This window comes from Tyto alba, unplaced genomic scaffold, assembly GCF_018691265.1.
Source record: "Tyto alba isolate M040663 unplaced genomic scaffold, T.alba_DEE_v4.0 Super-Scaffold_5, whole genome shotgun sequence".
NCBI lineage: Eukaryota > Metazoa > Chordata > Aves > Strigiformes > Tytonidae > Tyto > Tyto alba.
The window spans coordinates 21,717,330-21,921,443 of record NW_024881326.1 but is presented as its reverse complement, the minus strand read 5'-3'; the positions used below and the strand labels follow the sequence as shown (position 1 = coordinate 21,921,443).

The following is a 204,114-nucleotide window of genomic DNA, read 5'->3' as shown; positions in this document are numbered from 1 at the left end:
CGCAGACTGGGCAAAGTTTCCGCTCTCCAAACCAGCTGATTGCATGGGTTGGATTTCTCTACATTCTCCCAAACATAAAGCTGCTTTTAAAAAGGTCTGAGGTACACAAATATTTAAAGCGAGCATGTGTGTGTACGCGTGCATACATGCACGCACTGTAGCTCAAGATACTGAGGATATAATCACTCCAGTAAAGGCAGCATCTCAAACGGAACTATGTAACCATTTTGGCCAGAAATCAAACCAAACCAAACACTCCCTGGCTCCAGCTCATCTGTTTATTCAGACTAAGCCAAGCCTTTCCGTGGTGCCCCCGGCCCGGGCACTGTTGGCTTTTCCAGGCTGCCCACTCCAGGAGCAAGGCAGAGCATCGCCTCGCGCACATGGGAGGTTACCTCCAGCACACCATTTATAGAGCAACCAATCTTTATTTCAGAGATAGCTTAAGTAAAGTAACATGCAAAGAAACACGTGAGTAAGAGTCTCATCTGCCTCGGGCTCCTGCAAATCCTTTTCTTTTCCTCCCTCGTAGCACAATGCGTTGGACGCCCGTTATTCATCCCTGTAAAGCATGGCACGTACATCCACGCCGTCTGTCCTTTGGCTGGAGCTGTGTTTGCAGATTTCCCATGGGAAAGGAGGTGCTTCACTTCTGAAGAATAAAACCAGGGCATTGCATCATCCACGGGGGTGCTGGTGGGGACCGGCCACCTGCACGGGAGGGCTTCGCACGACCTGGCTGGGAGGCAAGCGGCAAAATCACCTGCAACTTGCCTCAATACAAGTGTGTTTCGTGCCCACGGGAGCACGTCTTCACAACGATCCCAGTGCCCAGTGTCTTTCCTCCTGCCGTGTGTCTGACCTTCTCCCTCCCCTGTCTTCACATGCCCTCTGTATTATGTGCCTGGCCAGATTCCTAGGGGTGAGCCTCAAATTTGGAGTAAGTACAAAAAACTGCTTGAACTACAGACAAAATCTGTATTAAGTCAACCAGGATCAGGGGTCTGATATTTGCTGAGAGTATTTCATAAATCGTAGGTGTTCTGTACCCCATGCACATTCGAACAACTCAAGAGGAAATATGGTCTTCAACTTAACGGCAAGGGAGACCTCAGTCTTCGAAAACTGCGAGGAACACAATTTAATATGAACCTTCTTACAGTAAACAGGCTTATCTTTAAAAAGCACTGCTATGTATTTAGCAGTGAACAAACGCTTTTTTAGTTGTTTTGGGTTTTTTGTGGTGGAGATCCCATATTCTTTTATAAAACCGCCTCAAGCCATTTGCCCTGCGTTTGGAAATGTGCATATATTTCAGAAGAGGTTCTGCGTGTCTTCCTCATTAAAAAAAGGCGTGGAGAGACACCGAGCGATGCCGCCGGCACCGCTCACGGCCGGTGGCCCAGCAGCAGCGGCAGGACCACGGCGACGGCAGCGGCAGGGCCGGGGCGGGGGGCTGCGCTCCCGGGGTCGCTGCTGGGGACTGCAGCCCCCTCTTTGCTTTGCTGGTTCAGGAGCTGCTTGTTTGCAGAGGCGTCATCCATATCCAGGTCATACGCCAGCTCTGAAAGCAGAAGGAGAGGGACGGTTAGTAACGGGGCGGTGCGTGCCGGCACCCCCACGCACCAGCACTGGGGTCCCCGGGGGGCAGCTGGGGCCGAGTGTCATCAACAGCATCGCGGCAGGGGGTGGGTGGGCCAGAAGATCTTAGCAAACATCTTGTCAGTCCTGCACCCAGTCCGGGTCCCAGGGTACCTCCCGGTGCCCTACACCAAACCTTATGCTTGGAAAGACCAAAAAATCGTAACTATAAGGTGGCCCGACGTGAAAACAAAAGAGATAAGGGCATCTGGCTTACTGGAGAGCTACTCCTGAAGAAAACCAGCTGAGCTTCGGAGTGGGTGTTTAGCAATACAAATCGTGTCTGCTCCCCAGACACCGCAACGATGCCTGCACGAGCGAGGAAATCCAGGCGAGCACAAATAATTCCCCCAAACCCAGAGCCTGGCCTTGCTCACCAAATACCTCCCGGTTGGAGGACCCGAGGAGCTCTGTGTTTCTGCAGTCTTACGTAAGTGTGTGCCAAATATGCTCCTTACAGCACTTACAGCACATCCATCCCATCCCCCCCGTCCACCTCATCAAAGCACTGGAGGGAGAGGAATGTGAACAGATCACGCACCCCAGGCACGCTGGCGTTGCAACATGGGGGCTTTGAGGTGAAGCACATGGGAGCTCCAACCCAAGAAAATGTCCAGTATAAAAGTTTTGACAGTCCCAGCAGAGGAACATGATACCAATAGGGGAAAAGCTTGTGGCAACCCATCACTGGCTGCAAAGGACTCTGCTGAGCAGTAAGTCACAGTCGCCCTTGTCTCCCTGGGACAGGGAAGAATAAAAAAGTCCAAATAGACAGCGTGGAAAGGCAACAAACCAGCAATCCTCAGGGCCAAGAACAAAAAGCAAAAGATGTTTTAAAATGCCACTTGCCAGATCCACCTGGGGTGTTTGTACCTGCTGAGAATCCGGACGGAGTGGGTGCACCCACACCTGACTCAAGGCAATGGGTCCCTCGCTCCCCTCCTCGTGCTGCTGCTGTCTCCTCCCAGGGTCCAGGATTCTCGCCCAGATGGGAATCAGTTCATCTCACCCCCCGAGCCTGGCCTTTGGAAGTGGAGGAAGCTGGTGGCTTCCATCAGAAGAGACCCTGGCTCAAGCTTTTCACCGGCCCTCATGGATCACCAGCATACTGACGGGTTTGGATCATCCCACCCCACCCCTGAGAAAGAATCCAAGAGGCTGAATAAACACTCTAGCTAAAAAAACGCCGCATCGATCCAATGAGCACCACTGCCAAGGCAAACAGACAGTATTTCTTTATCAAAAATACCCAAACACTGCAAAACAAAAGCATAACGATGTTAGCGTGACGAGTCAGCCCAGGCCATCAAAGAGGGTCAGAAATGTCTGAAAGGGAGCAGATATCCGCGCACACAAAGGGCCGGGTGCAAGCAAAAGCCGCCTGGTAAACTGACTTCTCCAGGAGATTCCCACAGATATCGAGATTCCTCTCCTCCACAACTTTCCTGCTTTGATATGCTGCTGTCCTCCAGAGCTGCACGCCCACGGGCAGAGCAGGAAAAGGTGCCACCTTGAGAGGGATGCACCGGGAGGCCACCTCTGCCCATCCCGTGCTGCTTTCCAAGCACAGCAAGAAAAAGTCGTCCTGGCACAAGGGATGCTCAGGCTTCGGGGCGGTTTGGGAGCAGCCTGGCTGCACCATCTTATTTTCCCAAGCTCATTTCTGCAGAGTAAGTGAAGGGATTTTGAGTTAATAAAATCACAGCAGATTATTTCACAGTTGGTTGTCTTACACAAGACTCCTCAGCTGGTACAACACCCAATCAAGGCAATGACGCCCTGCCCTGGTGTGTTTTGGAAGGTGTTTCCACATGCTCCTAAGACTCCTAAAACCTAAAAGATGCCCCATGGGGTCACAGTACCGTCAGGCACCCGCACGCTTCCAGGCAAAGCGATCTGCAGCTGATCAGCAAAGCTTTTGGGGCAGAATATTCTCTTACTGGACATCCTAGCAAAAAAAAAAAAAACAAAAAAAAACAAAAAACCCCACAGGAACTCAGTAACTACTGTTGCCTTCAGTTTAGAAAATAAATTTGGAACAAAAGAATGTTTCAGCAAGGTCCCTAACAGCACAAAGGGTTCTGACGTTCCCATTTAAAGCCTCATTCTGCGACGCTGTAATTTATGAGACAGGAGTTCCTGCCCGGTTCGCGATGCAGCAGCTGAACCGGTCTGGAAGCGTTCAGCCAAAGCGTGCCCCAATGATCATTTCAAACATGTTCTTTTACATGGGAAATCTTCAGATTCGGGGATTTCACGTGAACTTGGGTAATTTTTTAAATCATGGCATTTCACCCAAATGAGAATGGCGATTCTCTCATTCATCCTCTTTGACCAAATTAAAGAGAAGGAAACAGAAACCCTCTTGTCATCAGAAATTTGAAAGATATTTTCCTAGCCTTGTTTAACTGCTTCAGAAATTTAGTGCTTGGGTGTGCCGTTTGTCTTCACTGTTCCTTCCACTGTCTCCTTCTCTGAGCTTATTTGTGCCCAACTGTATTTTTAAGCTTGATGGATTTAGCCCTACAACTTTTAGTTTGTGTTAATAGCGGACCCGGAATGGTGGCAAATTCTTTTCACTTGCCCTCTAATGGTCTTTGGTGCATCAGAGGAAAGGAAAATAAAAAGTATTAGCCTCTAACAGAACTGAGGCAGCTGATAACCAGGTCCAGACAATAACAATGTTTAAATAATTTATTATTATTATTATTATTATTATTATTATTATTATTATTATTATTATTATTATTATTATTATTAACAATAACAGCAATAATAGGGGTACCCCTATTAATATTAATAATAACAATAACAATTAATAACAATAACCATAGCAACAACAGTAACAACAACAGTTATTATTATTAATAATAAAATGATGATAATAATAATAACAACAACAACAACAACAACAATAATAATAATTCAAATTGAGGAATCCAAATTAGCAAAGGTTCCTAACGAGGTACCTCCTGAGAGGGCTCCATCCGCCCTTTGCTGGGGTGCCCGGTTAGCCCGGGTCACCGCCGCAGCCCCGCGCCTCCTGCTCCCACAGCCGCCGGGAGAGGAGGAGCCCCGGCACCAGGGATGGAGCTGCAGGGTGGCTGGTGGGTAACAGAAACTGACCTCCCACATACGCCATTTCGGTCACTTCCACCCAAAACTCTGCCTTTACGCTGCAAAATAACCCAAGAGAAGCTGCTCCTCTGCCTCCCTGCTCGGCAGCCATGCTCTGCATTAAACGTTTCCAGTGCCCCAGCTCTGATCACCCACTTAATTTGCAACAGTTTCTACTACAAAGTGGCCCTTTGGCCCGCAAAGGCTTTTTTTTTTTTTGGGGGGAGGGGGGAGAGTGGAACTAGAAAAATCTGTTTCTGTTTATAATCAGTCAGAGTCCAGAGGGTATTACCAACAATCCACACTAATTGCATATTCAATCTTCACTCATTTTGGCCCCTCTTGTCCTTTGGGCTGCGGATTAGATAATCCCCTTAAAATAATAGTCAATCATTAGCTCTGCTTTTTTTTTCTTTTCCCCGCATGCAAGCCGAGCGTGCCGTGCCGTTTCCCGGAGTCCTTACGCAGCTGGTGAAAGGTCTCCAGCCGAACACAAGCCAGTCCCTCCCGGAAGCATCTTTTGTAACAAAAGCCCCTCTAACACAAAGCTGCTGTGCTTTGCTCCCAGGACGGCAAAAGCTTCAATGGTCTCGCAGCGTGGATGACAAAACCTGCTGCCAGCTCTACAACACGCGCTTTCCGCATCCGCAAAATAAAGCGGCGGCATTTTTTCCGTGGATTAGGACTAGAATTAGGCGTACTGACTCTGCACAAGCTTTTGGGGCAGGCATCATTAAAAAGCAATTCTTGCTGATCTACAATAACTTTGGAGACGGCTACAAAAGACGGCGTGAAGCAGGAGAGGATTGGGTTTGAGTCGGTGTAACAAGCGCCACGGCAGCTGGCGCAGAAGAAGCCGGGAGGAGGAGTACTGCCACGCAGACAGCGTTATGACAGGTCAAACCCACCGCTGCCCACCGAAACACCCCTTCTCACCCCTAAAAGAACAAGATGGTCTTAAGCAAAGAACTCCTAGCCAATGGCAAGCTGTCGAGGTTTAGGCCTGATTGGCAGCCAACCACAATGCAGCAGCTCTCTCTCCCTTCCCCTCCGGCAATGAGAAGGGACAGAGAGCCAGGCTTGGGGTTCGAGATAGGACTGGGATGGGGGAAAATCCCCCTTTTATGATCATGAGCAAAAGGCAGACTCGTTAGGGGAAGAAAAAAAAAAGAACATACATTTATTACAGACACTAACAACACATAACAGAGTAGGACAGTGAGAAGCATTGCCACATCTTGAGAACACCTTCCCCCCACCCCTCCCTTCTTCCCGGGCTCGGTTCTGCTCCCGATATCTCTACCTCCTCCTCCAGTGGCACAGGGGCAGGGAATGGGGGGTGCAGTCAGTGCTGCCACTTCCTTCATCTTTGGTGAGGGGAGTGTCCAAAACTTGTTACCCCCTGCTCCATCGTGGTCCCCCTCTCACAGGAGACAGTCCTCCACAAACTTTCTCTGACTTGAATTCCTCCCACGGGCCGCAGCGTTCCCCACACTGCTCCATCGTGGGTCACTAACTTTCTCCAACTGGATTCCCTCCCACGGCTGCAGCCCTTCCCGAGCTGCTCCGGCGTGGGACACCCCCGCATGCTGCAATCCTCCCAGCACTGAATTACAGCAGCGGGGCTGCCTTTTCCCATGAGACCCCGGCCTTCTTCGGGCACAGAACCTTGATCAACCGAGCAGGAACAACAGGCTGTAAATCAATGCCTGCTCCACCATAGATCTCCATGGGTGGCAGGGGGGGGCCGCCCTGCCGTCTCACCACAGGATACAGGAGGGTCTCTGCTCCAGCACACCTCCCCCCTCCTTTCTTCCTCCGTTCCTCCACTGACCTTGGTGTTCATGCAGCTGCAGCAACTCCTCCTCACAAGTCCGACTGCCCGTCACCACGTCCCTTCTTAAATACGTTATCGCAGAGGCGCAGCTGATGGGCTCAATTTCCCAAACAGAGGTGGAGCTGACATGGAGCTGGGGGAGCTTCGAGAAGCTTCTCACAGGGGGCCGCCCCGATAGCCCCCTCCCCTGCCACCAAAAAACTCCACCACTCACTCAACCCAGGACACAAGCTCTGGCAAATGACCTCCAAGAGGCCACTGCCCGGCTCCCGTGGGCCGGCTCGGCCGCTGCCCAGAGCCCGGCGCAAGGGAACGGCATCTCGCAGAGAGACACCGGGGCTGCCCGCCCGCCGAGCCTGCCCTGCCAGATGGCTCCAGCGATGGATTTCAGGCAGCAACGGAGTCGTAACGGATGGCCGCGCGCGAAAACCGCCCCGCCGTGTCACTTGACAGCTCTGCGGGCGAAGCCGCCGCGCCCGACGCAGCGTGTTCACCAGGCGAGGCCGCCGAGTGGGCCAAGGCGCTTGTGGGCACGTGGTGATGGCCCTTGTTTGCAGATGATGGAAGCTCTGTGGTGTGAAAGGATTAGGAAATGGGTTGTGACCACGTGTTTCCAATACGCGCAAAGCGCAGCGAGTAGAAATGTCAGAGACAAGGAGGGCAGCTTGGCAGCTCCCGCAGATCTCGTGGCCAGTTGTGAGCATCTGCCTGTGTATGTACTTCAGGACTGGTCTAGGAAAGCACATGCTATCGTTGCCAATGAGAATTACAGTCTCCAGGGTGCACTGATTTATTTAATTTTTTTAAGCAGCAAACCTCATAAGTGTAGGGAGCAAGACGCAGTAAACTCTGGCTATCTCCAAAGCAAGGCTGGATTTCTTAAAGGGAGAGATGTTTGAGTCAAGCTCAAGCTGTTGACTCATTATAAGGCGAAGCATAAGAGCCTGTGATTCCACAGACCAGACTGTCTGACCTTGGCTCCCAACTCTCTCCATCTCCACAACATGAACCACTTCACTCTCACAGGTGTTTGCACCTGAAATCTAGAACGGCCCAATTTCACCCCAAACTCTTCCTGTTGGGACACCAGCAGTTCTGCTCACCTCAGTCTCCTGTTACCTGGCTTTCTCATGCAAACATCTCATATTACAAACACACCTCTGCCTCCACAAAGACAACACCTGAACCCATCCATGGAGCTACACGGCACACACAGCCACAACTGTGCAGATACAGCCGGGATCCCCAACCCTCTGCTTCTCCAAAACACCTTAAACCCTTCCAAACACCTAGCCAAGCACGGTTTCATTTCACCAGGGAGGTTTTGCCCTCTGGCTCATTACCACTAAAATCCTGGAGCACCAACAGGTTTGCCAGTTGTCTTCTTGCACAACGAGCTGCAACAGCCCAGCCGTAGGTGCGGCCGCGCCGGCGTGTAATTAAAGCGCTGAGCCGGGGCTGGCCGCGCTGCTTGTGTTGGCATGGTTGCGAGATCACCAAGATGGATGTGCAGCATGTGCATGGTCTTGTGCCTCTGCTTTTCCACCTCCTCCGCAGCAATTTAGGAGGTGCGGCTCTTGGCAACGTGGATTTGGAAAAAAAAAAAAAAAAAAAGGAGAAAAAATCCGGCTCAACACCATCCTGCTGCCATCGGCAACGTGGCTGAGGGAGCCTGGCGTGGCTCAGCAGTGAGCGGTAAAAATGACTTCCTGGGCAGAAACCCAAGGGAATCGGGTTTGGGATTGCTGATTTGCAAACCAAAGACTTTTCCCCCGCTCACCTCTTCGACACATGCCGGCTGCCGGCGTGCCGCTGCTGGCCCGCAGCCTGCAGCGCCTGCTCGCGAGCGACCCGAAGACCGCAGGCACCACCACAAAACCAGCACCGGTTCGGGGGAAGTTCCCCCGGGATCGAAGCAATCTAGAGGGCAGCAACCAGGGAGGACCAAGTCATCCAGCACGGAGAGGTGAGGAAGCTCCAGCTCAGCCCCGAGTCAGCTGCGCAACCAGGTGCTGCTCAGGGTACGCGAGGCAATCGGCCACGAGCTCTGCAAGGCAGGCGGTACACGGCTCCCCAGCCTCCAGCACTAGCACGAAAGACTCATCCACAGATGTCCTCAAGCTTTTGATGGTGCAAAGGGACAAAACATCTCCCAAAACCCAACACATCACATGGCACGGGCAGAGGGGCTGCTCCATGACCCCAATCCAAGTGACTACTCCTCCACTCCGCCTTGGCCAGAGGCTGGTGGTGAGGAAGGGCTATCATTTATGACCTGGGCCTATGTTTACTTTGAAAACGTACTCATTAAATTCCTCTTTGCTCCTTGGTGTGCTCTAGATTTACCCCGAAGAGAATCTGGCGTCTGCAATTGCATTAATCATTTTCCCTTTGGCAGCAAGTGAAAGAGTTTCTGAACTGTACTCGCAGAGCGGAGCCACAAAAATGTGTTTAGCAAAATGTGCTCATGTAATCTATTAAAAATTAACAAATCTCATTAGCATTATTAATTGGAAGTGCCGGAGTCCTTGTACTTTGATGACAAAGCAGCATGCCCCGGTCTGATACCCAGCTGTGCTGTCCAGAAAAAGAGCTTGGGAACTTGGGGGAGAAGAATTGAAAAATAGGGAGTTAAACATGGACAGCCAAAAACATCTACAAAGGCAGGAGTCAAGAAAGAAAAAGAGGAAAAGCTGGAAAGAGAGTATGAATGGAAATGAAATTATTTATGAGGCAGAAATATAGGATTGGGTCAAGCAACGTTCCTGCAGATCCCCCACGTACCTCAGCCCACCAGACGTGGAGTCACCCTCTTCCCCTTTGGAGACCTCCAAGATCAAAACCCACAAAGTGACCTCTTCTGATCACTCTGCTGTCACCTAAGACATCTCAGGACAGTCTCGATTTTGGGAGGTAACGTTCCCACTGATAGCAGAGTAAACCGAAATGCTTTTTCTTTCTTCTAACAACTCAAAACAACATTATCACATCAAACTGAAATTTTCTTCTTCATCTCTGCTCAGCCAAAAGCTCTTTGAATATGACCAGGACAGGCAGCTCTTGCTTGCTACCTGCTGGCCTTCAACTCTCCAAGCTCAGGACATTTAGTGACATCCAGGTACCAGCAAGACCCACGTAGGCGCAGTCCTAAGGGGAACAGCAATGGTCCCTGCATTCCAGATGCCAGCTGCTAAAAGCAGCCCTCGGGGCAGAAGGATATTTCTCAACACTTGATTAGAAAATTCATGGTGGTGTTACGGCACCCAGGAACATCTGACATCTTGTTTGTGACTCATTGCGTGCGGAAACCAGACTTGAACAGGGCCCAGGCCACAGAGACCAGGGTTCGTGGCATTCGTGCTCCAAGCAGGAAACCAGGAACGTGCCTCTTCAATCAGAAGGGACCAGGACTTTGTGCAATCTCTACGCTCAGTCAAAAATCCATGGACATCCTTCATTGTCTTACGCTTGCAAGGAAAACAAAAATCAAAGGCAGCTGGTGTTCCACTCCTTGAGCACACACGTAAAGAAAGCACCTGAGCAGCGCTCCCAGCCCGGGGGGTCAAACTGACAGAGGCTCCACCAGGCTTCAACTCATGACGCCATGGAAAATATCTGGAGAGAGATTTTGGGTCATAACCAAAGACTTTAGATTGGGCACAAACGGGTAGAGCCAGCAGGTAGGCTCAGGCATGGTGGTACACAGGCATCTGCTCAGCCTGCCTCCGCTCCTGGGGAAACTCTCTGAGGTTTTGTGCTCTTCCACTGCCTGGGATCACCGGCATGGATGGAGAGCAAGCTCCCCCTGCCCATGCCAGGGAACGTTTGCACAGAGCAGGGGTTGAGGTGAGAGAGCTGCCAAGGGAAGGGAGCCAAGAGGCCACTGCACCACCCGGCTTTTTTAATTGCATTAAGCTGCTAAAATAAACAAACAAACAGATAAACAAATAAATAAATAAATCCCCGACCCTGCATTAAAACAACATTAAAGTCGCTTCAGTCCATGAAAAGCAGGAGACCCTGGGAAACACCACCATACCTGACTTTCCCACTTTATATAGAAAAAGGGTTGGGTACGTAGGCTGGAACTTTTTCACAACTTCAGGTCATGTTCCCTGTGCTGGAAGGAGCCCCGGGAACAGCCACTGTAGTCTGAAACCAGGACCTGGCTTTGCACTGCCTTCTGCACGGCTGCAGAGAAAGACCCAAATTAAACCCAGCTGCTTACTGGGTGCGTGCAACATCTGACACAAAGCCAGGGCTGACTCCTGCTCCCTGCCCTCCTCCCGGACCGAGAGCAGACCCTGGTCCCAAAGCACCGATGGTGCTGAAAGCTACAGCTGGATGGGGGGGGCAGCTCTGATGGGAAAGCCGGCATCATCCCAGCTGAGAGCCGGGACACAGTGGCTGCAGTGCTTGGGCTGTGCCGGATCCATCTCATGACACTCGTCCTCTCCTGGGGGGGGGGGCAAAGGGGCTCCCTGTCACACCTGGGGAACCGCGGCTGGGACCTTGTCAAACCAGTGGTCATGGCTGGGACCATGGTGGAGCTCAAGGAGACCAACTTGGCTGTCCCTACCCCAGGAGGAGGGAGCAAGGGAGGGAGGGGATCGGCCCTGGGCTCCTCCAGTCACCTCCCCCAGTCAGCTTGTACATGAAGCCATGGAGAGTACCGGGGATGGGGACACACAGCTCACGTGGGAGCTTCCAAATTGCTCTGGGGAAGACGTCCATGGGCACAGCAAGCAGTGAAATGAGGAGGTGACAGCATAAGAGGACTCCACAGACCAAGTCCACGAATGCCTCCCCGTCCTGTCTGTAGCGCTCACAGCTCACTCTCAGGAATGTCACAACCATGGTGGAAAATCAAAATAAAAAGGCTACGTAATCCAGTTTGTAAATCCCTTGAAAAACACAAAATCCTCTCTAAAACGGATTACGAAGATTAGAGATAAGAGTTTCCTGGAAATCAAGAACTGCATTTCAGCCTCCCTCCTCTCTCAACCCTCCCAGAAAAGAGACGGGCTCATGCCCACACCACCACACTCCTCCTCAGCCATCACCCTGCCCTCAGGGAGCAACGGCGGCTCCCTCCAGCCCCCCAAAAACAGCACAGCTGTTTCTACCCAATTTTGCCCTAAGCACTATTTTGGGGCATTATCTACTGAACGTACCCGAGCCTATGGGCAACACGTGTTGGTGGTAGGCAATGTGCCTGCGTCAGGGAGAGCAGGAGATGCCTGCCAGCCTCCTGCAAGCTTTCTGGTCCGTCCCCTTTCCAAACGGGCTCCCCGGGACCGTGCAACGCGCTGCCGCAGTTTTGTGAGCCACAGGAGCTGCGCCCAACCCTGCAGGTGCCCAGCAGAAAAACGTCCTCTTAAATCAGGGTGGTCTTCTAAAAGTCAAGATGTCTCACTTGGCTGTGCCAATGGTGACAACATTATCAACGACAGAAAGGTCAAACGCTCCTGTGCTGATGACATCAAAATATTTAGCAGCCATGCCATTATTATTCTGATAGATTAAAACCAGCATTTTGTTTAGCATTTTGATTCGAGTATCCACAGTCAATGGTGGAAGGACAATTTTCTGTTGGGAATTTTTATTTTGTGAGAGCTTTCATGCTTTCATTCTTATTTGGAAAAAAAAAAAAAAAAAAAAAAGGATTGCAATATTAGCATTCCCAGCAGAGCACACATTCAAGTTCCTCACCTGTTATTGCTCAAGGACTTCTGCAGCTGCAGATGCCTGTTTGGAGCTACAGTTAGGTCACTTTGAATGATGCTCACAGAATAACGATCAAAACACTTACAGCTTGATCAAAAGGACATTTTATGAACATTGCAGCCCGAGTTAAGTGCCGATGTGAATACTTACGTTCACCCTTACACTAGCTCAGCTCAGTTCTAATAAAATTAACACCCTTTTAAATAATACACTCCATTTTTATTTGTTTTGTGTTTTTGCGCTTTATGGCTTTGAACACTTGTCCTCAAAACCTTTCCATCACTCTTGGAATGTCTAGTTGTGTTGGGATCTGGAAATCAACTTCTTCTCCAGAGGAATAAGGGGGGTTGCTGCTTTGTATCATTGCTCCACCTGCTCTAACCTGAATTCATCCACCAACGGTTAGGGGTTTTTTTCCCCCATGAAAGAGGGTAATGCAGTCAGGCTCTTTCTTTTCCCAGTAGGAATTACTACCTGTAAATAAACAGCTAAAAACCGAACTACAAGCACCAGCAACATCAATGCTCCTTTGAAAAGAGACAACAGAAAAAACAAAGCAGGGCAAAATCCAGTCTCTTTTCTGCATTTTACTTGCACATTAGAGGCAAAATGAACTTAGCAGCCCAGGACAGGGGACGTCTTATTGGCGCAATACAGCCAGTTAACTGTTCTTTAGAGATATTCATCTCAAAAGCCAGAACAGAAAGAGCATTTTCCCCCCTTTTATTTATTTATCTTTTTTTGTGCCAACTCACCTTAGCTGAAAAGCACATTGAGATTGTAATTATGGGAAGGCCTCATCTAGTAGATTTGTAAACTCAGCTATCGGCTTGAATTACTGGAATTAGCAAGGCTAATTTAATGTCACTGTTCAAAATAGCTCAGATTTGGAATTTCTTAATGGCCGTAGGAGAAGGAGCCTTTATGCATACTGCAATCTAGGCTTCATTCTTAGACTAAATTCCTTCTCATAGATTTTGTGAATGCCCTGTTTTGTAGCCAACACAAACTCTGTCCAGTAAAATAATGTAAGGACCCAGAATGAAAAGAGATTAGCTGTTCCCTGCTCCTGTTATTTTAAAGCAGAAATAACTTTGGCTTCTACTGATTCATAGACAAAGCTTGAAATGCAAAGCATGCTCAACTCCAGATTCAGCATGAAAAGGACCTTAAAATATTCCCGAGTGCAAGTAATGGACTTATTAGAGGGATGAAAAGAGGCACTTTTCACAGAATCCCAAGCTCTTTAGTCCTGTCATATCAATAATCTTGCTTAAGAATTTCATTCTATTTACATTTCTTTCCCTTCCAAATATCCTGCCTGACTCCTATGAAATACAACATTTACGCTTTTAAAGCGTTAATTCATTTCTGTTAATGCTCGGTGGCAAGTGGTGTAAAATGTCTGCAGATCACCCAGAGCGTGAGCGGGTGGGACGGCGTGTGACAGGGAACGATTCTGCTCCACGTGCAGTTTTACACCTGACAACTGATAAATGAGGAGGCAATTTTAAAGACTTGGTTAAAAGCATCTTCTTTAAATAATGACGGTTGATTGTGATGGAACTCGACGTACCTGCAATCTGTTCTCCTCTCCTTTATGTTTAACACCCACAAAAACAACGTTGACAGTGAGAAAAAAAGCTTTATAGATATCAGGAAGGAAATCTGCTGGGCTGCCCTTAAGCTACCAAAATACACCCATTTTTTTTAACCCAGTTTGCTTAGTCTTTGCAGGATGGTTTAATACAAAACCAGCACTAAGCAACTAGAGGCGATTTTCTCTCTTTGTTTGAAGAGATGGCTGAAAAACAAAGGCATTTCAGGAGCAAATTGCAAAAGCCTGGGTAGAAACACCGGGAAAGCAGATGGAGATGTCCCTTTCTTAAGGAGCGAGGGGAGGTTTTTTCCTCCACTCAGCTCCATGTCCCCAGGACAATTTGCACTGGTCGGGAGGTGTTGTAGCACGGAGGGGACAGAAGATGTGTTGGGCTACGTCTGCTCACGTCTCTCCCTGAGACAGCACCGGCAGAGATCAGAAGACCCCAAAACACTGCGACAGGACGAGCAGCCGTCCCGGGATGACTGTGCACAGCACATGATCCTGGCCAGTGATGATTTTCACAGACCCAACCGTGGGGTTTTGCTCTGGATAGGTAAAACACAGCGATCGCACGCTGCTGTTCACCCAAGGGTCTCAAAGCACATCGCAGGCATTAATTACGCCCTCTGCTTTGCAGAGATTAATTAAGCACTGAAGCCTCAGGGGCCCCGAGGGCCAAGCACAAGCCTCCACTCACTAACAGCTAAAACTGAGCCAAGGTTGCAATGAGGCTTCCCGAGGACTGATGGGCGAGCTGGGAGAGGCACCTCCGAGTGCCCCGAGTCTCTCTGCAGCGGTGGCCTCCTCCTCCTGGGATGCTTTTAATTCCTCTGGACACGTCCTAGCAAGCTGCCTTGTGAAGGTAGCCATTTGGGGTTTTGCTCTGAAAACACTCTTTATGGCAGGGCACGGAAACACCAGTGCATCCGCTCAGCTCCTACTTCTAAGGCCACCTCCTGAGGTCTCTGACATTGGCAGTCGTTTTTCCTAACGATTAATTTGACAGACCTGATGTCATCCCTCATCCATGCGCCAAGAAGCAACAGAAGTTCCTCAAATCATCCTTGTTGCTTCCCCGTGTGTCGCTGGCTGCCGGGCTGCTGTGTCACCCCTCCCCGGGTGGCACAGGCTGCCGAAAAATGACCAGGCTGCCTTTTTCTGCCCATCCTCCCAAGCCTCCAGCCGCGAGAGTCAGCCCCAGCAGCTCTGCCAGCAGAGCCATGGGAAAGCACCCCAACATGCACTAGAGATGCTCCAGAAACTGCCCTCGCTGCAGCAGTTGCAGGGCCAGTGCCCTTCCCCAGGTCAAACCCACATGCAACACGAAGGGCTCATGCAGCCTTGGTTACTCCGGAGGCCTCTCCTGCGATGCTCTAGCAAAGCAGAAAAAGCCTCTCTGCCTCCTGATCCCCCCGTTTTGCTCAGTTTGGGCTTGCTGGATGCCTCCCCATCTTTCCATCTGTCTGGATGACTTCATGTCCTCCCAGGGGTTGGTCGAGCCGTTTGCCCAAGACAGAGGTGCCAAGCAACGATGGATTTTGACGAGCAGCCTGCCAACCTGAAAACATCCACCGTCACTGTTCCTTTAGTAACAAATGCCTGGATGAAATAGGTGGCAAGCGCATTAAAAAAATATGATACCTGTGCAGCGGAGAGCTGGAAGGTAAAGGGGGGATTGCCAGCCCCTGCAGCTAAAAAAAAGGGGAGGCTGTGCTGCAGCTGCAGCCTGGGAAACCCATTAAGACCACATGGGGTGTCAAATTGTATGTAACATGAGTGCCGGGCTTGCAGGCACTGCGTGACGGCAGCCCCGCAATGGAGCCGGGCGGAAAGCGGGGCCGAAGAGACCGGAGACGACAAAAGTTTCTCAGCACACGCCTGCCTTCACCTCTCCAAAACTGTGAGGAGCAGGTGAATGGGCACAGCCCTGCAGAGCCCTGCGAGGAAACGCAGAGACACGGCGGGTGTGCCCGGCCCCAGAAAGCCTGAGCTGCAGGTCACGGCCGAGGCAGAGGAAGCATCCCCCTGCACACCCCGTCCTGGTGTGGGATGCAAGGGGGGAGATGCCCAGGGAGGGATCCCTTGGAGCACAGCTTGCTACAGGGGCAGCAGCCGTTTGCTTTGCTTTAGGGTTAGTGCAATCCTGCAGCCGTCCAGCCCCTCGGTGTAGGTTTCAATGGGATGGAAGGGATGTAGGAACCTCCAGGCAATCCCACACAGTGGTCCCGGTTACCCCATACCCTACATAACAGGAGCTGGTTAAGTATTTTTACAGACAGGTTTCTGCTCCTTAATGTGTGCAACCGGGTTAGGATTAGTCTTACTTGCTATTAGCAACCAAAATCACTCTCAAACCTCTTGCTTTCCAACCCAAGCACAGCAATTTTTTTCGTTCAACGTGCAGAAATACCTCCTTGCTATGTCCTTATTTTTAGATTTTATCTTTTTGTTAGTACACAGAACCGTTTTTCTTTTTTCCACATTTTCTAATGAGTTCTGGCGGTAGGAAGTTGTTTGTAAATCACACAAGTATTTGTTTTACTGGAAACATCTGCTTTAACACATTTGTCTTGAAAAAACATAATTTTTTTTTAAACAAAGGTATTAAGCTGCAACGTAAATTGGGCACATCTGTTTATGAGTCACTGCAATAGCACAGCCTCCAATGCACCAAATCACACGGATCTCCGGGGGCCTGATCCAGCAGAAATTGGAAACTCACAGCTCGCTCTGCTCCCTTTTCCAGCATTACTCTTCCGAGAGTATTGCTGCCTAATTTAATAAATTAAGGCCACTAAATAAGAAAGACCTATTTAGCATCTGCTAATAGCATTAGGTGTCTGGCCTAGCAGACACCTAAGTATCAGCAAGATACTTAAGCTGGAGCCCAAGTCCACAGGCACCCAAGGACTGAGTTCAGTGGAATTATTTGTGCGTGGGGGACACTCGTAGCTGGGGTCTCCAGGCTGCACCAGACCCACCTCTGCTGCCTGCAGCTGCTCGGTGCTGCCATTAAAAACATTTAGAGAAGGAAAGTAGAGGGAAAGACATCAGCTGAACATCCAAGATCAAAACCTGACCGGCCAGCTGGGATATTCGTTTGCTGGAAATACAAGGGTCAGCAGACCTGGAGCACTGGTCTGGGGTGCAGGAGAAACCATTCACCTTTGGTTTCCATAGTGGCTGAAGAGCATCTCCCGATGCTTCTGGGGCAAAGCAAACAGGGGGTGGGAAGGAGGAATCAAAACCAGCAGGGAGATGCCTGGAGAGGGTAGATTCAGGACCTCCATCCCCATAAGAGCTGCAAGACCCAAATTTCCCTGGACACACGCACCCCACCCCACCATGGCAAGGCTTTCTGACCACCACGGAAGCCCACAGACAACGCAGGGACGTCCCACCAGAGCCCAGGAGGGGAACGCTGAGTGTGCAAAGCCTTCAGTCCCTGCACCCAGCCACAGCAGCTCCCCCAGCACAACCCACCCGACCGGGACAAACGGCTCTCCCAAAAGCACTAGGCTACCACCGTGACCCCCACACAGCTGATATCTGCCACTGGCTCCACATTTGGAAGAATCGGTCCATTGGTGAAAGCGCTCCTGGGCTTACCACACAGCAGCCGTGGGGAGGTGGCCGTGCACAGGCACATGTTGGCTGCATGGTGCTGGGCAGACCTTACAGAATCACAGACTGGTTTGGGTTGGAAGGGACCTTAAAGCCCCCCCAGTGCCCCCCCCTGCCCCGGGCAGGGCCCCCTTCCCCCAGCCCAGGGGGCTCCCAGCCCCGTCCAACCTGGCCTTGAACCCTCCCAGGGAGGGGGCAGCCACAGCTGCTCTGGGCACCCTGGGCCAGCGCCTCACCCCCCGCACAGGGAACAATTTCTGCCTTAGATCTCATCTAAATCTGCCCTCTGGCAGTTTAAAACCGTTACCCCTCATCCCATCCCCACCCCCTGACCCAGAGTCCCCCCCCACCTCCCCTGCCCCCCCTTTAAGCCCTGGGAGGCCGCTCGAAGGGCTCCCCGGAGCCTTCTCTTCTCCAGGCTGAACCCCCCCAACTCTCTCAGCCCGGCCCCCCAGGGGAGCTGCTCCAGCCCCCCCAGCATCTTCGTGGCCTCCTCTGGACCTTGACCCTCTTTTAGTCTTTGGAACGGCAGAAATAAAGCTACAAGCGCCAGGAAGGCAAATGGAAGGTGACAGCACATTGGATGCTCCCTGACAACAGACACTGGAGCACAAATGGGGAAGTTTGCCCTTAGAGGGAAGAGGACAGGTGAGTGTTTTGGATATAAATGTTATTTTACATTCTCTGTGCTTGACTTAGCAGATGATTTACGTGAACAAAGGAAGAGGAAGAGATACTGTAGGCTGTGTTCTGTGATGACTTTGGGGAGCACACAACTTTTTTTTAGTTGCTTTTTACTGGAATGATCTATACAGAACCAGAAGAGGATGAACAAACGTACCAAAGCTGCAGAGCAGCCTGCAGAGAGTTATCAGGGAGGCAGAGGATATTAGTCAGACTCTGATAATTACCACCGGCTCCCACCTGCCAACTGCAGTCTGACTAACACAAAAAAGTCCGAAAACAGGCTGCAGCAGATGTCTGCCTCCCCATGCAGGAAGCATCTCCAGTAACCATGGGACACAAGCAACTCCAAAATAGCTTGGAATTCAACAATTTTACAGAGACTCAAGATACTGAATTAAAGCAGGAAGGGGGGAAGCAAGAAAAAGGATGTGTATCACATTGCAGTTGTAATTTACATTTTAGAAATCCTGCTGGGACTCCTGTGTTGGACTGAGATGGTGACAAGTGCCCCGGCAAGTCTGTCCAGCTGCCAAACCCGACGCAGCCAGCGAGGTCCCATGGCAGCCAGCAGTACCTGCCACCACAATACATACATCCCAGCACGTCGTGGCATAAAATCACGGAGGGAGCAGCCGGCCAAAGGGCGCAGCAGCATCCCGGGCACGCAGCAGGGTCCTTCAGCATCCAGCAAAGAGTCAGCCCCAAGGCAGCGCTTCGGGGACCGGCTGCTGGGAGAGGGGATACGCAGAATGTGCCCTCAGAGGAAAGGAGGTGTGGGAAAGGGAAGGCTCTGCTGGGTTTGCATTCAAGATCGGCATCGGGCGCAGACCCAGCCTCCCGTGGGAGGGAGAAGGGCAGAAGCATCATCCCAGGGCCCGCGGGAAGCAGAGAGTGAGGAAAAAAGCAGGAACAGGCAGCAAGATGTTGTCGAGAGCCCTAAATACCACTGGACATTTTCTGAAATAACAGAAGCTGGTCAAAACGCCAGATTTCTATCCCTACAGAAACGGGGGAATGTGCTACTGCTCCAAATCAGAACAAAGGCAAAACGCATCAAATTTTCTGGTGCTAAAAAAAAAAAGAAAAAAAAAAAAAAAAAGGCAAGTTGACATACTACTCCAACAAAATCCAATCAATTCATTTGGATTTAATTTTTTTCTGTGGCATAATTACAAACATAATCGCAAGCAGACTTTTAGACAAGAAGCCGCTCTGGATTGAAAGCTGACAGCATTACCTTGCAGTATGGGCAAGCAGGCCATTGCTGCGTTTCCCTGCTGCAGAAACAGAGAAAAATGTTTCAATTTATTTCCGAAACAAAAAAATCCCATCCAAAACCCCAGCATGTTTCACCACATCTCAGTTCCAGCAGAGAGGCGTTTTCCAGCACAAAGTCTTCCCATCAGAAAGTTTCCAACCTGCCCTAGAAGCGACACAGGAGGAGGTTAAATGTAGGGGTTGGTGAGCCAGGTTCAGCTCACGTCACTCCCGGTGACGGGCATCCACGGGTCAGGGCTAACGCAGAGCCGACGAAGGGAGCTTCTGCCTGAAGGATGAGGAATCCCCCGTTTCTGGAGAGCGCTGAGCAGCGTTCACTCAGTAACTGGTCATGTCCCGGTAACACACCGACTGATGAGTGATTTGCAGGTCAGACCCAACTGCACACTATTTGCACTTGCAAAGCAAGGGGTGGGGAGAAGAGAGAAGGAAACGTGGGCTAAAAACACAGAGTCTTGAGAGATTTCTCTGGAGGAGCATCCTTCTCCCTCTTTCCGATATCCTTTTGGCAAGGACTAAAAAGACAGGCTGCTTCCTGGGGACCTGTCCTGGTTTCGGCTGGGGTAGAGTTAATTTTCTTCCTAGTAGCTGGTACAGTGTTGTGCTTTGGATTTAATGTGAGAATAATGTTGATAACACGCAGACATTTTTAGTTGTTGCTAAACAGTGTTTATACCAAATCAAGGATTTTTCAGCTTGTCACGCGCTGCCAGCAAGAAGGCTGGAGGAGCACAAGCACTTGGGAGGGGACACAGCCGGGAGAGCTGACCCAAACTGGCCAAAGGGATATTCCACACTATATAACATCATTCCCAGTATATAAACTGCTGGGAATCTGGCTCGGGTTCTGGATGGGCATCGGTCAGTGGGGGGTGAGCAACTGCACTGTGCATCACTTGTCTGCCTTGGGTTTTATTCCACTCTCTTTTTGTTATCTTCCCTTTCATTACTATTATTATTATATTTCATTTTTATTTCCCTTATGAAACTGTTCTTGTCTCAACCCACGAGTTTTACGTGTTTTCGATTCCCCTCCCCATCCCACGGTGCGGTGGGGAGGAGTGAGCAGCTGCGTGGTGCTTAGTTTCTGGCTGGGGTTAAACCACGACAGCAGGTCTGCGCTTCCTTCTGCTGGAGACCATCAACCACCAGCACCAGGCTGCAGGATCAGGCCCCTGCAGCAGTCCAGCATGGTCTCTCCGTTGATTTCATTCTGAGAGCCTCATCACAGGTCATGACTTTCCCTCCATTCAGGCTACAACCCATGACTTTCCAGGGAGCATCACTGCCTGGGAAAATTCAAACATGTTCCAGATAATTAACTCACAGTTTCATTTAATCAATCTCAATTAGCTCATAGGTACATACGCTTATATTTATGGAAAGATGTAAAAACTAATTTGCAAGAATGCAATGCTCCTGTCTGCAGCAAGTAGGAACCTGTTGGATCCCGCGTAAGGAGATCGCTGCCGTCTAGGCTCTCACTCAACCACATCCAAGTAATCACCAGCTCCCCAGAGCCTTCGGTTGCTGCCATACTGCGATGCTGCAACTCGCACTGCTAGGTCATTGCCACAATATCCTACATAAAGCCAAACACATTTGTTCAAATTTGAAGAGGGGAACTGAGAGGTCAGGATTTTTTAAGGCTGTCTGAAGAACTTCAGCATTTGCCATCTTCCTCCCTTTAGGGCTCAAGAGTGCTCTGAAAGTTGTACCCAGAAGTTTTTCAGTAAGTGGTGGCTTCCATGGTCTACCTGAAACATCACCTGTTCTCTTGGACATCTCCCTCAGAGCAAGATGACAGACAGCAACGCAGCAGCCACAGCGGAGAGCCTGGGACCCTCTCCTAGACACCTTCATGAGTCAGGGCCACCTGGCCCAATGTTAGTTGTGTCTCCAGTTATTCACATAGCTGTACTTCCCCAAGACGCTTTCTGGACATGCAAATGTCAAGCTCATCCTGAGACAAGCTGTGTTTAATAGTCCTTGATGGACCTTAGTTCCGTGGATTTTGTGTCTCAGACTGCATGTGACCTTTGGTGGTCCCCACTGTGTGACGTTCCTCCTGTTCAAATCTTGCTGTTGCCCATAGCCAAATCCCTAGCACCACAGCAGTGTGTGCCAAAGGATTCCAGTCTTGCTGACCCCAGCCTTGTGTTCAGCTGGTGGCTGTGGTTTCTGAGTAGCACCACCACGCAGTAGCTCAGCTATTGTGCCGTCCTGTGTCTGCTACCCTTCCGTGGTGCCCCGACACTTGAAATATAAGCAGATACAACAAACTGCAGCACGATCCCAACAACTGTGAGCTAATAAGGACACTCAGCACCCATCTGCCTTTGCTCTGCATCAGGGCTAAAGACAACGCAGTGAGTTGCGCAGATCCAGAAGTCCACAAGGAAGGGATCTCAGCTGGACCAGCCTGTCCTGGACTGCAGAGGAGTGGAAATGCTGCCAGGAGAGAAAGAACACGCATCGGGCCGCACGGCTGGGACACGCTGCGGGGCCAGAGCCCTCTCCCACAACACCAAACAGGGCTGTGCCCTACAGCCTCATTTATTGCACTCCCCTAATCGCTCTTATCGGCTTACCTGCAGTAAGGCATTAGTAAAAGCCAAGCCACTCATGAAAGGGGCACCCTCTCCTACGTGAAAAGTCAATCAACACGTTATATTGTTATCAGGCTCGCAGACAAACCCCTCTTTGTATGACAAACTGCACAGATATGATGCCCTGACTATCAGCGTAAGGTTATCTTGTTCGGCCCATGAGCAAGTAGCACCTGGTCTGCTTCTGTCTGAAATACTTCTGACAACAAGCCATCCCTTAAAAAGAAATCCAGTTAAACTATTTTGTCTCCCCACAACGAAAAACAGCACAAAAAGAAAAGCAAGTTTGTATCCGAGTCAGGAATTGTGTTTTCCCACCTTCGGAAGAATTCATGTGTTTTCAGCCACAGAAAAAGAGATTCATCATCCTTTAAAGATAAATATGACTATCACTATTGCAACCGGGCAGATTTTTGCATACTTTAAATTGTTTTGATGCGTTCAGTCATGCAAAATGCTGCACTCGGTAACAATTTAAAGATACATTAGCTCCCAAATTACGCTGTTGAAAAGTATCTCCTTAGACGCTCTGGCATAATACAAACTGTTGAACAAACCCGCAACCCGACGGGAGGGTAAACCTTTTGCCAGCAGACTGGCATTATAAACACCCGGGACTGATGAGCAATCAGATTTTCAAAGACTTTTGTGCTTTTGTACATGTAAGAGCAGAAGCATCATCTCATCTGACCTTCGGTGTGCCTCCAACTCTTCAACCTCACCCAGTCACCTTATACTGAGCCCAACAACCAGCCTCTTCTGTGCTGATCTGGGCTTCCAAAGAAGGATTTAGGCCAAAGTCTGCTCACATTGGGAATGTGGTGCATGTGATTTATGGGTATGAGGATATCAGGGATTTACATGCCCTCCACTGCTCCTGCCTTAAAAAAAATGGTACATCATTCTTTGCTTTGGGTCAGAACGGACCGAGGCAGTGGAATTAAGCTCCTAAAAATACCAGACACAAATTGCTCAGGTGGACTTGGATCTGCAACCTATAAGTACAACACTGAAAAAGTAAAAGAAACAAAATTAAAAATTGAATAAAAATTGAAACCAGAAAAATAGGAGCATGGGATTAGTATGTCCAGGGGATCTACTTGCTGATTTCATAGATGGTCCCTGCATACATGTGTAGCTTTTCTCAAAGTGCAAACTGATTCTGATAGACAAATTTCTGGTTTGTCAGTTGTGGATTTATTTTTTTTTGGAGGAACTCACAGCATAAAAGTTACAAGAATCCTTCAAAATGTATACATTATGTACAATGTGAGTCCTGGAAGAGTCACAGCAGCACAGCCAGCTGAAGGATGCTATAAACAAGCCCATCTCTGAAAGCCACCAATAATTTTCCCAGTCTGTCAATTAAAATAATCATTTTTGCTGGCATCAAAAGTGAATTAATGAACTTGCCACTCAATTAGAGCTTTAGCCAACTGCTACATGTGACTCCTCCATCTTCTAGCTTGTATTTGGACAGTGACAAAGAATTCTTGACTTCCAACCAAATCTTCATTGAAAGGAGAAATTTCAACAAATACAAACACTTGAAATAGAAAAGCAATAATCAAGCTATTGCACTGTTTTAGTTGGTACAATTCCAGCTCTTCCATCAGGATAATCTAGCTGACATTTGGCCTTGACATTTTTTTCACTCTGGGACAGGATGCATGTCTTCTACAGTATGTTTCTTCTACCCTGGCTTTGGTCAAGCATTCAGCAGCACCCTCTTTGGGGGAAAAAAAAAAAAAAAGTTGCTGCTACAAAAATTATAGTTAAAAGTCCTACAGCTTTTAGCAGAATAGAAAAAAACAGTGGAAGGATGCTGCATCAAACCGACACAACCCACTCTGCCACGTGAGCCAAGGACAGGACACCCCTGCTGAAAGCTGAGCAGAGCCACGTACAATAAATATTGATACTATACAGATGATATTTTTCAATAGGACAACCCAAGCCTGCAGGCTGTATGGCAGGGAGGCACAACAGCCACACGGCCCCACGCTGTCAGCAAAATCCACACAGATGGGGACATTTTCCACCTGTGGAAGGAGTATTTTAAAAGCCAGTCAGGTATTTGAAAACATCTTTCTCAGCAGACAGATGAACACCCCAAGAGCCAGCACTAAATGGAGCAGAGCGGTATCAGCAGATACTAGCTGCTCAGAGACGGGTGCCCTGAAGGTGTTTGCAGAGCAGCAACCACCATGATAAAGGATGAGAGGACATGATCTTGTAAATATTTTAACAACTGTTGGTCTGTCTCCCAGCAAATGCACAGAGTAAGCCCTGTCAGACTCGAATCACTCCTCCCAAGTTGGGAGCATCCCTTTTTCCTGCACAAATACACACTTCTAAAGTAACTTTCCCTCAGGAACGGGTTTCAGAAACCAGGTGGGCTGCACCCAAAGTGACCCTGCCCGGCCTCCCACGCTGCCACGCACTGCCACCTCCTCAGCAGGTGTACCCGCCGGTACCCGTTTGCTCCCCAAACAGAGCAGCCTTTAGCACGCCATCAAAAAGCAATTCAAATATCATTGTGGCAGCATCTCCAGTTCCCCTCCAGTTGCCACAATGGGGGGTGGTGGTGGAAGGAGCTCGGATTGACAGCACCCCCAGAAACAAAGAGGGTGACGAGAGGAAGGTCACCGAAGGCTGAGCTGTAGGACGGACATCTCAGCACTGAGACCTCCGAAACATTTGGAGATGTTTAAAAGCAGAATAGGATGAAAGTTGCAACTCACGGGGCTTCAGAGCAGCTTCCAGAAACACGGTGCAAGGCACAAAACACGGGGGGGTCCCGCTGTGCGCCCACGCAGGGCACGGCCACACGGCCACGGCAGCCCCTTCTCTCTAGGAAGGAGGCTGCCGGAGATGTGCCTCTATTCCCATTTGGAAGCAACACCACCTCTGGAAGACATATAAAGGGGTTACCAATAAATGGCTTTTCCACCCAGGAAGAGAAACCACGCTCGGCCAGCCCGGAGGCGATGCTCAAGCCTGCAATTTGATGAGAGCACTCGAAAAATACCCTGCTGAGAGGATAAATCAGTGGCAAAGCAAGCCAGAAGCTATTAAAGAGTTACAGATCTGGGTTAATCAAGGGACACAGTGTGCTGATCTTGACTTTCATCCAAGGGCTGGGTACGGTGTGGATCGCTGGAAACCTGCGCAGGCGTCCAGCCCACCTGGCTGGTCTGGCAGCACGTGGTGGCAGCCAAGGGGCAGGGTGCAGGAAAACGTGGGGCTTCCCCGGGGGCTCGAACCCCAAACTCCCCCTCAGAAATAACCAAGGGAGGGCAGAAAGGCAAAACTGACTGCCGGTTATTCAGCAGGAACAGCCAGGCAGGGGAGCTGTTTTACACACGCAGACTTGCAGAGCCATCTTTATGTATCTTTATTGCACACATCTATCCTTACATATCTCATGGGATGAGGCCAACTTCCCTTCCCAGGACAAACTATTTCTACTTAATTCTGCCAAATCCATCTGTTCCCAAGACAACTTTTGTTACTGCCTAACACAGATATTTTGGAAGGGTAAATCTTCCCCTCATCTTCCCTCATGCCCCCTCCCAGTTGCTCTATCGCTCAGAACATTCCCCGCACGATGCTCCGGTCACTAAAAGGCATTTTTTTCCACCCAGCAATGCCTGTGAGATGCCCAGGGGCACAGCATCGCCGCACAGGTGAGTTGGACCACACCACCTTTGCAACCCCCTCCAAAAAGCCTGCACCTCCTCTCCCCCAGCCCCTGTTAAAGCCGCCCGCCCGGCCCAGGAGCCTGTCCAGCACCCGTGTTTTATTTTCAGGCTTCCCAGCAACGAGCTCGTCGGTTATAAGTGGCACCTCGAGCGAGAAGGCCGGAGGTGAGCTAATTAGTGGGTGGCTGGCTGGAGCGGCAGCGAAGCGCCAGCCACCCCGGGCTCTGTTTGCTTTGGGTGCCCGATGCAGGACGACCGATCCCAGCGGGGTGCAAGCACATGTTTGCATCATAGGGCCTGGAAGACATTTGCACTGACTCATAATTTGGGGGAAAATACTATAATTTATTTGCAGGCGTGACTTGCCATTGGTGTGGCAGAAATGTATGTGTGTGTATGTACACAGCTCTATTTTTAGAGCTGCAGGGCCAGGGTGCCGGCTCCACAGTTGCTCCACTGACAAACAGGATGCGCTCTGCTCTGAGCTGGGAGGTTTTCAGTCCTCCCCCTTATTGTAAACATTATCTGCCTTCAGAATCCTTAATGTGTTGCAGATGTGACAAACAATAAAAGACCTATCATAAAAAAAAAAAAGCCTGCCATCTCCGTGTTTCCCACTGGGGCAACATAATAATGAATTTATTAGCATATAGGGCTCACCAACATATGTTTATAGTCACTCACAAACTTTTGACTTGACAGTTTACAAGTGTGTTTAAATCATTAAAGTTTAAGTTGACTGTCCAGTTATTACAGGCTCATTATAAATAGGAAACAAAGGTTACATTTTATACAACAGGCGATAAATCAAAACTAGTCTGTATTCAAGACTGATTTTTTTTTTTTTTTTTTTTTTCTTTTGCTCTTTTTCCACCTCCACATTTTCGAGACCTTCTGAGGGGACATCTCGGTGAGGCCAGCACTGAGCAGCTGTTTGCAGTGAGCTGGCAGGACCCACGGCACCCACACCGGGGAGCAGGAGAAACTCCCACTGCATCCAAGAGATGCAAAGACCTCAGAGGTGGCAAACCCTGCCAACGTTTTCACTCAACCGACAGCCAAATTCAGTTCCAGCCCGAGGCCCCCACCTCTCCTCCTCCTCAAGGCATCGCCAAGCCCACCTGAAAGGCTTGGGAAACCCTTCGTAAAGGAGGAGATCTCCGCTGCCATCACCGGGCCAAGGAAATTTCCTCCTAAGCTGAACAAAGCCTCTAAGAAAAGGAAAGCAAAGCACCCAAACTTCACTCCCCGACTGCAAACCTCCAAGGGCTGGCTGAGGCACTCAAACACGCTCAACAGGGGGGTTTTGGGGTTTGACCACTGCACTACAACACACACCCCCCCAGCCACCCAGCTGTGTTCCTGCCTTAACACCCCCAGAGCATCCAGCACGGGATAAAACCAGGGAGTCAGTAACAACCCCAGCCACTCCCAATCCTTTCTGCTTCTATTACAGGGTAACCACCTTGGGAAGGAGAGAGATAAAGCCACACTAAATGTAAAAGTTCATTTTGTAAACTATTTCCAGATTTCAAAGCCTGGCATCATTTCAAATCGGCATGCTAACCTAAAATTTAGAATTTGTGGAAAGGGGGGAGGGAATGTGGAATGGTTTCTGGTCCCTTTTATTTTTTGCTATGTACATGTGATATGATATGATGGGAAAAAAAATAATTGAAAAATACCCTTTCAAAGTAAAAAGAAATATTCTCAAAAATGTTGAAAGTGAGTATTTCCACACCATCAGCAACTTTTCCTGGGCTTGTTTCCAACGTAAAACTTGAACAGAGTCACAGTTTATATCCAATACCAACCAAATAGGATTCTGTCACTGCTAGATCAGCTTTGCCTTTCTGCTCTAAAGCAAAACACACACAAAAAAAAGAGCATTATGGCATGGGCAAGTGAGGAAGCACCAGAAAGTCTCCCTGGCCACCCCAATGGCACAGCCTGTGTTCTCCAAGGCCACTCAGTCCCTAAAAGCTGTGTTGGACAAACCTCACGCTCTCAGCAACCTGAAAGACTTAACCTGCCAGGAACACACTGCCCCAAAGCCACTGCTGCTTTAAAGTTAATATTTACCCACGCTGTACCAAAGGCAGCAGCAAGCACCCTCCAGCAGACCAGCACGGGGAGGACAAGTTCTCTTTTCCTACTAAGTGTTCACGTACCGCAGTGACAAGAGAGGTCTAAAGTGCTAGACAGGCAGGTTGTCAGCGAGATCAATACAGTGATTAAACTAGCATAGAGAGACAGAAAAAAGGCAGAAAGGATTATACCCCCAGCTTCAGAGATCACTGATGATATTATGGGGAAGGCTATAGGAGGAAATTAGAAACACATTAAAAATAGCATAAAGGTGTGACACAAAGATCACGGAAAATGAAACACGTTATCTCTGCTCTCGACTCAGGACGATGTGGATCACCTGTATTTCTTTAACGTACACTTTGATATTTAGTTCTCGGATGAAATAAAGTACATTTTATCCTTCTCTGAATTCTGCATTTGTCCTTCAGACTTGGATGGGAGGACTTAAGAAGTCTTTTCCTTACCCAATATTTGAATATATGTATTTTATATATTTTACATAATGTGTCAATAATCTTTGATATGAAACTGGCATTTCATATTTCAGCTCTCACTTCATTAAGGATATTTTAATTATCCCAGACCAATGGAAGGAAATTTATAAACATCTGTGCTTCGTTTAAAAACCCAAATTTGCCTCTTAAACTTCAAAGCTGTAAAGCTGATTTTATCCAGGTTCAGTTGTCTGGTCCCTCGAAGAGCACGCCGTGTAGCGCTGGAACCAGCTTTAACTGGGCCAAGCCCCCAGCCTGCAGACCCCCGTCCAGCAGCCGCCGCTGGCCCACAGTGGGCACAGCCTCTCACACGCCGGCGGAACGCTGAGCCCCGTGGAGCCGGGAGTGGGATGGGGAGAAGGCACACACCAACAGCACGTGTGACTGCCCAAATCGAAGCCGGTCCTTCCCTTTCTCCTCCCGATGGGTGACCAGGGACTACCTTGTTAATAATGTAGCCTCGAAGCACCAGGGGTGCCTCGGGGTGGTTTTCAAAGCAGCCAAAGACATGGCTTGTACTGGCAAACAATGCAATTTTAGGCTCCTGAGTACCTAAATCATTAAAATGAGCCTGGGTTATTCATCAAAAATACCACAGGTTTCTAAACGCTAGAGCAGAAAAAGCATCATCTGCTGCAGTCAAACAATCCTTCACAACTTTCTGATGCCCTCCAGAAAGCTGAAAAGCTCATCTCTAAGCTCATGAGTGTGAGCAGCAGTGGGAAGGGTGACCCTGGGAACAATGGCAGGCTTACAACCCATCCTGAACCCTCTCCCATGGGTTGTCCTCAACACACCCCTGCAAAACCAATCTGGAAAAGGCCAGGGGGCATGGTGCTGGGTATCAGCAGCCTCTGGGCCACGGCTGCGGAGAGCACCGGTGGTGCCTGCAGTGAGAGGACCTGAGCAGACCCCAGAGAGCAGCTCCCTGCACCATCACCAAGACCCACAGCCCACAGAGCGTCAGCCACTGCGGGACCACCGTCCCCATCACCTGCTAAGAACCGGAGCTGGTTCCTCACTCGCAGCTCTCCATCCCCAGAGCCTCCACCACAGTCATCTTCATCATCGCAGTCTCCGCTCTCCTCCTCCTCCTCTGGGGTTTTGCCTGGAGCTCTCCGGTGGGGCAAGGCCATCCCTTTGAGCAGCTGAAAGACAGGAGTTGCCACAGTTATTCAACAGCTTCCCTCCACCCTCCCTAACTCTTCTCGTGTGCTTGCAGGGGGGTTGGGTGTCAAGAGGGGAACAAGGGCTCGGCAGAGGCAGAATGGTGGGACAGGACCCCATTGTGGTCCTCATGCCAAAGCACTGACGAGCTCAGGTTCATTGGTGGACAAATCTGCACACAAAACCTCAATGGAAGGAACAAAAGGAGGATGAAAAACCACTCTAAGTAACTCTGCCCTTCAGCTTCTCCCCAACGAGCATCACATGAGCTGGAGGCTCCAACGCCACCAAAGCTCAGGAGACTGCTACAAAACACGTGTCCAGAGTTAGGCCAGTTGGGGCAAAGACCAGCAGCAAGAGGAAACTCTGTTCAGGGGTTCTCACTGCTTTCAGGGACGATCTCCGATTTGAGAAGTAACGAGTGTGAAAGGAGATGGCAGATCTTTCAGGTCCATATGGCGCTCCACAAAAATAACCCAAAAATCTCATTCCTTACTGTTGAACCACAGAGGATGCTAGTGGAAGTTTGTAAGATAGCCAAAGCAACATAACAAAAAGATCTTCTAAAGAATGTTTTAAAGCTGAGTCCTAACTAACCATGGCAGGTTGCACATCCCTGACACAGGGACTCGAAGGCGTCCACTGAGCATGGGGTCAGGACTTCCCAAACACGGGTGGGAGCTCCCCACACTGCCTCTTCACAGCACATGGAGGGATTAGACAAGTTTTAAGCTATCAGCTTCCTCTTCCCATGGACTTTTCCAATTTTGCTGTTGCTGAAAGCAGCCAGCTATTTCATCATAAACCCAGATCCACTTTGAAAAAGTGTGAGTCAGCCGGTTAATATATGCTGAAAATTTCTATCACTACCAGTCTGCTGTTAAAAGCCTTCTTGAATTTAATCTCAGTACTAAAAAAAAAAAAATAATGGAAAGGATAAGTAACAGAGATGATATTGCAAAATGGGAGCTTTCCGCATACTTCAGGGGTTTGGTTAGTTCCATCTATTGCAGCAATATGCATGCCTTTCAAGGCATTTTTTAATATCTGGAATCTAGGTTATATTTTTAAACTACTAAACTAGCCTTAGAAAACAGTTTCTAAAATACTTAGCTGCCGAAGTTTATACAAGCCTTGGAGGAATGCTTTTGGCATCTGGCTCGCTCTGTCCACAGCAATGTCCACATACCTTAGTGTTTATATTAGAGGAGCATAACATAATGAAAAACAAATGGCTTGATGTGAGACCCCTTTGGGTTCCTCGGCTGCATCAAACAATGCAGCAAACCTCTCCTTGCCACGAGCAAAAGTCCACCTGGTGTGGCAGCCGTGCTGGGTCCCGCAGCCACAGTAGGAAGCAAAACACAGCTCATCTCCCCAAAATTCAGGGGATGTTTCCATGGCCTTCAATAGGCTTTGGCTCAGACTGTTTAAGTTCACTTTTCAGGTATTTTATTTTATTTAGACATTTACAGGCCTTTCTCAGAATATGGCGTAACCACAAAAAAAAAAAAAAAAACAACAACAACCAAACAAAAAGGCAAATGCAACGCTGGGGGTAGCACGGGGCACACCTCGCACAGGAACTCAACACACCGACCGCTCAAGCCTTTACACCATCACTTGTATTTCTCTCCTCCAAACAAAGCCCACAGCTAACAGCAGTCCTCAGCACAGAGTATACCAGCTCGAGGTGGAATGAGGGTCTTCCACGCACAGCAGCTAGTTACAACATGCACCAGGCCAAACCCATTTCCCCAGTGCATCGTTGATAAAAACCCAAGCCCATCACAGTGGAAGGAGACCATGACCACCCAGCAGCAGGATGCTCACTCCTCTGCATCCACTGCACAGCTCAGTGGCACAACTTCCATTACTCACCCAGAACAGCAGAGGAACTTTCTGGTGGAGAGAATTAAGCTTTGGGATATTTTCAGATTTAATAAGCTCGGCAGGGTGCAGGGGAAAATCAGGATTTTTCAATTGTGTGTTTTCAAACATTAAAATTACTGAGCATTGCTTGTATTACTACTTTTTTCTTGGCATGCCATAAATTACAAGCTTAATTTCTCCGCCTTTGTAGCCACAATGAAACAGGAACTTTCTGAGGAACACCGCACGGGCCCTGACTTTGGATCGAGTGAACGTGACATCCCTGCGCCACGCTGCTCCTTCCTTTTCCAGGACAAAACCTCCATTCCCGGCCACACGCTGCCCAGCTGCTGAGAACCACAGGGAGGTTCAATGGGTCAAATTTCGCAGCTGGCTCTGGGAGCAATGAAGCCCACGACACAAAACCTGCTGGTACCATCAGCAGGAGACCTGGTGAGGGGTGGGAATCCCACCCGGCTCCATTGGTGCCTCCAGACCCAGGAATGCTGTCAGATGCCTCGGCTTCGGCCACGGCAGCAGCCACAGTCCCACTCATCCACCGTTACACAACCTCCCCCATGGTCTGCATACTTTATGAAATAACATTTGGTGGACTGAACATAGATTCCCCATCCTTAAATAGCAAGTGGAGCTGACCATACCCTAACATTACAGTTTATTCATGTTCTGTGGTTTAAAGCCTATGGTAAGAGGCAGGAAAATACATAGTCGAGCGATCGCTAAAGTAGTATGTAACGGTGAGATAGCTTTAACTTAAACACAATTCATCCAGCTGTTAAGAGTTTACAGCTGTATCGACTCTTCTTTGCTAAACCATAATGGCAAAAATACACTATAATGTACCCAATGTTAACTAGAGCACTAATTGTGGGAGTCCGTGCGCACACACACATCTTCGAGGTGTCTGCAGGGCATTCATCTCCCATCTGCACAACCACCACAGAATCACAGAATCCTTCAAGGATGGAAAAGACCACCACGGCAGGAAACACGTGGGCCACAGCCTTTGCTCCCGACTACGAGCTCCGTCAGCTCAGACGTGCATGGGTTTTATTGCCAACCCCATCCCTTTTGGGCCACCGCATCAGCCGCCGGGGCATCGGCACGAGGGACGCCCCGGCCTCTCTCCATCTACATCTTTGTTGCTTGGCTTGTCCTGTGGTCTCCCTACAGCTTAAGAAATAAGGCAGATGGGAACGGCACGCCAAGCCTTTCTGCGAGGAAAGCTCCCCAGGGCATCCCAGCATGATTTACACAATTATTCATAACCGTACAGTGACCAGACAAAAACAGATGCAGCAACGTGGGGTAATGACTCAGCTGGATTTGGACGGGCCACTGTATGTTGAAATCTTTATAACTCCTCATTCTTTACAACCACTTTATTCAGAGCTCACCATCCCACCAGCCCGCTGAGCCACCTGGTCTTGTTTTTCCAATGGTAACATAAACAGTGAGAGCTGCAACATACTTTTTATCATTAATCTCCCGTCTCTGAAAAGAAATCAGCATTGTGTTTCTTGGACTGCAGTTTAATAGCTGTTTTCTCCTTTTGGAAACAATGTCCATGGTATTGCAAATACCAGTTTGAGCAATACCCAAAATTCTGCCCACAAATTCAGATAAAATACCAGCAGTGAGCTACAGGCACTGTGCTTCTTTAGGGCAGAAATCATCCCTTTCAACATACTTCAAAAATATGTAAAGTAAAGAGAACAGCCGAACAGATTATTAAGGAGAATAGAAGACTTCTAGAAAAACATTTAATTCCTTCATGAGTTTACAGGAGAAGCCTGACTGATATTTGTAATCTTTTGGTGGACAGAGCTGTCATTTAATTTAGCCTGCATGACTGAAAGAATTTAATAAAAGTGTTTCATAGAGTTTTGCTGAAATTCTTTGCATGTTTTTAGTAAGCCTCTGGAATACGATCAAACCTAAAAAGCTGGAGAGGATGGAGGCTGAACTTGCAGCTAAAATAATATTCGGAATTGTAACACACACCTAATAATCAAGTATTCAAATCCAACAGAAAAAGTCTCTTAGTGCAGAAACTCCTCTGGATCCTCAGCCATGTGTCCATCTGCTGCTTGGCATCACGAAGGGGACCCGGAGAACTCAACCCAGCAGTGAAAACCAGCCCCTGGCTCTGCTGAAAACCTCTCAAAACTCAACCAAACCTACCAACTCATGGCCGTGGGATGCCTTTCTTCAGGAGCCTCGGTAAGAAAGAGCTTTGGAGGAGCGAAAGTGTTATTTCCCCCTGCATTGCACAAGCCGTCCGCTCCAGCCATGCGCTTTCAGGTACCCGACACAGATGCCACTGTACTTCCCACCCAATTCCCAAGATTCCCAACAGGTCAGGTTTTTCTATTTTAAATTCCAGCCTGCTGAAAACATTGGTTTTGGGGGTGAAAAAACTAGATCTTATGGCCAGTTCTGACCTTGAAATCTGCAATGCTGAATAATTTACGGGTGGCTTTTAAATCCGGGCAGCATCATGGGAAATGTGCAGATTTTCACACGATACTGTTCCCTGTTAACAGCTCATTACAATGTACAGAAGTATATTCCCATTATGAAATACAGCTGGGGTTGTTTTGCTTACGAAGGTCATTATCTGATCACAAGCAAGAATCAGGGAAAGGAACCTATTTTAAAAGGCTGAAGTTGTGGACTTTTTGAAAACTCATGTGTTTTGAATTTTGTGGCCTGATCATACACAAGCATGCAACAGGAGAATCGATTCTCTCCACTTCCTCTGCTTATTAGCCCTGGAAGTAGCATGGAAAAAATTATTTTTTATTAGCAAATACTTTCTTTATTATTTAACCAACCCTCATCATGAGATTCGCTGGTGCCCTCTACTCCACTTCCCTATTTCCCAGCTCCGTTCGGTTTATCCTTTCTGTGGACAGGGGCCTTGGTGGCACAGGAGTGTGCACGAGCAGACACTCAGTGCAACATCAACAGCATCATTTTCACTTGCTTCTTTCCATGCTCTAGAGAGCTTTCCCCCTCTTGGGCGGCAACAAAACGCAACGCATATTACAGAAAAATTCCATGTTCCCCGGCACCGAGCACCAAATGTCATTTAAAAATAAGGATATTTAAAACTTTTAAAATATCAGCAAATACCAGGATCTGTACTTCTGTCTTGCAAGAGAAAACATGTGTGCCTGTGCGCACAGGCAGGCGTCGCTGCCCTCCCACAGCATTAGCCCAGGGACAGAAGAGCCCATTTTGGCAGAAGGACACCCAAAATGTGGTTTCCTTATGGCCCTTCCAGTTGGATGCACCTCAGCTGCACAGACATGGCAGAGAAGAAACCTGTTCCTAACTGTACTCCTAGTTCAAGCTCAGCACAAGAAGAGATTGCTAATCGAATGTTATCAAGTGGAAGTGGGCTTTGGAGCTGGAAAAGTCATTTTCACTGCATGGAAAAATGACAAGTTGGGCATGTCAGCTGTTTTATCAGCTGCTCTAAAAGCAAATTCTGCACTAGCCAGTGCTGCCTGCTCTGAGCTGTTGCAGGTCGCAGTGCTGTACGCAGCAGCCCAAGCCCCAGGCAGCACCTCCGGGCAGGGAGGGCACGGCACAGCCCCGGGACACCCACCCCCATGCACTGCTCTGGGGGGTCCACACCAGCCCGGGGCAACGGGTGCCAGAAGGGGTGAACGGCAGCTCCGAGTTTATACTGTGGCTCTTCAGCTGTAAAAATGTTTTGGTCTTTACTTCTAGCACTCAAAATGCCATCTCCTGGAACAGGAAATATCCCTACTGTGCATCACTCAGGGTGCACTGGCGCAGCAGGAGCCCCTTTACTGCCTTCACGGGCTGCAGAGGAGATGCTCTCAGCTGCCAGTAAATCAGTTTTCCTGGTCACTCACCTGCTAGCACAAAGAAGCTGGTGACAGCAGTGAATTATTGGCCAAAGGGTGGCCCTACTTTATGGATCATCAGCTTAATTCCAGATTAGCTATCAAAACTGACAACATCCCTATGGGTAAAGGAAGACAGATAAAGCCCCCTAAGTGCTGGCAGTAATTAAAATGAGTCCGCGCTGGACGGTAAATCTCTTTCGGCAGCAGAAGGGGCTGCCAAGCCATTATGAATTGCTCTGGTTTGGTGATAGCAGGCTGATGCCCAGGACAGGATGCTCCCACGAGCGCAGAGGTTAAGCCCTGGCTGGCACCACGCAGGCAGGGGGACCGGCTCCTGCCTGCTCTCCGCCGGGCAGGGGAGGTGTCACTTCCCCTGGCCCCAACAAACACTCATTCATCACAGGGCACATGCGAAAAAGAGATTACTCAGGCATTACGACCAGCTCATTCACCTTATATCCAGTTCCTTCCCTTTCCACCCTGCAGCTATTTATGGCTTGTTTTTGTGCGGCAGTAGGAAGGAACGGGTCAGTGTGGGTGCCGAGCAGGGCTGCGGGCTCCAGCCCAGCCTGCTGGGAACCCGGGCAGTCCCCATCTGCTTCTGGCTCGTCCCCTGAGCCCCACATCATTGGCGATGCTGGAGAAATGCTGCTTTTCCCTTTGTGAGTTGCTACAGCTCCTTTTCTTCCTTTGCGTTTCTGAGACCAAACTATCACCAGTCCTTCAGCATCCCTTCCCGCACACTGCCATCCACCTCCAAACACAGACAACCCTTCAACTCCAAAAACCCAAACATTAAAGCAAGCATTGAACGTGAGGTTGGACCAGACAGCAGATGACACCTTCAGCACCTTGCTGGAGTCTGGACCTTTTCCTGCTAGGATCAGACAGACTCCTACGAGCTACCACTTCTCTAGAAGTGATGTTGGAATGCAGATATTTACTGCAAACACCCCCTTCCAGCTCTTCTTTGCTTTGCCTGGGCTGACCTGCATCGTTTGCTCAGTCCCAGTCTCTGCCACAGCGCCCATAACTGCTTCAGATCTGGTGCTACTCATGCCAGAGCATCTCCCGAGGATGGCTGCTGCACAGCCCAGCAAACCTGTACTGTGAGAAAAGGGACCAGAATGCCACATTAATCCCATGGGTGCACTTTTAAACCTGCATCAGGGAAAGAGCTGATATTTCAAGACCACTCGGGCTTTCTGACTGCCTGGAAGAATCAAACAAGGAAAAAGTCACCAAGAGAGCTGTCCCCACCAGGCACATAACCACCCACACCTACCGAGGGTGGAAAAGGCATTGCAAAGATGCTCCCTTCCTTGCTACCTGCAAGGGCTGTCTGCCTCGACCCCTTCCCAGATCGTGTCTTCACTGGCATCGTAACCCCGCTCCTTCTCCTCACCAAGTTTCTCAGTCTCCTACCAGGAGCCCCAGCTGCATTTCCCTCTCCCTTCCACCCGCTCTGTGTCACTAGACAGGAGAATCTGGACCAATTTCTCCACCTGTCAAGCAGCCACCCCTCGGGGGGGTTGGCAACTGAGTGAAGGAGCGGTGTGGGAGCCGACATAAGCCAGGGCCCATCACTGCTATTACCCATATTTTCCATATTTTGTTTCGTTATGTTGGAGCAGAACCTCACTCTGCCATCCAAACACTGCTCAGGAAGGCCCAAAGTGCACGTCACCAGAAGATAAAACATGAGACAACAAGCAAAGCAGGAGCACAGGGAACAAGAAGACAACATGGGTAGAGGTGGAGCAATCAACCACCTCATTACCATCACGTTCTTCGGGCACCTGCGCAGGGATGGCCTGGGAGGAAGGTGCCCTAGATGCTCTTGCATCTACGAGGACGTGTCGGTATCATACCACCTTGAGCCATTTGCTAGAAAAACCCCACATTTCTGCAGAGGGGGACCAGCACGTCGGGCGTGCAGCAGCGAGTGGGTCCCCGCAGCCTCCTCGCCGCCCAGCCCAGCCCAGCCCAGCCCAGCCCAGCTCGCGTCGCAGCGGCTGGGAGATTTCCTCTTGGCTCGGGCTCCAGCACACGGGGCCGCTCTCCGGCTGTCAGCGACGTCTGCCGGGGCTGCCTGCGAGACAAACATCTCGTCCTTGGCACCAGGTAGGAAACGGCGAGCCGAGAGCTGCGCCAGAAGGATGTTTTTTTTTTTCCCCTCCTTCTCCTTCTGCCACACGGAAGAGAGGCAAATCTCTGTCCCAGCCGCTTCCCTTTCTCCCTAAAAGCTCCCAGCGGAGAGGAACTTCTCAAGCTGTGTGTTTTTGTGCACAACGTTGTCTTGTGCGGAGGTTTCTGCCAGAACACCAGCCCCTGTCACCCTGTCCACATCCTGCCCTCCCAGCGGCTGCTCCTTTTAGCTTTACTTTGGCATTCACTTCACCGCAAGGCACTGGAAGCCTCAAAATCAACTGTCAGCAGTTCTGCTGAATGTCCCCTGCTCCGCAGAGCTGTCACAGGGGACTGAACAACTGCCTCATAAGCCAGTTACCTCCTATCAGACAAGATAACCCCAGTGTAGGGCTAATTACCAAGCCGTTGATTTCAGCAGAGATTTAAATCAGGCAGGAAGAGGGGGATTCCGTGGCAAACACCCCCCAAACCTGTTAGCTAGGGAGGAGGAAGCAACCGGTCTGCCCTCCCTGGGGACCCGCTGGCCCCTGCACCGGGGCAGGTTGTGCCTAGCTGAGCCCTGGACGTGCTCCTCGGGCGCTGGGGGGTTCAGTGGCCCCCCAGTGTCCCATGGCCCCCTCTGCCACGCGACAGCCACCACGTCATCCCGCGTGGAGAGCAGAGCTGGGGGTCTGCTGGCAGGACCGGGCTGCTGCTGCTGGGGAAGGCGCCCAGCTGGAACGGGGAGCCCCGAACCCCAGGCCCTGCTGCCGCAAGTCTTTATGCACTTCACAGTAAACAGGCATTCAACTGAGACAAACCAGACCAGGGGCTCCAGGAACAGGGTCTCTCCAGCCTCCGTGGTCCCTAATTAATGGCTGATGGTTGGGCTGGCTCCAGGGCAAGGTTACAGCTCCCCTTCCCAATCATAGCCTGGCTGCTGCTTGCTAAAACCCAAGGAGGAGAAAATTTGACTTCACAGACACTGCTTTTCCATTGTCAGTATTAGCACCTGCCTCCTAGGATGGGTCTACAAACAGGATGAGGAAACATCCATGCTCCAGCGTGGGCATTGCTGATACACTGGGGTGCAACTCATCACCAATACTGACTGTATCCAACAGAAACAGACCCTGCAAGGTTCAGGCCTCCAGAGCTGCAGGCAAGGGGCAGGAGGAGCCCTGCCCAGGGCAGCTCTCCCACACAGATGCACAGCCACCAACTGAGCAGCTGAAGCAACTCAGCGTTTAAATTAGGTTCAAAGCCGGTGACTTTATACCCTCCCCCAGTGAGACCCAACACTCGCAGAGGAAGCCCTGAAATGCACCTACCCGAGTCTCACCCTCAGCATTTAGGAGCTTATGTGCTGCACAAAAAGGTCAGTAAACTCCTTCCCCACTTGTAGGCAGGGGACATGCGAGGGGTCCTGCCAAAAATAGAAAGTAACTTCCTGCCCATCACGGTATTTCTTGGTGGCTTGAACAGCCATCCTCTGCCAGCTGCCTCCCACCTCCCCAGCTGACTGTGCTTCACACAAGACAGCATCTTCTTACACGTGTCCTCAGACAGGCCAGCCAAGCACATTTTCTTCTTTCAAATATCATTCCCTCGCAATACAGTCGAGCGAGGCCATAGGCAATAAATACTGCTGCAACCTAAACTTCCCTGTTTGCTCTCAGAGTTTTATGTGCTGCAAGGGCCACCTCTCGCAACACGTGCTCCAACAGCAAGAGCACTAAAATACAACCCAGCCTTTGCAGTCAGTTATGTGTCAAAACCAAGCTAAGAAGTTTAATGAGCAACAGCATTAACTGAGAGAGTCCTCCTGAGCCATGAGGGTTATTTACACCTGCCCCAACGCAGACAGGTCAAAGCAGACTCACTGACTGGGGACAGGGTTTGCCAGCACAGAGACCTGCCTCGTTACAGACATCTGCTTTGTCAGCAGGTATAACAAAAGAAGCAAGACCACAAATTATTCATTACCCAAAACGTACAAAACCCCTTGCGCTTTCTGACAGCAGCACAGCTTGGATGAAAGCTGCAGTGGTCTGTGCCTGCTGCTGGCTCCACAGAGGTGGTCTAGAGCATCAGCAGAGGTCCCCGGAGCAGCCTCAGCTTCTTACCAAGCCAAGCCAGTGCTTTTAAAAAAAAGGGACCACCCTTTCTCAGAGCAGGATTGCTGGGTAGGGTGTAGGTCCGATGCCTCCTCTGCTTCAGACCAGGAAAGCTCTGGTGACATTTGCTGCAAGAACGAAGCTGTTGAAACCTGAAGATGAACAGCTTCAGCAGGCCAGTGTCTTCCTACATACATAGTAGTAAGACACCTTACGCCACGCCGCAGCTGGATGCGGAGCGGGCCCTCTGACACGGCTGCTTTTGCCTCCCTTCCCCTAAGAACATCATCGCTAAGCAGTTACACAATGTCAGGCTGGAGTCAAAAGTAACATTATTGTTAACCGGGCTTTTTCTCAGGAACAAAAGCAATCAGATTTGCTCTGCAGCCAAGAAGACCAGAGGTTACCTTCCAGGACTGCTCTGGACGATGAAGATTAGCTCCCTTAATCCCAGTCCTCTCTCAGTCTGGACCACACTTTAAAAAACCTCGATGTTAAGTCAAATTTTGGAGAAAAACGCATAAATGAGAAACCTACCAATCATCCCACTAATCCAGAGAGCTGCTGGCTTTGTTACGGGGACCATGGGGGAGGACACCTACCTCGGACATCTACTGATTAAATCACCAGACTGAGTCACAGCACAAGGTGACGCTTGATACAATTAAGGAGGCCCAGAATAACTGTAATTAACTGTTAATTTGGTATCAATGGCTTCACTTAAACCCTGCTTTGCTGCACAAGGATTTCTCCAAGTTTGTTTCCTCCATAACAGGATAAACTCCAGCGCTGGTACAGGATATCTGGTGTTTGTTTTAAAGCACTGCTGTGCATCAGCTGCATATTTTGGACACAAGAAGCAAATTAATCCCCTTCAAACGTTTTGTTTTGTTTTGAGCTGATTTCCACAGCATTGTTTGGAGGCTGGTCCCTGCAGGACACACCTGAGGCACCTGCCTCCCCACCAGAGCTGAAGCCACAGGGGCAAAGTTGAATCCCTTCTCATGCATAAGACTGCAGCAACCAGGGAATTCCAGGGAAGGGGAGTGATAAAATGCTATTTATGTTACCCAAATGTTATGAACGCCAGACAATAAACTGGTGTGGAAACCAGCCAAAACTGCCAGCAGTCCAAGCTCAGCCCCAGGGCCTTCCTGGTCTTGCTGAGAAAAGCAAGGAGCCAGATTCACAGCCTGGGAAAGCTTTGCTGCTCCGATAGTCTCAACTGAGCTAAACATCTCTACCAATACTAGATAAGCAGTGAAACACCATGAATGAATAAAGCAACCCCTGGAAAAGCAAGTGGGATTAGCAAAAAGGAAGCACAGGTGAGATGTTCGTTTTTCATACCGATACAGGATCTCCTTATGGCTTCACACAGAAACGCACCTTTCCCAGTCCTCTCCCGTGTGTTCCTGAAATTCGTTGCCGGGGTAAGGAGAAATCAAACTGGGAAGGACAAGGCAACGGTGAATCTTGTCTCAAAAAATGACAGCTCTGTGGTCCCATTATTTACCAAAAAAAGGGATGCATGGCTGCAGATCAAAGGATTTGAGTGCTCCAAGGAAAATCCTATAAATTTCTCCAAAACCTGCCTGATATGAGGACTTTTTGGATATTGATGGGTGTTTTGGCACTACCTTCAATAAAAACAACCAGGCAGTAACAGACAGGGTTCCCCAGGTTTACGCAGCACACAGGAGATGCTCAGGCCCTCAGCGCAACTCCCGGTTTCGCTGTCACTGAGCAGTACCAGGAATGTGCCTATTTACTGCCCTTTCCTTACTGAAAATGGGAAATACCTCACATTCCACAGCAAATGTAATGGCACAAGCAGTAAAAGCATGGGGCTTAGCACAGAGCACCCCTCACGCTCCAGTCTTGTGCAAGCCCATAGGAAAAAACAGGCGAGAAACTTCAGCAAACACAGCCCAGATTACGCATCTGTTTCAAAACACACATGCAAACACACCGGGTCCAATTAATCTTGAACTGTTAAAGAAAACCCATTTCGGGTGACCTGCGGGTACACTGTTCCCACAACAAACCCGATAAAGCCAGGACGTTTGCAGATAGGGTTCCAACGGGCGATAGCTAGCATGGGCAAATGCTGGCTCTTACTGGGATGGGAAGGAGGGGTTTGGGTTTAAAAAGCAACCCGACAGTCAGATACGTTCTAATTTAATCATGTTCTCCTAACAGAGGGTCACACTTCCCCTGATTTAACTGGCCTGGCAAAATCCTGTAATTGCCGCTTGCATATGGAGTCGGAGAGCATTTACCCGGCGTGTTAACGAGAGCCGAGGCACAGCTCAAGAGGAGGATGGAGTTAGGCTTTAAATACCAGGCCTAGACTTGGTGGAGCTGCAGATTATTTTGTGTAGTAAAAGAAGAATTAGCTGATCCATTCCAAAACACATTTATCATTAAAATAAAAATCTTCTGTCATTTTATTTAATAGCCTTAGTAAGAAATAATTCCAATGTCTGGTTGCTTTCAACAACATGTGGTTTTAATATTTTAATTGTTACAAACTGTTTAATAATGTTGAACAAAAGGCGTGTCCAAGTAATTATTGTGTTTATTAACACTTCTTTTGAGGACTCGCTAAATTATATTACACATACACAGCACTTCAGACATTGCAGTGTTAACTTATTAAATTTAAAAGTGGAAAATTAGCCAAAAGTGACTTGTTTTGATGCAATTTAAATATTGTATTTTCAATTGATAAGTGTTGTGCATCCCATTATTTAACAATCTGGCAGTCTGTGCATTCTTCTAATTATTATGCTGCTTCATCTGGCCAGGGAATTAAAACACAGTGGGAATAATAAACTTCACAAAGCCTAGCAGGCCACAGAGAGATGCGATTCCACCAAATCCGTCAAAGTCACAGATTTTTCTGAAGGGGAAATATATTCCTGAAAACTCCCCAGGGTCTCCCATTAATAAACTTCATAGTTTTCCCTGCTTTGAGCCGCCCGGGACCGGGTCTGGCAAGGCGGCTCGCCGGGACCCCCTGTCCCTCCCAGGGAGCACCCGCGGCCGCCCCGAGCCCGGCGAACACTGGCCGCACCTTTGGGGCAGTTCCCCCTGTGCCCCACGGGGGGTCCGGACCCGACCCTCTGCCTCCCCAAGCATCACCCCCCCACGGTGGGGTTAAACCCCCTTCACCAGCCCGCGATGCTCCGCCACACTCTGTATTTCGAGCAAAGGGGCTGAGGCACACTCGGGCACACGGGCATCGCGCCGTTCCCAGGCCTATTTTCTTTACATTTGATTCAGTCAAGTTGTGGCCTTTTGGCCTCTTTCCAAATTAACTCCGGGGTGACCCCCGGCGTGCCCTCTCCCAGCAGCCAGGCCGCAGGGAAACAGCCCATTAAACCTACAAACAAATATACGACATATTGGTTGATCAAACCAGCTTCAAACACGGCTATTTAAATGCTGGGGCATATGTTTTCACAAACTTCAAGTCTATTTTGTCTTTGGTCATTTGCACCTCTGGGCCTCCTTTTATGTTTTTTTTTTTTTCCTTCCAGCTAGGGCTCCATGTTTTACTACCTCGTAAAACTCCTAAATTTTGTTCTCATCCTCCTGTAAACCCCACAAAGAGCAACGTGAGGCTCTTTCAGACAGGGGTTGCTGCAGGAGCAGGGTCTTTACACCGAGCATGTGAAGAAAGGCAGTGAGATCCTGCTTGGGGGAACAGCTGTAATACTCCAAGAAATTGTGTGTTCCCCTTATTTCCAAGGAAATAAATCAAAGTGGGTTTCTCAGGGTCTGCAAAAGCATACTGCCTGGATTCCAATCCCCAAAGGTTTTATTTTTTTCAAGAACTTATATGGTAGTTAGATTTCTGGCTAGAGAATATGCAGTATGATAAAAACACAGTCCCTATATGGGGCAATAAATTACAGATTGTTTGATGTGGAAACCAAAGAACTGTCAAACTCCAGCATATCTGAAATATTCTAAATGAGCCCTTAACTCAAGTGTCTGGAAATGTACAATATGTTTCCAGGCCCTTCAATCTTGTAAAGACACATCTCCCCCAGTTAAGTTTCCTTTTATGGATTTTATTATTCATTTTTGGTAGAGTTCCCTCCCCTTTTCTTCCAAAATTGTGCTCTTCCTCATAGAGATCGTCCTGTGATAAACACCAGGCTTTATCTAAGCATAAAAAGGGATCAGAACTGGGCACAAGCTTAAACAGGTAAGTGCAGTAAGGACGGGGCAAAGCGTGTCAGAACCCCATAAGCACTGCAGAGAGCACACAAGTCAGCTCAAGACAGGAGGGAGGACCAAGAGTACCCGCAGCCTCCATCCCTGCTGCATCCTCACACCAGCATCACTCAGGTCTGCTCTCCAGAGCCTTTCTTGGAGGAGGAGGATCAATACAAGGTCACCAGTGTGGCAGGGCACCCAGGATGTGAGACATGGGACACCACAGCTCCCACCTCCATGCACATTTGTTAAAACTTGAAGCTTGTCCCTACCTGTCAGCCATCCAAACGTCCCCATGGTGGGAGGAAAACGGAGCGACCAGGGGAAATAGCTCACCTTGCACACAGCTTTTTGCCTAGGGATGCTACCAAGTCACAAAAAACTGAGCAAGACCTTGTGCTGACACTGAATAACCTTTCAGTTTCAATATAGTTTCATGTGTGGGATGAGTGAAAACCCTTCTATCTAGAAACAGACCCCCATCTACTCTGGGAAATAAAACTTAGGAACCAATTCCAACTCATTTTCCTGAAGGTGACCCTTGGCCTCCCAGCTGAGATAACAATGCTAATATTTATGGATGGGCTGTTCATGCCTCTGGGCACACAGCAAAAATAACTCAAATCAAAACTTGGTAGACATCTAACAGAACTGAAAAAAAAAATAAGAAAATAATCCTTACTTCCAATATGGCAATAATAAACCATCTCGTCCACCAACGCACAAAAAATAGCACCACCCACAATCACACATTTGGGTGAAACACAAATGGTCTGGAGACTTGATGTGATGAGTAGGCACCACCGACGGGGACTCATCCAGAAAGGACTGATGAGACAGCACGCTACTCGGGCAGCCATGCTTTATTCATTTATTTATTTTAGCTTGACATAAGGAGCTTGAACCAAACTAATACAATCCAGCAAACTTTTACTTCCCCTTCTCTCTGGGTTAGGTTTCCTGTACTCTCTTCAGTCCCCATGGATTTCATTCTAATGCAGAAACACCATTCTCATTTCAAACTGCAGAAGTTCGATGAGAATTTCTCATATATATGTGTGCACTTACCCAGATTCAGTTTGGGAAGACATGAACTAATGAGCGGGCACAATTTCCGCACACAACACATTCGCCAAACTCAAGCAAGCTCGAAAATGTGGCGCACTGCTGAAAGAACACGCATTTTTCAGCAGTGTGAGTGGCCTGGAATAAATTGAAGCCAGGTCTTCAGCAAATCACAGACATTAGCAAAAATCTACAAGTAAAAGCTGTGGAACTCTAAAAAAATTGCCCCAACTAGCATGGTTCTTGAGTCTACCCACATCCATCCACAAAATCCAAGCTGCATCTCTAACACAACACACTGGGAGGAAGTCATCATATGGTACTAGATTCAGAATGTACTGGTAATCACACGGGAAATCCAGTTTACAGCTCTGAGCACTACAAACACTCAAAAAGATGCTCTCTTCTCCAGAAGATTCTGGGTTTGAAAATCCTTAAGAGCCACTGTTGGCTTGAGCTTGGTGGATGAGGAGATTTTCACCCCTCCCCTGCCTGGGAGTCCCCACTGCTTCCCAGATCTGAAGCCAACACCTGAAAAACACAACAGTAATTCATCCAGAGCTGCTGCTCCTTCCACATTTCCTACTCTTCGGCATTCAAGATGCATTCCAGATGTGAAGGAGAGTGCAAAACTTCGGTTGGCTGAGAACATAAGTGTGACGGTGAGCTCTGACACCCCAAATCCCAATTTTAAGTCACCTCCACAAGTTACTTTCCCAGCATATAAGCCGCTTACCATAGACTACAGACCCTCCGCAGGAATAGCTAGGTTTATAACTAATTTTCACAAATCGCTTCCCATTTTCTCCTGATTTTATTCTCAATTCCTTCTCTTTCTCAAACACAACTTTACAAGAGGGTTCGATATTTTTCAGACTCTTACATTTACGCCATTTAAAGCAAAACAACTCACCTGCTCCCCCATAACACCTTCCAGTCCAATACTGCAAACTGAGGCGGGGAAGCGCTGTTAAGAGATCATGACTGAGCTGACCACATTCACCCCCTTACCACTATTCTGCTCCAAGCAGCAGCTGACAAAGACACTCTGCTGCTCCAAACAGCTGAGTTCAGCCCGACAATGTTTACCCACGGTCTCTCGTTCCACAGATCTCCGCTCCTCAGCAGCCTGAACTGCTCAGCAAAGACCTAACTTGACCCAATCTGGCAGCCAGCATTTCACAACCACTTTATGTCAGCAGTTTCAAGTACACTAATAACCATGTTTTGTTTGGTGCGACTTTCTCACTGTGAACGGCAAAATATCATTATCACCTGCAGGTTGAAGCCTGCCCTCTACCCCATTTAATAGGGAGCTGATTATGCTATTTTTTTCACTCCCCCCCCCCTCTTTTTAATAATTATGGGCTGTTGGCAGATGGCACAGCTCGGCACAGGGAGGCATGCGGGAAGGCAGAGCGGGCTGCGCTGCTGCTGCCCATGTCGGCTCCCACGTGGCCGGGTGCTCCTGGGGACCCCAAATCCCTTGCTGCTCCCAGACAGCACCTAATGAGGCATGCCTGCGTCGGAGGGCGCGGGGGTTAAACTGGGAACTGCTGTGAAAACAGTCCCTGGCAGCCACAGGAGCAGGAAAGCAGAGGTTAGCAGAAAAGTCGCTAAGCCAGCAACTCCAGGCAGAGCAGCCCTCGCAGCCCACCCGGCCGGGAAGCAAAGCTGGGCTTAACCCCAGGAACCCAGCGCTGCCCAAAGCCTCGTGCCGGAGCAACCCTGAACAAGGTCCCCACCCGTAAGAGCTCTCTCGGGAGAGACTGGGCAGCTCAGCTGTATTAACAGACAGCACTACTGCCTGAGTATTTGCCCTGCGAGGTCCAGATGCTGTGTCCTTGGAAAGTGGAGGGGTCCAAGCTATGAGCCTACTGACAAACATCCCCTCTCTGAGTTACTCAATGACACGGGCAGGAGAGCAGAGCCTAGAGCTGGACCCCAGCACGGCTGGCCTGAGGCAAAGCTGAAGAAGAGCTCTGGGAGGTTAACAGTTGCAAGCTGAACACCGCGCAGAGGTGCCACCTAATCCCTTGGCAGCAGTGGGGCTTGTTCACAGATCCAGCCTCGCCTGGCATGATGAGCAGAGACAAGATACTGCTTGCCCCAGCAAGGATGCCAGGTCTGAGACTGTGGGAAGGAAGCTCCTTCCCTAGTGGAAAGGGTCTCATCCAGCTCTGCCATTTCCCCATTCAATGTGACTTGCCCCAGTAGCGACTGGGAGTGGATGTCCAGGGAGATACAGCAAAGAAATAGGTGGCCCTCCCTGCCAGCCACGAGCAATGCCAAAGGGGACTCCTCGGACCACAGGGGACACGAGGCACATGCCACATAAACTCCTACCAGCAGCTCGTGCTTGGGGACACCACAGCAGCTCCATCTTTCCTGGTCCTCCGCTGCGCGGGGGCCGGATGCCCGGCAGAAGCGTGCTGCAGGGACGCTGAGCCCTGGGGGGCTGCGATAACTGCGCCCTGCAGCTCACGTGGCACCCACGGAGCACCACGCCAGCGTGCGTGAATCAGGACCTGCCACACGTGCCCTGTGAGCCCGGTACCACGCGGGGCTGAGGTGGCACCGGCTCTGCGTTCGGCTGCTGAAGACGGAGATGCCCCGGGTTGTCTGGCTGTGCCTGAAAAAAGCATGGGGGAGGCCCAACTGATTTGGAAACCGCCCACTCTGGAGCCATCCCTGCTGGCACTCCTGCAACAAACCTGGTTGATGTGTTTCAGCTTGTCGATAATCTGGCTGATGACTGGCTCTGGACCTTTCATCTTCGCCTCATGGTTGCCAGGCTGAGCTTTTGCTCCGTTCCTTGTGATTTGGGGACTGTACCTGTGGGAGTGAGAACAGAGGAGACCACAGTGTGATGGGCTAATACAGAGGAGAACTTTAAAGTTGGGTACAAACAAAAGAAATGCCAAGATAAGCACCAGCCTCTTCCAAATCAGAGAGTGCAAGAGAGTTAATAATGACAAAGAATAGGCAGAAGATTCCCATAAACATTTCTGCTCTGCCTTTGCAAAGCAGCAAGATTACGTACTTGTATCACTTGAGGACAATGAAGTCCTTTCCAGTCCATTAGTAACCAAGGAAGACGTTAAACTGTATACAACAGGGATAAATATTTTCACATAACTTGCACCCAAGAGTCCTAAAAAAGCTGGCTCAGAAATTCTGGCTTGCTCATGTTTGTTTAAAATAAATCTTGGCAGACCACAGAGACTCCAGTACAAGAGTGGTAGTGTTGTGCCCACAGCCAAAAAAAAATGAGTGGGATGACCCAGTTAACTGCAAGCTGATTAGCATAACATCAACCTCCTTGCAAAATAATGACTATCACTGATGTGTGATTTCAATAATAAAGAATTAAAGCATCAGAATATAATTAATGCTGTCAACATTGCTAATGGAAAATAGGTGTTGTCAAACAATCCTGATTTCAGTCTTTGATGAGATCCAGCCTTGGGGATCAAAGTAACTGCTTAGAACATACCTTGACTTTGGTACAGTGCTAGGCTCTGCAGCACACGCTATCTCAATTTACACGGGTGCTGTGCAAGTCAGTAAAGCACCCGTAAAGCAGAGTAAGAGCTTGCAGAGAGATCTCCAGATGCAGCTCTCCACAGGGACCTTCCCTGAGCTGCCAGGGCAGCTCTGCAGAGGAGGGTGGCCAAGCCTGCCTTTTCCTCAGCGATTAGGAAAGAAATATAAATTCACTGCTGCAAAAGTTATGGAACGGCAAAGTTTATCAGAGCGATAAAAGTGATGAGGAGAGGGACAGAGGGACTGCTGCACGCTTGCCTTTGGCGAGCGTTGAGTACCCGGGGGCCAGCACACGGTGCTCAGGATGCGAGACAAGCTCACCCACACCAACCTCAAACTCAGCTTCAGGACCAGAGCAGGCAGCTGCCCCCACCAACTGCTGGCAGCCACAGCAGTGGCACGGAGCACACCGGTGCCTTCTCGAGCTGTGGGCTGTCGGTATTCCTCGCAGCCCCACTGACAAGCACAAAACAAGTCCTCGTCTCCAAGAGCTGACAGCCCGAGCACACGCTGCCAAACCCCGGCACAGCCCACGAAAGCGAGATCACCGAGATAACACCAAGCATCAGTCTGCTTTCCTGTACGTCTGTTTTTCCGGTGCCATGGGTATATTCCTTTCTGCGACTCATCTCCTACACATCATGTCCTTACCCAACTCCCAGCACCAGCGACTGCCTCCCCGTCTGCCAGCTCCCCACTCCCCTGCCCGCTAATCCTCCATCCCCACGCTGCCAGGCAAGCTCGGGCGATGACAGTCAGCCCGTTTCACAGAGGCTTTGGGGGAGGAAGTGGGACCTCGGTAGGGGTTTAAAGGAGAAGAAAGAGATGGGAGGGATGGTGGGGCCAGCTCAGGGAGGATGCTTAGCTGGGGGAGAAAGCAAGAGGCATGGGGATATTCAGCCACAACAGCCATTGGGGCACACGGAGGCTTTTGGGGATACACAGGGGGATGGCCCCACTCAAACTCTGAATTAGGAATGAGAGCAACTCAGACACGTGGCAACCCTGCGTTTGTACTGGTGCTGCAAGAATCTGCCCCTGACCGGAAATATTCACATCATTTAAAATACAAGACTGAGGCTGATTCCACTCCAAGGGTTTTTCAGAGCAGAAGTTCTATGTACAGGGGGGGCTCTGCATCCCTGGCCGGGTCCCCAGGGCTGAGCACCCCCAACACCGCTCAGCTGAGGGCTGACGACCCCACGAGATTCTTCACTGAAAGAGATGACAGATGAAGGCTGGGAGAAAGGAGGTGTTTGCGCCTCTCAGGAGCACACGCCTGTGTCTGCTCCTTTTTCCAGACATAAAGAGCTTGTCCAGGTACAGGAGAGGCGTCACTGCACAGCAGAGGCTTGGGTCTCCCAAGCCTCGACCCACCACACAGCGCTTCGGCCGCAGCACGGTGCCGCTCAGCTGTACCGCACCGACTCCGGCAGCTCTGTTCTCCACCCAGACACCCTTCCCCGTGCTGGGGCCTCCCGTTAGGACTCCACGTTTTGCAAAAGACACACTTTTTTAAAAAAAAAAAAAAGTATTGTAATAGTTGTTGCATTATCCTGGGAAATACAAAACACAGCTATACCTGAGACACACCAGCTCCCAGTTCAGGAAAGCGCTTACAAGCACAACCAGCTGTAGACTGAAAGCTAAGTGACTGGGAGAAGTGGGGTCAGAGAGCAGCCCATGCCCAGGAGAAGCTCTGGTTTCCCGGCTCAGGCTCAGAGGGCCGGCAGGACCGCATGCTCCGAGCACCATCTCGTGGGAAGATGCTGCTGCCGCAAGCACAGACCTGCCCGGCTCCGCAAATACTCGGGCTTAGCTTTTTGCAGGGGAATAAGTCATTGGGAGCAGCGAGCCGTTAAGCCTGCTGCTTATTTGTCACACAGTCGCTTAATGCCACCGTGCCAACCTGACAAATACGTCTGGTGACTGAACATAAACGTCCACAAGACGCATGACTTCTTAGATGCCAAGGAAGTTAGCATTTTTGGTGTGACTGTAAATTTCATTTAAAGCACTGATGGAACTTCAGAGTACATTGCTGAAAAGCCTCCTGTTGTTTAAGAGATTTAACTAGCAGGATAAATCTCCCACAGGATTTAGCAAGAGCGGAACCGAGACCATTTGGTGTGTACCTAAATTAATACACTCTCCCTCCTAAACAGTTTTATCCAAAGAAACTCAAGAGCCTGGGTTTGAGTGGGAAAAACCCTTTCTGAAGTTCACGCAATGACTGCCAAAGAGGATTTCTGTAGCCTACGCAATGTCATACAGGAGGGAGGAACACAGTACTATGGCAGTAACACACTGTAACTACGTGTCCAGAGACTGAAATTGTTTGCCAGAAGGCTCTGCTGGGGTGGTGAGGACCTCAGATCACCCTCCCCAGGGGGATAAGTCTACCAGAGAAGGAAGTGAACTTGAAAGTGTCTGCAGAGAGATCTCCCCCTTAAACAGTGATGCTGGAGAAGCAGAGTGCCACTGCCTGGTGCATCCCACCTGGCCACATATGAGGGTATGTTCCAGGCCCAAAATGAACCATTTGCATCATCGCATGAGTCGTTTGAAGCAGCAAGGCAGCGGGCACTGCAAGCTGCACATCTGAGTGTGAACCGCAAAGATGAGGATGGAGGGGGGACACGCTACATCTGAGTAGCCGCAGACGTGATCCTGCGTGGCTTGGGTGCTTCAGGACACACTGCCCGAGACCTCCTGCTGCACTCGGGCACAAAGGGGACACCAGCTCCCCCGCGGCTGTGCCCCCTCCTTGCCTCAGCACCAGGGACAAGTGGCATGCATTTGGGCATGGGGGCTGCAGCCGACCGAAGGGTTAAAGACTTTGAAATGTAGCTTCAGTGAGGGATGGGCATTCCTGTAATGCCAGAAAAGCTGGAGCAGGCAGCTGGCACCCCTCCCTGCAGCCTGGGCCAAGCAGTTAGGCCTTAATATGGCAGAGAGATGCCTTTGCAGGCCCCACGGAGCTGGGGGACAGGGGGCTCCCAGGGTAGTCCCCACGCAGGCTCCCTTGTGTCCCACTGAGCTGCTGCAGGGCTGGCGGGCTCGCAGGTCCCACTGCAAAGCAAAGGCAAAGTGTCACCTTCTTCCCATGTTCTCCAGCCGCAACACAGAAAAGAAGGAATCTCAGAGCCATCTCGAGCTGCTTTCAACTGCTGCCAATAAAACAGGCAGGACACTTGTGCCACTCCATGAAAACCCATCACATACCTCTGCCGTGGTGGTATCGGCACTGAACAGCAAATATGCGCAGTGGTTCAAGTCCACCCCATGGTCCCAGGGGGTCTCGGAGCTGAAGGGATATCAGTGTTGCAACATGAGTGTGGTCTGGCTTCCACTTCATAAGCAGAGCCCAAAATACTTTCCTCTTTGACGTGTCTTGACGTCAGTCAGCAGCATCTCTTTGCCCGGGCTCCCTGGGTATGGGCTTTTGCTAGGGATGTGGTATTTTCCGAAGACAAATGTCACATTGTAAAATGTGCTGATAAGCAGCCCCTGCTAAAAACTACTTTAAAGACAACCACCTGATGAAAACACTAATGATCTGAGGTCTTCTCTGAGGATAGCACAACTACAGACCCTTCCTGCTCCTTCTCATCCACCAGCCATAAATGCCAAAGTATGTAGTCAAATGAAGGGATTTACCCCTCTTTTCCTCCCCACCATCCACAAACGTGTCCTGTGAATGTTTGGTCATTTCGGACCAAATGCAGCTCTTTCCAGGCTTTCATTTCAGAGCAAGGAAGACAAGATGACAAATTCAATTTAAATATATGGCAACGAATGTAAAACGTGTGTTCATCCTACTTGACCATGCTAGGCTTAGAGATGAGTTACTGCAATGCCTGACGTGTGATTTAGAGAAAGTAATCCTGTAAGTCATACATAAAGAATTACACCTTTTAGAAAAAAGAAAGTAAGTTTGTAATTCAAATAACAATTAATTTATGCCTGCCTTCCAGTTGAAAAGTATTTATTCAAATACAGCTCCACAATTTAAACTGTGCGGTATCCCTTGCAGGCTTTTCCTCTACTATCTCTGTTCACTGAATCGTACTTGTTTGAGGGAGTGGATGGGGAACAAATACAACACAGACTGCTACAAGATAGGACTACAATAAAAAAGAGGAGGTTTCATTGCACAGGACTTAATAATTGAGCTTGAGAGAGCAGCATTTCCAGCACCTGCAATCCCCTCAAGCTGCTCTGCATTTCAAGACATGACTTACTACAGGCCATGTGGGCTGGTGACACCAAGTTCTCACCATGTAGGAAGCAAAAAGATACAAAAAAGGGAAGATGCGAAAGACACGTTTCTCCCCCACACTCCTGGCAGGAACCCAAGTCTTATCTCCATCTAGTTCTCACGGGTCAGTAAAAGTGGGCGCGGTGGTGACGCCAACGTTTTACTCTCTCTGGCCCTTGCTGCCTTTTGGTTTAGAGGGACAACCTTAGTGTCACATCAGCAGTGTGAGCAGTAGGAGCCAAAAGGCTGGCAGAGCTGCTTCCAGCCCACTCATCCGACCCTGCAGACAGGGAGTAACTCCTGGCTGACCCCACGCACCTCCAAGAAGAGGTGATACCTTCCTTCCCCGATAGTTTCCTCTCTAAAGAGAGACTTTCCGGAGACGCTTGGTCAATTATACCAACTACCCCAGCACAGACACGGGACGGGTGGGGGTTGCAGGCCAGACAAGTGCAGGTCCACCCCAGGTGTCCTATTCCATACGGGGTGCACGGTCTCACCATCCCGTGACCATATGCAGGCATCTGCTATATGGGGGTGCAGGTGGCAGGAGAGAGGTGGAGCGCAGAGCTCCCGGGTGCCTTCCTGGCTTGCAACATGCACTGGGTTGCTTGCTTGCAGCGAGTGTTTGCAGTCATGGCAGAGCTCGGAATGCCGCAGTCAGTTTACACCACCAGCAGCTCTGAGCAAGCTTCTTCAAAAGCAACCAGGAGGATCCAAGGCTCTCAGCGGGGAGTATTCTCACCTAAATAAAAAGGAGCTGTTTTCTGCTGGATTTCCAAATGTCAACACCTTGCAGGCTGGTCTCACTACAGAGAGTACCCCGAGATCCTGCGGTATCAGTTCCCTGCCAAAGGGAAGTGCTGCCTCTTCCCAACCACCCTGCGCTACAGCCCCTGAGCGTGCTGCAGATGTTCCTTTGCTTATAAACGTAAAGTCTCAGGTAGTCACCTGGTTCTGGGAGATGGGACTTTAAGAAAGAACAGCAAAAACTGTAATATTCATAGCAAAACAATGGGAGTTCATAGCATAAAAGGACAGCTTGAAGTCTCCCTCCATTGTTACTGCAGTTGAGTAAAGTTCAAGACAAATAGATTGTGGAAAAATTGGCTAAACCTGAGACCAAGCAGAAGGCTTAATAGAGGAAGATTCATGAGCTTCATTTCTGAAATACTCTGGAAACAATTATGGCCACTCAATAACCCACTGAATTTGCCTACTATCCTTTCATTGCTACAAAGCTGTGCTTCATGTGCTTGAAAAGTTATACAGCCTCCCTCTTTGGGGACTCCATTGTATCAGATATTTTGCAGCACTGCCAGAAATAACCAAACTCTTCATGAACTAAAGGATTATTGCTGGCATGGAATTTCCTTTGTTCCAATTACAGAATCTCATTTTTCTCTCTTGCTTCCAATTGTGCTTTCATTGTTTATGATTTGTATGATTAAAACAAACCACAGTACATTGGCAACAGCAGGCAAATCTGAGACTTCTAGCTTGAAGAGGAGAATCTGGCAAGGTGCTAAAAATATATTAATTTGGAAATGGTATAAAGAGAACAAGAGTTATGCGGGTGATTTAGATTAATGTACAAGTTTGTCTTGAGAAATCTGGAAATGGCAGTATCTAACAGTAATACTTAATGTGCTTACAAGTTTTACAGTGGGCAAACATTTCTGTCATTCTACTCAGAACAGCTTGAAAGGAATATACTTGTGTAAGCAGATTATTAAACTCTGAGAATCTAGATTTTAAGAGGCTTTTAGTATTAAAGGCTGCAAAACCCTGATACTATATATAAGGCTCAAATCACCTTTGAGATTCAGATGCCCGACTCCCACAGAAACCGACCTGAGTTCAATATCTCAACACCCACTTGACTTAAGCTGAAGTCTTTAAAATGAGTTAATTATTAAGTCAGGAGTGCAGTGAAAAGAATCACCCCCTGGGTTTTCTCTACATTGGGTGGAGACAAGGATAAGAGGCTGGACAACATCTTCTCACCATCCACTATCACCAGCATGAGGGCAGGTGCGAGGATGGGGCAAGAAGACAGAGGCAAAGAAGAACACGACAGCAACCCTTGCTTAGGTGGGTTTAAGCTGTTGCACACCCACCCTGTCTGCACATCCAGCCCCCCGCCATCTCAGGGAAGTGCCTGTCAATTAACTGCACCCAGGAAAGCTGCAAAGAAGTGCACAGGGATGCAGACACACAGAGGGAGATCCAGCAGGTCTGGTCCCCAGCTACCACAAACACCCAGACACCATGACCCCTCAACAAGCTCTTTGCAAGTGGTGGAGTGTAACACGCGTGAACCTCTGTGTCATCCCATAAAAACACAGTGTGTTTTTGCACACTTGGAAACGTGTGAAAAGCAGTAATGTGCTACCTTTTATTTTTTCTTCCCACTTTCGCTTATGTTCTTCAACCACACAGGAGCAGCACAGCAAAAGACTGCTCTGCGTGACCAGAAAAATCAACCTTCCTTGTATGGTTGCCACTGTTTGCGAGCCATTATTTCAAGGCACCATGTCCTAAAACCCACATAAGGGACGGCGATCAAACCATTAACACACAGATCAAGCCTCAGGAAAGAGAATGAATTCTTATCATTAGATGGTCCAACCTGGAGAAGCAAAGGAGATTGACAAAGGACCACAAAGACTAAGTAAGAGAAAATTAAGGATGAATCACATTAAAAATGCTAAAATACACAAAGCAGGATGAGTGATGCTGACCCATCGGCAGAGCACATGCATGTCATCCCCACCACAAGCCAAGGTGTAGAAAGCCCTCGGGGTCAAGCAGGCCCTCAGAGATCTTAATTTCAGAGGAGTTGCAAGGGGCTGCACCAGTCAATGAGTGCACCAGCTGCATGCATAGCCCCACTCCATCAGTGGGAAATCCCAGAGCTGGGGATGAAAAAACAAGAACATAGCTCAAGTAGAGTCAGACCTCGATCACCACACAACAAGCAAAGTGCAGCCCGCACAGGACTGCACTGAAATGGTTTGTTGTGTCAGGAGAAAAGCCTAATAAAATACTCCAGCTGCATTTGCATTGGAGTCCCAGACAAACATGCCACGTTCGACCAGGGCAGAGTGAGTTAAGGGCAAGGAGGAAACAGAGGACGGTTCAAGGCTCAAACTGGGAAATGAGACCCAGTGGAAAAGCACTGAGCACATCCAGTCTGTGGGGAGGAGGGACGCGCTCCCTCTCTGCTGATAAAGCACAGGGATAAACAGGACAGAGTAAATACTGATTCAGAAAAAAAAAACAAGAGGAAGAGTGTAGGTTGCAGAAGAAACTGTCTGCGTCAACTAGCAGGATACACCTTGTTGATATTATCTAGTACTTAAGTGTATTGGCAAGGGGCTGTGAAGTTGCTATTCCAGGCTTGATTTAATGTGTCATAGAAAAAGGGTTTAGAATAACTAGCAAATTTTGTCATGACAGAGAGGTCAGGAAATGGATGAACCAGTAGGGCTCCTCTCTAACTTAATTAACACTCGGGTACTGCACTAAAGATGTGAGAAGTAAATAGCCACAGACCCTACGGGAACACCACTGAAGCCCAGACATGCCCATATGGATGCTCACGCCGAGCTCACTGACACAGCAATGCCCAAGTGGTTTTATCCATCGTCTGCGCAGCGCCAGACATGGAAGGATGTGGGAACGTGGCATCCACCCAACCATCGCTCTCCCCTGGTCTTCACCTGAAGCTCCAAAGCTCTCACAGCAGCTTTGGCAGGTGCTTTTGAATCTATCCCTAGCACAGGCACCTCATATTGCTATAGGAATGTCAAGATGCCTCCCTCGAGCCCCGACTGCCGCTCCACAGGGACATGGGTGGTCCTAGATCTTCCTGTGGATGTCCCAGAAACTCGAAGGGGTCTCAGGTTGCACTTGGTGCCCACGCTCAGGCTATTCAATCCTGTCCTGAGGTGAAATGTACCCAGCTACAGCAACCACGCACAGCAGGTTACATGCAAGGCATGAGTGTCTCTTCCAGTCCAGCCTGCTGAGATTTCAGTCAGGAAGATCTGATTTGCAAAAGCGAATATCCAACAAATCAAGAGGGAAACATCAAGATATAAAGTATATTTTACATGCACAAAACCTAGAAACTCAGACCCTTCTTTCTGGCAGCTGTTACATGAGCGGGACGGCTACCAGGTCAACATCCTGAAATTACTACTAGATATTCCAAAGCTACCAAGTTTCTTGCAAAAAGTGTCACATCAGTCCAGCAGGAGAATTGCTGTAGCCATGCCAGAAACACACCAGTACATAATGCATATTCTCAGAGCAGATTGCAAAAGAGCTCCTATGCAGTGAACAGCTGCTTGGCTCCCTCTTGGGGAAAATACTGAAATAAAGAAACTGGTGGTTTGGGGTACCCGAGCACCATTACCTTAAATGCTCCTGATTTTCAGGAATCCTCTCAGAGTCTCTGAAAGAGATGCCAGGCTGGGAAGCCCAAGCACATGAAGCACTTGGTTTTGGCTCCACGTGAAGCAATGCAACTGGCTTTAGAGACCATTTTAACTATATGTTTGCTCTTATTTGAAACATTCTGCAAATGGGTCCTGGGAGAGGAACACCCCAGACCATTATCATAGCTCAGATTTATTTAGCTGAGTTCCTCCTGTGCTTTCATCAACAGAAACACCACTAGGTACGAGATACTTTCTCAGTCTATGGCCACCCTGGGAAGCGTTACAGCTGCAGATGCTAAAAATACAAGGTGAGAAGGCAGTCAATGCATTTAAGGGGCAACAGTTATTTCCATTTTGTGCATCCATTTGCCCTCCCTCCTGAGCGCCCTGCCTTCACAGAGACCTTCAGATCTCCTCCTCTACCACACTGCTTTCTTTGCCCAGCCAGCAAGAGTTTCCCCCTCCAGGACACCACTGATGTCCCTGCGAGGGGATGGGGGAATTTAACTTTCAGCACCCCTCCCTGCTTGCAGCAAAAAGTTCCAAGGCAGTTGTTACTAATATTTCCCAGGAGCTGGCAGAGGTGGTGACACCTGCGCAATAGAACAGAGGGGGCAAGGAGGAGAGGAGTGGAAAGGCACGCTCTCTTCAAGCACAGCAGAGGATTTAATCCACACCTTAACATCCAGGGGCTGAAATCTTGGTGCCCCCTTCATGCACACATCCTTTATCCTCTCCCTGCCGTGGCACCTGCGTGAGCTGCCGTATCGTGCCACCAACACCGCATCATTGCAGCAGGGGACCAAGGGTGGCATCTCTGCCTATGACAGTCCACTGCTATTCTCAGCAGAAAGCTGAAGGAGGCCATCATCCAAAGTATTGCTTGATCTGCAAATAACTCTCACATTTGCAGGAGGATCTGGACTCAGCACCTTTCCACTGCTGCCACTTCCCCCCGCCGTGGTGTCAGTGGGACCTGGACTGGAGCCACTGGCCGTGCCCCTGGTGAACTGTCATAAGCAAAGACCTCACCCCCTAGGTCCTCCCCTGCAAAGCTGCAGTGTTTATAGCACTGTTCAAAAAATTTTAATTAACAGTCAGTGAGACAACATTTCAATAATCTTTTCCTTACAATTGAACTTCTCACTTAAGCATTGAAACACAAGATTTTCCAGAAATAAGTACAGATAGAGGACACATTTTTCCTTAGGCAAAGTAAGTGCATTTTATTAAGTGTGTGATCTTCGATGCTTGAACAATTTTTTTCTAAATATAGTTTGATGCTATTTTGATCCCTTCAGTGTTTCAGGTCAGTATTGCAAGTACAGGCTAATTACCACCTGAGGTTACTGATCAAGAAGTCATAATTAATATCTCAAAATTTCAGCAGTTCCTGTTTTTATTTTTATTTCTTCCCTTATGCAAATTACTTAATAGCAAAGGATGCTTTGCAAAATAGGGTGATTAGAGGAGATTTATGTATAATTACAAAAAACATTTCCAAGTTCTATTTCCACAGTTTTTAAGATTCCTGAGGGGCATTTTTTGCGAGAAAAATCTCCATTCTTATTAGCACTTCTTTCTCCTTTATGCTGTGAATCCTGTATTTGCCTGTCCTCATTAACCTCACTGTTACTGCCATCACAGCCCCAGAACTCGGTTGTGGGACGATGGTCAGATGGCAGCAGTGGCACCACCAGAGCTGGGTGGTCCTGGCCTCCCCCAGCACAGAGCCAGGGCTAAGAAGAAACCCAACACGGTGGTCCCCCTTGTCACTCCCTGGATGGGCTGGGGATGCCAGCCATGCTGTCCTGCTACCACTGCACGGAGCCAGGTGGGAGACATCCCCACCCCAATGCCCCCATTGCTACTCCAGAGCACCCACGGGAGCACGGCTGCGCTGAGCTGCTGCTGCTCTCCTCTCTCTGGCTCTCCACTGCCAACCCACCCTGACCAAAACCAGCCGTGGCTGCAGGGTTTTTCACAGCAGAGTGCAGAAAACTCAGTGGAGGGCAGCACACAACCGCTTCTCCTCTCCATGCAGCCTTTGCACATCCATCTGAGCTGCAGCGCAGGTGGACACCGCCTCTGCAAAAGGTTTCTTAAGGGAATGAGCAGTGTCCTGGCCACGGACCACTCCTGCGCCTGATTAACAAAAGGTAAGCAGTGCTGGGGAGAGGGAGGGAAAGGGAGATGTGATTCACCTCTCCACGACTTCTTGTCCATTCCAGCAAAGAGTGTCGTTCTGAACAGCAGAGCTGTGGTTGCAGATGTACTCTGGCAAGCTGCTGTAAAAACTGCTGTGGGACTTCAGCTTCATAATGAGCTCCCTGGAAGAAAGCAGGGGAAAATGGTGCTCAGTTAAAAGAGGAAAAGAAGATGGGGTTGGTGCTTTTTAACCAGCGAACATAGCCACACAAACACAACAAAAAAGCACCTGGGTGTAAACAAACCATGAAGCATCAATCTTATTTCTGACTTCAGGTAGCATTTTGCATCAACCCCTGATGTTATTCAGTCAAGGGCTGAATCTGTGTTTCTTAGGGCAAAACTGCCTGTGAATTGAGGGATGCTGGGGCAGCAGAACCTCAGCCCAACCAGCCAGACACACTCCCTGTGCTCTGACAGCCCTTAAGGAAAGGTGCTGCTGGCTCAGGCTGTGATACATGGGGTGCATCTGAGCAGCAAGTGCTCAGGCTGCCAGCAGTCCCCTCCACTTTGCAGAAGGCAGCGGAGGCTCTTCAGGAAAGGACAGCCTTGTCACGTTGTCCAACATCGGCCGTCCAACATCCCAGCAAGGGGAGGTGGCATTTTTGGTGGCAGAACAGAGCAGATGGTCTCAGCACAGACCTGAAAGAGATGAGTAGTGCTGGGTTGCATGCTGCACTGTCAAAAATATATGACTTCAAGGCGTACGCTGGGCTGGCCGTGGGGTCACGGTCTGCATTTGAAGGGGCAGGTTACACTCAGCAAAATGGCTCTGCCCCGGGAAGGCAGGAGGAGGAGCAGTGCTTGTGCCGGAGGGAATGCGAATCAGGCTGGACACAGGCTGACCCTGGGGACTCTGAGAGCCACCAGAAAGGGGAGAGAGGCTGCGGGAACAGGATGTGCCCGTCCCCCCAGCCCAGCTCTGTCCCGTCAGGGGCACTCAGTAGCTGTCACCGGGAAACACTAGCAGATTTAATTAGGGAAATCGCACAGAAAGTATGATAATATCAATAGCAGGGACTGGAGGAACTAAGACTTAGCCTCACAGTCTCCTGTCTTGGGTTCAGCACGTTTCCCCCTTTGGCAAGGGGTCATTTCTTGGCTTCCTTCCTCCCTGGAAGGGATGATGAGGCATCAGCACCTCAAGCTGCGAGCACTCTCAGGGGCATCCTCTTGGTGCCCACAGTGATGGGACCCCCATGTCCTGCCAGCCGTGGGGAGCTGCCCAGCAGCACCGGGCTGTCAGACAGAGCAAGCTTAGGCAGGCTGGGGTGCAGAGGGGGTGCCCAGCTCCCTCCATTCCCTCTTTGCATCTCTTTCCTGGGGATTTTGCGGGGTTCCCTTTCCAGACGAAGTCCCCCAACTGCCAGCTGGGGGCAGGCGAAACAAGGAGAAGACACCCCAGCGCCAGCGAAGGCAGCCTGCGCTGCTCCGCTCTGCCTTTTTGCTAAGGAGGAGCCTGTTTCTGCCCTGATGGGACTGACACAGCCCGCGCAGGCTGAGCCCGCAGCTGATGGAAGCAGAGGGGCCACCCAAGTCCCACCTCGGGTCACCACAAAGCAGTTTGCCCAGGTATCGCAAGCACCAACCGTCCATGCCAATAAACAAGGGTTCGCCTGAGGAGTCAAAGCCCCTCCAAAGGGTGGGAGTGCAGCCCACAACTCCCCCACACAAACTGGAGGGGTGCTTCAGACGTTCACCTCCCGCACAAACCAGCTCCTACAGCCAGCACTGGCCTTATGGTGGGGCAGGGGGTCCAAACAACACCATTCTGAAACCCAAAATAAGGCAAGACCTGCGTCTTTGGTTACGCCAAACCCTGAGCAGGACAAGCCTGATGCTGCCCATCGCACCCAGCCCCTTACACCCTAGGCACCGCCTTGCTCCCTGTCCCACAGCCCCCAGTGCTGGGGAGAACGGATGGAAGAAAACTTTCCTGGGGAGCAGAGCTCCTCGCCAGGCAGGGAGGGGAAGGGAAGGGGGAAAGTCCTTCGTATCTGCAGGTATGAGCTCACATAATTCATCACAGCAAATTTCATTAGACTTCACAGTCCTCAAAGGATACCTCTGGCAGAACCTGGGCTGTAACCCTCTGACGTGTTGAGACAACAGAGGAATGCAACCCCTGGTGTTATATCTCACAGGAACCGTATCAAGAATGTGGCCCTGTTACTCTATAAAGCAAAATCCATCCAACTCAGTCTACCCCCAGTTCCAGAAATTGCCAAGCTTACTTGTTTCTTCTCCACAAGGATTTTTCTTGTATTCAAGACAGCAGTAAAGGCATGGCACATCTCTGGGTATGCTCTCAGCTCCAGAGGGGAGATGCTTCTCCACACCAGTGTAAGCCCACTGAATTACAGCTTCTATTTACAGAGGGAAGGAAGCACAGTGTGCCATGCCAGCAGCAAAGGCACCTGCTTTACTTTGAAAATATTCAGTAAAAGGCTGTTAACATTCCTGAACTACCATAAAAGACTGCACAAAAAAAAGTGAAATGGGTCCCCCTTATCTACACACACAGTGCTACACACAATGTTTCAGCTAGAGCAACTGTTTCTACCTGTAACTACACCTGTGAGTATTTCTGGCACTATAGCAGTGGCCATGAAACCCAGACAAGGTATTTGGAGTATGAATCTGGGTGCCTGGTACATTGCAAAAAAAGCAAAACAAAGTTGAAAAGCAGCAGGCCATTTTACAGGTTAAAAAAATAAATAGATGCACAAGGTAAGAAAACACATGTAGACACCTCGCTGCACTTCAGAGCCAGCCACAGAGCAGCTCTGAGGCTCAGAGTCAAAACCAGCTGCGTGTTTATGGTAAGGGAAATAAGAAGCTCTTCCATCTGCTTCCATGGGGCCACCCCATATGGCGACTGTTCCTGCAGCCCACACCACGGGCACTGCACTCAGCCCAAGCATTCTCACCTCCTCCTGCTCGACAAAGTTTCTTCTTGCTCAGTGTGAGTCATCTTCAGGACTTTCTTGTCAATGAAAAGATCCTCGGGGTAATTAACTGATCGATATTGCCTCTGCTGAGCATGGCCACATAACCGGCTGATCTGGAAAACACAAACACAGCAGCATGAGGAAGTGTTGGGACCAGAAACACTGCAGGAAAACACCTGAGATGCACGCTGGCACCTGCACATGAACTGGTCTGTCGTCCCATCATCCCCATCTCTCCCATAGCTCGTGCAAGCACCTGAAGGCAAACTGCTGCCCTAAGGATGCAACCTCACTCTTGTATGAATACCCGCCCTGTGGAAGGGAAGGCAGGAAGATTCAAGCAAGATTTGAGGGCATCAAAGTGCCCCTGTGGCTATCAAAACCCCCAAGCTGCAGGCATGACTGGCAAATCTCCCTGTGCCAAGTTAAACTCATGCTGGCAGGAGGGGGCTTGAGATGTTCCCTGCTCCTTCCTTGCTGAAAGCTGAGGCATCTCAAGACTCTACATTCCACTTCTTTTAGGAAACACCTCCCCTCTGAAGGGAAATCCTAAGACTCCATCCAGTTCTGCACCTCAAGGCAGCTCATGGGCTGCGCTGCAGGTGCCCAGGGATAAGCATCATACACATCGTTATTAATTAAAAACATCAGGGCCTAAAATACAGCAAGCATTGTGGCTACAGCCCAGTCATACCATGGGAGGTCTTGATTAACAGGGCTCTGTTAATGACACAAATTAGTTCAACAGCATACAGATGATACAGTAACCAGCTGCAGCATCAAGGGAAAGAATCTGAAACACCTCATCAAAGCTCTCCCACACGGCCACTGTCCTGAGACCCAGCCAGCAGCGCTGTGGCTGCTGCTGCAGATGGATTTGCGGCCATTTCCTTCTCTGAGAGACCACCGAGGGACAACTGTCCCCCCGAGGCACTGGGAAAACTCGCCTTTTGAACCACACCGGGATATTCTGCAGGACTCATCCATGCTGGGCTGTGAAGGGAGCTCGGCTGACTGCCGGGACCACGAAGGCACTGCAGCCGACACCAACCCCTCTCTCCTTGAGCCTCATCCCACTGCCCACGTCCAGGCTTGGGACCAACCACATACCCATTAAATGCCTGTTCCACGCAGCACCCCATTCATCTTCACACCACACCAAACCAAGGCAGCCAGCTAAACTTCCAGTTAGCTGCACACCGGAGGCTAAAAGCATACCCGCCACCCAAAGCTACAAGCATGTGATGTGTAAAGAGACGAGATTAATTCTGTTCTATTACATCCTGCATTTGGGTGGGCAAATAAATTAGTAATGTCACCTCTTTCATTATCAAGAACAGCACAGTTTGTTTGCTCAGGCTGCCATACAACAAAGAGTAAAAGAGAAATCTCCCAGCAGCCAGGCACCTGCCATTTCTGGTTCACAGCGTGGTGAGAAGAGATGCTGTCACCGGTCCCTTCTGCACCTGCAGTTCCCTCTGTCGAAGCAACTCCTCCTGCAGCTGCCGGGGAGCAGTTTTGCAGCATCTTACCTGTTTTCTTCTCCTCTGCCCTTCCTTGGCTGTGTTTCCTCTCCACTTTGTCCAACCTAAGTCTTGCAGAAGAATGTATCTACCCTACTGCCCTCCCTAAATCATGTGGCAGGCTTAAAAAACAGAGAGAGGGAGAAAGAGAAATGAACACTTCATTTTGGGCTGTCATCTTTGCTTTTTGTGGGTTTCCTTTAGCACACATCCTTCTCTCCTAAGACTCAGAGGTAGTTCCCCTGATGCAGGCTGCCCGGACTAGGAAGAAATCATGGGGCAGCAGGAAACCTGGATAAGGGCATTTGGGACACCCAAGCTCCCACCGATGCAGAATGGGACTGCACATCCCGTGCTCTCTCTGTGCTGGCTGGTGCCACCATCCCTGCAATGGGCAGATCAGCAGAAGAGCACGAGGATGCACAGGGGGGTCTGCGGACCTCTCCCCCAAAAAAGTGCCCTGCAAGCCTGCGAAGAGGTCAGAGATAAGACCTGCCGTGAAACAACCCCAGGGTAACACAAGGCACGCAAAAGCTACGGGACAGCAGGCACAGAACAAGCAACACCACAAAAGCAGCATCGCTGCACCCACGCTCTGCATGGGCACGTAAAGCAGAAAAGCGGGAAGAGGTCGGATATTTTAAGCTGCTGGTTGTGATGACTCCCTTTGATTCTCCCCAGCTCTGTGAAAAGCCCCCTCCCTCCCTTTCCAAAGCCTGCCTTTCAGCTGGCGAAGCCTATTGAACCCCGAGAGAAGAGCAAGTCCAGGATCAAGGCTTTTTTCCCAAGGATGCTGAGACGAGCTGAATGGGAGGGGAGGGACGGAGCGACAGCATGAACAATGGCACCAGCCAAGAGCGTGTTTCAAACAGCAAAGCAGTCGGGAGGATTGGGGCTGCCTCGTCCCCCAGCCGGCACCGAAGTTATCGCAGCCCCTCTCGCAGCTCCTGCGGCTCAGCCACATCCTCCCAGCCCCGCACGGCCCCTGGGTACCACGGGCTCCTGCCAGGGACCAAACCACAAATAGGATCGTGTTAGCGCCAACATGGGACAGCAGATGAAACCTTCACAGGTAGAAGGTGGAGAGTCTGAGCAGCGCATGCGAGTTTTTACTTATTTATTTATTCAAGGACCGATTAACCATTTGAGGGGGAAAAAAAAAAAGGAAAACAAAACACCTCTGGCAGCCCATCTTCAGAAGTCAGGGTGAAATGATTGTCACATTTTAGTCAAATAAAATCCCAGCTGAGATTTGAACTTTATCTAAACTGAGAGAATGTAGAAGTAACAGCTTGCCTGCTCATTTGCAGGGGCAGCATTGTGTGTGCTTTCGGGGGGAGGGAAGGATTTCACAAACCATCTGATAAAGTCTGCTGGGCCACAAGCAGTCCTAGGACAACAACTCAGAAATCCTGTTTTGATCATTTCCACATTTCTGAGTCCCTGCTGCAAACTCAGGGATGCATGAACCCAGATTACCAGTCTCTTCCTAATCACTGCTCTTTTAAAGCGAGATCCACATTTTCAAAAGTCCAGAAAAATGCCACTGTAGTGCAGTCAGAGAAGGGACAACACAAGCCTCAGACCTTGGGGGGGAAAAGTGTGATGCTTCAGCTCCCCAGGCATCGCTTGCTCTGGCAGGAGCAGCAGAACAGGGACAGCCCGATCCCTGGCAAGGTGCTACGAGCAAGAGGAAGGAGACCTATCTAATTGCGTGTGCTAAATTAGTATCGAGCGACAGCGGTAATACGTGGTTGCCTCCCACCACACAAATATGAATGTGAAATTCAAAGCAAATTGACAGAATGAAACCACCAGCTCTTCTCAGGCTGTGCATGCTATCAGTGGGATTGTAAACACACACGAGTCCTTATCTAAAGTACATTCACTACAAGAGCTGCGCAGGCTCTGATTTCATGTCACACGCACACAGTCCCTGAACAGGCTGAAGTTTGAAACATCAAGCCACAAAAAAAAAAAAAAAAAAGTAAATCAAATGGCAGTGTGGATTTAGGCAACGGGAGTTAGAGGTTTTGTTTCTTTTTAAGAGAATCTGCCCTTCTGCTGAAAAACTGCCATGAGGGGACACAAGGCAAGCAAAACCCTCCCAAAGCCCTCAATTTTTCCAAGCCCCCAAAGCCATTGATACGGTAACAGCCAAAGCAAAATTTCCCTGCTGCAGCTCATTAACAAACTCACTAATTACCCGATTTCATTAGCCTCATCCATGCGAGCATGACCCAGGCCAGGAGGGGAACACTTGGCCTCCTGCTGACCGTTACCCACCACTCTATTTCTTTATTCCTGCTGCAGGGAAAGGCCGTGCCAGGCGGTGGGGCAGAGCTCCCCGGCTGCGGACGGTCCCTGCACGGGAGGGGGACGCAGCTGGCTCCAGCCACCCCCGGGAGCCGCACGCCGTGTAATGGCTCTGCTTTAGAGGGACCATTGATTTGAGAGGAGCACGGGGACAAAGCTAATGGAGTAGCACTATCAGCCTGCTTTAACGCTTCCCCATTAATTTAAGGTAAGAGGTGCCGGAGGACTGCAGGGAACCTGCTTGGAGCTGCATGGAAATGATGGGCTGTGAGCAGCCAGGGACCAGATCCGCCACCACCGGCTGCTTCCAGCTGGGTCAACTGCCAGGGTGTAAAGCACAGCACTGGTCCACGTGGCTGCCCGCAAGCCAACGGAAACTGGGACCTCTGGGCTAGGGTTAAATTATGTCTAAAAAAGAAGTAGTGACCACAGTACCAGGTTCCGTGCAAAGCACCACAGCCTGGGTGCAGCTGATGGAGGGCAGGGCAGGATGGCATCGCTCGCAGCGCCAGGCAAACCCAGCAAACCCGCCCCGCTGCCCAGGCACGAGCCGGGCAAAAACCTCTCGCCTTGCACACCAGCAAGCAAATCCGGGGGGGGGGGGGGGGGGGGGGGGGGGGGCAAGATTGGAAAGCAGCACGCGTGTCATCCTCGGCACCAATCTGAGCATCGCTTTTAAGAGCAAGAGGGTAGCAAGAGGGTTTTAAAGGTAATTTTCTAGATTTTAAAAAAAGGTAATCAACTTCCCCCTGGATGAGAAGCGAGTGCATTAGACACTGTTGAATACCTGCTGCTGCCGCTTCTTATTCAGCCCATGAGCTCCACTCTGCTCTAAAGGAGGGCTTGCTATATCTGACCTTTGCTTAAACTTTACAGGGAGTTTCCATTTGTCTTCTCTGTGAACTCTTCTGCTTATAGATTCATTCTCCGGGAAGACACAGTATTTTTTTTTCCCTCAAGGGGATGGCCTCATTTTTGAAGATTTCCTCCCGCAATCTTCTCTGCTCTCTGGAGTTCATGTATGTCATTTTATACCTATTCCCAAGTTTCCTTTGGGAGAAGCTGCGCATTAAACTGAAAAGCGATTAACTATTGTAATTGATTCGAACACAGCCTCTGAAAGGGTAATTTGCTGCAGCACGCACGGAAAGGACTGCCACAGACCTCAAGAAAATGTGCTGTCTTCGGAGGAACCAACTGGTGCTCATTAAACCCTGAGCATCGTTCAGCGATGGAACCCACTTTGACCAGTAAGGCTGAAAGCCTCCGTAATGCAGCTGCCTGCATTGGTGCTTCTTCCCCAGTTCCTTTTAACAATCTACTCTGCTACGCATCATGAGTATTATTAGCATTATAAAGAACAGATTTGTGCCCTGTTTATCTTCAAAGTCACCATAAAAGTGAACCTGAAGTCTATTACTCAAGCGCTGCTATAGAAATCTGCTTAATTAAATTCTAAGGGGCTTAAACCAAAAATATACATTGCGATGATGTGGGATAGAACATAAACTTTTTAATAGTAGTAACCAAGCACATTTACCATGTCTACAGGTGTAATAAAAATGCTAATATATGTTAATGTTTAGTCTGTGGTTAATGTTTTGTCTTGTTAATTTCCCCAGGGCTTTTATTACTGATTTAAATCTGCCACACTACCCCAGTGATTGCATCGCCTTCCACAAACTGCGCGCCACACTCTCAAACAAATGCTGATTAACAGAAGTGAAGAAACATTTAGCTAGGACAAACACTCTTATTATATGCTTGTAATCATTATATACATTTTGTCAGGAAGATGGGAAAGAGACAATTTCCAGCTCCCTCACACTTCTCACAGCGGAAAATATGATTATGGGCATAAAAATGAATTTACAAGCCTTTATTTTAGGAAGCACATTATTATTAACTAAGTAATGATTGTTCTTCTGGTTCCAGGCACTCGCGCAGAAGGAACAAACTGAGTATGATGATACAGATACCTTCTACACACATTTGACTAAAATTCCTCATTAATGGGGTACTAAATGTTATTAATCAGCTCTATAGTATTATGATTGCCATTATTCAGACATCACCTTGCAAGGATTACATAAGAGACAACATCCTAACTCACTCACGCAGAGCAGCAGGAATCGCAGGAAGTGACCTACTCTCCATGCCGAGGAGAAGAGCGTTTAATAATGCATTACCTTTAAATAATGCAACGCTATAATGTGTAAAATGCACACAAACACTGATGTTTAAAATAACAGAGCACCTGTCACATCAGTGCCCACGGTGACACCCAACATACGCTGCAAACACGCGCTACAAATGCTCAGGGACCCCTTCAGCTACCAGACCAGGTTACCCTGCAGGCCATCACCATCTGGTTCGAAAATCAGGTCTTCAAACTCCTGCGGACCACGGAGGCATCAAAAAGGCATTTTTAGAAGGAAATATCACTTCATTTTCATATCCCATCCTTCGCATAGAGCATCACAAGACACTTTGCAGAGGCTCAGTGTCCCAGTAGGAATATGGGGCCCAGGGAGAACCGATGGGTGCCCCCTCCCTAGCCTCATTTCTGGTCTGCAAAGAGAGCTCTGACCACCAACAGAGAGAAAAACAAGAGAGGGCTCAACATTTGATGAAGAGGAGCCAACGGCACAGCCGCCCTGGCAGACCCCAGCTGCTGCCCAAGGCGCTCGCCGTGCCCCGCTGCGACCCGAGGGCTAGCTGGTGCTGGTTCCTCAGGGCAAGGAGCAGGATGGGCTCCCCACACAGCCACGTGTATCCACGTGACAGAGGCGACACGAGAGCTGGCAGGTCTGACACGTCGCGTGGTTCCGCGGTCGCTCTACCCCAGAGTCTGCGTAGGGGTGTGGGTGCCGCAGCTCAGAAGAGCACTAGGGAGGGAACACAAGGGACTTCCGAAGGGTTTCAACCCTTGGTGCTAATTGCTGAAGCTGGACGACCCCCATCCGTGTTTCCCCCCTGCTGCATTCGGGTTCAAATAGCTTAAATCAGACAGTGCCCACCACTGCATTTCCAGCACTGCTCCCATGAGGAGATGCCACCCTGTCCCCAGGAGGACCTGCCCTGTTCGTGTGCCACAGCACCCAAGGCACCTCCACACTGCGTCCCACCACATCCTGACCCCTGCTCTGACCCAGCTTCTCCCAGTACAGGATGCCCTTTCCCTCAAAGGAATCGTGACCTCAGCTTGATTCGAGCCCTTTCAGACCTACATAAAATAATGCAAACAAGATGTTTCTTCTTTCTGGCATCCCCAGCATGCAGCATTTAATCCACTGAAGAAAGCTGCTTTGTGTTTAAGCAAAAGGCTGTTTATTGTTATTTATAGGTAGAGAGGAAGTTGGACTAAATGATCACAGTTGTTCCTTCTGCCTTTATAATCCATGACATATAATTAAAACACAACTTTTCAAGTTAGTGTTTCCCCCTCCAGTGTTTTGTTAATTCCATGTTTAACACAAAATTTGGTATTTCAGTTCCAATGGTCAGACCTCAGCAGCAAACCAGTTGCTCCAGCTAGGGCTCAACCCAACCCAGCCAACCAACTGGGAGAGTCAAGGAAAAAGCATTTGCTTAGTTTTCAGAACACACTTACGCAGTTTTCCCGAGCGGAGACATCTCCTGGAACAGGGCCCCATAGCATACTAATGCAGCCATTATGGTCTTAAGTTAGATCTGCACAATGTGACGTTTTTCAGACAGCCAAACTAAGGCTTTATTCTTCGAAAGGGAAGCCAGCCTTGCCTGAAAGGTGATGACAGAGCAAGAAGGAAGAAGCGTGAGCAAAATCCAGAGAACAGCAGGAGCGTGCTAGACTGACCAAAGCCAGGTTCAGGAGCAAAACGCAACAGGACCTGGAGCCCGGCTCCTGGCGAAGCCGCGAGACCCTGACGTGCTGCGTGGCTAACGTGGGGGCACGGCAGAGGCTGGGGGCATGGCTGCTCCGGGGCCCTCGGGCCTCTGATTCCCCGAGGAGGCTGAAGATGTTCCAAACTCATCCAGCCGATCGCAACATTAGCACCGACTCTCCTAACTCCCCAGAAAAATCTGACCTCGAGGCAGCAAAGCCCGTTTCTGCTAAGGATGCTAAATACATCGCAATTACACGACCGTGCTTGGTGCAAGCTCCGGCTCTCTCGGGGTGCCCCGTCCCGCCGGGGGAAGCGGGGCCTGGGGCAGCCCCGCCGCCCGCAGACGTGCCCCCCGCCACCGAGGCCGGGGCGATGCGAAGCGGCACGGGGCAAAGCCGGGCAGTGCGACCTGCTTGTTATTTTCCTTCCCCGGGTTAATTGCGTTTCCTTCGCAGATCTCTGTGGGTTTTAGTATCGCACCGTGTTTGTGCCTACGGCACTACGGAAGGGAACAATCCGAGAGAAATAAATTCCTAGCAGCTTAATTTTGAGAGGAAAAACAGATACCTGCCATCAGTCTGGAACGTCAGCCAGCAAGCCAGAGACAGAGCCTACAACAGGTTGTTTAACAGCAGTCACATCAGCTGGGTTGTAAATGTGGTCAATACATATCGGTCCAACTTCTCCCCCCCACCCGCCACAGCCATGAGTAAAGATTCAACTATTCTTTGAGAAATACATCGTTAAATAATTAAAAAGTTACTGCATGGGGTTTTTTCTTTTTTTTTTTAAAAAAAAAAAAAAACAGACCGATTCAATTTTGGAAGTATAAAGCCATTATAATGTGTCAGCTAGCAATTAGCTACTGTACACTGTTTATTCTTGAATATAATCTTTGAGTAGAAGGGCAATATTCTTAGAAACACAGCATTAACTTGTTCCTCAATGACTTTAATATGGCTCTTTTGAAATTACTGCTCATAAAATCTCAGGGACGAAAAATTTACTGATGATATCCCATCTCCTTAATTAGTTCTCTCACTCTCTATCAGCAATCCAATAACAAGTGTAATATTTATATAAAATAGAGCACACAAGGCTTACCGCTAATTCTGCTTTAACTGGTGATACCAAAACAAGCAGGCAAAAAGCAATGCCTGCTTTGCAGCCTGCCCTCACAGGTATACGCGGCTTTTCAGATTTATTCTTCAATAAATGCTTGTACTGAAACCATCCCAAAGTTTTTTACGCCACTAATAGTATTTTTTGCTTTTCTTCCTTCCTGTGATGAATGCAAAACCCCTCCAACACCAAAGGGTTTGGCACCCGTCATTCCTCCTCAGTCACCCCATCCCCTATAAAAAGGACCACAACTCTACTTATTTTAACCTCCCCATAGGAATAACAGCCCCAGCAGCCACCTTCTGCTCCCTCCATCCACCTTTTTTTTCCAGAGACCAGTTTCTGCTAAAACAACAAGGCTGGAGGCACCAAAGCTCACCAAATCATTCCAACAGTTTTTAAGCTGCTGAATATCTTCAGCAGAGTAATTACAACCGTTTGTTTTCCAGCTAAGCCCAGAGCAGCCCCACAGTTTGTTATCCAACCTCTGGTGAGGGGAGTGCGAGGCTCTCCCCATGGCAATGCTGCAGACCTCCCCAAGCAGAGACTAAAACAGAAGTGTAATTAATTATTATTAACAGAAAGTGGCAAAAATATCTCTGCACAGCAGAGATTAGCTGCTGGTAAAATTAATCCACTCAAGATCAACAAAAGACTTGGGAAAACCCTGTGTTCTTTTTTCGTTTTTTTTTTCCTTCATCTGTTGATTTTTCTTAGTTTTGAAGCTATGAGATCCATAGTAATTCTTTTTTTCATGACAGTCAAGTCCTAGCCTAATCCAATTAAAGGTCAACACCAAGTTAATTTACCCAAAACATCGCAGACAAGGTAAGAAGACTCCCATTAGATTTTTGCTTATGATAAAGGAATTACCTTTTTCCCAAAGACAAATCAGGCTTATTGAAAATGTAAAACATTCTTTTCTATAAAGACATAAATACCTGCAGGGCTTTTTTGAGACTTTGTTGTAACACATCTTGTTTTTACATGTACTGCGGTTAGTACAATTGAATTACAGAATGAGTTATAGCCTTAGATTAGCTTCTGCTTGATTGAGAATATCTTTATAATGGAAATTGGTGTGCACTTTTAACCTCGTTACAATTCTACATTATATGTCTGATTAATATATTAAAGTGGCTCATTCAACAACAGGCTGTTTGCAGACAGAAATGAAATTAATTCAACTTTATCACAACACCTTTATTAGTGTCAAACTGAGGTCTAGAATTTGATTACGAGAAGCAGATTCCAATAAATTGACATTCAACAATTCCAAAATGAAGGGGGGGAGGAGCCTTTAGATTGGAAAAAAAAGGGGGGTGACACTAAATACTTTCAACGCATTTTTGTGCATCTTTTTTACTTTCCACTCACCTTGCAAGTTGTAAGCTGGGCATTTCCTCAATTCACTGAAAAGATAAAAATCTTGCACCAAAATCCTCAGGTAGAAAGTGCTACTGAAGTGCTTTCTGGCTCCTAACCAGTGGTGGGAATTGCATGAAGCAAGGCTCGGAGACGTCCTGAACATTTTTCAGCATCTGCCCGGCAAACCCTTTTGGGACCATTTTCCCTGAGCTACTGGGACCATTTTGCTGGTCAGAGCCACCCCAGCATCACCTCGTGCGATTCCCACTGTCCTCAAGTGCCCTCTGCTCCCTGGTTTTTGGGCTGTCCCTTGAAGAGGAGACATGGGATGGATGTCTTAAATACCAGTACAGGCAGTTGAAGTTTCTACAGAAATACTGGCTTTCTGGTGCTCTGGAGAGCAGCAGCGTGAAGTTTATTTGTACAGTGATACAGATCAATACGTGCAATCCAAGAGATAATAAGCTTTAGAAAGACATAACTCAGAGCACATCAGTCACCCCCCAAATTATCCTCGCTAACCACCAGGCTCGCTCACTCTCTCCAGGTCAGTGGCTAAGAGCATCATCTCTACCACCACTGATAGCACAGAAGAGAATTAGGTGTGAAAATTGATTAGGTTAGTAGGATACACCTGCATAAAGAACTACTAAATTCCCCAACTGCTGACTTGTTTTTTCTTTTTGCTTTTTCTCCTTTTTGAACAGAAATAACTCTGCCAAAGTAGCTGTAGGCTATCAGCACAGCTTTCTGCAGCCAGCCTGCTCTCACTCAAATGAGTCTTTGGCAGAATAATGCAGTTAGCAGCAAACTTCACCCTCCGAAAGCAGGCGCCGTGCCCTCAGGGGTTTATTAGTGGGGGAACTCAACAGGTAGGGACGGAAAAGGCCACCAGTTCATTTTGCAGTGAGGTGAGGCCAAGAGGACTGCTCGAGAGCTCTGTCAGCAACGAGGGGTGCATTGCTGCTGCAGACAGCTGAAAAATCTGCCTCAATTGTTTGCTGTAATTTTTTTTTCAGCTAAATGTATTTGTAGATGGCATCCTTCATGCCTAGTACCTCAAAGCCACTTTACAATAAGATGTAAAAATGATATAATTCACACCACCACACACAGGCAGAGAATTCAAAATGAAGCAAAGCACTCATTGCAAACCAGCCCCTCATCCTCTCCCGTGCAAAACAAAATGCCGCTGCTCTGCCCAGGCAGCTCTGGGCACTATTTCTGCTTTGCAGAGTGTCGCTTTTAAGTTTCTGGTTTGTTCTCGGCTCATTCATCAGCATTGCTAATGGGAAAGTTGGTTCTAGTTTTAAGGCAGCAACACTCACGGGGGTTACTGTCACTGGAAGTAAACTCAGCACAGTTAAGATGAAGGATGCCCGGCGAATGACCCCAGATGGAGGTCTTAGTGGAAACTGCAGTCACGGATAATGAGGCCAAAAGAGGGTTTAGCGTAAAAAGCATAAAGAGATGGATATTGGTGAGCACGAGTCTGGCACTACAAAGCTGCAGGCCTTAGCAAGGATAAAAATCTTCAGGAAAGGAAATGGGCCAGAATACATTTTGCTAATAAGGCATCTATGTTAATAGAGGTTGCAGGAGGCTGCAGCGATCTGGACAGCAAGGGAGCCGTGTCCACAGGGCAGATACTTGGGGGTTTGATCTCTCTGATAAAACAAAAATGTGTGGCCAGTTTTGAGAGAGAATCCCAGGGGCAGCTCCCCGATTCCCTGCTAAGATAGAGGGCAATGGCTTGTCTGGAGGGATGGTCTGGACCAAGCCAAATAAGAAGAAAGGCAGGTCACGCAATGGATGGAACTTCTCTGGGAGCTCCTCAGAAGCCAGGCAGGTCAGTCCAGACCTAAAAGTCTCCTATTTCTGCCACGCACCAGCATGCTGCATCCTTCAGGTAAACTAAATCTGGATCTCAGCAAGGACCCTGAGCATGAGGAGGCTTGGCTGTAAAGCTCAGCAGCAAATACACCCACAGCGACTGGGCTGTGCTCCAGCCCTCCCTGCTCAGAGAGGCAGCTCCCCCCCGGCCAGCACCTCTCCCACAGCTCCTGAAGTGGTCAAAGCCTCAAGACATGCAGAGGGAACTTTCTGACGCTGTGATCTTTTGTTCAGCCTGAAACTCAGGGTTTTTTCCACTTAAATCCAATCTACTTCAAGACCTCACATTATGTCCTCAACCATTACAATTTATTACAAAATGAGACAGTTTGAAATTTCAAAGCCTAAAGCCCAATGCCGGAGGAACAGACACCCCCATACATCCCCTCGTGCAATGAGCACAGTCTGATTTGGATGATGTGATGACCAGCTCTCCCCTCTCCTACATCCCAAAGCATCCCATGTCCAGCTGCCAAATACAGCTGTGATGAGAACCAGGAAAAAGAATAGTAATGAGAATAAAAAAAGATGTTCTGTGCAGTGAAGAAAGCTGCATAATATTGCAGAGCTGTACACCCTTGTTTCCAACTGTTAAGACCGTATCCCGCACCACTGCCTCTGCTAGTTCTTTGTACTAATGTCAGGGCATCTCAAAACCAACTATCTTTTTAAATGCTTGAGAGGCAGTTGCTCAATAAGAAATCAGCACCTGCACTAAAACAAGGAACAAGCCAAGGCATGGTATGTTCAAACAGGTACAGAGAACCAGTAATTAAGCTGCACGAGATCTTTAGGCTTGTTCTGACTTCAGATCAGAAAAGATGCCAGACATCCCGCCAAGTGCAACTGGCGTGCACCTCGCTCATGCTGCAGCCAACACATGACTTGCAGTGAGATCAAGCCAGGCTCGGTGGGCACCGTAGGATATTCCCGCCCATAAAATGCAGCAGCCTTAAAAAGCTCTTTTTAAGCCACAGAGTAGGGGGGATGAAGTTGCCACCAGCTGAGTGATTTGCTTCTGACTGAAGTCCATGAAAAGATTTGTGTGAGCTTCAGTGCCAAGTTGGGTAGAGCATTAAAAATAACGCTGTCAAAGGATGCTCCCTGTGCTGCCGTGTGTGCGTTGCATGCAGGGAGGAGGGGGCACTATTAGCAGCTACCTTCTACTTTTAATTAATAAAAAAAAAAAAAAAAAACACAAAACAAAAAACAAACTATTGCAAGTTCCATTGAAATGACACATGTCAGAAGATTGAACACGTCCAGTTAAAAGACAGAGAGAGAGCAAAAGTGGAGAGGACAATATAAAAGTTTACAAATAGAAGCAAAATCAAATGTAATTTTCAATTAAACCTGTATTGATATTCAATGCCATCTCCTCTGGCTTTGTGTTGGCAGGTTTGAGTACCACTGGCCACATCCGCTGCTCACCTAGCAGCTCTGCGCAGCCCTGCGTGCTCACCCCACTTTATCCAAACCCAACTCAGTGACAAACTGACCCAAAACCTCACCATGCCATCAGGGCAAGCAGGAGGGGAGACCAGCATGCCCCTTTGTCCATGATGGACCCCAGCAGAAAATGGTCAAGGCTGACCAAAGACCATGAAAGCGTGCTACCTGTGTCCTCTAGAGGCAAAGCTCTTGTTATTAAGTTCTTGTTCAAGCCTTTGAATTATTTGTGACACCCCTGGCCTCCCTCCCCAGGCCAGACAAAAGGTAAAACTTTCACTGGGCTGAGAATAGCCTCTGATCCTCACTCCCATAGAGAGCAAGTGATGGTCAAGAGCATCCATGCCAAAATCCCTTCCAAAAATGAGATGCAGACCCTGAATTTGCTACTGCTCATTTGAATGTTAAACCCACGATTTAAGACCAGCAGCAGCATGCCAAAGTTGCTGGATCAAAATTGTTGATACTGGGCTGCAAAACAGCAGGCATGAATAATTTTTGACCTTATTCTTTCAGCACCAGCCAAGCCAACAACATGGGGATTTCTAGATCAAAATCAACCCCTTACAGTTCAGCGCCCTGCCATATGCTTCTCCAACTATCAGAAAATCTTTAATATCTAAAATCACTTCAGCCAACTAATCATAATAGTCCCAAGGTATTTTTACAGGAACATTGCTGATACTGTCCTCGGTGATCAGGTTTATTTTCATCCTGCAGCGTGAACAGATGCTTGCTTTAACATGTTTTATCAGGCACGTTACACCACCTATCACAAAATGGTTAACAGAAGTACACGACAAACACACCTGGGGACAGCTAAAAGTGGGTCTGAGCTTACTGAAAACCAAAAGCTCACCTGTATTTCCATCTTTAAGTGAGAAAGGAGCTAGCTACCAGCAAGCATTAGAGAACAGCCTGAGGATTAAACTTTGCCGATAAACTGAAAATACAGAGGCTGTACATCCAGCCGACTAGCCCACGAGCGATGCCAACAGAAAGCAACCCGCATTAAAAGTACAAAGAAACCAATCCCAGTGTCTCAAAGGGAACGACTTCTCAAACAGCGCTGTAATTTCAAAGCTTTTCTCACAAGTCTCTTGCCAGCTCTAGCACAGAGAGAAATCCATTAGCAGATAGGAAAACTCACCAGTACTCCCTGCCGCTGCAACCCACCGAGCAAAGCAGCTTCCAGCAAAGTCGCCAGGTAAGCCAGCTCCAAAAGCAGCTCCCAAGCAGCACCCAGGGAAAACTGCACCAGCATTGCCGTGCCGACAAATGCACTGAATCACTGTGCATGGCGACAGGTGACATTTTCATCCCTGGGTGCCAAAAGTCCCTTTACTTATTCTTGATTTTCATGCCTGTGCATCTGCTGGTTCTGCAAATTTCTACACCAATTTGCAACCGAGCAACGCTTCTCTCTGTGGTGCTACAATCCAAGTAGCTGGTTATTTCTTCAGCATGCTCATGGTCTCCCTACTAGGATTCCCCAAAAACTCAAGGGCAAACGAGGGTCCAGTTTTCCCGACTGTTCCTCCCTAGGGCTCCCCCAGCAGCTTCCAATGGTCAGTGTCAGGGCTGAGTTCACACCCAGCACTCTGCCTGTGCTGGCTGGGGTGAGCGCTCCCGCTTTGGGATAAAACCAAACCCAGCCTGTGCTGTGGCTTCTCCTCCTCAGCACCTCTGCAGCATGGCTATATAACCCAGTCCCGAGCAGTCTTTTAAAGGTGTTTGCAGGGAGGTAAAACAGCAGGGATGTGTTCACAGTGCAAGCACACTGAGAACTGCCCCCCGTTTCCATACTGGTGCTGGTACCCTTCCTCTAACCTGCTCCCCTCCTCAGCACGGATGGGTGCAATCAGTTCAACAAGGGTCTTGGCTACCTTCATTTTAAAATTTAACAGGATTCAGCCATCACTTCTGAGCTCCCTGCTCTTTCCTTTCTAAAGCTGCACATTTCCACCAACTGCAAAGGGACCGCAGGGGCTGAGCAGCATCTCTCTGGAGAATCTGCATTTCTCCCTAGAGATGCAGGCGCCCAGGCTGGGCCACATCTGCCTGACAAGCCTGGACTAACTGAAGTTTCACCATATGGCTTTTTGGTGGTGGGTTGCTGGTGTTTTTAATAATGTACTTTTCTACAAGACTTGTAAGACTCATCTTGTATTCCTTTGCAACCTGCTCTCATTCCCAGACTCGGTCATGTTACAGACACATCAGCTCCACTGTATCTCCTGTGCCCAACCTTAATTACACTAAAACGCTGAATGGAGCGTCCCGCTGTGCGATGTGGGGATCCATGTCCAGACGAAGAGGCACCACATGACAGGCAAGGGGCAGGAGAAGCCCTGCCACCCCCACCCGAAGGGCCGGGAGGGGACCGGTGCCCTGCCAGGCGTGCAGGACAAAGCAGCTACCGCAGCCAAAACCCACATCCCTCACCCTGACGACTCACGCTGCAACGCATCCTCCTCCTCACACGCAAGACACGGCTACAGCCTCACCCCAAGCCACCCACCCAAAAAGGTTCATGTCTCACTATGTTGAGTTGCCTGTTGTCTCCCACTCTGTTGGGATGGGTTCAAAATCCTGATGAGTTACAGGATGGGGAAAAAAAAAAAAACATAAAGAAAAAAAATACTTACATTGATAAATTAATATCTCTGTCAAATCAGCACCCTTCACACCTCAACTCTGCAACCTTTCAAATAAATGTACAGTGCTGGTTTAAGGTAGGGAACCCCAGAGGAGATCAACTATTAGCTGTGTAAGACACCCAGACTTACTGTCTTCTCTTCTACTTCCAACAGCAGAGAAAGCATTAACTTCAAGAGCTGCTGGGGTTGAATATTTTATGAAGTTTATTTGTACTGCATCCCTCCTATTGTCTTTGTTTGTGGTAGAAAGCACGAACAGACTGACTAAAATCACTCTTCCCTACACACTCATGATTAAAATATCTGCAAGAGGTGGATGTACCAGGCAAATTTTCAACCAGAGGAAAAGTAGCAGATAGGAAAATTAATAAGACGTGGTCCTAGAAAGAATTTTTTTCCCAATCTGCCCTGACACACAGCCTGCCTGACAAAGCATTTTAATAGCATATTTCAGGGGTTACATTTTTAAACAGACATTGTAGAAATAATAAAGCCCTAACGCACACCCTCACTGACAAATTAGCTATTGAAGCAAGGCCTGGGATGGGAACTGTCTACTGCCATATTACTGAATTCACTCTTCTGCATTGCTGTTTAAGTACCAGGAGCAACATCAGGGTGTAGGCTTACATTTAAATGCATGCCTGGAGTGGCAGAGTTTCCAAAAGCAGATTAACACCAGTATGACTCTTTGTCCTGGAGGCTGCACAGCCCCTCAGAAACCTCCCTGGAGGCTCTGCAACACCTCTGGAGCTCAAGTTCACATGCCCTTTGTAGCCAGGTCTGCTGCAAGCTATAGAAGGGGCCCAGGTCCCTGTGCAAATGCCTGCACCCAGCCTAGGGGTGGGTGGCAAGGGGGACAGAGGAGCAGCCACATGGGGGAAGGATGCTCGGTCACATCACGCACCCGAGGACCTGAAATACCAGGAGGAAAAACTACTGCCACAGAAGTTCCACCAGTGCTGTGAAAAACCAAAGAAGCCCAAAGGACAGGCAAGGGCAGTAGTGTTACTCAGGCTGTAATCACTGCAGGCACGGAAGATAAGTTTTCCACAATTCCAGGGGATTTTAATGACAGTTAAATAACCTGTCATTATCCTTAATAACATACAGGTGAATTGAACTTTGCCTACAGAAGCAGCAGTGGCCAAGGTCAGTAATAAAAGAGGTCCATATGAGAAGCCAATGTGAGAGCAAAGCCCCACATTTTCAAGCACAACTCCCATGGCATTTTATACTTTGATATGACAATGGTGTCTAAAACCAATCATATTTACAGGATAACAGTAAATACAACTGTTTGCTTCCAGGTGTATTCTTTGAAACTCAATATACGCCGATAAGCTTAACAGAGAAACTTTCATTCCAACACAGCTTAAAAAAAAATAATTGTATTCTATCATTTACAGGCAGAGATATTTACCCCAGACACAGACCAGCTATCAGAGTCAGGCCATCTGCAATGTTGCGATTAAAACTGTCAGCACTTCCATTACTGCCTTATTCCTCTACTGAACAGCGCATACCTTCTTTCATGAAAAAAGTTGCTCTGGGCTCAGGTTTGACATAAGAGCCTTAGTTGAGCAACATCGGTGCTTTAAAAATAAACTTTAAAAACCCAGTGGCTATTCTCTTTCAGTGACAATTGCCAGATAGTTGGCTTGCTTGGCTTGGACTTTTTTCCCCCCTGCACTCCCTTAACTCAAAAATGTCTCTAGAGCAAATAAAAGAATCACTCAAGTATTAAACAATCAAGAGGAGTTATGTTTAAATAAGTACCTAACTATACATGACACTAATAAATTCAAACAGCTCTATCAAGTACAAAAGAACTGAATGGTTTTGCAATGTTTAGTGATTTTTTTTTTTATTTTAAAGAAAGTCAGTTTATGTTCTGACTTGGCAGAGGATGGGCAGATATGGCTCTACTGCCATGGCTTGTGTTGACTTCAGTGACATTCCATCTACTTGTTCTCCCACAAACACATTCTCTGTAGACAGATCAAGGTCTCAATATTCAATCGTATAACTGACAGTCACGTTCCTTCACTGTATGGACATCATCAGGAAAAAGTATATTTTTACTGTTGTGCCAATAAAAGAAGGGTATGGGAGAACAAATACTTACCGTTTCAGGATCATACAGCAATGCACATGTTGCGTGTGCTTGCAAAACCTGGCATACAGCCTGTAAGGCAATGCTTCTGTTCTGCCTTAGTAGCTACAAGCATGGCAGGTTTGCTGATGCAAAACATGTTGGATGCTTTTGCTCACAGTTGAAAACGTCAACTGATCTTTCAAGATCAAATAGGCTCACGCTACATCTAGAAGTAAGTTTTGTTTCTTAGTGCCTTGGGCTTAGAGTTGAGCTGAGTTTTCTCTCTTGTATACATCATTATCACCTGTAATGTGAATTCTCCATCTCACCTGACCTCCAGCTAAACCTACAGTCACATCTCTGCTCCTTTGTTGTTCCAGAGAGGGCTGACAGGTTCTGACCGATGGCAGAAGAACCTGCCCTGGCTCCATGGCAGCAGAAGTCGAGCCCAGAACAGCTGCTGCCCCTGGACACCGTCAGCCAGAACCTCCCTGCGGTCCTGGGGATACCAGGACCACTTGGCAGGCTGCTGTAAAACAGGGATTTTCTGCAGAAAGGGGCTAAGACATGCAGGAAGCCACTGTACCCCAGAGCCTAACACGCTGCCCACAAGTCCTGCCCGCATCCATCTGCCCCCCATGACCAACACCAAAACCCAGCCCTCAGCCACAGCCTCCTCCTGGTCAGCACGACGCAGAAGTAATCCAACTTCCTGGAGATTTGGTCCCTAAATCCCTTCTAAGCAACAAAGAGAGCTTGCACTATGTGTGCCAAACCACCCAGGAGGTGTGAAACCACCCGAGTGCCACCACGTTATTTCACAGCCTGCATATGTGTGGTGGCATGTCTCGGGCAATCACTGAGCAAAGATGGCACATGAAACGGCACAGAAGAGTGCTGCTGGCTGAATGCCACATAGCTCAAAAATCCATAAACTGATACATTTCCACGGTCCCAAAAAAAGATAGGAGTTACTTACAGTGCAAGTACTACAGTGACCTACATAAACACAGTTCTTTTGTAAACAGGAGTCAAGTAATGACAGGAACAAGCAGTTAACAGGGAAACGGTGGCAGATTTTAATCATCATTTGCTTTAAGCAAACTATAACAACATTCCCACACCTTTGCCCCCATCCCCAACTCTGCCCTACCTGCACGGAGCAGCTCAATTACATCTCAAGAAAAATCTCCTCTGCAAAACTAGCATTGTATTACCACAGTCCATTTGTCCTCGGCGTTCAAACAGAGCAGTGGGATTTTCTGAACAAGAAAGCCTCAGTTTCTCAGGAGGCTCAGAAATTCCCACAGTGTGTTTTTAGAGTCAGGTCACTCCTAATAAATAAGAAATAATCTCAACCCTGGGATTAAATGCAGCCCAAAACTGGAATGAGTTACCAAGGGGGAAAACCAGATCTCCTTTAGTAAATCAGGAAGCAGGGGACGCCACAGTATGTGTCTCTGCTTAGAAGCTATTTGGAGGTATATTTTAGTGATGCTAAAGGAGTCTGGGGACACCTGGAGAGCAGGACTGGCCTTTCAGAGCTGTCCAAGGCAAGTACAGTGCCCAGGAAGGACTGAAGATGCTGGGACATCTCAGCTCCGATCTCACACCTCAGCTACAAGGCTGATGCCGGGATGACTCCAGACACTTCTGCTCTGACCAATCTAAAAAGAGGCAGAGACTTTAACTGAAGTCCAGGCCTCACAAACACCAGTTTCAAATGCTACCAAAAGTTTTTAGAAAAATCAGCGAATTGGCAGGGGGGAAGCAGAGAGGCGCTGGTAATTGGAATATTTGGCATTTGTTGGCTGGAGGAAAGAGGGAGGTTGGTTTCAACATGTAGAGCTCGTAGAGCCATGGCAGCGAGCTGAGAGAACTGCAGAAAAGTACTCACGGTTGTCAAGAGCTTTCCTTCATTCTTCTGCACGTAGACGATGGCATCCCGCACCAAGGAGAAGAGGTTCAGGAGGACGTGCTCCATGTCATAGATGCCATGCATGCCTTTGGTCAGCCCCTCCAGGGACCCAATGTACTCTCGCCAGTGGTTATCAATCTCTACGACACCGGCCAAGCATCCTTGCATCACCACGCCGCAGTAGCCAGCACAGGGCTTGGCCAGGAGGAGCCCCTGGCAGTGTGAGCAGTACCACATCTTGAGCAGCGCTCGCCCACAGTCCTTGCTAAATTTTAGGTGGTCAGTAGTGTTTATCACTTCGATCCCCAGGTTGAGTGCCTGCAGAAAAACTCGCGTGGCCTGCAGGGACTTGGATACCTGCGTCATCATCATCTTCGGGTAGTTACCAAAGACTTTGAGGTCCCTCCTGGCTGCCCGCAGGCATTCAGTCATTTCCACAGAGGGATCGGGGAAGCCGGGATTAATCAAGTGAGAGTAAACCAAAGGGAATAAACTGTCAAAAAATTCATTTATCATGTCATTAACACTGATGTCAGAGCCCAGTATGTACAGCGAGACGTCAGTAAAAAGTTCTCCAACAAACTTAAGAGCTCTGGGCCCCATGCTCTGGTAATGGGTCCTAAACATGCTGTTGGTGAAGTTTCTTGCATGTCGTACTACAATTTCAAAGGCTTCTGCAAAACAGAACGAAAAAAAAAAAAGTTATTAAGAGACGATGAGCTCGGAAACAGGGAGGATAATGTTATTCCACATTATTGCTGCAAAGGCTGGTCCACCCTGCCCGCTTTGGGTCAAACGCCCGCTGGCAGCCATGCCTGCTGCAGAACTTAGCAGCATCAGCAATTTTCAGAGGAAATGCATACATTCTTTAAACACAAGCTACATTTCAAAGTGGCAAAACACTATGATCTAGTTAACATTTCAGCTTTTAAAGAAAATATTGATTCAAGAAAAGGGCTAGACTGCAATTTCTTTCTCTCCCCCTTTCATATTGATTTGAAATTAACAGGAATTCTATCTCAAGACTTAATTTAAGACAGATAAATGTTTGACAAACCATACAGTGTTTAGAATCGGGAAACAGTAAGTGCTGATATTCCATTATGAAAAGGAAAATATTTATAGGAGCTTAATCACAGAGGATATTCGGACTTGATCCCCAGCACCCACCCTGCACTAAGTGTCCTCAAAGCCATCTGAAAAGCTCCTGCAGTGCTGTAGCTTTGCTGCATGGACCAGGCTCACTTCAGCTGCAGATCCAGGGTTTTATCTGCCCTGGACGTGAGCTGCTCCGCGGTCCAAAGCAATGCCAAGAGTCGGCACCACAGTTGGGTGCCCAGCCAGGTCCACTCTCACATACACCCGGTTGTGCCAAAGTGCCTGGTGATGCTCAAGTTTTACAGGGAGACCATCAGTTTGCTAGGAGAAGCCAGGGTGCATTTACCCCTCTCCATTTTCAGAGCCTTGAGGACTTTCTGCCCACACCTCCTCCACGCCGCAAGCAGGAGAGCTTTCAGCAGCACACACACTGCACAGTTAGCCCCTTAATTACAGCCCTCCTCACCAGGAAGCTTCCCAAATATCCATACCCAGCTAAGTAAAGACAACTTACCTACACACACCCCAGTTTGCAAATTAAAGCATTAGAAGGGGAGGCCGCCAGCGCAAACTAAAGTGTTTTTCTTCAGCCAACTCTCCCTACCAGCCTGCGTCCCACCCTCCAGGGTACTATTCATATAATGCTAAAAATACTGAACAGCTCAGTTCACAGGTCACTGACACCCAACGATGAAACTGCTCTCAACTGTGTCACTCTGGAAACACACATCCAGGCTCAATTTGCATGAAAATTACTCATGTTCAATAATTAAAGGGAACATTTAATTTTTAAAACCATAAGTGTTATTTTTCCCATTTGTTAAGCCTGGGATGCAGCTGAGCGTGGCCTGACACATCTCCACAGGGGTTCAGTATCAACGCTATCACAAGTAATGTCAGGCCTTGCTGCTCGCCCGGCATAACCTCTCGTGTTACTCAAGAGTTTTTGAGACCATCACATCTCCAGAACTTCCAGGTCTTTCTTTCCAGCTGCAACCTGTGCAGGCACACCTGGCAGGACAGGGACCCCATGCCGTTTGCCACCCAGCACACCAGCGTGCAGAAAGCTATGGTGTAAGCAGCAATCAAAGCAAAAATTACCAAAATACTTTTGCAGTGTCTCCACCCCACCTGGTCCTGAAGCACTTGTGCAAAGCATCTGACACTGTCCCACACAACATCCTTGTCTATAAATTGGGGAGACATGGATTTGACAACTGGACCACTTGGTGGATAAGAAATTGGCTGGATGGTCGCACTCAAAGAGCTGTGGTCAACGGTTTGATGTCCAAGTGGAGAGTGGTGACGACTGGCATTTCTCTGGGAACAGTGTTGGGCCTGGCGCTGTTTAATATCTTTGTTGGTGCCATGGACAGTGGGATCGATGCACCCCCAGCAAGTTCACCCACGCCCCCGAGCTGTGTGGTGGGGGACAGGCGGGAGGGCAGGGATGGCACCCAGAGGGACCTGGGCAGGCTGGAGAGGGGGGCCCGGGCAAACCTCATGGGGTTCAACAAGGCCAAGGGCAAGGGCCTGCAGTGCTGGGGCCAGCTCGGGGGCCCCCAACAGCAGAAGGACCCGGAGCTGCTCGAGCGGGGCCAGAGGAGGCCACGGAGATGCTGGGGGGGCTGGAGCAGCTCCCCTGGGGGGCCGGGCTGAGAGAGTTGGGGGGGTTCAGCCTGGAGAAGAGAAGGCTCCGGGGAGCCCTTCGAGCGGCCTCCCAGGGCTTAAAGGTGGGGCAGGAGAGGTGGGGGGGGACTCTGGGTCAGGGGGTGGGGATGGGATGAGGGGTGACAGGTTTAAACTGCCAGAGGGCAGATTTAGGTTGGATAGAAGGCAGAAATCCCTCCCTGTGCAGGGGGTGAGGCGCTGGCCCAGGGTGCCCAGAGCAGCTGTGGCTGCCCCCTCCCTGGAAGGGTTCAAGGCCAGGTTGGACGGGGCTGGGAGCCCCCTGGGCTGGGGGAAGGGGGCCCTGCCCAGGGCAGGGGGTGCCACTGGAGGGGATTTAAGGTGTCTTCCAACCCAAACCAGTCTGTGATTCTATGACTGTCCACAGCTCCCAACACCCGCACCAGGACTGCCCCCAGAAAGCGCAGAGCAACCACCTGCATTCCCAGACGACAGCAATCCTTCCTTAACACCACAGATTGAGGGATGCAGTGGTGCAAGGACGCAGAGCCCCTCTCTCCATGCCTCCCTCACCATGACAGCAGGCATCTCGCTGCTCACACCCAGAGTACCACAAAGCTCTCCAGGCACAACAGCATGTCTGACACAGAGCAAGGTAAACATGCAGGCTACGCAAACAAATTCTGGTTGCACTGTTATTAAAAGTTTTAAAACAAAAAAAGTCTCTTTAAATAGGGCAGATGGATTATAAAACTTTTTTCCTTCTTTATCCTCAAGAGCACCAGAATAGCTTTTGCCTCAAAGAGCACAAAGAACTTTTTGGACCAGTGTTTTTTTGACAGTACTGCAGACGGTGCCAGGATTTTCATGCTGTGCTTCACCATTCGCCTTTAACCTCTTCTCTGTTAGTTCCCTTAGAAAAAGTCATCCCTCTTCACTTTTCTCGCTCCTCTGTGCTTTGCAAGTTATCAGAGCCAAGGGACTCTCTGCTGATTAGAAAAATATTCCAAGCTCCTATGCAAACCTCCTATGGCGAGAAATGCTTCAGAAAGGAATCGAGAACAGTGGCGTATCAGAAGAGCATGCACACACAGTCCCACTGCTTTAAAGGTCATGACATGCACATAATTTTTATCATAATAACTGGCTAAGAGTGTCTATTTTATGTGCCTTGGAGCTTTTGCATATATCCATTAGAGAGCGCAACAGGGACTATAAAAGCGTATGGAGCCTCCTGCTGCCCTATTAATAGATGCAAGAAATAATAAAACTTTGTAAAAAAAAAAAAAAGTCCAACACATCCAAGTCTCTCACAACCTAACTCCCATAGTAGTTGTTTACTCTGAAATATTCCTCGCAAAGGGCTGGCTGCAAGAATATTAAAGCCCCAGCTGCCAGCAGCAGAAGTGACCCACGGCCAGATTCTGAGCACTTCAAAGAAGAGAAAACTTTGCAGGTCAGTCTGCTGTGCTGTCACGAGTGAGCCTTGTGGGGAAACGGAGGGGACACCGTACTACAGAAGCAGCACGAGCTTCTGATTCCCCATAAAATCCCACAGACGGGATTTGCTGATGGTAAAATGCGCCCTGCTCACAACATGGCATTATTGAAACTCCTATTGCTGACGGACAATTGAATCTTTCATTTCTTTTATTTTTTCATTAGTTCAAGGATATTTTCAAAAGCCTCAGTTTAAGGCAGCTAGTTTGCAGATAAATACCTTAACAGCACTGATAGAGCAGAGCATCATACCCAACTTCCAGCAGGCAAAGGTACCGCACAGCAGAGCGAAGCTCACATTTTACAATCTCCATCATCGTAGCTGTACTGACACAGCAGAACTTGACCATGCCACAAGGTTATTCACCTGCTTTTAAAATATTTTCTTACATGATTAGTAGGGGAAGAAGGAAAAAAACCCAAACAAACAACACTCCACTTTTGCATGCACTAAAATTTAAAGAGCCCTAATCCACAAGTCTGGCTGGACACATATACAAATTGTACTCAGAAGTCATTTCAGTCAGAACAGTGACAAAGCCTGGAAGCAATTTAACACCCCAGAGCAGCATCATGCTGTACCTCGGCATGGACAGTGTTCTGGTTTGAGCTCAGAGGGCAACTGAGCACCACACAGCCACTCGCTCACTCCTCCTCCCTCAGGAATGGGAAGGAGAAAAATACAACAAAAGGCTCAGGAATTGAGATAAGGACAGGGAGGGACGACTCACGTATTATGGTCCCAGGCAAAAGACAGACTCCTTAAGGGAAGAGAAAGAACATCGGTTTAATCCAAACACTAACGACAACAACACTTAACAGAGTAGGACAGTGAGAAGCATTACCACGTCTTAAAAATACCTTCCCTGCCACCTCTCCCTTCTTTCCAGGCTCAGCTTTGCTCCCGATTTCTCAACCCTCTCCCTACCTGCAGTACAGGCGATGGGGGACTGTGGTCAGTCCTGCTGCTCCTTCCTCCTCAGGGGAAGGACCGCTCACATTCCTCCCCTGCTCCAGCATGGTGTCCCCTCTCACTGGAGCCAGTCCTCCATGACCTTTCTCTGGCATGGGTCACCCCCACATTGCAGTCTTCCCAGTGCCGAACCACAATGGGGATGCCGCTTCTCCCCTCAGAGTCCCGGCCTTCTTCGGGCATAGTTGCCTGTCCCAGTGTGGGCTCCTCCACAGGCTTCAGGTCAGCCTCTGCTTCACCAGTGACCTCCATGGGCTGCAGGGCACAGCCTGTCCTCTCACCAGGGGATACAGTGGGGTCTGCTCTGGCACACCTCCCCCCCTTTCTCTGACTTTCTTCCACTGACCTTGGTGTTCACATAGGTGTCCTCATCATAGCTCCTCCTCACAACTCCCAACCCCCTCCCAAGTTCCCCTTCTTAAATATGTTACCCCAGAAGCACAGCCATCATCACTAGTTGGCTCAGCCCTGGCCAGAGGCAGGTCCCCCTTGGAGCTGGGGGAGCTTCAAGAAGCTTCTCACAGGGGCCACTGCTGTAGCCCCCTCCCCTGCTACCAAAACCCCACCATACAAACCCAGCACAGATGGGAAGAACCGTATAGCATGCCCAGGTGAAACAAAGGGACTGTATGCAGGATGAGAGCCAGAGCACCATCACCAGCAAAGCATCGTAGCTGGGTGCACTGGTACTGTACATGTCTTTACTACCTCTGTCACAGACAGTTTATCAGGGCTCCCAAGAGATGCATGAACCTCTGCTCTAAACCACAGTCATCAGTCACCAGTTGAAAAGCATGGGCTGTTACTTATTCTTCTGGCAGGACTATTGCTGAAGCACCCGGAGAAGAATTGCCGGTCAGTTCCAGTGGCCAGGAGGGAAGGACTAAGCTTCTTTCAAAGTGCAAAAGCTCCCCAGAACACGGCCCAGGGAGAGCTGCACGGCCACTGCAAACTGGCAATTAGGGAAAAGAAAATAAATTGTAAAATAGCATAACAGTGCCCTGAGTGGGGATTACTGGCAGAAGGAGGAAATCACTGCATTCTCAGCTCGGATAATAAGAGTCTGCTGCTTAGTAAAAACGCCAGCTTTCCTGAGAAGGCACATTCGCTCCTGAGCTGCAGCTACTTCAAAGGGGCCGATGCTGGGGCCCGAGGAGCTCCGGATTAACCTGCTGACACCCCCAGGCTGCAGGAGGCTCCAGCAGAGTCTAGGGCTTGATGGGTTTATTTAAGAGATTATGTGATGCAGTCGCCTGAATCTCGAGGAGCCGGCACGAGCGACCCCACCGAGCCATTCCTGCATGACATCCCCCCAAGAGGCAAGAGCCAAAATCCGAGAGCGGCTGCAGAGCCGGGGCAGCTAGAGACAGCAACCAGCCCTGATCCATCACAGGCTGCTGAAGGTGTCTGGAAAGGTGCTGCTGCCAAAGCAGGGAGGTCTGTCCTCCCTCTGCCTCCCCCGTGCCAGCTCACCAAAATCTAGCACCCATCTCTGCAACCACCTCCCCGCACCACCGCAGCCGCGGGGAGAAGGTGTGAGCTGGCACACAGCAGGGCAGAGGGGAAAGCAGGATCCACCGCAGCGGTCAGACACCATGATGTGCCACGGGCTTCGTGCTTGCCCCTCTCTTACTGTGCCGCTCTTGTTTTGCTGCAAACACAAGCTTCCCCCGTGGACAGCTGCCCTTCTCTGAGCGTCACACAGCACACCTCCCAGGCCCTCTTCAGCAAAGGTGCACCAAAGACAAGGGAGCTGCACAGCAAAACTTGCTGCATCAGCAGCCCACCTTCCATGGTGCACCTCGTAAGGGAACCAAGTGGGATGGAGGTGCGGGATTGTGTGACCCAGGCACCTCTCTGCACGTGGATGCCAAGGGGTTAAAACTGCACCTACAACCTTAATTTTACTGTTTCTTGACATCCAGGCACACAAGCTATGCAATCATAAAGCTCTCTTTGAGCAGGGAAGCTCCTGCCATGGCCATCAGGATCTGAGCTCCCAACAATCATTTGCACCTTTGCAAAAGATTGTTTTCTTCAAAAATGGGCAACTGTCTGCCCACATTAAAAGCCTTATCTCAACCACATAAAGATACGCCTTCACAGTGGAGTAACTACAACAGGTTTGTTATTCCACTACCAAGATCTAGTAAAGACAAGGCTCAGTTTTATTTTCCGAGACACAGCCAGGCAAGTAACCCTAGACAAGGTCATGTTGTCACCATCATGTTGCTACGTCCCCATAAAAGTTTCAGGGTCACCTCCCTCCAGGACTTTGTGGCAGAGTGGAGAATCCTCACAAACTATCCCAGACTGTAAAACAACCAACAAAAGGATTTCCATGCAGCAGAACCCCGCCTTGAGATCAACACAATTCACTGACATCCAGCGGAATTTCTCTCTGCAGATGATGATGCGTTTTGTGATTCACTGCACCTTTCCTGGGATGCTGCTGCTTGGAAGTAGTTCCCAGGCTGCAATGTTCCACACAGCGCTTCCCGGTCCTGCACGTGGGACCATCTTCAAATCTCACCAACTCTACATACCAAAATGCACTTTAAATTACTTTTGAGTGTGAATGTGCCCCTTCTCCCCCAATAAATCTCACCTAGGCATGCAACTGCTCCAGGGCAGCAAGTGAACCAGCTCCTGAAGCTCGGTGGATTTGCTGAAGACCCTCTTTCAGGCTCCAATGGCTCTCTTTGCTCACCAGACAGTCCCTACTCACAGGACCTGACACCAAACTTTCTGTGCAAGGCACAGCAATAATAACAGGAGCCTCAGAGTCTCTGGCCCTGCCAGACTTCACCTGCTGAGCTGCCCCGGCTCTTCCTGCTCTCTGGCACTTCCCTGACCATGGTAAAACCTCATTTACTGCCTGTGAACTGACCTATTGATGTAAATCCCTCTCCCTTCACTCCTCAGGACACAAATCACATCAGGAGATAACCAGGCACTGGAATCCCTCAGCCCATGGCAACTGTTTCCATCCTGAGGCAAAAACATAGATCTCCAGGCAGTGTGGTGAAAAATTCATTAATTAATCTGGTTCTATTGTAATCGCTGCATCCCCTTCAGGACCGGTGTTTCCAAACCTTTGAAAGTCCCATACACCTAAAACCCAAAAACACTCAGCCCCTCAAAAAAACCCACCAGTGTTCATGGATGTGAATTCAAATGTTCATCAAGGACACGCCAAAATTTTAGGTTTTGTAAGCTCACCAAAATATTTTCTGACACAGCAATTGCTGCAGTACTTCTAGGAAGCAGCAAAAGAAGCCATAGGCTTCCACACGTGAGTGAGCTCTAAAGAAGAAAATACTTCTTTAATATCTCCAATGAATCAGACAACTTCAGACTCATTGCAACAGCCTATATTCCTGAAAGACACAGAAAAGAGCTCACCAAGAGAGAAACAACTGTTTGTAATAACGGCCTGGCTGCCACAGGCACTACTGGCGAGATGAACCGCAAGTCATTTTTCAAACAGCAGGTAATATTTATTTACAAACTTGAAAAAGGTTTGCAATATATTGGGCAAAAAGGAAACAAAATCCAAGAGATTTTCCCCTAGCAGCAATAAGAGCAGACTCCAGATTTGTTCCATTATGATTTACACTACACTGCAAGTTTTTAACAACATTATCTCGAGACAAAAGCTCTTCTAAGCAGCATAATTACTTTTTTCTGTGGCATTACAAAACCCATCAGATGGTGCCACTGCTGCTCTTACAGGGTTTGTTTCTCTGAGCACATTTGGGTTTAGAGCTTAGGAAAGGCTTTTTTTCAAGTATGACACAGCCTTTTGCATTACTTTTACAATGTTGTCACCATAAAAATTATGGGCTCAAACTCCCAAGATTATGATATTAGCTTCAAAGCCATAGTAACAAAAATTAGAACAATTCAGTTATTTTATCTTCTAAATTGTAAGCCATATCAAGGTTTACACTTTCTGCCTTTACTCCATCACCACCAGACCATGAGAGGAAAGGTCCCAGTCCAATCTTTAAATGAGAAGGGGCTCCTTCCAGCTCTGTGCCCACCACCTTGCTCCCACAGGAGCCAAGTTAAATTTCCAAAGCCAGTGCTGCTCACCAGCCAAAGCCAAATCATTATGCTCTTGTCAGAATAGCACCTTCGCCTAATTACCCTTGCCTATCAAAACACTAAGCTCTAAAGCCCTTTCTTTTTAATTGTTCAGCTTATTTAGTGCCCTGGCATTTTGAAATACACTCCCTGAAGTTTCTAATAAAAATACTGTATGCTAGCATCTCATTATACCCACACAAAATGCTCTAAAAAACACGCTCCTATTATATTCTAGGTAACAGTCCGACTGTTAGGCAGTTAGTCACACTGTGGTTCACCCATTTATTATTTATATTCTGCGCACAAAAACTTTGTTAATGCAGACAGCAGAGCCCACCTATGCAAGCTGCTACAAAACCCAGAAGCAAGGAGACAAACAGTAGTGCTCGCAGCTCCTCATCTCCAACCAGCCCCTCACCTGGACCAGACGCTGCCTGGAAGGAGTTCAGTGAGGTGCTCCGTACCCCGTGCAGGCATCTGCACCTTACAACAGCACAATCCAGGATTAGGGATGCTGGAGGGGACAAGCAGCTTTTCTTTTGAGGGGCACCAGGATGCCTTAAGAGATTCCTGGAGACCATTGGGAATACCCACTTCAATTCAGGAAACCTACTCTCTCAAGTGAAATTAAAAAAAAAAAAAAAAAAAAAAAAAAAAAAATCACAGCAAACACCTCTCAGGAATGACTCTGAAGTAAAATCTTTTCTGGGACTTCGTGCTTGAACACGTGGCTGTGGCATTTTTTATTAAATATGGGTTGCATATCTATTGTATAATTTGTTTTCCAGAGCATCAAGAAATATTCCGCTTTGTGCCATGACAGATATGTGAATACTTAAGAGATTCCTGAAAATTTAATAAAGACAAAGTTAAAAATGCAAACAGTCAGGGCTGGCACAAGTGGTGGATGAACATAATTCTTTATCAAAACCAAGGGAAATGGGAGGAATGGGAGCCTGGAGAAGCAGGCTCAAACCAAGCCCTGGGAGCTTGGAGTAGGAAAAAACAGAGACAGGGATGCAAGAGGCTTCTGCAGCAAAAAGGTAGCTCTGTTGTGCTGGTAACCTGTCAGAACAAAGGAAGACAAACCTCTCCCCATGTCCCTACCCTGGTGTTGAAGCCCACGTAACGGCTGGCGTTTGAGTCCAGGCCCCTCTCCATCACTGGGCACCAGTTTAGGGATGTATGGCGCAGCAGAGCCACTGGGCAGAGGCATGGCAGAGCCCGGATGCAGAAGTGCCTGAGGGTGCAGGGACGCCTTTGGCTTGGAGAGCATCAAACCCTGCACGCACCGTTTGCGTGGGGTGAAGGCTGCTCCCGCAGAAGTGATTTACTGCAAAGGAAACGATGGGTTTATCCTCGTCCAGAGCTCTCGGAGGTGGCTGGGAGTTTGCAGTGGAGAGAGAGCAGGGAGCAAACTGCGGCTCCACAGGGCAGAGACCGCTGGGGTCAGGGCGGTCTCCCCAAACCCAGCCTCGTGGGACGGCAGCGGGGAGCGCTGAGCTGGCAGAGCTCGGGCTCAGCCAAAGAGGAGCTCGCTTCCAGCCACACGCAGGAGTACGTACACTCTAAATAGTTCGTATTTTCCCCTTTCCCTCTGAAGGGGAAAAGTTAATTCAACCAGTCCCACAGAACAGAAGATAAATCACTGAAAACAGCACCACCAGGCTTTTGTTATGTTATAATTATATCAATAATATACCCAGAACTAATGTCACATCACTGGGCAACTTTCGCCTTCACCGTTTTTTTCATCCCAAATATTTACACTCTTTCCTTCTAGTGTCTCTTACCTCTCCAATTTGCTGCAGAGACTACAATCTCTGTCTATGACTCTTATTTTGAGCCAGCTGCTCAGCCAGGGACCACAGCCCAGCCCAGCAGGAATAGCTCCAAAAACCCCAGGAAAGGGGCATATCTGCCCTGGGTAACTGAGCAGACAGAGATATCACAGACCCAGGCATTTTACCACTGCAAAGCCACATCTGGGGTTGTTTTGGTTTGCTTTTATTTTTAAACACAAAGTGCATTTCCAAAAAACAGAGGAGACACGAGGAAATCAGCACTTGGTCACACCCCCCACCCCCCAGCTATATTTTACTAATTGGAGGCTCCAACATCCACCTAATGGGGTTATAAAGATATCAAAAAAGCAGCATGCCTCTCAAGACAAATGATGAGCCACATTTCAAGCCAAGGGCAAATGATTCCATACACTCCCTCACAAATTTACAAGCCAAGCATTTCTAAAGACCAGGACATTATCTTCTGTAGCTCCTCCATTTCTTTTAAACTAAAAGTTATAAGCAATTTCTGAAAAAGCGTATGCCTAGCAAATTCCTTTATTCATCAGAATAAATTAAAATAAAGCAAGCCACCAGGTCAAGTTGAGTTTGTATTCAAAAATTCAAAAAAAAAATCTTTGGAAGTGCATTGGTCTCAGTAACTTTAGAGCAAGGCAGATCTGAGACGGGTTTTCCAGGCTCCCTTTGATTGCAGCAGGCTTTTATCAGCCTGTTAAGTCTCCAACAATGGAGAGCAGACTATTTATTTAAGAAGCAAATTCCTTCCTTTATAATCTCCCCTGGCCAAATTCTCTTTAAAGTTATCTCAACTGTCTGATGAAAAGCAAATGGCAGAAGATCAGATCTTGATCCCTATAGTAACACAAAGGACATGCACTTATTTAAGGGCACCTGTTGACCATTTTTAAGTCACTCCAGGTCCTTTATTTCTGATTTCAGCATCCTACCTTTGCTGGCAGAATTGGGAAAGGCGTTTGTTCAGTAACATACAGCAACCAACACCGCTGTGACTCTCTTCCCCGAAGGGGCAGCTGTTTCCAAGACACAAAATAGGATCTAACCTCTCAAAAGCAATTTAGTGATTTTTTTTGTTGTTGTTGTTTTTGTTTTTGTTTAAGCTGATTGTCTCAAGACACCTCAGAGAAGGACAGGCATTTCCAACATGGAAATAAGACCATGGATCATCTCAGTAGCACAAGTGCAATCAGCCCCTCCGATGCCCCCTGGCAGCATCTGACTCGCTGAGCACATGCAGAATATTTTACCAGCATCTTGCTCAACACGGAGCAGGGTACCCAAACCCCTGACATGCCACCGGGACACACAGGACATCATACCCACACCAGCACCACTACAACAGGGCTCATGATATCCCAGACACACAAACCCCTGGCACCGTCTCCATCTATAAAAAAGGAGGACCTACCCGTGGTCCCAGCTTCCAGACTTCGCACTTTCCAAAAACCGGACTCAATTCTTTCCTTCCTCTGTGGCATCTTGAGCAGAGCGCCCAAAACACTGGCTGTTTTGCTGCAGGGATTGGGTACTGGGTTTGTTTGTTTGTTCGTTTGTGGGGAAGGGTGGTTTGGTGGGTTTTTTTGGTTAAGTTTTGTTTGTTTGTTTGTGAGGGTGTGTCGTTTGGTTGGATTTTTGGGGGGGTTGTTGTGGGTTGGTTTGGTTTTGGTTTTTTTTTTGTTTAGTGGGGAGTTTTGGTTGGTTGAGGTTTTTGTGTGGTTGTTGGGGGGTTTTTTGTGGGTTTTCTTTGGTTGGTTGGTTTTGGTTTTTTAGGTTGATGCATGGGCAGGTCTCTCCCCAGGGAAGAAGCAGAAGGTGAGACATCTCATCCTGGTGGCACCAGTTGAGCCCATGGCTGGGCCATACCCAGCATCTCATATGGTTCCGGCACCCTGCTTGCCCTGGCTCAAAGCTCCATTTTGTTTAACATTCACTTAAATTAGGAAGATGTTTTATCACCTCCCTGCTCCCCTCCCTAAGAGCGAGGCAGCTGTTGTAACAGCAGCACAAGGTGATGATTTGGCTTTCAAGAGCAAGGCTTGCAACCACTGCTGCCAGACATTGATCCGAGGCTCCACTGCCCGCTCCAGACGGGCTTTCCTTCAAGACCATGAATAATCCTCTGCAAAGTAATGGCACTATTCATCTCTCTCAAATTCCTCGCAGGCTTAAATCCCTCGCTGAACGGGGCAGGCCATGTGTTCAGCCACATTCCCAGTAAATTAAAATTCAGCTTGTTCTTTTTCTAAAGAGAAACACGGAGAGTATCGATCGATAAATTTACCAAAAGTTTTATGGCAGCTGGTTTTCTCAGTAATAGAGCAACCACTGCTCAGACATGGTTTAACGCATAATCTCCAGATCAATATAACTTTTGATTTATAAATGATGATAACAAAAGGAGCAAGGACAAATACGCTTCAAAAAAAATAAACAGTTTCTCCAAAGGATACTTTCAGTATAGTCCTCTCAAAATAAAGACTGTGTATTTCAAAGGCTGGATGCAGAAACCAACACAATATATTATCTAATGAAGCTGAAGATTCACCTTCATCATTACAATGTTCTGACTCATCTATCCTGCAACTCTCAGTGCATAAGTATGTGACTTTCTTGATGGCATTTGCTAAGTATTAGCTTCTCATAACTCCAGAATCCCTTTTTTCCAAAGAAAAGTTACTACCCAGAGACACCTTCCCATCTGAACATTTCCACACAAGGTATTTCCTTACTGCAAATGTTATGTTTATTATGGAGCCTTTCCGAGGCATGAAAAACACAGGTCAGAGAGGATTATAAATCCTATCACCTGACAATTTTTTCAATTACTGTGCATGTTAAAATGATGCTACCACAAATAGGTTGCAAGAGATATGCTGGAAAATCTATTAACTTACTGTAAATCTATTTAAGTTGGGAATTCACGCCTTGCAGAATTTTACCATTAGTCCTGAGAATTAGTTTATTGCTGGACAGGGAGGGCAGAGCCCATGAGGGTCATTTCAAAGACATACTGCACCATGGCCTGTCTCAAAAAGGCCGTGATCCAGGTATTTAATGTATTAGTGAGTCTTTAGTAAGTGCTTGCATTCTTCCCTCTACAGAGATACTCTGCTGAATAAAAAAGGCGTCACCTTTTTCTAAACCTTCACATTGCTTCTCTTCCCTTACCTGGTCTCCTCTTACAGTGGAAGCACTGACTTATTTGAGAGGTTACAAGAACATCTGTACAATTACTCAGTTGCTTTGGGAATCAACACCTGATTTTTTTATATCCATAGAGAAAAATCAGGGGCAAAGATCTCAGGTTCAAATACAGAGATTTCTGGCCCAAAGGCAACCGCCTTCCCTACTCCAAGCCTACTACTGTTCCTGCCAGGAAGAGTATTTTCCCTTGAAAAGCTATTCTTCGCTGACTCCTTGTCAAGAATCAAAAAATTCATTTCCTGTGAGGTCTGCACTTAACTGACTGGCTCAGGCACATCAGAGATGGATCCTTCTTGATAACAGAGTAATGGGAGTTTTTACAGCCTCTAGAGACAGAAAGAAAAGCCAGCCCATTTTCCGCTATCTGAATTGATCACTTGCTGTTTGTCCTCTGAAGGCATCAGTGAAGGAGAGCTCATGGACTGTCAGCATCCACCATGGCCCAGCCACTGCACAGCCTTCCGCACGAGCAACAGGAAAGAGATGGAGGGGAAAAAGAAAGAAATTAAACTCTGGCAGCCCAGAGTTATGCCCACATCCCCACCATGTCTCTGGAAGCCCACATGACTTTGCTATTTTGATCTGACCTACAGGGTAGTAGAAGGCTCAGATCTGGGTTTGGAGCTCTTTCACCTGAGTCATAGCCGAGCAGCATGCAGCACCAGGGTATGGAGAAGAGCCTTGGAAAGAGAGAAGGGGAAACCTGTTCGCCTGTGTCTGGCACTAGAAAAAAATGTGGCTGCCAACATGGATGAGGAGGTGCGAGCACCCTCTTTGCAGGCAGTATCCCATTTTTATACCAAAGTACATTTTCCTGTTTGAAGTAAATAGCATTCTTCTACACGTCCTCATTTTTCTTACAGTTTTCAGCTTTTCATGCAACACCCAAAGACCTTGGAAGGTCCTTTCACCACAGACCTTCCTGAAGGTGCCCCAGAACAGCCTCCCCCTGAGCTGGGACATAAAGGGCAAAGCACCAGGGCAGTTTTGCTGTAGCTGATGGGCAGCCTGCACCCCTTCATCTACAATTACCCTCTTCAGTGAAACCCGCACCCTCTGCCAATCAGCTAACGGACAGACCTTTGCAAGCTGGGAAAGAGCTGGGGCCAGTAGAAGGGCAAAGATGCTCTACGACATCCCTGCACCCACAAGAGCCTTCCTGGAAAATAAACTCGAAACCACAGCCACATTGCAGGTCCGTGGCCACTCTCCCCATGTGCTGTTCCATAACGAAACACCTTATGGACTCTCTTCGTCTTCAGGGCACACAGGGAAAGCAAGTGAGCAAAACCAACAGCATCACCAGCGCACAGAGGGGCTGCTCAGCACGGAGGTTACAGCAGGCTGACGGAGGTTGAGTCAAAGGCAGAGTGAAAATGCTGCCAGCGAGCAGACGGGACAGACTTGCTCTGTTGCTGGCACGTCTCCCCAGACTCAGGCCATTCAACGTGACAAACTTTGGAAAAGCTCCTCCTGACTTCCAGAAGCAGTGGTTCAAAGCAGCTCCACGCAGACATAGACCCAGCCTTTCTCTAAAGCATACAAAGTCGGGCACAAAGCACTCCTTTCATTTTTCCCTTGCACACAGCAGCCTGCTCTGCTATTGCTAAGCCCAAGGTTGTGCTGCAAACCTCCCTCCTCTTTCTGTTACCAATTTGATGGCATTTTACATGCCCAAGAAATCTAAAGTGCAATAAAACCACAGTGACAAAACCAAAACTGGCAATGGAAAAAGCAGTTCCTGCCTGGGGTGGCTGTGCAGGGAGTATGTTAAAAGCCGTCTGGCACAAGAGCCATTAAAATTTGCAAACATGCAGCTCTCTAACTCCCCCCAGACAGCAAACCCCCCCTTAGCCCAGACAAAGAGCCCATGGACGCCAGGGCTGCAGAATCTCCCCATAAACACTTTCATTTTAAGCCAGTGTAACTGGAAAAAGGTCAAGACCAGTAACAGCACAACATGTGTTATCGGTTAAACAAAGTTAGCAGCTATCAGTTAAACAAAGCCCACTTAGACACAAACCAAATCAAAGATCCTCTGTATTTCAGGCACCCGGATGAATCTCTAATACCCTGCTAAGCCTCTGTGTTTTATGTGCAGCCTCCATGAAGTCTGCATTGGGTTTTTTTAATTGCAGATGAATGAATTAACCATCCAGGTAAATAGACTGCAACCGAAAACGAACGGGTAACAATATTGAAAGCTAGAAGTGGCATCTACATCTCAGCTGCCCAGAGCAACTGCTGCGTTTCAGATTTCTCATCATCAAGTACAATCTAAATTATTGCCCAATTTGTATATACAGCCGATAGACTATTTTTCTCCCCCGAAAGCTCAGAGATACCTATTAAACAGGTCTTTAACAAGAAAGCTTGCTCTTTGCACAGTGAATGTTTTCATATCATGTCATCTCAGGTACATAAATACAGTCAGGATTTAAATTGGAATATTCCTAACCACTGGAATTGCTCTCATGTCTTGCACAATCTGGTGTTTTCCTGAAGCTCCAGTTTTGGACAGAGCGGATTACATAAAGACCACAGTTTACAATTAAAAACCAAAATAATCCAGCCCTCGCTGCTGTGGGAAAAAGCTTGAAAATGTGACCTGTAGTGCTGGAAGACAAGAAAAGCAAATTAAAGAAAACCTCACAATGTATCATTTTCAAGAACTTACTAATTCTAATGCCAATCACATTGTTCTCAGGGCTTTAATCATGATTTCATAATACTCCAAGGTTATGGGAACTGAAGACCACATGCTTCCACTCAAATTAGACAGCAAAGCATTTTGCAAATTCATCTTTCCTATGAAGACACTCATGTTTCATCCTAATCTTTACCTTCCCACCAAAACAAATATTTACCAAAGTCTCCCAAAGACCTACTAGCTTAAGATATGGGAAAGTGCCACAAAAACCTCAGCATATTTTTTTCCCTTTTCTCCCCAGAATATCCGGGTAACTCTACCCTGACAAGGGGAAGTCCCAGCTTTTACCTTTATAAATTAACAAAACCAACCAGTTTTAAAACGTGGGGGTCTTGCCCTTCCCCATTTCCCAGGCTGACATGCAATTTATCCCCCGGACCTAACAAGCGGCATAGAAGCGCAAGATGCAATTTCAAACGGCCCCAAACCGCAAATGATTCCTCCCAGATGCGGCACTGGAAATTCGGAAGCGTTTCCCTCACAGGCTGAGCAGCGCTGGAGCCGGGAGGGCGCAGCCCCGACACCCCCCGCGAGGGCTGGGGCTGCCCACCCTCCCCGAATCCGGGATGTGGATCACATTCCCTGAAACAGCCAAATTTCAGTGTTTGCCTCCAGAGCTAGAAAAGGAAAATTAAGGAGAAAAAGCTAATTTCCTTTGCTCCTGAATGAATTATTAGCTACAGATCCTGTCCTAAACAAAGTGCTTCTGCGGGCCTAAGCAGCATGCAAGTGATGCAAACTGATCAGGAAAAAATAAGTAGAGTTTGCAAGATGCAGGTTCACATTTAGGAATGCCAGTTACTTTAGTCTGACAGGGCGGGGAAGACTTACAGGAAATGTTAAGGGCTCCTCTCTGAGCTTTGCTACTTCACATTTTCTGCTGTCAAATCTGAAGTTAAAGCTGAAAATCCTTCATGTGTGCATACAGTTATTCCAACACCATCAAGCTGTTATGCTACTTTGTCATCCCGGTGCAAACACCCTGAGGCGTAGCTGCAGCCGTAAGCAGAGCGAGCTCAGGCCTCACATGGAATATATATGAGAGCAATTCACTTCTGTATATCAAAACTCAAAATAACTTATTTCATAAAGAGAGGGGTCAGCGACACTGCAGAAGGTGGTAATTTCTAAAGGTACTTTGACATGGATTTGACTGCACACACTCTTCCTGCAATGCCGATACAGGGCAAAAAGGGTCTGGCTTAACACCTTGGATGGCCACCACCAGCCAGGGAAAGGCTTGTGTCACCAAAGGACTTAATTGGAGGGTTTTCTTTGTGCTTATGCTGGGTAAAAGAGGGTGGATGGCAAAGCCAAAGTATTTGCAAGTTTATTTCATTTTTGGTGCTTTTTTAAAACCATGTAAACTAACGGAGCATCACTTCCATTCCTCACCGATTTTTGTGCAAGGGGACTGGGAGTCCCCACAGCTGGATCTTAGCACACGCATCTGCTCTCAATGGTTTTCTCTCCATGGAGAAAGTGGACTAAACAATAACATCAACTAGAAGTTAGGAAAAAAATAAACAAGCAAATGCTAAACTGCTTCTCAACCCACTCCCGCAACACTTCACACTTCTTCCAGCCCAGGCCTGAAATTTTAAAACCCTGTCTGCAGAGAGAATTAGGCTGGATTTATTGCAAACACCTCCTCTGGACACTTATAAAGCAATCTGAGAGCACCTAATGGATTTAGGATTTAGCTAAATTGGTGCAACACAATAAAGAGATTAAGAGCATGGTCAATCACAAGCGATTGAGTTAGCACATCCTTAAAAAGCTACCAGCCATCAGCAAGGTCCAAGAGTAAAAACCGAGCAGGGAAAAGAAGGAGCAGAAATGCAGGGCAGAGGTTGTGGTTTCCTCCAGCAGAGCCTGGGGAAAGTCTCTAAGGAACTGCCCGGGGCCGCTGGCACCGCAGGGACGCAGAGCTGCCCTTGCCCTCCGGCTAGCCGGCACCCACCCCCTCCTTTTCCCCCCCCTGCCCACCCGACGCATCCCTTGTGAACGCTGCGGAGAGATCGCGTTTCCCACGCCCAGCAGCATCTCTCTGCAACAGACAAGGAGCTCTCTGTTTTTAACATAAGGAAACCTCTGGCACCATGAAGCATTTAGCCCAAGTTCATCTACTACTGGTAATTTAATTTTGGAAAAGGTATTCGAAGAGAATAAAGAAATTTAAAATAGCACATTCCTGACCTCACTGTGTTTCACCAAATGGTGTCACAACACCACACTACGTCAGGCTGAGTCCAAGAGTTCATGTGCTCTGAATGTGCAGGGTCTTTCTGGGACTTGATAAGGCACATTTTTTCTGTCTTTCATTGCCTATTTCCACGTGCTGCCCATAGTCCTCTTCCCCTCCAGCTCGGCTTCAGCACACTTTGCCAGGGGATGCGAGGGAGCAGATTTTACACACCAGCCTCTCTGCCTGCCAACAGCTCTCCTCCAGCTGGACAGAGACATGGTCCAGTGAGGTCTTTGGGTTGTAGAAAGAGGTTCAACTTTGGGAAGTTACAGCAGCAAACTCCATCGGCAATTAAACAGCTCAGCACCACCTTGCGCCGGCCGCAGCACCTTACAGCCTAATTTCCAAGAAAAGGCTCACAAACCAGTTTGTCATAAAACAGTCTCTTTTGCAGCCCAGGAAAAAACGTGCACCACATTCTGTTTTCATGTTCACAGAGACTCTACAGAAGAGCAGAGCCAGCCTCTTCTTAGCAACCCATCCATCACACTCCTTCCTGCACCATTTGTTTCCAAGCAAACAGAAACGCTAATAACCTTCCTCCTAACACACTGAAACTGCACATCTTTAGTTGAAACAAGTGTTATACTACTTCTATTAGTCCTTTCCAATATATAAGCTATCATCATTTCAGAAGAAGTCATCCATATGCCTCAGTCTCAGAATAATTATTTTTTAAACAAGTTGCAATGAGAGTTTTCCCACCGCACAGCTCCAGTTCCATATGAGAATACAAGTATCCAAATATTTTGGTTGTTGGAATTATATAACAACAGCCTACGTTATTGCTTCATTTCGTATCAAACTTAGTGAGGCTTCCAGGCATTTACACTGCCAGCAGTCCTTCCCTTACTGTAAAATCTTTTTTATTGACAATTCAATCATGTCAGGTTTGGAACAGTAGACGCACTGATTTGATCAGCTATCATTGGATTTACAATATATAAATGACAGCACCATATCTGGCCCGCGTCGCAAGCAGCTGCCTTTTATCGATTTATATTCTACTAGCAAGGAAGAAAAATTGCAGCACAATGTAGTGGTATAGTCTCAGATCAATACCAATTTTTTTCTTAATGACACGAAGGCCAAGATAAGGACAGCATAAGTCAAAGCCAGACAGATCAAATTTGCCCGATATCCCTTTCAATTACTGAGGTACATACGCAGGGATATGTAACATTAAAGCTGAGGGGAACATTATCAAAACGCTTTAAAATTACAACAGGCTTACAAGGTTGCCTAACATCCCCACCGTCCCTGGGAACCATGATGGAGAACCCAGGGCTGCCTGGCTCCACCAGCCATGCGCTGCCTTGCCAGCTCTTGATGCCTGCAGGCTGAGGCTCCCGGGGGAGCACGCAGGACCAGCTCCGCTGCCACAAGGCAAGGGACTCCGGTTTGGTACTAGCCAAGTCAGCAACGGCCACCGTTACTGATATTTCCTCCCCAGCCACAGCTCCGGCAGTGCCCAGCACACACTGGGTGCTGGCGTGGGGTCCCCGGTGTGCTGGGTAGCACGGAAGCATCATCGATGCAAATAAAAGGAGGGGGCAAAAAAAAAAAAAAAAAAAAAAAGCAGCAAGTAGCATTTGAGTATTCCTCCTAGCTCTTCAGGTTTAACCCTTCTCCTCTGATGGCCTGGGGGCAGCCGTGATGGCGCGCAGTGCCACCTCCTTCCCCTCAGCAAATCACACGCATCCCGTCCCGTCGGGCATCATCCCGAGGAGGAGGGAGTGCACCTATGCACTTGTGTAGATCCTGCCCCCTGCTCTGCAGCAACCAGCCTGACCCCACATCACCTATGGGACCATACATTTAGCCTGGCAGCAAGAAGAGTCCATCTGATGATGTGCTCCTCTTCCCAGCACATGGCACAGCCTGCGCACGCACCCCCCCGGCTCGGGCACACTTCTAGCCACTGCACAAAGCGCCAGCACAGCCTTTGGGATTTGGGCTCTTTCGAGCTAATGTGGCTCTCTTTTAAGGCCCAACTCATCAATAATAAAAAAGTCCTAATTATTCCAGTAGTGCTAACATTTCATAAATTCAGTCGTTGCTTAATAAGAAGTTATGAGCCAGCCCTTTCTTCATTAACTTTTCTGCAAGACACAGGAACGGAAACTTCCCAGCCTAAACCTTCCACGTTTAAGCTGCTTAAATTCCAGTTCTTAATTGGCAGCTGGAAAGCAGGGCTGTTGCGATTTATACCTCTTCTGTACTCCAAGTTTTGATAATTACAAGTTCTGCATGGCTCGTGATTAATCTGTTTGCACCGTATGAATTAAACACAAACACATCTGGAAATGAAAATTCATGCTCTAGCTGAAGTACTGGAGATGCGATAGTGAAATGGGTGACAAAGTACAAATCAGCCCAAGGTTGTAGTCAAAACAACAGTGTCTGAGATCACCCCTGAAATCTAGTTTGGGAGTTTTAAAACAAACACACAAAAAAACCTCCAAACAAACAAACCAACCAACCACAAAAACAAAACGAAAAAAACAGTTTAAAGTTTTCTCCCTCCTCACTTCTTTTCTGGAGGTAGAAAAGGGCAAAAGCACTTAGATAATTATTAATTTATATGACCTTGATGTATATGCATTCCTCATCTTTTTAAAATGCATTTAGAGCAGCTGGTGTAAAAGCACCATTTAACCAAGGTGTGTGCACATGCACACAGTTAACAAGAAGACACATTTTGAAAGAGGTAAGTGGCAAGGAAATCAAATGACTCCTGCTGATTATTCCCATGCAATTAAATGTCCCTCTTGAACTGGTGCAGCCTTTGGGTGCTGTAAACTGGCACACAGTGCTGACCACTGCAGGAAAACAGGGCCAGCTTCTGGCCACATCACCCAGAGGTGACCAGCCCTGTGGCACCTGGGTGACGTGGACAGGATCCCCAGAGAGGAACAGGGGACCCCTCACTGTGCCGACAGCCGATGACAGTCTTCCCTGGAAAACCCAGAAACACTGGGATCAGCCACATCCCTGTGTTCCCTACCTTGGGCAGCTGTGACCCAGCCTCCGTGCTCACCATCAGTCCACCTGGGGATTACAGACCCCCATTTCCAACTTCTTTTTCAGAGAACAATTTCACTACAGCATATGTAGCATTTGGGCTAACACGGGGGGCTTTTTCCTCCCCTTCATTTCAAGATTATTACAATGCATCTTATAAATTAGTGTGTCCTTTTAGTGTAATTACTCCGAAAAAAAAAAAAAAAAAAAAGCCATGCAGCAGTAAAACTTTTCTTTTGATAGTGGCCACGTTCCAAAAGCAACTGGAAAATGTTACTGCTACTCCAAAATGCAAACACTGATTTTTAATTGCCTAAAAGGATCAGACAATTTCCAATTCTTTTGAGAGATTACTTCTTTGGAATAAATATTTATTGATACCTACATCCCACCTACTTAGTCATTTACTTTTTTTAAAAATATGCACATTTTAAAATAGGTTTACTTTTTACTCCATCATAAAAAATGCAGGCTACATTTCTCATTCATGAGGGTTTTATTTTTAATCTGCCTTCTCAGACAGGTTTGGTCTGCATTTGTGTCGAGGACAGGCATGAGAAAAATAAAACTTTGCTTTTAGAAGAAAGATTGAAAAAAATTGAAATAAACTCTAAGTCTCCCCACTGTGTCTGCCTCAGAGAATCCCACAAGTCCTTGTGGCAGCAGATGCAATTTGATGTTCATACCGGGTCCTTGAATCACATTGTTCCCAGAGCACATTAACTTGACATTTAGAAATATTGTTTTTGAAAGCCATTTGAACATTTAGAAGTTCCTGGCTAGTTCTGATCTGCAGGGCAGCAACAGAAACAAGGGTGGTAATTAATTTCTCCCCTCTCAGGGAAAAAAAAAAAAAAAAGTCAACCTCGAATAAAAGCTTTCCCTGGAAAATGGAAAAACACATCCCACGAAGCAGCAGAGCTATATGGCAAGTGCCGCAGCCGCCAACTCCCCGTTCATCAAACTGTGAAGCGTGTGCTGGGGAAGACAGCTCTTTCCCAGGTTTTGGGGTGCACCTTGCATGCTGAGTACGCTGGCTTGGGCTCCCCTGCTGGCAAACTCCCTGCAGCTGGTTGTTAAAGCCCTGCTGAGAGGCACAAGAACTGAGCGTGCGTGCCCCAGCGTGCAACACGAGGCAGCTCAGCCCAGCGCGCTCAAGCAGCTCCAGTCACCATCTGCCTGGACGAGGATGGAGTTTCTCCCAGCCCAGGGCCGTGCAAGGGTTTAGTGACAATGCTTGCACCTGTTATTTTTAAAGGATTTGTCCAGCTTCTGGAAGTGCTGCCCTGAACACAGAGAAAAGGAGTTAAGCCACACTTTATTACGTGCAAGACAGCAGTCAAGCATCTGCTCTGCCAGCTGAGGGCAAAGCAATGCCACCCCCGGAAGGCTGAGGGAGCGTGCACTCCTGTACAGAGCAGCTAATTCCCACAGGGCTGCACTACAGGAAGGGCTGATGGTTTATTGAAAGCTTTCAAGTGATTTCGGAGTTCTTCCTTTCCTCCCCAGGCACTCCCATGCCACAGTATTACAGATAAAAATTACAGCTAAAACAATTTATTAACGAATGTAAAACAGCTTTAAAACAACTAATAGCATTTTGCAAGAATCCTGTTTGCCTGATAATAATAATAAAAAAAAAAATCCCCAGTGTGAAAGGTTGTAAAACACACCACGAAGTGCAAGTTGGGATAGTTGCCTGGGGCAGAGCCAGGTCTCAGGTACACTCTCCACCTCTTCTCCAGGAGTGCACCAGCCCATTGAACTCAGAGCCAGATTCCTAACCGAGGCAGCCACCACATCGATCGTCGGGCATCTGCGGCTGCCAACTTCGGCACAGGAGAGGCCAGAGATGACCCCTCCTGCCTCATCCAGGAAGATCTGCTTGATGCTTCCCAGTCGCATCTTTCTCCCCTCCACACCCTGCTTCTCCCTCACTGGTATGAGAAACATCCACTTGACCCATGCCCAAAATCACCCCACCTTTGAGCCCTTCCCTGCCCCTTGCTGTTTCTGCACCTCTCCCAAGGGCTCAATTCAGAAGTGACACAGAAGACTCTGCCATGGGGAATAAAAGGGCAGTATGTCTTTTATGCTCTGGCAAAAAAAGGAGGAAAAAAATTCAGGCTCCTGTGTTGCCACAGGTCTGAGGCATCATTCACCCAGTTTGCTTCGACTGCATTGTCATCAGGGCTATCTAAACAGGATGGTGAACCTAACACTGCAGGATGGCAACTGCAGATCTATTGCATTTAAAAATAAATGTTTTGCAGTCTTGCAGGAGGGATGCCAAGGTGATTTTATCACCTACAAGCTAAAGAATGCCCAGGGTTAATAAGCTGCTAAGAGAAATACTGGAAAGTTGCCTCAGCAGGAATCTCTTCCTCATCTCTCCACAAAGTGCTCATGGATCAAATGGCAGCCAGCAGTGCCGTACAAAGAAGTCTTTAATATCCTTCTGGCTGCAAAAGGGACCTCCGAGCAGATAAGTTAATACCTCCGTATCCAGCACAGAACTGCCAGAGGGACGTGGCAGCCATCCCAGCAAAAGGGACAGGGGCTGTCCCCAAAGCCCTCCATCCTGCAGCTGGTAGGAGAACAACAGAAACAGGGCACAACATCAGAGCAGCCCCCAGGCTGCTCGACAGCACACGAGGGGCTGAGCAGAGCGCAATAAGAGCAGCAAGGCAGCAAGTTTTAGCCAGTTATTGTTCTCATTGGGGCATTTTTTTTTTATTTTTTATTTTTTTTAAACCAATTCTGAACTCTATTGCTTGGAAGACACCCAAGGAGATACTGAACAAACCAAATTAACAATCCTGAATTAAAGCTCCTGTAGTTCCTCCTGTCTGAAGGTCACAGAGAGACATGTGCTCTGGAGCACATCAGTCCCTCTGCAGTGCCCACACTCTGCCCCCAACCCTGGGACACCTTTGGGTTAGCAAAGGACCAGAGACAAGAACCACCAAAGAGGGCCAAGATGCCTTCACCAAAGGTGAGGACAAAAGGAGAGGAAGCAAGCAATGCATAAGGCTGGGTACAGGGCAGAGGAGAGAAAGAGGAAGACCAGCAGCAGGAACTCTGTGCTTCTTGCTCATCCACTGCCTCCTCAAGGAAAAGACATAATCCCACATCCACCTTCATCTGGGCTGCTACACTGTGCCATTTACAGCACTGTTAACTGTGACCTGTAATCGCAACTGATAATTGTTTCTTCTGCTTTGAGCAGGAGGGGTTCCAGAAACTTTTATATGAGGGTTATTAATTTCTGGCTTGTATTCCCAACTGACAACTGAACCCAAAAAGCCTAGCAAAGCAACGAGCACACGCTCCGCTGAGTCCACCCAGCTGTGCCTGGGGAGAGGGGACTTGCCTCCCTTTGCATCATTTGCAGAATAAGGCATAACCAGCCTTTACTCCTGCCCGCACACAGCACTCTGCTCGCAGTTAGCTTAATAGCATCGTTCTTAAATCAGGCACATGCATGAAGAGTGAAACAGATACTGCGTTCAGAAGAGTGGTATTTACTTATGGAGCCCATTTTTGCAGCTGATGGACTAGAACTGTTCCCACTGTGTGCTCTAATGCCGTATTGCTGACAGAGCAGGCATTTTCCTGCTTTTCCTATATTTCCTCTAAATCCCAAACAGATGGGTTTGCTGGACGGTTAGTCACCCGAATCTGCCACATTAGAAGCAACAGGAATTGTAATCAAGCCCAAAAATCCACCTTGTACTTTATAAGGCTTCTTTCAACAGACTCCCAGGATCCACCTCCAATACCAACAGGTGATCAACTCAACACAGAAGAGCTGTCCCAGACATCCACAGGGAAGAGTTATTCAGAAAGAAAACATATGCTTTCTTCACTTAAAAAAATAAATAAAATGCACAAACCAGGAGTATAGCTCATTCAGCCCAATAAACCCCATGTGCTGAGCTACATCAGCACCTGCAAATTCCCACTGACAGATCCTCTCCAAGGTATTTCCACACTTTGGATTTGTTTTCCTCCTAGGAAACAAAGGATTTGGGGCTAAAGCAGAAGTTTGGCTGTCAGTGTTGCCTCTGTGTTCTCCATTATCAGATTCAGACATATTTTTTCTCACTGAGCTTAATGACAAACAGACTAGCTGTGATTGCCAATACCCCATCAACTGCTCTTTGCCATGTACAAACACCCAAAGCCACCCTCCAAAGGAATATGCTAATATCTGTCTTCAGTTGAGAAGAAAGCAGATCTAAAATCTTATTAAGGACAAACAACGCGGGCACTTTGGAGGGGGGCTAAAGTTGATGACTGACAAACAGCCGGCTACATAAATGCATCGAACTTATCAAGATGAAACGTGTAATTGCACACACACACTATGCCACATATGGGGCATTCCAAGCACAGCCAGCCATCTGAATATTTTAATTTCACTCAGAAAAGAGGGAAAAAAAAAAAAAGGGATATTTTATCATTTCCCCTCTCTAATTTCAGTTTCTTGCATCAATTTTTACTAACAATTCCAAGACAGATAACACATGCTCTGGTTTAAAAAGCTTTCTTCCTCCTACGTTATTGAAATGAGGCTTTTTTGAAAGGGGAGCTGTGATTTTGGACTAGCACTGCCTCATAATCACCGAGAGCAGCAGCACAGGGCACAGGACAGAAGCTATGAAACAGAGAATAAGCAACAACTTTTAGACAAATATTCTATTTTAAGCTCATTAGTGGGGCAGGTTCTCCCTCCTCAACAGTTATTATTCAAGCAAGCCCAATACAGACAATTCTGTGAAGCAAAAAATAAGGGGAGGAAGAGGAGGATGCTGTCTGATTTCGCTGACATCTGGCTAGCGGTACAGCAACAGCTGCTTTCATCTGTGAATAGCTGCAGCCCAAATTACAGGCTACATTCTGCTCTCTTACACCAGCCACATGAATGTCAGAGTAAGTAGTATTTTGGGTATAAATCCAGGCAAAGTTTGATGCAAGTTTCCCAGGAATTACTCCACTTTAAAGTAACTTTCCCCACTTACTCTTTCTACCCTGACCAACCTCAATGCTCCAGAGAGATCCAATTCCATTTCATACCCGCTAGTCAAAAAAATTTCAAACAGAATTGAGCAAAACTGCTGTAATTGAGCAGCCTTCTCAGGAAGCATTACTTTGCTAGCAGAAGCTGCAAAGCAAGTGCCTGCAGTCCCTGTTAAAATTAGTAATGGTTATCCAAAGAGAAAATGCTGCCCAGGACTGCTGATTCCTCGCCCCACCTCCACCAGCCCCATGGTCGCCGGCAAGCTGTGCTACTGGGATTTTCTTTTTAATTCTTTTTATGTGATACCTCAGTTAAAATGTAACCACGGCAAGTCCCTTCAGGAGGTGAAGCGCAAGCATCTATCAAAGTGACAGCAGAAGCAGCGTAATCCCCTTCGGTCTGGATAAACCAAGTTATAAAGCATGTGCCTCCCAGCCGCTGCGGGCTCCGAGGTGCAAGCGCTGAGCCAGAGCTCCCGGCACGGTGAGGCTGGAGTGGGTGGGTGGCAGGGGGGGCTGCGATGCCCTCAGGAGCTGGTCAGAGCACTTGGAGGGGCACACAGCGGTACGTATCTGGCCATCCCTCCACTCTCCGAGAGCCAACAAGTCCCACGGCACAAGGGAATTTGGCAACGGGTTCAGCAAGCTATGGTGGGGAGGCAGGGATCCTCCTTGGAGCAGAGCCCCCCGCCAGCCTGGTTATGGTCACCAAAGCCTGTGCTCCCTGCACGCCCACCCAAAGCAGTGAAAAAAGAAGAGTCATTAGGATAAAAATCAAGACCATTTAATAAAAAACAGACTCACTTCGTCTCCTGACATCTTAGACTAAGGCAAGACTGGTTTGGGTTGCAGCCTCTCCCTGCAGTTACCCAGGCTAAGCTTTTGTTTGGGGGAAAAAAAAAAAAAAAAAAAATAAAACCAAACTCTTCCTTCATTATTTGTATAAAACTGGGAGCAAGGGCTTTCTTTTAACAGCATGCCAAATGTTGTAAGAAAACTACCACTGCTGTTAACCAATAAGCTCTCAAGTGTTCAAATGGAATTAAATCATCTTTTTAACAGCTAAATTCGCAACAGCACCTGACTTCATGAACAGTTCACTAATTTCAAGAGAAATGCTCAAACTTCTGTGCTGCTGCAGGATAGAAAAAACTTCAGTGCTGTTAGGAGGCCCACTGGGACTTGGTATGCAACCAGCATTTTAAGCCATGGGAATGACAAGCTTTGCTAAACTCTGACCTTCACAGCCATTGTGAGTTCATAAGGGATTTTATCTCAATGTCAGTTAATTTAATACTCTGTAATTATCACAGTGTTTAACAGCACCAAACTAGTTGCCATGTTTATCTGCAGCTTGCAGTAGTTAGAGAACATAAATTTTATTTTAATTTTTTAATCCTTCAAAATGGATGAAGAACAACCACACCTCCATCTACCTGCAAACCAGGATAAAAAGAGGAGGGGATGAGAATACCAACAACCAAGGCCTCAGAGCACCAAAAAGAGGTGTTCCATTATTAATAGAATTTCTTTCATACACTTGTCTACATCCCTTAACTTAAAAGCCTTTATTTTCACTGAAGAAAATTACAACGAAAACTCACAATCTTTTGTAGCCAACTCACTGGTGTGCCAAATTGCCCTGGAAAACACAGCACCCAGGTCTCTACGCGATGACGATCACCGTTATCCTCTCGTGCCTCCCCGCAATTCTCCGCGGCTGCCTCCTTCCCCCGCACGGAACCCCCGAAGCGCTGACTGCAGCCACAATAACAGGGTGAGGAGACACACTAAACAACAGTGAGCAGGATGGATTTTTGGGAGCTCGGAGCCACGCCTTCGGGCGGCCACCGCTCCCTCCATCCAGCACCAAGCAATTGTTTCTCATAATCACGTTTAAGTGGTATTTATGGACGGACGTTTTGGGAGTCACCTCCTCAAGCCCATCGGAGGCTAGAGGGAGAGCTGCTTGGGCACAACACTCTAGGATCATGCACAGGGCTGTGTGCCAGCTTGCTGGCCCTTGCTGTGGGCCACCCAGGCTCTCATCCAAGGACAGATGTGGGACATCTGCCTGAACAAGGAGATGGATTGGTCATGCTTTACTCCCCCCACAAGATACGTATTTTTAACATATTCCTCAGAATACAACCGAATGAGACAAATCAAGTTGCTGTTGGCTTGTTTGTCAGTTTTCCCCAGCAAGACACAACTATGCATGAAATAAAATTCATTGCATGGATTCTGTGCTGTGCCACGAGGCAACCACAAATCCAGGTTTCTCTTCTGGCTGCAATCAAAGTCTCTCCGGTGAGGAGCCAAGACAGACTCACAGTCATTCCACAACAGCCAACCTGGGGCTGTGAGCAGCAGTGAGCTGCGAGGCATTTGAGTCTGAGGTCAAGACAAGTAGCAGCACTGGGAAGTTGCGTGCTTAAGTTACTGTCATGCATACTGCGCTAAAAAGTGAGACAAATATGAGCACTAATATATTTTGATCATGAATTAAACAGAAGAGGAGAAGTGTGCTCTTCAGAAGGGAGTGCTGCAGAAAAGTAAATAATGAGTCACGTAGCCAGGAACAGGCTTAAATCAAAAAGAGGTTTACAGACAAACTAGACAGTTCAGTGCAGGTAAGTGTAGAGTAATGATGACTTTGATGAGTCTTTATTAAACCTGCCTCTGTGTCAATGACTGCAAGAAATACCAAACATGAGAGGAAGGCTCCACTAACACTTGTGTACATCATTAACGAGGAATGAGAAATTGAAAACACAAACATCCCAATGCTGAGAACATGCACAAGGAGCCTGCATTTGAGGAAACTCTGGGCTGTCCCAGGGTAGGAAATGCACTCCACAAAGCAGACAACATTTGAAATGTTCATATGTCACCCCTAATATCAAACACTTTTGCATTAGAGTCATGCATGTTCAAGGCATTGCTCACTGGAGGATGGTGTCAGAGGCAGAGATTCATCACATTTAATGATGTCAGGACGAAGCTTAATATTTCATAGTTATGTGCAGTTGGACATTACTATACTCCATGAGCCCTATATGCCCTAAATCATTTTTGTTAACTCATGCATTTTGCACATGGCATCTGGTAATAATTTCAATCTGGTTCTATTGGTTTAACTGGTGCCCTCTGTAAACTTACTGACCCAAGTTAATTCAGTAGTTGAAGAGAAAAATTCATGCACATGAACAGCACCAGTTAAATCAATAACAACACAGCTCTTCATATAAACCCTGCCACTCTGTGCATGGATCAGAATTTAGGGAGAAGACCTCTTTGAAAACAGCAACACACCAAGGCAGAAAACCAGCAACACTAATAGAGAGACTGCGATAGGGGAGTGGGAGCCAAATGCAGGAGGCACACACTGCATGAAGCAAAGGAGAAGCAGGAGATAACAGGAGAAGCAAGCCCCAGGGCTTACGGAGGCGTGCCAGGGCACTACACAGGGCAGCACCAGTAACTTGGAAACTGCAACCCCTGCCCAGAGAAAGCAGCTGGACCAGATGAGCTCCAGACATCCTTTCCAGCTTAAATTATTCAGTGAACAGACTGGGGAGGTCATACCAGACAGGAGGCTTCTAAGGGGCAGATTCCCTGCCCCCCAACCCTTATGCCTCTGTTCAATGCCAGTGAGGATCAGAGGACTAACTCCATACTCCTCCAGCTATTCAGCACACAATTTCTTGCACTGTCTCCCACATTTCACATTGTATATTCACCATATGAATATTTCAGAGTTTCTCCTACCACTGAATCACAAAGCTCAGTCCAGGTTGGGCCAGTCTGAATCACAGTTTTTATTTGTATGCACAAATATGGAAGAGGTCTGCAGAGGCACAGTCACTCCTGAGACCACGCACAGCACCAGGCACAACTCAGCACCCCACTGTTTTCTCACATAGTTCAGTTTTCTGAACTTCAAAAATCCCCAAAAGGCAACACACACAGGTGCCTGGATAGCAAATTTATGCCAAGTGACAATCAGGTGGTCTCAGTCTCACAGTTCCTTCAGAAGCAGACCCAAGACCCAGCGAGGCATCCAGGGATTAAAACCCACAGCTCTAGACAGAACAAACCCAGGGACATTTCTGCAGGCTGACCACTATTGCCATGTGAACTGAAGGACATAGGAAAGCTCAAAAAAAGGCAGCAAGGCTCACAGGTTCCCACAGAAGGCAACCCCAAAGCAGGGTACAAGCAGTGCTGGGGACGCTGCTGGCGAAGGGCACACAACTCGCAGGCAGCACAGCATCCCAGAGTCCTGGACAGCAAACGGGGCTGGGGCCAAGGACAACACAAAAACTGTAGGCCATTATCCTCTACAGTAAAACTGCCATCCTTGGTTAACAGCATTTAAAGGAGGAAAGAAAGCAGCCTTGGCATAAAACAGGATTAGCTGATTTTTGCAAATCATCTTCTCCCCGGTCCTATTGCTTAACGAATAACAGACACCAGAACTCCCAGAGAGGGTGGTTTTAAGAGACATTGCTACCTACAGAAGGCCATCACCCCAGAGCCCATACCGAGGAGCTGGGGTGCAGCACAGCACCCCAGGCTGTCCTGGGGCAGTCCTAATCAACACCCCCTCCACTGCTGGAAGAGGGAGCTCTCCTAGGCCTGAATACTGCTTTGCTGGGGAGAGGGGGGTGTTAAAAAAAAAAAAAACAAAAAAACCACAAACAAACAAACAAACAAACAAAAAAAAACCCACACAAGAAAAACAACCTCTCAAATTTCTGGAAGACATGACTAGAATTCAAGATCATCCTGACAAATTGGAGAGATGATTCAATTAGCTCAGCCGAGAACGCAGGGATGTCCATCACCAGGAGAGCAAGAGCCACACAGACCGAACACCAGGGTGGGCAGGAGCACAGCAGAGAAAGCACTCGAGGCCGCTCATGGAGCAAGAACATCCAGGCACAAGTGGTGATGCTGTGTGCCATATATAAGACAGGAGAAAATTGTTCTGCTCTGCATCGTCAAAGGGTGAAATTTTAACTAAATACCAAGCCCATACTGTTGTGCCAGATGTTAAGGAAGATGCCAGAGAACTACAAGAAATCCAGAAGAAAGCTACAAGTATAGGGCCTGGTTTAGGAAACAAACTGTAGGATTAGACTAGACTCCAGTTGGCTAAAGTAGAGCTGGTTTCAAGTCTACTGATAGTGTTCACTCCATACTTTGTACAGCTTTCCATCAAGATGCAGTTTTAAATGAGGTTAAACAGCTGCTTCTCTGCACCAGATCAGCAACACATGCTTTTTCCTTCTCTGAACAACTCACCCCTAGCAGCTTTGTTTTTAATGGCCATTGGGGGGGAGGAGTGGAGACATTAAGACCTCAAGTCTCACTCCTTGAACCAAAAGCTACATGATGGGTCTCATGGTCTAAGAGATGGGGAATCCACACACTAGCAACTCCAAAGTATCACTTCTGAGAACAGACTACCCCACCAGCCAAAAAAAAAAATCAGTATCTATTCACAGACCAGCCTGTGAGCAAGACATCCATGAGTAGAGACCTATAAAGAAATTATTCTGGTATTTAAGTTAACACAAGGCACATGATGCAAAAGCAAAAGACAGTTTAAGGGAAAAGGTTGATTCCTGCTGCATCTCTTCCTTTCTTTCCTCCCCGGAAAAGCACAGCGAGGAGCAGGCTAGAGCACATGTACTTCCACCTCTTGGGAACTGCCAGCACAATGTTAAACAGTTGTACTTGCTGACCGGTCTGCGGTAGCGTGTGACTCCTGGGACTCAGATGCTCATCTATCAGCCCAACTGTTGCCAGGCAGCCCCCAGGGACCACATCGTTCAGTGCAAGGAAGTCACTGGAGCACCATGGCTGCGTTCCTGGATATCACTCCTCTCGCAAAACAAGGCAGAAACATCAAGATGTAAAAATCTACCTCGATACAGCCGACACCTTGGGGTCTTAGAAATAAAAGCTTGTTATTAGAAAGCTGTCATGTGAGCCATGACAATGCACTGCTTGCACTGTCTTTATACACTGAAGGTTTCTTCCTGGGATTCTTTTTTTTTTTTTTTCTTCATAGGACAGAAAAGAAAATAAACAATCTTGGAGCTAAATTCTATGTAGCTTCTCCCAACACAAATGGCTCATCCACACTGCTGGGTGATCTGAGCCACCTCTGGTCCTTGTGCTAGATGGTGCAGGCTGGCTTGCACACAGACCCCAGACCGAGTGCCCCCCTGCTCCCAGCCTCCAGGAACTCTCTGATCCACACATCCCAGTCCAGGAGCTGGGAACAAATGAAGATATGAGGGTGTGGAGGGTGTGAACTGGGGTACCACCAGCCTTATGCAAAAGCAATACAAGGAGAAGTTTTTTTAAAAAAAAAAAAAAAAAAGTGTCAAACAAACAGTATAGGAGCACCCATATCTGTTTCATGGGATGGGAACTCACAGAAACCCATCAGCAAGCAAATAAGATGACCACCAAAGGGAGCATCCAAAAAGCCCCAAATCAGCTACAGTGTTAAGTCTCACATTTAGAAATATTATGCAATTAATTACATTTCAACAATCCCCCCCCATAGCCACAAGTAGGAGGCCAGGCATGCTCTGCCTCATTGGTTTTACTGTCTGTCTGGCGGAAAATGTTACATGAAAGTCTGGAGGTGGAGTGCAATGCCAGTAGTTGTCTAAAGTAATTGTTACTTGTCATAAAAATTTTATCTAAACAGCAGCAGACTAGTGTTTACCAGAGACATACAGCCCTGGAGATACACAAACAAACGCACAAGTGCACGGTATGGTAAAGTGGGACCTGTTATCTGAGCTACTGTGTACTCTCACTTATAAACATGAACATCTTGGTTACAACTCATTTGTCTTCCTTACTGCCCAGCTGCACTGGACAAACAAAAAATGACCTCATGTTATGCTAATTTAATCAATATTTCATGCAAGGCAGATACAAGTGTAGATGGTCTGTCCATATGCAAATTTGAAATATAAAGCAAAGTTCCCCTTAGCACACAGTCTGGTATTAGCAAACCATTTCACAGTAAGGGAATTTTCAGTAAATTGCACGTTTAATTTCCATGTTATGGGAAGTGGTTTCCCTTAGTTCTTTCAACAGTCACCTCCTGCTATTAATGACCACAAGCAATGCAGTGACCCTTATAACGTCTGATTTCACAGCGAATATTTTAATTTCTGAAGGTGAAATGTGAGACGTACTCTCCTATAACACTTATCTTTATGGCTCTCTTAATTCTTCAGAATTTATAGTCTCCACTAAAAGCACACAGAACATAATTGAAATAGATTTTCCAAGATATATCTGGATTATTTTAGTCTACCTTTCCTTGTTAGACATTTATATTATCTTATTCTAACATAGGAAAAAAGTATTTTCACACTAAGAGCTTCACCAGCAGCTTTTTAAACTTAAAAAAAAATTAATGGCTTTTTAAAAACAACGTTGGTTCTGGCAGCAAAGATTTTCAGAAATCAGGACTTGAGGGAGGGCTTTACAGTGCCAACATTTTCCCATTTCAGCCAAATGGATCAGTCCCTCAAAGGCATTAACGCCTCCTTGAAATTATGCCCCCCCAAAAATGTGCGATTTTAGAGATCCTAGAAAGGTATGAACACGACGTTGTAATGAGAGTCTCCAGCGTATGGAGAACAACTGTGGTCAGAGTCAGCCCTCAGGATAGGAAAACAGTATTTTCCAAAAAATTTTTCATGTTTATAGGAGCCCCACTGTGCTCTGGGAGAGACTGCCACACCTCCAGGTTCGAGCACCAAAGTGGACAAGTGCCCAGCAGGAACAACGGAGGCGGATTTAAGCTTGCTGTTAGGTAGAAGGGGCACCAGAACGCCCCTCCAGCCCCCTCCACCCCACTGCATCGCATCTGCTAGCCAGGGAGACCCAGAATCAGCCAGACTGGCTTTGCAGCCCACTACACTTCTCTAACTGTTCTTCACTGTTGCGTTATGTGTTTTTTTTCCTCTAGAAAAAAAAAAAAATATTGAAACAAACAAACAAAAAAAAAAAGTTTGAAGAATGCATGCTTTTTCCAGTGCTATCACTGCAGCTATAGGCACATATGGGAACTCAATGAGAGCTCGGTTCTGATTTATGTTTGATATTTCATTTAATTGAATTTTGTAAGAAAACTGTTTTCATTATTGAGAAATGGACCTCCCATCATGCAAAGGCGGGGGGGAAATCAAATGCTTAAACTGTGCCTCATTTAGCAGTGACAGTTTTGGAATGAACAATAGCTTCATACATAAATTTGCTTGTTTGGCTGCCACAGATATGAATTGTCAGGGCATTTTAGAACAAAAGAAATGACACGTCAAAGCAAATCTATAGTTTAGCTAATCAAAATGACATGTTTTAAATATTCAAGTTGTTTTACACCAAAAGAAGGCATTTATCAGAAAGCATATAAATTGACAGGAAATCTAAGATGTAAGTGGAATGCAGACAAAATAAGGATTTTCAAGTGCATACAAGAAACTTATTTCCCTATGCACTTTAATAACCACCACCACCTCTTCCCTCCCCCCCCCAAAAAAAGAACCAAACAAACAAAAAAAAAAACCCACACATCAAAAAGCATATCCTCTCCCCCTTTTAAGCAATGAAACCATTAAAGTCACCTAAAGCATTCGAGCTAACAAATCTGGCTCAGAGTTTTGCATTGTTCAGAATGACAGAGTTGGTCACAACACTTTGTAAGCAGCCCCTGCTAGACCAGCCAAGCTTCTTCCCAGTCTTTCCGCTAAGTTTTATTCAGGTACTGGTTTTCAGCTTCCAGAGCTCAGAGGGGTATCGTTGATATGGAATGGAAATGTTGGGTACACCTGCAAAGCTTTAACTTATTTTCTGTAGGCACTCTGGGGAGGAGTGCAAGGGGACACATTTGATATCTCTAACATATATATGCACTCTTTGCCTCAAAGCACATAAAGCCATATAGATATCTTCAAGGATACTGCAGCAAAAGCTCACTTGGCTATGAAGAGAAATAAAGACATCGGGCAAAATGCTCATTTTGTGAGTCCCCTGCAGGACTTCTGCTGCTTGCAGCCAGCCTCCCTGCACCCCCTCAGGACAGATTTCATTGAGCCCTGCTCTCACCAGCCTGCACTGAAGTTAACAGTAAAACTTGTCAGAGCAAAAACCTTATTATGGCAGGCACAACAGCTCACTGTGCTTAGCTGCTCACAACACAATGCCCAGTTGTGGAAGCTTAACATTATCTCAAAACAGTTAAGCACGCTTAGTTTATCATCTATTGCCAGAATAGTTACTAGGTTGCAAAGAAAACACTCCAAAAAGAGGCTTTTACAGCAGTGGGTCTCTCTCCTGCTTCTCAGTGATTGGGGGGTTAAGTCCATTGCCAGAGTTTTGTCTTTGCAATACAAATATGCTTCAGAGCATGTAAAATCCCACTAAACCCACCGAAGATGTCGGTCCAGTTGTGAATCTCAGCACTGCCTATGTCCTGCAGCCTACAAACCTGCAGATAAGCTTCCTGGAAAAACATCAGCTCTCCTCGAGTCTGCTGCTGCACGGAAAGCTGCTACGTCCTAGAAGCACAAAGAAAAAGCCACAAAAGGTCATACGCAGACTTTTGAAGAATTTGAGGAGCTGGGCTTCACAGTCCATTAACGAGCTGGGAACCTAACAGATTAACCAGAGTTCAAGAAAGCGCAGCTGGGGCCCATCTCCACAGAGAAAGGAGCAGCAGTAACTAGCTGCAGTCTTCTTTGCCAAAAGGAAAGCACACCATGCCATCAGATATTACAATTATCACAGTGTCCTTCTGTATCTGCCACTTTTAGCCCATCTTCCAGCTGGTCCCAAAGTCATCCCCCTACCAGGTTCCCAGCTGACCCTATTCCACGTGAAAGAAGAGTTTGAAAACAATTCAGTTTACAGAAATCCCTGCATAAGACAGGTCTTCACATAGCCGCCCAGGATTTCTGCTCCACAACAGGCATAGCACTAATTCTGGTAGGAGGGGATTTGCACAGACTGCAGCCCCCAGCCCAGGGACCAGTGGATGTGCAAGAAAAGCTGCAGTATGAAGCTTCAGAAGAGACAGCAGCTGCCTACAGAAGAGGCAGTTTTTGTTGGGCTAAAAGATCAGGGTGCTTTCTACGGGAGGCCTGTGCTTTAGGGTCACTGCATTCTCAATTCAGCAACAATAATTTATGGTAGCCTAAACTCACAGACAGCAAAGTGACTTCATCACCAGAAATGTCTTGCTGAATCTGCAAAAGCGCACACTGCAGGATCAACGTGCCCATGCCAAGCTCTAACAGCATCACTGCAAGTTGCTGCTGATTTCCTGAGAGATTAAACTCCTGTTGCATTTCTAGGAAGTAGCTGGCTTGGTAAACATTTAAGCTCAAGACTTAAACACCACCTAAAAAACCCCATAGAAACTGCTACATTTAGTGATGCTAGGCTATGATGTCAATTGGATTTGAAAATAAATGGTACTAGCAGCTATGTGTACAAGTCTTATTTCTCTGATTCCCTAAGAAGCTGTCCTTTAGCAATGTGACAAACCCAGCAATTCCAAATGAGTAAACACTCTTTGATCCCTTCAAGTGACAGCTAAAAAGCAGCATCTAACACTTCAGGGCTTTACTTTGGATATAGCTGCAAGGAAAAACATTCAGAAGATCTTTAACTGCAGCTATGGAGCAAAGAACCTTTTAAGTATTTCTTCTCACCAATCTGAATAACCAACATTTCTAGGAGAAAACCATCTCTACAGCCTCTCCAGCAAGTGCTCAGGCAGATGGCGTGCCTGCTCAGGAGAGCATTTGTTTCCTGTACTTTGAAGAAAGGCACAGGACTGAGAAAAGCTCTGTTCCCTGCACAACCAGAGCTCTCCTGCCCTGAACCCACACTGCCTGGTTTTCCAGCATCCAAACCGGGCAACTCTGCCTACAGCATCATCTGTGCAAACAGAGCAATGAGCATTGATCTGGCAGGGATGCAAAGCTGTGCTTCAGACACAATGTAAAATGCAAGTTTCAAACACCCGCAGTGTATATATTGCAGCATTTCATTATTTGCACTGGACGCATGGCAAGAAGGGCACCATTGCCATTTCACTAGGGTTCTTGGTCTCCTGCTTTAAATGACTAAAAGTTCTCTATTACTGGGAATTACACCATTTTTAAAATTTTGAACCTGTCCCCCACAGAAGTAGTTAAGTAACAAAGACACTGCTGCAAGTCACTGTATAGCTATGATACAGTCACACTTCCTAGATTGGAGTGGGGTTTGGACCAAAGATTGCCCTCTCCTCAAACAGCAAAGCAATGCTAAGTTTGGAAACGTTATTAGACTGTTTAGTTCTTTATTAGTAAAGCCATCAAGATTTATAGCCTACAGAAAAGGGTTGTTCAATCAGCAAGGAGCAACTGAAGTGAAAAAGCATTAATGTTACCACTGAGGCAATTACTGTAACACGATCACAATCCCTATGCATCTATAATTTTTGCCAACACAACGGATTCTCTAATACATGGATCCCTGTTTCATTAAGATAATATGATTTGTAATAATAATATGAGGTGGGTGAAACAGAATCCAGTCTCTTAACACTTGAGCATTGCTTTCCCTCAGGGGATATCAGTATACAAAATGGGGTTTCCGGCAAAGCGGTTGTAATCTCAGAAGCCAGTGCACCTATTAAACACTTAATAGGGCTCCAGCAGAAAGACAATACCACAGACAACAGTCTCAAGCGAGATAAAAATCTCAGCGTCGCTCTCAGGAGCGGAATGCTGGTTTAGTTCCATTTAACATCTTATCTACCTGGAAATCCAAACAGGCAAGAAAATGTCATTGCCCACCAAGGAACAGAGCAGCGATACTCTGATCCCACGCAGGTCCCGCAATGCAATCTTGGGCAGGAGACCAGTTTGTCATGGGGGAACCTATTCCCTGGGGCCAGTTCTCCTGCCCCATGTCCCTGGTCCAACGGTGATGCTCTCCTTTGGCCATCTTGAAATGCAGACCCAAAGGGCATGTTTTGTGGGTTGTTTTTTTGGTTTGTTTGTTTGGGGTTTTTTTTCTCCTTTCTGGGGGAAGGAGAGGGAAGAGGGGAGCAGGCACCAAGAGAACAAGCTGTTCTAGCTAGAACACAAAAAAAGAGGAAGATTAATGAGATTTCTATTAATGGAAAAAAGTCTACTGCACTGTAATCGTTACTGAAAGATCAGATCCTATCAGGACGCTGGTTATCTCCATTCGCCTCCTAACGAAAGCTTATCTGAGGGCTACAGAAGAGCCGGTCACAGACCACAGCACAGAGCTTTTGATGAACTTTAAAACTTATAGGATTTTTCACTTAATACTTCACTGGGTTGTAGAAGGGACGCAATCTTGTCAGGAAGAGACAGACACCAGTTGCAGCAAAGAGAAGGATACTTGTGCTATGCACGGGCAGAGCGATAGTGCAAGGGTGTAAGCCACACAGTAAGTCTGAATTTCAGAGCAATATAGAAGAGATAGAAAAGTCACTCCCTTTCAGGATTAGTGCTGAGCTCTGGATGGAGATATTCACAGAGGGGAGAAAAAAAGTAATCTCAAAGAACAATTTGCTCATTATGCTTAGGACTTTAGAGTGAACCCATCAGTTTTCTCATATGAGGGAAACGGCAGCTTTCCTGACCCCCGTGTGTACCAGCAGACTCCCCACTGTAGCACCCCCCCCACCAAATACAGTCCTGCCCGTGCCTCTTCAGGTCCCCCCTTTGACAGCCAGACTTTCGCCACATGCAGACCTCCAGCATGCTGCTGTTCTTGTACAAAGGACACACTCCCCTTAAAACTCACGCCAACATCCTGACAACCTGCTTTAGTTCTCAAAGGAAACAGCAGTCTTACTGCGGAGGTATCGTGTCATTCACACCCGCTTCCAGAGGGTATCACGCAATAAAGCAAGAAGAAGAAGGGAAAGTGAGAAGCACACACAAAGCTCAGCCCTTCCCATGGAAACCCTCCGTTGGATGCCCTGTGGAAAACCCCAGCTCTGTTCATGAACCAGGTACCACACAAGGGCAGCTCTACAGACTTCCTCGGTCACATTAGTTGGAAGACAACAGCTTGGGTTTATGAAAAATGAAGGCTGTGACATTTGGTTTTTTGCTGAAACAGATGTTTTTAGCCAACAGGCTTTTTTCTGTCCAGCTCTCAAATTGATTTTCTTCCTGGATTCTCTACAGAATACCACTGTTGCTGTGTTATACACTGAAAAATATTTACAAAAGCATCAAAATTATCTCTGGATAGGACACTGGCAAGCAGAGGGGGAAGGCTGAAAGAAAGCAATTCTACATGTGGAAAGGCAGTTTTCACCGCAATCAGAGAAACAGCAACTGGAGGACCAGCTCTGAAGTCAAATAAGATGAATGGCAACTACAGCAAGGGCCATAAAAACACCAATAAAAATTAAGTTGCCATAAAGGAAATACCCAGCTCAACACCTCTCCAGCAAGGTAAGCATAATAAACTCACTCCTAACATGGACATCAGTTTATTTTTTCAGGTGCATCCTAAATACAAAGCCAGAGAGAGATGCAGGAGAAGCAGCACCCAAATTAAATTCCATCTGCTATGTAAATAATCTTGCTTGTTGATGGAATTAGTTGCACAATTTAGATCAACATAATCTGACCTTAAAGAACCAAATTAACAGCCAAAAGCCAGTGTTCCCCCTTCCCTGAGGGCTACAGCAGTTTCTTTGCAAACTCCTTTCTCAGACCCTCAGAGAAAGTCATTCCTCCTGTGCCTGTCTTGGCATCTGTCAGAAATCATGTTTTATTTTACTTTGCACCAATTCAAAGAGGTCCTAAATATTCTGGAATTAAAACGATCACAAAACATGAAAGTGCTTATAAGGCATTTCCACGTTCTCGTCTGGCAAGTGAGTGGCTGATTTACAAGCCAGCTGTCAATACAGAACAATTGCTTACCTCATTTTACAGGAAAGCAAAAAAGTACAAAAAAAAAAAAAAAAATACTTGCAGTGCAGAATACTACACAAAATTGCTTTTTTTCAACATGGCAATCACAAGTGTGTGTTCATCACTGACCTGTCAAGGAAAGTTGCCTGTTTAGCTTTCGGATGAGCACCCAAGAGCTGGGAGCTGCTAAGCAAGTAGCCAGAGATCACCTCAAAGTTTCCACTGTTGCAAAGCGGTTTGCTAGCATGTCCCTACAGCTGACAACCAACCCTTCCTCTGAGCATCTGCAACTGTGCACTTATTTGTGTCAACACAAAGCAGGATCCCCCTGGTTCCATGTACCCTAAAAGTCAAAGGAAAGACAATCCTTGCAGTTAATGTTTATCTAGGCCAGCACACAGTTTCAACTCTCAAAAGAAGTCTCCAGCTTGAAAATGTGAAATGTTAATGCCTGTGGAGGGTAGATGGCAAATGCTTTGCTCCATTTGAATGTAACCCTTACTAAAATGGAAAGAGAATACCAAAAAGCTGTCCCATGCACCCAGGGACACCTCTGCAGTTTTCCTGCAAGAAGCAACCAAAACGAAAGCAGAAGAAAACATGAGCATCTGACCTTAGAGCTACCAATTATATCTGCCCAACAGCAGATGGCATTTCTCTTTCCTTAAAGAAAACACTCATGCTTTAGGGAACTGCATGCAAAAGTACTGTATTAAGAAAGGCAAACCTAGCCTTGTGAGAGACAGGGAACTGTCTTTCAAGTCAGCACTTCCAAGTTTGAAGAATCCGGCACTTTTCCGTACAAGGAAACCTCAAAACTACTTCCCTAATATTTGCTATATACCATGCAATTCAGCACTCATCCCCATGGCCTGCAACACAACACTCTGTACAAGTCTGGGTAGTGCCCCAGGGCAGCCACAAATGACACCCAGAACGTCCTGATGCAGTGAAGCACCAGCAGCAGCAGATGGATGACAGAGGTCTGCCACATGCTCTGGAAAGCAAACAGCTCCCAGTTACAGCTGCAGCTCATTCCCTTTCCACATCCACCCCAGGTACCTGCACAGGGTCCTCCCCTCCAGCTGGCTCCAGAGGACACATCAGACCAACCCCGTCCTCATCCCTGACCAGGCACCAGCCCCGCAGCTGCTCTTGCCCAGTGCTGAGGCTCCCTAGCAGCCCATTTTGGAGACCCCAGCCCCCATGGCAGCATTTTGTGATTTCTTTCTCAACTGCTGCCAGGCAGAAGTTTTTGGCAAGCCCCCGACTCAGCCCTACGCCTCCGCTGCTTGTTCTTCTCCCCCCACAAATGCAGTTGGCCACGTGCTGCTCCCAAGCGAAACCCTCTTTCAAGAGTCTTGGGCCAGCCCCTCATGCAGACGGATGCTATTAATGGCCTGCATGAGGCAGCTGGAAAATCCATGATTTTTGTGTCTTTGGCCAGCCCCTCTCCGTTACACATAGCCAGTTTTGCAGCCCCACGTAGAAGCACCACTGGGCAACCTAGGTGCGTTGCCTTCCCCCCGTTTCCAGCCCTGGCTAGTCCTAACCAGCTCCTGTTTACTGAGCTGGTCCCTTAATCCAACTGAATTCTCCATTGACACCGCACTTCCTAACACTCCTCAGTCTGCTACACCGCCTTGCTTGTTAAAATTGCTGTTAAGTGATTAAAACAAGACTCTTGCCTACTCCCCAGGCACCATCTCAAAGAGGCGTTAAACTGCTTTTTTAGATTTTCATTATTTAGCTATTGCAATCATATTACACAACACAATAATCGCTCATTAACCTTTGGTTTTAAATAACTGGCAGGCCTCTGCAACATTAATAATGTTGTGTTTGAGTTTGTGAAGTTTGTTAAATTTCACGGAGGACACAGCTCTGCCTCATAGCTGCACACGATGACAGAGGAAGGGACAGATTGGTACAAGATGCCTTCCTACTGAAGTTATGCAGAAGGACTACACAGCTGGCAGACGATCCATCAACACAACTGCAGAAAGACACTGCCAAAGGGAAAATCAGTATCTCTAGCAGAGGTCAGAAGCCAGGACCTGTCTCCTCACTGCTTGAAGGACTGTGGGAGCCACCAACTGTGTGCTGCATAAAGCTGTGGACCACAGCCTCAACTGGAGAAGTCAGGGCACATCCTACAAAACCAGTGACATGACAGCACTGTGAGCCCACATCTGCCAGACAGCAAACACTTCAGCTCTGCGGCTGCAGAAACAGACCTTTTGCTATGAAAACATTCAACAGGAACAAAGTACGTTTCCCATAACAGGATGAAAGCTGCCTACAAAAGCAACCTGGTTAGGAGCAAGACCAGTAGTGCACGAATAAATGTACATGTCTTTTTTGCAGCTGTAGTGACTAATGACATCTCAGTCAAGCTAGTCCAAACCTCCTTCATGCAGAGGACCTTTCAGTAGAAATGTCGTCATCGGCAAATCTTCTAAAAGTGTTCAGTTGCACCTATATGTGCCATTAATATGCATGGTGTTGGCCATAACTATTACAGTCCCTATTACTGTAGCCAGTGAACAGCTGTCATCTCCTCTGAGCAAGCTGAGAGACACCATCATAATATTACAGGAGGCAGAGAAAGCAAAACCTACAGACTTACCCCATGCAGCAGCAAGCACTGAAAAAAAGTAGTCAGATGGCTGAACACAGATGTAGTCCCCAACTATTGCCCTTCACCTCTCACAGCTGGACAACAGACACCTGACAAGTGCATATCCTGGGCAGGAAACCATTCCTGCACAGCATCCTCTGCATGCTTTCACACTATAGAAACCACACAACACAAAATAGAGGTGGACACTTCTATGCCATGTTGCATTACAGTAAAGAAAAAAAAAAGCAACAAACAAAAAATCAAACAATAGCACAGCCATCCCTATGCTACAGGGGTTTAAAAGTGTATTTAAAACCTGACATAATACTCTGCAAGACAGTACTGTAATGCACAAAAAATTAAATTATGTAGTAAGGACAAGGCAACTGCATTTTGAAGGAGCAACTATGACTTAGCCTAAAATGTCATTACTAGTAGGAAAATAAACAAATGAAGGACACTTCACTTTGTGCCATTAAGCATTTCAAAGTATCTGGGTGACTCCACTCTACTAGGTAACAGACTATTCGCTTTCCCATATAATTTGTTTAATAGGCAGCTGAAAACATTAGAAAGACAAAAGAGAGTTTTTATATTCTGATCATTTACATTTTATCTATATTAACAATCAAAAGCATCATAAGCAGTGAAGGAACTGTTGTCAGATATCATTTTAATGACACGCATCCTTTTAAGTGTATCTAGTGTTCCTCATATCATTAGAAGCAGGGGAAAAATTAATAGAATACTAATGGCCAAGCAAACTGAGTACTATAACTATTCCTTTGTTCTGTTCATGTTATAAACCCATATATTCTAGCTCTATTTTTTCTTGAAGACCATTTGAAGAAATAAAATAGAAATTTGAATATGCTGACTGACTACATAATTTTCTCCCATGCTTCACTACACCTGAAACATGGGCAAAGGTACTTATTTCTATGTCCCCAGGTTCTTCCTTCCCACCTATTTTTGCTGGGATGCTGAGACCACAGCTCTTCACATGCTCATCATTACACCCATTTCTTTGCATCCCCTCCTTGCCCATACTCAACTGCTGTTATTTGTTTTACACTTGGATTGCAAACCCCAGAGAGAAGCAAGATCAGACACAACAGCAACACTGCTCCTTATAGGGGCTGGGTACAAACAGTCATGTATTTACAAGTCAATGCTACATCACTGTCATTCAGGTGGACAAGTTGCCCCTAATCCTAGATTCAGTAAGGGCCTACATCATCATTTCCTTATTCCTAAACTGAGGCTCCCTGATAATTCCTTCCTTACAAAGGACAAAAAGAAAACCAACATTGAAAAGGTCCAAAAAGATCAACAGGATAGCCTTTTGGTATTTTGTCTCCCCTTGTACCTTTTACTAGATCTCCACCTCTTAAGAGGTGCACACACGCACAAAACCCAGTTGTTTTTTCCCACCTGTACCTCCACACGCTCCCCAGAGCAACACGCAAGGAACAGCACATGCTTTGTTCTATGAGGTGGATCTCTGCATTCAGAGGAGTGGAGGAACAGAGAACGCCACTGAAGAACAAAGTCATAGCCCATAATTAGAGGAAAAATTAATTTATGAAGCAGGTAAACTTGGATGTACAAATTAGTCCTATACAGTAAGTGCATAGAAGGTAATGCCTTCTTAAGAGTTGATTATCAGGGAACAATGTAAACACTTAATTAGATCTTTTTACCTTAATGCAGGTTTTCTCTCTTTAATGTTCCTGCTGTCCTTTCACCATCTCACCCTTTCCCCCTAATGTTAGTGGCTTTGTCCTCTGACAAAAGCCCACCACAAAGGGGAAAGTGCCAACATAATTAATTTTTCAGTAAAAGCCAAGTGGTTGTTTTCTCTGAAACATTTTACACTTCAGAAAACATCAGAAATGTCAGAGTCCATAAGCAGAAACAAAAATCAGAGATCTGCTTCCCAATTAATACCGCATGACCTCCTCAGCCATCTCACTCTGGGAGAGGGAGACAGGGCGCTCTACGGGGAACAGAGAAGCCAGCAACCACGGCTGAGGAGGGGTGCTAGGGAGCTAAATGAAGTATTAACCACTGGCAGGTTAGAAAAGCAAACAAATTTAAAATATAGAGAGCATGGAACCAAGTGCCTGTGCCTTGGGAGTGGGCTGAAAAGCTGGATACTCTTCTGGAGAAGGGGAATGCAAAGCCTGGAAGAGAGCAGGGAGACATGACTTGTCCCCAGCCAGACTTAAATTCCTTCTCCAACACCTCTGCATGCTGAGGTGGCAACCCAAAATTACAATTGCCTATAGAGCAGATGGAAGAAAAGTTCTACGTTGACTCTAATTGTCGCAGAGGGATACATTAAGCCTTCCTCCCTCCAGCACATCACCCAAGACAGGGCGGGAGGTTATCTTCAGAAATAACACATAGGAGTCCTGTTTTCTGTCCCCTTTCACCCTTGAGTTTAGCTGCTGCTGTTTTACCGTGACCTCAGCTCCAATACAGGCAAAAACACTCCTCCTGCAGCCTTCAAATATATCACAGTGAGTTATGTGCACTTTCAGACCTCTACAAAAACACAAGAGGATACACATCTCTGCTTCCCCAGGAGCGCCTTGGCAGAAAGGCTCAGACGAAACAGACATTGGCCATGAAAGACTCCAACCCCACTTCCACAAGAGTTTTACAGCCCTAAAGATCTAAGGGCTCGGGTCACCACCAGACTTCATCATTTTATGTAGCTAACAGCTGGTTTTAGTACCAAAACCTGGTATTAACAGGGCAGATTAGCTCCAACCCAGAGTAACTCAAAAGTGTAGTTTTGGTACAGCTTAAAAAAAAAGCTTTGCTACAGCCTGCTTGTGGCCCTTCCACTTTTTATTGCCTCACAAAGCACAACCAATGTTACTCACAGAGTTGAGCAACACTTAGTCCACAAAAGGCTCGACTTGGGCTGCTGCAGCATCTTCTCTGCAGCTTCTGCCACCTAAAAGAGTCTCAACTCTTGCTACAGATAAAATTGCATCTTTTTTTCTTCTCTTGTTCCATTTCACCTCCTCTCCTCTGAGCACATTAAGGAACTCTGAACATTTTCTGGCACATTCATAGTGTTTAGAGTCAAGTCCTTGTACAGGTGATAATTTCTCAGCCCATAAACTAAGTTCTCTTGATGGATTAGTCCCCAAAGAGTTTAAAAAAATTGTACTGAAATGCCTTCCATGCAAGAATATCCACACGGTTTCATTTGCTCACACTGACTCCTGCAGCACTGCAACTGTGAATAAAAAAAGCATATCCGCTTACAGGATCAGAACAAAAATTTTCATTATGAACACATCAGCAAATCAGTAATAAACTGGAACTTAAGAAAAATTTGTTTATTAACAAGATTTGTTATGTTCATCTATTACACTGACTGATTACAGGGAGAGTAAAACAGCAACGTGGGCACCTCAGAAGGTTTGCATGACCACAGCAGGTACTACACAGATCAAGCTGTTAAGAGCTGACACGTTCCTAACATATATACAAAGGATAAAAAGCCCTCTCACATACTGCGAGAAAACTCACTTCAATTACATCTTTTGAGTCCCTTCCAAATCTCTGAGTGAACGATAACACTTAAGAACAGCAGAGTAGCTTTCTGCAACAGACATTTAGACTAAATATTATAAGTGATCATAGGCAGAGCTGGTAGCCCTGCATATTACAGTTGCCTAATGCTTCTGATCTTTAGACCCTATCCCTACTTACCTATAATTTTGCCAAGCTTCTAACCATCTGGACTGCATCTTCATATGCTTTTTTCCTTCCTCAGGCAAATTTTAATTTCAGCCAAAATGGTTTGGCTGCTTCTGAGAACAAGGCAGAGGAAAAGATTTATCTTTTTTTTGCCTACAGTAAAAAATCCTGCTGACCTTTTCTTTAATTAGCCGAAGCACTTCCCAGACTTTGAAACAGAACTCGACTTTTGACAGGATTTTGTGAAAGTCTGTATAAACATGAACTTTTTTGTCACAGTTTGGGGGTGCAGTTGAGTTTGGGGTTTTTTGCTGTATCTGCAAGAACATAACCAGATCCAACTCACTTGTGCTTTGAGGGGAGGGGAAGAGTATGAGTTGAAATTTTTTTCTGCTTTCAACCCTGAAATCACCTTCTTTTAAAGGGAGCCCAGGTTTTGGTGCATAATTGCTCTTTTTTTATTAACTTAAAGGCAAAGTTGAAGTACTTGGAAGTTGGACACTGCTCCTCCAGCTTCTTGCCTTGCCAGGTCCAGAAGTCAAAAGGTGTGGAACATACAAAGCCAGCGTTAACTAAAGAGGCTGTTTGCAAACCCAAGTCCTACATCTCCAATATATATTGCTACACTGCAGTGAACAATCAAAAAAGGTCTTACTTAGGCTCATTCTGAACTTCATTTTTTCTATCTGTGGAAGAAACATGCTACTACTTGGTGCTGAACATCATGGAACAGCATGAAAATAGAGCATTCCCATGCAATTTAAATTTTTGAAGAATTCTGTCCTTAAGTGTCATTTAAAAGTATTAAGAATCAGGCAGCAAACAACAAGAAAATGGCTCATTACAGGACATTCATTCAGTGCCCCTACACAAGGGAAGACGCTTGTGGAAAAATACACATGATGTTATAATTAAAGGCTATATTCTAATGCACAGGACACAAGAAACCAAGTTCAGATTGCAAAGACTGACTGGCTTGTTCATAACCTTCATACATTTTCACCCTCAGTAATGCTCTTGTGATGCAGTTTTCTGAACATAATTTTGCGATCTATCTGTTGGTGTGAGACAAATCCAGGAGAATCAATGTGCATCTGAAGAGGTTACTTTCTCCCAGCCCTGTATCTTCAAGATGCATTTCAGGATCAAATATTTACTTACGCATGAGTCTAATTATTTTTCATGCTTATGTCACAGTGAAGCATCACAAGCTAGATAAATAAATGGTTTTCAACCTCTCACCAGTTCAAAGACTGTCTTCTCATTTGATGTGAAGCATTTGCTTTTATTTAACACTAGCAATGCAATGCACTTTACAGAGCATCTTCAAGGTAAAAATCTATGCAACCTAGTAAAAAAATAGCATTACACTGTCCATTAGTTCAAGAAGTAGATTCTGAACCACATCCCTTAGAAAATGAACCATTTCCCCAAATGTCAAATGCACTGCTTATTCTTCACTGGTAGCAAAATGTGATGTACAGGGTTACTAATATCATTTCCAGGCTGTTATCTAAACAAACAGCCTATGAACAAAGCAAGAGATGGGAAAAAGCAGCTTATCACCTCCAGCTTTAAAGCCGCTGCAAATTCCAACACGCAAGTGCCATCTCTTAGCAAACACAGATGAGAAGAGCTGCTCTGTATGGAAACATACCTTTAATCTTCAGCAATCACAAAGTACATTCCCAAGGACAGCGAAGGCTACATCAGCGCAAGTGCTTTTCAAAGCAGACCTTTCCCCCCTTTTCAAGACTACCCATTTAAATGCAGGCACTTTCTTCATTTATTACAACGCTGCATCACGCAACTTGCAGGAAGCGCATGACCTCCTGGTCACTGCAACATGTGCTTTCCCCTCTGTGCCAGGTGACGGATGCATCTCAGCCCCATCTCAGGTCACACCCCCAATGAGGAGCTGCCAAAGGAACCCAGCACAGCCGGGCAGATGTGACCTTACAGCAAACCAGGAGCGGTGCTGAGCTGTTCACATAGGCACCAAACACCCACAAAGCCTCCCAGCACATCCCACAGCAACACCCCGCCAGCCCAGAGGCCAGTCATCCTCCTCCTGTTGTCTCCCTGGTTTCTAGAGGGTAAAGCCCAATGCAGAGCTCCTCAAGCAGCCATGCCATCCTCCTGCAGGACCACAGGCAAGAGTAACCATCCTTTCCCCTAATCTCACCTCAAAGCAGCTCGCTGCCTAACCCTGGGCCAGCCATGGGTCAGTCTCACACGTACTGCTCGCGTGCAGCCCTGGCAGAGCTTTTTCAGAGCTGCACCACACACAGCCCAACATCACCCTCCTCCAACCCACACATACAGCTCTTCTGCAAAGAGAGGGAGGACCACCGTTTATCACCCTGCCCCACCACAAGAGGCTGGGAAGACGACCACCACCCAGTGCCTGGCTCTTGCTATTCCCTCAGCCAAACGAAAAAAAAAAAAAAAATGATAGTATGCATTTTCAACATTTCTTACCGATGCACTACCAGCAGGAGCCAAATCCTCCTTATAGCAAACATTTCAGTCATGAGAAATGCTGTGCAAGAGATTCAGCATTCTGCTGGTCATTTTTCTCTTCAGACAAGACTTGACATTTATTTTTTTTTTCTAATGTCTTTTCTACAGAAGAGGAGGATTAGCTGCAGAACCATTCACCAGCTGTGCATCCCAGCCCCGCTTCTACTCAGCCAAGGGGGGCAATGCATTATACCACACATGAAAATCCTTCTCAGGCCATCTCAAAAACCTCCATCCAGCTCTAAGTACATGATAATTCCCAAAGGTTTCATAAAAAGGTCTATCACGGCTGTGCAGCTGGACATCAGAGACTGAGCACTCCCCTGACAAACAACAGCATAAATAACAATCTTAAAAGCCTCATCCAGAGGGAAACTGTGCACCTAAATTAGCCAGTGAAGATTTCTCCAATACAAACGGTAGCTCTCACCCTGCCGTGATCTGGGCTAGCATACACAGCTGAAGGGCAAGGGATACTATTTCTTCCATTTGAAGAACTATTTGGAATTTATGAGCCAGTATTTAAGAACAGTTGATAGGCCACTTACATGGGAGACTCAAGCAGATGGAAATAATTTTGTAATTAAAAGGCAGTAAAAGCATCTGTGACTTTTCGATATAATTCAGTGGAAATTCAGTAGCAATTTGATTTTATTTTTTTAATGAGATAGATTCAAGAGAATGCATTGATCTGATTAGCCTTCACATTCTTTCCTCCCCTTTAATGTAAGCCAACCTCCCTACACAGATTACTAGGCCTATTTAATTTCCTTTCCCTAAAAAAAGGAACATCATTTTTCACTGCAGTCATAATAGGAATTTGACCAATACAAATATGCTGCACTACTGCAATCTGCTACTCAATTTCCTTCAGAACGAGTGAATTCCAAATCTGTGAGCTGTAATCCTAGAGGCAGTCTTGCTGTTCTCTACTGCTTTTAAAATTGCTTCTTTATGACACTCAATCATAGATTTTCTGACTTGAATATGACAAATTTGGGAAGGGCTAATAAGCAATAGAATTCGTTTACAATTGATCTACACCGTTGTTTGTTTTGCCCTGTCTCAGAGGGTTGTGTTTTTTAAATCTTCACTTTCTAACCAACAGGTTCATGTGATATTTTTTCCCCGCAAGCACACATTCAGATGATTTTTTTTTCCAATTAAAATTATTTTAAAATATTATCTGATTAAATATGCAGTGCTTCCTACATTTCATCTGTCATAGAAGAGGCACTGATTCCTAAATGCATTACTTCATTGAAGTGCATTTTCTTTCGCGCGTGAGAGTTTTCACCCATCTCCTGTGCAGCACCAACTGCCACATGAAAACCCAGTCGTCTGACCCTGACCCACTCGTGTTACATGGGACAAACAAGCCCAATCCAGCATCACATCAAAACCATGCACAGAAAGCCACCCGCTGTGCACACCACAGCAATTACAGATTCAGTCTAACCACTGCTAAATCCAGCATTGAAAGTTACTTAACTCGTTGCATAAATACACCCAGAAGTATTTTCCTGTGCCTTTCTAGCATAAGATCTGAGCATGCCAAGGTATCACCATCCTGCCAACATCACTTCCAGGCACTACAGCAGAGGGAAAGGTGGAAAAAAGAAGTCATTTCATCACACTGGTCATCAATTCCTACTTTATAGTGTTTTTTAACTAATCTACAATATAAAGCAAAGCTGAAAATGTTCTCAGCCATGCTGCAACTAACTCCTTAATTCAGTGGGCCGATGATGAGGATTGATTTTGACTCCAGCCCTCTACACACGCACCACCATGAGTGACACACAGCTTGCACAGGAGCAGCAATCAGCTGCAGCGTCATTGAGCCTTTTGGATCAAAACTAAGAGCAAAAATATTTTTCCTTTGCGAGAAGAAAAACCTGTTAGGCCTGTCAAATCCAGAAGGGTTTAATGTTCTTATTGGCTTTAAATAAAAAAAAAGCCCACCACAAAGAAGGCAACAGAACCAAACAGTAACTATTGCATTGCTATTTTCAGCTGGGGAGAGCATTGCTAGTGGCACTAGTGAGACACATCACTGGATGCTAGTGAGACAAATGCCATCCCTTCCCAAACATTAATAAGAGTTGGGGTTCTTTCCAATCATCTGGTGGGATCTGTCTCCAAGATGCACTTGGATCACATTCCTCTGCAGCCCATGTGCAAGAGTTTTGATTTCAAAAGCAAAGCTTCTCCTACACCCTCAGACTCCCGTGCCCAGGCCCTTGCGGCCCATACTGATGCTTCAGCCCAAGAAGTGCTCCAGTTGGCAACACCACAGAGGCACAGCTGGAGAACACAGCCGAGGTGTCACGTTATTTTAGCCAAGCCTGCCACATGGTAAATTGTAGCTTTCGAATTCCACACAGCCCAACCCAGCTATATGCAAGGGAGACAGCAGAGACTCTCCTAAAGCTTCAGCTCTCTTGCAAGACCTTAACCAGCAACCAGGTTCAACAGGCCCTAGCTGCCGGTCAGCAGTCTGTTCCTGCCACTGTGCAATGCCACGCTCGCCCTTTCGCTTCGCTGCGGGACCCAACCCTGCTTCAGGGAAAAACAGGAGGTTTAAGGGTGTCCTGGAAGCCACAGGAAGAGCTTTAGTCAATCTTTGGGAAGCACCAGGCCACTCAGAGACTGGAGCTGAGCAGAAACTCAGCCATGCCAAAATCTCCCAGGTTCCCAACAGCTTGTGTAATCAAGTTTACAGAAAGAAGACCTGCAGTGCGCCTTTAGCAACCTAAAAATGAGGCATTTCTTCCCCATTAGGCAAGTCTTCTCCCACACACGCTTGCTCTCGGGGCTTTCTCCCTGTCAGAGCTTTTCCAGTGCTGTTGATGTCAGGCAAGTTACCCATCAATGCAAGGAGGCTTCCCTTCATCCCTCAAGGTCACAGCTGACTTGGGTGGAGAAACTGCATCACAGGCCCATCAAATGGGCTACCTGGCAAAAACAGGGCTGGAGACTCTTCCAGAAACTCCAAAACTCAGGATGTTCGCAGGGGACAGGACATGGGTCCTCTCCTGCTGTGCTGAGAGATGACCACTATGCAACAACACGACCACCCTCCAACACCCACAGCGCTCATGAAGCCGAAATTTTGTTTTAAAAGGAAGACATAATGTTTTAAGCACAGCTCAGTTTGTTACTCTTGTAAACAAACGCTATGTAGGCACTCACACTTGCTGCCTGAACCCCTAAAGCTACCGAGGCCCTTCAGAGAAAAGCAGACCTCTTGGCACACTCTGCTTGGGAGAGGAAGGACCACCACAGGGACACCACCTCTCTGAGGAGCACCAACAACCCATAAAGCAACAGAAGATACAAGAAGATGCCAAAACAAACCCTACCTCAGAGAAAGAGTGCCCATGCAGCAAGCAATGAGGCCACCCTGAAGCAACACCCAACACAGCAAGCACTGAGGTCACTCACCCCAGCGCAATGGTGCTTCATCTCACAGTACAGACACGTCCACCCCGAGGGCTGCAAGCAGACACAGCACCAGGTACAGCATCTCAGGGTAACTGGACAAAAACGGTTTTCCAGGTAGCATCTCCCCTAGGCACATTGGTCTGAACTGGACACAGTTCAGCCTGCACCCCCTTCACAGCCAGGAGGAAAACCTAAACCAAACATTTAGATACTGTTGCCACAGAAGCAAAAAACAGAGATCTCACATCCCTCAGCATCTTTCCACCACCCCTGCTAGACACATCTGCTTTATTTTCTAATAAGCACTACACACTACGAGTCTGCCACGCTCAGTCCTTTGCTGCTCTTGATGTCAAAAAGAATGCAGAAAGGCGTGCCTCTTCTGGGCTGAAGGAATAAAGCTTATTTCAAACTACTGCAGTTGAGTAGTGAAAAATTAGACCAAAATACTCCGATGATTTCTGAACTTTTTAAGCATAAAGCCCAAAGCTTGCAAACTGGATTGTCGGTGCCTCCAGCATGTCCAAAAGTTACACAGGCTTCTACGTACCAGATAATCCAAGAGGTACTGCCAGCTATACACACTCATGTAGAAAGCTCTCATCTGCCCTTGCTATCTGAGTGGTGTTTTTCACAGATTAATATACTTTCACAGTAAAATGAAAGATTATAAATTGCTAAAATTGATTTCACATCAGTAGTGAAGTCAAAGTGAGTAACACACCTGAGGTGATCCAGTCTGCTCAAGGGAACATGAAACCACAACGTATTGACAGTTTAATTGGCTCAGCAAGAGTTCATTTTCCTCAGATGAAAGGCGCCATCGGCCATTTTATCGCTATATCTTATTGCTGCTTTAAAAGTAAAGTAGATGACAATCTAGCAAAATGTTTTCTTTACAGAGACAGTGTCTGCCTTTATTGCTGGGTGCTGACTTCTTCCCCCCCTTTCCTCTCCAGCAAATGCAAACCAGCTCTTGTTTGCATTTTAAACACTTTGCACAATGAGAATGCCTCTATTTACCCTTTCAGGGCAAGAGATGGAAGATGCCGCCATGCCCATTTCTGTACTGGAATTACAAAGGAAAAAAAACAAAACAAAAAAATTCAAAGACACCAAGCAGTTCTATAAATACCACATTCAAGGGTAACATGACATTTATATCATCCTACTGCAAGCTAGAAAGATGTAATTTGACTGCTTTATAGCATTAGGAGGCATTTTAAGAATGTTAGTACTTGAACTACCAAAAGATGATAACTTGCAGCTCAAAAGGTAATTACAGAAAAACAGCCCACTTGTAGAAGCAGAAGACTGGAAGGAACACAGGAGCCCTTGCTCCCTGGTTGTCTCAAAATTCACACTCCAATGTGGTTTTGCCAGCACAGGTTCAGAGCAGACGGGAGGGAGGCAGCACCACCGCACTGCGCAATGCAGGGACGCGGCGTGGAGGAGGACTTGCAGAAGTCACCACGGGCTTCTCAGCAAGGCCACGATGCTCCTGCAGAGACCCAACCCAGACATCTCCCCATCCAAGAGGTCCACAGCTCCTGCGGAGGCAGAGTAGCACAGACACAAGAGGACATGGGTGCAGCATCTGCCATGGCCCAGCCCAGGGAGCAGCCCTGGGGTGCCCATGGCCAATGTCTCCCTATGTCTCTCAGAAGCATGGGAGCACCATCCCCTTTCACAGCAGGAAAGCAGCGGCAGAGCTGGCAGACAACAGTACCTTGGCAGCAGAAGGCAGATCCACAGGTATCCGGGAATTCCTCTGCAAACTTTGAACTGGGGACCCCTAAGCCCAGACACCAAGTGCAGTATTTAAAAACTACTGAAGCAGCATGGAGGCAGTTACAAAAAGACCCTTACTAACCTCCAAGCCTCATTTCACCAGTGAGAGGAAGGGCATCAGCGGTATTTAATTGCAGAGGAAAACCAAAGAGCCGCAGGACACAGGGAAGGGATCTCAACCACATGCAATTTCTGACAGCTAAACCCTTCAAGCCACTAAGACCCCAAAAGGCAGGAGCTGGGGACATCTCCTACCACACGTCACTCCTCCATGGACACGCCAGGGAGTCACTGCCAGCCCTCTGCAAAGGGCACAATGCAGGTTCTTCCTACAGCAGCCAACCTATGGATACCCAACATGAGGTCCCCACAGGGCCTTCGCTGCACGGAAATGCAGATGGGAGCACGAGAGGCCGTCGGTGTCAGTGTGTGTTGCAGAGCTCAAATGCGGACACAGCAAAACAGCAGCAAAAGCCAACAAGCTCCCTTCTGCAGGGAGGCACACCAAAGATGCATCCCGAGCTCTCCATCATCTGTGAGTGAGGACTGTGCAAAGCTGTCTGAGATGCACCAGGATTTTGGAAGATCAAGGGAAATGTGACCACTCTGGTATTGACTGGAGCAGAGGAGAGGGTGCTCAGGCAAGAGAAGAGCCTGATATTTCAGGCTCAGCATCATGAGGAGCAGCTCCATCCAACACATCCAGAGCCTGGGAAGCTGCATGCCAACACTGTGCTGGCAATGAAACTCCAGGCAGCAAGAGGAAGCAACAAAAACAAAACCAAACATCTTTCAAAATCTCCCTTTCCGGTAGTGTGCACTGTCAGGCAATACGTCCAAACCCATGGTTTATGCGGCTCAGGAGGGCAGTTTCATGCCCTAACTCTTGCATGATGGATTTTACAATTTGTTAAAGAAACTCATCAATCCTCAGCAGTCATTTTTAATGCCCAGAGCCTCCACAAACTCCAGCATTTTGCTGATCCCCCAATTTCAAATTATTTGAAACTGCTGCTACTATTACAGCTCTGCTCCTAAAGCTAAACATTATAGCACACTCCAGACTTCCAGCTTCATATGCTAGTGTAATAAACAGATTAACTGTGATTTATGAACAATAAGTTCTGGTTATTTGAAAGGAAACATTACCTCCCTAGACCAATTCTGACAACCAGAGATCTCTCATTATCTAGACAGCTCTTTCCACCTACCTGTAATCATTGGTTTAGAACATCGTTATCAACCTGGGAAACATATCACCATAGTTTTCCACTACAAACTTTGTGCATCCAAAGCATCTGGCAGGAACCACTGCCAAAGGCAGAATACTGGACTGAATTGACCCAGAGAGACAATTCCTATTTTAAATACACATTAATATAAAAAAATTAAAACAACAACAACAAAACAAGCTTTCAGAGAGAACTGCTGCTGTGGAGATAGATGCATCAGAGAAGGATGCAGCAAGACTTTAGTTGGCAGAGGACTAATTATGAACAGGAATTATAAGATGATACAGAGATCTACAAGTAAATAAGCACTGCAAATAAAGTCTAATTAGAGTTTTAATATTCTCTTCCAAAAATGAATTCATTGAGTCCACTCAAAAATGGCAGCTTAATATTTTTACAATCCCACAGGCAAGAGCTCACATTTTCACGTGCACTTTTCACAAGACACCTGCAGCTATTAAGCTGACCACCACACTCATATCACATTTGACTACTGCTAAAAATCTTTTTCACATTTACTCAGTTAACCAGAATGACTTCTCTCCTGCATAGAAAAGCTGTGCGAGCAGCCCAGCTGATGATCCAAACCTGCATGCTGGTTAAACAGCTGAACTCACGCACATACCATGACTGTGGCCCTCTGGTCCCCAAGGCTCATCTGCCCTCCACAGGGCTGGTTCACCTCCAAGACCCTCTAACCCTCAGTACCTCTCACCTCCACTGCTTTACACATTCAGAAATAGTTATTAACTTCTCAAGCTAGAGACTTCTTCCACTGGCCCCATATTGCCTCCTCCCTCCCTCCTCACTCCGCGTGCAGAACTGGGTGGTGATAAAGCCCATCCACGGTTCCTCCCACTCTCAACACCTGAAAGACCCTCCTACATTGTCAGACTTAATTGGCTTAAAGACACTACAGTACTAAGCTATTCCAAATGATAAGACCCAAGCTCTACTGGGCAGCGCTGTTATCAGTGGAACCCTCTTGGCAATTAATGTGCAATAGCTCCCGCCATACAGCCCACATCTTCTCACTTAATTGATGCCACGTGCATTTTGGATTTACCCATACAAGTCGTAATTAGTAAAGATAAAAGTTTTTACATACGTAAACCTCTTTAATAGAATATAAAAAAAAAAAAAAATCTCAACTCCCTCACCTTGACTCTAAAGTAGTAACAGCAGCTCGTAAAAAATGAAAAGCCTTGAAGGATGCGGAATAAGAAACTTGGAGAGACAATCGCTGATCTTTTATCTTCCAGACTTCAAGCAGAATCAACTTCTTCAAAGAAAACCCAATAAAGCCCAGACATTTTCATCATAACAAAATAAATAATTCAGTCATACTTTAGAGGACTCCAATATTAGGATCGGCTATTTGATATATTTGTGGCTTAGGTGCCTCTAAACTGATTAAAGATAACCTGATAGAAGCTTGCAATGTCAAAACCGCCTTCATTCCTGACAGATATGAATGGATAGTGTAAATAACTCTAAATAGCCAAAGTGGCTGCATTTATGCCTAATGGAGGATTTACAGCCTTCAGAGCTGGCTGGTAGGACTAAGAGTTACAGCTCTGCCTTTATCCTATCGCAGCACGCAAGGGGAGATAAACAGACATCCTCCCCACACCTCCTGCTCTGCCAGAACCACCAATGGCTCAGCTCCAGAGGGTAGAAGAAACAGGATTCTCCCATGAATAAGTGAATACCATACACGTACAGGCAGGTTTAGCCGTACTGATTTATCATAGCCTTCCTAGAAACTACTCTGAAACACACAACCCAAAAGCCCCTCAAATCTCCAAAGCCACTGCAAGCTCCCCTTAGGTACCCAACAAAGCTCCTTTTGCCTTCCAACTGCCATTTGCAGAAGATTAAATGACATTGCCTTGGAGAGGCAACATTTGAGGTCTTACTTTAAAGCCTACAGGCTTTCACCACAGGGAATTCAAGTACAGCATCCCAGATAATTTTCCAGTTCAGGTAACTGCATTCCTGCCTTCCCACACCCCCCACATTCCCAAAGTCCCAGCAGCTCTGCAGCCCCACAGGAGCTATTTGGGAATTGGGTGGAAGCAAGCCCTGTGCCCAGACAAGCAGCAGGGTGGCTAGATTCAGGGGCAGAAACAGGCACGTGGTGCACCTCCAGATTTACACCACCACTACCCCGCTGGCTCCAAGGACCTCACCATTCCTGCCACGAGATCGCAGGGCAGCCACCGACATGTTCCAACAGCCTGGCGTTGGCCCCACACAGAGAGGCCACTCCAGGATTTGACCAGCAACAACAGAAGAGGCTGCAGAAGGGCAACATGAGATCCTGATGATAGCTTATTTGAGCATTCACTTAAAATGATTAAAGCAACTTTCTCCCAGAGCACGCTGCACTAGTCCTGCAGAAGCAGCCCCTAGTAGTCAGCTCTCCTATTCCCATGCTTCACACTTGCTGGAGGTGGAGTATTACCAGCAAGTCCTACACAAAGTAATGAGTGAAGATGCTCATCTTCCCTTGGAGGGTCTTTCTGTGCTTAATTGTGTTGCAATTTTTCCACTTTTTTTTTTTTTTTTTAAAAAATTACCTTTTACCTTGGGCAAAGAACTAGGGAGAGTGTACCATGAAAGCTGCAACTGAGCAGCTGCTAAAGATTTAATTTTCTGTTATCCACAGTGCAACAGACACTATGCAGGACAAAAAATTAAGTGATCACTCAAAAGCAAATTCCCAACCTTAGGAAGCAAGAGGCATCAGACTGATGAACATGAACATAACACAATCCCAGGGAACAAAGCTTTTTTACTGGGGGAAGGAGGGAAAAAAACAAGAACCACTCTGGTATTTTCCTGTTCAGGTTTACCTTTCACAAAGCTGAGCTATTCAGATTTAATACTTAGGAAATCAAAAGGACTTGTTGAGGGCTTTTTTGTTGTTGTTTTAATAGAAAAAGATTAGGTGGTAGCAGGGCCAGAAACCCCCCCACAAAAAAGCCAAGATCTAACTTCAGGAGAAAGAGAGGGGAGAAAGCAAACTGTAGGCAGGGCTCTGGCTGTTTGCCACAGGAGGTTAGTTGCACTAATTCAATGGTTAATTTGGATGAGAACCCCAGAGCATTACTAAATGCCACTTGTCAAAAGACACGTGAGCAAGTTTTGAAGCAATGTGGTTCAGCCTAACTTCATGGTACACAACAGAGCTGCCATCAGCTGAGAACCTGAACTGGGAGATGGGCACACGGGCAGATACCAGCACAGACACACCACATGAAAGCTAAAAAACCTGCCCTCAAAGAAATCCCAGAGTACGATTCAACTGCAGGCAAGGTAGCTACAATCCATTTTAACACTGTCAAATGCAGCAAGTTTCGAAAAGATTAAATCACTACTTAAATCATCTTCATAATTTCAAAAAAAATGCCTGTAAGGTAGGACCAGAAGCTAATTGTTCCATTTAAATTTAGTGAAGAGAGGATTTTTCTGGTTGGGATTCTTCCTTCTTAACTGCAATAAAGAAAAAGCCCAAGGGTCTAAAACTAATAATCTAATAAACTTTGCTAAGTGAACATTGTAACAGATAGGCCTGGATAAGACTTTCTGTAAATGCCAGACAATTTCCCTTGATCTTTATCAGCAGAGATGCCGCTCTACCTTCAGCAGGAAGAAATTAAATTTGGTGCAAAATAATAACATCTGGGTGAGATTTTGTTTGTCAGACTAGCAGTCCCTTTAGATCTCAGGCTAAAAATATTGAAATTAACTCTGAAGGATTTCACGTTTGTGGGTTTGATATGCATGGTTAGGATATGTTTCCATACCAACATATTACCCCTCTCTAGAGAGCAGTGCAATTACCCATCCTCTGGGCAGGATCCCCAGCAGATGCTGGCATCCAACACAGTGCAAGACACACGCGGAGAGCTTTCTCCCCTGCCAGAGCATGCCTGCGAGAGCTGGCACTGCTTTGAGCTATCCCACTCCTGCAGCCATGGGACATCTGTCCCCAGCTTCGAGCAGAGACACCGTGCAGGAGCAGGACCTGCAGGAGATGCTCAGGGACCACGGGGGCTCCAATGGTGGTCACGAGTGCCTCCTCCCTGATTGCTCCAGCATCCCCCCGCTATAGCTGAACGCAGCCTGCACAGCCCCAGGCACACACCCCTGCGATGGGATCCTACACTCCCCAGCTGTGCCAGGGCAGCAGCAAGTTTTCTGACCAGCTGTCATAGCACATACCTTGGCAACACAACATGGGAGGAAGCAAACATCACGCTGGTGGGGTTTGACTTGAGATGCTACACCCCAGCACCAGCTCCTTTAGTGACGTCTTGAGATAGAAGTCTGTCCCCTACTATGAGTGGTGCCAAGAAACAAGAAATCACTGCCACATGTTGGGTCCAAGCACAATTTCTACAGCTGGAACAGCCTCTGGCACTGCAGCCATCAAAATATTCTTAAACAAACAGCAATCAAAAGATTCATCTATTAAAAAAGTGTTCTTCTACAGACTTTAAGACTAAATTTAGAGATAACAAAAGTATACAATGTTCAAAGTCTAATGAACTGCCCTTCCAAGTCCAAAACACTTTATATGAGGTAATTAAAATGAGCTCCTCAATGGTTCCAGCTAAGAATTCCTCTTCTATAATGGGATTGCAAAAGATCTTTAAAATTAATCATGAGCTTTTTTATAAGCAGAAGTGGTCAGGAATTCTTCAATTAAATGCTTTTCTTCCCCACCACCAAGAATGGCAATTCTTCATACCAAGGCTTTTCAGATTATCAGCTCCAAAACCCCTGCACAGCTGTGCTGGGTTTCTGTGGTGGGGTTTTGGTAGCAGGGGAGGGGGCTACATTGGTGTCCCCTGTGAGAAGCTTCTCAGAGCTCCCCTGGCTCCAAGACTGCCCCACCTCTGGCCAGGGCCGAGACAATTAGTGATGGTGGCGGTGCCTCTGGGGTAATGTATTTAAGAAGGGGAACCTGGGCGGGGTTTGAGACTTGTAAGGAGCTACAAGGACAAACACCCAAGTCAGTGGAAGGAAGGAGGAGGAAGGGGTGGAGGTGAGCCAGAGCAGAGCCCCCTGTATCCCGTGGTGAGAGGGCAGGGCCACCCCCCTGCCCCCCGTGGAGGTCACCAGTGGAGCAGAAGCCAACCTGAAGCCTGTGGAGGAGCCCACGCCAGGACAGGCGTCTGTGCTTAAAGGAGGCCGGGACTCTGAGGGGAGAAGCAGCCCCCACTGTCGTGGTTTGGCACTGGCAGGGCTGCAACACGCGGGGGGGACCCACACCGGGACAGCTCGGGAACGGCTGCGGCCCATGGAGAGGACTCACAGTGGAGAGGGTTGGTGGAGGACTGACTCCAGTGAGAGGGGAGCTATGTGGAACAGGGGGGAATGTGCAGCATTCACCCCCTCTCCCGAGAAGGAAGGAGCGGTGAGCTGTCTGTAACCCCCATCCCCTGCCCCTGCGCTGCTGGGGGAGGAGGGGGAGAGATGGGCAGCAGAGCTGAGCCCGGGGAGAAGGGAGGGCTGGGGGGGGAGGTATTTTTGGATATGGTGGCCCTTCTCACCATCACACCTTGCCTGCTAAGTGTTGTTTTTGTTAGCGTTTGAATTAAAGTGATGTTTTCTTTCTTCCCCTAAACAGCTGTGTGGTGCTCAGTTGCCCTCTGGGCTCAAACCACACAACAGGGAAAGGATGAAAATCATAGTTAAGAAAAGGAAAACCAGAAATCATAGTAAGGGCCTCAACTCTCTCCAGAAGAGGCAGGAAGTTCAGAGCTAGAGCACCCAACTCTGCTATGTACGACCTGTAGTAACATAGGGTGTCATTCCTACACACAATAAAAACTCTAATGTTGCCATGTTTTTGTCAAATGGTAGGGGAGGAGGCAGACACTTCGTATTCCAGCAAGATTATTCACCATTTCTGAAGCTCATCCAAATTTCCAATGTCTAAGAAACCGATTTCTCGTTACTTTTACTCCACTCTGTTTAGCAGAACTGAAACTTAACGGTCACTGCATTAAGAAGTATTGGGGGAAAAAAAAAAATACGCTGTTACCTCCTCAGCAATTTATTTGATCTTACATTGAGAAAAACAACACACTAGACTTCATCAGTCAATTGTGGACCAGAGCAGAGCTTTGCCATAGGCTTCAGCAGGCTTTGGGTCTTGCTGTTAGTGATGCATGAACAAAAATAAATCAATTATTCTGCAAAAATATCAGCATGAAGAAAAAAATGCTTGATTGCTCATGCCTTCTTTTTTAAATATAGGCAAAAATGCCATTAATACAGAACGATGGAACCTCAGTAGGAGAGCACTCAACAAACAAGCAATCATTTCACTGCACGTTAACCATGGATAGAATAAGTTTTGATTGTGTAAAGGCCCTAAAAAAATTGATTGCAGATTTAAGTGACACAAACTAGTGTGTATCCGCAGTCAAAAATTTGTCAAAGATCGTTTTGCTAAAAAGACAATACATCACATTATCTTTAGAAAACAAAGAGAGCTGCCACCATGTAGTGTGACATCAGGTTATCAAGTGCTCAAATACCCCATGGCGAGCATGAGGGACGGAACTTGTGAACAAGGCAGCCTCTACCCACTTCACCTGGAATAACCAACTTTGTTATCTACCGTAAAACAATAATCAATACACACATTTTAGTCAGATGCTTACCAAGCATCACACTGGGGTGGCAACCAGGTCATATTACTGCAACCTGGTTTTCAGGACTGGCAGAATCAGACAAGATGGTACTTGCACAGATACTGTAATTCCTAGAGTAATGGGGTTTTCATTTATTTTTAGATTTGCACTTGAAGAGGTTTAGTTTTTAAATTTACATTTGCTGTTTCAGCTATGGGAATATTTAGCACAAGCCCTGCAGAGCAGCCATATAGCAAACCAGGTATATTATTTATCATAAATAAGCATATATAATACATATAAACCTATGAAACCAAGTGCACAGAAAGCTTCCAACCACCTGCACTTCTGATTGCCAGGTGCTGAGGAAGAGGAGCAGAAGCACTTCCTCCTCCTGCCACGTGCCTGGACCACCCCAGCGCTCACCTTGGAAGACAGCAGCGTTCTGGATGACAAGGAACTTCAGCTCCATGCTGGCTGACTGCAGGAGCTGCTCCATGTTCAGGCGGGCTGTCGCCTGGTACTTCTCCTCCATCTTCCTGGAACAGCACGTGGAGCCCTTCGGGATGCATACTTGCAGATCCGACCCTGGAGACAGACCCAAGAAGGGCAGAAAATTTGCATTAGGAGGTGGAATTGCTGGGAGTGGAGAGGAAACCAACTCCGTACATTGATATTGCTGCAATTACTGTTTGGGCAAATTGATGATGTTTATGGAATTTGTCCTGAGCAAGCAGCTTGGCTGAGGAGAAGACTGATAAGGCAGAGGCAGGATTGCTGAGCAATAGCCCCCGAGAACTTGCTATGTACTCCTGCCAGCACGCTGCTTGCTTTAGCTCCCACACACTCCATCCACTGAGGTGCTGGTGCCGAGCAGAGTGATACAGAGAATTGCCCTGCTGCCTCCTGCATGCCTGTCAGCGCAATGGTGAGGAGCTACAGGCAGCCAAAGAGATGGAGTGGGAGATGAAAAAAGGAGCCAGCATTTGAAGCTGTGGATTTACAAGGAATAGAGTAATACGTGTAGCTCAGCACGCAGGATATGCTTGTAATTTGCATAAAGACTTAAAACTAGCTTAAAACAAATAACAGCTGTGTTATTCCCTTACTATCTCCATCCTTTTGCATCTACAGCAATAACAGTAACAACAGGAGGGCACAACAATAATGATTTTTTTTTTAGTGCAGACTTATAAATTGTACATATCTCCTGAGCCCTCCCGCCAATTTCACCACCCCATCCTTCCTCCACTGCAAGAGGAAAAGCCCAAAGTGCATCACCTCACTTGTGCGAGTCCCCCTGCAGAGGGACAGGTCCTGAGGCTTGCACCGAGCATGGCAGCAGAGATGCCACTGCATGGGCAGCACCTCCACCCATCCACCAGATTTCTACAAAAGCCAGGGGACAAAGGCAAGAGGAACACTGCTGCTCTGGCATCAAGCAGTAACTCAAAGCACTGGTCAGTGATGCTAAACCCTTGGTTTTGACATTCCCAAAGTGTTCTCAAAGCTCTTACTCCTGGACCTAGTAGACAACTCTAGCTAAAAGTTTTAGCTAAAAGTCATAAATAAAATCTAGAAAAAAAAAAATATTCATCTTTTGTGTTCAGACAACAGAAGATGGAACAAGAGAGCTGGAACAGAAGTGTCTCATTCTCAATCAACTTTCAATAGTAAACTGTGGCGCCACAAACAGGTGGAACAAGGAGCCCATATCTAAACAAACAGCCCTCATCGCACCAAACACATCTAATCTGGTGCTGCTGTTAGGAACTCAAACAGTAAGCAACAACTCCATTAAAAACGGCTGTCCAGGGCCAGACAGCAGAGAGAAGCTTCCATGTTGGTGTCTGCCACCCAAACTACATCATGCCCAGAGCAGCAGCAGCTCCCTGTTAGGCTCAGCACAGCCCAGACCAGGATTAGGAAGCAGTCCCCAAGCCAGCGACCGACAGCCCCGACAGGCTGAAGGCTCCACACCCCCCTCAGCCCTCACTCTGCCTTCCCACTCGCAACAGAAGGTTTTTTTCCTCAACAGAATCAAGTTTGGTAATTTACATCTTTGCTCAGGAAGGATTACACATCCTTCCAGGTTCTTTTCTCCTTACCACATCCACTCTCTCACTAATTACTAGAAAGTGTCAAAAGTCACTTTTGTAAGTGTACTCTAGAAGAACAGGATTAATATTAATGTCAGTTCAATTGTGTACCTCCTGAAGAAGAGTCGTGCACACTGCCAAGGGAAAACCAGCTGTCAGGGCTCAGGAGCAGCGACAGTGGAAACCCTCCTCCCTTCAGCCCCATCTCCTCCCCTGGAACAGCCTGGGAAAAACAACATGAAATACTTCATCTGAAGCATGCATTTCACGTGCCGAAAGGAGATTTAACCAATGCAAGTCCTGCTGTTGCTGCAAAACAACACATGGCAAAGGGAAAGGAAGGAGGCCAGCCCAAGGCTGGACCCACACCACCGTCCCGGCTCCATCTCTACCTGCTGCCTCAGTTTCCCCTTCTGTAAATCAGGATGTGCAGCACGAATTCCTTCATCAAGCCCTCTGGCAAAGAGCCAGCACCACTGACATCTAAAGACCAAGTCTCAACAATTCAGGAACTAACCCACTCCAGAGGAGCACAGCAACAAGTATTTCATGCATCAAAAAAAATAACAGGGACCATAAAACCACGTAACAGCAAGACACTGCATTAATGAGAAGTGGTTATATAACAGCAAGTTAAAGAGGTTTTTTAAAGTCCAATCCAAGTCAATTTACACCGCAAAAAGGCTTAGCATGGTCCCTTTAACACTACAATACAGCCATAAATTTCTTCTTAATAGAAAGCTTATTTCCTCCTACATTTATTACATTAGGACACATTTCAAATTATAAAAAAAAAAAAGCCTTCCATGATTAATGGAAATACCAATATAGAAAATCTGAGAGTTGGCAATTAAGGGATCTGTGCAAGTCAAAGCCAGGGATAGGAAACGGCAAGGTCATCTACTCATGTCCCATCCTTCTTTTCAGCAATTAAGCCAATTCGTCCTCTTAAGTGGATTTTTATTTTTATGAAATAAAAAGACAGACATATGCTGCAGCAGAGCAATCACGGAGGAGAAGGAAAAAGCCTGAGAATTCACTCTGACAGCTTAAAACATTTTACAGAGATAGTCAACTAACATCGGTGACCAGAAATGTCATGGTAAACGGAACAGGTCTATACAGGCAGGACAGGCTCTTATCAGCTACCAGGGACACAGTCCTCCTTGGTGCAGAGCGTTGCTACAGAGCGCCAGGGAATGGGGGCCTGGCCCCCATCTGCCGGCTATTTTCTGTCTACAGCTTTCCCAGATGGTGAGCAGACCCAAACAGTCCCACCCAAAAGTCCCAACAGTAAGGAAAGGAGGTTTTGATGCCCATGAGCCACTAACCCACCCCCCTGACCCCAGTCCCAGCAGACACCGATGAAACCAAGACAGCGCCTTTTGACCTGCAAATACGTTTGGAGTTTATTCATGCTGTTGCTTGGAGGACCCTCTTCTGCACTCATGCTGCAGCACCACCCGTGACACACAAGTTCTGCACCCCAAGTGCTAGGAGCTGTGCAAACCGTGCACGCTCCAGAAGCGTGGTGGCTGCAGAGACACGAATGCCCAGAAACACACCACAAGCCTACAGACCAACCACTAGCATGAATTAAACTGCCACACGTTTCTGGCTCCATAAATGCAATGGAAAAGGTCCTGTGAGTCATCAAATCCTACCCCCTGCCTCCCAGTCCACCCCCTCTAAGCATTTTATTTAACACAAACACCTCCAGTGATAGCTCCCACTATGCTAGATAGCAAAGCACATTCTGCTGCCTAATGGCCCTTACTGTTAAGACTGTTTTTATCTCCCAACCTACAACACTCCCCTTTTTCTTAAAGTTTCAAGCCATTACACCTTATAATGCCACACTCGGCCCTTGCAAACAACCTCCTCCTTTTGCTATAAATCATTCTTTCCAAAACTGAATTTGTAAAGTGTCCCACAAATTACTCCAATGGTTTTATTAAATTGCATTCGGATGCTCACATACCAACCTTTGCAAGATTAGCAATGCCGATGCGATACTAAGGATGGGAGCTTGACCCTCTGACACCCAGCTCCCATGGGTGAGGAGGAGCTGGATGCGGCCCCTTCCCAAGGGCGTGCAGACACTGGGCACTGTCAGAGCACTGTGCCATTTATGCCATCTTGGGGAACAGCAGTGTAAATGCTCCAGTAATTTTGCATACGCTCCCAGCTGACAGCACTAAGCTCTACAGCTGCTGTAATTTCAGCAGCACCCTGCCTCTTCCTCCTCCTCCTGACACAGGGAATTTTTACTGAAGACCTGGTAGCAGTGAATTTAAAACACTAAATTTGACTTTGATGTAGAATTATTCCCACAGATAGGTGGTTAGTACAGCAGAAGTGAAAATAATTTCAGTGGATTAAATGTCAAAAAACCCCCCTGAGAACATCTGCAGGCAGTTGTGAACTCCTTCATGAGGCTGAAGGATTATACTTTGATTTTAAGCATCCCAGGGTAGCTCCAACCCTGTCAGACACAGGCAGACAAGCCGTGCCTTCCACTGGGGCATGCAAGCCTGCCCACCCAGATCCAGTGGCATCTTAAATCAGATTAACATTCCCCCAAAATTTACCCCAGGCATTGTCAAAATAAGAACCTGTCCCTGCTTCATGTTACATTACTGCAGTCTCCTCCACGTGTGACAGGAGGGCTCTGCTACCGCATGCAGCAGTACTCTTCGTTTTCTGCGGTCTCGAAATATCAGAGGGCTTCATCCCACACTCTTAGCTCACCAATTTGTTAATATTACCCATAAGAAAGCTGCTGCTTTGTGTTATTTTACTTTCTCTAATTGTTTTGCAGTTAGCATCATGCTTTGAACAGATATAAGCAGTGATTCAACCTTTAAATATAGTGGCTTTCCCCCCAGCTATTTCAATACTTTGTTTTTTTTATGAAAACCTTCTTTTTAAATTATGTGACTGGGGGTCATGCATCTGTCGCTGGCTTTTAATGCTCAGTATTTCATGAGGAAAAGAAAATGCAACTGATCAGAACCCATGTTAAGTGCCGATCTTTTTAAAACCCAATTAAAGAGATATAAATTATATACCAACCTCATTCAATAGGTGATTAAAGTTGGAACAGTATGGGTACTACATTGGATATTTATTATTCCTTAATTATCCTTTATTTTCTATTCTATCTTGTGTTTCACAAGGCCATCTGACTCTGGATTCCTCCCCAAGTCTTGCAATGTTGGCCAGATGATTGCCATACAAATATAACTCTCTATTACACTGCATCTTTTAAAAGTAGTAGTTATGGAAAGAATAGAGAGTTTTTACACAGTAAGTTTCCATCCAACAAATGTAACAACAATACTGTCATCAAAAATATGGAGTTAATTTGTGGGTACCCACTCACCATACACGATTGCTACAGTCACACGCACACACCCTACAGCCATTCCAAAGACTGGGAAGAACAGTCTTCAGGATGTTGTTAAAATTAACCCCTGGGAAAAAAAAAATAAAACTAATGATCTCACTATAAAATCACTGCCTGGGGAGGTTACTAAATTTTAGGGTTCTGCTCCTGCTCTCTTAACTATCAAGAGAGCAACTTGCAGGCCTGAAATAATTAAGAACAGAAAACTCAATTATCTAGTAAACTAAGATCTTAAACCACCATGCTAAGCTAAACGGAAAGGCTGCACACGGAGAAGTATCATTTGCCCCACTCGCGAAAAACAGAATAAAAGAGCAGGAGTCCAAAGGGAACCAGCTCACAAACAAAGGTGCATCTAGTCCAGGAGGAAGAGATGGGATTTTCAGTTTTTAAATTGTACGTTGGCACGCACCAGCTGTCAAAAAGAAGAAAAGAGAGACAAAAGCTTGGCACGCTCTGCCAGCCAGTTAAAAAGCTTTACACCTCAACTCCAATAGCAAAAGATTATTCTCCTCTATTTTCTTAGGGGGAATTCATATTTGCATCCATCAAAGAGAATGAACAAAAAGCTGGAAACTATGCTTTGCCATGGGAGGAGGAAAACAGACCTGCCTGCAGATATTTCCATTGAGGAAAGCGTTCCTCAGCTTCCATGCAACCAGGGGAAGAGACATCCATCCCATCTCCCTGTCCTGGCAAGGCCACAGCTTGTCCCTTCCCCTCTACCCACACACACCAGCCCAATTATCCGGAGCCTCGCCACAAACACAAAGGAATACGAATAGCAAAGAGGAGAGAAAAAAAAAGACCAGGAAAAAAATGGAAATTCAAGCTACTGTTTATACATGAGAATTATGCCGGGAAAAGCCGAAAGGAGGAAGAAACCCAAGACAGGCCATGTAAGAGAAAGATGGTTATTAATGAATGCGAACGGCTGAGGAAGTTACCCCAGCACAGACCCGCAGGCTGGCTCACGAGCTGGTCTGAAGTCCCAACTTCCGAAAATACGATGAAAAGCGCTCTCCCACCACCCTGCCTTCGCTCCTCTCCAGCAGCAGGCCTCTTATCTAGCTCCAGTCGAGCTGTTGCCATGAATTAAGCCCTCCCACTGCTCCAAACAGTCAGCCACAGCTGACAGCAGTTAGGTCACACTGCTCCCCACCTCCACACGTGCCAAAGCACGCTCCAGAGCTACAAAAACCCGGTCCCCGGGCTGCAGGACCAGAGGAGACCAAGTTTCTGCTCACTGCCTGATGCACGCCTTCAGCTAGCATTACTCCCGGAACATTAATACCGCTCATGAAACAGCACGACGCTTCCCTCACATTTATCAGAATTGCCTTTTTTTTTTTTTTTTTTAATTAAAAGTATCAGCCTGGTGTGGCTGGGCTCCTCTACAGGGAGTGCTGTGCCAACGTCCCCACAGCCCATGCACCACTGATCCAGTAAAATGGAGCCGTGGGACATTTCTCCTGCGTGTGTTGCAACTCAGCAGCATTTCCTCTACTTACGCCTTCAGCCACAACTGCTCATAATGCAAAATGTGGCTTTCGGAAGTCATTGTTTTCTGTTCATGTCAAAAAAAAAGAAGTTTTAAGTAAGTTGTTTAAACCCTCAGTTTCGCCAGGGTGATATGATCTATAGGCAAAGGTTCTCAGAATTGATTCCATGGTGATTTGTGGCTGGGAACTCTAAAACTTTTTTTAATTGACAGATGTATGAAAGGCAGAAAAGCAATAAACAGAAGCCTGGAAAATAGTCCTTGAGTGATGTTCCCCTATTACAGAGATTTATGTAGCTGCTACTAGGAGAAGCGAGTGCTCTGAAGTGTAATTACTACACAGAGTCATGCAAGATGGGCCAGATCCAAGGTATAAGCGAGCAGTCATTGCTTTAATTATGATCAAGTTTATGTACTTAGGCAAATGTAAAATCCACTTTCGATTTGATATGTGGGAACTTTATCATCATAACAAGCTGGAAGCATTCACTTGAAACACCAGCCCTGTTAGGAGATATTGATCCAGCTACCCACAGGCTCTGCAGAGAGGCAAAGGGCTCCTTACTCCTCCTGAATATCAGGGATGCAGCTGGAGCTCCCAGGGGAGCAAAAGCACAACTGAGCAACTCCAGCAAGCTGAACCCAGCTGGGAAAGGAAAGATGCCCAGGCAACAGCACCTGCTGCAACCACAGCCCAGGCTAGGATGGCCACTGGTTTCTGGAGAAGGACCAAGCACACTGCAGCATGGAGGTGCCAGCAGCTCCTCACCACCCACAGCACAGCCCGGAGGGGCCTGCTGGGAGCATCCCGGCTGCCCCCCTCCATCACCTATCCCTGTAAAAACACACTCCTAGAAAGTTACCTAGGGATCAAAGCAAACATTTAACTGACTTTCACAGAAGCGAAGGAAAACACTTCTTTTGATTACAAACAAACAACAGAATCTGTCATTTTAGCAGTGATAAAGAACAGCTCTTTCCCCTCCTTACAGCCCTCAATGCAAACCTTTCATCACAAAGTATTTCCAGTGCTACCTCCATGCTGACCAGGAGACTGAGGTGCTGCAGGATGGAGAGAGAAGAGGTGCTGTTCCTGCAGCTAGTCTGAAGGAAGCATTAAGAAAAGAGTCAGAAATTATATTGGAAGGGTATGTGAGAACAGAAAGGGATGGGGCAGGTACTCTCTCACCAGGACTTGCATCTAAACTCTCCCTCTAGATCTCACAGCTGTTGGTAAGCTGTGGTATCGATACAGCCCCACAGCCCAAAGGATTTGGGACCGGCACCAGCAGACGCAACACCTTGCAGTGCCAGCCCTCAGCACCCCACTTCTCCCCGTCCTCTCCTGCGCTGCAGCAGATTGTTGCTAAACCAACTCTTATATTTCTGGCCTGTGCGACACCGAATGCAAGAAATGTAACCCAACACATCGTTATTAAAAACAGCTACCGCTGGCAACGATCTCATTGCACCTCCCCTGCCTGTCACGTTTGCCTGTTATCTCTTCCTTTCCATACTTCGATCACAAGCTTTTCAGGGCAGGCATTTGCTGCTGCGTATTTAACCTAACACAACAGCACCCGAGTTCTCCAGGCAGCCCCGTCACGCAGCTATCAAAACCTCCCGTTTGTGTGCACACACTCCGGGCGCACAGCCACCCACCCGGAGGGGCTGACGTTACCAAAAAGCCGAAAAAGGAGCTTTGGTGCGGTACCACACAGTCAGACACCTGTAATGCGAATTGCAGGGCAGAGCATGACCTCGCCCGGATCCGTGAGAGCCTCCCACCCGGGACATCGCACCCACCCGCTGCGGACACAGCCTGGGGAACGCCGTGGGGCCGCGCCGCCGCCTCCCAGCCCTTTTTCCCGGGGCCGGGATGGGGCTGAAGGGTCAGGATGCTCTCGGAGCGGCTTTTGCAGAGAGGGGTTTTACCCCCGCCCGGCACGCCTCCGCTCGCCGCCCGCACACGGTGCGGCTCCGGCAGACCCCGGGCGAGCTGAGAGGCGACGGGTCCCCCCCGGCCACCGGAGAGAGCGGCCGGTTCCGCGGGGAGCTCTGCCCGGCGGCAGAAGTTTCCTTACGAGCCGCCTCGAAGTAAGAAACACACACACACACACACACACACACACACACACACCCCGGCCCCTTAAACAAAACGGGAGCAGCCAGAGCCCCGCTCACCTCGGGGGCTGCCAGTCCAGGGGCGCGACCGCCGGCTCCGCTTTAACCCAGCGGGATGCAACGGGGCGCCGGAGCCCGGCGGTCACCGGGCGGAGCAGATCCCGGCGGGCGGCCGGTCCCCCGGGCTCCGCAACAGCTTTCGCCCCGCCGCGGAGCGATCCCCGGTCCCGGCTAGGCGTGGGGGGGGGGGGGGGGGGGGGGGGCGAGCGGTCTCACCTGGCACGGGGTTCTCGGGCACCCACTTGGCTCCGGGCTGAAGCACCTGGAAGGCGGCGCGGACCGGGCGGCAGGCGGTTTCCCCCGCTGGCTGCGCGACCCCCGGGGCACCGAGTAGCGCGGCGGCGGCCACCAGCACCAACAGCAGCAGCAGCAGCGCTCCGCTGCTCCCCGACATCCTCCCGGGGCACCGGGGTGCTCCTCTACGCCCCGCCGGCAGGCATCCCCGCCGGGGCTGCGGGGGGGGGGGGGGTGGCAGCACGGCGGAGCTGAGGGGAGCGGAGCTCAGCCCCGCGCGCCAGCTCCCCACAGCCGCCGGGACCGGCTCCGCGCGCTCCGCCCCGCCCCCGCCGCACACCCATTGGCCCCCCGCCCCCTCTCCCCCTCCCCTCTCCCCAAGCTGATTGGCGGACGCCCCGCTACCGGCGAACACGCCCCGCCCCGCCCCGCCCGGCGCGCGCCCCTCACCTGCCCCGCCGGTGTTTGCACGCGCGGCCGCGGCCCCGCGTGGGGTCACCGCGCTGCGCCGTGAGTTACCGGGGCGGCTCCGGTTTGGGAGTGCCGGGGGGGAGCTGCCACCCCGCTTTCCCCTCCGAGCTGAGCCACGGGTAACCCGCTCGCCGAAGGGCCCCCGTGGGCGAGCACTCGCCAACCGACCCGAGGGGTTAACGCCGGGAACACGCACCCACGCTGTGTTCCTCTGCCGGGGCCATTTCCTCCCCAGTTTTCCAAGCGGGAGCTGCTGGGTGGCCCTGGCTCGCCGAGCGGAAGGGGTCCCCACCCGTGGGGACACCACCCACCCCCCATGGCAGGGCTCAGCTGGAAGGGGCCCACGTGGGTCATCGCTCAGCCAGCACCTGCGTGAAGTGGGAAGCGGGCAGGGCGGGGTGAGGGAAGGCTTGGTTTAAAAAAGCAAAGAGCCAAAAAACTCTGCTTGTCCAGGCTGCTGACCCCCGGCCTGCACAGTGCTGCTTCTGCAGAGGAAAAACAGGAGGGAGCAAGCATAAGCAGAAGAACAGGGGAGAAAAAAAAAAAAAAATCTATTTAAAAAATTTCCAGAGCAAATACAAGATCAAATTATCACTAATGGCTCGCTACCGGCTCTTTTTCACTCTGAAATTTTGAAGAGGGATGAAAAATGGAAGTCCAACCTGTGTGTTTGTTCTGAGAAAATGCCTGCCAGGGAGAGATTGTTAAAATATATTATGGATATGAGACTAATAAGCTGGAATGTGCAACATGTCTCATTGGTTAATGGATTGTTGGAGTCTGTTGCTGTCCGCAGACTGCACTATTTATTATCCATTTATTGTGTCTAGTAAGCACGGCTGACAAAACTCCCATTAACCGGGCAGCAAAAAGTCCTGCTTTGCAGGGATTCTGAGGAATCCAGGAATTTCATTTTGCTCAGAGGAATAGGTGCTCCACGGTTCAAATTGCACCGGATTTCAGCAGAGCGAAGAGCGGGTGTGCACTCAGTGATAGAGATGAGGATTCAGCCTTTACACACTTTTATTTCTCCCAGTTCCTTGCATGAAATACCATCACACAGGCTTCAGCTCATGTGAGCCACGTCGTGCTGGAGAGTTAATGTATCTTTTCTGCATCTCTTTCATCGATTCGGTGATGGATTTGTTATGTTTATGCAACAGTTTAGGGTTTGGGTACGGTATTGCTTTAGGTTAGGAATCAATTGTACTGAATTGCAGAATACAAAGGTTGGTATTTGAAGCGCTCTTTTATATGCACTATTGCAATCTATATTAAGTTTATGATCTGAATTACTGTTGTCTAAAAGGCATTCAAGCACCTCCTGTGTTCATCTTCAATCCTGCTGTATTTCATTTAAGTACAGGAGGCTTTTACTGTTCCAGGTAAGTACACAGATACTGTCAAGTATGCCATTATAGCAAAGAATTACATACAGCCCCAAATAGGTGGCATTTGGGTATCTCTGTTAAGACGAGAGAGTGCTTCGTTTCCAAACCAAACTAGGAAAAAACATTTCTTTACTGGATCTAGCTTCACAGTGGGATCTGCCATTATCTTGACAATGACTCCCTGCAAAAATAAAAGTTTATATATCAACAAGGAGTTATGTCAGAAGCGAGTCCCCGAGCCCAAAGGGTGCTCTCCGTCATGTGCCTGCAGAGGCATTCCCTGGGTGACAGCTGCGGATACTGCCACCTCCATCAGGACTGCAACAGCCCGAAGAAATTCTGAAGCAATTTTCCTGAGCACTGCACGTCCACACCACTCATCCTTTTAACGTGTGAGGGTAGCAAGCGCAGCTTCGTCCTGGAGGAGAAAGCAGACGACTTGCTCCAAGATCAGAGGCAAAGTCACTGGATTAGTTGTCTGCCAGCAAATGTAGTAAGAGCCAAGTCGTTGTCTCATATCCAGGATGATAATTTCCCTTGTTACAACTGCTCACACCATAAAAATTTCACTTAATCATCTACCTGCCTCAAGCCTGTAAGTAGCAAGAGGCAGGATTGTGTGTAGCTGATTTTATCAAATGCTCTTATGAAGTTCTCTACTGGGAAAACCCTGAATCAATTAAAACGCCAAGGAGAGAGGTAGGAGAGGGATTCATACTCCCCAGTAGACACTCACCAGGTTATGAACACATTTCACTTCCACTATTGAAGGGATTCATGAGCTCCACGGGGACAAGGTCAGCTGAGTCGTGCCTGTGGTGGAGGAAATCACCGTGGGGCAGGGAGAAAAGTAAAAACCTGGAGCATCTGTTGACACATCTGCATGTTTTCAGCACATACCTGGCAGCCTACAGGGGCACGTTTGGCCAGGCTTTCTCATCCCTGCTGTGACCCCGTTGTGCTGACCATGGCCTGGCTGCATCGCTTGAGGTCTCACGTGTCCTGCTGAAACCAAGGGCTGCAGGCAATGATGGCTTCTCCACACCAGAATGACCTTTTCCAGCTTATTCTTCATCCTGCAAAAGCTGCATTTTCAGGCTTTCATAACCGTTTGTGGAGGAGGAGAAGGGAGAGGCTCTTCACTGTATAATAGTACTCGCATGTTGTTTGATGGAAGAAAGAAAAGTGCATTTGCCACGGGGCACTGTGAGAAATGATGGATGGCCAGACAGCAGACATCCCTCCCCTCTTTGACAGGATACGGTATTTATTCCATGTGCCATACAGCGACGCTGATACATCCATAAAGCATTTTCCTCACCCCAAAAAGCAGTGGCTGATAAATCACTAGCTCTATGAAGTTTGTTGGGAGCAGATCACACAGCAGAAGCAGCAGAGCCTTCAAAGAGATGCATCACTTAGAGACACTGCAGATGCCAATAGAGCTGCACATCAAGAATACCCAGACAAACCACTTTACCTATCCAAAAATTAGGTACTTCAGAACTGGAACTTTTTTGCAACTATGTACCAGTTTCGGTCACATTCACATCAGAAAGGCCTCCCAGAGCCACGGAAAATCACTGCACTTCAGACCTGGGGGAGGGGGGGGGGGCGGGTCCTGCCTTTTTTTGCAGAGTTTGAAAAGTCTTCTCTCCCACTATAGGACAGAAAACTTTATGAAATTGCAGAATATTTCACGGGAAAAAATCCCAGCCAGAGCCAAGCCTTTCCAAACCAGCACTTAACTGTGATAAGACGCAGGTTTTGCAGGGAGCAGCTAGACTTACAGCTAACTGTCTGGTTCTCTAAAGAGTTTTACATCCTTTGTAAAACTGAAAATGCACAGATGCAGCAGATGTGGCTCAAAAGCTCTTCCACACACCCCCCCATCTCTGGAGGACCCAGAGCACAGTGTGAAAGGATGAAACATGCAGTGTGCCAGAGTTTGGAGCGTGCTGGTCACTGGACACGGCTATCAGGGAGGAGGGATGCTCACAGCATTCCTCACCACCACCCACGCTGTAATTTCCATCTCTTCTCCAGCCCACAGCAAGTGGGGCTGAACACTGGCAGAGCTCCTAAGTGCAAGAGGATTGCCTGAGACGCAACCCTGCAGAGGGAATCAAAGCAGAAGAGATGGGAGAAAACTATTCACCGTGCACTGCTGCCTCTGCTGGGAGCACAGGGCAGACATTTCTCAAGCTGATATTTTCATTTATCATCACCCAGTGATTAATCGACTGAAGAGACGCTGCCGGGAGACAGCCCAGAAGGGATCAACCCAGACCATTCACCTATGAAAATAAAGCGCTGCCGGCAATTACCAACCCAGGGCTGTCATGCCATGGGCATCCCGCTTGCAGGAGGAGCCGGGATGTAAAATTACAGGGCACTGCCATGAACTAGCCCTGCACAGAGCGAGCAGACTGACAGCTTTGGCACAGGCGTGCGAGGCAGCCTGGATTAACTCCGGAGAGATGCTGCGCTCCCGATTCCCACAGGGCACAGAGCGAGCTCTGCAAGCAGCTGAAGCAACAGGCGATGTGGCGCACAGCGCACGGTCAAAGTGCAAAGCAAGACTGGATCTTTGCAGACCAGGTGGCCCGAGCAAGAGTTGTGCGGTTGCACGCGCTGATGAAGTCCCGCTGTATGACGCGGAGAGCACACGAGCTTTGAGATGGGATTTACAGCAGAGCCAACAGAAAGTTATATTGAATATATAAATTGCTCCCACTCCAAAGGAGGCCACGACATGTTCAAGTGCCTTTCCAAGAGTGCTTTTTTCCTGTGCAGTGGAACCACAGTAAAACTTGATTTATGCCTTATTAAATTATTTTAATGCTTAATATTATATGCAAAAGCTCTGTGAAGAGATATAATGGAGGAGTATTTCTGCTAGGCTTATGCAGAATCTGTCTCCAATCGCATGGTAATGAGGCACTTCCAAAGGTATCAGGAGTGTTAGACTGCTCCTGAAACGCTGCTTTGCAGGTAGAAGAGTGGGTGGGTGACTTAGTGGCAACTTTTATACCCAGTAATTCAAGAAACTGTAGGGACACAGCGTTCCTCTCCCTCACCAACACAGAGCAGGAGCCATTGCTGGAGCCAGCGAGCGTGGAGCCCTGGCAAAGGAGGAGACCGTGGAACGAAGCAACTTGAAGCAGCATGAAGAGCCTCCATCAATGACAGGGTGGCTCTGGGGCCACGATGGGCTACTGCAGCGGTCAGCCACCGTGTAGCAGTGTGGACAACATCTCTGTTACTTGCTGTGTGTCCCCCCCCAGCACCTTCTTCCTCCTCCTCCCTCCCTTTCGGACTTCTCACTCTCTCTCATTAAGGAAAGGTCACTGCACACGGTGGAAAGAAAAAAAAAAAATTGCAAAGCAAAGGAGCTTCTGTTTTAACAGCTGCTTTCCCCAAGTTCCCACCAGACCCGTGCGGTTGTTGTGAGCCTCATCCTGCAGCCGGGGAAGTGGCATGACGCTCACCGGCTGCACATTCAGCTCGCAGCGGGGCACAGCACCCACCCGCCCCTCTGCTGCAGACGCCTGCTCTTCCTCAGAGGCTCTCTTGGCCTCTTTGGGCTTTTACTGCTCCAAGTCTTCCAGCACAGACATCACATCTGTGCTGAGCGTGGCCGGCCGCATCCCAGAGCCCTTCTCTGCCTGGGAGGCAAGGGTCCCACGAGCTGTGCAGAGCCCCTGCCATCAGCAGCTCCTTCCTCCTTTGTCCCTGCTCCAGCCCATCACACTGGGAGACCATGACCTTGCACTGATTAGGTTTTTTTTTTTTAGCTGCATTCACGGCCTGACCTTTGCAGGGGTGATGCCAGCAGCAGCTCCTACACAAGAAGCCATCCGAGCGCTCCTCCTGGCTGGCCGGACTCGGAGCTCAGCACACACTGCGCTTCTCATCATTAGCATCCTCACTTGCATCTGCAAGGACATTCATAGATCTCAGAGGGCTTGGCTATTAAGATTGCATCCTTCTTGGGCAAGCCAAATAATCTAATAAAAAACCCAGTAAGATTTAACACTTGCGCATTTGAAGTCATCTCCCAAACAACAACTAATTATCCTGCTGGACGCTCAGCCGGGTTTCACCTCTCTGCGGAGGAGGACAGCATATCAACAGAAGGGAAGCTTTCTTTTAAAAGGAGCCTCACTAGACATCCACGTTTGTCTCATTTCCAATCAGTCAGAATAATGAATCACCTTACATAGAGAGATTTATTTTGTTTTTAAATGCTAAATTATTCCTGCACACAGTGAATAAATGTCAGGCCTCTCAAACAGTTCTTTGGGGGTTTGGGGTTTTGTTTATATTGTTACTATTAAACATTAAGCAGAAATTGAGAAGCAGGCAAGTGTGAAGCAGAGCTAGCTTCTCCTTTAAATAAGACTGAAAAACCCACACCTGATCTATGGGTGCCCCAACTAGAAATTCTCCTCGAGTGCAGCAATCTGTGTGTGTGTGCGTGTTTTGGGGACAGGATGGGAAAGAAAGGGAGAATAAGGCACTGTGCTCCATCACTGCTCCATTTTGTGTCGCTGGTGTAGGGCACCTCAAAGGTTTTCCAGAAACTCAGGGATTAGTGCAATTAGGTCGAAACTCCACTTTAATGAAGAGGGAATAAAGCTGTTGACAAATGACTCCAGAGGGCTTGGCCAGCAATGAAGAAAGCAAATAGAAACAAGGCAGCGCTTGTTATTTTTAGTGCTTTGGGGATGTTAAAATCAGTCTCGTGGTACAGGAGGTGCGGGGGGCCTGACCGGGCAGCGCTCAGAGCTGTCACTGCCCAAACACAGGACCCAGAGCCTTAAAACTTGGGGGAGAAGAGCTGCTGGGCCCGAGGCACTGCTCGGTGGGCATCTCCAAGGGAAACCAAGTGCAAGTGGCATTTTAGGACTTCATTTTAACCTCAGTCTAAGTGCAAGCAATTTAGAAATATAAGTGACCGTGATGTATTATTCAATGGACTGTTTTAGGAGAAACTGAATAATTCAAACAATACATGCTTAAAGCCAAGTGACTTCTCCCCGCTCTGCCCCCCTTTCTCTCCTTGCACCTTCGCTGAGGCCGGCAGTAAATGTCCTCCTGATTTCGGCAGAGCGGAGCAAGTGGCATTCAGGTCTTACCCACAGCCTTTCAGAGGTTTGTCTCCATTCGTGACCTGGACAAGAGAAAGAAGGAAGATCTTAGGGAGAAAGAGGGTTTGGCTCTACTAGAAACTGCCCTCACAAATGAGAATTGCTCGGCGTTATAGTGAATTATCCCAGTGCTGTCAGTAACCTGTATTTAGTACTCACAGGGTGAGCATGGGTGGCTTTGGTTTAGCTTCCCCTGGAAAGCAAGACCCTGATTCAACAAGAAAGTGCATCCAGTTTAAGAGCAAAACACCTCATCATTGCATGATACATAGCATTGAACCATTACCAACACACTCTGCCAGTGCAAGCATCTTGCAAATGCGTAAAAGGCTCACTTTGATCTGCAGACTTTCTGCCAGCCGAGGCATTACCGAGTGCCGAGGGAACTCAGCCCAGTTCTCACTCGCGGGACACGGTGCTAAAGAGAAATCCTGCCACAGAGAGGTCCTGGGCCCCACCGCCAGCACAGCGCTAATGCACTGCAAATTGGCCGGCAGCACCCGACCTTTTGGGAACCATTCAACAAAATGACCTAACTCCAAACCACAAAGCGATCCCATTAGAAGCAGGCCTGTGTGCAAACCCCCGTCTGCATCCAGGCAAGAGTCTTACAAGTGAAAAACTTCCGTACAAAAGGAGCCACAGACAGTCTTGCATAAATATGTTAAGCGTCAGCCATGCGGTGTTACAGGAGGGAAGATGTGCAAGCAAAGGGAAATGTTTTAAATGTTGGGATTTAGAGTGTGGTGGCTCCATCTCAAATACCTTCAGACCGGCCGACCTTGGGGGCTCCTTCATTGCCTTGATCCCACACGTCTCCATTTGCAACATGGGGTTAATGGTTTTTCTCTGCTTTGCTGGGATAGCGAGGAGATAAATTCGTAAGTACGCTGAAGAGGATCAGCAGTTACAGTGCCGAGGTCACCCTCACACCTTCCTCGATGACAGCCCAAATGAACCGTGCGAGAGATGTCTCTGCATCTTCCTGGGATCAGCATCGATTAAATACCACAGAGAAAGTGCATCATTTAGCAACTTCTGACAATTATGAAGATGGTCAGGTTCATACCTTGGAAAAAAGGATTTGAAAAAGCTGCCAGTGGGAAAGCTGCTAATTCCCGCTGGCTGTGCTCAGGCTGCAGCTGCAACACCAGAAATTTCCGAGGTCCTGAGAACATGAAGAGGCTGTCTCCATTTCCGAATGGATTTCCACATTTCTTAGATATTCCTGATAGAAATATACGAGTAAAACAGATCCAATTAGTTCACCTAATAGTCTTGCATGATGAGATTGGCCTAGCCATCTGAGCGCAGGATTTTGCATAAATGAAAGAGCATTCTCATAAAATTGAAAATGTAATTTAGCAATTTGGAAAGAAAATTGACAATCTTTTGAGAAAACTAATAGCTTTTTACTGTGTAATATAAGCTCACCTATCTAGTTTGGAAAAAACATACAAAGCATTAAAGAGACAACCCTACCACTAAATGTAATAATAATAAAACCTCCTCAAATTATTTCTTATTACCCATCTTTGTTCATTTTCTGACTCTCTGGAAATATGCTTCTGACTGATAATCTCAACAATTTCTTATACAGCTGAAAGCAGCACACTCCCCACAAGATGCCATCCCCCCAAAAAAGGGGATATTTCTGTTTTACCATTTAAAAGGCAGCTCCAGGGCCCAGATCATGGCAGGTGTGAATGGGTCAAGCTGCAAGTGCACTGTTGGGCTGAGACCAGGCGAGGAGGTTTGTCCCTTTTCTGGAAGTATTTGTAATCATCTGAGGACTTTTTGGGGGGAGACATTAATTCATAATCTCCAAGATCAGAAGCATTGGGTGGATTATCTACTCTCCTGTGCAGCACAGCTTCAAACTGCCTCCCGTTGCATCTGCTCCTCACCCATCCATATTGGTCTGAAGGCATCTGGATTCAATCTGAAGATGTTACGAGATGGAGAATCCAGGGTTTGCCTGCCCGCTTCCTTCCCTCGGTGTCCCTTGCTCCAGAACACAGCCCTCCTTCCTCCGCTGCACATGTCCTGCAAACCAGTGACTGCAGCCACGCTTCTCCCGCCCTCTGCATCCAGGGTTTCCCTCCAGAAAGGCACAGGATGCCAAAAGCAGAACACCCCGCCAGAAAACACTGCCGTTTAGGCTGTGCAACACCCCACAGCAGCTAAAGCCGTGGAGCACGGCGTTAACATCGCCTGGATCTTTGTACCCCCTAAATCCTGAAGCGTGGCAGCTTTGCCATCACTGGGGCCACCCGAAGCCACCCAGCATAGCTTCTGTGTCACCAGCACGGTGATGCCGGGGGGCTGAGCGGTCAGAGCAGGATGGGGGCCGTATATGAGAAGAAAGCCCCTCCATCCCACCTCCCTGCTGTCTCCCCCCCCGCCCCTGATCACTCCCTAGCATTTACTCCTCAGCCAGGCAGCAGGGCAAGATGCTCTGAAAAAATATTCCACAGCTGAGCAAAGGAGAGCTGGCGTCTGACGAGGTGATTTGCAGCACTCGGTACGGGAGGGCGAATGCTGAGCACGCGGCACACGTATCAGCTCAGTGATGCATGGGGACATTTACCTGACCCCTCAGCTGAAAGCAAAGCGCTTCAGTCGCCACCAAGAGCACAGAAAGTGGTTTCAGAGACACAGCTAGAGATTACAACGACACGAGCACCGAGAAGTGCAAAATTAAAAGCTGTGCCAGTATTTCTGCACTGGATTTTGGATTATGATTTGCTGCAGAGTAGTCATGCATCTGTCCCGTTTGGATCATTTGCATCCCCCCATCAGCTCTTTCTTGAACGCTGCTTCTATTTTCCAGGTTGCAACAATAGCAGAAATCCAAAAGTTGGTCCCACAATGTGCATAATCACTGATTTCAGAGAAAACCAACCCCTCCAGCTGCCCCGCTTGTATAGGTTATAATGTCTGGAAAGGGAATTAATTAACCTAGGCAGCTCTCTAGTACACACGTGAACTCGCCACAGCCCCTTTACAAACCTGGTTAGAAATGCTGGCTTAGCAGTCAGGCTATAAATACAGCTGCAGATGGAATCCCTGAACATTTCAATGGTAGTTCTGAATGGGAATAACTTGACATTTAACTCTGGGACAATAGTGAAATGTCAACATCTGTTGTAGAAACACAGGATAATGATTAAATTAACACCATTTGCAGCTTTTAAGCAGGTGGTAGAGTAACACCACACCGGGATGTGCTTGGACGAAACCGCACTGGGCTTCATGGTTTGAGTTAGAGAGCAACTGACTGGGTTGGAGCGCGACAGGATCAGGCCCTGCTCCAGGCAGCTCCGTTTCGAGGATGAAGAGCCCATAGCTGCAGCCTGCCAGCTCAGGGATTGCCTTATCTATATCAGCCTGATTGCTACAGTCTCTAAATGCCCCACTCACAGCCTTTACAGAGGAAGAGTCTGTAACCACCACGGAGACCTCAGACCATCCCTTATGACTTGCAGGAGCTTCACTGTGATATAGCAGAACCAACCAAGGCCAGCTCAGCATTTAATTATAGATCTGAATTCTTTTACAAAGGTTTATTCAGGGATTTCACCTTTTGCTTCCTCTCATTACAAAGCAGGATGGATGGCCTAGCCTAAAACCCGTTGCGATCTTGGTCTGATGTCTTCAAAGTGAAATATCTCCCCGTGTCACGAGATGGTGGAGACAAGGTGAGACCCCACAGAAGCTGACAGAGCCGCTGGAAAGTGAGAGTCTCCCGAGTCTCTGCACGCAGAAGGGGGATCCCGGCAGGAGCTTTGCCATTCCCAGCTCCTCTGGGCCACCAACAAGCAGCCAACACCCCAGCAAACACGGTAGCCAAAAATAGCCTGGGAAAAGAAGCAAAACGGTGTGTTTCGGGAAAGACACCCACAGCCCTCTGCACCACTCAGTCCCAGCCAGCAGCAGAGCTGAGAAGCTTGCTCTGCTTGCAGGATTATGTCCGAGAGGCACCCGGAGCTCCCCCGTGCCCCCTGCAACCCTGAGAAGCGCCAACTCGGGCGGCAGCTCACCTGAGCAACGCAACGCGTGACGGGATTTGTGAAATCACTTCTACCCGTCTCGGCTAAAACAGGCTGAAGCACCACGAACTTGGCACTGAGTGAGTTTTTGAGCTGTGTTTTACGAATTGGTCTGAATGCAGGCCAAATCCCAAAGTGCTCAAGGTCATCGGTACCATAGATGTTTTTGATCTGAAGAAAGTTACTGTATTTAACCATTATGGAGTGATGTTAGAAAATGGTCACTAAGGCCAGACATCAAATGACAGCATGTTAGCAATACTAGCCTGTTTGGAAAGCGATACACACAAAAATTGCCCTGGTTTTACACTCCCCATGGTGATGCATCTATAGATTTAAAAAAAAAAAAAAAAAAACAACAAAAAAACGCCCAGGTCGGCTGGTCTGTCTCCTTGGACATTTTACACCATTCTGGAGGAGCCTTTTGTGTTCACAGGTTCAGATCCAGAAAAGTGCCGAGTCTTGAAATTTAACTGCGGGTATTTTAAAGGTGAACTGAATTGCAGTGGAGCGTTGCATGCAGCACGGCAGACCCTGGTGCTTGGTATCAGGCCGAGCATCCCAAGTTCAGCCCAAAGCCAAGCCGGTTCCAGGAGCAAGGAGCCACAGAGAGGGGCCCGGAGAGGTCACCACTGTTCCCAAACTAGCAAAAAGAAACACAGGTTTGTTTCCTTACACAAGTTCTTGATTGTGCTGGGGGCTGAGGGGGAAAACCCGGCCCGTTCCCTGTTAGCCTACAGCCCAGGGGAAGGGGGAAGCGGCTGTGGGTGGCTCAAACTCCCCGCACAGCATCCAACGGCACCTCAGCTCCTGCAGCAACCACGGCAGCAGACCCGACATGCAACAAAATAGTTCAATTCAACGTGGCTAAACCCTACTAAAATACAGGTTAGTCCTCAGGGCTCCAGTGCTGGAAACAGGGCAGCGGAGCTGGGCACAGCATTGGCTCTTTGAGTCTCTAACCCCGCTCCCCCCAACTCAAATCCGGGCCCAGCTGAAGTTGGTGGGAATTCTCTTGCTGACATTCAGCCCCTGCATTTTCCCAGAGGGCCAGATTTTCCCCCAGAGCAGCTGGAAAGCGTTCCTCCACTTCTACCGACTTCACACAATGCTGCAAAGAGATTTGCTCTGGATTTCCTTGGATTTGAGCTTGGCATTGGGTCACAAACTCTGATGCAGTGGCAACAAAGGACTGCAGGAAAGCAGCCCGCAGGACCAGTACCAAGAAACAGTGGAAATGTTGCTGTTATACCATAAACTCTGGACCAGTACAAAACCAGCTGCAAGCCTGGTGCTAATACTCACCAATTCTGGGGTGATTTCATCTAACTAGCTCATCCTATGCCTGCTGGTACATGATGATATATTTAGCAGAGGAGTTTATTCACTAATAATAATAGTTTTTCAAATTAGTGCTCCATGTTTTCTAAGTGATGGGGTGACCAGGATTTGGGGACAGAGGGAGCCTTCCTTTGAAGAGCTATTTTAACCCATCGCTATCATTAGTGGCCAAAAAGGGGTGAGGAATTTCCTTGGCCAGCTCTAGTCCTGCCAGCAATCACCAGTGGCAAACTGGCTGCAGGTCAACACACCGCTTGGCAAGTCCCAGTCTGGGCACTGGGACCACGAGGGACACGCTGGGAGGTGACCCGAAATGGATTCAAGGCTTTATCTCAGCAGCTGATAACACCCTTCAGAACAGCACCTTTTCTTTCCCCCTCCTTTATTACCAGGATAATTAGTGGAGGGGGTGGGTTTTTCCGAATTCAATCCTTAAACTCCATCATCTCTTTACTTCCGTAAACCTGCGGGAGAGTGGTAGCAAAGGAAAACAATAATTTTCAAAGATCAATAAGTTTTCTGTCCCCACCAGGGCTGAGCGGCCGCATCCAGGCCTGGGAAGAGGCACGAAATCACCTGCATGGCCACCTCCCTCCCCGGCTGCGGTTCTGCGCTTCAACCCATCACACACAACGGTGAGGACAAAGCCACCAAAGAAACCACCTCTTTCCATCCTGGAAATAGCCCAACAGTTCAGCAGCAATTATTTATGTCACCCTGGATGGAGGAAAAGAAAAAAAAAAAAAAAAAAAAATCCTTTTTTAAAAAATGCAGAAGGGGAAAAAAATGTTGCTAGAGGTCAGGGCACAACACCAGAGCTGCTCTCTTCCCACCAGCAGCAGCATCCTCCCTGGCTCTGGCGGCCTCAATCCCAGGATTTCCTCGGCTCACATCATGCTGGCATAACCACGGAGAGACCCAGGCTCGAGGAGGTCAGACTGAGTGAGGATGAGGAGGAGCGGGGGGATGCTCGGAGAGCAGGATGCTTGCCCCATCCTCCGCCCATGATATGGCTGTGGCTGGGGACACGTTTCTCCCACAGAGCTGCAATAGCTCAACCGGATTAAAGGCACTAATAAAACCTTTAAATGGAGCCAAGGTGTCCTCCCAAATGCTTCACACAGGAAGACATGAAAAATTATTTGAGAGAGCAAGCGAGTCGGAAGCATATTAGGAGGAGTTGACTGGGACAATCTACGTTGAGGTGAACCCAGTAGTGCCTGCAGCTCTGCGGGCACAGCCCTGAGGGCAGGCAGGGCTTGGGCAGAAATTGGGTTTTGAGCAGCAGGAGCAAGCACAAACTCACTCGTAGTGAAGGAGAGCCACGGCTCCAAACACAACATCTTCTTGGGCATTTCCCCCAGTAGCCACCTCTGGATTTGGGGTTTGTTTGGTTTTTTTGTTTTGGGGTTTTTTTGTTTTGTTTTGGCTTTTTTTGTGTTTTTTTTTTCTGTGGGTGTTTTGGCTTTTTTTTTTTTTTTGGTGAGGGTTGGTTGGTTTGGTTTTTTTCAATTTTTTTTCTTTCAAGTCAAGTTTTGAAAAACCTGCAAAAGGCAACAGATTTATTGGAGCCCTTGGTGAGCAGGACATAGCCACACTAAGGGGCTTTCCCATCGCATTTCCTGACTGAATTGTTCTCAAGACAACTGAGAGAGGCTCATATTTTATTGCAGTGACTATGACATTTCTGACATTTTAAGATTAATAATATCTAGTAGGCTTTTCCCCCCCAGCAGCCACATCACTCCACAGTGGGGCTTGGGCTTTATCCTCATTTCTTGTTGTTCTGTCACTTCTAATAACATGTTAACAGATATTTGCCTCTCTAACACTGGATTGCAAGCAGGAGAATTCTCTCAGTCCTGTGCTCCTGCCCAGGGCACCCACCACAAAGCCTTCAGCATCCTCCTTTGACAGCCCAAACGTCCATGCTTTGGTTTTAAGTCCATGAGTATTATTTGCTACAGTGGCAAATCCATATTGCTTTTTTCTTAAAACCATATATTCCCACTGGGCATTTGCTATTTCATTTCCATCGGGGGGGGGGGGGGGGGGGCACGGGGGAAGAAAGAATTGTGGAGAGAAATAAACTCAAGTCAGAGGCAGCATTAACAAGTATCAGACAAACTCCAGTTAACTCTGTCCTCTTTAAAATCCCTGGGAGCTGTGTTAACTTACACAGCAGCCGGCAAGCAGAAGCCGTGACGCTGGGTGAGGTCCCAGCAGTAAATCCCCGTGGGGCTGGGTGACAGCAGCGTGGGGCTGCCGAGAGCATCCCTGCACTTCGGGGGAACGCGATGCCAGGGCGAGCAAACACACTAACCTGCGGCTGGCATGGCTGTGGCACGATGAGAAAGGACATTTATTACGCTGAGCAAATGCCGTTAGAGTAAACGGAGTTTGCCCAGCGGACTAAGGAAGCGGTGAGATGGTTACAGCAAACCCTGGAGCGGTTCCCTTGGGCAGGAGCAAATAAAATGTTCAAGTGGACTTAGACACAGACACAGGCTACGGGCACGTTCATCCTTCATCTGCCACAGCCCCTCCGGCCTGCGGGGGCTGAAATCTGGATGGGGCTGCAGTGCCCAGCCCTCCCCCAGCAAGAGGGAGGCTTGGGCTGGAGGTTTTATCAGTTGTGTGAGCTGGAGATTTCTCAGTTATTTTATTTAGAAGCAGCCTGCCCTCATGTGGCAAATGGAAAACCAGGAGGCTGAGGATTTCGGACTAAAACTGTCCGGCACGGGGCAGGAGCCAAGGCCAGGAACCCTTAGGAGAAAATCTCTCACAGCTCAGTCCCTCAACCTGTCGCACGCAGCTTTTCCTCACTCATTTTTGTGCCCCTGCGTAACACCCGCTTCTCTTGCCGGGCTGGTCATTCCCAGATAGCCACAGGCAAGTGCCCTGCCAGAACCCCCGGGTGCCCAGTACAGCACTGGGGCTGCAGCACCCGCTGCCACCGCCGAGCTGGTCCCCACAGCACCGGCACGGGGGGAGGCTGCACAAAGCCAGGGCAGCCCTCAGCAGAGGCAGAGCGCTGCGGCTCCAGCACCTGAAATGATGAAAAGCCCCATTTGCATTCAGTTTATGGGCAGAACGGTAAGTAGTTTTTCTTGAACAGCTCCGGTAACACTTTCTGTGAGGGTGCAGGCTTGGCTCAGAAAAGCAACCGCACTCACGTCGCCTATGGGGGTTTCTGGGCAGCGTCTTGGAGCAGCCTCAGCTTATTGTGATGGGATAAAAGCTTTACTCGGCCTCAGCATGATCCAGAATAAGTAAAATCAGGCTGAGTAACAGATCCAAGAGAGCTGTATCTTCCCCACCCCACTTCTTTTTTAAAATCAGTGATGTGCATGAATCTTCCAAATCAGGGCTGGAAAACCAGCCGTGATGCCAGACCAGGCTGTGTCGAGGAGCAGAGGATGCCCAGCTGCATTTTGACAGCCCAGACAGTAACTCGATGGGCAGCGGGCGATGCTGCGGGGCCGGGAGCGAGACGGCCCATAGCCAGCCTGGACACAAACACCGGTACACGGCCACAGCTCGTGGCTCAAACGCCATCCCTCGACACACAGACGGGACACATCGCAGTGGATCCTGCCTGGGGCTTGCGGGAACCCAAACCCCAGGGAGATAACATACCTGCACGTCGCACCAGCAGCCTGCGCATCCGCAGTGCCGGCGCCCTCGGGTTCTGGTGGCACACAAGCAATGTGGATCTGGTTCTGATGGCCAACAGCTTATTAACAGCACGGGGAAAGCCGAACAGGATCCCACAGCAGGAAGCTGGAGCGAGGCAAATCCTGCCCGACGCAGCTGCAAGGCTGCTAACCCCAGAACCTGCTCCTGCAGACAGGAGGGGCCCCGAGGTCTTGTACCGTCACCCCAAGCCGTGTCAGGGGACAGGCTGATGCCCAGCCGAGCACCGTGGGATGACACAGAGCCTCAGGGAAGGCGTCTTCCCACTTTTCCCAAACCCCTTCATTTCAGGCTCCCGTTTGCAAAGCTCCTCGATGACAGTCGGCACAACCGAGCACCAACAACTCACCCCCACCTCACTCGGGCAGCTTCAAAGCCTCCCCTGGGACGCTGACTTGTGAGAGCCCCTTAGAAAAGGAGGGAGGAAATGCAATAAATAGCATTAGTCTAGATGGCGCTCATGTATTTTAACAGCCTGAAAAAGCAGCAGCAGAGTTTCACTCTAACAGCCGCTTTCCATCCCAGTTTCTCGCAGCAGAGGGTCCGATGGACCAGGAGTCCACGGAGCAGGATACTCGCACGGGTCTAAGTCCGCATCCGAGGTGTTCAGAGACCTGCTAATCCCCATCTCCTGCCTACAACCCTCCCGCAGCTGGAGCATCAGCACCGCAATACAAACTGCCCAAGGGAGAAACTATTAAAGGCAGCACTGCAGCCCTGCCCGCACTCGAGCGGAGGCTCTAATTCCATTTTATCTACTTGTCATCACCTCCTAAAACAAGCCAGGCCCGTGTTTTAGTTGGAGAGTGAGGCGTAACTGGGTAAAAAAGATTTTTGGTATATAAAAATAATTCTGAGCAGATCTGTTTACCACAGTGCTGCGTCGGGAATGACCCATCAGCAGAGCGGAGGCAATGCAACGATCAGAGTTAATGCAATTTTATTTTGCTATATCTACTGTACTAATAAAATTGCACAGGTAGGTGGCAATGGCAAGCAACGCTCCTTCCCATCCCCACTGCTCACACACCCGCTTGTTGGTGGAAGAACCACACTCTGCTGATACAGTCCTAATTCCATCAGTTTTCAAGCTATTTACTTCAAAACTAATCATGGCTTTTACTGCAGGTAAAGCACTTACCATGAAGTCTCCCCAAAACAGAGAGTGGCCATCTTGCACTCCTTTATGTATAGCATCATGATAAAGAGAACTAAAACATTTTTAATCAATCAGTTAAACTCTGTCATAAACTGCTCTTGGATTGAAGGATAAGGCTCAGACACAGCATTCTTCAGCTACAGGGCTGATTTATAAGGTTTTCATCATTATCACATTTTGTTTTAGTAGATATTACTCCTTCTTTGAGCAAAACAAGGATTTGGGGTTTTACCTAAACTGAAAGAGAGAGCAACGACTAAATTAGTTTCCCATCTTTCTGTCTCCTTTTTACTCCATAGCAGTGCAAAACCAGATTTTTTCATCAGTCAAACCAGAAAATTCCTGTCAACGCAAAAGACCCTTTTTAATAAAAAAAAAAAAAAAAAAAAAAAAAAAAAAAGAAAAGGAAAAGAAAAAATAAAGAGAGAAGCCACATCAGCTAGTCCTGCAGCCTCAAGGGAACAGCGATGCCCGGGGAGCACTGGCAGGACGAACCTCCCATCTCCTGGGAACGCGTTTCCCTGCCAGTCCCCAATTCCTCCCACATCCCGGCCAGAAAGCTGAAAACTCAGCTACAAAGAGCATCAGTTTGCAGCTGAAGGCCCATCACCACCACCAAAAGCTAACCTCAGCACGGGGGATACGGGCTGGGATTTTCAAGCCACTTTCAGGGATTTAAGCATCTATCTCAGACCACTAAAAATTAATATGAGTGGACATTCTGGGACCTGGTGCTACTTAGAAAAAGCGTGTTTGTTAAAGCACTAACGAGCATCGGCACCACTGCTGGGTATGGGAAGGAAAAAGCGCTTTGGGCTTTGCTGCTAACGTACACGGAGGAGTGGTCCAGCTTTGGAGAAGGGAGGGGGCTGTGTTTATAGGGCAGGAAGATCCTAATTTTCTTTTCATTGCTGCAGCGAAGCTCTAAGCAAGCAGGCAGGCTGGCTGACAAAGTGCGGCCTTTGAAGTCCCAAGAGATTTACTACTTCTTTCAAGCTTTCAATCTGTCCTGCCAGCCATTCACTATTGCTGCAAGGCACCTACTGGGGAACCAGGTTTGGTGCCTCCACCAGCAGAGAACAGCACAAGAATGGCACTTTGCACCAAAGAGCCAATTTCCGTTAAATAATAAAGAAAAATGGAGAGAGAGAAGGAGAGAGAGAGAGAGAGAGAGAGAGAGAGGGAGAAAGAGAGGGAGAGAGAGAGGGAGGGAGAGGGAGGGAGATGGAGGGAGAGAGACGGAGAGAGAGAGAGAAACGGAGGGAGAGAGAGAAACGGAGGGAGAGAGAGAGAACCCACTTTACTCCAGCTCTGAATTACCAGAGTCACCAAATGAGAATTTCCTCCTCTATATGAATTTATATATATTTATATATAAAACAAATATGTACAGCATTGGTGATTTCCCCTTTGGTTCAGTGCTGCAACTCCCCACATTTTATAAAATCCTTTGGCAAATGAAATGTAACCTTTACAAGCACCACTTTCAATGGGAATTGTAATTAGTTGAATAACTGGTGACTTCTGATCCGGCTGCAGCAGCCGGCACCCTGACTGCAGAAATACAGTAACTTAAATATATAGGTAGATGTAAAAAGTCAAAGAGAATGAGGCATGTTATTCTGGTGTGTCTTCACAGGGGATTTGACATGGGAGAGAAGTGCAGTCGGGGGGAGACCGAGGACAGATGTAGCACATCATCACTCTCTCAGCCAGCGGGTCCAGGATGAGAGCTGGTTTGGATCTGGTCACTGAACCAAGTGTTGTCCAACATAAGCAAATTAGAAATACTTACCCCTTTCTGTCAGCTCTGATTTAAACCTAATAGCATCAGGAAAGGAAGCCCAGATTTTAGGGACACGCACTGTAATTACTTTGGACAAAGTGGAGCAACCAGAGCTGAAGGGCAGCGAGCACACGGGCTGCACGCTGTGAAAGACACACCAGTTAGAAACACTTACCTGGGCTTAAGCACACTCCTTTAGACATGAACATGCTATTAAAAAACACTGTGAAGACCATCAACAGCAGAAGATATTTTACAAAGAAATGATAGTTCAGAAGTATTAAGAATGATTTTAACAAGTTTCCTTTAAGAGAAAAGGAAAGTACCCACTGGATGCTCCACGAAGTAAACACTGATTACAGCTGGAAATAACCACAGGCATATTAAATAACAGAAAGTGTTGTGTGGCAGGAAGGAGACTGAAATAATATGAAATATTCCCACTCTATAAAAATAGCCTAGGCACTCCGATGTTAGAAGCCCTCTGAAGTTTCCAGAACAAGAGTTGTCTCTTTCCACGAGAAGCCCTCACGTCTGCGTGTGCTCGTACCTATTTATATACTTCCAGTAAAAAATTACTGGTGCCGACTCCTTTCTGACGTCCCACTCCCAGAAATAGCTGCTGCGACAGCTCCTGGAACAGCCTCAGCCCCTCGGCACCGATGTCCAACAGCCACACGGCTGCAACATGGATTAAAAAAAAAAAAAAAAAAAAATAAAAAAAAAATCCCCTCCTTGTTTAAAAAGCAGCACAGCAACCCCAGCACCGGCACAGTGACAGCAGCAGCACGTGTGCTGCCAGGGAGGTTTTACCCCTTTCCTCCTTTGCTGTAGCAAAGGGTTAGTGCAGCGCCCGAACGCCCGTCCCTGCGCGCCCGGCGCTTCCCACGGGAGATGGGGCTGTGGAGAGGAACCCGAGACAGATGGGGAACCCACCCCCCCCGGCTTCAGCTCCTGCAAAGGCAGAGTCAGGGCAAGTCAAAAGGTACATAGGAAAAGCCCGAGACCCCACAGATTCCCTCCTCGCAGGGAGCTGGAGGCAAACTCCACAGCTCCCGAAACACGGCCCCGCTCCACCGGCAGAGCTCTGCACACTCCGCTCCGCACCCACCCTCACGGCGTTCAGACATCCAAAATACCCAAACCCACCATTCTTGGGCTGGTTTGCTTTGGGGTTGGGTTTCTTTGTGGGGCTTTCCTGAGCTTTTTTTGTCCTCCTGGGGCTCCACCTGATCACATGGGGCACCCAAATCCTCAGAAAGCAAGGGCATCTCCTGAAAAATCTCCCAAAGTTATGTTCTGGGCTTAAGACAAAGCACTTCTGCATGGTGGTGCTAGCATAGACAGGCCATTTGTAACTTCAAAATTCAGGTTCAGCATTTTTAAACCTTTGAAAACATAAATTCATGACAGAGGGATCTGGGCAGTGTGAAACGGGCTGTAGGTTTGACATGGCTGCAAGGCTGGGGGGGCCAGGGGTGACCTGCTCAGCAAGGGGTTTCTGCAATCCGTGCAAGCCTGTAGCTTATCCTCAGGTGTAAGAGGGTAAATAAAGCTCACAGACAAGATGGACACCTCGGTGGGAGATGCACAGATAATGAGAGTTCAGAGCCAGCAGGCTCTGCCCTCACACGAAGCCTCTCATCACACCGTACTCCTCCTCATCGGCCTTAGAGATGCGCCGAGGTGGTAACAGGAGCACGTTTGGCCTAAATCCCGCAATGCCGATACCCCGTGAGTTCGCCCCTCCTCCCCATTTCACCAGCACCCTGGAGAAAAACAGCACGCAAGTCCTGGAGATGCACCACCCGCCCCCACCGCGCTTGAAGGTCAGACCCCGAGAGCAAAACCAACTTAACTTCGGGACCAACTCAGGGTAGGAAGCACACCCAGGGCACTGGTTTGCAGAAACCGCTCCCGAGAGAGAGGAGGATCCTGCTTCCTCTCGCTGCCTGAGCCAGTTTACAACTGCAGGAACATTCAGCTTGCTACCAAATTTCAGTGCTTAGAGCAAAATCGGTAAATTCCACACGAATCACCCAAACTGCGAAACCACAGGCTTGTCACTTGGAACAGATTGTGTAAATACTCACCCGAGTGAGTACCGCTGAACGCACCTGCCAGCGGCACCGAATCCCCTCCAGCACCCACCACATCATCAGCACAAGCCTGGTTCACCCAGAAAACACCAGTAAGACCCCACGGAAGAGCTGGGGACAGCTCTAGTATTAGCAATACAAAGCCAGGCTTGGAGCATCTAACAAGAGTGCGTTCACACCACAGCAAACTTCGGTCTTGTTCCTGGCGTGAACACGGCCTGATGCCTTCCGCTCGGTCAGGGTATGATGCACTACAGTAAATCACAATTAGCACATACTCCGACCCATTTTTCCTCACTGTCAACAAGTGTGGTGCAGCCAGAAGTGCTCTACACTTCAGGAACATCTTTGTTTTTTGTTTGCAGAGTGATTTGGAGTCTAGATTACAGCTCTCCAAAGCGTTAGATTACAACTCGGCCTCAGATTAGATTCTGGGGTAGAAAATCATCCAGAGCAACAGCTCTGTGGTTGTGCCTGAACTAAGGACTGCTCTGCTCGATGTATTTTCTTTGCTGCTGTGCACCACCACCCCCTGGACCAGGTCCGGGCACGGGACCCTTGGGACAGGATTGCATCAGGGACCCACCCTAAAGCACCAGCAAAATAATCCTTTGAGATCTCAAAGTATTTTAGCTGGAGGATGAGCATCCAAGCAACACTCAAAGGTTCCCCTTAGCAAGCAGGCCACACAATTTTATTTTTTTTTCCCCCCCTTCTCTCTACACACTACAGCAACGCAGCTCTCCCCAAACACACCACCGCTCACACGCCCACAACACGCAGCACGGGTCCCTCTTTTCCTCACAAACACCCAGACCCCACTGCTCGCTCTGTCAGCGCAGATTCCCCCAGCAGCCAAGCACGAAGTTTCCGGCTGGTGCATTCAGCCTGTGCAGCAGAGACTCAGCTCCAGCCCCTGCTCGCACAGCAGGGCAGGTCACACCATTTCACCAGCCTCTGAGGCTGGGACAAACCAAGGTCTCTGCGCTCCCAGGGGCAGCAGTTCAAGACAAGCTGCAGCTTCACTCCCGGCTTCAAGGCTCAGCAAGTCAAAGAGAAAAAAAAAAAAAAAAAAAAAAAGGGAGCGTGACTATTAAGGGCGAGCCTCGAGCACTATCACTTGAGGACATCCTTCTCCTGGCCTGGGGGAGAAACATCCCCCTTCGCAGCAAAGCGCCTCCTTGAAGCGGCCGCAGCAAGAGGTTTGTAGCAGATTCACCTTCTTCAAAATCGCAGGGGAGGAGGTAGGATGAGGCTGTAACCCACAAAGCAGCAAGAAAGGGTCTCCCGTGTTTTTTCTTACTTGCCTACTGCAACCACATTTCAATGAGATACATTATTAAACGCCAGTTTCATTTTTAAATCTTTTTATTGGCAAGTCCACCACAGTCGCTTACATGTTATTACAGAAACAAACTCCCAAAATGCAGCTGTTCCAGAAGTTTGGGGGGTTTTTGTCTTTTTAAATGGTAGACAAACCTTAGTATCCGGAGAAGTTTTCTTTCTTCCCATCCCTACAAGCTGCGGAGTCACCGGCAAGCCATGCCCCACATCACTGCAGACTCTGCCACGAGCACCGATTACTGACAAAAGCGATGTGGTCAGCCATGAAGGTCTTGCGGTTTACAGATGGATACCGTGCAATTTTTCTCCTACTAAACTAATCAAAATTGCATCGTGATCCACCCGACAACAGCAAAACAAAGCTTACCGTACGGGCAAATCCGGGGCAGCGCAGCCTGAAGACAAGTCCTCCTTTCCTCCACAGGCCGGGACAAGTGCAATACTCTACATATAGCTACAAGTAATGCAACAAATCCCCACCCATGGAGAAACCAGCGCAAGGCATCTTCAGATCTTCCATGGAAAAAGAGGGGGGGCGGGGGGGGGGGGGAAGCTTTCAAAACCCATTATTCACCACAGATTCACCACCACCACAGTCAGTTTTGCATGGATTTGCACAGCAATTTTAGTAAGCTGGGATGCAAACCTGCAAAACTGACTGTAATCAGCACCATCTTCTCCAGAAACCGCCACTAGCTAGGATGCACTTTATCTAGCAGTACTGTAAGTGCCCACATTACAGTAGGTCCAATTCAAAGCTACCTGCACTATGAGCACTTTGATACTGCTAGGACAAAACTACTTCCTGAGCAATTGCCTTCAATAAAAAAAAAAAAAAAAAATTAATAATAAAAAAAAACAAACACAAAAACGCTTTAACTAAAATTGTAATTGCTGAGCTCAAGCCAGATGGATGCGGATTTTTTGGACGTGCAGGCAGCAGCTTGTGCCAGAAGGAGCATTTAGGGCAGTAGATTCTACGCTACTTCACTAACTGCACTAGATGCACCTTAACACAAGGACCCTTTGGAACGTAGCTCTAACGCAGCAAAACAACAATCCTGGTTATGCCTGTGCCCTGCTACCGTCATTGAATCGCCACAGTAATGCCAGAAGTGCTTATACTGCAGTAGATCCTAAACTCTACCTGCACTGTAAGCACTTTTGCACAACTCAAGGCCCATCACCAGGCAGAAACTCTTCTACTTAAAAGCTCTTCTTGTTTCAGCGCAGCTAAAGCATCACAGAAGCATCTTGACTGAAGCACGGGAGCCAACAGTACCTGCCAAGAGAGAAGACTAATATTAATGTTGCAGAACACAGATATGGATTTGCTACTCAACCTAGCAGAGATTTCCTTATTGAAGTGCAGAGGCAGAAATGGGTTCAGAGTTTTGAAAAGGCAGCTTAACTGAGAGCACACCACACAAGGAAGAGTTTGCAGCTAATTTTCACTTAAATTAAGGTGAAAATGGCCTCCTCCAGTTTTTAATGGCAGTTAAAAAGCACCGTAATAGGTATCAAAACATCCCAGTTTCCTGCTCTGTGCGTTTGGTGCATTACTACAGCACATGAGACATTTTATTTGACCTTTCTCCCGGAGCTTTACGGAGTATCTTGCATCACCCAACCACCAAACACTTCCCCCCCCACCCCGCCTTCCAGTAGCATAAGAAAAGTTCTGACACATGATCCCGCACCCACCGCACCAGATAATGGAGTATCTGTACTCCAGATGATGCCATTAGCTGCAGAGCAGCACAAAAGCAACAGACCCTCCTCACAGGAGGGGAGGAGAAACAAAAAAAAAAAAAAAAAAAAAAAGGCAAATTTAAATTTCCCTCCGGAGCCACGCTGTCAGGACCCAGTTACAAACCTGTGGAGATGGGAAGGATTTTGCCGGGGATGCCCGGGGGGGGGCGGGGAGGGGGCAGCGGAGCCGCCCCCCCCCTTCCCGCACACCCCGAGGGGCTCCGACAAAAGTTGAGCCGCTCTGGGTGTTTCGGGGAGGGGGGTGTGTGCATGGCTGTTTCCCCCCCTCCTCCCCCGGCGGGGGTTTATCTCCCCCCGGGGCGTTGCAGCCCGCCGTTATCTCCCCGCACTGACCATCTGCTCGAGGGGGGGGGGGGGGGGGGGGGGGGGGGGCAGGGGGATTACTCGGCCGCGCTCACCACGTGCACCCCCCGAACCCCCCCCCCCCCCCCTCAGCCCGGGGAGGTGCAACCGGAGCATCCCCGGGGAGCACCGGCCGGCGCTGAGCATCGGCGCTTTCAGTGAGGGGTCGCACAGGCCTGCCCCCCCCCCCCCCCAAAAAAAAAAAAACCACACCACCGAGGGGAGGGGGGCGTGGGGGCGCCCCGCCACGTGCTGCCCGCCCCGTCCGGGGGGCGCGCGCCGCCGCCGCCGCGATTAAAGCGCAGGAACAAAGCACGGTGGGAAATGCAGTCCTCCATTCAAAGCACCAAAAACGCGCCAAGCCGCCCGCCCGCCCCCCCCACCCCCCTTCGCCTCCTCCTCCTCCTCCTCGCCCCGCCGCCACCACGGCCTCACACACACCGCCCCCCCCCCCCCCCCCCCCCCCGCACCGGCCCCGGTGAAGGGGAGCAGCGAGCCCGGCGCGAAGTTGCGCCGAGGGCGGCTCCGCGCGGGCGGCCCCTTTGTCCCGGCCCGACGGGGCAGCCCGGCTGCCTCCCGCCGCGACCCCCCCCCCCCCACGCATAACTCGCGGCCCCCCTCTCCCCCGCCTTCCTCACGACCCCCGGTTGCTTCCCCCTCCCGCCCCCCCCCCCCGCTCTTGCCTGAAGGGCGCGGAGCGCGGCCGCCCCGACGGCGGAGCAGCTCCGCCGAGCGCGTGGTGCGGCTCGCGGCTCCCCGCCCGCCCGCCCCCTCCGCGCGCCCAGCGAACGCGCGCGCGCGCACCCGCACTACAAGCCCCAGCGCGCCCCGCGCCCGGCGCATGCGCCTCGCGCCCCACCGCCCCCCCCCCCCCCCCACGCCGCACCACACCACACACACAACCCCCCGCCGCCGCCATGTGCTCGCCGCGCGCGCGCGCGCCCCCCCCCATCCCCCCACGCGACCGCCACGCGGGGGCGGCGCGCGAACCCCCCCCCCACACACACACCCCCCCCAAACACACCGGGCGTGGGAGAAACGTAACGCGGGGTGTACCCCCCCCCCCCCCCCACACACACATCGCTTTTCCTCCGACCCCCACCCCGCGCCACAGCGGCCGGGGAGCCCCAAGTTTCGGCCTCCCGCCGCCCCCCCTCCACCCGCATTGTTGGTGCCGCGGAGTTGGGGGGGGGGGGGGGGGGGGGGCGCGGCGTGAGAGCCGCGGGCCCACGCGGGAGGCAGGGCGAGCCCCGCGCACTCCTACAGGTGGGTGGCAGCCGCCCGCGCCCCCGCCGTGTGTGTTCGTGTGTATGTGTGTCCCCCTCCACCCGTGGGCGGGGGTCGGGGGCTGCCCACGCAACCCGTGCCGCCCGGCAGAGATTGCGGCGGAGCCCGGCGGGAGCCGCGCGAGGAGAGAGGGAAGGGGGGGGATAAGGGGGGATGGGGGGGGGGAAGCGGGAAAAAAAAAAAAAAAAACTATTAAAAAAAAAAAATAAAAGCAAATAATTAAAACCGTGCAAAACGCGGGGAGCGCCCTCGGGCTCGCGCCGGCTTTGGGGAAGGGAAACAAAAAAGAAGCGCGAAGGAAAGGGCCGGGGAATGGAATGATAAACACGTTACCTTTGAGCCCGAGCAAAGCCCTGGAATAAAAAGGGTTTTACGAAAGTGGCGCGAAGACGGTATCATGTGATCCCAGCCCAGGGCGTCTCCTTCCCGCACCGACCAGCCAAAAAAAAGAGAGAGGAATAAAGGGGGGAAAAAAGTACATCCGCTCCCCACGCCATTAGCATAATTAATTGTGTCCTGCAGCTGCAGCCGCGGCTCCCCGGCCAATGGCAGCCACCGCCGCCCCGGCCTCCTCTTCCTCCCGCCGGGGGAGGATGGCGGTGGCCGGAGACCTCGGGGGCTGGCTGGGACGGGGGAGGCGGGGGGAGGGCGCTGGCTGCCCGGCCGGCGAGGTTTCGGGAGGACGGAGAGTGGGGACTTCGCGGAATGGGGTGGGCATCGCGGCCGCCCCACGCGTGGCACGGGGGCCACGGCCGGAGGGGGCCCTGGCATGGCGGGGAGGGGAAGGGAGCTGGGGGGGGGGGGGGGGGAAAGGGAAGGGGGCACGGCCGTGCCGGCGCTCCGCTCCCTTCCCCTCGTGGAAAAGCCAACCACCACCGCAACCACGCGGCCACGGTCACTCGGGACCGCTCGGCGACCGTTTTGGGGTGAAAAGCCCCGAAATGATGTGGCAGCGCGCCTGTCCCGGCCTAGCATGGCCTACGCGGCGGCAGGCTCAGCCGGTCCCCCCCCCCCCCCGCCTCAGTTTCACCCCACCGTGGCCCTCCCTACACCTGAGCCCCCCCCCCCCCCCCGAGGTGCACCCCGAGGGGGCTCGCTACACCTGATCGCCACCCCGAGGTGCACCCCGAGGGGGGTCGCTGGGGAGCGGGCGGCGTTGGGGACCCCCGAACCCCGACACGCGCCCCGGCGGGGCGGCCGGGCCGGGGGGAGCGCAGCCGGCCTTGCCTTGGCGGGCGGCCCTCACAGGAATGCTAAAAATGTGCTAATTGTGCCCTGCCAGCGTTCCTCAAGGATTAGAAGTAATCATCTTTTTCTTAAAAAAAAATTAAAAAAAAATAAATAAAAATAAAATCGATCGATAATGAAGAGTTTTGCCCCGCTCCCACCCTCCCCGTTCGGTTTGGTGAAAAAATATGAGGCGCCTCATTTAACCCTAATCATCGGTATCTGAAGTTAGAACAAAAAGGTCCCCATGGAAACCGGGGAGTAATCTATCAGTATTACGTTCGTTACACAACGAGAAAAGGGCTTTTGTCCCGCCTGTATTTACTACTGTTTAATTTCTTTTTTAAAATTCTGCAGCCAAGTTCTTTCGGGTTTGGAGGGTGAGTTTCGCCGAGCTCCCCTGCTTTCCTCCCCGCGTGCGTGCGTGTGCTTGCGTGTGTGAGGCCTAAAACAAAGCGACCATATCAAAGCGCTCCCGGAGCAAGACGGGAGGGCTCTCCGCAGGCAGACCCGTTTCCGAGCCCGTTTTATTATTTGTTCCAGAAATTGCAATTTGTTTCTTCATTATCAGTGGAAATGCTCAGCCGGGTCGCTCTTTGCAAACTTTTATGTTGTCGTGCCTGGGATAGATACCGAATTTACTGAGTCCCGATTCAGAGCTGCAAGGGGATTTTGTGTAATGGAGGATGCCATAAAATTCAAAATTTAAATTTTCTCCTGATCAGGCAAAGTACCTTTCTGAGATTCCAAGCTGCAAATGCTAAAAGAGAGCAAAGTGCTCAACATGAAAGTCAATAATTTTTGATGGGTGTAAAAATTTGTTAGCAGTGCCCCTGCAGAAGTGCAATAGTGAATTGACACAGTAATGAAAGACACAAAAGTGTCCCAGTAACTCATATGTACACAGCAGGACAGAAAACATTCCCAAATGAAAGATACTTCTTGTCTAACTCCGTAGAACAAAACTTTTAAAAACTTGTAGCAAATAAGCACTAAACATGGCACAGTACTAGAAAACTTTCTTGTTTATATAAGAAAAGAACCATTTGCTTTGCATTGACTTTTTTTATTATTTAATATGAAAAGTTTTATCATCAGTGTTATTCAAATCTTACATATTAAAAAAGTTCTGTGTAAGTGCAGCAGGTTTTATTCAGTGCACGCTGCAAACCGATTATCTCTTTTCTGTTGGTTCAGAAATAAATTAGTCTTTCAACAAAGGGAGGCTGAAGATGGTGAAATAAGTCTACATGAAGTGTTGCAGAGATAAGATTAAATGGTATTTTTACATCCTCCTGCTGACCTTTGACTTGTGTTTTTGTGTATCTTGGAAGGCAGTCTTGGGGTCTGCAAATACATCAGTTACTAAAAAAAGTAATGGTCAAAGAAAAAAGTGCCAGAACATTTCTTAATATTTTAAAGGGTATTGTCTAGCTAAAGCATTCATCTGCCATGTTAGCTAGGCAGAGAGTTTTGCGCTGTGTTGACGGCCTTTTCAAACGCACATGATTTATAGATTGTAAGGTGGTGCTTGTAAAACGCATTACTTACTGTGGTAAGGTTTTGTTCCAGGTTAGGAGGACCATGATGAAGACTAAGCAAGGTGCAATTCCTATACAGAGATACAAAAAAACAAACAAACAAACATTTTCCTGAAAATCACTTTCAGAATTTATTGTGAAATTATATAGCCCACTTTTTTCTTATACCAGATAAGCAGAAATTTTATTTTTTTATTTATTTTTTGTTTGTTTGTTTAATGGAATCATGTGCATGCATACAAGAAGATACTTCTGTTTCCTTCATTGCACCTTTCTTCTCAGTGCTGCAGACAATTCTCTTATATCTCTTCTTGGTTACTGATTCATTCATACTCTAACGACTGTGCTCAGGGATTGCTTTGGACTGTCTCCTCCACTTCTGTTTCCTTCAAGAACCAGAACTATTGTTTGACCTTTTTCATGCTGAAGAAAGCGCAGTGAATTGTGCTGAGCTATCTGGATGCGTAAAAGAAAATAAATTAAAATCAGAAGCAAGTAAGAGGGATGTATCTTTGTGAAACAAAAAAATTATTTTTCAGAGCAAACTGTCCAAGGATGCGTATCGATTGCTGTACGGAGAGGTTTCTGTCAGATTAATAAAATCTAACTGATTTCCCAAAACTCTGGGAGTAGTTGAAAGTCTTAAGAAGGTCTTCTACTAAACTTGCAGAACAGCAGCATGAAATCAGTGCCCAAAAACCTATTTTACAGCCAGGTCTGGAGTCTTTCAGACATCGTATTTTATACTTTTGGAAGAAAATGTTCAGAGAGATCACATCATCTTTAAAAGGAACAGAAAATGCAAAGGAATATTTTAGAGAAAATACTTTAATCTTTAGCTACAGAGTTATTCTCCTGATCCTACAGAGGCTGATGACTTTTTCTGTGAATGCTCACACAGTCACAACTTTGGTAGATCTCTGCAGGAGTGGAGTTCCTTAAAGGTCTGTCTTCATTTGTCTTCTGCACACTTCAGATTTTTCATATAACTGCGGATTACCTGTCATTTGCTGCTAATCTGTCTTTGTTTTAAAGCATTCAGCTGAAAAAGATACAGAATGAAAATTATTTTCCTCTTGTGAGGACAGAATAAAAAGAAACACTTTGAGATCACAATTCAAGTTTTTCCTCAATGTCAATGAAAAATTTAACTCAAGATTAGTTTTCTGAATAGTCTCTACATATTTGCACTTCTTTATGAAAAATGACTGATAATAGAGGTTTTATTGCAAAAGATTTCACACTTTTGTCATTGTATTAGTAAAACGGATTTTAAACTGTCATTAAAGATTTCTCTTTATTTGTAAAACTATTTCATATAGAAAAATGAGATACAAATAAGCTATGCTACTCTGCACTTTTGTTATGTGAAATATGCTTATAAAAACACTAAACCCTCCCCTACGTAAGACCAATCTACCTGTAAAATGAGAAATAAATGTACACTAGTGGCATGGACTTCATGGCTAATTTTAATTTATTGTTTTTAGTATAATATTGATTGCTGAGATAGATAATGTAACATTTGCTGTATCTCTGATACGCTGTAAAGGACTGCTGCGTACTAATGTTTCAAACCTGCCTTTTTAAGGGCTCTTTGACAATTTATTATAAACATGTTTATTAAAATATAAATGTAAAGAACGAAAGTTCTGTCTTCTGTTTATTTTCATAGTTTGGTAGCTATGTAAATATGCTAAATTCTGCATTTAGCTTTCTAATCCTTTTCATTTATTTTGTATTGATATTATTTTCTAGCAGTCTGAAATTAAATTTCGATGCAGCTCTTTTATGCAATTTCTATAGGTTTTTATTCTGTGAGTTGTTTCCACTTTCATTAACATCATGGGAAGTTAAATGAACTCATCCCTTCACAGTACTGAGTTACTCATCTATTTCTGGTTGCAGGTGGGATAAACCCTGAAATCTGGATATAAGTTGTTTAATTGAAAAGGCAGCTTCTTGCATGACCGAATGACCCATGTTGTGTTCACAGCATAGGGCCCTACATAATGCTACATTAGAAATGCTGCCCATATTAATGTGCTCAGTAACAGGGCTTGCGTTTTTCTCATGTCAAAAATCAATTATTTGAAGACCGAGTTCTGAATGCGTAGCCAAGCTGGCCGTGTATTTTCTCTTTCAGATTCTCCAGGTAGGTTTAGTCTTGTGAAACATATCGTCAGACAGAATACACATCCTTCTGCCATTTTTATAAGATCATGGATTACACCTGCCCAAATTACTTCATTAAAGTCTCTGTGGTTTGAGATTTGCCTTTCTCATCAGAAGGTTTTTGTTATATTACAGTTTCTCTGCTTCATTTCAGTCCAAATGTACATACCCTTCCCACAGAGAGGTTTCCAGTTTTGCTAAATATTATCATTCAGTGAGTTTTCTTATTTGTATACATACCATGACATTTTAATTCATTAATACATCCCTGCGTATTAAACACGAAATACGGTTTTCTATTTTGTAACAGTACACAACTTCCCGTTTTGTAAAATTGCTTAATAGATTTTATTTCTCCGCAGCTGGCAATCAGAATACGTTGTCAGCTGTCTAGATTTTGTGTAAATCTCAATTTTTGAATGAGCCACGTATCTAAATACATGCTTAGGCCCTTAAAACTCTGTACATAGCTTAAATGAGGGCTGTGTAAGTTTGCAAACCATGGAAGCTCTGTCTTGAGGAGCAGTAATCTCGACACAAGCCAAAAAGGCAGGCTACACGGTGAAGCTGATCCTACAAACATCTTACACATGTGATGGGCAACTGGGAGGTGAGTGGTCCCAGTGGTTCTTCAGCCCAGTCCCCGTGTGCGAGGGCAGGGGAGCCTCCGGTCCCAGTCCTGCGCTGAGCTTTGCGTGCTGAGCTGCTCCTTCGGGTCAGCGGAACAAAACGGGACTTGTTGAAACTTCTTCGCTGTGCGCAAACTTGAGAATATGCTCGAGTCATTTCTAGATGAGACACCTCCTTCCAAAATATACTTCCCTTACACCATGTGACGTTTTAGAAATGAGTCAATAAATTACTGTTTGACTACAGGTTACACATAAAATTCATACTTTGTTGAGCTCTTTTAATCTGTTGCTATAGGATGCTGTACAGTATTGCCTACATTTTCCTCTACAGCTATTGTCAGTGTTTGATGTAAGGACCTGATGAGAAGATCCAGAGATCCAGGCTTATCCTTGTGTTTCCGTTGTGTCACGTGGTCTGTCTAAATGGTCCTCTTTGGGTAAAATGAACACATTTACCTCTCCCCTGTTGATCAGCTTGTATACACTCCAGGGGGTCAAGCAGATACTGGGTTCCGAGAATTGTTTCTGGCAGGTAGCCTCCAAAAAGAGGCAGAGATTGCTGTTTGTACATGTAAGAAAACTGGCAGTGTACACACGCACTGTATCATCATGCACAGCCAAAAAAAGAGCTGCTACTTTTTTTTTTCCGACATGGAATTTCTCCAGTTGCATGCAATAGGAAATCCTAGGATTCTTCTCTTTCTTTGCAGAAGAAACACGCTGCTGACAGAAGCTCTCAGATTGCCTGTTAAGTGTATAAAGCTTAGTAGACGCAGGGCAGGCTTTATAAACCACCTGCAACTGGCAGGATGCGTGTGCTTCATGAGGTCCCACCAGCACCCAGAGCATCCCGGAGGCCCTCTTCTTCTGTGCAACACCAGATTGTTCTTCAAGAGCACTGATCAGCGCGCCTTCAGAAGCATCGACCACATGAAAGCAGATGTCCTAGACAGAAATCAGTGTACGTAAATCAATTAAATTCAAAATCCTGTCAATTAGGACGAGCTCCCCTGAGCAGGGCAGCGTGAAGTAGTTTTTGCATCCATCTGGGGGAGGCGTTTCATTATGCAGCTTGTCAAAGTTTCCCTTCAGTGATTTCCCTTCCAAACACTTGTGCAGGAGCGGGGCGGCACTAGGAGGTGTGTCTCAGAGAGGCTGTTGCCTCTCGCAGTACCATTTCGGAAATTCAGGGAAGAGCTAAGCTCCTAGGGTAGTTAAAACACATTGAGACCTCAGGCTGACTAAACGCTAGGATATCTGGATATCTACTCCAGCCTGCAGAGCAGCTCAGAATTAGAAGGGCACAAAACCAGCTTAAACCTGCTATATATTCCCAGAGCTATGGCTAGAGGCATAACACAAAATCTCACCTCTCATCCTGAGGCAATGCTTTTTCCCCAGTGCATGTGTTGTGCATGCTCCATGTCCCTACTAAGAAGATAAAATTTATTAACGGTAGTTTAACACATTTTTGGATGTGTTCATACTTAAAGCATGATCCTGTTATCTCAAGCTCAGAGTGTTCTGCTGGTAAAGAAAAACATGGCAGGAGCTAAACAATTACATGTTCTTAGCATGAGGAAGAACATGTAATTTAACTCAGCACAGTGGGGAAGTGTGCTTGCCTTAATAAAGTCCACAGACCCAGCCCAGCCGGGAAATAAGGCTGAGCATGAACACAGACTGGAGTTCACATACAAAGATGCAAAGATGGGGAGGTTTTTTTGTTTTATTTTTTTGCAAAAATACTTTCCTTTCTAGGAGGGAAGCTCCTTTCTTCATCAGAGTGCAGTGAGTAAATGTCTAACGGAGGAAAGGGGGTGGAATTTCCCCTCCAGAACCTGTCCCAGCTGTGAAAACCTCCAGAAAGCGGCTTTTCCGCGCTGCCAGCACCAGCCAGTGTGGCTCTGCCCCCAAGCTGCGAACAGGTTGAAGTACAGCACTAAGAAAAGTATCCTCAAACCCTAAAAAATATCCACCGGCTTGACTAACGGAGGGAGAGAGAGGGGCATCTGGGGTGAAGCCAGAAGCTGAAAAGACCCCCCCGGCGTGGGGCCCGGGCGCCGGGGCAGCGGCTGGGGCTGCAGCAGGACGCGCGGCAGCGGCTCTGCAGCGGCAATGGCAGCCGGTCTGCCATCCCATGGTGGTCCAGAGTCCGATGGCAGTCGGTCCGGGATCTGATGGCAGCCAGTTTGGGATCCACTGGCAGTCCAGGATACAATGGCAGTTGTTCCAAGATCTGATGGCAGTCCAGGATCCAATAGGAGTTGGTCCAGGATCCTATAGCAGTCCGTCCAGGAACTGATGGTGGTCCAGGATCCGATGGCAGTCAGTCCAGGATCCGATGGCAGTCAGTCTGGGATCCACTGGCAGTCCAGGATCTGATGGCAGTCAGTCTGGGATCTGATGGTGGTCCAGAATCCAATGGCAGTGAGTCCAGGATCTGATGGCAGTTGGTCCAGGATCCCATGGTGGTCCAGGATCCAATGGTGGTCCAGGATCTGATGGCAGTCGGTCTGGGATCCACCGGCAGTCAGTCCAGGATCTGATGGCAGTTGGTCCAGGATCCCATGGTGGTCCAGGATCCAATGGTGGTCCAGGATCTGATGGCAGTGAGTCTGGGATCCACTGGCAGTCAGTCCAGGATCTGATGGCAGTTGGTCCAGGATCCCATGGTGGTCCAGGATCTGATGGGAGTCGGTCCGGTATCCTGTGGCAGTCAGTCCAAGATCCGATGGCAGTCAATCTGGGATCTACTGGCAGTCCAGGATCTGATGACAGTCAGTCTGGGATCTGATGGTGGTTCAGAATCCAATGGCAGTCAGCCCAGGATCTGATGGTAATTGGTCCAGGATCCCATGGTGGTCCAGGATCTGATGGCAGTCGGTCCAGGATCTGATGGCAATTGGTCCAGGATCCCATGGTGGTCCAGGATCTGATGGCAATCGGTCCAGGATCTGATGGCAGTTGGTCCAGGATCCCATGGTGGTCCAGGATCTGATGGCAGTCGGTCAAGGATCTGATGGCAGTTGGTCCAGGATCCCATGGTGGTCCAGGATCTGATGGGAGTCAGTCCGGGATCCTGTGGCAGTCAGTCCAAGATCCGATGGCAGTTGATCTGGGATCTACTGGCAGTCCAGGATCTGATGACAGTCGGTCTGGGATCTGATGGTGTTTCAGAATCCAATGTCAGTCAGTCCAGGATCTGATGGCAGTCGGTCCAGGATCTGATGGCAGTTGGTCCAGGATCCCATGGTGGTCCAGGATCTGATGGCAGTCGGTCCGGGATCCTGTGGCAGTCAGTCCAGGATCTGATGGCAGTCGATCTGGGATCTACTGGCAGTCCAGGATCCAGCACCACAGCAAAATCTCCTCCGCTGCAGCAGCTAAGATTGGCTCCCAGGCACGGCCGGACGCGAGCAGCGGCAGTGCCCTCCGTCCTGCCGGGGCTGCCTCCCTCCTGCCTTCTGGCAAGAGGGGTATGAGAGCAGCTCCTGCCCCATCAGGTTTGCAAAAAATCATCCCTCCTGGCATAGTCCTTTTCTAGAATATAAATTTGTTAGTTCTGGGAAGACACCCCCTGCCCCATGTTTGCATAAATTTACTCCTAATGTATAAATGAACCTATTAAGTCTATTTTAAAAGCCATGCTTCTGCAATGTAATTTCATTAACCCAAGTAGAACACAGAATTGATGTGGACGAAAGGTATTTTTTAATGTAAATCATGTATCTCAGGACACCAAGTTCTGTTAATGCTTAAGAATGGTTTACTGTGCAGCCCATTACATTAAATTATTTTCTGGTTAAACATGAGCCATATGCAACCGGCTGAGGCAGATTTGCAGTTTACATCGCAGAGTTGTCAGCTTTGCAAAAATGAGTGAAAACATTCAGATGATTGTGATTCAGCCCTTGAAATTCGTTACGGTGTACCTTTAATAACATTCTCCACCATTTTTTGCAAGGATAAAAGTTAAAATTATAGCCCATGTGTAGAAATTCTTGGAGGCAGTAACTCTTAAGAATTTATACTAAACGGAGATAATAAATAGGTCGTCTAGCACCCAAGTCCTCCTATTACATGTGCCCTTTTGTTAACTCTTAGAGAAAAATAGCAAATTATTTCCTTTAGATTTTCATGAAAATTATAGGCCAGTTCTGCAAACACCTAAACATGCAAGTAGATTTATTTATGTGAGTAAAGTTGCTCATCCATGTAAATATTTGCAGAATACACCTTTAAAAATATGTATCAACTAAAAGTATGGATATGCATAACTTTCCCTGTTCAGTTAATTCTTGCCAGTACTGAGTAGCAAAACCGTAGCATTTGATAACAAAAATGCCTTCATGCCACCTAAAATGGTGAAAGATTTGTTGACTTCTGCCTCCTACAGGATTGAGATAGAAAAAGGTGAGTTTGGTACTAGAGACAGGACTCAAGCTAAAGCAAACATCCTGCAAACGACTTCATCATCATAGACACACTTATTTTCTACAAAATACTGCATTCTGATATTTGAATCTAGCACAGATATTTTTTTCTGCCATACAATCATCAGAAGAAAGTGAAAAGAATCAAGTCCAAAAAACTTAATTGAAAAATTAAGGGCCTTAATATAGCATTACAATGCAAAATGCACATGTATAGCAAGATGCATTTACTATTGATTTTTTAAAGTTTCAAAATGGATTAATTGAAAAACTGGGGGGAAAAAAATGCACAAAATTTAAGGGCATACAGCATGAAAGCAACTAGCATGCTGAGGTTTCTTTCAGATCAGCATGTGTCCTTATGCGAACTGAAATGCCTAAAAGATAACAGCAGCAATAATTATTAATGCTGAAATCGTCTCTATCGTCAAGAAGATAGTTGTAGCAGTTTGGTGAGCTCTGCACAGGAGTGAAACTCTATCTGAAATATATATTATGCAAAACAAGCTCCATGCCATTTCAGCTCAGAAATGCTTTTGAGGCACCTTGTGACAAGGCGCTGGGTCATGACCTAGGTCTTGAGAAGCCTGAGTTAGTAGATGTTAGTTTTCGTTGAGGCTTTGTTTACCACGGACTTAGACATTTTGTATTATTAAGAATCTGTGGCTTATGAGGACATTCTATTTATCTTACCAGTCTTTTTTGATGGAAATGCCTGAATTTTCTTGGAAACAGGGATTTTATTGTGGATTCTTGGTGCCCCTTGGAGAGGCTTATTTTTCTGGACAATAGTTTTCCTTAGTGTCACTACCCTTTTGATTTCCCAATGGTCACAGGCTCTCAAGGTCGTGAAAAGTGCATCCTTTTGTTATAATGGACCCAGAATTTTGTATAAAAAGGCAGCAAAAAGATCTCTGTTTAGTGATTTAAAGTATATTTTCTGCCATGTACTTTGCACTAGATTTTGGCTGTTCTGCTTAAAAAAACTGTGTCATTTGGAAGATAAAGGGTTTACAGACAAATTACAAGAATACGCTCAGTATATATACATTTTTTTTAATTTACCACACATTCCATGTAAAACTGAAATGCAGGTTCTGAAGCAGGATTTTCCACATGAAACTCTGTATTTTAAACATTCAATATATCAGACATATTGTACCTTACACATATTGTAATGTAAAGCATTAAAACAATTTGCCTTTCTCTTTTTTTTATTTTGATTTAGCTTGACTTTTCCTTTCCTTTCTAAATTACTCACTTAGATAGATCCTGTTCTCTTACATTGCTCCTGATGAGTGCTGCATTAAAAAATGTCAATGACTGCTATGGCTTGTGGCATCACTGAATTTTGTAATGGTGCTTTTCTTGCCTAGAAGGTAAATAGTTCCTCTCTGTACTAACCAGAAAGCACGAAACTTTATGAAGACTGAAGATTCAGTGAGAATAATATGAATTCTAACGTGAATTTTTCCCTTAAGATTTGTCAGTGTTTGCAATCTCTTTGCAACCTCTGTAACATCAAGTTTTGATTAAATGTGAAAAAATACATCAACCTTTAAGAGAGCTTCAATTCTTTCACTTTTCGTTACATACAATTCCATATAATTTTATTCTCTGCTTTGTAGGAAATATATTAAATCACCTCACAAACTGTTTGAAAACATATGTAGGAATAAGTACAGTTTGTCTTTGAAATGTTGTAGGCTGCATGAGGTGCCTCAGGGCTCAAGAGGTCACTTGTAGGTTTGGGCTTTTTCTGAAGATTTCAACATGCCTGTTAGGCTGCGGGCTTTTGTTGTGCTGCTTCTTCCAGCTTTTGCATATTCAGTTTTAGAAGTATCATATCATGTATTCTCACTATAAAACCTACAACCAAAAGTAATCACTAAAAAGATCACACGCATTAGCAACTTAATAATTATTGCTTTCAGAACAGTTTCATTATCTTTTCCAAAAGTGATTATTTTCCATATTTCTGCAGAGATGACCAACAGCTGCAACAGAAAATGTATCAGTACATCGTGACATCTTTCCCCACAAATAAATTCTCACAATCGGTTTAATTGTTAACTTATAAAGTTTAAAAAAATTTTTAAAAAAATTCCCCACTTTCGTGATATAAATGTAGACTGTTAAAGCTACAGCCTTTTGAACTGCATTTTTTTTTCCGAATATGCTTTGATTACTTTTTTGAAAGTCTTTAAGAAGAAATGAGAAAAATCAGTTGATTTCACTTTTCCTTACAAGTGCTATCTGACTGTTTTCTTTGTCTAAACTCAGTCCACTAACTCAGCCCTTTAACTTTGCTCTCCAAATCTTTGAGTAACATTTATAAACAAATAAAAGTGTAGTAACTGCATATTTTACCTGTACACATTTTTATTAACTAATTTTATTAGAAGAAAATTTAATTATAATGTTTTGCATAAATTACCAGGCAATTCCCTGATACAAAGCTTATTAAAGTCAATGGAATTTTTTCTCTTCGCTGATTTCAAATTGAATTAGAAAAAGTCTTTGAAAAAGACTTTAACAACAATAACTTTTTAAAATTTTGTATAACAATATAAGACACAATCGATTATTTTCAGACACTACAGCATGAGGCTCACAAATTTATTTATCAATATTTTTTATTTGCTATTTTTCCATGTTTTACAGTCTTCAGTGGAAAAAAGGCTACTAGCTTCAATAGCAGCTTTGCTTAATTAAGAATTTAGGACCAGTCCTCTTTTTTTTTTTTTTGTCTTTTTACTTGAAATGTTTTCAGGTCAAAGTAGAGCTGATTCTCTAATTAAGCTCTTACATGCTGCTACGTTCTAGTAACGATAGAGTTAGAAGGCAACAAATTCATTAAATCCTCCAGTCCTGACAAATCAGGTTATTTTCCCATCTGCTCCTATTTGCTCGAATCACTGTTTAAGTCTACCTCTCTGATTCCCACAGAGCAGGCTGAAGGATTTTCATTACCTCGGAGTTACATATTTAATTTGTGAAGAGATGATGAATTCTTAAAAGATTCTATTTCACATAGGGTTTGTGGGTTATTTTCAGAAGAATATGGAATTTTCTTAGAAACCGGGATTCCTTTTTAGTTTAGATCTTTTCTTGAGCTTTGGATGATGCAAGCCATAGGCATAAACAGCTACACAAAGGAAACTGGGATTTTATTGTGCATTCCTGGTGCCCCTTGAAGAGCTTATTTTTGTGGACAATAGTTTTCCTTCGTGTCACCACCCTTTTGATTTCCCAGTGGTCACAGGGTTCCAGGGTCGTGAAAAGTGCATCCTTTTGTTCCTCCTAGCCTAAAATTCTGTATAAAAAGGCAGTTAAAGGACCCTAAAGTTGGTTAAGGCATGGAGGATATTTTGTGTAGCAGAACTTGAATTGCATGCTGTGTTAAATTACAGTCAAGATTGAAATTCAAGAGAGAAGATACCATAAAACACATTTTTAGAATATCCAAGCATTAATAAATATCTGTTCATAAAGTCCCAGATTAATCCCAGAATCTCTTAACATTCAAACAATGATCACCAAACAACAAAATTCCAACATTATTTTAATATCTAGCTGTAATTAGAATTGATTTAGTTAATCTTCTAGTGCCTTTTTAAAAGGGCTTTACTATGTATTTGTAATTCTGTTGAGATGCACTAACAAATTATTATCTACTCTTTCAGTTAAATCATGGTCCTTAAGGACCTTTTACTATTTCAAAAAGTCTCATGAAAACTGAATTTCTGACAGGAAATTTAATAGCCCATCTTCAGCATTTTTCAAGAAAGAAATAAGCACATTTCTTAAATATGTGTACTTCATTCTTAAGATAAAATCACTTACACCGAACAAATGTTGTTATTTGCAAGAGCATATCTCTCTCCCACTCCCAGAGCACGCTCCCATCATTGTTTCAGTTTTTGTACATGTTTCTATTACAAGACAGCCCTTTAAGAGGAGACACAGCCCAGCACCGAATTGCTGGAATTTGTGGCTTGACGGTACCGTGCCCTGGATTAGGGCAATACTGTAAAGAAGAAAGCTGGCGGTCGCTCTCCCCTCCTACGTGCACGTTCAAGTAGTCTGAAGTTGTTTTCAACGTCCCAGCAAGAGCAAGAGCAGCTCCTGGGTGGAGAACAGCGGCAGGAGCGGGAGAAGCGCTGGAGAGGGGCTGGAAGGGATGGGGAAGTGATCAAACACAGGGTCGCACCCTGGGGGGGAGATGGGGTGGAGGATGGGAGAGTCGTTCCCTAATACCGGAGGCTGAGATAAGACATCTGATGTATTTATTGGTGCTGAGCGCTGGAGCCGGCGGTGCGGCGTCAGACCCCTCTGTGCTTTGAGAGTAAGGCTGATCACATCCTTTGAAGATAGAAAATTAGTTATTTCCCAAAGTAAAATGTTCCATGTAAAGTGCATTATCTGAGCAAGCGTCGTTCTGTTTTGTTTCCCAATAGAAAAAAAAAAAAAAAAAAAAAAGAAAGAAATCATGTGTGCAAAACCTGAAATAGTCTAATTTGGAAAAGCTTCGTGGCACTTGTCAGTGGATTGCCACATGTTCCCTTTTTAGCCAAATTCCCACGAGGCAGGCAAAGGCTTCTGTGATCCATTCTCTTGTTTCTTTTTTTTTTTTTTTTTTTTTTTTTGGAAAAGAGTCTGTCAAGATAAAGACACTTTGCTTACAGAAGAAGCGGGATGCGTTTCCCAACATAAACACTGCAGTTTGTAAATTAATGGGTTTTGCACTGAAATGTATATCAAAGCCTTCTAAATTTTCCCTGAAACACAAGAAAAGGGAGTATTTTTAAAGATATTTTATGGATCCCCTATACTTCCTCCCCTTTCAGTGAATTCAACCCTATATTCTCAAGGTGTGGTGCTGATTCTTCTAAGAGCAGAATGAGGGCACCTGGAAACACTGTGAAGTATTCTGTGTCCAGAAGATGTTTTTGTTCTTATTGTTCAGATAGCTTGTTACCTTGGAAATGGAAGGTATTTCTAATTTACCAGAATTAAATGAAACCAATTTATCTATCAGCCACTGGAATAGTCAAATACTGGCTATATCTAATGTCAGACTGGCGAGTCACTGCTAGATTAGTAGACCAGATTCACTGATTTAGTACTAGATGTATTTCCTCTGGCTCAATGTATGGATCACACTCACTATAACAAGATAATTTTCTTTGCAGTTGGATGACTATGACATTTAGTGAGTGAAGATTTAACTTTTAATGAAGCGGCAGTCGATGGCTGCTACCAAACTTCCCTGTCTTGTTTGACCAATGGTTTTCCTAAACTCGACTTGCCATTTCCACGTGCTCATCTCAGCCCAGAATCGCCAGCAGCCTGAGGGATAATTTAAAGTAGGATCTCATAAACAAAACAGAAGCTAATAGCAGAACAAGAAATAGATTTGGGGACTAAGGATAGTTAATTTCTGTTTTGTTCAGTGCTTCCATTTAATACAAGGAAAGAAGCTGGAAGAACTGCGAGGGAAGGCTGATTCCAATAAATGTTTGTAGGTTTGGCCCTTGCTCAACATAGACCGATCACTCACTACTTGATACAAACTGGAGGTGCTTCGTTCTATCAAGGTGTTAATTATAGCCTCAGCTAAGTTAATGTTGAAGCTGAAACACATAATAACATATGTCACACATTTCCATGACATAATATATATGCACAGGATGTACCAGCACCATGTACAAGAAAGGTCTGTATAAAACACATTTCAAACCATATAATTAAATTTTAAATATTATGTCTATAATTTCCTACTTAATGTTTCATATTACAAAAATTAGCATCCTTTATTACATATCTCAGAAATGTATTCTATGCTCTTCGTCTGATGAAAAGCAAAACACATTTAAGCTAGTATGAAGAGCTATAATTGCTCTCCTATGCCCTGTCAGCCGTGAAAAGGCAACAGTTGACTCCCCCTCTTCCATTCTCCCCGTCAGAAGTTCACGCCGGGTGTTCTCCGGGAGGATGGGGTACAGGGGGGAGAACAGTCATCTCCAACACTCACTTGGACACCTGTGTCAGACAACCAGTACAACCCACGGAAATCGTAGTTGGCATGCAGCAAAGCAAGGGCAACACCTCCCAAACCTTCTGCTGCTCTCGAGGAGTACCCACAGAAGGCTAAATCTTTATTAAAGGGAGTCAGAGAAGATTGTTCTTAATATACAGTGCTGAACCTGCCGTTTTACTGGGAAATCTGGGAACCTACACAACAGTCCGCCCCTTCACAAGTCCGATGTGAGAGGGCCATAGGCGGGATGCTTTCCAAAACAAAACTGCTTCTCCAACCCACTTCTAGTTAAAAAACCAGGTGACTTCATGGACAAAAGTACATCTGAGTTTTAACATAACTTGTGATACGACTCAAAAGTGATAAACTGAGTCCAGAAAAAAACGAGAAAACCCCTGTAGCTAATGAAATATTGATTAGCAGTGGGAATTGTCAAGTGAACATCTGGTTTTCAGAAAGGGGCTGAATCATGTTTTCATCACAGAATATCTCCAGGGCTGCCCTAGCTGGAGAAAATGTGCTTGTCCTAGACCTGAAGACAGCATCCATCCTTATGTGTAGCTCCCAGACCTTCAAGGCATTTTTTTTCCAAACATCTCCAGCAACCAGATTAAGAACAGCAACAGTATGCAGTAAAATCATGTATTTATTTTCTGCATCTTGTCTTCCTACCCACCATTCTGCTTTTCTAAATGCTTTCAGATGTAATTAAGATATCCTAGCTCAGGTAAGTGCAGCTTTGATTCCTAAAGGTAGTCATGGTAAGGTGATGTAAACATATAAATTAGAATAAAAGGTGTTTGAGATGGTTTTGATTTGCCTTTTTTTTTTTTTCCTCTATTATCCAGAACACATGGGGATTTTGTCTGTTGGTGTCTAATATCTACAGTGAAATTCACCATAATTTGTGTTCTTGAATGCTCAAATATATTTGATCTCAAATGAAATTTCAATAGAAGCAGTTATGTTATAATGTTTGAAAAAGCTTCCTAACTATGTCTCAAAAGATTGTGACTTGATTATTCATGACCTCTTGCATTTTATCTGGGATGAACTCGTGCCATGTGCTCCCTAAAGCTGCAGGAGAAATTGGTTGTGATTCAAGTAATTTTTATTAATTATACTGAGAGCTTTAATTTTCCCTTCTTTTCTTGGCAGTAACTCTCAATGTATCATTTTTCAAGCCACGGACCCGAGAAGATTCTTGCTGCATGTTCAGAGGAGAAGCTAACACGTCCCTCAGCAGAATTAGTGAGTGTGTCTCTAGGAAATTTTCTCGGGAAACTTAGCAGCAGACAATCTTCAGTTCTGTGTAGGCATTCAGGCCAGGCACACCATTCGTGATGGCTGAGCACCTTCCAGCTGTACATTAGGCAAAATGACTAGTGTATCTCGTATGTGGTTCACGGTTCAGAGATAAACTGTGCTTCAGGGAAGAGCTAATAAAGGGAAAATGAAAACAGTGGGAAATTTTCTCTGTGTCTTCAGGCGGTGAAACCTGTTCCTCCTCCTGCGCTATCATTTCTTTCTTCTGCAGGTTTGTTGGGGGTGTTTTGCAGGTGTAAGTGTGTAAGACAGTCTCACACTTCGTGAAATCCAGCAACCGAAATTGCAAACATCTTTCTTCTAATGCATTAAAAGTAAACTGCCAAGTTCTAGTAAACGCCGTCTACCTGGCAGGCTTCCTTCTCCTTGGAAAGCAGGACAGCCCCCGTGGCAGCTACGGCTGCGAGGAACGGAGGCAGGGAAGGCTGATTACAGAGGCTGCTCTCACTATTCTGAAAAGTAGCTTGTTTAATGCGCACGTTCCTCTCCAGAAGAAGCTGCCGACCCGCGCTGCGCTTTCGGGCCGTCCGGCCGTCCGCCTGGGGACTGACTGATGCTTGCTGACTGCAGGAATGACAACCAGCCTCCTCCCGTGGGACCCGCTGCCTTGACTCCCGAGGTCACTCCTGCTTGCTGGCATCATTGCTGGCTTTTACCCGGTCACTCAGAAACAGAGCCGTTACCCTCCTTAAATCGTGGCATTAGGTATTTATTTTTACCGTGTGTTTAGAAATCTTGTGCCGTTTACAAACATTCTTTTCCAGATCCAGCAAGGGTGTTTGAAGATATTGCTGCCTCCAGCTTATTGTCTCAGTCCTCTGCCAAAGATTACTGATCCTGCAGATCTAAGAACAGAGTAACTCGTATTGCACACTCTCTAGTCCTCATTAAGAAAAATCATTTAAGTAATGTACATAGATGTGTTCAGTTAATCTCGTTCAGGTGAAAGCTGGGGAGATAAAGGGGTTTATTTTAAACTGTTCTGCCAGCAGGGATGGTAAAGGTGGGAGAGGCACACTGGGGAATAACACCAGCCAGCATGTACACTTGCATCGGTATACTGGATTTATTTTTATTTTAGTGCTTTTCGTCTCAGATGGGTTCCGGCTGACACATGTTTCCATTTCTGAGGGAGAAAAATGAATGTCCCAGAAAAGTGACACTAAAATGCCTCTTTCTTTCTCTCATCTTGGTTGTCAGAGCTTGAAAGCAGAGTAACCACTCTTGAAAACAGATGATTGAACACAAGGTAGTAAGATGTTAAAATTCACAGTTTGCCAGCAAGTTCTGTCTGTGGTTTGATTGCTTCTTCTACACATTTGTGTTCCTCTTTGTACAAAGTTTTGCTCAGTTCAGTGCTGTCCCACTGGAGTGACTGATGACAGCGGTGCTCCCTTACCCTCCCTGGAGCTAACACAGATTCAGCAGAAGCATTTTTGCTGTTGCACAGGCCAAGCATTCAATGCTCCCGGCGAGCTGGGACGTGGATGTCACTGCCCACCCGGGACATCTTTCCACAAAGAGCTTCTGCTTTGTGCTGTGGGGTGATCCTCCTCTGCTCATGGGGAACTGTGGTCCCCTTTCAATTTTATGGGTGTTCCCTTCAAATTATCAGTTACTAGTCGGTCACTGGAATTTTTTATTGTTGGAGTTTTCGTTCCGTTGCTAGAAAAGTTGCCTAACCCAAGAAAGCATGCAGTTTCGAATGATCTTACGTTGCTTGAAGTAGTCCCCTCCTCTTGATTTTTTTTTTTTTTCCTTTTTCTTCCAGTGCATGCTCCTAAAAATGTAACAGTCACTTCAAAAAGCAATCTCTTTTTTCCATGCTGGGAGACATGGAACAAGAAGTTTTAGGAAAGGAGGAAATAGAAAGGGGAAAGCGCTGAGGTGGAGGAAGTAAAGGTGGGGCAGGATGAAGAAATTAAAATTAAGTAAAAGACTAATAAACCTACCTGAGTGCTTCTTTATTCTTTCACTAGGTTCTTTCTGAGAGGGTGTCTAGGGCAGATTTACCTGGGTCACAAGGAGTTACTGGTTGTTGGAGATGTCTAGACCCCCTCCGTTCCCTTCTGCAATATGCTTGTCATGAGACTGGAAGAGGAGCCTCCACAAATACAGGGCTTGGCTGCGGACACCCCGTGTTCTTGTAAGGTGATGATGGGGCTGCCCACCCCGATAGCACACGTGTAAATACCCCTACAGAGCAGTGGCACATCTGGTGGCTTCTGTTTTTTTTTGGCAGGACTGGTGGTGTTCTTTCCAGCCTTGCTCGGCACCGCTCTTTGCTCTTGCTGCCCAGCTTTTGACTTATCTAAATAGATCTTTCTTGAAGCAGATATCCAGCGGGCTTGTAGGGCTCCCTTACCCAAGCTGCAGGAAACGACAACTTCCTCTGAGATCAGGCTGCAGCAGGAAACTTGAATTTCTCCTTCCCTCCTCTTCTCTGCCCCTGAGCTACCAGTTTAGCTCTGAGGTACAACACACATCATGTAAGAAAGCCCATTTTTAGGGCAAGCCTGAGAGAACAGGCTTCCAGGGACTAAGACTGTGACCAAAACTGTTGCAGTTACAGAGCTAGAGGCATCAGCATGTTGCTGGAGAACTGCTGCTTTGAGTGTGGGCAGTTCCAAAGGGAGTTAAAAATCACATCGGTTGCTTTTAACTCATACAATTTACCACTGTAGTAGAAGAAGACTAGGCAGCACAGAGTACCTGTTAGGAATACTGTTTTGATAATTCTTTCTGTTATTATTTAATTTTTAATCGGTGTACCAGGCAATTAGATTGGCACAAAACATTTTCTGTAGATGACGCTGTACACTCTGCCTCACATACATGCGCAAAGTGATTTATGTGACAGGTATCCAGAATTCTGAGATCCACAGTTGCTGTGCTGTTGAGGTCCCTGCGGCGTACCAGCCGGGCAGCGTGAGGTGGGTGCTCCGGGCAGTTCTCTGGGTGCCCGGGCCAGCGTTAACTGGGACAGCAGCATGAAGGGTGCTCTCCTCCAGTCTCTCTTGCAGCTGATTATTCCTGCCCCTGAACTGGGGGAGTTGGTTCATCATGCTGACCTGTTAAAAAACAACACACCTCTCCAAAATGTAATTTTTCAATGGATCAGTGAGCTGAACTGGCTGGCTTTGGCAAAAAGCAATGGCTGGGGTCTTGTTGTGGTTTGGGCCTGATCGGCAACCAACCCCCGCAGCTGGTCACCCTCCCTTCCCCCTCCCCACCTGGGAATGGGGGAGGGATTAGAGGGGTGAAGGGAGACTCGCAGGCTGAGATAGGAACAGTTTAATAATGGCAATAAAACGAGAACAATAATGATGATAGGGGAAAAACAAAAAGAAATATATAAACAGGCAATGTACAGCGTAATTGCTCACCGCCCGCTGACCAACACCCAGCCCGTTCCTGGCCAGCGACCCCGAGATACCAAGATCCCACAGTCGCAATCCTGGAAGCGAGAGAGAGAGAGAGAGAGAGCTCCTTCCCAACCACCCCTCCTCTATACAGTGAGCATGACGTGCCATGATATGGAATATTTCACTGGCCAGTTCGGGTCAGGTGCTGTGGCCGTGCTCCCTCCCTGCTCCCTGTGCCCTGGCACACGGGCAGAACTTGAGGAGTCGGAGAGTCCTTGAAGTCTCGGCAGCAGCTGAAAACATCAGTGTGCTATCAGCATTCTTCCCATACAAAACCCAAAGCTAAATCCAAAACACAGCACTCATCTAGTCCCTGAAAAGGAATATTAACTCTATTTCAGCCCAAACCAAGACAGTTGGAAGACTGGAAGCACTCCTTTCACTCACATGATACTGCATCCTCAGTGCATTGGGAAATTCAACCTTTCAACTAAATGCAAATTTGTTGTTTGGCTTTAGTTTGTTAATCTGCTGCATTGGAACTCAGCATACGTTTATTATGAAACCAATGTGTCATGGCTAATTGTATTCATTGGTACTGTGGTCAGAAATCCTAAGCTTGGAGCTCAGTTTTTAGGAGGCATAGTTGGAATGATTCAAAGCTTAGCATTATAATGGTTAGATAATAGTGTTTACATCTTCCTTTCCTCCCTTCCTCACTTCCTTCCTTCCTTCTTTCTTATTCCTGTCTTTTATTTTTTCTTTCATCCCATCCTGCCTCTTTTCTTCTTTTTTGCTTTTCCTCTTTACGCAACCACATTTTTGTTTCTAACCTGTTACATGAATGTACCAGTCCTGCAAATTGCCTTGTACCAGCCCTGAAAGGCTCCTCACTATACGAGAGGCTGCAATTTTCTGTTACATGCGCTCTTAGCGCACGTCAGTCTTGTTCCAGGACAATTTTAGATGAAGTTGCCATTCTCTTATGATTAATAAGATCCTTGCCTGTGTGACTTCAGACTCCTCTCCAGATTAATTTAATCACTGACCCCAGCACAGTGCTGACCACTAAGATGGAGGTACCTGCTTGTTAGAATACAGACTGAAACAGCTGCGCTACTGTCTAATAACTGCTAGATCAGGAACATCAAAATCCCACAGAGGAGGAAGACAGATTCCATGATTACTAATCCTCAGTCAACTGAGACAGAAATTCAGGACTTCAGACTGCCTTCAGTTTACACTGGTCCTCCTCTAACGTCAGTGAGAGGTTTATATGGAAAACAAAGTGGAAGACGTCCTTTCTGCAGCATTTGTATTTCAATTTACTCATACTCACACCATATAGGAGTACCTCAACATATAATAAAGCATCTCTGATCTCATTACTGTCCAGTTGTTTTATTTTGGTTAAGTGAAATATTACTGCTGTTATTTAGTTATTACCTTTCCTCATCCACAAATATAAAGCCTGTGTCAGAAGTCTTGTTCACAACTAGTTTATATTACTTATATAATTTTAAATTTTACTTAGATTATCCAATTCTGAGAACAGACAAACATTTGCCATAATCCTTTGTCAATATATTTCACCTCAAGCGGTTGTTCTTATAGGATTTTAATATAAATCCACATAAAATGTGTTACTTTTCTATTTTTAACAGCAAGTAAACTGGGTTTCATCTCCTCAGTTCAGCAATTACGGTGCAATGAAACATACCTGAAAAAATATCTCTGAGTGAACAGGATATTAATCTACTTTTTTTCACTCCTGGAGGTTTGATTCATGTCCTGTTTTAAGTTTTGTCCTTTAGTTCATGTCCTTTAGTTTTAAGTTCCGTACCCTTGAAGTTCCTACAAAAGTTTGTTTCCCTCGCAAAACATATGATTCTGTATAATTGTCTCTCTTCTCAGTTTGAGAATGAACCACTCCAAGAATGGACTATGACTGGAATATCAGGAATCTTGTAGGTCAGGATTAGAGGGCAATTGCCAGGGTTACCAGAGGCAATACATATTGTCTGTCTATACTATGTATAGCTTTCTAGTAATTCAGCAAAATAAGGTCTGACACCTCCACAGGCCTTAATTAATACTTAGCACCTAAATTGCAGCAGTGTTTCATATATTCAGATCTCAATGCAAATGTTAAAGTAAGTATCTTTGAAGAGTTTGAGTGGTGATGCGATTAAATGAAGA

At 47.3% G+C, this 204,114-nt stretch overlaps 1 protein-coding gene across 2 annotated transcripts; it reads right to left on the bottom strand.

Moving 5' to 3' along the window:
• Positions 1-264: 264 nt before the first annotated feature.
• GPC3 (glypican 3) lies at positions 265-155,593 on the bottom strand. Of its 2 annotated transcripts, XM_042807527.1 has the most exons (9): positions 155,259-155,333; positions 148,060-148,171; positions 146,276-146,437; positions 82,508-83,202; positions 62,292-62,425; positions 59,358-59,483; positions 47,613-47,733; positions 29,407-29,560; positions 265-1,564 (listed from the first exon to the last, which is right to left on the bottom strand). In XM_042807527.1, the coding sequence occupies exons 2-9, from the start codon at positions 148,151-148,153 to the stop codon at positions 1,389-1,391; spliced, it is 1,662 nt and encodes a 553-aa protein (XP_042663461.1). In that variant the 5' UTR covers positions 148,154-148,171; positions 155,259-155,333; the 3' UTR covers positions 265-1,388. The 2 variants fall into 2 exon arrangements, with proteins under 2 accessions (XP_042663461.1, XP_042663460.1); XM_042807526.1 differs by lacking the exon at positions 148,060-148,171 and having other exon boundaries at positions 155,259-155,593.
• Between the last annotated feature and the right edge of the window lie 48,521 nt (positions 155,594-204,114).

Bases quoted from the DNA above. Each gene is read 5' to 3' on its own strand.
- GPC3 (XM_042807526.1), bottom strand. From the start codon at position 155,436: ATGTCGGGGAGCAGCGGAGCGCTGCTGCTGCTGCTGTTGGTGCTGGTG. The intron at 83,203-146,275 runs GTGAGCGCTGGG...TCTGTTTTGCAG, and splicing joins GAACGCTGCTGTCTTCCAAG to AAGCCTTTGAAATTGTAGTA. The intron at 29,561-47,612 runs GTTTGTTGCAGG...CCTGTCTTTCAG, and splicing joins AGCTGAAACACATCAACCAG to CTGCTCAAAGGGATGGCCTT.